Here is a 234,492-nt window from a genome sequence, read left to right on the forward strand (position 1 = left end):
ATTACAGTAATAATTGCACACTTAAAATCATTAAAATGGCAAAATTTATGTTATATATATTAGTTATACCACAATAAAGAAAAAGAAAAGAAAAAAGAAAAAGGAAGAAAAAATAAGGCTCTTTCTATCAGACAGAGAAAAAGAGAGACATAGTTTTGGTTTTCCCCCCATTGGAATATAGAATTAAGTGCAGACCACTCAAGATATGCAAATTTCTGATCAGAGCACTTACAAGTAGCAATTCCAAAATAAATACCAGTACAATCCAAAAGATGTTATATTCATCTTTATTTATTTATTTAAAAGGAAATAAATAATTTCCTTTTAAAATAAAAGGATGAAAGCAGCTTGATGGGAGGGGGTGTAAAGAAGGATTGAAGCTGGCCAGGTACCGTGGCTCACACCTGTAATCCTAGCACTTTGGGAGGCTGAGGCAGGCACATCACGAGGTCAAGAGATTGAGACAATCCTCGCCAACATGGTGAAACCCTGTCTCTATTAAAAATACAAAAATTAGCTGGGCATGGTGGCATGCGCCTGTAGTCCCAGCTACTCAGGAGGCTGAGGCAGGAGAATCGCTTGAACCTGACAAGTGGAGGTTGCAGTGAGCCGAGATCACGCTACTGCACTCCGCCTGGCGAGAGAGTGAGACTCCGTCTCAAAAGGATTGAGGCTGCTGAGTTAGGATAACAAAGGCAAAATGATAAAGACAAGGCAGAAGCTCTAATAAGCACCTCCCACTGCCTCCAGGCTGGCCCTTGGGCTTGAAGAACTAGAAACTCAAACTTGTTATCCCTCTTTCCAGAGTTCTCAAAATACAAGGATGCTAGACTCGCCAGAAGCTGAAATACACGGCCTAGACTAACACAAAACTCCCAGAATGGCTGAAAATGCCTAGGGCCAGAATAGTCCAGTATTTCCCTTCAGGCAAAGTTGCACAGCAAATCGAAGTTTTAGATTTGTTTTTGACAGGGATTCAGAGGAAAAGGAGATGGTTTAATGAATTTAGTTCTGAGAGTCTGATGCATCATTTTACAAGAGAGGAATGTGCATGCCAAGCAAACCAAATGTTTGTGGCCTATGGCTGGGTCGCATCTCTGATGGCCCGTGGTCGGTGCACATGCTCATGGTGGTCACATGGGCTTCTCATATGCTATCATGGTGGACCAGTCTCCCACTGTGAGCCCCATTTTTGTGTTCACATTCATATTTTCAACCACCTTAAAATTACTGCTTGCTCTGAAATGACAGGTTAAAAGGTTATAAAGAAGACTAAGGTTTTAAAATTTGCTCTAAAATACTTATAAATCAAGAAGGACAGATAGACAAATTTGTAAAAATATAGATAATTGGGGGTGACAGGTACTATTACACTATTCTCTTTAGCCTGTGTTTGAGAAATTCCATTAAAAATTTTCAAAATTACCTCTTCATTGTCCTTGGTGCCGGCCTGTCTCTCTCAGTACAGGGCAGGGGTCAGGGGCTCTGAAGCCAAACTCCTTTGGTTCCAATGCCACTTCTGCCATGTGCTGAGATCTTGAACAAGTTTCTTGACCTGTTCGTGCCAGTTTCCTCAAATGTAAAATGCTGTTAATAATGAAACTACCTCACAGAGTTTTTGTAAGGCTGAAATGAGATAATGCATGGAAAGGGCTTAGCAGTGTCAGGCATATAGTAATCACCTAATAAATGCTAGCTGTTGTTACCCAAAATATTTTGCAATTTTTTTTTCTGAGACCGGGTCTCGCCCTGTCACCCAAGCTGGAGTGTAGTGGCACAATCTCAGCTCATTGCAACCTCCACCCCCAGGTTCAAGCGATTCTTGTGCCTCAGCCTGCTAAGTAGCTAGGATCACAGGCACGCACCACAACTGGCTAATTTTTGTATTTCTTTTTTTTTTTTTTTAGTACAGATAAGGTTTCACCATGTTGGCCAGGCTGGTCTTGAACTCTTGACCTCAGGTGATCTGCCCACCTTGGCCTTCCAAAGTGCTAGGATTACAGATGTTTTGATTCCATAGTTTAATTCTGTGGGCAATTTATTTCGGCATTCCAATTTGAACACACAAGCCCACTATGAGGCCCATTCTCTCTCTCTCTCTCACACACACACACACACACACACACACACTCTCTCTCTCTCACACACACACACTTCTCTCTCTCTCACACACACACACACTCTCTGTCTCTGCTCTCTCTCTCATTTGCTTGCTCATCAAAACATCTGCTCTGTATCTCACTGAAAAATCTGTCTTCTGTTTCATTCCTCCAAGTAAAATGGTAACAACACATTAGAAAGAATTGGATAGGCCAGACATGGTGGTTCACGCCTATAATCCCAGTACTTTGGGAGGCTGAGGCAGGCAGATCACCTGAGGTCAGGAGTTCGAGACCAGCTTGGCCAACACAGTGAAACCTCATCTCTACTAAAAATATAAAAATTAGCCGGGCATGGTGGTGGTCACCTGTAAACCCAGCTACCTGGGAGGCTGAGACAGGGGAATTGCTTGAAGCCAAGAGGCAGAGGTTGCAGTGAGCTGAGATTGTACCACTGCACTGCAGCCTGGGCAACAGAGTGAGAAAGAAAGAAAGAAAGAAGGAAGGAAGGAAAGAAGGAAGGAAGGAAGGAAGGAAGGAAGGAAGGAAGGAAGGAAGGAAGGAGTGAAGGAAGGAAAGAAGGAAAGAAAAAAAGGAAGGAAGGAAGGAAGGAACGAAAGAAAGAAAAAAGAAAGAAAGAAAGAAAGAAAGGAAGGAAGGAACAAGGAAGGAAGGAAGAAGAGAAGAAAAAGAAAGAAAGAAAGAAAGAAAGAAAGAAAGAAAGAAAGAAAGAAAGAAAGAAAGAAAGAAAGGAAAATAAAAAGAATTGAATAAAAGCATCCATTTACCCCAATTCCCCTAATGTCCATACCAGCCTACCTCCACTTCACAATCAATCCCATTGAAACCAATCCAGATTTGATGTCTCACAGCTAAATCTCACAGCAAGTCTTACCTACCTGAGGACCTTATCTTCCTCCTCGTCTTTTACTATAAACTCTAATTGAACCTCTCCACTTCTCTGTATTTTTGTATTTCTTAAATCATCAAGGATTTTTAAAAGGCTTCAGTAAAACCAGAAATAGGCTGTTCCTCTCTTCTTGGTTCATCTGAGAACAGGAAGCCAAAGACATCTAACAAAATAGCCTTTCATAGGCAGATTTTCATGCAGAAGGTAAAATTACAGGGTAAGAAATTCTAACTTACATCTACTGTGAATCACTTACAGAAATGACTCTTTTTCTTCAAATCCTTGCTATTTAAGTCCATGATAATCATTTGCATTTGAAAAAGCTGACTCTGTTGAGTCATACTTAGAACTACAAACTCTGACTAAACTTGTAACTCAGTCCAGACAAATGAAAACAAAAGCCAAATGGTCCAAAATATGCAAGAGAAACAAGGAATATTGTTTTTATTCTGCTGATTTGTTTGAGTTTTTTTCCAAATTTACCAACTGGATATAATTTCCCCACTCAAAGCATATGAACTCAGGTACAACAATGCTATAGAATAATTGGATGGCATTGTCCATTTCTTGCAACCCTCCGTTTACCCAACTGGCTTATGCTAGAGCTGACTGGTAATGCTAACCCAGCATGGGAGGCTGACCAGGGGTACAGGGGTCTTCCTACCGCCTGCAGAGCAGAATCCAGGTCAGAAGGCAATAGCTTTGCACCATCAAACATATATACTGTTTGGGACCTGGTCTCCCACTCTCTCTGCCACACTCATGTACCACCATAAACTACGGGAGGCTCAGTGCAAACTCCCTCCTGTTTCTCCCCATAAATTTTATATGTAGTCAGCTCGCTCTTCCCCATGTTACCCCCATCCAAATAATTCATTTTGGGCTCAATAATCGCTAGTTTTGATGTAGCATACCTTTCTTGAATACGGTTTAGAATCTTCCTGCTGGTTGGTCTTATTTCAATAGATGCCTTCTTTGCTGAAATGAAATCCTTGTAAACAAGGAGTGCAGAAGAAATATCAAAGGAAGAAACTAAAGCTCAAGTTGAAGCTTTGCAACCAGGTCTTGAATCCTAAGAAGCCACTGCTCAGACAGGCTGGTGTTCCACAACTAACCACAATTATTTGAATCCAAATAATTCATTCATAATTCATGAGGCCATTTTCATTTTACACATTTTAAACCTTTACACCTTTTAGTTGGGGAACTTCTAAACTTACCCAAAGATTGAGAGACTAGTAGAATTAACCATATAATGTATAATATAGCTGCAGACAGATAATGTATAATTTATAATGTATCTGCTACCCAGCTTAGACAATTATTACCACGCTGCCAATCTCGTTTCACCAACCCGCCTTCCTCCATTTTTTTAAGTTGGAATATTTTAAAGTAAATCCTAGAAATCAATATTTCTAAATTAAAAAATAATAACAACTGCCATGCCATTATCAAGTCGAACAAAATGACCAGTAAGTCTGCATACAAATTCCTCAGCTGTCTCAGTGCCCTCACAAGAGCAAGTAAGTGGTAGAAGCTGGGATTCGAACCCAAGCAGTTGGACTCCAGTGCACTCTAAAATCTGTACTTCATGGAAAGAGAATCCAACAAGAGCTCTGCAAGAACTGGCAGAAAAGGGCAAAATAAGCAAAGAAACAGGATGCCAGGAAGCAGCAAGCAGAAAGGTCAGTAACCTCAGCAAAAGAAGGGGATTTCAAGAAATTTCCTGTTGGGGAACTGAAGACCTCAAGGAGAGCAAGTCTGAAGGCTGCAGACAAGAGCAGGTGGTGGGCCTACCTATGCTGGAGTGGGGAGGAGACCCCTGTAAGGCAATGTGAATGCTGACGGCATCAGGACTTGGCAGATCCTAAGACTCTGACTCCCACCAGGCAGAACGCAGGAGTGCCTCTCACTAGACTGAGGCACGGCTGCTTGAAAGCTGGCACTAACCCACAGAGGGCCTTGGTTACCATACAAATCAGAAATAGTGTTGTCCAGGATAAGATCCAAAATAGCCTAGAGATTTGGCTGTCTTAAAACATGGACTCAATAATCGCTAGTTTTGATGTAGCATACCTTTCTTGAATATGGTTTAGAATCTTCCCGCTGGTTGATCTTATTTCAATAGATGCCATCTTTGCTGAAATGAAATACTTGTAAACAAGGAGTGCAGAAGAAATACCAAAGCCAAGAAACAAAAGCTCACGTTGAAGCTTTGCAACCAGTTCTTGAATCCTAAGAAGCCACTGCCCAGACAGGCTGGTGTTCCACAACTAACCACAAGGTGGCACTGCTTTGAGCCAAGCCCCAGGTCGTGTTAAAAAATATAAATGAGATCAATGGTGAAGTTTTACAGTTGCAGAATAGCCAAGTGGCAACCATGAAAAGGAACCCCTTAGACCTCCTGCTACGGGAAACAAAACTGATTGGCTGTGGGTCCCAGCTGCTGCCTGTCTCCATCCACCACTGCCTTTCCCCTCGGGCTGCTCCGGGCATGTGACAAGCACAGCCCTGCTGTCCATCTAGGCTGTTCCCTTAAGAAAAGGGTGGCTCCCACGGGTGACTTTGGCTTGAGGACTTCCCATCCACCTGATCCTCCTTTTCTTGGACTGTACTGCAGTCTGTGATTTTTTTTCCTACCCAATTCCCTTCCTTCTCTCTCTCCTTCACAGTTGTCAGAACTTCATTACAGCCCTATTCAGGAGTGGCCCCGTGATGGTGGAGATGGAAAATCTTACTAATGGACAGCGTGCAAGGGTGCAACTGGTATCTGCAATGGAATGAAAAGTGGCCCGAGATGAGAATATATACAGTGGCCAGGAAACAAGGTCTGGGATAGAGGCCTACGGATGAGCCCAGGAGAGTAGGGCTCTTCAGGGGAGTGTCATTTCCGCCTCCCATGTTAACGTCCCCAGAATGCGATCCTCACAGAAGAGGCATACAACAACCAAGCAGCCTAGAAGATTCGGCCAGTTGATAGCTGGCCTTCATCACTGGCCAGCCCAGAAGTGATGTGACATGCACAGGGATGCGGGGAGGCTGTAGACGACCCATTAGCATGGACTCCCCATTAACCGAGGTCAATGGAGCTGTTGCTGCCTCTGAACGTCCAACCTGCCTGCAACGTTGACCACTGCTGAGCCCTGAAATGGCATTGCTCCTTAAGGAGACCAATGGGCCACGGGATGGCCAGTCGACAAGCAGCAGGCTCCAGATGTATTGCTCCTCTGTTCCGTGAAAATGGATCTGGGCCCTCTAAGTTGTTTCCCTGGGCCAGCGGGCTCTGAAGCTTTGTCAGGAGAGGATGATGGAGAGACATTAGAGGAGGAAGAGGGTTTTGCTTCCTGACCTGTGCAGTGCAGACTGCTCCGCAGGAGTGCTAAGCAGCACCAGCTTCCCAGCATCTCCCTCAGGGAGTTTTGCATCAGAGGCCTCTGGTAGGACATCTCTCTATGTAGTTTTCCCCAGGACCCCAGAGGGCAGGTTTCTAGCAAGTTCCACCAGCAGAGCACCACAGAGACTTCTCTGCCCTCCACTGAGCCACAGCCTTGCCCTCCCTACTCAATCTGGGTGTCAGCCCCAGGGGTGCCATGGAGGGCTCTTCTTCTTCTTTTTTCGAAACAGTGTCTTACTCTGTCACCTAGGCTGGAGTGCAGTGGTGCAATCTTGGCTCACTGCAATTTCTACCTCCCAGGTTCAAATGATTCTGCTGCCTCTGCTTCATTAGTAGCTGGGACTAAAGACGCCAGCCACCGGCTCAGCTAATTTTTTGTATTTTTAGTAGAGACGGGGTTTCACCATGTTGGCCAGGCTGGTCTCGAACTCCTGATCTCAGGTGATCCACCCACATCAGCCTCCCAGAGTACCGGGATTCCAGACGTGAGTCACCGCGCCCAGCCAGGGCTCTTCTTTTGAGCTCTCACTCTTAATCCTAGTGGTGCAGGCTACTCCCGATATCTGCTATTCTCATGTTCAAGTTCTTTTTACTTCCTACTAGCCAGTCCTTCACTACTTCAATCTGCTGTGATAATCACTCTTCACTATTAACTGTCCTGTTCAAATTGCCGTGTGTTTTCTGTGTCACTCGTCATAGTGATAGATGCCTCTTCCAGGCAAGAGTTTGTCTTTCCTGCCTGCAGGGACTCAGACACCATGACTATCTGGGGGCTATAGAAAGCCTGGTCCATAGGCATGGAATCCCATGGGGCATAGCATCCAATCAGGTGACTCACTTCCCAGTGAAGGAGACGAAAGAGTGAGCCCCTGGTTGTGGAACCACTGTCCGTCCACACCCCACACCATCCATGGACAGCCAGCCTCACAGAGGGCTTGAACAACCAAGACCCAGCTGGGCTGAAGGGCCAGGATGGAGTGCTGTCTTCAAGGATGCATGTCCCCAGTAGGTTTGGGACCATGTCTGGGATCTGGTGGGTGAAACTGGGAGTGGCCCTGCATTCCATCATTTCCAATGATGGATTTAAGGAGCATAGTAGCACTGGAAATCCTGGTCCCAAAGAGAGAGGCTCTTGCCAGGGGACGTAAGGTCCCAGTGAGCTACAAACTATGACTGATGCCTGAACTGATCTCTGAACTCCCTTTGTCCAGGCATCAGCAGGAGGAGACAGAGTTACTTTTACACAGTAGGGAATCCACATGACCCATTGAGTGCCTGCTGGTATTCCTGTAGGCCACTGTAAATGTGAATGCATACTTTCAGCAAGCCTGTCTTAAGAAAGCATCACTTTGCTGCAATCTGAGATGCCTCCTGCCCAATCCTCTCTCCCCTCTCTTTTACAGGGGTCAGCCTTGCAGCATGGTCTGAAGGCCATCGCTGCCTTCTCTGGCTCCCTGCCCTTATCCTCCACAGGGTGCCCAATAAGTGTCATGCAAATCTCATTATGTCTGGGCACCTGCTTTTCAGAGGACCTGAACTAACATAAGCCACAAACCATAAGATTAGTGTCTGTGGGAGGTATAAGGTTCACAAGGGTCATCTTTATCAACAAGCTCTTTTTACATAAATATAGAATTTTCATTTTGTTTCCTGTCTTTCAGTTATATGCCGTGGGCATCATGGCCTTATCCTTTATAGCACTCGTGTTCTCTCTCTCTCTCTCATTTTCTCTCTACTGTAAGCTCAATAAGGACAAGATACATGTGTATTTTTTCACCATTGCATGTCTGACTCCTAACATAATGCTAAATACATACTAGGTGCTCCCAATTATTAAGCCTATTCAAGAACAGTCGCTCTACAACAAAATTTACTAAGCATAGTTGCAAAAGTACATTATTGACAGGATACTATTATGATGTACATAAGAGTCCTGGATAATAAATTCATAATTCTAAAATATAGATAATGACCAGCTGTCCAGTGATAGTCTAAGAAGAAGCTCTAATAAGGAGTTGTACCTCAGTTTAGTGCTACATAGGCAGGTTCTGTGCCTTAAGCAGAAATAAATGGTAACGCTATGGAGATTTAAGGAGTCGATGGCAGTCATTGACACAGCTCATGTGAAAGCAAGCCCTGCCTTTTCCATCTTCTCCACCAACCTGTATTAGGGCCACTTTGCCCTCTAACATGGTTTGTAATTCTCAGTTGTTATGATATTATCAGTTCCAGAAGGCCACTGTTAAAGTACTATCTGGGAGGAAAATGAAGCTTTCTGACCTTCCCACATTATTAGTATGAGCACAAAATTTAAGGACACACTCACTCTCAGAGGCAATTCTGCACTGGCACAAACCTGACAATGGAGAATACCTCCTTAAATGCTGCACCCTGGGCACCTCATTAGCCTCTCCCTCATGCTAGCCCTGCTTGGGAGCATGAGAAAGCTGCAGATTCTGGGTCCCAAACCCCAGAGCTTGGTAAATCACACACTTTAAAGTGAGTGTTAATGACAGGCTGGGCGTGGTGGCTCTCACCTGTAATCCCAGCAATTTGGGAGGCCAAAGCAGGCAAATCACTTAAGGTCAGGAGATCAAGACCAGCCTGGCCAATATGGTGAAACACCATCTCTACTAAAAATACAAAAATTGGCCGGGCGTGGTGGTGCACACCTGTCATCCCAGCTACGCAGGAGGCTGAAGCAGCAGGATCACTTGAACCCGGGAGGCGGAGGTTGTGGTGAGCCGAGATTACGCTACTGCACTCCAGCCTGAGTGACAGAGTGAGACTCCATCAAATAAATAAATAAATAAGTGTTAATGATAAAAAAAAAAAAAGAAAATAGCTACTTCACCTCAGATACTTGAAAGAACTTTGATTAAGACAAAGAATGAACATATTCAATCTGCTAAAGGCATTTCTTCAATAAGGGTCTATCAGACTGGAGCCACGGAAGGCAGAGTATGGAACCCTAATACATTTGCATACAATTGAAATTTTGTTTTTGCCTACAAAAGGATATGCATGGAAAAAAGGGAATACTTTGGACAGAAAATCAGGACACAAATCAGGCACTGCCAAAAATAAATCACATAAAACTTTTTCTTTGAATTAAGAGAATTTATACAAATTTGACTTCATGAACAACAGAAACTACACATCAATAATTACCATAAAGGCTTTATTGCTCCAAAGGTATTTGCCACCAAAAATAAGTCATTGTATAATTCTAATTTTAATAATCTTAATTATGACACAATTTAGATTTTTTTCTACCTTTATAATTTTGTTGTTGTTGTTTTTGTTTTTGTTTTTTGGGTTTTGAGATGCAGTCTCACTCTGTAGCCCAGGCTGGACTGCAGTAGCATGATCTCAGCTCACTGCAACCTCTGCCTCCTGGGTTCAAGCGATCCTCCTGCTTCAGCCTCCCAAGTACCTGGGACTACAGGTGTGTGCCACCGCATCCGACTAATTTGTGTTGTTGTTTTTCAGTAGAGACAGGGTTTTACCATGTTGGCCAGCCTGGTCTTGAACTCCTGACCTCAAATGACCCGCCTGCCTCAGCCTCCCAAAGTGCTGGAATTACAGGCTTGAGCCACTGCGTCTGGCCTCTACCTTTACAATTAAATAGTAAAATCTTCTGGGAGTTCATGATCCCTAGAATTATCATTGATTTAAAATTATTCCATTTTTCAAATACTTTTATTAGAAATAAAAAGTAAAATCATTAAAATATGTTAATTTCTGTTACACATTTTTAAATCATAGGTTAAAAGACTTTGAGTGGGACATAAGAGTGTGTATATTTCAGGAATAGTTTTTCCATAGATATAATTCATAACATTTAAAAATCAGAAAAATGTTTTCCATACCAACTATAAGCTTTTAAAAAGTACAGAAGCATATCCTCAAGATGTGAAGGCACTGGGGGATGGAGGGCACCTTGTTTCCTCAGCTCAGAGCTTAGCTTTTTCCTTAAAAGTCTCCTTCATCCTTTTGACAACAGAAAGGTCCCCTGCTCCCTTGGGCCAGTTGTCATGATCTGTTAAAGAAGTGGAAAGCCTCCTGTCACTTGCCAATCTCATTTGTCCTCTTCATTCTCACCAAATCCTCTTGTTAATTTCCCTGGTTCACACATTTTCTCAGCACCAAAAAATAAATCCTTAGGGCAAACATTTGAGAAAAGACTTCAATTTGAATCTCAGGTCTGCCGCGCGTTAGCTTTCCTGAATTTGGGCACATGACTCTTCCTGAGCCTCAGTTTCCTCCTCTATTAAAGGATATAACAATATCTACCTTTTAAAGTTGTGAGGGTTAAACATGACACCATGTGTGCAGTGCTTAACACACTGTGGATCGTCAAGAAAGTGTCTCCTTAATAATCACAATTTAAAAATAGTGTCCTTACTTTGTACCAGGCACTGCTACTTGCCTCTCCAGCATCCAGGTCCCCATCTCTTCTTTCCAACAGCTTGTTTCCATTTAAGGATCTAGAAGGTGCCAGGGAAGCCTGGCACCAAGGCATGTGGTCTAAGCTAAGTCAGTCAGTGCACTATAACCCCGCCACAGTTATTGGTTGGAAATGGACATTTGCATAAGCTGATCGAATATAGAGTGGATCTCAGAATTTTGTTAGAAATTCTGGAACAAAGTCACTCCTCCAGCCCTCTCTCTCTCTGTCCATCTGGGTATGAACACAGAAGTATCAGCCTTACACACAGAAACAGCAGGCAGCCATCCTGCAATGAGGAGAGCCTGCCTTAAGATAGAGCCAACACCATGGAGGCAAAAACAGGAAAAGGGAAAAACTTGTCCTTGATGAGATCAGTGAGCTACTAAGTCGAGTCTTACCTGTTTTTCAGTTATGTGAGCCAGCAAATTCCTTTACTGATTAGACCATTTTGAGTTGTGACTAAAAGCATCCAATTTGACAAAAGACTTTATTTTTTTAATTTTTATTTTTTGAGACAGGGTCTCGCTCTGTCACCCAGGCTGGAGTGCAGTTGTGCGATCATGGCTCACTGCAACCTCGACTTCCTGGGCTCCAGTGATCCTCCTACCTAAGCCTCCCAAGTAGTTGGGACTACAGGCACAGGCCACCACGCCAGGCTAATTTTTTAAATGTTTTGTTGAGACGGAGTTTCGCCAGGTTGCCCAGGCTGGTCTCAAACTCCTGGGATCAAGCAATTGGCCCACCTTGGCCTCCCAAAGTGCTGAGAGTACAGGTGTGAGTCATGGTGCCCAGCCCCTGACATAGGGCTTTAAATGTGCATTATCTAAGGCCGGGCACAGTGGCTCATGCCTGTAATCCCAGCACTTTGGGAGGCCAAGGCAGGCGGATTACCTGAGGTCAGGAGTTCGAGACTAGCCTGGCCAACATGGTGAAACTCCATCTCTACTAAAACTATAAAAAAATTAGTGAGGCGTGGTGTCAGGCACCTATAATCCCAGCTACTCTGGATCCTGAGGCAGGAGAATCGCTTGAACCCGGGAGGCAGAGATTGTAGTGAGCCGAAATGATGCCACTGCACTCCAGCCTGGGCAACAAGAGTGAGACTCTGTCTCAAAAAAAAAAAAAAAAAAAAAAAAAGAAAAAGAAAAAGTCCCTTATCTAATTTAATCCTCCCAACAGCTCTATGAAATAAATACTGTATGTGTCCCTGCATATAGGAACAAAATAGAGGCTTATAGAAATTAACTTTCTCACAATCATTCAGCTAATAAGGGTAGAGCCAAGCTTCCATCTTAGGCATTCTCACTTTGGAGCTGCCAGTCTTAAAAGAAAACACCATAATGAAAGGCGGAATACTCTCATTATTCGGGGGGCAGTATATTCTTAAAAGATAGATGTACCCGCTTTCCTCAAAAACTTAAATATTTTTAATGATAAAAAGTGTTAGAATTACAAAAGAAAATCATTTCACTGAAGGCCTAAGGAAGAAGCTCTTTGAAATTTCTTTCCCTTCTAAAGGTAAAACAGTGCAACCTACGATAAGAAATAGTGACTGAATTCTACTGTGAGAGAAGTGGAAAGATTCTCTCCACCCTCACTACTTGGAATTTTTTTCAGAAAACAATATGGCAAAACCATGTAGGTATTTCTTCTTTCCAACCAAGACCCTTAAAACCACAGTATCTTATGGACATCACCACACTGATGTTATTAGTAATGAAATATATGTGGGAGGGGAAAATAATAAGTAAAATTAAAGTTCTATACTGTGATATTGTGAAACATACATTTGGTCTTCAACCCCATCTCCTGCATACAACTCCTAATATCCTAGACTCTCCAAAGTGATGTGTTCTTGTATGTTAATGATTGACTGATGGCTGGCAGCCCCTAGTTAGCTTCAGTATAGGGGCTGGTCACCAGACAGACCAAGGCATGATTACAGGGTTGGGACCTTCAGCCCATACCCACCCCACAACCTCTGGGGAGGTAAGAGGGGCTGAAGGTTAAGTTGATCACCAGTGGCTGATGGTCTAATCAACCATGCCTATGTAATGAAGCCTCCATAAAAACCCAAAAGGACTGGGTTCAAGAGCTTCCAGATAGCTGAACACATGAAGGTTCCTGGCAGGTGGTGGAGCCAAAAAGGACACAGAAGCTATGTGCCCCTTCTCACATGCCTTGCCCTGCGCACCTCTTCAGCTGTATCTCCTGTAATATCCTTTATCATAAACCAGTAAATCGAAGTGTTTTCCTGAGTTGTGTGAGCTGCTCTCGCAAATTAACCCAAAGAGGGGGTTGTGGGAACCCCAACTTGAAGCTAGGCAGTCAGAAGTTTTGGAGGCCCAGACTTGTGACAGTGCCCGAAGCAGGGGGCATCTTGTGGGACTGAGCCCTCAGCCTGTGGGATCTGACCCTATCTCCACTGTCAGAACTGAATGAGAGGACGCCCAGCTGGGGTCTGCTGCAGAACTGCTTGCTTGGTTGGTGTGTGGGAGAAGTAACCCAAATAACTGGTCACAGAAGTCTTCTGTGCTAATGGTTGTTGCATCTTGAGAGCAGAGGAAAACCAGTTTGAGTTTTTGCTCACCTCTCAGATATACTAATCATTTGTTAATGCAAAAAAGGCCTTAAGCCTTGATCAGACTGTCAGCACCTGAAAGAGTACGTAGACCCTGGGTCCTTGATATGAAATTCAAATTCACCTGGGTTACATCAACCACATGTTAATTTGCTAGGAGCCACTTAATTATCTTTAGCAACAGAAATTCAATACATTTGCATTTTATATCCTTTACTACATTTTTGGAGTGATTTAGAGTTATTAGCTTAGATAAACCTTTTAACTTCTGTGGATTTGTTTTGTTGTTTATAAAACTAGGATACTGGACTTAGTGATCTTTTAGGACCCTTCAAACTGCAAAGTTCTGTTATCTAGTCATGAGATGCATACACACACACACACACATAAAGGCATTTGCATGTAATATGAATATTTGATTTAAACTTATAAAACTTTTGTTTTTTTTTCTTGAGACAGAGTCTTGCTTTGTCTCCCAAGCTGGAGTGCAGTGGCATGATCTTGGCTCACTGCAATCTCCGCCTCCTGGGTTTAAGAGATTCTCCTGCCTCAGCCTCCCAAGTAGCTGAGACTACAGGTGCCTGCCACCACACCTGACTAACTGTTATATATATGTATATATATTATATATATATTTTTTTTTGAGACAGAGTCTCACTCTGTTGCCCAGGCTGGAGTGCAGTGGCACCATCTGGGCTCACTGCAACCTCCACCTCCTGGGTTCACACCATTCTCCTGCCTCAGCCTCCCAAGTAGCTGGTACTACAGGCACCCGCCACCAAGCCTGGCTAATTTTTTTGTATTTCTTAGTAGAGATGGGGTTTCACTGTGTTAGCCAGGCTGGTCTCTACCTCCTGACCTCAAGTGATCCACCCGCCTCAGCTTCCCAAAGTGCTGGGATTAAAGGCATGAGCCACCATACCCGGCCAAATTTCTGTTTTTGTACATAAAAAATGATGAATACAGAAATTTCATATGCCTTCATTCAATATATATCTCAAAGAGAGCACAAAATAGCACCACAGCAGCCCACCCCACCTAGCAGGCCTGATTGTTCTGCTCAGATATGTAAGCCATTTACTGGAGGAATAAAATGGAATTAAATCTTTAAAACTATAGCATGCTCTTGCCTCTTTTCTGTCTCCTCTTTAGAAACATATACTCATACTGAGAATATTTTTCAGGGTTCAAATTCCACCAACCTATGCATGCACAAAAAGCTAAGTTCTATAATAAAGATAGATATTTTCTGTGACTAGGAATATTTCATTTAAAAAATCACATCATGAATATAAACATTTTGTACATTTTGATGTTCTATAAGAAAGCACCCTCATCTCTTAAGTAACTACTTATAATAAATTTTAAACCCCTGAAAATGACACAGCATAAAGCTGGTGACTGCTCATTCCTCGGCTGCTCACCTGGTACCTCATACAAGTAAGTATGGAGACACTGGCCCCCATCCACATCCACCGACTGTCCAGTGATGAAGGAAGCTGCAGGAGACAGTAGGAAGCAGACCACAGAGGAGACCTGGAAACAGAAACACACACACACATGCATAGGTAAAAGCAAATACTCCCCATTTCTAACCGCCTGACATTCCCTAGTAAAGACATCTCAAAGCACATGATTGTAACATGAATCCAACAGTGTGTGCATGTGCACCACAACCTCACAGTACATAGACAACTTCCTTTTCCTACAACTTCCCTTTCCCCCTGAGCATCACCGAAATCAGGTAGGTGACTAGGGTAAAGGTGGCAAGGTATGAGGGATCCTTAGGCGGTGTCAAGCAAGCTACATGACATCAAGAAGCCATAAGTGAACTCAGTGCTTCAGCTCTGCTCTTTCCCATTTCAAACAATTCACTTCCTTCCATGCCTTTCATTGTCCTCCACAACCCCATTTTCCATCACTACCTTGTGCCTTTCATATTTTGGTCCCTGAAATAGTCAATGTGTCTGATTAGCAATAAACTAGCATTCTGGTTTGTTCAGTCTGTGGTCCTGTCAGGCCAAAAGCCCAGCAACACACATTCAAAGGAGCTCTCTACAAAAGGAACTTCAAAAATTTAGCCAGGCACAGTGGCGGGCACCTGTGGTCCCAGCTCCTTCGGAGGCTGACATGGGAGGATTGCTTGGGCCTAGGAGGTTGCAGTGAGCCGAGACTGCACCACTACAATCCAGCTTGGGTGACAGAGTGAGACTCCATTTCAAAAAAAAAAAAAATAAACTAAAGGCACTTCAGACTCCCACTGTACTCCTTAAAAATTCAAATAGGGAACTGATGAGCTCAGCAACATCTACTCTCAACCCAAACAGAAGGAAGTTATTTCACTGACTTGTAAAGGAGCTCTCACTTGAGGCTGTGGGAAGAAGCAGAGTTTCTCCAAGGGTGATGATCCAAAACACCTGCATTAGAATCACTAGGGATGCTTACTGAGACTCCAGATTCCTAGATCCTTCCAGGATCATCGCAATTGTAAGCTCTGGGGTTGGGGTCCCAGATTCTGCAGTTTAAAAGGCCCCCAGGCAGGGCCAGGACTAGGGTGAGGCAAATAAGGTGTCGAGGGTGCAAGATTTAAGGACGTATTCACTCTCAGGTTTGCACAAGTGCAAAATCTTCCCTGAGAGGGAGTGGGTCCTTAAATTTTGTGTCCATACCTTGCTTGCCTCATCCCAGTCCTGGTCCTATATTCACAAGGCTATACCTCCTTAAGACTCTAAGACCTTGGAGAGCAGCCAAGCCTTCTCTCCATCCTTGTATTCCCAGCAGCTAGTACAGTGCTGCACTATCTAAAACGAGGCCACTAGCCATAGTCGCCTACTCAAACACTTTCAATATGACTGGTCCAAATTGAGACGTGCCATAAGTATCGAACACACACTGGATTTTGAAGACTGAGTATGGGAAAAATAATGTAAAATATCTCATTAATCCTGGATGCTCCAAGGGGTGAAGAAAATAATCTCAATTTTCCATGTTGATTACATGTTGAAATGACCATGTTTTGGATAGGCTAAGTCAAATATATTATTAAAATTAATTTCACCTTTTTTTACTTTATGTGGCTCCTGGAAAGTTTAAAATTACAAATGTGACTATTAGTATATTTCTATTGGACAGGGCTGGTATAGAATTCACTATTTAAAAGGTCCCACATTGCTGTGAAAAGGCAGATTGTACTGAGACATGGTATCAAGCAACAGAGCTGGTTTTAACCCTATTTGATCCAGTAGTGACAACTCAGCCAATGAACATGTTTCTTAAAGTCAGCCCATCAAAAAGAGACTTGCTCCAATGAGCTCCTTTCTGAAATGCCATCCAGACAACAACCATCCCACCCAAGTAATCACAACCTCTAACAATCTGTAAACCACACTCCCTCAAAAACACAAAAAACCGGCCAGGCGCGGTGGCTCACACCTGTAATCCCAGCACTTTGGGAGACCGAGGCAGGTGGATCACCTGAGGCCAGGAATTCGAACCAGCCTGGCCAACTTAGTGAAACCCTGTCTCTACTAAAAATACAAAAATTAGCTGGGCATGCTGGTGCATGACTGTTAATCCCAGCTACTCAGGAGGCTGAGGCAGGAGAATCGCTTGAACCAAAAAAAAAACAAAAAAAGGTTTTTGTATGTAGCTATTTTAAAGTAAATGTTATTTATGTTAGCATGAACTCCTTTATTACTATTTTTAAATGAATTAATAGTATTTCTTAAATTTTAGTTTTAATTTCTAATACAGCAAATATAGATAATGTAAACCACATAAAGTATATATTTTTAATTATTATTATACTTTAAGTTTTAGGGTACATGTGCACAATGTGCAGGTTTGTTACATATGTATCCATGTGCCATGTTGTTTTGCTGCACCCATTAACTCGTCATTTAGCATTAGGTATATCTCCTAATGCTGTCCCTTCCCCCCTCCCCCCATCCCCCAACAGTCCCTGGAGTGTGATGTTCCCCTTCCTGTGTCCATGTGTTCTCATTGTTCAATTCCCACCTGTGAGTGAGAACATGCAGTGTTTGGTTTTTTGTCCTTGCGATAGTTTACTGAGAATGATGATTTCCAGTTTCATCCATGTCCCTACAAAGGACATGAACTCATCATTTTTTATAGGTGCATAGTATTCCATGCTGTATATGTGCCACATTTTCTTAATCCAGTCTATCATTGTTGGACATTTGGGTTGGTTCCAAGTCTTTGCTACTGTGAATAGTGCCGCAATAAACATATGTGTGCATATGTCTTTATAGCAGCATGATTTATAGTCCTTTGGCTATATATCCAGTAATGGGATGGCTGGGTCAAATAGTATTCCTAGTTCTGGATCCCTGAGGAATCGCCACACTGACTTCCACAATGGTTGAACTAGTTTACAGTCCCACCAACAGTGTAAAATTGTTCCTATTTCTCCACATCCTCTCCAGCATCTGTTGTTTCCTGACTTTTTAATGATTGCCATTCTAACTGGGGTGAGATGGTATCTCACTGTGGTTTTGATTTGCATTTCTCTGATGGCCAGTGATGATGAGCATTTTTTCATGTGTTTTTTGGCTGCATAAATGTCTTCTTTTGAGAAGTGTCTGTTCATGTCCTTCGCCCACTTTTTGATGGGGTTGTTCGTTTTTTTCTTGTAAATTTGTTTGAGTTCATTGTAGATTCTGGATATTAGCCCTTTGTCAGATGAGTAGGTTGCAAAAATTTTCTACCATTTTGTAGGTTGCCTGTTGACTCTGATGGTAGTTTCTTTTGCTGTGCAGAAGCTCTTTAGTTTAATTAGATCCCATTTGTCAATTTTGGCTTTTGTTGCCATTGCTTTTGGTGTTTTAGACATGAAGTCCTTGCCCATGCCTATGTCCTGAATGGTAATGCCTAGGTTTTCTTCAAGGGTTTTTATGGTTTTAGGTCTAACATGTAAGTCTTTAATCCATCTTGAATTAATTTTTGCATAAGGTGTAAGGAAGGGATCCAGTTTCAGCTTTCTACATATGGCTAGCCAGTTTTCCCAGCACCATTTATTAAATAGGGAATCCTTTTCCCATTGCTTGTTTTTGTCAGGTTTGTCAAAGATCAGATAGTTGTAAATATGCGGCATTATTTCTGAGGGCTCTGTTCTGTTCCATTGATCTATGTCTCTGTTGTGGTACCAGTACCATGCTGTTTTGGTTACTGTAGCCTTATAGTATAGTTTGAAGTCAGGTAGCGTGATGCCTCCAGCTTTGTTCTTTTGGCTTAGGATTGACTTGGCGATGCAGGCTCTTTTTTGGTTCCATATGAACTTTAAAGTAGTTTTTTCCAATTCTGTGAAGAAAGTCATTGGTAGCTTGATGGGGATGGCATTGAATCTATGAATCACCTTGGGCAGTATGACCATTTTCACGATATTGATTCTTCCAACCCACGAGCATGGAATGTTCTTCCATTTGTTTGTATCTTCTTTTATTTCATTGAGCAGTGGTTTGTAGTTCTCCTTGAAGAGGTCCTTCACATCCCTTGTAAGTTGGATTCCTAGGTATTTGATTCTCTTTGAAGCAATTGTGAATGGGAGTTCACTCATGATTTGGCTCTCTGTCTGTTATTGGTGTACAAGAATGCTTGTGATTTTTGCACAATTGATTTTGTATCCTGAGACTTTGCTGAAGTTGCTAATCAGCTTAAGGAGATTTTGGGCTGAGATGATGGGGATTTCTAGATATACAATCATGTCATCTGCAAACAGGGACAATTTGACTTCCTGTTTTCCTAATTGAATACCCTTTATTTCCTTCTCCTGCCTGATTGCCCTGGCCAGAACTTCCAACACTATGTTGAATAGGAGTGGTGAGAGAGGGCATCCCTGTCCTGTGCCAGTTTTCAAAGGGAATGCTTCCAGTTTTTGAACATTCAGTATGATATTGGCTGTGGGTTTGTCATAGATAGCTCTTATTGTTTTGAGATACGTCCCATCAATACCTAATTTAATGAGAATTTTTAGCATGAAGGGTTGTTGAATTTTGTCAAAGGCCTTTTCTGCATCTATTGAGATAATCATGTGGTTTTTGTATTTGGTTCTGTTTATATGTTGGATTACATTTATTGATTTGTGTATGTTGAACCAGCCTTGCATCCCAGGGATGAAGCCCACTTGACCATGGTGGATAAGCTTTTTGATGTGCTGCTGGATTCGGTTTGCCAGTATTTTATTGAGGATTTTTGCATCAATGTTCATCAAGGATATTGGTCTGAAATTCTCTTTTTTGGTTGTGTCTCTGCCAGGCTTTGGTATCAGGATGATGCTGGCCTCATAAAATGTGTTAGGGAGGATTCCCTCTTTTTCTATTGATTGGAATAGTTTCAGAAGGAATGGTACCAGTTCCTCCTTGTACCTCTGGTAGAATTCGGCTGTGAATCCATCAGGTCCTGGACTTTTTGGTTGGTAAGCTATTGATTATTGCCACAATTTCAGAGCCTGTTATTGGTCTATTCAGAGATTCAACTTCTTCCTGGTTTAGTCTTGGGAGGGTGTATTTGTCGAGGAATTTATCCATTTCTTCTAGATTTTCTAGTTTATTTGCATAGAGGTGTTTGTAGTATTCTCTGATGGTAGATTGTATTTCTGTGGGATTGGTGGTGATATCCCCTTTTTCATTTTTTATTGTGTCTATTTGATTCTTCTCTCTTTTCTTCTGTATTAGTCTTGCTAGCAGTCTATCAATTTTGTTGATCTTTTCAGAAAACCAGCTCTTGGATTCATTAATTTTTTGAAAGGTTTTTTGTGTCTCTGTTTCCTTCAGTTCTGCTCTGATTTTAGTTATTTCTTGCCTTCTGCTAGCTTTTGAATGTGTTTGTTCTTGCTTTTCTAGTTCTTTTAATTGTGATGTTAGGGTGTCAATTTTGGATCTTTCCTGCTTTCTCTTGTGGGCATTTAGTGCTATAAATTTCCCTCTACACACTGCTTTGAATGTGTCCCAGAGATTCTGGTATGTTGTGTCTTTGTTCTCATTGGTTTCAAAGAACATCTTTATTTCTGCCTTCATTTTGTTATGTACCCAGTAGTCATTCAGGAGCAGGTTGTTCCGTTTCCATGTAGTTGAGTGGTTTTGAGTGAGTTTCTTAATCCTGAATTCTAGTTTGATTGCACTGTGGTCTGAGAGACAGTTTGTTATAATTTCTGTTCTTTTACATTTGCTGAGGAGAGCTTTACTTCCAACTATGTGGTCAATTTTGGAATAGGTGTGGTGTGGTGCTGAAAAAAATGTTTATTCTGTTGATTTGGGGTGGAGAGTTCTGTAGATGTCTATCAGGTCTGCTTGGTGCAGAGCTGAGTTCAATTCCCGGGTATCCTTGTTAACTTTCTGTCTCGTTGATCTGTCTAATGTTGACAGTGGGGTGTTAAAATCTCCCATTATTATTGTGCGGGAGTCTAGTCTCTTTGTAAGTCACTGAGGACTTGCTTTATGAATCTAGGTGCTCCTGTATTGGGTGCATATATATTTAGGATAGTTAGCTCTTCTTGTTGAATTGATCCCTTTACCATTATGTAATGGCCTTCTTTGTCTCTTTTGATCTTTGTTGGTTTAAAGTCTATTTTATCAGAGACTAGAATTGCAACCCCTGCCTTTCTTTGTTTTCCATTTGCTTGGTAGATCTTCCTCCATCCCTTTATGTTGAGTCTATGTGTGTCTCTGCACGTGAGATGGGTTTCCTGAATACAGCACACTAATGGGTCTTGACTCCTTATCCAGTTTGCCAGTCTGTGTCTTTTAATTGGAGCATTTAGCCCATTTACATTTAAAGTTAATATTGTTATGTGTGAATTTGATCCTGTCATTATGATGTTAGCTGGTTATTTTGCCCGTTAGTTGATGCAGTTTCTTCCTAGCCTTGATGGTCTTTACAATTTGGCATGTTTTTGCAGTGGCTGGTACCGGTTGTTCCTTTCCATGTTTAGTGCTTCCTTCAGGAGCTCTTGTAGGGCAGGCCTGGTGGTGACAAAATCACTAAGCATTTGCTTGTCTGTAAAGTATTTTATTTCTCCTTCATTTATGAAGCTTAGTTTGGCCGGATATGAAATTCTGGGTTGAAAATTCTTTTCTTTAAGAATGTTGAATATTGGCCCCCACTCTCTTCTGGCTTGTAGAGTTTCTGCTGAGATCAGCTGTTAGTCTGATGGGCTTCCCTTTGTGGGTAACCCAACCTTTCTCTCTGGCTGCCCTTAACATTTTTTCCTTCATTTCAACTTTGGTGAATCTGACAATTATGTGTCTTGGAGTTGCTCTTCTCAAGGAGTATCTTTGTGGCAGTCTCTGTATTTCCTGAATCTGAATGTTGGCCTGCCTTGCTAGATTGGGGAAGTTCTCCTGGATAATATCTTGCAGAGTGTTTCCCAACTTGGTTCCATTCTCCCCGTCACTTTCAGGTACACCAGTCAGACGTAGGTTTGGTCTTTTCACATAGTCCCATATTTCTTGGAGCCTTTGTTCATTTCTTTTTATTCTTTTTTCTCTAAACTTCCCTTCTCACTTCATTTCATTCATTTCATCTTCCATCACTGATACCCTTTCTTCCAGTTGATCGCATCAGCTACTGAGGCTTCTGCAGTCTTCACATAATTCTCGAAACTTGGCTTTCAGCTCCATCAGCTCCTTTAAGCACTTCTCTGCATTGGTTATTTTAGTTAAACATTCGTCTAATTTTTTTTCAAAGTTTTTAACTTCTTTGCCATTGGTTTGAATTTCCTCCCATAGCTCAGAGTAGTTTGATTGTCTGAAGCCTTCTCTCAACTCATCAAAGTCATTCTCCATCCAGCTTTGTTCCTTTGCTGGTGAGGAACTGCATTCCTTTAAAGGAGGAGAAGCACTCTGCTTTTTAGAGTTTCCAGTTTTTCTGCTCTGTTTTCTCCCCATCTTTGTAGTTTTTTCTCCTTTTGGTCTTTGATGATGGTGATGTACAGATGGGTTTTTGGTGTGGGTGTCCTTTCTGTTTGTTAGTTTTCCTTCTAATAGACAGGACCCGCAGCTGCAGGTCTGCTGGAGTTTGCTATAGGTCCACTCCAGACTCTGTTTGGCTGGGTGTCAGCAGTGGTGGCTGCAGAATAGCAGATTTTCATGAACCGCAAATTCAGCTGTCTGATCGTTCCTCTGGAAGTTTTGTCTCAGAGTAGTACCCGGCTGAGTGAGGTGTCAGTCTGTCCCTACTAGGGGATGCCTCCCAGTTAGTCTGCTCGGGGGTCAGGGTCCCACTTTAGGAGGCAATCTGCCCATTCTCAGATCTCCAGCTGCATGCTAGGAGAACCACTACTCTCTTCAAAGCTGTCAGACAGGGACATTTAAGTCTGCAGAGGTTACTGCTGACTTTTTGTTTGTCTGTGCCCTGCCCCCAGAGGTGGAGCCTACAGAGGCAGGCAGGCCTCCTTGAGCTGTGGTGGGCTTCACCCAGTTCGAGCTTCCCGGCTGCTTTATTTACCTAAGCAAGCCTGGGCAATGGCGGGCGCCCCTCCCCCAGCCTGGCTGCCGCCTTGCAGTTTGATCTCAGACTGCTGTGCTAGCAATCAGCGAGACTCCGTGGGCGTAGGACCTTCCGAGCCACGTGCGGGACACAATCTCCTGGTGTGCCATTTTCCAAGCCCGTTGGAAAAGTGCAGTATTAGGGTGGGAGTGACCCAATTTTCCAGGTGCCGTCTATCACTCCTTTCTTTGACTAGGAAAGGGAACTCCCTGACCCCTGATGCGCTTCCTGAGTGAGGCAATGCCTCGCCTTGCTTCGGCTCACGCACGGTGCGCTGCACCGACTGTCCTGCACCCACTGTTTGGCACTCCCTAGTGAGATGAACCCAGTACCTCAGATGGAAATGCAGAAATCACTCATCTTCTGCATTGCTCATGCTGGGAGCTGTAGACCGGAGCTGTTCCTATTCCGGAAAGCTCTTTTTTTTTTTGAGAAGGAGTCTCACTCTGTCACCCAGCCTGGAGTGCAGTGGTGCAATCTCTGCTTACTGCAACCTCCATGTCCCGGGGTCAAGCAATTGCCCTGCTTCAGCCTCTCAGGTAACTGGGTCTACAGGCACATGCTACCACGCCTGGCTAATTTTTGTATTTTTTAGTATAGACGGGGTTTCACCATGTTGGCCAGGCTGATCTTGAACTCCTACCTCAAGTGATCCGCCTGCCTCAGGCTTCCAAAGTGTTGGGATTACAGGTGTGAGCCACTGTGCCTAGCCTCCCAAAGTATTCTATCCAAAATAAAAATGTAATATAATTCCCTTGATTAAAATTCATTAAATATTACTCTTAGTTTTCAGAATACAAATCCAAAGACCTTGGTTAACATGGCTCATCAGATGTTTGATTTAACAGTATCTTCCAAAATACAATGCAAGTCTATTTTGGTTCAGGAACTCTGTTTCTAGAAACATATCCCCTCACACAAGAGTACATGATTATATTCATAATGTTCATCGCAGAATTACTGCAAGAACAAAAATATAAATAAAATCCAAATCATAATGGGATTTGATTATATTGTAATATACCCATAACAAGTTTCAGAAAATAACACAGAGCAAATCCTGTTTTCGTAAAAAAGTCAATAAATAGGCCAGGCGTGGTAGCTCACGCCTGTAATCCCAGCACTTTGGGAGGTCGAGGCAGGCGGATCACCTGAGGTCAGGAGTTCAAGACCAGCCTGACCAGCATGAAGAAACCCTGTCTCTACAAAACTAGCCAGGTGTGGTGGCGCATGCCTGTAATCCCAGCTACTCTGAAGGCTGAGGCAGGAGAATCTCTTAAACCCAGGAGGTAGAGGTTGCGGTGAGCCGAGATCATGCCACCGCACTCCAGCCTGGGCAACAAGAGTGCAACTTCATCTCAGAAAAAAAAAAAAGAGTCAACAAATACAAATTTTTAATGCATGCATAGTGCATTTCTGGAAAGACATTCACCAAACTGATAATAAAAGCTAGTTCTAAGCATGATAACTCTTTTAAAGAGTTTCATGGGTTTGCTTTTATAATTATCACTTTAATAAATCTGAAAGTCATTTTGTATATAATACAGGATAGGGAATCTAATTTATTACTAAACAGCCAAATGCCCCCAACACTTTGCTGAGTGTTTAATCCTTTCCTTACAGATTGAAATGCTACTTTGACTCCATAAACTCCCACATATGGTTCCAATTCAAGAATCTGTTCTGTTCTACTATTTTTAATATGTTTCATTACCAGCACCAGATGCTGTAAATAAATACAGCTTCATAGTATGTAAATACACAGTACATAAATAAATATAGCTTCATGGTTTCATTACACCATGAAGGGTAATCCTCTCATTATTCATTTTCAAAACATTTTTGGCAATTTTTGCATAAATATTTTTGATAGAATCAGCGTGTTAAATTCCCAAAAGATATTAAATTTATAAATTAATTTAGGGAAACCTGACTTTTTAATAAAATTGGTTCTCCCCATCAAGGAATATTATATGCCCCTAATCTGGTCTTTTTGCTGCTCCACAGAAAAAGGGGTTTGTTTTGTTTTGTTTTTTTCATTTATGAAACTGATGCACTGCCCTAAGGAGGCAGGTGATTTTCTTTTTTTTTTCATTTAGAGGTAAGTTTACTACTAATTGTTTTCATTTTTATTATTGTGGGAAAGACATCCTTTTCTTTTTTCTTTTTTTTATTTTATTTTATTTTTTGAGATACAGTCTTGCTCTGTCGCCCAGGCTGGAGTGCAGTGGCGCGATCTCAGCTCACTGCAAGCTCCGCCTCCCAGGTTCATGCTATTCTCCTGCCTCAGCCTCCCAAGTAGCTGGGACTACAGGTGCCCGCCACCACGCCTGGGTAATTCTTTTTGTATTTTTAGTAGAGGCGGGGTTTCACCGTGTTAGCCAGGATGGTCTCGATCTTCTGACCTCGTGATCCACCTGCCTCGGCCTCCCAAAGTGCTGGGATTACAAGCGTGAACCACTGCGCCTGGCCTCATTTTCTTAAAAAAAAAAAATTACATTTCAAGACTGATGCAAAGCTAGGTGTGGTGGCTCACACCTGTAATCCCAGCACTTTGGGAGGCTGAGGTGGGCGTATCACTTAAGATCAGGAGTTCGAGACCAGCCTGGCCAACATGGTGAAACTTCACCTCTACTGAAAACACAAAAATCAGTCGGGTGTGGTGGCATACACCTGTAATTCCAGCTACTCGGGAGGCTGGGGCAGGAGAATTGCTTGAACCCAGGAGGTGGAGGTTGCAGTGGGCCAAGATCACACCACTGCACTCTAGCCTGGCAGTGGGCCAAGATCGCGCCACTGCACTCCAGCCTGGGCGACAGAGAGACTCTGTCGAAAAAGTCATCGTCTTCGTCATCATCATCATCCTAGCACTGTGGGAGGCCAAGGTGGGAGTTCAAGCCTGCAGTGAGCTATGATCGTGACACTGTACTTAGCCTGTAACAGAGTGAGGCACTGTCTCAAGCAAAAAAAAAAAAAAAAAAAAGACTGCTGTTGGCAGTTTGGAAAGCTGCTGATTTTACAGACTTCAACCTTAACCGAAATCTCATGTGGAACTTCATATGGCCATAACTGTCTGATTTGCTTAGGGTCCTGCGTACCAACAAATGCCATGTAATAAAATAATGTAGCTGAAAATACAGTAAAACAAACTAATAAAAAAACGCTGTTATTAATTTATACCGCATTCACTCTCAAGTACAGATTGCTGTCAGTAGTCAAAGCACAACCAGAATATCTGAGAGCCAGAAAGAACAGGGGAAATGATCTGCTGGCAGTGGGAGAAATAATGTCATCCAGACCGCATAAAAACGATACTGAATTACAAATTCCAAAGTAGAACACACAGCAATTCTAATCAATGCTGGAAATATACCTTACCTCTTCAGGAACACCAATTCGTTTAGCGGGGATTTTCTGAAAAGACTCTTCAAAGAAGCTTTGTCCCTGGGAACCATAGTTCTCCATAGCAGTCTGGGAATAAATAACTCCCTGTGTTGAAAAATAAAACAGGGACAAAATAAAGTACACTACATTAAATTTTAATTATAAAGATATCAAGATAGTCTACTGGCATTTCAAACATTAAGTAGCTTAAGTCAAAAAAAAGTTAACAGTGCTGATATTAAATTTCCTCCGTGTTGTCAAAGAAGTACAGTCCCCACCACCCACAAATGGATGATCCAAATGGTTATTCTGTGACCTCTTCCTCCTCCTAACCATGCCCTGGATTTTTTCATGAAAGACCTGTTTTCTGAAGGTCATGATTGCGTAAGTAAATGAAAGAGGCACTTAACTTGGAACAATGGGACAGGGGACTCTGTCTATTTTAGTTTCCATTTGGCTTCTCTGCTTTGCAAGAGAAGACTGGGCAATGGCTACGTGAGACTTAGAAAAATGCAATATTTTCTTGGCTTTTTACCTAGATTGAAATTGCAAATAAAGCATTTGAATCCAATATCAATAAACTAAAATTTTAATTGTTTAGGAATTTTTTAATGTATCTTTCACTAGCTTTCTAAGGTCAGGAAAATTACTCAAAAACTGTATCCCAGGCCAGGTGCAGTGGCTCATGCCTGTAATCCCAGCACTTTGCGAGGGTGAAGCTGGAAGATTGCATGAGCCTAGGAGTTTGAGACCAGCCTGGGCAAAATAGAGAGACTATATCTCTACAAAAAATATAAAAAAGAATTAGCTGGGCATGGTGGTACACGCCTATGGTCCCAGCTACTCAGGAGGCTGAGTTGGGAGGATCGCTTGCACCCAGGAGGTCGAGGCTGTAGTGAGCCGTGATCGCACTACCGCAATTCAGCCTGGGCAACACAGTGAGACCTTGTCTCAAACATTTAAAAAAAAAAAAATTGTATCTTACAGGATACAGCTATTTGTAATAGATTCAAACTGTTAAATTATGGAGAGGAGGGGAGGAAAGAGAAGTTAAAATAAAATTAGAAAATGTGGCAGTTTTAGTAACTTCAAATGATACTGGAGAGATATATTGGTTTCCAGTTACACAATATGTTGCCTTTTATTTAAAGAGGATAAAATCTAGAAGTATTAAAATTTGATCATTTAACCGAAAAAGTCTCTGGAAGGCAAACATGAATTAGTATTACGAGCACCTTTGTCAGAGATGAGATTACTAACTTCACGCTTGAAGTCAATCATGCTTAGTCTTCATTGAGTGGCACAGATAACACCTATTGATATTACAGAGATAAGATCTATAGATAGGCTGGGCGCGGTGGCTCATGCCTGTAATCCCAGTACTTTGGGAGGCCAAGGTGGGTGGATCACGAAGTCAGGAAATTGAGACTATCCCAGTCTCTACAAAAAATACAAAAATTAGCCAGGGGTGGTGGCACGTGCCTGTAGTCCCAGCTACTCGGGAGGCTGAGGCAGGAGAATCACTTGAACCCAGGAGGCAGAGGTTGCAGTGAGCCAAGGCTGCACCACTGCACTCCAGCCTGGGCAACAGAGCAAGACTCCTTCTAAAAAAAAAAAGCCAGAATCAAGAATCACTGGTTTAACATTCTTGACAATCTGGCTGTAAATCAAAGAGTACTTCCATAATGATAATTAGACTTTCTGGGCCGGGTGCGGTGGCTCACCTCTGTAATCCCAGCACTTTGAGAGGCCATGGTGGACAGATATCCTGAGCTTAGGAGTTCGAGACCACCCAGGGAAACATGGTGAAAACCCGTCTCTACTAAAATACAAAAAATTAGCTGGGCATTGTGGCATGTGCCTGTAGTCCCAGCTACTCAGGAGGCTGAGGCACGAGAATCACTTGAGCCTCGGAGGTGGAGGTTATAGTGAGCCACGATCATGCCACTGCACTCCGGCCTAGGCAACACAGACTCCATCTCAAAAAAAAAAAAAAAAAAAAAAAAAAAAAAAAGAAAATTAGACTTTCTCATTTTATCTGTTTTAATGTCAATCTTTTATGCTATACTTGCATATTACCAAATACCTCTATCAACACCACAAATGGAATCAGAAAAGCATAATTTGTCAGTAAATTTCAATATAGATCGTTTACCTACAGGGGCAACACAATTGATCCGTACTCCACTGCAGGCCCATTCCAAAGCTAAAGATTTGGTGAGGTTGTAAACACCTGCTCTTGCAGCTCCAGAATGCCTTTGAAAGACAAAACATAAACATGACAATCAGCTTCTGTTGAATATTTCTCTCGTTCACCAAGCTCACAGGTATGCCAACTACCTGACAGAATTCTACCAGAGACTTCTTGCTATGGAGTCTGTCTTGTTGAGTTTGTCTAAACAACGAAGAAAAAACTATGTCCTTCAATATTAAATCCAAGCCACAGCTGATGATCAAGCAAATCTCACATGGCATAGACCCAGATAAGGCTCCCCAAATCACTATGTAAGAGGAATACTTTGAAGAACTTTGATTATAAAGGAAAACAAATTGGTAATTTTAAGGATTTCAAGCATGTGGTTATTTTTAAAATTGATTTTAAATAACAAAGGAGGCCAGGTGCAGTGGCTCACACCTATAATCCCAGCACTTTGGGAGGCCAAGGCGAGCGGATCACCTGAGGTCAAGAGTTCAAGACCAGCCTGACCAACATGGTGAAACCCCATCTCCACTAAAAATACAAAAATTACTGGGCATGGTGGCAGGCATCTGTAATCTCAAGCTATTCAGGAGGCTGAGGCAGGAGAATCGCTTGACCCTGGGAGGTGGAGGTTGCAGTGAGCTGTTATCACACCACTGCACTCCAGCCTGGGCAACAGAATGACACTCCATCTCAAAGATAAACGAAGTATGGGGTCTTGTGTAGATAGACACTATGGCTTAGAATTTCTAATGACAAGATCCTCAAAACCAAATATAGGATGATTTAATGTGAGAAAATTAACTTATACAACTAATTAGGAAAATTCTTCCAATCAAAGGTATTTGAAATCAGCTGATAAAAAACAGATTATTTAGTAAATAATGGACTTCCCTTAACATTTATTTTAGCATAGGTCTGCTGGTGATAATTCTTGCAGATTTTATACGTTTGAAAAAGTCTTTAATTCATCTTTGTTTTTGAAAGATGTTTCAATGGATAAAGAATTCCAGGTTGGCATGGTTTTTTCTGTTGGCACTTTAAAGATGTTACACCACTAACTTCTAACTTGCATTGGTGCTGATGAGAAATCTGCTTCTGTATACAATGTGTCTTTTTCCTCCAGCTGCTTTTAAGATTTTCTCTTTAGCACTGGTTCTCAGCAATATGATTATGATGTGCCTTGTACACTTTTCTTCATGTTTCTTGTACTGGGGTTTGTTAAGCTTCTTGGATCTATAGGTTTATAGTCTTTATCAAATTTGGAAAATTTTCATCCACAGTGTCTTCAAATTTTTTTCTGTCCCCGTTTCTCATGTCTCTTTCAGAGACTCCAACTGTCTCACAGTTCACGAATGCTCTGTTTTTGTTTTTTGTGTTTTTGAGACAGAGTCTCGCTCTGTCACCCAGGCTGGAATGCAGTGGCATGATCTCGGCTCACTGCAACCTCTGCTTCCTGGGTTCAAGTGATTCTCCTGCCTCAGCCTCCCGAGTATCTGGCTTTATAGGGGTGCAGCCATCACGCCCGGTTAATTTTTGTATTTTCAGTAGAGATGGGGTTTTGGCATGTTGGCCAGGCTGGTCTCAAACTCCTGACCTCAGATGATCTGCCCACCTCAGCCTCCCAAAGTGCTGAGATTACAGGCATGATCCAGCACACTCAGCCTCAACTGAACATTTTACAAATTGAGTATGCCTTATTCAAAATGCTTGGAACCAGAAGTGCTTTGGATTTCAAACCTGTTCTGATTTTGTTTTTTGTTGTTGTTGTTTTTTTGAGACGGAGTCTCACTCTGTCGCCCAGGCTGGAGTGCAGTGGCATGATCTCAGCTCACTGCAAGCTCTGCCTCCTGGGTTCACACCATTCTCCTGCCTCATCCTCCGGAGTAGCTGGGACTACAGGTGCCAGCCACCATGCCCAGCTAGTTTTTTGTATTTTTAGTAGAGACCGGGTTTCACCATGTTAGCCAGAATGGTCTCGATCTCCTGACCTCGTGATCCACCCACCTCGGCCTCCCAAAGTGCTGGGATTACAGGCGTGAGCCACCGGGCCCGGCCAAATCTGTTCAGATTTTGGAATATTTGCATATACTACCTGGTTTAGCATCCCTAATCTGAAAATCCAAAATCTGAAATGCTCCAAAAAGCATTTCCTTTGAGCATCCTATTGGTGCTCAAAAATTTTCAGATTTTGGAGCATTCTGGATTTTGAGTTTTCAGATCGGGATGCTCAACCTATATTTGTGTAATTTTTCTTTTTCAGTGCCTGTTATCTAAGGTTATAGAAAAAGACCTTCTCTATTGCCTCTTAAAAATGCAGTCTCTAGCTTCCCTAAAAAATGGAAGGAATCAGAATGTTGAAAAGATACTAAAGAAATCAGCAAAAATATATATATTTTTAATCCACACTTTTCAACTGGTAAACTTGTGTTTTTCAAGTTACTTCCTGGCATATTGTTTTTCTCCCAGTTTTATTTGGATGGCCTTTAGACTCTTATAAAAGAAATGACTGAGACAGGCTGGGTGCGGTGGCTCATGCCTGTAATCCCAGCACTTTGGGAGGTTGAGGCAGGTGGATCACATGAGGTCAGGAGTTCGAGACCAGTCTGGCTAACATGGTGAAACCCCGTTTCTACTAAAAATACAAAAATTTTAGCTGGCCATGGTGGCAGGTGCCTGTAATCCCAGCTACTCAGGAGGCTGAGACAGGAGAATCGCTGGAACCCAGGAGGTAGAGGCTGCAGTGAGCCGAGATCGCACTATTGCACTCCAACTTGGGCAACAAGAGTGAAACTCCATCTCAAAAAAAAAAAAAAAAAGAAAAAAAAGTAAGAAATAACTGAGATAGTAGGTTAAATAAGATCACTAAGTTCTTTTTTCTTTCTTTTTTTTTTTTGGAGGGGGTACAGAGTCTCACTCCAACCTCTACCTCCCAGATTCAAGTGATTCTCATACCTCAGCCCCCCGAGTAGCTAAGATTACAGGTGTGTGACACCACGCCTGGCTAAATTTTGTATTTTTAGTAGAGATGGGGTTTCACCATGTTGCCCAGGCTGGTCTCCAACTCCTGACCTCAGGTGATCTACCCACCTCAGCCTCCCAAAGTGCTGGGATTACAGGCACGAGCCACTGCATCCAGCCCCACTGACTTCTTTTCTGAAAAAAATAAATATCTATTGCCCATGGAAAAATTAATCAAAATCAGAATATGAGTCAAATATGTCAAATTCCATTATGGTGAACTTCACAAGTTATTCCAAATTCTACAGTCATAGATGTTGTAAATTGGTCATTAGTTAAAAAATGAATTTGGGGTTATTCAAAGATACTTAATGTAGGCCAAGCACAGTGGCTCACGCCTGTAATCCCAGCACTTTGGAATACTGAGGCAGGCGGATCACGAGGTCAGGAGTTCGAGACCAGCCTGGCCAGCATAGTGAAACCCCGTCACTACTAAAAATACAAAAAACTAGCCGGGCATAGTGGCGTGCACCTGTAATCCCAGCTACATGGGAGGCTGAGTCAGGAGAATTGCTTGAACCTGGGAGGCAGAGGCTGCAGTGAGCAGAAATTGCACCACTGCACTCCAGCCTGGGTGACAGAGCAAGACTCTGTCTTAAAAAAAAAAAAAAAAAAAGATACTTAATGTAAAAACAACTTGTAGGCCGGGCACAGTGGCTCACGCCTGTAATCTTAGCACATTGGGAGGTCAAGGTGGGCAGATCACCTGAGGTCAGGGGTTCGAGACCACCCTGACCAACATAGAGAAACCCCGTCTCTATTAAAAATACTGAATTAGCTGGGCGTGGTGGCACACGCCTGTAATCCCAGCTACTCAGGAAGCTGAGGCAGGAGAATCGCTTGAAACCAGGAGGCGGAGTTTGTGGTGAGCTGCGATAGTGCCATTGCACTCCAGCCTGGGCAACAAGAGCGAAACTCTGTCTCAAAAAAAAAAAAAAAAAAAAAAAAAACTTGTAATAGGACTAAACCTAGCACATAAATACTCCCAACAAAGGACAACTAGATAATGCTCCCCCAAACTATGACTCCCAAATCCTCATCATTCTTGAGCTTTTCTTTGTAATACATACTTGAATATAAATGTTTTCCTTCTCAACCATTAAGAGTAAAAAGATCCTCCAAAGAAATGCCTTAGTTGTGATAACCCTGAGGATTTAAGCGCCCTCCTGGATGCACAGCCCCAGAGCCCCAGGGCCACAGGCTTTGGTGTAGGAACCCCTGATGCAGTTCAAACTCCTCTCCCTGGTAGTTAAGGCCTTTTGTGACTCCCACTCCCTTCCAAGGTATTAATTTCCATTTTGCCACACCACCCATCATCACAAAGAATTATTTGTAGTTTCCAAAAGTGCTACAGTGTCTCAAATTTCTGTGTCTTTACAAAGTAAATGTCTCATTGACTTGCCTTCCTTTCTCCTCCTCATATGTCACCAAACTCGAATTCACCTTTGAGACATGTTGCCAGGATGCTGCCCTCCTCTGTGCTCCTGCTTGCACACTTGCAAATACCTTTACTGGAATATCCAACACCTTCTCTCTCTGGCTGATTATTTTCATGCTTTGCTCCCTTACTAATTGTGGACTCCCCCAGAGTGTGGATGGTATCCGATTCATTTTAGTATTTCCAGATGTATCTTGCGCATGTACCTGTACTGGTCAAGTAAACAAGTGACAGCCAACAGTTTCAATTTGTCTCTTAAGAGAGCTGAAATTTAAAAAAAGGAGTGCTCAATCTCTGACATTCATCCTCCTCTTCTATTGTAGAGGATACCTAAACCTATGTCTTTCAAATTGTAAATTACAACACAATGCTAATAGTGAAATAAAATTAGCAAGTAATTAGCAGCAAGAGCAAAAAAGAAAATACAACAGAGTAGACCACAATAAAATTGAAAATATCAGCCAGGTGTGGTGGCTCATGCCTGTAATCCCAGCACTTTGGGAGGCTGAGGCGGGTGGATCACCTGAGGTCAGGAGTTCGAGACCAGCCTGACCAACATGGTGAAACACCATCTCTACTAAAAATACAAAAAACTACTGGGCGTGGTGGTGGGTGCCTATAATCCCAGCTACTCAGGAGGCTGAGGCATAAGAATCACTTGAACCCAGGAAGCAGATCGCGCCATTGCACTTCAGCCTGGGCAACAAGAGTGAAACTCTATCTCAAAAAACAAAACAAAACAAAACAAAAAAGAAGGAAAGAAAGAAAAATCAGAGTGCACCATACATCGTAAGAATGTTTGCTTCACGAATTTTGTTTTGCCTATAGACAAACATACACATATATATTTACTAGGTCAAGATGTAAAATTTCTTACTATGAGTCATGGTCCAAAGTATGAAGGCCACTGGAAAAGGAAACGATTCTTAAGAGAACAAAAGCGAGAAATATCTGAAACACTTCTTTTCCATGTTAAAGACAAGCCGTGTTTTTTTTCTAGCCAACCAAATATCAGAAAAGCCAGTGATTTCATTTCAAAAATGTATTTTAAGAAAAGAAACTCTCATTACTTCTTACATATGCATGAAAGAGGATACATTTCACTCATAAAGGAACTACAACTTTTCTAAAGGGCAGTTTGGCAATATCTCTTAAAATCACATAGGCATTTGGCTTTGGACTTAGCAATTATACCTCTTGCAATTTAGGCTACACACTATCTGAGGTACAGAAAATGTTACTTACTGCAGGTGTTTAGTTTAGCTTTGGTAATAACAAGAGGTTGGAAACAACCCAAATGCTCACCAACTGGAAAATGGTTACATAAGTCATTCCTTACTTATGGTTTATAAAAGTGGCATATTCGCCATAAAAAAATAAGAAGAAATCTCTTTAGACTCCATTAAGAAAATATCTCCAGGATATTTGCTTCATTTGAGAACATCAAGATACAGAATAGTGTTTATAGTATCCTAAATTTGTTGTTAAAATGTAGGAAAAAGATATGCCCCCAAAACTATTAACACTAGTTGCCTGTGAGGATGGGAAATGCCAGAAAGAACCTACAATCTGAATTATTTCTTCCAAGATGCTAAAATAGGTAAATACATTTAGCAAAGAATAATGAGCAGGAAAAGAAGGTAGAGTGGTATCAATGGCCTGCACACCATTTTTTACTCTGTTTTTAGTAACATCACATTGATTTCCACTTGAGGAAGTACCTCTTGCCTGTTCTCAGTCCATGTCCGAGCGATGATGACCGCAGTTCCTCATTCCTCAGGCTGACCATGCATAGCAGAGCAACCTCATTTCTACAGTTTTTGGTTAATGGCTGAACACATAATCAGGCAGGGTCAGTTAATGAGTATCCTCTCTGGGACCTGCTGGCACCACTAATATTGTTTTTGCTGGCATGACTTGAGAAGCACTCTCTCACTGCAGAGTTAAGAACAGCTAGAGTGTTGACCTCTAACTCTTGCTAGTACTCGCCTTTTGCCACACCTAGAGACAGCCTGCCTGAGAATGTACGCAGACATGAAGAAAGCAAAACCAAAAGGAGAGGCAGCTTCCTGCTAACATTGTGGCTGAACCTAACATGCCCTTTCCACGGTGGCTCTGCAGGTACCAGGATCCCCTCCAGGGCTTGCACAATGGCTGCGCTCTGCCCCCAGAGTTTCTCTTGCAGCAGATCTGGAGTGGGGCTGGATAATTTGCTGTGCTAACAACTTCTCCCAAGTGATGGGGATGTGGCTGGTCTGGAAGTCACTTTTGAAGAACCACTGCCCTAGATTTTTACTTAAACCAAGTTGAATTTTATTTCTATCCTATACATGTTTGGCAGTTCTGCATAATCCAGGAAATGAGCAAGGGACTAAAATTTGCATAAAGGAGGCACGTTCTCCATGTACAGAGTGGCTAATCGGAGGCACAAAACCTCAGAAACTTTTGGAGAAAAAATCCTGGATTATCTGTTAGGAGGAACAACTTAGCAGTCCTGTGTAAAATCAAGTAGGTATATTAATGGTATTCAAATCTAAATTAACACAGATTAGTTTCATTTCTATACTTTAACAAATAAGCTATTCCCAGACAGTGATGGCCAGTTTAGTCACATCGGGATTAGAGTTGCCCAATAAAACACAAGACATCCAGTTTAATCTGAACATCAGACAAACAACAAATACTATTTTCCCTTTCCTTGGTAAATCTGGCAGTCCGCATCTGGATGGAAATGTTTTAGAAGTACTTTGAATTTTAAGTTCAAATAAAAGAAAATGCTAACTATTAGGATCACAACTCATTAAAGGTATTAATGATCTTGATTTAAGAAATGTTCCCTATCCTGCTTCCCCCATTCAGAAGACAAAACTCAAAGACATAGAAAGAAAACAACATAAAAACGCTTACACAAGTAATGGAAATCCAGCTTTAGTAGGGAGAATGATATTGACGATAGATCCTCCATGCTCTTTCATCCAGGAGCTGTAAACTGCAGGATAGAGGCAAACTCAATCATTAAATCTTTAAAGTATCCTGACCCTCCTAATACCTTGTTTCAGCACACTGCCTGTTTGATATGTTTTACATGTCCATTTACATTTCCTTATAAAAAGCCTGACTGAGGTAAAATTTACACATCATAAAATTCATCTACTTTAAGTGTGCAATGTAATGACTTTTAATAAATATACGGAGTTGTGCAACCATTACCACAATCCAGCTTGAGAACCTTTCCATCACCCCAAAAAGTTCCTTCACACCCATCTGCAGCTTAACCCATCCCCAGGTAAACACTCATCTTTCTGTTTCTCTAGATTTGCCTTTACCTTTTCGAAAATCTAAAGTAAAGTGAATCACACAATATGTGGTCTTTTGTGTCTAACTTCTTCCACTTAGAATCATGTTTGTGAGGTTCATCCACGTTGTAATGTGTTAATAGTTCCTTTTTGATTGCCGAGTAGTACTCCATTATACGGCTATGCCATGTTTTATTTATCCACTTATCAGCTGATAAACATTTGGATAGTTCCACTTTGGAGCAATTATGAATACAAATCTTTGTGTGGTCATATGTTAACTCTGTTTAGCTTTTAAAGAAACTGCCAAATGGTTTTCCAAAGTGTCCCTCCCCATTTTACATTATTGTCAGAAATGCATGGGGGATGTAGTTTCTACATGCCATTGCTGTCTGATTTTTTGATAATAGCCATCTAGTGGGTGTGAAGTGGTATCACACTGGAGTTTTTATTTGCATTTCCCTAATGACTATAATCATGTTGATCTATATATCTATCCTATGTCAGTACCACACTGTCTTAAAATCAAGAAATAGCTTTGAAATCAAGAAGCATTCAGTCCTCCAACTTTCTTCTTTTGCAAAATTGTTTTGGCTATTCTGGGCCCTCTGCATCTTCATATGTAGTTTAGGATCAGTTTGTTAATTTCTACAAAAATTGACAGGGATTGCATTGAATCTACAGATCAATTTGGAAAGAACTAACACATTAACAATATTGGACCTTCTAACCCATAAACACTGAATATCTTTACATTATTTAAATCTTCTTTGATTTCTCTCAGCAATGTCTGGCAGTTTGTGGCATACAAGTCTTAAACTTTTTCTGTTAACTTCATTGTTAAATATTTTGTTACTTATATATGCTTGAAAACATATGAAAAATATATGAAAACATATAAAATCATTTGATTTTAGCACAAGAAAGGAGAATAACCATTTATTTAAATTATTCTACACAGACTTTCTGCTTCTGGATAAATACCACCATATACATATATTTATTTATTTCCTAGTTCTGAAAATGTCTAGAAGTAATGATAACCCAGTAGTAGTGAACACATGTAGTACCCAAATCTCGCCTTCTAAAAATCATTCCTGACTAGGAGTGGTGGCTCACACCTGTAACCCCAGCACTTTGGGAGGTCAAGGTGAGAGGACCACTTAAGGCCAGGAGGTCAAGACCAGCCTGGGCAACACAGAAAAACTCTGTCTCTATGAAAAATTTAAAAATTAGCCTGGCATGGTATCATGTGCCTATAGTAGCAGCTGCTCGGTAGGCTGAAGCAGGGAGAATTGCTTGACCCCAGGAGTTCAAGGCTGCAGTGGGCTATGCAGCCTTGAACCACTACTCTCCAGCCTGGGTGGCAGAGCAAGACTCTCTCTCCAAAAAGTAAATAAATAAATAAGCAAACAATAATTATTATTCCCTACTAAAGGGAACTAGGTCTTCTTGGAGAAACAGGTCTGAGCCATTTCAAAAAGACAGAGAAGCCAGATTAGCCGGTCCACTAGAACATCAGAGAGAAAATGACAATAATGGGTTAGAAATACTGAATAAAAATAAATTCCATTCATCAATAGTAATGCTTAGTAGGGAGGTGAGAAAAAAAAGAAAAACTCATCTTTATAAAAGAATACCGATTAATAAATAAGGCATAAATTTTTAAAATCATCATTTTGCATCTTCCAATTCTGAAACTGAATCAGGCAAGAATCAAAAATGGAATGAGCCGGGAGCAGTGCCTCACACCTATATCCCAGCACTTTGAGAGGCAGAGGCGGATGGATGGCTTCAGCCCAGGAGTTTGAGACCAGCCTCAGCAACATAGGGAGACCCCGGCTATACCAAAAAAAAAAAAAAAAAAAAAAAAAAAAAAAAAAAAAAAAAAAAAAAAAAAAACAATTAGCTGAGCATGGTGGTTAGTAGCCTAGCATGCACCTGTACCTCCAGCTACTCAGGAGGTGGGAGAATCGATTGAGCCCAGGGGGTGGAGGCTGCAGTGAGCCACAATCACGTCACTGCGCTCCAACCTGGGTGACAGAGCGAAACCCTGTCTCCAAAAAAAAAAAAAAAGGAATCTAAACCCATTGGATAAAAGTACATAGGAAAACAGTATCTTCACATGGTCTCAAAGTATTATCCACAGATTACTTATAGTTTACAAATAGAAAAATGTATCTTTACAACAGAAAGGTTTGGTGGTCAGAATCTTAGACAAGTGAAAAAATTTAAGATGACCAATAGTAAAACCACCTTAACTATAGACTTACAGGTGTAATGCAATAAGAAGTATATATACCATATATGAAGGGGTCTTGCCAGAAATATTTAAATGAATATAATCACCACAAAACAATTAGAGAAATCCAGAATTTGGAACATTCTATAAGTCACTGTTATGAAATATAAAAAGTATGAATTTTTTTTAGAGTACAAGAAACTAAAGAGACATAAACGCAATACATGAATTTGATAACATCTTAGATTTTAAAAGCTGGGAAAACAATTACGGAAATTTCAATAAGGACTATATAATGAGTGATTTTATTGAATTACTGTGAATTTTCTTAGGTGTAATAATGGTATTGTAATTATATAGAAAATGTGTTTATATTTAAGAGATATATAAGCAAAGTACCATTGTATCTGTAATTTGCAGTGTGTGTGTGTGTGTGTGTGTGTGCGCGCGCACACGCATGCGTGCAGAGAGGGCGAGAGAGAGAGAGAGAAAGAGAGATCCTGTAAATGGGAATGTCAGTGCGTGGTGAATTTTTTTTTTTTTTTTTTTTTTTTTTTTTTTTTTTTTTGAGACAGAGTCTCACTCTGTCACCCAGTCTGGAGGCACCATCCCAGCTCACTGCAACCTCCGCCTCCCAGGTTCAAGAGATTCTCCTGCCTCAGCCTCCCAAGTAGCTGGGACTATAAGCATGCACCACCACTCCCGGCTGATGTTTGTATTTTTAGTGGAGACAGGGTTTCCCCATGTTGGCCAGGCTGGTCTCAAACTCCTGACCTCAAGTGATCCGCCCACCTAGGCCTTCCAAAGTGCTGAGATTACAGGCATGAGCCATCGCGCCTGACAATGCTTCATGAATCTAAATGATAGGTATACAGAAATCCATTGTATCGTTTCTTCAACTTTCCCACAGATCCAACATTTTTCCAAAAGTAAATTGGGGTAAAAATTCCTGTATCAGTAAAATGAATAATAAAAGTCTATAGGAAAGTCCAAATTCACCAATAATTTATATGTGGATTTTTTTCACAATTCTTTAACAATAGCATATTGTGTCCCAGGGTACAAGCTGAAACAGACTGGATGGGGACTTCAGGGCAGTCATCTTTTAAATCATTTTAATTGCTTAAGTAATATATGGTCATATTAGAAAAAGTAGAAAGGGCAGAGAAGCACAAAGAAAAAAATAAAAATAATACGTAATTTTACCTCCTGGAGGTGATACATGTCAATACAGTCATGTGTCACAACAATGTTTTGGTCAGAGACAGATTGCATATATAATAGTGGTCCCATAAGATTATAATACCACATTTTTACTGTACTTTTTCTACGTCGAGATACACAAATACTTGATGTTACAATTGCCTACAGTATTCAGTACAGCAACATGCTATACAGGTTTGTAGCCTAGGTGTGTAGTAGGCTATACCATCCAGGTTTGTGTAGGTACACTCCATGATGTTCATACAACAACGAGATTGCCTAATGACACATTTCTCAGAACAAATCCCTGTTGTTAAACAACACGGCTGTATTTTGGTATAAATTTTTTCACAATCATTTCTATTCATATATATGCACACATAAATACATACTGTTTTTTTTACAGAAATGTGAACATGTTGGATAAAATATTTTATAACTTGCTTTTTTGGCAGTGATATCTGGCAATATTTTTTCATGTTAATGAGTACATTTTTATGTCAATATTTTTAATGGCTGCATAGTTCTTTATCATATAGATGTAAAAAAATTCACTCAACTAATATTTTACTCCAGAATATTTACATGGTTTTCAGTTTTTCACTATTATTTTCAAGATACAGAAAAATATGGCTGGGCGCAGTGGCTCATGCCTGGAATCCCAGCATTTTGGGAGGCCGAGGTGGGTGGATCACAAGGTCAGGAGATGGAGACTATCCTGGCCAACATGGTGAAACCCCGTCTCTACTAAAAATATAAAAATTAGCCAGATGTGGTGGTAGGCGCCTGTAGTCCCAGCTACTTGGGAGACTGAGGCAGGAGAATCGCTTGAACCCGGGAGGTGGAGGTTGCAGTGAGCAGAGATCACGCCACTGCACTCCAGCCTGTGCGACAGAGCGAGACTCCATCTCCAAAAGAAAAAAAAGAAAAAAGAAAAATATAACTTAGGAAAAGTAAAAACTAAAAGCCCCAAATAAGTAAAAGCAAAAATAATAGGCCTTGTATTTGTTTTACTTTTTATTTATTTATTTATTTGAGACAGAGTCTCACTCTTGTCACCCAGGCTTGAGTACAGTGGCATGATCTCGGCTCACTGTAACCTCCGCCTCTCGGGTTAAGAGATTCTCCTGCCTCAGCCTCCCGAGTAGCTGGGACTACAGATGCACGCTGCCTGGCTAATTTTTTTTTTTTTTTTTGTATCTTAGTAGAGATGGGGTTTCACCATGTTGCCCAGGCTGGTTCTCAAACTCCTGAGCTCAGGTAATCTGCCCGCCTCGGCCTCCCAAAGTGCTGGGATTACAGGCATGAGCCACCATGCCCAGCCAGCCTTGTATTGTTTAATTCAGTTTTGGCTAATAAAAATCATGGCTGAATTTCAATTCTGTAGACTTTTAATTGACAGTTGTTAGTAAGGAATCTTGGATTGGTAAGACATTGCTGATTTGCTTGTTAGAAGGAGTGAAAGCACCGAGTTATAAAGCTTGGGTTAGAGACCACTAGTTGTCTCCTAATACTCATTCTCCCTTTCTTCCGTAGAAATAGAGTTTGTTTTAGGCACATAGCTGACCACCTAAGGACTCTATTTCCCAGTTTCTTTTACAGCTAGGTATGATCATTTAACTGAATTCTAGCTGATGAATGTGAGCAAACATCATGGTGTTTCCAGATGGTGCCCATAAAAGGAATGGGTGAGCATTACACTTTTTCCTCATTCCTGTTGTCTGGAATGCAGATTTGATAGCAAGAACTGGAGCAGCCCTCTTCAATCATGAAATGGAAACCACAGGTCAAGAACAGTAGAGCAATAACAAGGATCCTCAGTTCCTAATGATTATGAAACTACCATATAATCCTTACACTACCTACCTGGACTTTTTATGTGAGAAAAATAAACTCATATTCAAGCCCTGTTGTTTCTGCGTTTTTCCACTGGAACAACCCAACTTGTATAACAACTTAGACAGAGGTTGATTCTGCTCGTTAGGTAGAGATGTCTGCAAGACCTCTGACTTGTAGATACTAAGAATATAAAGCCTAATTCATGTTGGCATGAAGACCCTTTGAGATAGGGTTGTACTTGTTCTGTATTTTTCATCCTAAGAAAGATTTGGGTAGTTTTTACAAAATCTCTTGAGTTACCCAACTCAGGAGTTCAGTACTAACCACCCAAGAAACATGACCTTTAATCCAAAGACTATGTATGCATGCTAATTAGTTGTTAGAGAGCATACAGACTCTGTCTCTGGTATTCTCCCTGAATTTATTAATTGGTTCTGCTAAAAGATTTAACAGATTAATTCTTAAAAACAAAGTAAGTGTGAGAGTTTTCTCAAATTTTATGAACAAATTAATAGCTAAATCTATGTACAGATCATTAATAATTTTCTCATAATAAATTCCAAGAAGGCCGGGTGCGGTGGCTCACGCCTGTAATCCCAGCACTTTGGGAGGCCAAGGCGGGTGGATCATGAGGTCAGGAGGTTGAGACCATCCTGGCTAACACGGTGAAACCCCGTCTCTACTAAAAATACAAAAAATTAGCCGGGCGAGGTGGCGGGCGCCTGTAGTCCCAGCTACGCGGGAGGCTGAGGCAGGAGAATGGCGTGAACCCCAGGGGGCAGAGCCTGCAGTGAGCCGAGATCGCGCCACTGCACTCCAGCCTGGGTGAAAGAGCGAGACTCCATCTCAAAAAAAAAATAAAATAAATAAATAAAAAAAAAATAAATAAATAAATAAATAAATTCCAAGAAATAAAATGATGAGATTGAAGGATATCCACATTTTATAAATGTTGCCAAATTACTACACTGAAATGTACCAATTTACATTCCTATGTCGTAAGTGAGAAAATCCAGCCAATAAATGTTAATGACATAGGGCTTCTGAGTCCCTAATAGGATTCCTGAGATCTCTAAATAAAGACACGGTGACTTGTGGATACTGATGGTACTTGCCTGCTTTGCACATGTAGAAGGTACCCGTCAGGTTGGTCTCAAGCACAGCGTGCCATCCCTTAGAACTGATGTGTTCAGCAGGGGAAAAAAACTGGCCTCCTCCATTGTTCACCAAGAAATCGATCTTACCATAAATATCTAAGGTAGATTTGACCAAATTATTCACCTAAAGAAGAACAGTAGAAGTTACTAAAAGGAAAAGTTTAATAGCCTAACTTGCTACCTCGCCTGATTGCTTGCTCTAGAGTGACTCTCACAGTGAACAGTCACTCCAAGTACCACAATGAATGAACATGCAGCAATGAAAAAGAGTAAAAATCCCACACCAATGAGTAATGTACCAGCACCCAATACCCACAGATCATAAAGCTAAAACTGTAATTTTGACGACAAGATATATCAAAGGGCCTGGAACACCCTTGAGTAGGGCAGGCCTCGGTCATATATTAATTTGTAAGCTACCAACCCAGAATAAACAGTGATGAAATCAGATTAAAATGAACATTAAAAAATGACTCTAAGGGCCAGGCATGGTGGCTCACGCCTGTAATCCTAGCACTTCGGGAGGCCGAGGCAGGCAGATCACCTGAGGTCAGAAGTTTGAGACCAGCCTGGCCAACATAGTGAAACCCGTCTTTATGAAAAATACAAAAATTAGCTGGGCATGGTAGCATGCACCTATAGTCCCAGCTACTCAGGAGGCTGAGTCAGGAGAATTGCTTGAACCTGGGAGGTGTAGGTTGCAGTGAGCTGATATCGCGCCACTGCCTTCCAGCCTGGGCAACAGGAGAAGACTTTGTCTCAAAAATAAAAATAAAAATAAAAATAAAGACTTAAAGGGCAAAAGGCTATCTCTAGCTGAGACCACATTCTTGCCTCCCTTCCTCTCCTTCTCCAGGAGTCACTGGCTCAGTAAATCATTAAAATGAGAATCTCTTTCACAGCCTCTGCTTCTAGTGAGCCTCATCTAAGACAGCTACAATAGGAGAACCTGAAGCACAGCCAGGTTTAAGAACCACTACTGCAAATTACAATGAATGAATAAATGATATAGATATATCTCCATTACCTCCTCCTCCTTCCGGATGTTGCATTGTATGGGAATGACTCGTGCCTGCTTTGTGGGAGGTAGGTTGGCCTGCAGTTCATCTGCCGCAGACTTCAATCTCTCCAACTTACGGGATGCAATGACCACATTACTCCCTGAGGAGAAACAGCCAGAGAACAAATAAATATGCCTTCATGGGATGCAATGACCACATTATGCAATGACCACTGTTTACTTGAAAACTAAACAGCCAGGGAACAAGTAAATATGCCTTCATGAGTTGTCCAAATTCCAACAATAATAATATTGAAAAAATACATCATGTGTTCCATTTTTTAAAGTATTTTTTATTTTAGAGTCAAGGTCTCACCCTGTTGCTCAGGCTAGAGTGCAGTGGCTTGATCATAGCTCACTGTAGCCTTGAACTTCTCCCGGGCTAAAGTAATCCTCCCACCTGGCCTCCCAAAGTTCTGGGACTATAGGCACAAGTCACTGCACCTGGCCATGTGTGTTCCTATGTCTTAAAAAAAAAAAAGCTGAATTAGTACTTCTGCTTCTGGACAAGATGGAGTAACAGAAACTGAATTTGCCCTCCATCCTGAAATAACTAAAAAATTGGACAAAATATATGAAACGATGGTTTTCTGGCACTGGACATCCAGTAGCACTGGATGGTCATCTCTGGGACAGTGAAATCAAACATGAGCCCTTGGATTGCCCCAGCTTGCTGCCTGGAGAAAGGTTCTACACTGCAGCAAGGGAGGGGAACACATTCAGAGACCAAAGTCTCCCTGGTGGAAGAGATGAAGTTGGGAGTCTAGAGGGCCAAGGCAGTGAGATTGCCCAGGGGATAGGGAGAAAAGATATACAGAGAGCGAGAACTCCAGAGATCTGCAGAGTCTCTCTTGAATCTTCACCTGAGTACCGATCGATGCTTGGGAATAAATCAAAGAGGAAAGAACTAGCAAAAATGGGCAGGGAGATCAAACCCTGGCACTCACACAACACTGGGAATGGTCAGTGTGCCCACCAGAAAAAAACCTTTCACGGGGCATTTGGTAAAATACGCAGAAGCAGATGGCTTCCGCAGTGAGGCAAAATTCACCATAGACTAAAGGCTGCTCAGAACAAGCCTCTTTTAGAGTATCAGGTTGTTTTCAAGTGACCTAACTGTATCCCAGAACAAAGCTCAAGAATATATACATATTTTTTTTCTTTTTTTTTTGAGACGGAGTCTCGCTCTGTGGCCAGACTGGGGTGCAGTGGCATGATCTCAGCTCACTGCAACCTCCATCTCCCAGGTTCAAGCGATTCTCCTGCCTCAGCCTCCCAAGTAGCTGCAACTACACGTGTGCACCACCAGGCCTGGCTAACTTTTATATTTTTAGTAGAGACGGAGTTTCACCATGTTGGCCAGGATGGTCTCAATCTCTTGCGCCTGTCTAAGAATATTTATAAGAATATAAAAATAGCCAACGTCCATCAAGGTCAAATTCAGTATCTGGCATCCAACAAAAAAAAACTACCAGGCATGCCAAGGAACAGGAAAATAGCAGCACATAATGAGGAGAAAAGTCAATTAATAAAAACAGACCCAGGCCAGACGCAGTGGCTGACACCTGTAATCCCAGCACTTTGGGAGGCTGAGGCGGGCCGATCGTCAGGTCAGGAGTTTGAGACCAGCCTGACCAACATGGTGAAACCCTGTCTCTACTAAAAATACAAAAAGTAGCCAGTCCTGGTGGCATGTGCCTGTAATCCCAGCTACTCAGGAGGCTGAGGCAGGAGAATTGCTTGAACCCAGGAGACAGATGGTGCAGCAGCTGAGATCACCCCACTGCACTCCAGCCTGAGCAACAGAACAAGACTCCATATCAAAAAAAAAAAAAAAAAAAAAAACCAGAACCAGAAATGACACTGATGATATAATTAAATAGACCAGTGATGAAGAGAAAAATCTTAAAAGCAGCCAGAGAAAAACAACACATTAAGTATAGAACAAGAAAGATAAAGACTTCTTTCAGAAACAATGCAAGCCAGAAGACAGTGAAAATCTTTACGGTACTGAAAGCAATGAAAAAGATGGTGAACCTAGAAATCTTGACCCAGTGAAAATATCTCTCAAAAATTATCGCAAAATAAAGACTTTTTCACACATATGAAAGCTGGAAGAATTCATCAAGGTAATCTGCACTACAAAAAAGATGAAAGGAAGTCCTTCAAGTAGAAGGAAAATGATGCCAGATAAAAATCTAAAAATATACAGAAGAAGAAAGAGAACTAAAAACGGTTCGTGTGTTTGTTTTTGAGACAGGGTCTTACTCTGTTGCCTAGGCTGGAGTGCAGTGGTGATCTTGGTACACTGCAGCCTTGACCTTCTGGGATCCACTGATCCTCCCACCCCAGCCTCCCGAGTAGCTGGGACCACAGACATACACCACCATACCTGGCCAATTCTTTTTTTTTTTTTTAGTAGAGATGAGGTCTATGTTGCAGAAACAGTAATTATGTGAGTAAATATAAAGACTTTTCTTCTTTCTATTCAGATCTCTTTAAAGGTAGTGATAGTTCAAAACAAAACTAATAACAACGTATTATAAGATTTATAACATATGTAGAAATAAAATGATTCACTCTTTCTCCTTGAGAATAATAGCACAATGGCTAAGAAGGGTGAAATGGAAGTAGAGATGGTCCTTCTTTTGCTCTGCTCTAATATGCTCTGATTTCAGTTAGCTTAGCTTAAAGACACCAGTCTCTCAACAACATGGTTCAAATTTCAATAACCATGGTATATTAACTGTAACTGCATAAAATGCAAACTTCACTGCTAGCCTTTCAACCCACAAATCATAAATAACAGATGCACATCAAGATCAGTGATTAATCATGTCATTTCTTCCAGCGTCTATCAGTGAATGCCCACTGTGCATCTCTTCTTCAATTCAGAAGAGCTCAGACAGCAAAGCATATAGCTGTGTCACCTCCTGGTCTTTCAACAAGAAACCCAAGTGACATTTTACAAAAACACATGATCTAAGGAGGGACTGGCCAACAAACATGGAAAGTGAGACCAAGAAATGAAAATTGGTAACACTGGAAGCGAAATTAGAATTGCATGTCAGGGGAATTATAAAAGGGGAATGCGTGACACTGCTGCCATTCTAGAAACTACAGAAAGCCAGAAAATCTTACTGAAGGCGAACTTAACATAATGAGGAAAGTGCCTGTGACAAAGAAGACGAAGATATCCCAGAGGAAGTGATGCCCACAAAAAACTTCACATTAAAGAAACTTTTGGGGCCAGTCGTGGTGGCTCCCTTCTGTAATGCCAGTACTTTGGGAGGCCGAGGTGGGCAGATCACAAGGTCAGGAGTTCGAGACCAGCTTGACCAATATGGCAAAACCCCGTCTCTACTAAAAATACAAAAATTAGCCAGGCGTGGTGGCAGGTGCCTGTAATCCCAGCTACTCGGGAGGCTGAGGCAGGAAAATTGCCCGAACCCAGTAGGCAGAGGTTGTAGTGAGCTGTGATCGTGCCATTGCACCCCAGCCTGGGTGACAAGAGCAAGACTCTGTCAAAAAAAAAAAAAAAAAGAAACTTTTGGAAATATTTCATGACACTGAAAAAGTATAAAGGATAAAATGCTGGAAGCTGATCCAAACATAGAAAGGAGTACAACAACTTAACAAGGTATAGAAAAAAAATGCTTGCTCTATATCATAAGGTATACAATGAGAAGGCAAGCACTAACGCTTTTCACATGAAAATAAAACAGTTTAATTTTCAATACTGAGGTTTTTTAATTTTTGTTTTTAACTGACAACTATACATTTATGGGGTAAAATGTGATATTTTGATATATAAATATATTGTGGAATGATGAAATCAGGCTAATGTATCTATCACCTCTTATACTTATCATTTCTTTGAGGCCAGGCGCGGTGGCTCACGCTTGTAATCCCAGCACTTCGGGAGGCCGAGGCGGGTGGATCACGAGGTCAGGAGATCGAGACCACGGTGAAACCCCGTCTCTACTAAAAATACAAAAAATTAGCCGGGCGTGGTGGCAGGCGCCTGTAGTCCCAGCTACTCGGAGAGGCTGAGGCAGGAGAATGGCGTGAACCCGGGAGGCGGAGCTTGCAGTGAGCCGAGATTGTGCCACTGCACTCCAGCCTGGGCGACAGAGCGAGACTCCGTCTCAAAAAAAAAAAAAAAAAAAAGAACATTCTAAATCCACTATTTTCGCTATTTTGAAATACACAATGCATTACTAACTGTAGCCATCATGCTGTGCAGTAGATCATCAGAACTTATTCCTCCGGTCTAAATGAAACTTTGTACTCTTTGACCAACATCTCCCCAGTGAAACTAGTCTAGTTGTATTATTTTTTTCATTTCCCTATGTGGCAGACTGCCATGGTTACTACTTGAGACCGTCACTATGACAGTTAACTACCGTTACTACTTACTATTTGAGATGGTCATTACGAGGCTGAACCAAGGAGGATGAACGCAGAAATGAAAACTTAAAACAAAAGAAACTGTTTTAAAGGAAGGGGCCAGGGGAAGAAGAAGACGGCTCCCTGCTGCTAGTGAGCAAAGGCAGCAGCCTTGAGCTTCTGCGGCCTTTTGTATTTATTGGGTAGAAAGAGCAGGGAGGACGAGGTAACATTTGGTCAGCTGCTTAACTGATCACAGGTTCACATTATTGCTAACAGGCTTCAGATGTGCCTCATCACAAGAAACACTTGCGCCTGGGTCGTGACTGCCCTCAGCATTCCTTCAGGGTGGCAGGTGCAGTTTGTCAGTTTGCCAACATTCTGCATTTATGAGAACAGTTTGCTGTTTGCTCATATACCCTCCAGTGGTATACTGAGTTCATCACGACCCTCACTCTTTCAGCCTGCAACATCTCTCCCTTTTTGTTTTTGAATTAATTAAGACAGGCAATTGCAAAATGTGCAGCCTTAGTGGTTCATTCCATCTTCGCATTCAGCTCATACTGGGGGAACTGGGCCCATGGTTGGGATCCATGGGTCCCTCCGGTCTCCCGTTCTGTGGTTGCACACACCTTGAGGGCACCCACACAGTTTGTTCATCTCCTGCAAAAACACAAGCGTACCCTCATCGCCACGTTAGTAAATCTGCCAGAACAGAAGCAAAGGCTTTTGTGGCTGTGACCAGGAGGCATGCCGTTGCCAAAGCATCTGCTCCACAAGCTGTAACTCAGCTTCTGCCTCTTCGGTTTATTACCATGGAGTAAGCTTCTCATTGATAAGGAGAGGCAGGCTCTCTCTGATTAACAGAAGGCACAGGGAAAGCAAATTGAAGCTCATCCTTCTCGTGCAACAGTATAGCAAAAACAAAAAAAAAAATCATTAAGCCTTCAATTTGTACTGTACAGGTGGGTCCATTAAATGTTATGGGTTGTGATAGATAAATCTCTCTCCTAGTTGTACTTTCAAATCCTTGATTCCCTCGCTCCTCCCTTCGTGGAGAAGGGTGCAACTTACAGGGAACAAGCAATAGTTGTGCAATGTATTCTCCTGGTTCAAAAACCCAGAGTTCTTGTGACATTACCACTAGTGGAATTTCCTCTTCACAATCAAAATCAACAACTCCTGGGACTACAGTAACGCCCTGCAAGTTAAGATGACTTTTGCCAAAAAGTCTCTATTTGTCTCTATTTAACTCTATCTCTATTTCTATTTATCCCTACTTATCTCTATTTGTCCCTGCAGGCCTCTTTAGGTCCCTTCAGGTCTCTGTTTGTCCCTGAAAGTCCCGTTTGGGCGCCACTTTGACAAAAATTTTTGAAGATCATGAAATAATTGTACTTTTTCCCATTGACTATTTTTGCTTTGCATAGTTTCAGCTTGCATGATCATTGCTACAATGCCACAATGCCATGCAAAAGCAAAGACTACCTATGAACTGTTAAGTGGTTCTTGTACATACATATTTAAAGATGAAGTCTCAGTGTGTTGCCCAGGCTGGATTGCAGTGGTTTTTCAGTGTTAAATTCTATGTGAGGCAATACAGTTATAGGCTGTTTTCCCCCTAATACAGCATTTCACTGTAACATAATTACCTGTTAATTTAATAATCTGCTCCACTCACTGTCATCCCCTGGGAGGCAGGGATCCTGTAATTGCACTATGTGTTAGGCTAACACACAGTCCAACATATACAGGTGGAATAAATGAAGTTCATTAAGGCACAGAGAACAAGGGCTCTCCATTTGGCCTGAACTATTTTAGTTGTATAAGATAAGCTAGCTACTGCATATGAAAATAAGGCACTTTATTTTATTTCTTATCTTTATAGATGTAGGGGGGACAAGTGCAGTTTTGTTACAAGGGGCTTTTAGTGTATCCATCACCTGAATAGTGGCCACTGTACCCAACAGGTAATTTTTCAATCCTCACTCCCCTGCTTCTACCCTCCCACCTTTTAGTCTCCAATGTCTATTATTCTACTCTGTATGTCCATGTGTACCCACTCTTTAGCTCCCACTTATAAGTGAGAACATGCACCATTTGACCTTGTTTCTGAATTATTTTAGTTAGGATAAAGGCCTCCAGTTCTATCCATGTTCCTGCAAAAGACAATATTTCATTCTTCTTCATGGCTGAGTAGTATTCCATGGTATATATAACATATTTTCTTTATCCAATCATCCACTGATGGACACTTATGTTGATTCCTTTACTTGCTACTATGAACAGTGCTGTGATAAACATACTAGAGCAGGTGTCTTCTTCACATAGTGATTTATTTTCCTTTGTAAATACCCAGTAGTGGGTTTGCTGAATTGAATGGCAATTCTATTTTTAATTCTTTTTTTTTTTAATTATACTTTAGGTTTTAGGGTACATGTGCACAATGTGCAGGTTTGTTACATATGTATCCATTGCCCTATTTTTAATTCTTTAAGAAATCTCTATACTGTTTTCCATAGAGCTTGTACAAAATAAGACAATTTTAAAAACTATGTTTAAAGTTTAGGTTATAATTTAGTAAACTAAAAATGGTAACAACTTTTGGAAATTCTCGTGTGCAATCTGAGGGTTTTATAAAGCAAAAATTGGAAAGATTCACCATGAGTTCCTTGTAAGCCTTGCCTAACTTTAAAATGGAATTTAATTTATCAAAATATATAATGTTCAACAAAAACATTAAGTTATACTGTTAGGAGAATGCTTACTCCCTTCTCCTTTTGTTTCCAGGAGGGCCCTCTTCTCCCAGCAGGAAAAATAACTGAAACACAGTCACACACCCCATAACAATGTTTTGGTCAATGATAGACCAACATGTATGGCAGTGGCCTCATAAGATTAAAGTGGAAGTTAAACATTCTTATCATCCAGTGGTGCTGTAGCCACTGTAATGTCATAGCTGCAATTACTTTATTTTTTTGTAAATTTAGTTTAGCCTGTGTGTACAGCGTTTATAAATTCTACAATAGTAAACAATAATGTCTTAGGCCTTCACATTCACTTATCACTCCCTCACTAACTCACCCAGAGCAACTTCCAGTCCCACAAGCTCCTGTGTCCTATACAGTGCTCTATACAGGTGTACCATTTTTTATCTTTTATACCATATTTTTACTATATCTTTTGTATGTTTAGATATGTTTAGACCACAGATATTTACCTTTGTGTTACTATTTCCTGCAGCATTCAGCATAGTAACCTGCTGTACAGGTTTGGAGCCTAGAAGCAATAGGCTATTGACCGTATAGCCCAGGTGTATAGTAGGCTATATACCATCTAGGTTTGCCTACCACTCTATGATGTTCACACAATGATGAAATCACTTAAGGATGCATTTCTCAGAAGATTTCCCCGTGTTAAGTGACACGACTGTATATACTTCTAGACTAATCCAACCCTCAGTTAGGTTTCTGTCACTTAGGAGAAATAGCTGAGCTGGTCAGTGAGATGGAAAGGAGAAATAAGCACTCCAGGACAAGCCACCACTTCCTCCACCCACTTCTTTCTTTGATATTTCTGCCTTCAACATACATATTTTTTGCTCTAGTTCCCAGAGTAGAGCATAGGCTCTATAGGGCAGGTATGAAAAACTTTACCTAGGCTGGGTGCAGTGGCTCACGCCTGTAATCCCAGCACCTTGGGAGGCCAAGGCCAGTGGATCGCTTGTGTTCAGGACTTCAAGACCAGCCTGGGCATCATGGTGAAACCCCACCTCTACTAAAAATACAAAAAAATTAGCTGAGCATGGAGGCACACACCTGTAATCCCAGCTACTCAGGAGACTAAGCCACGAGAATTGCTTGAACCTGGGGGCAGATGTTGCAGTGAGGCAAGATTGTGCCTGGGTGACGAAGTGAGACTGTGTCAAGAAAGAAAGGAGGCCGGGCACGGTGGCTCACGCTTGTAATCCCAGCACTTTGGGAGGCCGAGGCAGGCGGATCACGAGGTCAGGAGATCGAGACCACGGTGAAACCCCGTCTCTACTAAAAAATACAACAAATTAGCCGGGCGTGGTGGCGGGCACCTGTAGTCCCAGCTACTCGGAGAGGCTGAGGCAGGAGAATGGCGTGAACCCGGGAGGCGGAGCTTGCAGTGAGCCGAGATCGCGCCACTGCACTCCAGCCTGGGTGACAGAGCGAGGCTCCGTCTCAAAAAAAAAAAAAAAAAAACAAAGAAAGGAAAAGAAAGAAAGAGAGAGAGAGAGAAAGAAAGAGAAAGAGAAAAAACAAGAACACCAAGGTGATTAATGCCTAACTTTGTCCAAGACCTCGAGTAAAAAATATGTTGAGAATATAAATAGGATGATTCACATGGATTATCTAAATAGAAGTTTACTAAATTATAACTAGTTACTATCTGAAACCTCAAGACTTCAGGACAGTTGTCTACTACAAGTAAAGATGCACTGAAATACAACTTTACAAGTCCATTGACTTTCACTGCTAGAACTTTCCACTATAGACAAACTTGAACTAGGGTGCAAACTTATTACAGGGAAAAACAATGCAATGCTGGGTAAAATAAAAACCTAAATGTCCATTCAGGAAATGGTTAAATAAGTTATTATAGATCCACACAATGGAATACTATGCAGCTTTAAAATGAATGAGATATGACCACAGTACTACCATTGAAAAACACAAGATATGGGCCAGGCATGGTGACTCATGCCTGTAATCCCAGCATTTTGGGAGGCTAAGGTTGGAGGGTCGCTTGTGGCGAGTTCAAGACCATCCTGGGTGACATCTTGTCTCTAAAAATATTTTTTTATTGCCAAACGTTGTGGCACATGCCTATAGTTTAGATACTTGGGAGGCTGAGGCAGGAGAATCATCTGAGACAGGAGTTCGAGGCTGCAGTGAGCTATGATGGCACCACTGTACTCTAACCTGGGTGACAGAGCAAGATCCTGTCTCTAAAAAACAAAACAAAGAAAAAACAAGATATTTAAGTAGAAAAAAAAAAACATTACAGAGCAGTAAGAACACTGTGATCCCAATTTTGTAGAAAACGAAATACATATATGTGTGTATACATGTGCACATTAAATTTGTAGAAAATCACCAGGAAGGGAATTTAGAAAAAGGGCAGAAAAGGTAAAGCTCATTTTTTTCTTTTATACACTTCTATACTATTTTAATTTATTGCAAACCTCTTATGCTACCTTATAATAAACTAGAAAAATATTATACATAATCCTTGCCTTTCATGCTAAATCATTTGAATAGACTTTATTTTTGTTTATATGTAGCTAGAGAGATGCAGAAAGCTCAACTGACCTGGTTAGAACAGGTATAGAAGTAGCTTGTGGATAAGGAGTTCTTTCAACATCAGAGGCTTGTAGCCCTAGTATGCTGCGTTCCTGCTTAGGCTGATACTGATCCCTCTCCATCTTCAACTCAGAATACTATATTTATTCAGCACCTCATTGGTCCCTGGTGTTGGTAACAGGCTAGTTAGACTAGACTAGAGCAAGAAAAAATGCTGTCTTGGGTCATAATTTCCACCTGTATTTCCTAATTGCATTTTATCTACTATACCTAATTTATGTTCTACTGTAGTAACAGAAAGTGAATGATTAACTTGAAGATAAAAAAAAGATCTGATAGGAATTCAACTTGATGATGCTAGGTTTTCCTTGATGAAATCAGGTTTCTCTCTGCCTAACAGCACCTGTCAAAGGTACAAAGGAGATCTAATTCTGCCTACAATATCCTGCTTTTGTGAGCTAAAGCTTTCTGTGTCCTCTCAGCAAAAGGAAAAGTCAAAATCCTCTGGAAGCGAAAGACATTGTTATATAAACCCAAATTGAGCAAAAAAGAAAATGTTAGCCAATTTTTTTCTTTTCTTTTCTTTTGAGATGGAATCTCACTCTGTCACCCAGGCCAGATTGCAGTGGCATGATCTCGGCTCACTGCAACCTCCGCCTTCCGAGTTCAAGCGATTCTCATGTCTCAGCCTCCCAAGTAGCTGGGACTACGAGCATGTGCCATGCCACCACATATGCCACAATATTTGGAAACAGAGTCAAGCAAAGATTTTCATGCAAGGATGTAGTCTTGAGTAGTGAAAAAATGGAAATTACCTAAAAATCCAATATGAGGAAAATAGTTACATCAATAACAACGAAATATAATGCTTCCATTTAAATATCTTGCTCTTGGTCCTGGCACAGTGACTCACACCTGTAATTCCAGCACTTTGGGAGGCCAAGACGGGCAGAAAACCTGAGGTCAGGAGTTTGAGACCAGCCTGGCCAACATGGTAAAACTCCACCTCTACTAAAAATACAAAAATTAGCCAGGCATGGTGGCGTACACCTGTAGTCCCAGCTACTTGGGAGGCTGAGGCACAAGAATCACTTGAACCTGGGAGGCAGAGGTTGCAATGAGCTGATGTCAAGCCACTACACTCCAACCTGGGCCTCAAAGCAAGATTCCACCTCAATAAATAAATAAATATCTTGCTATTGAAGACTTACTTAGAGAAATGCATACCATATTATTGGGAAAAGTAGAATTCTAAACCTAACAGCATTCCAATTTTACTTTTTTTTTTTTTTTGGAGATGCAGTTTCACTCTTCTTGCCCAGGCTGGAATGCAATGGCGCCATCTCGGCTCACTGCAACCTCCACCTCCTGGGTTCAAGCGATTCTCCTGCCTCAGCCTCCCGAGTAATTGGGATTACAGGCATGCACCACCTCTCCTGGCTAATTTTGTATTTTTAGCAGAGACGGGGTTTCTATATGTTGGTCAGGCTGATCTCCAACTCCCAACCTCAGGTGGCCGCCCACCTCGGCCTCCCAAAGTGCTGGGATTACAGGCGTGAGCCACCGCGCCTGGCCCAATTTTACTTTTAATAAAAAATATTTGCCGAGGTGCGGTGGCTCACACCTGTAATCCCAGCACTTTGGGAGGCCAAGGCAGGCAGAGCACAAGGTCAGGAGATCGAGACCATCCTGGCTAACATGGTGAAACCCCATCTCTACTAAAAATACAAAAAATTAGCCGGGTGTGGTGGCAGGCACCTGTAGTCCCAGCTACTCGGGAGGCTGAGGCAGGAGAATGGCTTGAACCCGGGAGGTGGAGCTTGCAGTGAGCCAAGATCACGCCACCGCACTCCAGCCTGGGTGACAGAACGAGACACCATCTCAAAAAAAAAAATACATGCAGGGACAGGCGAGGTGGCTCACGTCTGTAATCCCAGCACTTTGGGAGGCTGAGGCGGGCGGAGCACAAGGTCAAGAGTTCGAGACTAGCCTGGGCAAACATGGTGAAACCCCATCTCTACTAAGAACACAAAAATTAGCCAGGCATGGTGGCATGTGCCTGTAATCCCAGCCAATCAGGAGGCTGAGGCAGGAGAATCGCTTGAACCTAGGAGGCAGAGGTTGCAGTGAGCCAAGATCGTGCCACTGTACTCCAGCCTGGGCTATAGAGCAAGACTCCGTCTCAAAAAAAAAAAAAAAAAATGGATTATACATGCAAAAATGGACTGGAAGGAAGTTTATAAGATTTTTAGCCATTTTTCTGAAAATAATGTTAATTATGAATAATTAAAATTGTCTTCGTCTTTAAATATTTTTTAATGAACATCTAAATTATCTTTGGTTACCATTGTGATTCCAACATCTGGCATAGTATGAAGTAAAAAAGAAAACACCTGTATTTTTCGTTAAAAAAAAAATCCTCATTTTAAAAACCATGCCTCAAAGTTCATGCCAAAAAAACATAATTCACACCAAAAAAACAAAACCAAAAACAAAAAACAGTGGCCTTCTGACTAGAAAGAAAACTGGAGGCTAGGCGCAGGGCCTCCATGACTGTAATCCTAGCACTTAGGGAGGCTGAGGCGGGCAGATCACTGGAGGTCCGGAGTTCAAGACCAGCCTGGCCAACGTACCAAAACCCCATCTCTAGTAAAAATATAACAATGTTGTGGAAATAGCCATTAATTCTGGCATAAAAAAATAAAGAGGAAAAAGTAATTATAAAAATGATTTTTATGGCCAGGCCCGGTGGCTCACAGCACTTCGGGAGGTCAAGGGGGATGGATCATAAGGTCACGAGTTCAAGACCAGCCTGGCCAACGTGGTGAAACCCCGTCTCTATTAAAAATACTGCTTGGGAGGCTGAGGCAGAGAATTGCTTGAACCTGGGAGGTGGAGGTTGCAGTGAGCCGAGATTGCGCCACTGCACTCCAGCCTGGGCGACAGAGCGAAACTGCATCTCAAAAAAAAAAAAAAAAAAAAGATTTTTAATATTCTTTCACTGAAGGAAATCCATTTCCAATACAACATATATTTTTAAGTATATGATGTCTTTTTCTCAAAAGACACTCCACCACTTTCATCAGAATCTCAGAGAGATTCATGTCTTCCAAAAGATTACAAGACCAATATCCTAATGTTTTAGTTTGTGGTAAGAAAAATACAGTCTGTCACCTTATTCCAGGGGTGTAGTTTTTGGCCAGTGCATACTTATGCAACAGGATGAAAGTTCAAATAGCACACTTACACAACAGGATGAAAGTTCAAATACATAAAAATCCTTCAAAGTCGACTAGGGTCCTATGAATCTGCTGAGAAGCCTAGTATCTCACCTTTGCATGAATTGATAACTGATTCTGATTTTCTTACAGATTTTCCTGAAAGAGGATAGAGTTTGGTGTTGAGAATAAATTGGGCAGTAATGGTGATGAGGTTACATCATGGCCTTACTAGGAAATTTTTTTTTTTTTTTAACTAAAAACAGATATTTTTTTAGTTCATAATATGCCAGATGTTGGCAACACATTCGTAACCAAAGATAATTTAGATGTTCATTAAAAAATATTTAAAAGACAAAGACCATTTTAATTACTCATAATTAACGTTATTTTCAGAAAAATGGCTAAAAATCTTATAAACTTCCTTCCAGTCTATTTTTGCATATGTAATACTTTTTTTTTTTTTTTTTAGGACTCTTGCTCTGTCGCCCAGGCTGGAGTGCAGTGGCACAATTTTGGCTCACTGAAACCTCTGCCTCCTGGGTTCAAGAGATTCTCCTGCCTCAGCCTCCTGAGTAGCTGGGACTACAGGCACATGCCACCATGCCTGGCTAATTTTTGTATTCTTAGTAGAGACGAGGTTTCACCATGTTTGCCTAGGCTGGTCTCAAACTCTTGACCTTGTGCTCCACCCACCTCGGCCTCCCAAAGTGCTGGGATTACAGGCGTGAGCCACCGCGCCCGGCCCTGCATGTATATTTTTTATTAAAAGTAAAATTGGGCCGGGCGCGGTGGCTCACGCCTGTAATCCCAGTACTTTGGGAGGCCGAGGCGGGCGGATCACCTGAGGTCAGGAGTTCAAGACCAGCCTGACCAACATATAGAAACTCTGTCTCTATTAAAAATACAAAATTAGCCTGGCGAGGTAGTGCGTGCCTGTAATCCCAATTACTCGGGAGGCTGAGACAGGAGAATCGCTTGAACCCAGGAGGCGGAGGTTGTAGTGAGCAGAGATGGCACCATTGCACTCCAGCCTGGGCAACAAGAGCGAAACTCCATCTCAAAAAAAAAAAAAGTAAAACTGGAATGCTATTAGGTTTAGAATTCTACCTTTCTCAATAATATGGTATGCATTTCTCCAAATAAGTCTTCAGTAGCAAGATATTTATTTATTTATTGAGATGGAATCTCGCTCTGTTGCCCAGGCTGGAGTGCAGTGGCTTGACATCAGCTCATTGCAACCTCTGCCTCCCAGGTTCAAGTGATTCTTGTGCCTCAACCTCCCAAGTAGCTGGGACTACTGGTGTGCGCCACCATGCCTGGTTTGTATTTTTAGCAGAAATGGAGTTTCACCATGTTGGCCAGGCTGGTCTCGAACTCCTGACCTCAGGTTATCTGCCCGCCTCAGCCTCCCAAAGTGCTGGAATTACAGGCGTGAGCCACTGCGCCAGGACCAATAGCAAGATATTTAAATAGAAGCATTATATTTCATTGTTATTGATTTAACTATTTCCTTCATATTGGATTTTTAGGTAATTTCCGTTTTTTCACTACTCAAGACTACATCCTTGCATGAAAATCTTTGCTTGACTCTGTTTCCTTAAATTCCTGAAAAAGGAATTACTGTCATAGAGCATAAACATTGTGAAGGTTTTTGGATCTTTTTTCCAAATTGCTCTCCAGAAAGTTTGTAATAATTTATATTCCTGCCTTCTCATTCCTGCATCAACACTTTAAGTTTTCCCAACATTTCAAAATTTTGTTAGAAAAATGAAATCTTACTGTTTTATATTTTATTACCAATAAAGTTGATTATTTTTTCATATGCTTCTTGCCTGTCTGTAGTTCTTCTTTTGGAACACTTAGTCTATACCATTAGTCTAATTTTTCTATCAGTGTGTTGGATTTTTTTCTTTATTTGTAAGAGCTCTTTATGTATAAGGCTGTTGGCCGAATCTGGTGGCTCGGCCTGTAATCCCAACACTTTCGGACTCAGAGGCAAGGCAGGAGGATCCCTTGAACCCAGGTGTTCGAGACCAGCGTGGGCAACAGAGTGAGACCCTATCTCAAAACCAACAAACGATTTATCTTATGTTGCAAATATTTTTCTTCATATGCCTTTAAACTTTATATATTTTTTTAATTCAAAAACTTCACCCAAGTTAAGGTAAATATTCAGCATATTTCCTTGCTGTGGTTAAGAGATGTGAGAAGACACTATGAGAGACTCTTAGTATGTTTACAACTTTTTCCAGTTCAATGAAGTCTTCCCACGTTTCCGAATCACTCACATTAAGCATATAGAATGGATTAATTTTAAATCTGAATATAAAACTAATTGCACAGCATGTTTCACTGCTCTTCTTACTGCCTACCTGGGGCACAGTCTCTTTGGCCTGAGTGGTCTCTTCAGTTTTTAACGAGTGGCTCCACAATTCCTTAGGAAGAGCTGCTCTCTTCTGTCTCCCTGGTGGTCGTAATTTCGCCCACACCTGCCCCCTCTTTGCTCTGCAGCTCCACACTCCCTCAGCCCTGCCGAGAGCTCCTGGTTCCCGACTCCAGATTACCCCAGGTCACCACAGCCACGTCTCTGCACCAGCGGCCCGCTCACCTACCCAGCTCCAGGAGCTCCTTCACGATGGCTTTTCCGATGCCCGTGGCCCCGCCGGTGACGATGGCCACTTGGCCCTGCAGCAAACCAGGCGCCAGGTAGCTCCTGCCCTTAGCCCAGGAGGCCATCCCTGCAGCGGGGTGCCAGAGCAGCTGAGCGCTGGCCCTTCTGGTTCTCAGGGACATTCGAGGCGGGCGGGCGGACGGGCGGGGCGGTGCTCCAGCCCACGTGACCGCAAGGACCCCCCCCCCCCCCCCCGCACCCTCCCCGGCCCGGCCCCGCCCGCCCGCCGCGGCAAAGCCGCATCCTCCCGGAGCAGAACCGCTCCCCGCCGGCTGTCCGCAACCTCCGCCAGCGTCCGTCCCTGGTCGGGTGTGGGTGAGACTGCTCGTTCGTTTCTTTACATTTCGATGCCATTGGGGAGGGTGGAAGGGAAATGCAAAAAAAAAAAAAAAAGAAGAAGAAAGAAACAAGCAGGGTGTGCTCTATTTCAAAAATTCAATCCTCAGGGCTGAAGCTCTCACGATTAATTAAAATTAAATCTCCAGTGCAGCTGGAAAAAGAAAGGCTGCTGCTCGGCTCCCTCGCTGCGCCCGCCTGCCGGGGTCGGACGTCGGCGATGCTGGGGCTCCAGGTGCTGTGTGCCGCTGGCTGGGAAGGGGAGAAAGGGCAGGCTTAGCTGAGGGGGAGAAATGCGGCTTTCAGATCCTTTCATCCTTAGGGAGGGAGCCCGGGAAAGAGAGTGAAGGGGAAGAGGAGATGCGGTTGCAGTTTTCCACAGAACCAAAAGAATAAACGATTTAAAAAATAAACTCAGGCCCACCTCCGTCTCACCTCCCACTCCCCACCCAAGAATCAAGGGGAAAGATCATCTTTACCAGGTTTGAGACCTGATCCATTTCAGCTGAGCTGCATAGCAAGTCCAGAAGAGGATCTTTCATTGAAGGGTGCACGATTCCTGCAAGATGCATCTGTAGGTGTTTGAGATCATGTCCTGTAGTTCATTCCTTGTGCAGGAGGGTGAGCCCGCTAAGGATGGGGAAAATTTCTCATCTGTGTTATGGTGCCCAGTAACAGTGATTTATTATTCAGATATGCTCCTTATTTTTCATCTTGCTTCCCGCTTTCAACCCACCAGAGTGAGATTACACCTGGACTGGCCTACTGAGACTTCACCCTAAGAACTTGGTCGAATGTACCAGTTGCCGTGGTCTTAACAATCCAGATGGGATGCTATTTCTAAGGCTGTTGTCAGAGTGTTGCATTTTCCCCGGACAGGTATTAAAATAATATAAAGGCAAATAAATGCCATCATCCTTTTGTTGGACCTACCACCTAGGATTCACAAAGCCAATTGGAAATGGGTCTGGTTGACAGAGGAATCAGACATCACTTCCTCCACCAGGTCCCACCCACCAGTGAGGCTGCAGTTCTTGTTGGACAGCTACACTTCCCTGTTGCTCTATCCTCTTGTCCTTCTCTGATCGTTTTTTAGAAACACTTCTCCCTCTATCTTTGTTGCTGACAGATTCAAATCTACACTCACTAAAGAAAGCAATAAATCTCCTGGTTACCATTTGCTAGATAGTTTATCCAGGAATCACTTAACTCTACTACTTAAGTCAATTCTGTAGTTAGGACCAAATTTTTAAAATTACAACGCCATCACCTCCTTTAAAACAAAGTAAATTCAAACAGGAAAGCTCAAAGTATTGTTGCAGAAAAATATAACTCCTCTTGGTTTGATCCCAATGACAAAGTATTTTTTTTTTAAGGAAAAGAAATATTGATTCAGTTCTGAGGGCTATCTTATTCAAGAGAAGTCCAGACTTTCTTTCTTGTGGGTGAGGACACTTTAAATTCTTCTAACTGATAACTTTATTGAAGATATAACTTAACATGATTTATGCCCTGGTCTGGACCTATAGATTCTTAGAGGTGTGCCAGGGTGAGTCAGTGGGAAGCTGGCTGTGCTGCAGCTTCCGTGTGGCTGCTGAGTAGACTGAGAGTGGGATTCTGATGTCTTCCAGTGAAACAGGGACTGGGGGCTGCAAGCCGGTTATGCCCACTGAGGATGACAAGGTGCCATTCCTCAGCTGCAAGGAAGTTGCAGGATGAACAGTCAGTCAGAAGGCGATTTTTCATGATCCAGGCAGAACGTGCGATTAAGAGAGCTTTGGGGTCTCTTCAAGCGATCTTTGGTTTAAAATTAGTAGGCATGATCTCTTTGCCTCTGCCTCGGACCTCTGTCAGGGTTTGAAAGTTCACTAATCCGCTAAGTTCCAGGCCAAAAGGCCTGGAAGCAGAGCAATAGATCTGCTACTTGGAAGCTCTTTGTTTTCATATTTTAGTTCTGCCTCTGGTTGAGGCATCTCTTCCCAAGGCAACTACGCCATGCTGCATTGACCATTCCTTTGGTTGAATCAAATGCTGCTCTTCCCTGTGCTCTGCGTCACTGCCCTCTTTGTCCTGGGGAAAAAGGCATTCCTGTGGCCAAGGTCCTCCCACACCCCCAAACCTCTCCCCACAGCTCTGTCATACCCCATTAGCAACGACTGCCTTCAGCTTCCCACCCCTCCCCCACCCCATCTGCCTGGTAACTTTATTTTCTCCCCTCTGCAAAGCAGCTGCTAGCTCAGACTGACAGGGGCTTGTGGGATTCTCAACATTTAGACTCCCAGAATCTCAGTGCTGAGAGAATGTCAGTGAAGCATCTGGTCCTGCCCCTACCTTGAAGCAAAACTACTTAGCAATTGTGCCGTAACGAGGCATATAAAGGAGCTTATTGATGTCTTTTTATTAAAATTCTCCTTAGTCTCAGGCTTTCACAAAAATAAGCTACTCCTGAGTTGCTACCACTTCACCCAGTCACTTAAAAAGATTCATCAAACACCTACTTGTTGGCCTACCTCTATGGTACCACTTCATAGAGCTTAGAGTCTAGTAGAAGAGCTATGCAATAAATAAGTAAAAGAAAAATAAATAATGACAAATGTTGGTAAGTCTTACATAGGAAACAAGCTGTTGTGATTAAAGAATAATGAGAGGCAGAGCAGAGAGTCAAGTTTTTAGTCCGTGTGTCAAGAAGGGCTCAGAGGAGGAGACATTTGAACAAGGACTCAAACAAAAATGGGCACAGGAAGAGGCAGGGGTGGAGCAGCAGAGCAGCAAGATAGACAGCACTTAAGAAGACCTCAAGCATTTGGAAGCAGTTGGTGCTCTTGAGGAAGAAATACACAGCCAGTGTGATTGGAGCATAGCACACCTACTATGGTGTACAGATGGAGTGGCAGGATGGGGAGGGAGGTCCTTAGACCACTTGGACTTCCACATGTGTAACAGTAGGAAGTTACAGGAGGATTTTAAGCAGAAAACAGCCGATTTTCTTTTTTCTTTCTATTTTTATTTATTTATTTATTTATTTGACATGGCGTCTGGCCCTGTATCCCAGGCTGGAGTGCAGTGGCAGCGATCTCGGCTCACTGTAGCCTCTGCCTCCTGGGTTCAAACAATTCTCCTGCCTCAGCCTTCCGAGAAGCTGGGATGACAGGTGCGAGCTGCCACGCCTGGCCATCTGATTTTCTTTATGTTTTAAAAAGATGTTTCTGGCTGAGTGCCGTGGCTCATGCCTGGAATCCCAGCACGTTGGGAGGTGAAACCCCATCTCTACTAAAAATACAAAAATTAGCCGGGCGTGGTGGCACATGCCTGTAATCCCATCTACTTGGGAGACTGAGGCAGGAGAATCAGGTGGGGGAGGTGGGGGTTGCAGGAAGCTGAGATCGTGCCACTGCAGTCCAGCCTGGGTGACAGAGTGAGACTCTGTCTCAAAAAATTAAAAAAATTAAAGATGTTTCTTCTGAGTGAGGAATTGATTGGAAGGCAGCAAGAGTGGAAGCTGGAAGATAGGAGCATTTTTTTTAGAACCACAGTTAAGAGACAGTGGCCTCCTAGACCAGAGGGGAAGCAGTGGAGATGGGAAAGTTGGGTGGATGAATTTAAGAATTATCTGGGCTGGGAGCAGTGGCTCATACCTGTAATCCCAGCACTTTGGGAGGCTAAGGCGGGTGGATCACCTGAGGTTGGGAGTTCGAGACCAGCCTGACCAACATGGAGAAACCCCGTCTCTACTAAAAATACAGAATTAACTGGGCATGGTGGTGCATGCCTGTAATCCCAGCTTCTCAGAAGGCTGAGGCAAGAGAATCGCTTAAACCCAGGTGGTGGAGGTTGTGGTGAGCTGAGATCACACCATTGCACTCCAGCCAAGGCAACAAGAGTGAAACTCCATCTCCAAAAAAAAAAGAATTATCTGGATAATTTTTTTTCAAGAGTGGCTTAAAAGCAGTTATTCTAAGCATGAGTTCGAGTATGAGCATGTTCTTAAAAACCCGTTGTCCCCCCTACAATGACCAAGAGTACAGAGCTAATGGTTGATTGAAGCTAACACTCTGTAATATCACATTTATAATAATCTTTTTTTTTTTTTTGAGACAGAGTCTCGCTCTGTTGCCCAGGCTGAAGTGCAGTGGTGTGATCTCAGCTCACTGCAACCTCTGCATCCCGGGTTCAAGCGATTCTCCTACCTCAGCCTCTGGAGTAGCTGCGATTACAGGTGTGTGCCACCATGCCTGGCTAATATTTGTATTTTTAGTAGAGGGGATTTCACCATGTTGGCCAAGCTGGTCTCGAACTCCTGATCGCAAGTGATCCACCTGCCTTGGCCTCCCTAAGTGCTGGAATTACAGGCATGAGCCACCGTGACCAGCCTGTTAATAATCTTTAGACTGGAAGTAGAAGTGGAAGATGGGCACAGCTTAACTGCCAGAGAAAAGAACAAAGTCCTCTCTCTTCTCTCAAGTCTATTGATTAAAGCCTTGGAAATTGGGTAAAAAATTTTTTTAACCTCTCTCTTGTGAAATCTAAAAGGAATGAGAGATGTTTAGAACCTGCTTCTCAGATCAAATACTTAAAGCATAATAAAGTATACAAAAATGAGGAAGAGAATTAAGCCTTTCTTTCTTAACAGTTGTTTATGTCATATTTCTGCCAAGACATTTTCTCTTCTCTGTCCTATGAAGTCAACAAGTACATACTGACGTTGTACTACATGTCCATCCCTGGGGTTTTCCCATTGGTGGTTAAAAAGAAGAGTAAGACAGTTCCTAATCTCTAGAAGTTTGTTATCTACCTAGAGAGATGAATGAAAACTCATGATGCCGTCTATAATCTATACAATGATATGAAATGCTGTATAATTAAGTATTAAGTGTATGGTTCAGATGGCAAATGCTATTAAATTACAAATAGAAGAAGGCAAAAGAAAGGGAATAGAAACTAATATTTATGAAGTGTCAGTCACATATTAGGCATTTTATACTGGGCCATTCATTGAATTCTCACCATACACATGCAACACAGGGTTAGGGTGGGAGGAGAGGACATGGGGGCTGGGGTAGTCACAGAAGGGGACGTGAGCAAGTGAGTCTGTCTTGAGCCAGGCTTGAAAGAAGTGGAGAAGCGTGACAAAGATGAAGAAACCAACATAAGCAGATGTGTTGAGTAGTCATGTTGTGGGAAAGGGAAGGGGGAAAATTGCTACTGAATCCTAGGGTGGGGTGCAAATATGGAGAGCCTCAAACACCAGACAGGCCTTCAGATATATTTTAGTCAGTAATGGCAACACAAAATAAAAATATTGTTTTGTTTATTAATCACCATTAATATGGTAAAAAATGGTAGAGGAATGTCTTCCATTTTAGAATGTCTTCCAGTTTAGAGGAAGTAGTATGAAGGCTGTATTCTGGCATATGGTGGTAGTAGAAATTCAAATGAACAAATTAACAAAAAGAGTTCATAGGAATGACTAGCAGGACTTAGAGACTAATTATTATTAGGTGTATGGAAATATGTCCTTAATATAGGAAATGAGTTCATCAAAGAACATTCTAGAAGTTTATAGATCTTTGCATAAATGTTGGCGGGTAGTACGGCACAATGAAAATAACATGGGCTTTGAAATTAGCAAACCTGGGTGTGAGTTCCAGCCCCACCACTTACTAGCTATGTAAGATTGAGCAAATTTCTCCTCTAAATGGGAATAATAAAAGTACCTACTTCATTGGTTTGTTGTGAATATTGAACAATATGATTATTGTAAATTACTTAGAGCAGCACTTGGCACACAATAAACATCCAATAAGTTTCTGTTGTTACTATTATTAAGTCCAAGTGTCCTCTTCTGCAAAATAATATTTGCTTCATAAAATTGTTGTACCTAGGCTGGCATGGTGGCTCACACCTGTAATCCCAGCACTTTGGGAGGCCGAGGCAGATGGATCACTTGAGGTCAGGAGTTGGAGACTAGCCTGGCCAACATGGTGAAACCCTGTCTGTACCAAAAGCACAAAAATTAATTGGGCATGGTGGTGCACGCTTGTGGTCCCAGCTACTCAGGAGGCTGAGGCACGAAAATCGCTTGAACCTGGAGGCTGAGGTTGCAGTGAGCTGACACTGCACAACTGCACTCTAGCCTGGGTGACCAAGCAAGACTCTGTCTCAAAAAAAAAACAAAAAAAAAAACAGGCCGGGCGCGGTGGCTCACGCCTGTAATCCCAGCACTTTGGGTGGCCGAGGCGGGCGGATCACAAGGTCAGGAGATTGAGACCATCCTGGCTAACATGGTGAAACCCCATCTCTACTAAAAAAGAAATACAAAAAATTAGCCGAGCGTGGTGGCGGGCGCCTGTAGTCCCAGCTACTCAGGAGGCGGGGGCAGGAGAATGGCGTGAACCTGGGAGGCAGAGCTTGTAGTGAGCCGAGATCGTGCCACTGCACTCCAGCCTGTGTGACAGAGCAAGACTCCGTCTCAAAAAAAAAAAAAAATTGTTATACCTAGAACAACTTTGCAATATCTAGCACATGGTGTTACTTAATAAATATTTATTGAAGCTGGGCACAGTTGCACATGACTATAGTCCCAGCTACTCGGGAGGCTGAGGTGGGAGGATTGCTTGAGCCTAGGAGTTCAAGTCAAGCCTGGGCAACATAGAAAGACCCCATCTCTAAAAATAAATGAATACATAAATATTTTTTGAATGTATAATTAAGTGAGATAATGCATGTACTGTATAATCAACACAGAACCTACCAAATTACACAATCAGTAAATTCCATAAATGTTGTGGAGTTTCCTTCTTTATCCCTTTTTCCTTTCCTTTCCCCCTTCTCCTTTTTTCTTGGTAACACTGAGAGGTTCTCTGCTGTAAATAAAGATGAGTTTGGTTTGAACATGCTTTGCTAAATAATTCAATTAGAAAATATTCGCCAGGCTATTGGAGATACAATCTTGAGATCTACATTTGGGTGTTCTTGGCATAAAAGTGGTCCTACAGCTGTGTGCGGGAAGGCTGTATATTTTAACAAGAGGAACAGAGTATGCTGTTGAGAATAGAGGACAATGAATTAAGAATCGGCCTAGAAAACACTGGCAATTATGGGTTGGAGAAGGCAGATAAGGGAGCAAAAGAAACAGAAGGAAGGTTTGAGAGGTAAAAGAGAATGAGAGTAGAAAGTTAAAGGAGGTGAGGGAAGGTTCAAGAAAGATTTGGAAATTAGTGGAATCAACAGCTCTGGTGTGACAAGGAGAATAAGAATGGTGAAGTGGTCACTGTGATCACATCAGGGACTTTCAAGACTGTTCCTCACCAAAATGAGTGGATCTGTCATCAAATGAAGGAGAAATAGGGTTTTGGACAGCAAATAACAAAACCAAAAAACCAAAAACCATCAGCTGTTCACTGCAGCTACTACCACTTGACGACTTCTATTTTTTATTTTCATTATTTTCATTTTATTTTATTTTACTTATTTTATTTTTGAGACAGAGTCTCACTCTCTCGCCAGACTGGAGTGCAGTGGCACGATCTCAGCTCACTGCAACCTCTACCTCCCAGGTTCAAGCGATTCTCCTGCCTCAGCCTCCTGAGTAGCTGGGATTACAGGCGTGCACTACCATGCCCAGCTACTTGTATTTTTAGTAGAGATAGAGTTTCACCATGTTGGCCAGGCTGGTCTTGAATTCCTGACCTCAAGTGATCCGCCCATCTTGCCCTCCCAAAATGCTGGGATTACGGGCATGAGCCACCACACCTGGCCTTGACTTCTTCTAAATCTTGGTGGGGAAATCCTGGACTTTAGAGTTATGCAAGTATAGAATTAAACCCAAGTTCTCTCACTGCTATATTTAACGCGTTGAACCTAATAGGTCAAGTGAGGAAAGTAAAACCTACCTGTCAAGCTTGTTGAGAGATGCAAATAAGAGAACATCTATAAAGAGTTTACCTTACAGCCTGACACATAAGGCTTGATAAATGCCAATTTCCTGGCCTATTTCTCATCTTTGCAAGTGACTTGCGCGCGTGCGTGTGTGCGTGTGTGTGTGTGTGTGTGTGTGTACAGAGATTGGGAGTGGGGAGGAAGGGCAGAATATTGCAGGATGAACTGGATATGAGTGGCTATAAACTATTTGATAGAAAAGCTTGGTTGGAGATAAATGAGATATCAGAAAGAGTAAAGTGGCAAGGTAAAGTTATTTTTTTCTAGATAAGGAACTCTGAGTTTGAAGGCAAAGGGGAAAGAGCCAGTAGAAGGAAGTTGGAGCTACTGGAGAAGGAGGCAATCAAGGATGAGGAAGAGATGGGGATCAAGAGTCAAGTTGGGGTGGTCAAAGAAAATACCTGTTTTCAGACCACTCATGCTGGGGAAGGCCAGCCACTGTTGTAAGGACACTCAGATGGCCCATGGAGAGGCCCATGTGGAGAGAAACTGAGTCAGCATTATGTGAGAGAACCATCTTGGAAGCAGATCTAGCCTCATTCAAGCCTTCAGATGACTGCAGCCCTGACATCTTTAGAGATCTTGAAAGAAAACCAGCTAAGCCGATCTCACATTTCTGACTCAGAGAAACTATTTATAGGAATGCCACAGAATTTTTGAGAAAATTCTATTCACAGAACACTAAAAGGTTCAGAAACCATAAAAACAAAAAACGCTCTTGGACCTCCGAATTCTATAGGCAGGAAGCAGGTAGAGAAGACTACTCACCACCCAGCTAAGGCACTCCCAGTTTATTGACATACATAATTGTGTGAGATAATAACTTTTTTATTGTTTTAAACCTTTATTTCTTGGGTAATTCATTACATGGCAACAGATAATTCATATTCTTGTACTGAGACATCTGATACATTCCAGACTTGCAGGAAACTAACAGTAAAAAGGATCCCCAAATTTAGGAAAACACTTTTTACAGTAGCTGTGATAACAAGTAGCCACCAGAAGTAGTTTTAAACATGTTCAATCAACAACTGCCTAAGTGAGTACGTTTTTGAAAGCCAACATGAGAGTACCAGACCCTGACTGGCCAAAAGTCAACTCACACTAGTGTGAAAGTCAGCCAAACAGGGACAGAGCCACTCACCTGATTGACTTTCAGAAACAAAGGACTGACTGATGGGTTAATTTCCAAAAACATCTTTGCTGAGTGTTAAGGTATGGTTTGTGTTCCCCCCCAAATCCATATGTTGAAATTTTAGCCCCCAAAGTGATGGCATTAGGTGAGGCTTTAGGTCATGAGGGTGGAGTCCTCAGGAATGGGATTAGTGCCCCCATAAGAGAGACCCAGAGGCTGGGCTCAGTGGCTCACACCTGTAATCCCAGCACTTTGGAAGGCCAAGGCGGGCGGATCATGAGTTTGAGACCAGCCTGGCCAATATGGTGAAACCCCATCTCTACCAAAAATACAAAAATTAGCTGGGCATGGTGGCATGTGCCTGTAGTCCCAGCTAATTGTGAGGCTGAGGCAGGAGAATTGCTTGAATTCGGGAGGCAGAGGTTGCAGTGAGCCGAGATTGCGCCACTGCACTCCAGCCTATGCAACAGAGTGAGACTCCATCTCAAAAAAAAAAAAAAAAAGACCCAGAGAGCTAGTCAGCTCCTTCAGCCACGTGAAAACACAGTGAGAAGGCACCATCTGTGAACCAGAAAGTGAGTCCTACCAAACCCCTAACCTTGATCTTAGATTTTTTGCTCCCAGAACTGTACAAAATAAATTCTTGTTGTTTATAAGCTATCTAGCCTATGGTATTTTCTTATGGCAGCCCAAATGGACTAAGACACTGAGGGAGATTGTTGTTGATCAATTGAACAGGTTTAAAACTGGTTCTACTGTCTACTTTTTACCATGACTACAAAACAACCCATCTTTTCCTAAGTTTGTGGGAATGTTTTGTAGTCTCAAAGGATAGTGTTCTAATTTTAGGGAGATGAGGAAATCATGTTTCAAGGTAAATCAAGGACAGTGTCTCTGTCCTGTGACTACTGTGAGTAGACATTGGCTGGACACCTTTCTAAAATGAGCTGTGCCTGAGGCAAAAAATAGCCCCCTAAGGTGAATAGCCAGGAGCTCACCAACCCTTTACATTTCATATTTCTTATCTAAGGTTTTAATGGGATGTTCAAAAGTCATCTCTCTTTTTGCCTCTGATGGGATTGTCCCTCTCCTCCATCAGCTAACAAGATGATCATGTTTAGCTTTTATATCCCCAAGAGACTCCAAAGCTTCTCTTAGCTACTATTTTCTGTACTAGTCTGTCCCTGGGCTCAGGAAGCTCTTCCTGTTATCTAACATTGGCCTCTCCCATTGTGCCCAACCAAATCAAGAGTGTCGAACACCATAACTTTTTATGGTTTTTTTTGTTAAATTAAATTAATTTTTTTGAGTGATTCGCCCACTTTGATCTCCCAAAGTGCTGGGATTACAGGCATGAGCCACCGCACCCAGCCACTTTTTAATGTTTATAAGGCCCATTAATAAGGGTCATCATCCCCATGCATGTGTTCACTTTGCCCTGCCACATCTTCCTAGAGCACCACCCCCTCAACAAAGAGAGAGGAAAAGGGAACAAGAAGTAGGAGATTTGCAACTTGCCTTCTCACGTGTACTCTTTAACATCTCTGTCTCCCTTCTGAACATCTGGGCACATCTTCAAAGAAGTAGTAAGGAGTACAGAACATAAAACTTCTCCCAGCTCTGAAGCTCTGGTCCTTTCGTCTCCTCGGGGTCTCAACCCCTAGTTTGAATTCATACTGTATAGAAGGGCCAAGGAAGGCCCTTCACAAGCTGCCTCCAGCAACTACAGAGAAAAACAGATGATCTAAGTAGGAAAACACGGTGGATTAGGGTGGCTTCCCAAGCTGTGATCATTGCACCTTCAAGTAGGTACGAAGTGGTTTGTTCAGAGGTCATTCCTACCATAGAATTACCATGATGCAGCTTTCTGAGTGTCAGTGTACAAGAGGACTTGGACCAGGGAAAACATTTTTGTATTAAACATAGACACTTAGAGAGTAGAATTAGAAATGTATGTATATACACATTTGTATAGATATATACATATGTATAAGTACATATATAGATATACATATATGTATATCCTGGAACTTAAAGTAATAATAAAAAGAAGTGTGTGTGGGGGTGGGTATAAAACAACAAAATCTGAAAATCTTCACCTGGGGGTGGATTGCATTCAGCCTCCACATTCAGTTTCCTCTGGGTAGAGGTCTGCTGTCCTCTGTGTAGAGGCCACTTTGGTAGAAGGGCCCTGGTTGAGCTCATCAATGCCCAAGGCCTGCTCAGCAGTCTAATGGTTGGATTAATTGTCCTCTGAATCTATTTACCTTGGGAGGGCTCTCTGCCATACTTCTTCCTGTATACATCTTTGTACTTTTAGACACCTCAGCCAAATGAATCTCCTGGTCCAGAAAGCTCCATAGATAAGAATTTAAAGATAATGGCGCTCATTCTGTCCCCAGTACACCCCCCAGGCAAAGTCAAGCAGTGAGGACGTAGTGAAACCTGCCCATTTCATCCTGTGGATCCTACCACTAAGATTCCCGATTCTGTCACTGGGTCCCTGATTTATTCCAGGCATTGGGTTAAGTGCCCAGTTATAAAGTTAATTTAGATCCAACATCTGCCAATCCAATGGAAAGACAATCAACAGAGGCCAAAGGAAATACTGGGTGAGAGGGCAGCAGAGGAGAGCTCCCCTGCCTGGAGGGGGAGAAAAAGCCATTCCACTGGGCTTAAAATTCACCTAAATTTTAGAAACACTGAAATGAGAAAAAAAATATGTATTTTGGCATTTTAAGAGATACGATATACAGTCCTTCCTGTCACGTGGTAATTACCAAAGATATATAATTTTTAGACATGGGATTTGCCTCAAAATGAATGGAGCCTAGTGGAATTCTAGAGCCTAGTGGAATTTTTGTTTCTTTCTTCTCTCCACTGCCCCACTCCCATCCACTGGGCCAGAACAGTAGACATTGGGAACATTTGAATACACATGAGAGGAGAAGAAGCTTTACTATTGGGAATAAAGGGATGGCAAATGGTGTACATATGGCAATAAAGGAAAGGCTCAGAGAGCACTGAAATACAGTGAGGGATTTGGCAGTTGGGAACAAAACTAACAGCCAGTAACCTGGAGTTGCTGAAGAGTGTACAGCCTCGAGGAGTGTGGGGTGGCAGGGTTGTGAGTAGAAGCTTGCGATTCTGAATAATACGCACACTTCTTTGAAAAGTGGAGAATTTTTTGGTAAATAGCTTGGAAACTTTTCATATCTACAGCGGGTGCCGCTATAGTTCGTAAGTTATTTTTCAGAGTATAAATGCCAATAATATTGCATAACAGCAGGACCATTTGCCTCTTTCACTAGGATTAAAACTGGGTATGTTAAAAGTTCATGAGAGTATTCTAGCTAATAAATGAAGAAGTGAGAGAAATGGAATATCATCATTTTGTAACCCCTAATGATTTAATGGGTATAGTCAATGGCCATTAATGAGCTGTTAACTTCACAAAAAGAGTCAACTAGACATTAAGGGACTTCTAATGGAAGTACAAAACATCCCCTCTAAAATTGTCTTGCCAAACAAAACAAACCATCAACCAAAAAAATTTCAACGTGAAATTGATCAAGACTTTCTATTTAGCTATCAACTCATAACACAGAGTTCAGAGGAATACACTGTGGGGATGCAATCAGCAAAACCCAGGCTATGAGAATTTGCAAGATAAATGACCTGTTTTCTTTAACAAATAAGTTACCAGGAAAAAAAAATGAAGGACAGGTATACAGACCTGCACTGTCCAGAACAGAAAGTGGAGAGACAATGTTATTTTAAGGGTGAAAATGAAGCCTCTCCACCACTCTTCCAGCATGTGATAGGACAAATCCCAGTAACTTTTTGAGATTGTGGGCTGACAAGAAGCCAGGAGACAGGTTTCCTTTACAGAATAGCAAGGTAGACATGGTTGGTGTGGTTGTACCATTTGAGTGGCTTGCTTAATGTTGTATTTATCCATTTGAGTACTGTTTTAATGTATGATTCAATAGCCAGAAGTCTGGAATACAGGTCCCAGCCACCTATGGTTCTTTTTTTTTTTTTTTTTTTTTTTTGACAGAGTCTCGCTCTGTTGCCCAGGCTGGAGTGCAGTGGCACAATCTCGGCTCACTGCAACCTCTGCCGCTCCCAACCCCACACTGGGCTCAAGCGATTTTCCTGCCTCAGCCTCCCAAGTAGCTGGGATTACAGGCACCCACCACTACGCCCAGCTAATTTTTGTATTTTTAGTAGAGACGGGGTTTTGCCATGTTGGCCAGGCTGGTCTCGAACTCCTGACCTCAGGTGATCCACCCACCTCAGCCTCTCAAAGTGCTGGGATTACAGGCGTGAGCCACTGTGCCCAGCCTACCTGTGGTTCTTAACTTTCATCTACTGGTAAGGCTTCCTTACCCAACTTCCTTATACTCTGCATGCTCCAACTAGAGGCTGATTTACACACAAAAATTGGTAACACAAGCAGACTATGCTAACTACTTAATGTACGTAAAATAAAGAAACAATAATTGTTGACTTTCATATGAATAAAGAAAATGCAAATTATGATAACAATGAGATATAGTATTCCTTCACGTGGGTTTTGCCAAATATTATATGTTTGTATAAATGACAAAAATATTACTGTAGTGAAAGTTTATTCACTCTCTATTATAAGCGATTTATATTGCACTCCCATAATAAAGTATGGCAAGAAGTAAAGGGAGAGGAAGGCTTCTGCCAAGTTGAGGATCCTTTCCCACATTCCTGTTCATCTCATCCCATTTGCTTCCTGTTGATGGCTTTGCTTTCCTATCTTTCAGGTGGAATGCATCCTTGGGACATCTTTGCATAACCCCATCTAGGAAGAAGTTCTGTGATGTGTGAACTGTGAGTTTGCTCAAACAAGTCCAACTCTTTATAAGGCATAAGTAGACGTCAGGTCTGGGATGGAAGAGCCAACAGCAATAGAAGGCCAGGTCCAGCTTCCAAGCCCCCACCAGGGCTCTCTCAGGAAGGCTGTGGCTGCTGCCCTGGCGCTGGATGGGGAATCCACAATAGGGCGCAGGAAAAAGAAGAGGAAAGAGTCACGCCCAGAATCCATCATCATCTACCGCTCAGACAATGAGAAAACAGATGAGGAGCCCGGGGAATCAGAAGGTGGAGATCGGCCTAAAGAGGAGGAGGGAGATGATTTCCTAGACTATCCTGTGGATGATGGTGAGTCTCTCTAGCCCACTTGTTTAAAGCCATGGGAAGGAAACCAAAAGGGCATCTTCCAGAACAGACAGGCATCTGCTCACTGACCTATTTCTTCTTGGTGACACATTTCTTCTTGCAATATTACCACCTTTTATTCATTTATTTTGAGACAGAGTCTTGCTCTGTCACCCAGGCTGGAGTGCAGTGGCGTGATGTTGGCTCACTGCAACTTCCACCTTCTGGGTTCAAGCGATTCTCCTGCCTCAGCCTCCTGAGTAGCTGGGACTACAGGCACGTGCCACCATGCCCGGCTAGTTTTTGTATTTTTAGTAGAGACTGGGTTTCACCATGTTGTCCAGGTTGGTCTCAAACTCCTGGCCTCAAGTGATCCACCCGCCTCAGCCTCCCAAAGTGCTGGGATTATAGGCATGAGCCACTGAGCCTGGTGCAATATTACAGTCTTCATTCAACGAATGGTCAGTATTTATTGAGCACCTATTACATTTTTTTCTAGATGATACAGAAATCTCCACCCTTTCAGAATTCCTAACGAAATGGAAGAGGCTGATTTATAACAAGAATTGGTAACACAAGCAGACTCTGCTAACTACTTAGTGTATGTAAAATAAACAATAATTGTTGACTTTCATATGAATAAAGAAAATTATGAGAAAATTTGCCATAAGAAAATCATATGGCAAATTATGACAACAATGAGATATAGTATTCCTTCACATGTAGGCTTGCCAAAAATTGGGTAAAATATGATTACGTCAATATGAGCAAATGGATATACTTCATGCACCTTAGTGAAAGTGGAAGCTGCTTCAACCACTTTGTGGAGGAAATTTGTCAACATTTATGAAATATTTAGTAAAATTCACAGTTCAAAACATGCATACCTCATGACCCAGAAATTCTCAATATCTACTCCATGAAACTTATGCCCATGTTATCCTTGCATAAGGAGGCATATATAAGAATATTTGTTGCAGCTAATGCAACCATGATGTGTTTGTATTAAGAATTATTGTGGAGGCTGGGCACGGTGGCTTACACCTATAATCCCAGCACTTTGGGAGGCCAAGGCAGGCAGATCATGTGGGGTCAGGACTTTGAGACCAACAACAGGAGTTTGAGACTGGCCAACATGGCGAAACCCCGTCTCTACTAAAAATACAAAAATTAGCTGGGTGTGCTGGGGCATGCCTGAGGTCCCAGCTACTTCGAAGGCCGAGGCACAAGAATTGCTTTAACCTGGGAGGTGGAGAATGTGTGTTTGTATAATGCAGAGGTTGCAGCAAGCCAAAATCCTGCCACTGCACTCCAGCCTGGGTGACAGAGCAAGACAACATCTCGAAAAAATAATAATTATTATTGTGCAGCCATAGAGAGATGAGGCAGATCTATTTGTGTAGATGGACAGATCTCTAAGACATATGCCCACAGTGAACAAGATAAGCAATTTCTCTGCTCTCCTGCAGTTGACCTTCAGGGAAAGACAGATAGTGAATGAGTCAACAAATAAAAGATACTTCCAGGTAGTAGTATGAGTTCAAAGATGACAAAACCACGCTGATGGGAAGATGAGTACTGGTGGAGGGTGGAAGGTGGTAGGGGAGAGATTGCATGGTTGTGAAAGGCTTCTCTGAGGAAGTGACAATTGAATTGATCCAAATGACATGAGCGAGCCACCATGAAAAGTTCTAGGGCAGAGTTTTTGGAGGAGGCGGAACAGCAAGGGCAAAGCCCCTGAGGCGAGAGCAGCTTTGGCCCGTTTATGGAAAGGAGTTATTTCAGTGTAGGGAGTGTAGGGAATAAGGGAGGATGGTGAGAGGAGGACAGGAAGGTAGGTGGGGGCTGGATCATGGTGGCCCTTGCAGGTCTTGGTAAAGAGTTTGAGATTTGTTCCAAGTGCAAGAGGAAGTCAATGGAGGACTTTTAAGCAAAGAGACATCATCTTGTTTATATTTGTAAAAGATCACTCTGGCTTCTCTATAAAGAATGAATTATAAGGGTTAAGACTGGATGCTGATGGGAGACTATTATGTCCCTGCAGCCACAGTAGCACTAATGGAGAAGTTCGGGTGATAGCAGGAGAAAGCTGGAGAAGAGAAGCTGGATTCAGGATGCAATCTGAACTTGTCAGAGGCAGGGAGTGAGAGAAAGAGAGGAATCAATAATGACTCCTGGGTGATTGACTGGAATGACAGGGAGGATAGATGGTGGTGGTGTTTACTGTGATGAAGACTGTGAAAAGACGGGGCTTGGGGGACTGCACATTCCTTTTCTCTAGGTAAGCAGAGTCCCTGCCACTATCCAGGGCCCTGCTCTTTAGGTGGCTTCATCTTATCTCTCAGTTGTGGGGCAAGGAGGCCACAGGGCCCAAGGTCCATGCCTGCCTAAAGCCTGTATTTTCCCATCCCCACCCAGACTTCTAGCGTGGCCAGCAGATGGCTATTTGGTTCTGTGTGGGTGCGTCGTATGTGTGTGTGTGTATGTGTGGTGTGTGGTGTGTGGTGTGGGTGTGGTGTATGTGGGGGTATCTGGGCTGTTTGTGTGTGTTGTATGGTGTGTGTGTATGTAATGCGTGGTGTTGTGTGTGTGGATAGGTGTGGGTGGTGTGGTATGGGGGAGTATATGGTGTATGTATGTGTGCGTGGTATTTGTGTGGTGTGTGTATGTGTGTGGATGTGTGGTGTGGTATGTATGGGTATGTGGTGTGTATGTAGAATGTGTATATATGTGGTGTGTGCATACGGCATGTGGGTGGGTATGTGTGGTGTATATATGTGGAATGCGTGGGGGGCAGCATTTGTGTGCACGTATGGTGTGTGTATGTGTGGTGTGTATATGTGTGTGTGGTGTGTTATGTGTGTATGTGTGGTATGTATGGGTATGTGGTGTGTATATGGTATGTGTATGTGTTGCATGTGGTATGTGTGGGGAGGTTGTGTGTGGAGTGTGGGGTGTATGTGTTATGTATGGTGTTTGGTATATGTGGTGTGTGTATGTGGTGTGTATGTGGTATGTGTGATGTGCATGGTGTGTGGTGTGTGTATGGGATAGTGTAGTGTGTGTATGTGGTATGTGATTGGGAGGTGGCGTGTGTGTGTGCGTATGGTGTGTATGTATTATGTGAGAGGGTGTATGTGTATGGTATATGTGGGATGCATGTGTGTATGCGTGCAGCCCCTGGATGTGAGGGCTGGATCAGGCATGTGAGGGGCCCCCCTCTCAGAAAGCACAGAACAGGCATGAGAAGGGAAGGTGGTGGCTGTCCATCAGTCCAGTATCTTCACAGCACTTGTGACCTAAAAATAGGATCATCATTTGCATCATGTCTATATCAAAGTTCTTCACACTCCTCCATGCCACAGAGATTGTGCCAAGATTGAGGCCCCAAAAAGCGGAGAGAGTACATGAAAAACAAGCTTAACCTGCCTCACAATTTTATCAGGGCCCAGGCACAAGGAGTGAGAGTTCATGTGGGAGCAATAACACCAGTGGTCGCCCTCCCGAGGGAGACCCACTCAGTCCGCCATTGAATCACTGACTCAGGACTGTGCCAGATGCTGTAAAAAAGGCTACTCTTGTCCTCATGCCCAGCCTGGGAGGGTGCGACATGGAGATGCAATGCCCACTCTTCTGATCTTGACTCTCACCTCCTTTCTACCCTGCAGATATGTGGAACCTGCCTCTGGACAGCCGCTATGTCACCTTAACTGGGACCATCACACGAGGGAAGAAAAAGGGTCAGATGGTGGACATCCATGTCACATTGACAGAGAAAGAGCTGCAGGAACTGACCAAGCCTAAAGAGTCATCAAGGGAAACGACGCCTGAAGGAAGAATGGCCTGCCAGATGGGAGCTGACCGTGGGCCCCATGTGGTCCTCTGGACGCTGATCTGCCTGCCTGTGGTTTTCATCCTCTCTTTTGTTGTCTCTTTCTACTATGGCACTATCACCTGGTACAACATCTTCCTCGTGTATAATGAGGAAAGGACATTCTGGCATAAGATCTCGTATTGCCCTTGCCTCATTCTCTTCTATCCAGTGCTCATCATGGCCATGGCTTCTTCCCTGGGCCTCTACGCTGCTGTGGTCCAGCTCTCGTGGTCCTGGGAAGCATGGTGGCAAGCTGCCCGGGACATGGAGAAAGGCTTCTGTGGCTGGCTCTGCAGCAAGCTGGGTCTGGAGGACTGTTCTCCCTACAGCATTGTGGAGTTGCTTGAATCCGACAATATCTCAAGCACTCTCTCCAACAAGGACCCCATCCAAGAAGTAGAAACCTCCACGGTCTAAACTCCCAACAACTTACTCCCTCCTCTGGCCCCAGTAGCCTACATATCATCTTAAAATTCCAGCAGATTCTTTCTTTAAATTACCCCCTACTCTCTGCAGTTCTTCTGGGAAACCAGAGTCCATACTGATCAGTTTTACCATCTTGAGGGTTCCAGGAGGGCAGGGAGCAGACAAGCAATTGTGCCAAAGCAGTTCATCCAATGGACAAACTCTTTTTGATTCCCTGCCCTAAAATCACCATTTATCTAGGACAACGGAACTCTGCTGTGTGTCGTTTTGGGAGCCTGGAAGTTTTACTGGTGCCTGGAACTGAGGGGAGTATGTGACTAAATGTGTCAGGGAGAATAAACAACCTCAGGGGTAACCACATCCACCAAGATAATAGACAGGGATGGAGTAAGACATTTAGGAAGCTGGTCTACCACAGTGTAGCAGAAGGTAAAGATTTGTGTGTATCATTTAGATTTAGATTTAGCTGCATAGAATTAAAACCCTAAAATATCAGTGGCTTAAACAAGATAGAAGTGTATTTCTTTCTTGTACAGAAGAAGTCTGGAGGCAGACCATCCTGGGACCCTGTGAAGTAATCCAGGTCCCAGGCTTCTTCTATTTCTCTACCATTAGTAGGATGTGACCCTTCTCACCCTTATCCTCAACATCCCAGTGCTGATTACATCTTCAGCCATCACATCACATTTCTGATAAAATAGAGGAAAAGGCAGAGAAGCACACCCTCTTCCTGTTCAAGGAGACTTTGCAGAAGTCCCACTCAATTCTTCTTATATCTCATTGGCAAGACCTCAGTCACATGATCTCATGAGCAAAAGAGGCTGGAAATGTAGTTGTTTGGCTGGGTAGCTATATTCTCAGCTAAATATTGGGTTCACACCAATTGGCAAGAAAAAGGAAGAATGGTTATTTGGTTTTGGTTTTGTTTTGTTTTGTTTGCTTTGCTTTTGAGACGGAGTCTCACTCTGTTGCCGAGGCTGGAGTGCAGTGGCACTATCTCGGCTCACTGCAACCTTCGCCTCCTGGGTTCAAGCGATTCTTGTGCCTTGGCCTCCCGAGTAGCTGGGATTACAGCTGCGTGCCACCATGCCTGGCTAATTTTTGTATTTTTTTTTTAGTAGAGATGGGGTTTCACCATGTTGCCCAAGCTGGTCTTGAACTCCTGACCTCAGGTGATCCGCCTGCCTCGGCCTCCCAAAGTGCTGGGATTATAGACAAGAATGGTTATTTTGGTAGGCAAGTCAGAATCTTTGCCTCACAGTGATAATTTAAATACGTTCAGAACCCCAAACTGCTAATATGGTTTTATTTATTTATTTATTCATTTATTTATTTAGGCCTGACTCTTACACAGAGAATTTATATATAGATATTAGCAACATATACTTTGAATATACTATACATAGATTTTAGCACCTCACGTACTTTGCAATTAAGCTTCTGTAATGTCATGCGATTTGTTTTTGGAAAGGAATAGTGGGCAGGAAAGTACAATTTATAATAGTAGCATAACTCTTTGTCCTGGTGGTGGAGGTGGGATGAGGTGGTGATATTTAACCTAGATTAAAGACCAGGAAGGGAGGAATTGCATCTGTCAAAGTTTCCTCCAACAGAGATCAATAGCCCTAAGCGCAAAGAAGCCAGATTTAGCCTTCTGTTGTTTGGCAAAACCTCACTCAGAGCTTTACTCCCTCAGACCTTTCTGAGTTTAACCACAGATGTGATCTTTGCTGTGCTGAGAAACTTGTGTCTTCCTGGCCTGTAGGGAGTGTAAACCAGATTAATACAGATTAACAGACTCTGAACTTAAAAAAAAAAATCACTCCTAAGGGTGTCCTTCTAATTTCAAAATATCAACTCCTAAGAGGTCAGCAGAATTTGGAGATTTGGGTCCTTATAAGAATAGCTGGTGCTCTTTTCTTGTTCATGTCTCAAAACAAAGCTGTTGAAAGAACTGCTGCAATGAATCAAACCAGAGGAGTTGGTCATGGTCCCCATAGAGAGCCCAGGACATTTGCCTGATGTATGGTGCTGAGCTCCACCTTCAGAGGAACTCTCTCTCTTTTTTTTTTAAATAACTATTATTAGCTTGACAAGAAAAAAAAAAGTGCCCAACAGTTTTAGTGTTAATCTTGGTGCTCTATGGTGCATTTGCAGAGATATGAACAATTAAAATGAAGACAAAGAAAATAAAAATAAAGTCTGATTAACATTTGCTCATTTTGTCTTTGAGGCTCTTCAAAATTGCTTTGAATGCTGTGGTTTGCAGAAAGAGGGTGAGCATGATGGCTGTCCTATATGTATGTAATGATTTTAATGTGAATCCTTATGTCTGGACTCTTTCCATGCTTCACTAATTTTTGGGAATTCTATTGAGGTGGACTGTTTTCACAAACCACATTAGAAACTTGCAAACACATTTGTCCCATTTTTCTGGGGTTGGGGAAACCAATGGGAAAAGCCAAAAAGTCATGATTAGGACACAGGTAAAGTGGCTGTGGTGCCATGGAAGAGTGTGGGATGATGATGAGATCATATCCAAGAGATAACTAAATAAAGTTGACATGGCCTTCATCCTAGTTGGGCTCATCATCTAATGGAAGAAATAGGCTTGTAAATTAAAATCATTTCAAAGGGGTTCTATAGAGGTATGTAAAAGCCTAGACTAGAGGAAGGAAAAACAGAATCAAACAGAACCAAAGCGTCTCATTTTTGCTCTCAGCAAACACCACAGAGACCACCAGAGGAGAAATTGGAGAGTTCAATACCATATTTGAACAATTCTTTTGGCTCATAGTTGCCTAATCATCGTGGTGAATATCAAGGAGGATAACTATATTTTCCAGTTGCTTAGCAGCCATAATGTGCTGAGCTGGATAAACCATGTCTGGCCCATAGGGTGACACTGATGTGTTTCCAAGTCATCTTATCTATTGACATTAGGTAGCACCCTTCATTTCACTTCACATCCAAGAAGAATAAAACCCATGATTTTCTATAAAACAAGATTCTAAATCTTAAAAATAACTAATTTCAGACGATGTGAAAGTTTCATTCTGCCATTTTGGAATGGCCACCCACAGCTTAATTTGTGCAGTGTTGAAAAATATTAGTGGACATCTCACTACTCACATCTGTTTGGGATATAAACTTTTTTTTTTTTTTTGAGATGGAGTTTCGCTCTGGTCGCCCAAGCTGGCGTGCAATGGCGCGACCTCCGCTCACTGTAACCTCCGCTTCCTGGGTACAAGTGATTCTCCAGCAGCTGGGATTACAGGCATGCCACCACCATGCCTGGCTAATTTTTGTATTTTTAGTAGAGATAGGGTTTCACCATGTTGGCCAGGCTGCTCTCAAACTCCTGACCTCAGGTGATCCACCTGCCTCAGCCTCCCAAAGTGCTGGGATTACAGGCATGAGCCACCAAGCCCAGCCGGGACATAAACTTTTATTTCATATCTGTACTCTGTTAATATTCTACTTATTTTCTCGGTTACTCATATAACCATTGTAACAGCTCTCTGTCAGAACACAAAGCCTGTACATTTTAATTTTTTATAATGGTCACGAAGTCATTACTCATAGTTCACGTTCAAGGTAATACCAAATGTAAACATATTCCAGCAACTTGAATTATAATTGCAAAATAAAATTTTTATTTGCCTTTATTAACTACCTGAAGGGGAACACATGGTCTACATTGTAGCAATAGTTCAAAAAAATCTCTGCTGTTTCAGTTATCTATTGCTGCTGTAACACCTAAAACACAATGGCTTAAAATGACAGCTTGGTATGCACCTGTGGTCCCAGCCCCTCGGGAGGCTGAGGTGGAAGGATGGCTTGAGCCCGGGAGGTGGAGGTTGCAGTGAGCTAAGACAGAGCTACTAAACTCCAGCCTGGGTGACAGAGTGAGATCCTGTCTCAAAACAAAACCAAAACCAAATAAACCCCACCAAAATAGCCATTCAATTCCTATGCTCACAGTTCTGTAATTTGTGCAGAGCTTGGTGGAGACTACTAGTCTCCCCTCAATGTTTCTAGCGCTGAGATAGCTTCCTAAGGAGGATCTTCTCCCTAGACAGCCTCGCTTGCGTGGCTGCCAAGTTGGTGCTGGGTGACATCCAGGTTACCCTTGGGGCTGTTGGTGCTCAGTGCTTGTATTAGTCCGCTTGAGCTACCATAACAGACTTGGGCTGTCGTAACAGATAACACCATAGACTAGGTAGCTTAAATGACAGCAATTAATTTTCTCACAGTTCCAGAGGCTGGAGGGATCTCTTCTTAGGTTGCAAGTGGCTGTCTTCTCACTCTGTGTTCACATGACCTCTTTGTGTGAGTGGGGAGAGAGGGAGAGAGGGGGGGGGGGGGGAGAGAGAGAGAGAGCTCTCTAGCGTCTCTTGGTCTCGTTTCTTTTCACAAAAGCACTAATTCCATCAGGAGGACCACCCTCATGACTTTACCTAAATCTGATCACCTCCCAAAGGCCTCATCTCCAAATATTATCACATTGGGGGTTAGAATCTCAACATACGAATTTTGGGGAGACACAGTCCATAATAGGGCTCCTTCATGTGGATATGTTGGGCTTTCACAGCATGGCAGTCTTCATACATGGTATCTGGGGTCACCAGGGTGCAAAAGACAAATCTGCCAGGTATTCTAAAGGCTTCAGCCCAGAACTACCTACTGTTCTGTAAATGCCTACACATTTTACTGGTTATAGCAGGTCATGAGGCCTGTCCAGATTCAAGGGGAGGGAACTACATAAGGGTGTGAATGCTGGGAGGCATGGCTCACACGGATCACCAAAATGACATTTTGCCATTCCCCCTTTCCTATCCCATTTATTTCCTTCATATGCCACAGTGGCTCTTACACATTTCTCTCTAACTCCCCCTTCTGTCCCCCAACACACACACCATCACCACCACCTGTCATAGCCCATCAACCTCCTGTCCCCCTTTATACCCAATTCTGTATCGTATAAATCCAAAAGGACCTTCCACTGACAGAAACAGAACGAACAAAGCCAGAATCCTTTTATTGTGGAGGAGGAAGGGGGTAGCCATATATGCTGTCATGTCATTAATAATGTTTATCCCTTGACCCTTGATTAATGAAGGCACTTTGCCAGGGGAAGCAATGCTTAAAGTCCATACCCCTTCTCAGCATCACAGATGCCTAGCTGCGCAGAGGTGGATGGTTCTAAAGACTTCTATAGAAACAGCTGAGATGCAAACAAGCACAGCTACTAGAATGTCTTTTATTTCTTCCAAGAAACAGACCTGTACTGAAGGGTGTGTGGGAGACAGAGAGTGGGGACAGGGAGAAGGAGAAGAAGGGGGAGGAGGAGGAGCAGGAGGAAGAAGGGGAAAAGCAAGAGGGAGGGAGGGAAGGAGGGAGGGGGAGAGAGAGAAAGGAAGAGGAAAAATAAATAGCGACCATACAAGATAAAAACATGGACATAAAGCATGCAAATTTCCTTCACTGTATTGAGTCTCCAGTAATTCTCTTTACCAGTGTTATTAAAAATATTTTTTAGGCTGAGCGTGGTGGCCCACACCTGTAATCCCAGCACTTTGGGAGGCTGAGGCGGGCGGATCACCTGAGGTCAGGAGTTCGAGACCAGCCTGGCCAATATGGCAAAATCCCGTCTCTACTAAAAACACAAAAATTAGCCGGCGCAGTGGTTGGTGCCTATAATCCCAGCTACTTGGGAGGCTGATGCAGGAAAATTGCTTGAGCCTGGTGGTGGGTGGGAGCGGCAGAGGTTTGCAGTGAGCCAAGATCGTGCCACTGCACTCCAGTCTGGGTGCAGAGTGAGACTGTCTCAAAAAAAAAAAAAAAAAGAGGATATCAGGGTACATTATCTCCAAATGCTGATAAGTTGTTACATAAGTCCCACCAATTCACAATTTAATATCATATACTCTACACACTCAAATTTTCAGTCTTTCAAAGCACATTAACAAAGTTATCAGGAAAACGGGACTATTACAGCCAAAGATGTTACAGAGTGCACACAATTTTGACATGGATAGCAACGTAATCAAGGAGTGGTTTTCTTCAGGAAACAATTCTACTAAAAAGCCCATGAAAATAGAAGTAATTTAAAATTTTCAAGACACATTAAATGCATGACTGTGGCTCTATATTGCCATTTAGTATGCGTTGTACTATAGGAGATAAAATACCCTCTCCCTAGGGAATGTTAAACTGACTTCCAAGACAGTGAAAGCCTCCCATTATTCACTATTTCAGTGTTTCCTGGTTGTACCAAACAACAAACAAGTGAATTATTTCACCTTTTAAAAGCTACACTTTAAAAATGGGATGAAGTGGGATTCCCTCCTTCTTAAAAATGTTTCAGCCAGGCACAGTGGCTCACGCCTGTAATCCCAGTACTTTGGGAGGTCAAGGTGGGCGGATCACCTGAGGTCGGGAGTTCGAGTCCAGCCTGACCAAGATGGAGAAACCCCATCTCTACTAAAAATACAAAATTAGCCAGGTGTGGTGGCACATGCCTGTAATCCCAGCTACTTGGGAGGCTGAGGCAGGAGAATCACTTGAACCGGGGAGGCGGAAGTTGTGGTAAGTAGAATTCACGCCACTGCACTCCAGCCTGGGCAACAAGAGCAAAACTCCGTCTCAAAAAAAAAAAAAAAAAAAGTTTCTACAGTTACTAAAAAACTGGCATTTAAAAATAGTTGATAAAAATATTCCTCTGAGGCCAAGTGCAATTGCTCACACCTGTCATCCCAGCACTTTGGGAGGCTGAGGCGGGAAGATCGCTTGATCCCAGGAGTTCAAGACCACGCTGGGCAACATAGGAAGACCCCGCCTACACACACACACAGAAACTCCACAAAAATTAGCTGGGCTTGGTGGCACACACCTGTGGTGCCAGCTACTTGGGAGGCTGAGGTAAGTGAATTACTTGAGCCCAGGGGTTCCAGGGTGCAGAGAGCTATAATTATGCTACTGGACTCCAGCCTGGGCCCAGAAACACCCTGTCTGTTTCTTTTTCTCTCTCTGTCTAGCTCTGGATTGTACAAGAAGGGAGACAAGGACCATTGGTAAGATATGGTATGTGATACTAATCAGATTTGGCTTCTTTCTGTCCTGCTTCACCAGAGGCTGGATTCTCCTTGTTTCAGTTTCCCCGTTTTCCACAGGTAAATCTTTTGTTTCCCGGATAGCCACTTGGCCTGTTTGCCCTTTGCTCCCATTTTCCCTTGTTTCTTTGTCTGAAAATTTATGCTGTCCTGTTGCCTTCGCTGGGCTTCGTTTCCACTTTTGCTAGAGGAGATTTAGCTGACAACCTCGCAGATCTTCACCGCCCCTTCTGCTGAGCTGATCTTTCTCTTGGGAATCTTACCCGCAGGGAAGGGCGTGTCCGTGCCTGCCTGCCTGCTGCAGCCCGCGCAAAGCTGAGCGGCCAGGGCGCTGCTGTTCGTTAAAAGTATTATTAAAAATAACATTTCAGCTTTTAAGTAACTCCTTGAGTTTGAATTAAAAGCTGGAAGAACCTCCTGGGCCCTATGAGCACGTCTGAATATGTCTGACTCTACATTCTAGAGGCTTCAATATATTTATAATTTTGGCTCATGGATTCTCCACATCTTTTCAGCTTCAATTCTTGCTTTTCCCAGAAACAATTTTCAAGCAGGAGAGAATATTGATTGGACTTGATTTTCTCAGTTTGGGCAGAGGTTTGCAGACACCTTGCAGGTTGCCAGACCTTTCGTCCAGCCACCTGTCAGCTGGGGGTCATATGGTATAGAAAGCAGTCGTTTCTATGCAAGGTACTGCTTGGGCCTGCCTCCCTTAAAGGGGTAGGGGATGCGGGCTGGACAAAGGGCTCGTGATCAAGTAAAGCACTGTGATGACAGCTGCTATTTCTATATCTCCCTTGACTTGTCTTCTAAATTAAACCTCAACTCCTCCCTTCCAAGCTGGAGCCACAGCTAACTACAGGGAGAGCCTCAGCAGATAAAGTCTCATGCCTCCAGGCGTTTGTGCATCCCATTTTCTCTGCTGAGTAGACTCTCCTTTCTACTTTTGTGCTCCTGGGGACATCCTACTCTTCTTCCCCAGTTGGCTCTAAGGTTATCACATCGGTGAAGTGTTTCATTATCACACTTTGTAGAAGAAACTGAGTCTTTTAGAGAAGTTAAGTGACTTTCTGCATTCATACTCGTACTCAAGAAAATCTAACTCCACAATAACCAAAAAGAAAAAGTAGAAAAAACCCCACAAATGATAAAAGAAAAAAAATCAAAGTTATAAAAAATAAATGTACGAAAAAATGAAATAAAAGGAAAAAAGATTTTTTTAAAAAGTAAAAAAAAGGAAAAAAAAATCTAACTCCAGAGCTCTGACACAAAATGCCTTAGGTATTATTCCCAATGAGAGAAAAGGGAAGAGAATCTTTTAAGTGATGAAGTGAATCGTTAAGTCAATCTGCCGTACTAGCGTCTCAGGCGGCTCAAACACCACTGGCTCCCGACAAGTGCGGAAAGGAGGGAATCTGCGCATGCTCGGCAGGAGTCTGCGCATGCACGGCGGGAATCTGCGCATGCTCGGCGGGAATCTGCGCATGCACGGCGGGAATCTGCGCATGCTCGGCGGGGAATCTGCGCATGCTCGGCGGGAATCTGCGCATGCTCGGCGGGAATCTGCCCACGCGGGGGGATCTGCGCATGCTCAGAATTCCAGGGCACGGTTTCCCCGCCCCTTTCAGGCCTAGCAGGAAACGAAGCGGCTCTTCCCGCTATCTGCCGCTAGTCCACCGGAAGCGAGTTGCGACACGGCAGGTTCCCGCCCGGAAGAAGCGACCAAAGCGCCTGAGGACCGGCAACATGGTGCGGTCAGGGAATAAGGTATAAAGAAAGCCATGGGCTTGGGCTTTACCCGGGCTGGGGATCCGGAGAGGGTGGCTCGGAAGCAGGAATCGTGGGATCGCGGCCAAGTCAAAGAATGGGGCAAGAGAAGATCATGGTGGTGGGCTTAGTCAGGAGGGCCGGGACCGAGGGATGCGCTATGAGAAAAGCTGGAGATTTGGGGTTCCAAAACCTGAATTTGAGCCTCGCTGGCTCCACCTCTTCCACCACCCACCCATCCCATTCCTCTTCTCCCTCTCTGCCTGCTCTTTGTCTCACCTCCCTCCCCACCCGCCTCCCCTCTCTCTCCCTTTATCCCATTCCACTCCCTAGCCCCACTTCCTCTATTACTTCCGAGCCTGGGTTCTTAAGATCTCTATGAGAATGAAAATTAGCTGTGATAAAGCAACTATCCCACAGGGCTTGTTGTAAAACTTAAGAGAGGGACTATCTGTGACTAAAATAACTTAAAATGTAAAGCGTCGTATCATTAGCTTTATAATAACGTAATATCCCGCATTTATTGAAAGCCCACTCTGTGAGGGACGGATCTAAACCTTTTATTCTTATCTCATTTAATTTTCACAACCCCTTGAAGTGAAAACTGTTTATCCCCATTTTGCAAGTGGGGGAAAATAAAGAACTGTGGGCTTTTCGTGGTGAAATCCGGATTTGAATCCAAGCTATCTGCTTTCAGGGCCCTGGAGAATCCCTGTGTTGCTAGAAATCTATGACCGTTGGTGTCCCAGATCAGTAACAGAAATTACAATGAATTTTAAAGTGATTTTTTTTTTCAACATAAAAGAGTGGTAGTTGTCTCTGAAGGGTCACTAGAGGGAGATGTGGTTCCAGGGATTAATGAATTTATTCACTACAGATAAACAAGATACGAGTTTGAGCAACTGATCCCTAGTTCCTTCAAATCCTCATTGAGAAATGTTGATTAAAACGATCATGAACTTTTAATAATGCCACTCACCTCCTTTGTTCGTCCTCTTTCAGCTGCTGAAAACTTTGTAGCTCTAGTGGAGGAGCTGTTTGTGGCAGATGGACTGGAACTAAAATTCTAACAGCCTTTATTGCTTCGGTATAGAAATGAAGAGTTGCTATGCTGCCCAGTTTCTCTTTCTCAGTTTTCTTACTGCTGCCAGATGGAAACTCAGATATATAGACCATTCTGCTTCCAGACAATAAGTTCCATATTTGAAACCCTTTGATGGCATTTTCTGGATACCTAATTCATGACAAAAGTGCTTTAGTCCTCTAGAGTTTTCTGGCTTAAAAGTAGCTTTTGTAGATGTGTATCAAATAAGTACAGCAGCATATTTTGTGACTCTTAAGTTTTTTTAGGTTATTATGCCCCAGGCATTGAAACTGGGATGTGCATTTATTTTACTGTTCTCAAAGGAATTTTGTGGTTTATTAGCACTTTTTTTTTTTCAAATAATCTAATTTTACTTCAGAAATCTCTTAGTGCATTGTGTTGTTTGTAAACTAGTGAAAAATAATCTTTCCTTTTCATGTGTTGCCTGAGATATAACCACATTTAGAAATCATCTGTAACTTCCCTGATAGGAATTCATTCAGGTTTTTAAAACATTTCTAGGGTCAAGAGGCCACTTAAAAAAGAGTAGTTTCTTTATTGATCACTTGTAAATGTTATTTTTTATCCCTCGTATGGAGTCGCATCAGTCTCCCAGTAACTTCCATCTGTTGATCCTGTTGTCTTTCTTGCAGACCAATCCTTTTATACAACAGCTGTTAAATATCAGGGGGGAGGCCAGACACGGTGGCCCATACCTGTAATCCTAGCACTTTGGGAGGCGGAGGTGGGAGGATTGCTTAAGCCAAGGAGTTCGAGACCAGCCTGGGCAACACAGTGAGACCCCATCTCTACAAAAAAATTTAAGAATTAGCTGGGCATGGTGGGGTGCAACTGTGGTCCCAGCTATCTGGAAGGCTGAGGTAGCAGGATCACTTGAGCCCGGGAGATGGAGGCAGTAGTGAGCCATGATCATGCCACTGCACTCCAGCCTGGGTGACAGTGAGACCATGTCTCAAAAAAAAGGAAAAAAAATGGTGGGGAGGAAAACTGTTATTTTCCCTTTAATCTTCTCATCTGACTTAAATATCTAGTTTTTTCCAACTGTTCTTTACATCATATGTTCTTCAGATTCTTCCCTAAGCTGCTCATTTCATGTTCATTTGTAATTAATTTTCCTGGTAAGATGTTAGCCCAGAACTGCTCACAGTTTGTTTGATCGGTACAAAGCACTGCTGAGACTATCAGAGTCAAGGAATGTTAACTCCAGAAAGGACCTTAAACCTCATCTAGTCCAACAGTTTCCTACCTTTTAGTATTATTAACAGTGAGATTAAGCGACATTCCCAAGGACTCAGAACTAATGGGTAGGAGAGATGGGACTAGATCCCAGGTCTCCCGCTTGCTATTATCTTTTTTCACCAGAAGACCCCTCTTTTCTCTTCTTGAATTCACTACATTGTTGATACAGACCAACATATATAGGCGATGAAGTAAGATAGGTGTGGGGAATGTGGTGCAAGAGACATTTCACATTGTTGATTGATTTTATAATTCACACTGAAATTGTGAGTTGCCATCAGTCCAGGTCTCTTCCAGCTTGTATTCAGGTAAAATTTGAAAGCCAGGTATAAATAACTACATGTATTCCTTTTAGGTTATGTTTCTCTCATTTTCTTAGTCTCCTACATACGTGATTGCTATGTAATGGCTTGTGCGTTAGCTTGTGTGATTCCGTCTGTCTGTAACTTACTTGTTCACACGATTGACTCCTACTCATTAAGACTCACCCAAGGAAGTCCACATTCAGGAAGCCTTTTCTGCCCCTTCACCGCTCTGGTATCGCCTCCACCAGTCTTGAGTGGATGCTCCTCCTGTGTCTCTCAGTGCCTAGTGCATACTTCGATCATGGAACATTGTTCTGGTATTATGTGTTACCTGTCTGTGTCCTCTACTAGAATAGATTTGGTGTCTTTATTTTAGATCATCAGTTTACAAACTGACTCAAATTGTCAGGATATACCTCTTAGCATATATATAGATTCTAGCAGTCAGTTGTTGTAATAAAAATGCTTCATAACGAATTATGCCCCGAATCAGTGACTTACAACGAAAGCATCTGTTCTCATGTTTGTAGGTCTGCAGGTCAACTGCAGTTTGTCTGATGTATATTGGGCATAAATGGGTTTAACTCTGGCCTGCAGATTGGCATCATATGTACTCATCATGGGTTTATTCTGGGGCTTAGGCCAAAGAAGTGGCAGCTATCTGGAGCATGTTCCTCTCCTGGTAGAAACTTCTGTAGCTTTTAGAAAGTATCAGGACTATTTAAGGGTTTTCCGTAGTGAAAATTTACATGTCTTACACACATTCTTATGTAGAACACGTCCCTTTCTCACACCTTTCCTACATACTGATACAGGTTCATAAATATAATAAGCAAGGGACATTTTTACATTTTCTTATGACTTATTTTCTCAAACACTCTTTGGAACTTTGTTTCCAGGCAGCTGTTGTGCTGTGTATGGACGTGGGCTTTACCATGAGTAACTCCATTCCTGGTATAGAATCCCCATTTGAGCAAGCAAAGAAGGTGATAACCATGTTTGTCCAGCGACAGGTAAGTTTCAGATTGACACTGAGCTTGTAAGCCATGTTTGAACTGCTTGTTGCCTCTACGTACTAATGCAAGATACCAGCCTCCTTATAGTGTCCAGCCCCTCTGTTTGGAGGGATTCTGGGGAGTTTCCTTACATGTACTCACAAGTTCACCTACCACTAGAATCTGATATTTTTTCTTCCCTCGTTTTGGGCCCTTCACTAGATATTACAGTTTTTATGAGAAACAAAAGGCAGTAAAAAGTAATGTTTAAAAGCATAATCTCTAGAGACAGATGGCTTGGGTTTGTATCCTTGCTCTGCCATGTCATTTACTAACCTGATCTTGAACAAGTCCTTCAACTTGTTTGTGACTAGTTCAGTTATCTTTTGCTATGTAATAAACTACCCCAAAATGTAGTGTCTCAAGTAACATTTTAAAAATTCATCATTCATGGTTCTGTGGGATGACTGGGTCGCTCAGTTGGGTAATTCTCTATTGAGGTCTCTTACGCAGTTGCAATCGGATGGCACCTGGGGCTGGAGTCATCCAAAGGCTCAGCTGGACCAGATGTCCAAAATGGCTCACTCACATGGCTGGAAGACGATGCTTTCTAGTGGCTGTGAGCTCAGTTGGGGCTGTCCATTAGAATCTCTACATGTGGTTTCTGTATAGTTTGAATTCTCACATGAAGCAGCTGGTTCTAACGAGTATCCCAAGAATGGGTTTTCTATGAGACCCTGCCTATGTGGCTTCTTAAGACCTATTTTTAAAAACCCCAGAAAGTCGTTTCTGTTTTCTGTTAGTCAAGCAAGACACTAAGGTTAGGTCACATTTAAGGGAGGAGAATTAGACTCCCTCTCTTGATAAAAAGAGTAGCCTGCAAATACAAGGAGAGAAAGAACGGATAGTGGCTATCTTGGAGGTTAGCTACTACAGTGCCTCAGTGTCCCATGTGTAAAATGAGAATAATGATACCTGTCACATAGGGTAGTTTTGAAGAATAAAAGAATTAATGTAGATAAAGTGCTTAGAATAGTGCTTGGAATATTGTAAACACTATGTAAGCATCAGCTATTTTTATTTCTGCCCCTTCTACTTGGTATGACTGCCACTTTTGCTAAGTCCATGAGTTCCTGCTTCTTCACTGCCTACTGCTGCTCCTTCTGAACACTTCTGTTTCTTCTGTGTGTTTAGACTTCCGTTGGGCACTAGTACTTCCCACCTGTCATTCTAGATTTTAAAAATCTTGATGACCTGGAGTCCTTGAGGTGTTTTGTCAAGGAAGGTGCTCTAACCCCGTTCTTGGTTATAGTTGTGTTGGTGGAATTCAAGTAGTGTGGCTGTCCCCTAGTATGCTGTTAGAGAAGGTAAGTAGACATGAGCAGAGCAGGAGAGAGGGCCCCCGAGAATGTTGGGCATTTGTGAAGCCATGGTTAGGCAATTAGAAATCTGCCCCTCTGAAGTGATGAGCAGGGCAAGGGAGGGGCCCCAAAGCTGTCAGGTTATCATAAAACTATCACTGTAAGGTAATAAGTGGCCATGATTGGTGCCAGGAATTAGAGGAATCTTAATCGACAGAAAACACCTGGAGTTAGCAAGCCATAATCCTTAAGGTTTTGAGCATGCCCAGTAAAAGAGCAAGATGGTGAAATTTAACCGGTATAAAAGCTTCCTCTGGGGATGCTCGACCAGTAAGGCCGAGTTGCCGCTACTGAACATGCGCATGACTAGTACCCACACTACGCATGCGGCCCCCTCCTAAGCACTAGCAGGGCTAGTGCGCATGCGTTGATTAATTCGGCCTGCTCAAGGGAGGAACAAAGGAGACTGGAAGCCCGGGAAAAGATGGCGCCCCGGGGACGGGGCGGTCTAAAAACTAAACAAAGAAGGGCGGAGGGCACTTGATTTTTGATTTTTCACGTGGCCCTCTTGGTTCTCTTACAAATGTACCCTACTTTCTCCAGTAAACTCTCACTTTGCTTAAAATAAATTTTTCCTCCTGCTTTAAACCTTGCCTATGTCTGTGGTTTCAATTGTTTACTTCGAGAAGACCAAGATTACTGCAGAGTCGCCACTCCGGAGCTTCTCTGGATAACTGCCTACTTACACCCCAGTGACAAGAGTATAGGTGTTTTTTCGTTTGTTTGTTTTTGTTTTAGAGAGAAAGAGAATCAGGAAGTCAGAATCAGGAACTTAGTGCCACTCCCATACTACATTCAGAATTTCCTCCCCTCCCATGACTGAGATTTTGTTTAGGGCAAGATTACCTTGCCTTAAGATGGATGCTTGTCTAGGCGGCAGATACCTGCCCAGCCAGTATGCCAGACATGCTTGAATCCAGCAGCAGACACCGTTAGTCCATGTACAACTGGGAATTGTGTTGTTTACATACGAAAGGATTAAACAGACCCTACAAAAATGAAGAATGACAGAATTCCATTATCTCTCCATATAGCACTCTTCCCCATCAGTGTAAAAAGGCCTGTGTTAATAATTAGACAGGACTGTCTTTTGTGTCAGGTACTATTTTTTATTTTTATATTTCATTATGAAATATTTCATAAAATAGGCAAATACGGAGAATATACAGATAACCAATTTTCCCGTTGTCTTATGCTGTAAATCCTAATGTTTCATATTTGTTTGATTTTTTTTTTAATAAAGTGTTACAGATAAACCTGAAGGCCCTTCCTAACCCTTTTTTTCTCTTCTCCTTTTCTCAGGATTTTGGTAGTTATTACCATGTATATTTTATACTTGGACATAAGTATATATTCATAAATATTTAATATTGTATAAAACGTCAAAAGTGTATGTAAATAGTTTTATATGGTACATGTAATTCTGCAGCATATCTTTTATCAACTTTTTTTTAGATCTATTCATGTTGATATGTGTTGCACAAATTCATTTTTACTGGAGTATGATATTTCGTTGTATAAATATTCTGCAATGTATTTTTGCATTCTCCTGTTTGATAGTTTGCTTACAGTTTTTGCCCTATTATAAACGGTGCTGAAGTGTAAACTTCCTATTTGTACATAATTTTTCTAGGGTATACTGTGTGTGCCTGCCAGTGAAATTGCTGGGATATAGGCTATCCTGCACTTTTTTTTTAACCTCTGGAAAGTTTAAACCTTAGACATTCTATAAAGACATACTAAAATCTTTTCACATTATCCATTTTTGGTTCTCTAATTGAGAATTAGAGTTTGATTTGGCTGGAAATCATTAAGAACACTTACCACCCTCCTATTTCCACACCCCAACTTCTGCTGAAATGAAGGGTGAGACTTACAGTCAATGAAAAACATCTGTTTAGAACCTAAGAATTGTCATTGTCCATAAGTCTCATGTTTCATCCCGCCCAATACTGTATGGCCCCAGGGACCTGCCATAGGGAGGTCTGGTTGTCCTGCTCCCTGAAGGTTAGGTATTTTATTGCTTCCAGGTTGTTCTAATATAGTTTTCAGCCATCTGACATTTTTTTCTAGGTGTTTGCTGAGAACAAGGATGAGATTGCTTTAGTCCTGTTTGGTACGGATGGCACTGACAATCCCCTTTCTGGTGGGGATCAGTATCAGAACATCACAGTGCACAGACATCTGATGCTACCAGATTTTGATTTGCTGGAGGACATTGAAAGCAAAATCCAACCAGGTTCTCAACAGGCTGACTGTATCCTTTTTCTGCCGGAGAAGACTTCAAGAAATTTCCTTTATTCTGGGAATCGTAAAGCAGTTTGATGAGACACCCCCAGAGTTTCAGCTATGAGTATATGGGTATATTTTGCTCTGAGGAGGGGGAGGTAATGTGTTAATGGGGCTTAATGTGAAATTAATAAGTTTAAAACAGTGCCCGGGCTCCCAGCCCTCCACTCACTTCCCTGTTCTCTGCATGGGTGATATTGAGAGGTTGGGAGGCATAGGAAGGGGGAAGATCCTAGGGAGTATATGTGAACATTGACTATATGCAGATGGTTTTAGTGGTGCTCATTAGAAATATTTGGAATTGGATAAAAGATATTTTTAAAAGAGCATCCTCCCAATGTTCTCTACTTTTTTTCTGGGTGGAAAATGTTTTTGTGCCAGAAATCAGATTGATACCCAAAGTGAGATTTCCAGTTTACTCCACAGGTCCCCTAATTTTAAGGGATCACTCTTGTTCTTTTTCTAATCAGTAGTGCTATTCCTGATCACTGGGAAGTGCTGTTGTGTTAGGAGTACTTGCAAGTGCTACATTATGGTTCACTTCATATTTAAGAATGGACTGTGGCCACCAAAAATGGGTTCTAGATACTATTAAATGACATAATTTTTGGTTAAATGAATGCAATGTGTTAGGTTACCTTTTGTTTATATTTCTTGGTTGTTTTGGGCAAAATATATAGTTTGATATATAGAGTGTATGAATATGTGTTAGTGAACTTTGGAAGAAGGGCACTCAGGCAAGTACTTTAAGTCATCGCATAGTTCAGTGTCCACAATTTCCAGCACAGTGGACTTCACTGGAAAGAGTTGAAGAGACTGCTTGGTGATATCCCTATCCTTAACTAGCTGAGTCCTGGATGCACTAATTGTGAGCATGGATGTGATTCAACATGAAACAATGTAAGTGTTCCAAGGAAGAGAGCTGGAAGTGAATCTTTTTGCAAAAATTGTATGGGTTAATGTATTGAATGTACTTTGTGATTCATTGTTAATCAAGCTGCATGTTTGTGTGACAAGAGAAACGTTTTATAGAATTGAATGGTTAAGTCCAACCTCTCTGTTTTTAAAAAGCCTCCCCCTTTAAAAGTTTTAAAAGAGGAAGGGCTATACTCGGTGAGTATTTCTCTGGGAGAAATAAAATATTTTGCTTATTTCAGTTTACTTCCTATTAGAGTTAACTGATTACCAGGAATTTTAAAAAACACTAAGTGGTATAAGCCGTGTGTCATTGATATTAATTGCATAGTAACTCTGGCCAACTTCCCTTTTTTGTTGTGTGTGTGTATGTTTTTTGTTGTTTTTTTTTTTTTTTTGAGTTGGGGTCTTGTTCTGTCACCCAGGCTAGAGTGCAGTGGTGCCAATATAGCTCACAGCAACCTCAGCTTGATCTCCTGGGCGCAAGAGATCCTTGCATCTCAGCCTCCTGAGTAGCTGGGACTACAGGTGCACGCCACCAAGTCCAGCTAATTTTAAAATTTTTATTTTTGCAGAGACAGTCACTATTTTGCCCAGGTTTTCTCAAACTCCTGGCTTCAAGCAGTTCTCCTATCTTGGCCTCCCAAAGTGTTAGGATTACAGGCATGAACCACCATGCCTGGCCTGCTTCCTAATTCAGTATTTATTTAATTATTGTGCCTTGGAAATGTATCTGTGGAGACATACATGTGCATGTACACATACTCCTTGCCTGTCAGGAAAATCATTTGCACTAAAATCCCAGGCCTAAATCTGTATAATCATCACATTTGAGTTAGGAATCCAGAAACGTAATTTTTCCGTAATGCCCAGAAATTTTGGCCAAGATGTTCAAAGTATAAAGTGTATCAGGGTTGATTATGAGTTTAATAAGAACTTAATTGGACTACTAGAATGTAATCACATTTATTAACTCTATCTAGATCCATTTCTAAGCTTCTGTCCTCAGTGACCAAGTATATTTGAATTTGTAGAAAAATAATTCAGGCGAATGATTTCTTAATGTGATAACTCTCTTTTAGAGGAAAGAAGTTTGAGAAGAGGCATATTGAAATATTCACTGACCTCAGCAGCCGATTCAGCAAAAGTCAGCTGGATATTATAATTCATAGCTTGAAGAAATGTGACATCTCCCTGCAATTCTTGTAAGATCCTAAGAATAATGCATATAGACAAATCCTGTGATTTCCTAATATGGTGAATGGGCCCTCTGTATAGAGTACTTGGTTTATGGGAATTTTCACTTTCTGCTCCAAGGCTGAATCTGTCAGATGACTGACTACTCAGCAAACATTTGCTGGTTACTCTCTGTGGTCTAGGAACTGTTCTGAGTGGTGGTGACAAAAAGATGAAAGTCAGTGATCCAGAAGAATTGCGCTTAGCGGCAGATGATTGTTTAGTGTTCTTAAACTCAAAGAATTGAGGATTAGAAGAACCCTTTGAGGATATTCAATTTGTCTTCTTCCTGCATGGAAGGCTTTACCCAAACAGTTAGCAGATTGATGGATTTTTTTTTCTTAAACAGCTCTAGAGAACTGTGTGCTATACAGAGTGCATGTTTTAGGGTAGACAGGAATGCCAACTTGGGAATCATTCTAAATACATAACATGTTTATGTTTGACTCTTTTCAGATACAAAAGATGTAGACATATATATAACATTTAATTTGCTTATGTTTATTCAGAGATGGAGTATAAAACTTCAGGGGAAAAATAATAAGTATTTCACAATTTATTAGGGAGAGAATTCGTCCTCACACAGTAACTTGAATATTCCCTCCGGGATTTACTTTCTCTGTGTTATATCCCTAACAAAACTTTCCTTTCACTACACTAACCCTTCTTGCTGCATTTGAAACATATTTTTTCTTGTCCTATTTTTGGTAAAAGTTGAGTGATGGTATAGGATGTTGAATTATTAATCTTCTGGGAATACTCGTTTTTCAAATTGAGAGCTATGCCAAGAAGCCTCTACCTTAGAGTGGTAAGCCTTTGGCTTCATAAAATGCCTGCCAGGGGACATTAAGAACTTGTTTTGCATGTAAGAGTAGTCTTCTCTTAAGACTACAGAATGACATCTCCTTTCTGTATGACTGTGGAAAAAGAGTTCAGAATAACCCATCAAACCCATACTTGTTAAGATAGTACTTCAGAGAAATTAAGTGCTTTTAAGTGACACTTCTTATTGAGTTGAGGTTTTTCTCAGTACTTCAGAAGCCCAGCTCAGCTTCTGGTCCCTTTTCATAATCTCAGGATGCCTTTACATGTTAGAAGCATACTGCATTTCTGTGAATGTCATTCTAAAGAGCTACTCTTTTTTTCCATGAGCAATACGGAAAAGTGCAGAAGAGGAAGCATAGCCCTTCCTTCTATTTGCTTTTTATTTGGTTGTATTTTTTTCTTGGTAATATGCTTTCTTCCTATGCTACAAACCTCCAGCATACAAAGTAGAGTTCATAGTTTTACTGTTTGGTGTATTCCATGTACAACTGATTGTTGTAATTGGACTAAAAAAATACCAGCAGCTCAAAGAAGCCCTGTGTTCTGTTTTTAATTTATTTTTAATTTTTTTTTAGAGACGAGGTCTTCCGTAGTGGCATAGTTATAGCTCACTGCAGCCTAAAACTCTTGGGTTCAAGTGAACCTCCTACCTGAGCCTTCTGTATAGCTGAGACTATAGATGCATGTTACCACACCCAGCAGTTTTGTTTTTATTGGTTGTTGTTTGCTTGTTTTTGAGATGGAGTCTTGCTCTGTTGCCCAGGCTGGAGTGCAGTGGCACAATCTCGGCTCACTGCGACCTCCGCTTCCCAGGCTCTAGCAGTTCTGTCTCAGCCTCCCTAGTAGCTGGGATTTCAGGCATGTGCCACCACGCCTGGCTATTATTTGTATTTTTAGTAGAGATGGGGTTTTACCATGTTGGCCAGGCTGGTCTTGAACTCCGTACCTCAAGTGATCCACCTGCCTCACCCTCCCAAAGTGCTGGGATTACAGGCGTGAGCCACTGTTCCTGGCATAGTTTTTAGTTTCTTCTACTGACTACTGAGGAAGCTTATTTCTGATCTAACGCAGAATAGACAGAACAGTTATTGTAATTTCTTTTTCCAGGATAACTTCCTTTCTCTTCACTTTTATGACATTTGTCCTTTTCTGGTTGTTGCTTTGGAAACAGGAGTAACCTGATGCAAACCCTGTGTCTCACACTTTCCTCCCTGGAAACTGTTTACCTGATAAATAATGCAGGACACGCAAATTACATCATGTTGTATTTGCTAAGTATATGAAGAAAAATTGTAAACAGAAAGCCGTGTTCTAAGTGTAGCAAATAAAATGAGAAATCACCTTAAAAACAAATTTATTTCTCACAATTCTGGAGACCGGGAAGTCCAAGATCACAGCACTAACAGATTTGGTATCTGCTGAGAGATCTCTGCTCTCAAGATGGTGCCTTATTGCTGTGTCATCCCATGTCAAAAGGGCTAACACTGTTCTCACATGGTGGAAGGACATAAAAGGCAAAAATGGCAAAAAGCCTCCCCCTTCAACCACTTTTTTTAAGGTCGCTAATTCCATTTATGAGTTCCCCACCCTCAGGACTTCATTACCTCCTAAAGGGCCTCTGTCTTAATAGTATCATATTGGTGATTAGGTTTCAAAATAATGATTTTGGGGGACACGTGTAGACCATTACAGTGTGGAAGAGGCCAGTCTGAGAGAGTGAAGCCAGCATAAAGGCAAATGAAGGTAAAATAGAGACAGAGAGAGTAATCCTTGCCACAGTTGAGACCCTGGGTCTGGACTTGCTAAGGCCTTGTGCCACCCTGCCCTTTCAATTACTTGGTTATATGGTAGCCAATGATTTTCTCCTTTTACAAATCAAAGAGGTTTCAGTCACTTGAAACTGGGAGAATATTGGCTAAAGTAGGTAAGAGTCGTTTGACAGATGAGAAATTTAAAACTTGATAAGGTTGACTGATGTGCTCATTTTCTCATAGCTGATGAGTGACAGTTACAGGATTAGAACGCTAACTACTGTTGATCTTTCTTTAATAGCTTGCCTTTCTCACTTGGCAAGGAAGATGGAAGTGGGGACAGAGGAGATGGCACCTTTCGCTTAGGTGGCCATGGGCCTTCCTTTCCACTAAAAGGAATTACCGAACAGCAAAAAGAAGGTCTTGAGATAGTGAAAATGGTGATGATATCTTTAGAAGGTGAAGATGGGTTGGATGAAATTTATTCATTCAGGTAAGAATTGAAAACATTGATGGGAATTTTTAATTGTACCCATGTAAATTTCTCTTTTGATTAGAGGTCTCCCAAATGTTTCCTTTTTCTGGGCCACTCTCGAATTAGTCATTGCTTAATATTCTGAGTTTTATTAAAGAAATAGTACACCCACCCTTAATCACCCTTTTTAAAGTTTGTGTTCTTGGCACATGTTTCTCATTTATTTCCAGGACCTGTGTCAGTGAAGTTCAGGAATATATAGATACCATGAGAAATTAGCAAGTCAAATTGCAAAAGATGAAATAGTAGATTTCTTCATTATGCCAAGCTTGGGATACATTTCTTGGGCCCTTTCTTTTTACACATCTACAAAAAACATTCTTAATTATAGAAAGTGGGCTCAAATCTGAGATAGTCAATATCTTATCATCCTATTAAGGTTTTAGAAAGTAGCATACTATGATATAGTGATTTTTTTTTTTAACTTTTGATCACAAAGCAGTTTGAGTGAAAAAAAAACCTACAATGTAAAGAGTTCATAGCCTACTTACTTTACGTGGCCGTTGGAAAGGCAAAATGATTTAAGAAAAGTGAATTCCTTGAAGTACCATATAACAATAAAGTAAACTGCTTTTTCAACCATCCAGGTAGAGACTATGGAAGAGACCATCTCCTTTATCCATCTTATTCTTGGTTGGAATTGGACATACATGCATTTTGAGCAAAGAACCTAAGAAGGATCGGTGGCATTTAGAATAGTGTGTGTCCTATGGGGTTCAATTTTGTAAAAGTGGCAATAGAGTACTTTACATAGCAGTATGGCTTGGGTGGTTCAGATTCTCAGGGATAATACTGCTTGATATTCGTGAATTATTTCCAACTTATCAGTCTGTACACAAAATACAGGCTGTTTAAGCACATTGAAGTAATGATTCAATAACTAGAACTTTTTAAGTAGCTACAGTGTATGTCTCCTTAATATTTTTTCTCAACGACCATTTTTAATATTTCTGATGAGCTATAATTGACAAAAACTATATTCTGATTTTCTAAATACAGACAGCCTTGAAAAATGATAGATAAATGGAAATTTAGGAAACAGAATTGTAATTGCCCACGGGATTGCCCTAGGAATCAATGAGGAATCCTGTGAGGTGAAGTTTCTTGGCATAATGTGTTCTTGTCACAATATTTACAGATAATGTGTTCCTAAGTTGTTTCTCTTTCAAATTTGGGAATAAATGCCTTAAGCTAAACATATTACCCTTGATATCATAAAGAAAAATTAGGCCGGACATGGTGGCTTATGCTTGTAATCCCAGCACTTTGGGAGGCTGAGGTGGGCCGATCACTTGAGGTCAGGAGTTCGAGACCAGCCCGGCCAACGTGGCGAAACCCCGTCTCTACTAAAAATAAAAAAATTAGCTGGGCATGGTGGTGCATGCCTGTAGTCCCAGCTACTTGGGAGGCTGAGGCAAGTGAATCACTTGAACCTAGAAGGCGGAGGTTGCAGTGAGCCAAGATCATGCCACTGCACTCCAGCCTGGGTGACAGAGCGAGACTCCATCTCAAAAAGAAAAGAAAAATTAGAGGCCATTATAGATTACTCTTTAAGAAGTGTTTTTGTTTGTTTGTTTTTTAAATTTTTCTGTAGCATATCAGGTAGGGAAATTACTGACTATGCATTGTTTTAGCATTTCGATGCTACTTTGATTTTAGGTCTGCCGTGAAGGTGTAGACCAGAACTTTGCCTTCCAATACAGTAGCCATTAGCTACATGTGGCTATTTAAATTCAAGTTAGTTAAAATTAAATACATTTTAAAATTGAGTCCCTTAGTCATACTATCTGTGTTTGAAGTGTCTATTGGGCTAGCATGGTTAGAAATAGAACATTACCATCATTGCAGAAAGTTGTACTGGACAGCACTGGACTAGATGTATCTCCATATAGATCTTAGGAAGAGAACTTGACATCTACTTGGGGAGATTGAGCTCTATTGCAGAACTGAGTCAGTTGTTCTCAGATTTTTTTTTGAAACAGGGTCTCGCTCTGTCACCCAGGCTAGAATGCAGTGACATGGTCTCGGCTCTCTGCAACCTCTGCCTCCCAGGTTCTAGCAGTTCTCATGCCTCAGCCTCCCAAGTAGCTGGGATTAAAGGCGTGCGCCACCACGCCCAGCTACTCAGATCTTATATACTGGACGCCGGTCTTTAGAATTTTCCCTGTAATAGAATCTAAACCTCATGGTGATTTGAGGCCATGAGGTTTATATTCTGTTGGACTAGTAATGTTGTATGAGACAGGTTAGACCTGGTTCAGACCCATTCATTCATTCCTCAGCAAATCCAAAGCCATTGTGCACCATAGGCTTTGGAAGCTGGGTGTCAGGTAAGATATCTACTATTCGTTGTAAATTAGTTCTGAAAATTGGAGTCTCTTGAGACCTGTCTGTCCATAACTGTGGATAATGTAAAATAATTCTCTTTACCACTTTGTAGATCTGTTTTTTATCTGTACAAAGGAGTTCAGCTAGAAAGTCTGGACTGTATGCTTTGAGTGTATTTTGTCATTAATTCCTTTGCTGCTTATTTTAGTGAATACCACAAATTCCACCTATCTCCTATCATCTTCCCTGTTGTGTTTGATTATGGGCCAGATGAAAATATGATTGATGTTCACTTTTGTTTAAATGAAGCAGCACTCCACAACACTGTTTGCACCTCTCCCCAGCTTTTCCCACCAGTAAGAAACCTAGAGTTAACCTGCTTTACCTTAAGACTAAATATGAACTAAATTCCTTTATTCCTTGGATAGTCTTTAACTCTATTATATACATATAAAAACATGTATCTTTAATATTCAGAATTGGAATTAATGAATTATAGAGTTGTAAACAGTGATGATAATTATAGGATGGTGCCCTCCCTTTGATATTCTACAGCAGAGGTTCTTTTTTTTTCCTTTTTTCTTTTTTTTTTTTTGAGACAGAGTTTCATTCTTGTTGTCCAGGCTGGAGTGCAATGGCGCGATCTCAGTTTACTGCAACCTCCGCCTCCCAGGTTCAAATGATTCTCCTACCTCAGCCTCCCTAGTAGCTGGGATTACAGCCATGCGCCACCACACCTGGCTAATTTTGTATTTTTACTAGAGATGGGGTTTCTCCATGTTGGTCAGGCTGATCCTGAGCTCCCGACCTTAGGTGATCCACCTGCCTTGGCATCCCAAAGTGCCAGGATTACAGGCGTAAGTCACTATGCCGGGCCTGAGCAGAAGTTCTTATCCTCAGGTCCGTGGTTTTCAGGGAGTTGGTGGTGAATCCTTTATATTGTGTGCAGACTCATTCATGACTGTGCTTTTATCACATCCTCAAAGATGGCCTTGGTCCTAAAAAAATGTTAAGAACCTCTGGCAAGAATTGAAAGAAAATACTGAATAAGAGGAAAATAGAGCTGTTCATTTTCACCTGTTAGTAAAGTAATTCAGCTCCTCTTCCCTTCTAAGCCAACTCACGCTTGCCCTGGCTATCTCCCAACTTGTGGTTGTTGTTTTCCGGCCATCTGCTGCTGTTTCTCTCTTTATAATTAACATTAGCTCACTTCTCATTATGGAAAGTCAAATGCATCATCCAGCATGAGTTAACATTTAAAAATTGTTGCTTTCATTTTATGTTTTTGTTTATTAAGTGAGAGTCTGAGAAAACTGTGCGTCTTCAAGAAAATTGAGAGGCATTCCATTCACTGGCCCTGCCGACTGACCATTGGCTCCAATTTGTCTATAAGGATTGCAGCCTATAAATCGGTAAGTGGCAGGTACACATTTTTAACAGAAATGTTACCAGGCAGATAAGTATGTGTATATAAGGAACAGACAATTCATGTGTGTGTTACTGGAACCATAATTACTGCTTTTCTAGTTGTTCTCCCTGCTCATTTAATCTCTGTGTTTAGCTTTTTATGTAAAAGGCAGGCTAGGAGAGGAAGTTTAAAGAATTGTCTATAATAGAGTTTGATTTCCTCCTCTTTTGCTTTCTCTCCATTGGTAATTGATTGTTAATCATAAGTTCTAGGCCTCTTTTTTTTTAAAAGAAAGAAAATGAAATGCATTAAGCTGTGTTATTGTAGTATCATAGCAGAAATGTAGATAATGCACCAAAGTTCAGTTCAGTTTTGGGGCTGTCACACCTAATTCAATTATGAATGATCTGATAGTAACAACATCTGTGAAATGTAAAATATGTTTTGTTACTGTAAAATTGCATGTTGTAATAGATGTACATTTATATACAATAGCACACTTTAAAAAATGAGTTGCTTTTGGTGATTATTTGATGAAATTCTAGTTTGAGTAGGAATCTGATTCGTGCCTTCATATGAGCCTCCTTGCCTTTTTCCTTTAAGTGTTCAAAATAAATAGGAACATTTTAGACATATGAAATAAATATACAAAAACGTTTTTATGTATTCAGTTTTTTTCTTTGTATATTAAATAACTTAATTCCAAAATACATGATATATCCGTGAGAACCTTGAGGTAGTTCTTTATTTATTTCAGTTTCCATCAAAGCCTAGAATAGTGTCCCTAGGAATGTGAATACAGTCTCCCCCCTTTCTTATTTTGGCCTCCTTTTCAAATTTCTTTGTTGATTTCTGACACAGATATATTGCTTCTTTTTTTTTCCTATTGGAAACTATGATAAAATATATAGTCCTCTTTTTATTAGACAGTCTGGCTGGGTGCAGTGGCTCATGCCTGTAATTCCAGCACTTTCAGAGGCTGAGGTGGGCAGATCACTTTAGGCCAGGAGTTCGAAACCAGCCTGGTCAACATGGCGAAACCCTGTCTCTACTAAAAATACAAAAATACCAGACATGGTGATGTGCGTCTGTAGTCCCAGCTACTTGGGTGACTGAGGCATGAGTATCGCTTAATCCCGGGAGGCGGAGGTTGCAGTGAGCCAAGATCGCACCACTGCACTCCAACCTGAGTGATAGAGCAAGACTCTGTCTCAAAAAATATAAATAAATAAAAATATTAGACAGTCTGAGGTTTTGTATAGAAAGTGTGAATGTAAATATTTGAGGATTACTTTTGGGAGAAAATGAAATGTAGAGAAAGTTATCCAGTATAGTTTTGAAATAAACTAGCCGGGCGCGGTGGCTCACGCTTATAATCCCAGCACTTTGGGAAGCCGAGGCGGGCGGATCACGGGGTCAGGAGATCGAGACCACGGTGAAACCCCGTCTCTACTAAAAAATACAAAAAAATTAGCCGGGCGTGGTGGCAGGCGCCTGTAGTCCCAGCTACTCGGAGAGGCTGAGGCAGGAGAATGACGTGAACCTGGGAGGCGGAGCTTGCAGTGAGCCGAGATTGCGCCACTGCACTCCAGCCTGGGCGACAGAGCAAGAGCCCGTCTCAAAAAAAAAAAAAAAAAAAAGAAATAAACTAAAATTTTCATAATAGGCGTGAGCAAACAAAATAATGTAGCTAGAGTAATTGTTCTGGATTTTTGTCTGTGCCAGAGAGTGTATTAGGTTTTCATCTTCTATCAATTGGAATCCTAACTTTCCTTGTTTTCCCTTTGTGTTTTGGAATGTAAGATTCTACAGGAGAGAGTTAAAAAGACTTGGACAGTTGTGGATGCAAAAACCCTAAAAAAAGAAGATATACAAAAAGAAACAGTTTATTGCTTAAATGATGATGATGAAACTGAAGTTTTAAAAGAGGATATTATTCAAGGTATGTCAGTAAGAGTTTTCACTGTTGCCTAAAAGACATTTTCTTTAACGTGATACAATGCAGGGTGGGGTTTGTATTATTGTTTGTTTAAAGTTATTTCTTTGAGTTACAGAGATGTAACAGTTTGAAAGGATAATGAGACCCTAGGTCCTTTAGCTCATTTGTTGGGTCTTAGGCAGGTTGGTTCTCAGGAGTACACTTGGGTGTTCCATCTCTGTGTTTTAAATGTCTTAAGTGATAGTACCCAATACTTGGCTTTATTTTAAAGTTTGAAACTCACTAGCTAGGAGAATGTTTAATATGGTTGAACTAAGGTTTTTTTGTTTATTTTTGACTTTCATGTTGATTATTCTTCTAAGTGCCAACTTCAGGTTTTCTTTTTTTTTTTTTTTGGAGACGGAGTCTTGCTCTGTCGCCCAGGCTGGAGTGCAGTGGCACGATCTTGGCTCACTGCAAGCTCCGCCTCCCGGGTTCACGCCGTTCTCCTGCCTCAGCCTCCCGCGTAGCTGGGACTACAGGCGCCCGCCATCACGCCTGGCTAATTTTTTGTATTTTTAGTAGAGACGGGGTTTCACCATGTTAGCCAGGATGGTTGCGATCTCCTGACCTTGTGATCTGCCCGCCTCGGCCTCCCAAAGTGCTGGGATTACAGGCTTGAGCCACCGTGCCTGGCCAACTTCAGGTTTTATGTCCTACCAGATATGCTTCCTTAATTTAGGGGCTGAAAATTATTTGTATTTATTATGTTGCTTCATATTAAATAGGATTTTTTAAAAGTTGTACTCCTATATTATACCCATTTGGATTGAATAGTGTGTCTAGATGGCATCTTTATCCAGAGGACTTAGAAACTAGCTGAGGATATCTGTATGTTCAAGACCTAAAATTATTAAGATACCAAATGATGGTTAAGATAGAAACCAGAGTCCTTAGATAAATGTTTTGCCAGGCTATTCACTACCCAGTATAGTTTTGATTTGCAAGTCTTGAAAAGAATTCTTTTCCTCTGTAACACTGTATTTCATCTTACAGTGTATATTTGTGTGTGTTGGAGGAGGGGGTTGTTTAAAGGTGGTGGTGGTTATGATTCCTTCTTTTCTCCTGATGGATTATGTGTAGAATGTAATTAATACCCTACAATTTCTACTAATTCTTGAATTCAATTCTGTAGCATAGAACATGAATTTTGGAATCAAACCTGGGTTAGAATCATGGTTCCATCATTGGTTAATCATTTGATCCTAGTATAATGACTGGCTCATAGTAGGAAGAATAGCATGATTAAAGGCACAAGACCAGGCAAGTAGGGGGACTTCTCAGAGATACTAAGTATTCCACTTGGGTTGGTGTATTGAGCATGTACAGGTTAGTACTTGAGGGTAGCATCTAATGGACAGCCTGCATTTTCTCTTTTAATCATCAATGACCATCGTATAAAGCAGGCACTCTTTGTTATTTCCATTTTATAGATAAGGGAACTGAGGCCGAAAGACACTTACTCACATATTCAAAGCCACACAGTTCTCAACTAGCAGGACTTGGATCTAGGCCTGTACTGCTTCAGAGTATGTGCCTGCGTACTATTCTGAATTTGGACTGAGTAATGAAGGGCTTTGGATAATAGGCTAAGAGTTTATGCATAACCTTGAAAACAACATGGAACCACTTACAGTTTTGAGGAACAGAATGTCATTGGGGCTATGTTTTAGGAAGATTAACATGACAACTGGTTGTAGGATGGATTGGAAGGAGAAGGATCTAGCGATGAGGATGGATGCCAGTTCTTTTGGTTGTCAGCAAAGAAGGCATCCCTGGTTATCTTAGGCAAAAAGGAAATTTATTGCTGGGGCAATGGAGAGGGAAGAGTTAAAAACTGCTTGGATTCAAAGAGCGTAGAAGTGCATCTTTTCTCCTGTACCTTTTTGCCGTTACTAGCTTACTTCCTTTGCCTATCTTCCAGTTTCCCGCCCCAATCAGCTAGAAGTTTTCGTTTTTTGTTTTTTCTTGAACTAAGGGACCAGTATACACATGTGGGCAAAGGCATCTGATTAAATGTTGTAGTCTGTTGTAAGTATACAATATACAAAAGTTGGAGTTATATGCCCTTTAAGTAGTGAACCAGAAAACATAAAACAGTTTTAGTTAGAATGTTCGTTACAAGTTACACGATTCACACGATTCAGGTAAGATGATGACTGATGACAGAGATAAGACAAACATTTGGTTTAGGTACCAGTTTTAATCATGTGCCATACATTTCCCTGTTAATTTTTTGTTGGAAAGTTTGGTTTTGTCACTAGCTTTTTAAAAAAGACATACATGGAAATAAAAATGTGTTTCTATTTTGAGACAGAGTCTTGCTCTGTCGCCCAGACTGGAGTGCAGTGGTGCGATCTCAGCTCACTGCAACCTCCACCTCCCGGGTTCAAGCAATTCTCCTGCCTCAGCCTCCTGAGTAGCTGGGACTACAGGCGCGTGCCACCATGTCTGGCTAATTTTTTTTGTATTTTTAGTAGAGACAAAGTTTCACTGTGTTAGCCAGGATGGTCTCAATCTCCTGACCTTGTGAGCCACCGTGCCCGGCCTAAAAGTGTGTTTGTTTTTAATAAAATAGATGTCATCAACAGACTAACAGGAACAAATAAACACTAGATCACAGAATCTGTCCCTGGATATGAAAGTTTTATTGTGTCTTGGGGTAAAGATGCATGTGCTTTTCCTTTGCATTTATCCAAGGCCAGAATCCTTGGATTTTGATGCTTCTTCTTCCCACAAAACATAGAAGATACTGTGTATTGAAAGGGCATGATTTTTCATAGAATACAGGCTACGGAACAGGGTCGGACTTTTTTTTTTTTTTAAGAAGCCAAGAGCCTATATTTATATAAATATCCTATGTAATTAAAAAGAAAAAAAATACAGTTAAATCCCAGAAATAAAAGAAATTTAAATATAGAAAAATATACAACTTATCAATTGAATGTTTCCAAACAGAAGAGTTTCAGCTTCTGTCAGGCATTGCATATCTCCAGCATGCGTTTTTGAGAACATTTTATTCTGAAAATTTCCTGTTGGCATTTTTCTCTGTGGGTCTCTAGGTTTCTGAATAATGTGTTCTTATGTTTACAAATCACGCTGTACGTTAGTCAACCATGGTTTATCTTTGGAGGATAACTAGTACGTTAACATTTAGCAGATTTTTTCTTTTAGGCTGGGTAATCATTAAGGTAACTAGATTGCAAAATATGCTACTTTCAAAAATGTAATTAGATTTTAATCGTCTCTATATTGTATATGTGGTTTGTGTATCTGCTGCTGCTTTTTCACCATTGATCACAAGGGGCGGTAATCTGATTCCAGGGAGTAGAAGATGGAGGCTTGCTCTGGCGTGTGCGTGTATTGTTAATGTATGCATAGAACTAATTTCAGCTTGTAGAAAATGAGGCCCCATATGCTTAACAGATGCTCTTCTCTTTTTCTCCAGGGTTCCGCTATGGAAGTGATATAGTTCCTTTCTCTAAAGTGGATGAGGAACAAATGAAATATAAATCGGAGGGGAAGTGCTTCTCTGTTTTGGGATTTTGTAAATCTTCTCAGGTACAATTGTGAACAAACTAAATGAGCTTTTTCCTAGCTATTATTTGAAATGGTATGCTTTTGATTGGTCATTTTATTTATAAGGTATATTTATTTCACTTATAATTTTTCTAAAATGTAGTCTGGGGGTTAATGTTGCCGTGGTATGTATTTTATACATTAGGAAACTGAGGTTCAGAGCCATTAAGTAAATCTATATGAGCATAGCAAACTAAAAATACAGGATGGTTTTTGAATGGGGAATGGAGGTGGAGATGAGGGGTATTTGAATTATGTGGGCCTAACCCTCATCCCTTTGAGGTTTAGTCTTCTTGAGCTGGTATTATGGTGACAGTGCTCATAATGTCTCACTCTAGAGGTGGGAGGGCATAAAAATGCATGAGAAACATTGCCCAATACAGCACATGGCATGTTCTTAAAAATAAACCCCAGGCTTCAGATTTCATAGATAAGACAAAGTTGATCTTGGTAGATAAGTGCAGGTGGTTATGATTTTCAGAACTCTTCAGTACTCATTTTCTAATCTGATATTAGTAGAGCTGTCTTGACCCCTGTTAATACTATGCTAGATAAGTTAATTGAATTTAAGGGGGTAGGGGGAGAGACATGCGGTACTTATTTTTGATTTAATTTCTCTTTCTTTCAACCCTTCCCCTCTTAATTCTTCACTCAGGCCTCTACTGTTCATCAGTGCCTCAGTGCTACTCTTAGGAGGAAATGCAAACCACTTAGCTTTGTTCTTAGGAGACTTCATCATCTGATCTTTATTAATCTCTGTAATCTAATTTTTCACCTTTCCTCTCGCAGAGTGGCACTGTACTACTCCAAGAGCAGTTCTCCAAATGTACCATGCTTTTACAGCACTCCAGACTTCTGTTGATAGTGTTTTCTCTGCCTGGAACGCTTGTACCCAGACTTTTCTCTTAGTTAGTTCCTATTTGTCCTTTTAAGTCTCAACTTAGTTGTCACCATTTGCAGAAACCTTCCCTGATCCCTCATGACCAGGCTTGGTGCCCTCCTTATGTGCTCTTAAAGCACCATGTAACCCTGGACCATAATACTGTACTGCAGTTAATTCATATTTATCTATTGAAGCTCCTCAAGGGCAAGATTACATTCTGTTCACTGTTGTGTTTATAGTACTCAGACAATCTTGGACGCATGCTAGGTGCTCAGATTTTTTTTTTTTTTTTGAGACGGAGTCTCGCTCTGTCACCCAGGCTGGAGTTCAGTGGCGCCGTCTCGGCTCACTGCAAGCTCCACCTCGCGGGTTCACGCCATTCTCCTGCCTCAGCCTCTGCGAGTAGCTGGGACTACAGGCGCCCGCCACCACGCCCGGCTAATTTTTTGTATTTTTAGTAGAGACGGGGTTTCACCGTGGTCTCGATCTTCTGACCTCGTGATCCGCCCGCCTCAGCTTCCCAAAGTGCTGGGATTACAAGCGTGAGCCACCGTGCCAGGCGGTGCTCGGATATTTGTTGTGTTGTATTGAATTAAACTTCAGGTAATAAGGTGTTTTTAGTATCTGAATGTTTTTCAGTAAGAGGATTTTGAATGGAATTTCTTAGCAATGTGTGTCATTATGGTTATACATGTTACTTATTTTGGATCAAAAGCAATTCTTTTCCTCTCTTGTAGGTTCAGAGAAGATTCTTCATGGGAAATCAAGTTCTAAAGGTCTTTGCAGCAAGAGATGATGAGGTGAGTTGGCAGCAGGTCTTTGAGGTAGTGCTACAGAATTGAATTGTAAGTCTATGAAAGCAAGTTGTTTGGGGCTTTTATAGTTTAAAATGACATGAATTCTTGCAATAGGAGTGGGGAAATCCACTGATCTTTAACTGAAAATGGAGATGTGGTAAATGAATTTGTGTTAGCATGAGCACAAGACCCGAGGACATGGAGACCAAGGAAGTATTAAAAACATTTTGAACCGCTGCATTTAGGAATGGGAATTTCACAGTCAAATGTTAAGGAGGGTTGGGGTCAGGTTGACATTTTGTGTTGTCATAAGCATCCTGGATGTGCACTTCAGTGACTCACTAGACTGCTTTTGTCATTGAGGAAATGTGTCTTTTCTCTATTCCTCTCTCTTGGTACTCTTCCTGCCTCCCCATGATACTCTGTTTTCAGGCTGGTTTTTCTCTAGCTAACAGCCTATGACTGCTGCATTCTATACTCACATCTGCCCTTTCTGTAAATATTTTCTGTTTGATCTCCAAGTCAGAACTAACTTTGTTGGAGATAACTGATTTTAACTGGAAGATTGCAATCTACTGTCTGTTTAAGGCAGCTTAAGCAGGTTTCCAAGTTCCTGAAGTATTTGCATTCACAATTAATAAACTGGATGTAGAAGGCTTGTTTGGGGTGGGGGTAGGGTGGTGGTATAACTAGTATAGTTCTCTTTTTCTCCTCACTTCTGGAAGGTGGCTGGTTGCTGATATAGTAGATGGGTATGCCATTATTATCTCAGAACAGTTAAGGGAAGAAAATGTTTGGCTTCTACCCTGTTCTGAATGAATTATTAGAGCACAATATTAGCATACATGAATCTTCAAATTTGAGAATCCTAGTTCATGGATTTCTCTTGAATCAAATCCTGCGGGGAATCATGGAAGTCTAGTATATACTGCCAAACCACAACTTAGCTGAAGTTTTATTTATTTATTTATTTTTTAAGAGACAAGATCTCATATGTTTCCCAGGCTGGCCAGGAACCCCTGGGCTCAAGCGATTCTCCTACCTCTGTTTCCCAGATAGCTGGGACTATAGGTGTGCACCACCATTCCTTGCTTCTGCTGAAGTTTTAACTTCCACTTACTGTCTCTTTACGCAAAGAACATTCTGATCATTTCATGAGACTTGCTGGGTATGCAGTGAGGAATCACAAAGTTGTGTTGAGACACACGTATTGGGTAATGATGTAGGCTTGCTAGCTAAGGGCAGCCTTGTGGATTGTGTAATTCAAATCTGGCCTTATACAACACTAATTTCTGTATATCGTAGGATCACTTTGAGATAACTCAAGAAAAACAAATTTATCTGCCAATGGCAAAGGGATACTCTCTAGTGTCAGTTTTTGAGGTAGTCAAAAAATGGTAATATCTAATTGGAGCTTCTGAGATAAGGGAGTAAGGAAACGATGTCATATGAGGACTTCCAGTAAAACAAAACAAAAAAATGCCTGGAGAAGACTTCTGTAGGTAGGCAGGGGTGTAGGAGGGATGACAGACATAATAGCACTCTTCATGCATTTGGAGAATTATCTTGTAGAATAGAAATTAAACTCTGCTTCGTATCAGAGTGGTGAACTGGAAACAGCAGGTGGTGCTTTTTATTCAAGATGAAGAATTATTTTGTCAACAAGGATTACTGTTCCCCACTGGATTGTTTTCTTGTAAGATGATCAGATCCCCATTTCTGTAAGTTTACAAGAAAAGTCTTTATCACCACCAGTCAGATGTACATGTGGATTGTTAAACTAGAAGAATACGGTTGTTTTTTAGCTCAAATATTCTTTGGATAATTCCCTCTTTAAAAAGTTTTCTCTGGTCATTAGCATATAATTTTTTGTATTGAGAATCTGTACTTTCATGTGCTGATTTGCACTGTGTGTAGAAAATGAGGGAAAAGAAAGGAAGGAAATGGAGCTTTAGTTGAGTTATACACAGCTGTAGTACTGTCTTACCATGTATCAGTCATTCACAGCCCCACCCTTCCTTCTCGTTTTTTTTTTTTTTTTTTTGAGACGGAGTTTGGCTTTTTGTAGCCCAAGCTAGAGTACAGTGGTACGTTCTCGGTTGACTGCAACCTCTGCCTCCCGGGTTCAAGTGATTCTCCTGTCTCAGCCTCCCGAGTAGCTGGGATTACAGATGCCCACCACAACACCTGGCTAATTTTTGTATTTTTTGTAGAGATGGGGGTTTCACCATGTTGGCCAGGCTGGTCTTGAACTCCTGACCTCAGGTGATCCGCCCCTCCTCGGCCTCCTGAAGTGTTGGGATTACAGTCATGAGCCACCATGCCCAGCCCCTTCCTTCTTTTAAACATCCTAATTGGTCCTATCAAAGACATATAAATAAAAACTTCAAACAAATTGGAAGTAATCTCTTCCTCAGATTCTCATTGTGCTTATCTAGCCCTTTCTTATGGGACTTAACTATTAGAACATACATGTTTCATATTTGCTACATATTTCATTTCTGCTAGTAAAGAATGTATTAGGTAAGTGAGGTCAAGGACTTGGTCTTTGTTTTTTCACAGGGCTCAAGACAGTGCCTGGCAAAGAACAGGCACTGAGTAAAATAGCCTTTGAATTGAACTGAAAAAGTAATGATTCTGTTAGGAAATCTGTACAGGATTCTAATGGCCAGGTCTTGGGGTCATAGGTTTTTTGTTTGTTTGTTTGTTTTGTTTTTCCAACAGCATGGCTGAGAGATCATAGGTTTTTAACTTTGATAAAGTTAACCGTGATAGAGAAGTACATAGTGTTTGGGGAGTTCTGCAGAGAGAGAGAGAGAGAGAGAGAGAGAGAGAGAGAGAGAGAGCGCGAGCTGACTAAGGTAAATCTGGAATGGAGAGGGTATCAGTTTACTAAGCCTAGAGAAAAGGTTAGAAGCTGGAGAGCCAGAGATTAGTAAAGGGGCATTCTAGCTAGGAGGTAATGGTATGAGCAAAGGCCAAGTATGAGACCTGCCCCCATTCAGTGATCAGCTCAGTGAGGCCAGAATAGAGGAACCACTGGAAGGGAGTGACGTGATGAGCTCCGGGAACAGAGGTGGCTGTCAGATGGATTTGAGAGACAGTGTAGCGGTAGAATTGGTAGTTTCGTGAACACTTAAAGGTGAGGGATGAGGCCCAGCACTTTGAGAGGCCAAGGTAGGTGGATCACTTGAGGTCAGGAGTTCGAGACCAGTCTGGGCAACATGGCAAAACCCCATCTCTACCAAAAATACAAAAAGTTAGCTGGGCATGGTGGCACGTGCCTATAATTCTAGCTACTCGGGAGGCTGAGGCACAAAAATTGCTTGAACTGGGGACACAGAAGCTGCAGTGAGCCGAGATTGTGCCACTGCACTCCAGCCTGGGGGACAGAGTGAGACTCTGTCTCAAAAACAAAAAAAAAAGTGAAGGATGAGAATGGTGTGGTGGCATTATCAAAGACTGGGGTTTCCAGTTTGGTTGATTAGGCAATGATGTTAATGGAAATAGGGAATCCAGGAGGAGAATGAGGGGGAAAGTTAGTAAGTTTAGGTTTTAGTCTTGTGGTGAATGTGAACAGTTCATACTGAACAGTTTGAGATAACTGAGGATGCCATGTCAGATACCCACCAACTAGCAGGCAGTCTAAGTCTAGATCTTAGGAGAGTTTTAAAAATGAATGTACAGGCCTGGCGCAGTGGCTCACACCTGTAATCCCAGCACTTTGGGAGGCTGAGGCGGGCGGGTCACCTGAGGTTGGGAGTTTGAGACCAGCCTGACCAACATGGAGAAACCCCGTCTCTACTAAAAATACAAAATTAGCCAGGCGTGGTGGCACATACTTGTAATCCCAGCTACTTGGGAGGCTGAGGCAGGAAGATCGCTTGAACCTGGGAGGCGGAGGTTGCGGTGAGCTGAGATCACGCCATTGCACTCCAGTCTGGGCAACAAGAGCGAAACTCTGTCTCAAAAAAAAAAGAAAAGAAATAAAAGAATGTACAGATTTTTGATTCATCAACTCATGGGACTGGATGAAATAATCACCAAGTAGAATTTTAGAGTGAGAGGAGGAGGGAAAGGTCTAAAGTAGAATTTACAAATTGGTGGAGAAAAGAGAATAATCAGGGGAGAGTGTTGTTTCTGAAGCCATGAAGGAGAAAGTATATAGAGACAGTGGAATGGTGAGATGCTACTGTCAAACAAAAAAATCGGGAACCAAGGAGTTGGCAATTAGAAGGTGATGGGTGACTTCAGAGGATAATTTCAGTAAGGAAGTGGGGGCAGTAGCTGGACTAGACTGAAGAATAATTATGCACTAAGCAGTGGAAACAGCATGCCTATTATTTTAAGAAATTCAGAGGTAAAGACAGGAAAGATACTGATAGCAATTTGTGGAGAGGGAAGGAGAAACAAAAGATTTGTTTAGGAGGGCTGACACGAGTTTATTTTTAGGGTAAAGATAAAAATTTAGAGAAGGAAGGTTGAAGCAGTAAGACAGAGGATTTAGTTAATGAGGTTAAGTCCCAGAAGAGCTACAGTAAATGTAATCCAAAGCAAATGTGTGCAGTTCATCCTTTAAGGGGGTACCTTAAAAAATATAAAATGGAAAGAAAGTGATAACAGCCTTAAAGTATTTAGTTCTGTTGTGAAAACTCTCACATGTTGAATATATGTTAATACATCCATCTTTCTTACCAGGCAGCAGCAGTTGCACTTTCCTCCCTGATTCATGCTTTGGATGACTTAGACATGGTGGCCATAGTTCGATATGCTTATGACAAAAGAGCTAATCCTCAAGTCGGCGTGGCTTTTCCTCATATCAAGCATAACTATGAGGTAAAACCCAAAGTCTTAATGTTACTTTTTTTTTTCTTCAGTTCCTTTAGTCTAAGCAGTGTTTCTCAGCTGTTAATGTTCATAATAATTACTTGGGGATCTTGTTAAAATGCAGATCCTGATTGTGTAGTTCTGGGGCAGGGCCCAGATTCTCTGTTTCTCTGAGAAATGCTGATACTGGTCTGTGAACCACACTTTCGGTTGGAGGAAAAAGTATACATTATAAAAATAATATAAGAATCTTTTAATTATAAAGTATTATAAGAATCTTTTTATTAAGTATTATGAAAATCTTTTTAGATTAAAAGAATCTAATCAATAAAGGTTCACCATGGCCTTTTCTTGGTTCTCATCCTTCTTGACTTATTGGAAGCAAACAGAGAAATTACCTCCATTTTTACAAATGAGAACTATGAATAAAGGTTGAGGATATGATTTTGTTGTGATCTTTGTGAAACAGTTTATTTAGGGCTCTCTTGTGTAAAATACAGTTCTAAATTCCTTATCGTTTCCTCTGTCTCAGAGAACTTACTGTGGCCGAACTGGAAAGAGAAGGCACCTATCTTGACTTCCAGGTCAACCTTCTGGTCACCCCAGTCTTCTCATTTGTTGTATTGGTCATGCATTTGATAGCAGTCCTTTAGTAGTCTTTTATACATTTCTCTTATGCTTAATATTCTTTATACTGTTTGCAGTTGTGAACAGCCAGTAGCAGTAGTCAAAACACTTCGCTTTTCATATGCCAGAGTTGGGCTGTCTGATTTTTGAAATATTTCTGTTATGCTACTTTCACAGAATTTGGGATCAGTTTTATATTTTTTCATTAATTTGATCGTTTCTGCTTTTACCCTCTTTCTTTCTCATTAGTGTTTAGTGTATGTGCAGCTGCCTTTCATGGAAGACTTGCGGCAATACATGTTTTCATCCTTGAAAAACAGTAAGAAATATGCTCCCACCGGTGAGTTTGTTTTCATTTAGATCACTCATTGACTACACACACTGTTCTTGGGAAATCACCTGTCTGCTAGCTGTTGGTTGGGGCCAGGTATTTATAGGGTGCAATTAGTTGGATTTCCAATCATACACTTAGACACAGTAATGATGAAGGTGGTTTACTTGGTGTTTTTCCAGTAGTAGGGGTAGGTTTGCCCTAAACTCACCCAACACTGTCTAGTTTTTGCCTTGGAGCATGTACCTAGGGGAAAGCTTGATGGTAATGGATGTCCATCTCTAGTTGTGAGCAGAGTTTGCCCCTGCTGAAGTGAATCTGAGCAGTAGCAAACCTGGGACTTTAGTGTTCTGTATAAAGTCTGATGTAGCTTTGAAATGAAAAGTGACAGTGCTGAAGATTAACTTTTCTCTTTGCCCTGTTTTTGTAGTTTGCACCAACAGTCCAAGTCTCATTGTTACTTATTTCTGGCTATTAGGAGTGACTTCAGGCTTGATGTGAAAGGCCCTGATTGAGCATCTGGCTGCAAATGTCAGGGTCCTATATAGAATTATTCTTACAGCCACAGGTCCAGTCTTCCAGAGAGCCTATCATTTAAAACAATTGTAATAAAATATAATAGGGGGCAGAAGTAGAAAACATACCAAAAAGAACAACAAATGGTGAGTAGATGTTTAGTTTACAAGTTTATGTATATTGTCTGTGTCTGTGTTAGGATTAGGGAATTGTGAGGTGAGTCTCGGAACTCAATTCTTTCTGTTATTTTGGCTAGACCCTTTGGAAGTAGTGTGCTATAAAAAGGCCAAGAATCAGATGGGTCCCTAGGGCCTGTATCTTTATCTTCCTTCTAGAAATGAGTCTTTCTGCATCACGGTGGAGGCAGGCATGGACCTGATTGTATGGAAGTTGCCGCTGTGTTACAGTATTACTCTGTCTCTACTTCCTGATAATTCCAAAATTTAAATGAGTAGAATATTTAATTTAATTATTTATTTATTTGAGACAGGGTCTCACTCTGTCACCTGGCTGGAGTGCAGCGGCATGATCATAGCTTACTGGAGCCTCAAACTCCCTGTGTATTAGTTTGTTTTCATACTGCTGATAAAGACATACCCGAGACTGGGAAGAAAAAGTGGTTTAATTGGACTTACAGTTCCACATGGCTGGGGAGGCCTCAGAATCTTGGCGGGAGGCGAAAGGCACTTCTTACATGGTGGTGGCAAGAGAAAATGAAGAAGCAAAAGTAGAAACCCCTGATAAACCCATCAGATCTGGAGTGAATAAATCTAGAGACTTATTCACTATCATGAGAATAGCACAAGAAAGACCAGCCCCTCTGATTCATTTACCTACCCCTGGGTCTCTCCCACAACACGTGGGAATTCTGGGAGATACAATTCAAGTTGAGATTTAGGTGAGGACACAGCCAGTTCTGGCTCATGCAATCCTCCTGCCTTGGCCTCCTAAGTAGTTGGGACTACAGGTATGCGCCACCATCGCTGGCTGATTTTTAAAATTGTTTATAGAGATGGAATCTCACTATGTTGTCGTGGCTGGTCTTAAACTCCTGGGTTCAAACAGTCCTCACATCTCAGCCTCCCAAGGTGTTGGAATTATGGGTGTAAGCCGTCACGTCCAGCCCAGAATATTTTTAAAAACCCAGTTTATTGATAATTTATTTTGTCGACATAAATCACTCAGGATCTAAAACATTAAATATCTTCTGTTATCTATTTTCTGTGAGTTAACATTTGTTTACATTTTCTCCATTGGAAAAATGGAACATTAAAGTTATTTCTTGTATTTCCCAGTAGATGTCTATGTAGGGATGCAATGCCAGGATGATCTGGCCTCCTACTACCTTGTAGTAGTAGGTGAAAATCACTGAATGTTCACATGTACAAGTACTGCCTCCTACCTGTTGCTGGGAGGGCCTTGAATTAGCAAGTTCAAGGTGGTGTTGGCTGTGCCATTGCCTGAAACCTCCCCTGAAAAGTCCATAAACAGGTAGAAAAGAAATACCTGATGATAAATATCTGTATGCTCTTTTATTTTGTTGTAGCTGTACAAAAGGGATATTTGAAAAGGTGCAGAATAGAAGTATAATGTACTTTTTAGGAACTACTTACTCTTTTCCACCTTTTGCCTGGTGACTGTGAATGTTCCAAAAATAGTGCCTCAGGTTCAACAGCTGAACTGCTGTGTGAATCAGCAAAATGAAAGTTACATGCTGTAGTTTAGGCAGAAGTATTTTTGGGAGAATTGCCTTTCGTCCATATTGCTTTGGGCTGTACCATTTTTATTGACTGAGTAGATTTTTATCAAGGAGCACTTGCTTTCTATTAGTATTAGGAGAGACCTGAGGAAAGAGGATGTCATATTTCTGCTCTCATGGAACTTGAGAGTTTGAATGGAGTAGGGTAAGATATGTACGCAGGTGTGATTAGTGTCATGGAGGGATTGAGAGAGGAGAGAGCTTATTCTGCCTCGGTAGATTGTGAAGGAATCAGCTTACCCTGATCCAATGGTGTCTTCCTGTTAAGGTGCTGTACTCTGATAAAACTTATATTAAAGTCCTTAAAATGCTTATGCTTCATCACCAGAGAGGTTTTTTCTTTTTAATGTTTTTCTTCTTTAGCTAATTAGTAGTTTTTAAAATATTAGCTCAATGGGTACTAAATATTTTGTTCCAATCTCCATATAGGGATTGGTTTTCATATGGCTGTATTCCTCTGAAACAAACTCTCTTGCTTTTGATCTGATACTCCATTGTCAAAGGCTCACTGAATGGTAGAACTGGAACCTAATCAGTCAGTCACTCTAAATCGATCTTTTCATGGATAAGAAAACCAAGACTTGGGTTAAATACGTGCATAGCTAGAGAATACTTTGGCAGGGCCAGGACTGTATAACCTGCCAATATTGCTGTGGATAGCTCTACGTAGAAAGCGTTTGTTTTAGTGGAGAATAATGGAAATAATCATTTTTCTTTCTGCTTCTCTGTTTAAGAGGCACAGTTGAATGCTGTTGATGCTTTGATTGACTCCATGAGCTTGGCAAAGAAAGATGAGAAGACAGACACCCTTGAAGACTTGTTTCCAACCACCAAAATCCCAAATCCTCGATTTCAGAGATTATTTCAGGTGAGAGAGGAAGGATGAACAAGTCATATTTCTTTTAAATGAAAGAGAGCTAAGTGCAAAGTTGCGGTAATTGGCCAGTCCTAAATAAATGTCTTCATTCTCTGAAGGCCCCATTTGCTCTATTTAATGGAAGAATAACATCTTCCTCTCCTACTTCAAAAGGTAAAAATATTCTGAGCTCTTAAAAAGAAAAATAAAGTTAGAATGCTTTCTTTCTTTTCTTTTCTTTTTTTTTTTCTGGAAGAAGGTTGCTTTAACAAAAAAAATACAGGAAGGCCACTTGCCCATGCTGGAGTGCAGTGTTGTGATCATAGCTCACTGTAGCCTCAAACTCCTGTACTCAAGCACTCTTCCCACCTCAGTCTCCTGAACAGCTGGGATTGCAGGCATGTGCCACCATGCCTGGCTCATTTGTAAAAATTTTTGTGAAGGCAAGTCTTGACCGCTTGCGGTGGTTCACGCCTGTAATCCCAGCACTTTGGGAGGCTGAGGCAGGTGCATCACTTGAGGTCAGGAGTTCAAGACCAGCCTGGCTAACATGGTGAAACCCTGTCTCTACCAAAAAATAAAAAAATTAGCTGGGCATGGTAGCATGCGCCTGTAATCCCAGCTTGTCAGGAGGCTGAGGTGGGAGAATTGCTTGAACCTGGGAGGTGGAGGTTGGAGTTAGCCGAGATCACACCCCTGTACTCCAGCCTGGGCGACCGAATGAGACCAAGTCTTTAAAAAAAAAAGAAAAAAAAAAGGTTCCTAGGCTGGTCTTTAACTCCTGGGCTCAAGCATTCCTTCCACCTCAGCCTTCTGAGTAGATGGGACTCCAGGTGTATACCATTGCCCCCAGCCAGATGCCTCTTTTATATTTTTTCAGGCTTTTCTCCTGTATTGTATGTAAATAACACTTTTCTTCGTTTTCTATATCAAAATAGTAGGAGAGCTTATATGAACTCTATAATAATATAACATTGTTAGAGAAGAAGTGTTCTAATGCCACATTTCTCAAAAATTTCATAATTAAAGGGAGCATGGGGTCAGATAAAAAGGTTATACTGTGAAATTATTAAAGAATAAAATACAGAAAATATAAAAAATCTTCTGAATCTTAGGCCAAAGGAATTGGAAGGCAGAGATTGGATTAAGGTAAATCGGGGAAGTTGACAAGAGAGCCAACTTATGCTGAGGAAGGGGAGGGCTAGACCAAGGTTGAACGAAAAAGGAATATTACAGTCCTGGATTCAGTTGATGACAGCAGGACATAGGCTTCTCTGACCCCCACAAAACTGAAAAAAAATTATAAGCAGCTTTTTTAGGCAAGCTGTTGCTCACAGAGGAGTAGACGGCCCTTTTCTGCGGGTTGGGGTAACAGGGCATGTGCTGCAGAGACCACAGATTCTCCCTTTCGACTGACTTCATGAAACATCTGTAACTAACTTAAGTCCATATTGGGGCTTGTGATTTGAGGGATCCTCTACTTGAAAGAAACTGCCTGTTTTTTTGATGCTTGTAAATCATGCCCCTCAATTTATGATGGGGATACACGCCTATAAACCCATCTAAGTTGAGAATATAAGTTGAAAATGCGTTTACTACACCTAACCTACCGATCATCATAGCTTAGCCTCACCTACTTTAAATGTGCTCAAAACACTTAAATTAGCCTACAGTTGGGCAGAATCATCTGGCAACATCATGTACTGTAAAGGTTGTCTACCCTTGGGAGCTGCAGCTTGATATCACTGCCCAGCATTGCAAGTGTCCTACTGAGTTCTACTGAATGAGTATCGCTTTCACACTGTTGTAAAGTGGAAAAATTGTAAGTTGAACCATCATAAACCAGGGACCATCTGTACTCTAGCATGCTAAGTGTAATGAAGTATAAATTACAGATATAAAAATCCTTTGGTGTTTTTTTGGCAAGTGTACTTGAAGACCTAAAGCCTTGTGCAATTTGTAGGAAAGGTAGGAGCAGACCAGTTCAAAGCTTACCAAAATGGTTCACTATGGAGAAAAAGAGAAACTTCTATTAATACTATTTTGCACACTTATCTAGGGTAGGTTGTATTTATCTTTAATAAATGTTTATTGGAATAACAAACAGATACAAGCCATAAATGCAGGCATTTTTATTTTCCAAAGCTGCTGCAAGCACGGGCTTTGATTTTTTTTAGTTTGTTTTGTGGGGGAGAGTTTTTAATATGGCTTATCTGTATAAAGAAGTATCTTCACTAGGATACACAAACTTAAAACTTATTTATTGAGTACTAACAATGGACCACGTGCTGAAGATACTATAAGCTTCTTTTTTTTTTTTTATTTTGAGATGGAGTCTCGCTCTGTCAACCAGGCTGGAGTGCAGTGGCATGATCTCGGCTCACTGCGAGCTCTGCCTCCCAGGTTCACACTGTTCTCCTGCCTCAGCCTCCTGAGTAGCTGGGACTACAGGTGCCTGCCACCGTGCCCGGCTAATTTTTTTTGTATTTTTAGTAGAGACGGGGTTTCACTGTGTTAGCCAGGATGGTCTCGATCTCCTGACCTCGTGATCCGCCCGCCTCGGCCTCCCCAAAGTGCTGGGATTACAGGCGTGAGCCACTGCACCCGGCTAAGCTTACTTCCTTTATGGACCCCTCTAGAAGAATAAGAAAAGTAGAGAGAAAAAACCAGTAGTTAAAACAGTAGTGGGAAAACACCATGAGAATAAGAAGAAAAAGATTTTTGCAAGTGGGTGACTTAAGGAAGGCTTTGCTGAGGAATTAGCATTCGGACAGAGTTCTAAAAGAACAAAGGGGGTGCATGTTGTAAGGAGAGCATGCCATGCAAAATAAATAATGTGGAAAAGCATGAAAATATGAAGAGCCAGGATGTGGATCCCTTTGGGTGCAGAATAAGTTCTGTATGGGAAAATGATGGAAAACGTGACAGAGAAGGTAAGTAGTAAGTAGGTTGTGAATACCTTGTATGCCGCACTCAGTCATTTGGATTTTACAGCAGTGGGTAATTAAAGAATTTTCAGTGGCCCACTTGAAGGCTTAAGAGTTAAAGCAGTGATGGAGAGAGTGGAGGCGAGAATCAATTCTCAAGGCATTTAGAAGGTATTGATAGAACTTGAGTGATTGATGGAAAGTAAAGAGGAATTGAAGATAACAGAATCCTAGCTTGGGTGACTGAAAAGATGATGTCATCATTCAATATGATAAGGAATACAGAATGAGCAGGTGGAAAAAATAATTCATTTATTTTCACAAGTGTTAAATTTGAGAAAATCTATTGGATATCCTGGTACAGACACTCAGTGGGAAGTTACAAACAGAGTTGCAGAGCCCAGAAGACAAGTCAGGCCTAAACACACAGATTTGAGAGTCCTCCTCATTGAGGCAGAAAGACAAGTGAGTAAGATTGTCTGGGAGAGCACATTGGGTGAGTAGGAGAGAGAACAAAGTAGAGAACCCCAACACATGAATGAACAATTAGACATATAAAAAAGGGCTGTTACAAAACCACACCAAATGTTCCTACCTCCATACCCCAACAAAAATCAGCGAGGTAGAAAACTAGGAGAAATGCATCTTGGAAGGCACAGGAAGAGAAGAGTTGGAAAGGAAAGAATCGCAAGTCAGATGCACAATGGGGAGTAGAGGTGAGCTTAGCAAAGGGTCTTTAGGAATTTGTAGTCCAGTTTGAGGACTTTGGGGACACACAATCAGTTGAGTAATGGTGTGCAAGCCAGGTTATAATGCCTAGATGAGAAAGACTTTCTGATGAAGGGAGAGAGAAAGAGAGGACACAGTAATCTATAGGAGGTTGTGGGATCCAGGAAGGCCACTTTTTTCTTTTTGAAATACCTACAGTTAAGGATAAATGAGCTTGGAGAAGGAGAGAGAGATTAATAATCAATTTGTTATCAAGAAGTTATTTAATTCTAATTTTGGAAAGAAATGCTGAAAATATATCTTTTATCAAGTATACAGTTAAAACCACTTTTTAAATAATTGATACAGTGTTGCTAAAATCAGTTTATTAGTAACTTTTGAGCTATTGTGGTCTGTAGGTTTTTCCTCTAATCTTTTTCAAATTGTAAAAATCACATCCAATAACAGTTGCTTAAAAGAGAAATAAATAAGTCAAGAACTGCGATCTCAGCTTCCCATCTACTCAGAAATGTCACTTTCTCATAATCCCATTTTTTTAGTGCATTGGGAGTTTTTACCTGAATTAATTTTATAAGTATCTTGCTTAGTTTAATTTGCCTAAAACGTGACCTTTCAGAAAATACGAGAGGGAGGTTGGTACTTCAGAACATCTCCTGTAGATCCTTTATTATTGACTTATGGATGATGACACTGAAAAGATTGCCTGGGGTTTATGCTGAAAATCTGGAATGTTTTACAGTGGGAAGGCTGGGTAGGATACTTGTCCATTGGTTATTCTAGCCCTTTTCCAAGAAATGTCAATTGGATATCACAGATAGAATCTTCAGGAGTTTATGAGAGGTAGTCTGCTATGTTAGGTGTTTGATTACTACTTTACATCTTTAGGACTTTCTAAGCTGTTGAGATATTTTAATGAACCAAGGGAGAGCACTGGTGTAAAGGATTATGCATAATAAGAAGGTGGTGAGGGGGTAGATTCACAGAGTTTGGGATCTTTTGGATTTGCTTAAACAGTTTCGGGATTACCTTGCTTTACATTGAATAGGCCTGATATTACTGATGCTCAAGGGAAAGTCAAGTAATTAGGAAAGAAGAAAGCAGGCATCAAACTCAGACAAATGAATATACTATGGAGAAGGAATAGTTGTGGTTGGTGCTTGAAATGGGGAAGGGAGCAGGGAGAAGCGCATGGAATTTCTGGAGGAAATTGGTACTTAATTCCTACCTCAGGGTTTTCGGAACTTACAGGACATTTACTCTTGGATGATACTCACTATTAAACCTAAGCATCTTTTATTTTTTTATAATAGAAACTTTCAGCTTATGTTTTCTTCAGTGTAGGAAAGGAGTCCAGGGGATAGTATAAATCATATACTTTGTGATAGGAGCAGTATTTTGAAATTACAGGAGCTCTTCGGCTCCCTGGTGTTTTGTTTTGTTGTTTTTTTTTGTTTGTTTGTTTGTTTGTTTTTTTTTTTTTTAGAATTACAAATTTATAAGCTGTTTAAAAGTGGGAATAGTTATACCTTAATTTTGTAATTAATCTTTATCGAAGGAAGGAAAACATCAATAAACTGATAGTTTCATTTCTTTGTTTTTTAATGACATCTAATCTTACTGCTTACCTTTCTATACTCCTTTTGGAGCATTTCCTTTTCTGGGCAGGCCAAGGCCTGGCCCAGTAGACTCGAGACAGGATAGGTGGTTGAATGAGGTGGCATGCTGTGTAGAACTTCACTCACATGGGCAGTGGAGGATCTGCCCTGGCCTTGATCTTGGCACCCCTCCCCCCTTTGTGTTGCTTCTTGACACCGCTGTCAGCAACTGGAGCCCTGGAAAAGAGCACTTTATTCTTTCAGCCATTATCTGCCAGGTGCTTATTATGTGCCGGGTAGTATTTTTGGTGCTTAGAATTCATTCAGCAGTAAAGAAGAGAACAGCACTACTTGTAAGGAGGAGGGTTAGATAATAAACAAGTAAACTAAAAAACTGATAATTTTAGATAATGATGGAGGCTATTAAAAAATATAAAATAAGGGAAGTGACAGAAAATGACTGGGGTGGTAAGATAGGGGTGGAGGGGCTACTTCAGTGTCAGGGAAGGCCCCTCTGCAGAGATAGTATTTCAGCAAAGACCAAAATGATTTAAAAAAAAAAGGGTGAGGGTGGAGCTGACTCTGTCGAGGTTTAGGGAAAGACAGAGGAGGCAGAGGTAGCGTTAAGCCCAGGCCCCAAAAGTAGGATGAGCTTGGTGTATGAGCGAAGCAGGAGCCCAGCCTGTTGGGGTTGTGAGTGAGGGGAACAAGTGGCTGGTGATGAGATCGAGGAGGCAAGCAGGACTGCATCATATGACCCTGGGGTATGGTGAGCAGTTCATTCTGGACCACTTCCAGCCAGACAGTGGAAGGAGAAGCTGGGAGACCAGTTAGAAGGTGACTGGTAGGCCAGGGATGAGGTGATGGGGCCTGGGCAAGAATGGTAGCAGTGGGGTGGGAGAAAGGTGGATGGACTTGTGGAGAAAAGTGCAAACTCAGCACTCGGGGACAACTCAGTATTCTCATCTCTTTTGCAGACATCTCTCTGGGAGTCACTGAGCATGGGCAGCTTCCCTGTAGCCACCTGTTTCATCAACCACATGGTATTCTCTGAGATTAAGTGAGGGAGAAAGCACAGCATGATTAAGAGAGATAAAAGGATTATAACAAGACAGTTATAATACCAGATTATCAGGTCTTGGAATTAGGTATTTTGGGGAATCTTGTATATTCCCCAAGTAGTAAAAGCAACAGCTTTGATTTATAAGGTGAGGCTCCTTTCCAGGAGGTCCAGAGCAGAAGATACTGTTGCTAGGCTTGGATCTGTTTTTACAGTTGGTGTTAGGTATTGACCAATATCCTGCCAAGAAAGGTGGTTCTGGGTGAATCCTCTTGATTGTTTTTTACATATGGTGTGAATCACTTAGCCCTCCCACGCTAAAGATGGAGGATCCCTGATCAGAAAATATAAAGAAGCCATATATGTTTCCATCTGTGTTTTAAAATCCTTACTTTTTCCAACAGTGTCTGCTGCACAGAGCTTTACATCCCCGGGAGCCTCTACCCCCAATTCAGCAGCATATTTGGAATATGCTGAATCCTCCCGCTGAAGTGACAACGAAAAGTCAGATTCCTCTCTCTAAAATAAAGACCCTTTTTCCTCTGATTGAAGCCAAGAAAAAGGATCAAGTAACTGCTCAGGACATTTTCCAAGACAAGTAAGTACTTGGTATAGTTGGATTTAATGTTGGGGTACGTAGGATTTGTGGTCATTTTGGAGTGGCTTTGGAAGTGTCACATAGGGGTCTATGGAATTTAAAAGGTGGGAGGAAGAAGCCTTTTGCTATTTGGCCCTTATATTGAAATACTGATTTCTTATATCTGTCTGCTGTTCACCTTGGATTTAGAGCTATCTTCTGGGCTAATGACTTTTTGATCAGCATCAGATTCTTGGTGAATTATATATAATGTATAACCAGATAAGTTTCTGAATATCTAAGGCTAAGTGTCACCCTTTTTAAAGTAAAGTACTGAGAATGAGTGTATTGAAGATCATAGGTTTTTTGGGTTGGGAGGAGATTAGATGTTGGGGATGTCAATGAGATTTTTGGAGGAAAAGTGGGAACGAGAGTGAAAAACTATCAATTCTTTAGCCGTTCTATTAGTGTATCAGTGATGTATTTGGTTGTGCTTTTGGGGAGGTATTTGTAGTTTAAGGATTGCAAAATGCTTTTCATATACACTTAAATCAAGCTTACAACTGGCTATTAAGTTTTTTCCCTCTTCTGTTCACAATCTGTGTCAGCTTCCATTCAAAACAAAACAAAAATAAAACAAGAAGAAATTGTTGTTGCTTATCCAGAATTATTTGAGTATGTAAAATTGATTTTTACCAGGTTTAGGTCAACCAGTTATTGGTGACTTTTTTTTCTCAAGCCAGAATAATCTATACATTTCTTTTGGCTGTATTTTGAAATCTGATTTTAAACCATGAATTTTTTTTCCTTTTTTATTTGATTTTCTCTCCACAACTATCTTTATTGACAAAGCTTCTTATTTATAAATACCCCAGTGGAGAAGTATTGAGTAATTTCTGGAAGTCTTCACAGGTTTCTATAAATCGTTGATTTAGAGAATTACTGTCTAAATTGAATAGAAAGCTGTGCACATTCTGTGACTTTCTAAAGGTTAACATCCAAGCTTTGTCAGAATTGAAAAAAAAAAAATCATGCACTTGGTTCCTCCCCGCCAACTGCCCACCCCCTATAAGACCATCTCTCAAGGAAATTGATAGATTGTTTCTTGATAGATTTTATGATGTGCATTCCTTACACATCCTGGAGAGGTTTTCATTTCTGTTTAGTCTATCATCATTCTACACAAGAAGACTGTCACTAAAAATTCACTTTCCCCCTGCTATCCTTACCTACCTTCTGGATTTGTATTTTAAAACAGTTCAATAAAAGTCTGTAGCCTTTTCTTTCTATGACACCTTGCTCTAGTCTCACTGCAATCACAGGGCTATTCTCTCTGTGTGTGTTAAAGCTCCAGTCCATGACCTTGATTACCTTCTGGTGTTGTGGGAAAGAAATGGGCCATTTTCTGCTCTTCCCTTTGATTAAAATGTAAATTAGCTAGTTAAAAAAGCACACCACCCAGACCCAGAAGGATGCTGTTCTGTTGTTTGATCCCTGCTGTGATCACACCTTTGGCTCTGGTCCTGCTGGGCACTCTTCTGGAAGCTTGAGTGTGCTGAGCTTCTTGTTCTTTGCTCCCATAATGGCTCGCAGCATAGCTAAGTTAATCTTGCAGGGGCCTGAGAAGTATCTTACTCACACACACTTGCTCACGCTCCTATTCTCTCTCTCTTCTGAGAAAGCTTAGTTTTTAAGAATTGCAGAAATGATTCATTTAGCAAATATTGAGTACCACCTGTATTCAAGAAGAATGATTCAGTCCTTTCTACAAGGTTCTGAAACCCCTCAATTTTGATGATAAAGCTCCAGTCAGTTCTAGAGGTAATTTTTCCAAGGAAAGAAAAAATTGCCAACAATTCACAATGTTTTTGTATATATTCATCATCTCTGGATCCAGGGTACATATTTCCAGTGGAGGGGAGAGGGGCTAAGATCAGGAGTGGACAAATGTCTGTTCAGGCAGTTTAATCATCTTAAGAGCTGGGAATCATTCCAGTTTTTTCACTTGATATGATTTTGGTGAAATAATTTTACCTTTATGAGATTTTCTTCACTTAAAGAAAAATCTCAAGAGATATTATAACAATGAAATCACAGCTATTAAAGCACTTTGAGCAACTGTCATCCTTCACTTAACGACAGGGATACATTCTGAGAACCGTGTCGTTAGGCAATTTCATTGTGTGAATGTCACAGAGTGTACTTACATGAGCCCACATGGTAGAATCTACTACACACCTAGGCTATGTGGTATGGCCTTTTGCCCCCAAGGTACAAACCCGTGCAGTGTGTTACTATATTGAATACTGTAGGCATTTGTAACAGAGGTATTTGCATATATAAACATATCTAATGATACATGCCTAGGGAGGCTGAGGTGGGCAGATGACCTGAGGTCAGGAGTTTGAGACAGTCTGGCCAACATTTTTAGTAGAGAATCCCCATCTCTACTAAAAATACAAAAATGAACTGGGCGTGGTGGTGTGTGCCTATAATCCCAGCTACTCAGGCTGAGACAGGAGAATCTATTGAACCTGGGAGGCAGAGGTTGCAGTGAGCTGAGATCATGCCACTGCACTCCAGCCTAGGCAACAGAGCGAGACTCCATCTTAATTAAAAAAGAAAAAAAAAAGGTAATGCTTTGTGCTATGATGTCATGACAGCCCTGATGTCACAAGGCAATAAGAATTTTTCAGTTTCATTATAATCTTATGAGACCACCATTGTATATGTGGCTCGTCATTGACCAAAACGTCATTTTGTGGCCCATGAATGTATTTGGAGGGAAGGCAATAGTCAAAACCTAAAGCAATAATAGTATCATTGTCTATAAAAACATCGAACCTTTGAGAAGATCTGATATTTGTCTTGGACTTGTTGAATACCTAGTGTTAGAAGTGATTTCTTCATTTCAAGAGGATAAGAGCACCATTTGACACTGTAGTCCCTAAATATACTAAATGTTACCCTCATCATATAAAAGCATTGCTTCCCTTTATGTTGCTGTACACCCTCGAAATGAAAATGTCATCTCTTGGACAGGGAACTTGCATGAGAATTCGGACATCTCAGGTCTAATCCTGCTTGTGCAGCTGATATATACGTGATCTCGATTTCTGTTTATCTCTATGCAGGTGGTCTAAAGCTTTCTGCTCTTTTCAGGTCCACGAAGACTCCTCCTCACTTACTCTCAGCAGACATCCTCACTTGGTTAATGGTTAAGACTTCAGACTCCAGAGTCAGCCAATATGAGTCAGACCCCTTGCTCTGCAGTATGGCCTTAGGCATAGGTTACTTATCCTCTCAAAGCCTCAGTTTCCTCATGGGTAAAATAGGGATAATAGGAATATCTGTCTCATAGAGTTTTCATGGGGGTTAATGCGAGCGGTGTATGCCATTCATTCTTGTATCCCTAGGACCCGGCAAAGTGCCTAGCAAATAGTAAGAACACAGTGTTTAGAGTAAATGATTTTAAAAATCCTAGTCATGTGCCTGGCATGTTAGCAGTGACAATGACAGTAGAGGCCAATAGGTGGTGTATTAGTCTGTTCTCGTGCTGCTATAAAGAAATACCTGAGACTGGGTAATTTATAAAGGAAAGAGGTTTGATTGACTCACAGTTCCACATGGCTGGGGAGGCCTTGGGAAACTTAAAATCATGGCAGAAGGCGAAGGAGAAGCAAAGGTCCATCTTATGTGGCAGTAGGCGAGAGTGAGTGTATATCAGCACAGAAGAAACTACCTTACATAAAACCATCAGATCTCATGAGAATTCACTCACTATCACAAGATTAGCATGAGGGAACCGCCCCCATAATCCAGTCACTTCCCACCCGGTCTCTCCCTAAACACCTGGGGATTACAATTCAAAATGAGATTTGGGGCTGGGCTCAGTGGCTCAAGCCTGTAATCCCAGCACTTTGGGAGGCCAAGGCAGGTGGATTACTTGAGGTCAGGAGTTCCAGACCAGCCTGGCCAACATGGTGAAACCCTGTCTCCACAAAAAGAAAATAAAAAATTAGTTGGCTGTGGTGGCACAAGCCTGTAATCCAGCTACTCGGGAGGCTGAGACATGAAAATTGCTTGAACCTAGGAGGTGGAGGTTTGCAGTGGGCTGAGATCACACCGTTGCACTCCAGCCTAGGCAACAGAGTGAGAATCTGTCTTAAAAAAAAAAAAGAGAGAAAAAAATTTGGGTGGGAACACAAAGCGTAACCATATCAGGTGAGAACTCCGCAGTTTTCTGGCCCATCTTATCTCAAAACATACCTGTTTTTGCGTGTACCTCCCTTCTTTTCCTGTCTCAGTGAAATAGGGTATTTATTTCATCCTGCCTAAAGTGAATTCCTGTACCTGTGCCCTGGATCCTTTATTTTTCTTTTTTTTTTAAATTTTAGTTTTTGAGACAGGGTCTCTCTCTGTCACCCAGGCTGGAGTGCAGTGGCACAGTCACAGCTCAGTACAGCCTAGACCTCCTGGGCTCAAGAGATCTCCCAACTTGAGGATCCTCAGTAGCCTCCTGAGTAGCTAAGTTTTTTGTATTTTGTCGAGATAGAGTCTTACTTTGTTCCCTAGGATGGATTCCTTTTTCTGCCTCATCTGGTACTTTAGGCCACTAATAATTTCTTCTCTCTTTCTGTATTTTTAGCTTCTCCCTCGCTACCACTAGCTCCTTTCTTCTCTCATATTAAATTTCTTTCATTTAACAAAAAATAATCCCCCTAGCTTCTTCCCTCTAATTACTACCTGTTACTAATTACTAATCTAATTATTATCTTTCCTTCCAGAAGCCAGGCTCTTGGAAGAATAGTCTATTCTGCAACCTTTCTCAGCTCTCATTCTCACCAGCTTTTGCCCCCACCACATCCTTGCAACTCATCTTCCAAAAGACACTAACTGCTAAATTCACTTCGGCTTTGTGGTCCTTTGCTTTCTTGACCTCTTTGAAGCACTTGACACTGTCAGTTATTCCTTTTTTCTTGAGTCTCATGTATCTGTCTTAACTTCAGCTTCTCCAAGTTTTTCTTTTTCAGTGTTTGGCAGTTCCCTCTCAGATTCCTGTGGGGGCTGCTTTTGTGTGTTTTTGTGTTGATATTCTGTAGGATTTGTCCTCAGAAACAGCAAACATTTATTGAACCTTATGCTGAAGATAATGGGAGGCCATTAAAGCAAGGGTTTTTAATCAGGGTTCCAAAGATGATATCAAGGAATCTGTGAACTACCTGAAATTATATTCAGGCTTCAAAACTTAATATGTTAAGTGCTTTACATGATGCTAAGTGCTTTACACACATTATCTGTTTGGACCCACGTTGCCATCCTATGAAGTAGATTCTTCTGTTGACCCCCAACTTAAAGCTCAGGACACTCAGGATTAGAGAAGATGAGAAACTTGCCCAAGATTGTAGTTGGTAAGTGTTGGAGTAAGGATTTAAGTGTAGGCAGTCTGACTCCAGAGCTTGTACTTCAAACTGTAATGCCACTTTGCCTTAGCAATGCATGTCCCGAGACCTCTTTTTTATTTCAGAGCCTCAAAAACTACTAAATATCCATCTTCAGCTCAGATTTCTATCCCATCCACTAAATAGCTTAGGTGCCTGTAGGCCCCTCAAGTTCAGTATGCCAGAAATGGCTTTGTTATCTGCTTTCTTCTTCCTGCTCCTTTCCATCCCCTCTTCATGCTATTATTCTCTATTTCAGTGAATGACACCTAATTTCTTGGGAGTCTTCCTTTTCTTTTACATTCTATATGTAATTGGTTTACCAAGTTGTATTACATTTACCTCAAATCTAACCCTTTCACTTAAGGTTAGTCTGGTGGCTAATGGCATTGATTTTGGGGTCGAATTTGGAGCTAAACTCAAGCATTTCCCCTTAAAAGCAGTTGAAATTGGCAAGTTGCTCAATGTCAAGTGGCAATAACAAATGCCTGCCTTCCAGGAGGTTGGATAGGAGAATGGGTGAGTACAGGATTAGTTCTTTCCCCTTACTGTGTGCTTTAAACAAGGGATCGAACTTTCTTGAGGCTTGGTTTGCTCATCTGTAAAACGATGCTGATAATAGCTAACTCATAGGGTTGTTGGAAAGTTTAACTGAGATAATTTAAATGTGCCTAACATAGTGACTAGCACATGGTAAGCATTAAAAAGAAATGTAAGCTCTTAATAGCATCACCCACTGCTTTTATGTAGGCCTTCTCATTTTAGCCTGTCTCACTGAGATAACCTCTTCACTAATTTCCCTAGTTTGTCTTACCCCTTTCCAATTCATGCTGCTACCTGAGTGAGTTTAAAAAACAAATCTGATCCCATCACTGTCTTGCTTAAAATTCTTAAAAGTAATGATTCTTAATCATGTGTGAAAGACAGAGTGCAGTGGACTCACTTGATACAAAATCTATGAACCGTCTTCCCAGAAAAATGCTTTAACATACTAAGTTTTGAAGTTTGGATATAATTTCTGGTAGTTCACAGATTCCTTGATGTCATCTTTGGACCCCCAATTAAAAAACCCTTGCTCTAATGGCCTCCCATTATCCTCAGCATAAGGTCAAACTCTTTTACACAAATGAGAGAATCCAGATAAGCAGAAAGAAAAGAGGCATCTATTCATAATCCAACTATCTAGAGAAAACCATTTTCTTTTTTTAAAAGTAAACAAAAATGAAATTATTAAAAAACCATTTATCATTTCACAACACATCAGTAACCAAGTAGAAAATAAAAAAATGTATAAAAGCCTGGGCAACATAGTGAGACCTCATCTCTACAAAAAATATAAAAATTAGCTAGGCATGATGGCACACACCTGTAGTCCCAGCTACTCTGGAGGCTGAGGCAGGAGGATCATTTGAGCCCAGGGTTCAAGGCAGCAGTGAGCCATTATTACACCTGTGAACAGCCACTGCACTCCAGCTTGGGCAACATAGTGAAACTCCCATCTCAAAAAAAAAAAAAAAGACAAGGAACTAATAATTAGGATATACAAGGACCTCTTGGCAAATCAAAAAATAATTTTTCAGTTTTTCCATGGAAAAATGGGCACAGATTATAAATAAGCAAATCACAGGAACAGAAACTCAGCTGGCTTACAAGTGTATGAAGAGATCTTCAATCTCAATTAGTAATCAGAGAAATGTAAAAGCAAAACAAACATATTGGCAAATATTTTTAAACATTAGATGATACCAGTTGGTGAGAATATGGGAGAAACAAGAACTTCTGTGTACTGCTAAGGGGGAATGTAAACTGTTACAGTAGGACATCAGAAGCAACCAGCGAACTCGTCACTAGGGGAAAATGGTCTGTAAACATGGTAGATCCATATCATGGATTATGCTGCAAGTAACAGCCACATGGACAGATGTCTAAGGTCACCATTGAAGGAAAATTAAGAAAAAGAATGAGATCTATAATAGCCTATATCATCTTGTACTTAAAAAGCACATACACAAAGGAGTACTGTATAACTTAATAAAAATATATACACATCTAAGATGTATCTGATATATTGGTGGGTACAAGAGGGTAAGTGGGGTGCAGAGGGAGTGGGAAAATAACTATGAAGGGGAAAGGTACTAAAATACAATGAGAAGGGCCTTGCACAGCCCATATTTGATAATGTGCTAAGAAGTCATTAGAAATTTTAAATGACTGAATTCCCTATATCTGAGGTCCCCCTTTAAAAAGCTTACCCTTCTTGTAGATGAAGAAGCCAGGACACTAAGTTACAATGATATAAATTAAGCTACCAATGACAAAGTGCTCAGTCAACCTTCTGCCTTGTGTTGATAACACTAACCTGCCCTAGTTATATCTAAAGAAAAATATACTTTCAGACAGATTTCACAGCTTCTCAACATCCATATACCTGGAAAGATAAGAACATTTATATATCCTTCCATTGAGTCCTTGTGATTCATTGAGGCCATAGATTAAGTTTCCTTTCAGTTATTCCAAGGAGAATCAGCATGACCAAGCAAAGCAGGTTCCAAAGGCAGGAAGCAGAAGCAATATGATGCTGCGGAGGTACCTTTCTGAAACAGTCTCTTATGCTGTTGTGGGGTCTTCGGGCAACCCTTCAATTTAAGTGCTTGGCAGCAAGTCTGCTGAGATAGGCTGACCTTGTAGCTTTTGCAATCTCTCTCGTACAGCACTGGTCAGATCTACTTAAGTCTCATCGATGCTGACGCATTCAATCACAGCAAAACAAGACTTCCTCCATCACTTCAACACTGGCTTCCCGGTACTTGGTGAGGTTAGCTTTCCCATGGTACTCACGAACTTGTGCCAGTAGAAGACCTGGACTTAACTTCTTTGCATCATCTGCCTACATATAGTGACCCCAAATGCACGAGCTTCATAACTCACTGCAATTATTCTACCACCCTTCCATGATTTGTACTGTACAGCTGCACAAGATTTATTCCTCAAATGAGGATTTTGCTGCTGCTCCATTTGAACAAAAAAACAGTCTATGTCCATGAGAGTAACCACACAATCCTGTCCAGTAGCCATTTTTCAAGGTAACAGACACCTGGCCAGACTGCCAGCAGGGGGTGCCGCAAATGCTGGGCTTGGTGCCCACTGGAAGGAAAATGGAAGAAGGGCTTTTGAATATCTTTTCGCCTTTCTGGGGAGAGTTTTGAGAGATTTATTCCCCGTGATGACAGAGGAACAGAGAAGGGGTCGTAAAGGATCCTGCCCAGGCGACCGTCCCCACAGTTCAGCAGGGATCAGCCGAGAGCAGTGTGCCCAGCAACAAAGCCACAAGACTGAGGACAGACAGCACGCGCACTGCCTGGAGAAAACCATTTTCTTTCCTCACGTTTTTTAATACTCCTAATTAATGTATTTTCTAGCTCCATCTCACTACTTCTCAGCTTGCACCTTATGCTTTAGCCCAATACAACTATTTCCCTTTTTTTTTTTTTTTTTTTTTTTGAGATGCAGTGTCTCTCTGTCACCCAGGCTGGAGTGCAGTGGCACGATCTTGACTCACTGCAAGCTCTGCCTCCCAGGTTCACGCCATTTTCCTGCCTCAGCCTCCCGAGTAGCTGGGACTACAGGCGCCCGCCACCATGCCCGGCTAATTTTTTGTACTTTTAGTAGAGATGGGGTTTCACCGTATTAGCCAGGATGATCTCGATCTCCTGACCTCGTGATCTGCCTGCCTCAGCCTCCCAAAGTGCTGGGATTACAGGCATGAGCCACCGCGCCCGGCCAGTGCAACTATTTTCTATCCTCTGAAAGAGATAGGCTGCCTATCACAGTATTTTGTTAATTGTCTATATGTATACTTAAATTTTTATTTGGCTGAAGGTGTTGATGGTATATTAATTTTTGTATATTGAGAGTTTAGAGTCTAGCTTAGTGACTGCTGCTATATAATACATATTCAGTAAATAGTAGGCTAAATAAGTGAATTGCAAAATTCATACATGTTTGTGAAAGAAAATAAGAAAGGAGAAAGAACAAATTACCCATGGTCTCATCATCCAAATGGACCAACTGCTGACATTTATATGTCTACTGTGATCTTGTGTGTATAAATTTCTACTTTCTAGAGCTTGGCGCCTTCATAGATAATTTAGGGAAGAGAGTCGTTACTCTTTCCCACTTCACATAGAGATTATGAATTTAGTATATGAAAAATTCCTAATAATGCTGTTAAATGATTTGGCCTGGAGAATATTAACCATACTAAATTTTACTATGTTCTACATATGACTGGGGCTACTTTTACTTGCCTGGTATGGGAAAATTGTGTATATATCTGTTTACCCTTCTTTCTCTGGAACCTCATTTTGGAGGGTTGAAGAAATTCTTCATGTGATTCAACTTCATATTCCCCCGTAACTTAGCTTTTTATGTGTAATCCTTCTTAATACTACTATATAAGTGAATCTGTATTTGTGGAAGAGAATAGTTGATATACTGATGGTAGTTTTCATCATAGTGCTTTCCTAAGGAGCAGACTGAAGCTCAGAGAGGTTTGTAGCTTACTAGACTCTAAACTCTAGATAGATAAAAATTAGTACACAGTGAACGCCTTCAAGAAGGTGTAAGATTCCAGGGCTAGTCAGCGGCAAAATTGAGACTAGAATCCAGGTCTTTTGACCCCAACTCTTCGGTAGTTTAATGTTGTTGGCTTGTCTCTTGGGAAGAACTGGCAAAGGTTAATTGAAATGACTGGCCCTGACCTTTTTTTTTAAAACAGACTCAACTTCTAATGGAATTTCATGCTACCTTGGATTTCTGCTTTTTTTCTTCCATTTTTCCATGAAGGCTTTGTGTTTATTTTTTATTCTATTTGCAAGAAAAGAATTCTGGGTGACTTATCCCTTGTAATGTTTCCTGGTTCCCACCCTTCTGTCTTCTACTTCGCTCTTGTCTACTTCTCAAAGGGAAAACGTTTAGTTGTGAATGGGAAAGATGCCAAATAGTGCAAGTTTTAATTCATGGATGTATGGCTGTGATGATTACTTTAGTTCTTTTACCTACCTCTAAGAGGAAATTCATTATTGAAATTGAGGAAGCCCATGTATGTTTTATTTTCTCTTTGCTTCACTTGATTTTTAAAATTTATTTTTGCTTCATTTTTAAAATAACTTCATTTTCAAGCCTCATTGTCTGAAGGTTGAGGCTTTGAGCAAAAAAACAACACATTTAGAAATACTAGTCTTGAAAATTGCTGAGAAATTTTAACTGTTCTCATAATAAAATAAGCAAATGAAATAATGCATATGATAATTAGCTTAATTTAGCTATTTCACAATAAATGCATATTTTAAAACATTTTGTACGTGATAATATATACAATTTTTATTTGTTAAATGAATTTTTAAAATTTCTAGATCTTGGTTACTAATTTCTCTTATCATTTAGCCATTTCTGATGGCTGCTTTTGCCCTAGATTGCATTTCTCTCTGGGAGAAAAAAATCTTCATTTCTTTATGTTCAGCAGCTTAAGGGAGATTACAGGCAGAGTCTTTGGATTTGATTTTCTTCTCTTTTGCAATTAACTTGACCTCCTCTTGACTTTAAGATAGGCTGTTAAAGCCAGCATGTTACTTGAGGCAAGATGTTTGATATACTTCTCCTTAGCACACAGATGCTACTGGACAGTTAGCATATTGCACAAAACAGAATTAGGTTTATAAAAGAACAAATTAAAAGTTTTTGGGGAAGTGTTTTTTTTTATAGTTTACGACTTCTTTAAGAGGGAAAGCTCTTGCATAGTTAATTAAGGATTGTCTAGTAAGTTTTGACAGTTGTAAACAGAAGCTTATAAAAAAAGCTCTAACATACATGATGGAGAAAATGGGTTGTTAGACACAAAGGTCTTCTGTGTACATGGAAAGCTAATAGCTGTCAATTCTGAGACAGGAACTAGAAAATAGTATCTGAAGAGTAAATGGATTTCTTACTTAAATGTTAAATTTCCATTATCTGTGCTTGCAGTTTCATCTTTTCCAAGGACCTTATGATGTGATTGCTTAATTCTGATTCTCATACTGCTGTGAAACAAAGCCAGGGCTGCCTCAAGTTAGGCCCTTAGGAGCCCGGTGGCTGGGAAAGGGAGGCAGCTTGTTTGTAGAAGGACTACATGTAGCTATTGTTTTTCTTTTCTTCTTCTTCTTCATTATTTTTCTTTTCTTCTTCTTTTTTTGGTGCTTGGAAAATAAGTTTCACAATAGCAATCTGGTTTTGTATTGTTTGTTCTGTTTTAAGAGAAGTTTTTTTTTTTTTTTTCTTTTCTAGCCATGAAGATGGACCTACCGCTAAAAAATTAAAGACTGAGCAAGGGGGAGCCCACTTCAGCGTCTCCAGTCTGGCTGAAGGCAGCGTCACTTCTGTAAGCTAAGCTTTTCAAGTGTGCTTCCCCCTTTGCAGGAAGGTTGGGGCTTGAGGGAGAGTGCATCAATTTTTGTTAGTCCGTTCTTATCACTTTCAAGTAAGATCACGATCACTTTCTCTGGTCCTTGCTCTGTAGAAGCCATAAAGACCCATTCCATACTTCTCTAAGTAATTATTATCATCAATTGCCTACAGAATTATCTATATGACATAAGGTATATAGAGCTCTTTATAGAACGTGGAACATCTCAGTGTCGAGATTTTGCTGTTGGCATTATTTTGCAGCTTTTCAGTTAGTCAAAATGATAGGATAAATGGGGGTTAGTGATAACGAACCTTAATCTTCAAGTACATACAATTTAAGTTAGTATAACTTTCCTATTTTCTAACATGCAACTTTAGAACAGGATTCACAAGTTTAGGATTTCCCCAAGTAAGTATCCTTTGATACATGAGATTTTTATTTAATGAGAAATTTTTTGGAACTTGAAAATACTACCTTATTTTATTTATTTATTTATTTATTTATTTATTTATTTATTTTTATATCTTGGTCAGCCAGGAGGAAGAATATTTTATTTAATTTTAGAGATAGGTTGTCACTGTCACCCAGGCTGGAGTACAGTAGTGTGATTTTAGCTCACTGCAGCCTTGAAATCCTGGGCTCAAGTGGCCCTCCTGCCTCAGCCTCCTGTGTAGCTAGGACTAAGGGCACATGCCACCACACCTGGCTATTTTTCATAGAGGTGGGGTCTCAGTATGTTACTCCTGGGCTCAAGCAATCCGCCCACTTCAGCCTCCCGAAGCACTGGGATTATAGTCATGAGTCACTGCACCCAGCCAAATAGTGCCTTCTTTTAAGCAGCATTAGTGTGAATCAACAGATCTTAAAAATTGGCTGATAACTTTTTAACAAAATATACTAGGAAGGATAGTCAGGGAATAAAGGGCATGCCTTTATTCTCACCTCAAACAGAAACTCAGAAAAACTGAATGTGTGAAAAATGATTTCGATTTCATTTAGATGTTTTATATATAATAGTAAAGGAAAAAGTCATGATCTTGTTCTGAGAGCTTTTCTGCTTCCTATATCCAAGCAAACTGGAAGCTTTAGTATATTTTGGAACCCATTGTTTTCTTTCTTATGAGCTGAGTGGTTCTTAGGCCCTGTGAGGGTTGGCGCCAGCAGATTAAAAACATAGGTATAATCAGAAAGTTCCATATAATATGGCAGAGTTTCGTCTTTCAAACTTCCTCACCCAGCACTGCAGTACATCTTTGTCCATAATCTGCTTTTACTTTCTGAGGACGTGTTCAACCTGGGTATGCTTTGTATATTCTACCAAAACTTCAGTGCCAAAGGGTCAGCAGCAGTCCCACTAATGGGCACTTCGGTGAATCAGGCATTAAGCTGTATTTCTCATGTTATCTTAGTGGGGCAAGTATATTCGAAACTGACCCCACACTGCAGAATCCTCCGCTTTCTAATTGGTTGGGTGACAGGATATACAGGCAATCTGTGCTACACAAAGCCTTCCAGCTGGTCTGGCTGGTGGCTTGAGTTGTAATACTTTTCTGACCCCTCTGGAAAGAAATCAGCTTTCATAAAGCAAGGTGAGTGAAAGCACAGAGGGCAGCTCTTGGACCACTGAAATCTGCCGGCCTTTCACAGAGCCCTGGAAATGAAAATGAATAGAAAAGGCCTTCTCTTTGTGTTTGGTTTTATTTTATAAGAGCACACTTACTACATTAAGCCATCTTATATTGCCTGGGGTGCTGCTAAAAAGAGAAATAACCTGTAGGTTTATCGTCTGTTGGTATATTCTAGGTTGGAAGTGTGAATCCTGCTGAAAACTTCCGTGTTCTAGTGAAACAGAAGAAGGCCAGCTTTGAGGAAGGTGAGTGGTTGACTTTGCATTTAAGAGAAGCTGTTTAGTTAAGCTAACTGATTTAAAGTCTAGATTAAGAACTGTAGCCTTTTGTTGTAACACTTTAGCATTTTTCTTTACTGGCGGATCTTTGTGGTTGTCCCTTGTTAGGGAGCTCACTGAGGCAACATTATGAGCACATGAAAGTGAACTCAGCACAGATTTTCCCAAAAGGAACTAATTTGTAGGTCTCTACAGAAAAACTTTGGGCCAACACCTTGGCGCTTATAGCTCCACTTCATTGAAGTTTTTTAGGATTTTGTCATGAGCTATAAATAAAACACTTTTATGTCACATCTTCCTATTTTATTTTCTTCCTTTTTTTTCTTTTTTTTTGAGATGGAGTTTCTGTCTTGTTGCCCAGGCTGGAGTGCAATGGTGTGATCTCGGCACACCACAACCTCCGCCTCCCGAGTTCAAGCGATTCTCCTACCTCAGCCTCCCGAGTGTTTGGGATTACAGGCATGTGCCACTATGCCCGGCTAATTTTGTGTAGACGGGGTTTCTCCATGTTGGTCAGGCTGGTCTTGAACTCCTGACCTCAGGTGATCTGCCAGCTTCAGCCTCCCAAAGTGCTGGGATAACAGGTGTGAGCCACCGTGCCCGGCCACATCTTCCTATTTTCAGAGACACATAATTCTTGTTCCAGTCCTAAGAATTTGTGGCCCATTTAGACCCAGAAAGACCTTGATGCTGCCCCTAAATTTAATCCTTCTCAAAATGGCTACATGTTCACTTTTCCTTATCAGATAGTACCTAGAATCTCATTTAGGCTGTGGCTAACATAAAAATAGCTTTCAGGGATGCACAGAGGGCCTGGGACTAACATTCATTCACTTGATTGCATTCAGGTTTCTGTTCATTTACCTTTTCAATGGTGGCAACTGGCAGTTGTTAATCCTGCAGGTTTATGTATGAACTATTATATTCATTATTGCTGGTCCAAGTCTGGCCTGTCTGCTGCGAGCTGACTTCTACGTATATGAGTGTTTATGTTTGTTCATGTGTGTATAGAACTTTTTCTTCCAACATCCTGCCGGGGGCAGGGGAATGACTTTTTTTTTTTTAGTGACAGGGTCTCGCTCTGTCGCCCAGGCTGGAGTGCAGTGGCAGGATCATAGCTCACTGTAACGTTGGACCTCTGGTCTCAAGTGATCCTCCCACTTCGGCCTCCCAAATCTCTGAGATTACATGTGTAAGTCACCATGCCTGGCCAAAAATTACTTTTTTTCTTTTTCTTTTTTTTGGGGAGACAGAGTCTTGCTCTGTTGCCCAGGCTGGAGTGCAGTGGTGAGATCTCGGCTTACTGCAGCCTTCACCCTGGGTTCAAGCAATTCTCATGCCTCAGCCTCCCGAGTAGCTGGAACTACACGTGCTAACCCCCACACTCAGCTAATTTTTGTATTTTTAGCAGAGACGGGTTTCGTTATGTTGGCCAGGCTGGTCTCGAACTCTTGACCTCAAGTGATCCGGCCACCTTGGTCTCCCAAAGTGCTGGGATTACCACGAGCCACGGTGGCTCATGGCCCAAAAATGAGAGTTAAATGCCTAGAAGCACTACTGCCTGCAGTAAGTCTAATGCACCTTACTACTTAAGAGTCTAGGAATCCTGGCAAGATCCCCAGATCTACTGTGCTGTTGTCCAGAGCAAGCATGAGCAGCTGAGCCTCAGAGAGAGCTTACAGTCTACCAGGCTAAATCCTGTCAGCAGGAATGCCAAAGGCCAGACCCATGAGAATCTCCAGAGGAAGAACAGCTTTGTTTTCATAGTAATCTGCAGTCTCTTAAGTGGGGTGTATATGTTTTTGGTTTTGAGATGGAAGAAGAGCTTTTTGTTCTGCTAAAAGTTGCCATATAGGAGAAAAACTTTGAGTTTTAACACAAAACAAAACCTCAGTAAATAGAAGGAGATCTGAAGTTCTAAGTGACAGTTTTCTAGGATTGGTGAAAACAGTACTTCAGAATTTCTCTCTAATGTATTGGAGTGATCAAGACACTTTCACAGTATTATACCTGTTGTCCGTTCAGCTGTATATTGTTATAGGGTGTTTGGAAAGTGGCAGAGATGCTACTATGACAAGTCAATGAACTCTTGTCTATCAAGACCATTGTGTTTTTGAAGGAAAATTGAGACTTTCCTAGCTTTCAATTGTATGTCGTCAATTACCTCAGCCAGTCAAAGTCCAAGGTCCCCCATTTGGAAGTGATTGGACTCTGTGGTTGGTGTAGGCATGGTCTTTTCAGGGACTGAATCTAGCTGTCATCACCATTATATGGTAGCCACTAGCGGTTTCATATTTACTGTGTTCAAGGCATTGTGCTAGCACTTTTATGTTAATTTAGTTACCTGCATTAGCAGTTCTGCAAAATCTTGTGAAGAAATGAAGAAAATGTTAGAGCTTTAACAGCTTTTGCCAGAATTTTTTGAGAGGATTGCTTTACTTGGGAAAATAACTTTGATAAGTGCTTAGGGTAGCGAATGAGTCTCCATCCCCAGACTTGGTTGGCTAGTCCAGAGGCTTCAGAGGAAAGGAAGCTCCTCAGCTTCATAGAAGTAGAAAAACTGGAGCTAGTTTAGGAGAGGAGGAGCTTAGAAGAAGAGGGAAGAGGCAGGGAGACAAAGTGGGTGAATTTACGCACAGTCACGGCCTTCTACGATACGTTTCAAACTCGTGACCACAAATTACTCAGTGTCAGTAAAACTCTGGAAATGCCAGGTTTAAGTGCTGTATTTGGGGAAACTGGCAGTTTGGTGTCTGGCATCATTTCATGCAGAGTAGAGAAAGCACCTGAGCACACAGGAGGCCAGAGTCTGAAAAGACCAGGAGAGAGTCAGTTCCTGAGAATCTGCTCACATCTTAGGAAAATATGTCTTACCCCTGGCCATGGGATTGGGGATTCAGAGCAGTCTTGTGAAAATAGCAAGGGCAAGTGGACCCTAGATAGCATGTAAGTTACAATTAGTATTATTATCTCCATTTTACTGATGGATAAACTGTAAAATTGGAGGAGATGCATTTTCCCAAAGATCACATAGGAATTCAAACACACGTTTCTTTCAAATACTGGGTTTTTTACTTAGCCATATTGTTTCTTTTGTTTCCTAGTGCCTTCCTTTCCTATGCTTTTTAAAACATTTTAAGGTCATGTATCTGAAACCTTGTACCTACTGATAGGAATTTTGGTGAATAGACTGTCCTTTTATATTGAATTTGACTTTGAGACCCAGCATGTTGCTAGCATTTTGACAAAAGATGTCCCTTTGACCTCCGTCTAAGACTTGGTAAATCAGAGCCCTCTAGTGATGTCACAAAATCAGAATCTCCACAGAGCTTTCAGAAAATGGATTGCTTATTAGCAACTAGTTCTCCTCATGGTTTTAACTTGGCTTCCCTTTTGTCCCTTCTGCTGTTCTTGGTGCCAGCTCCAGAATTGATGTCCTGTTCTTTGTTTTGGGCATCTTGTTTGTTTGTTTTTCCACCAGGGCATCTTTTTACTAAGGCCCTTTATAAGCCAAGACTCACTTCTCTTGCAGGCCCAAAGAGTTCTCCCTCCCTAGTAGTGGTCTTCTTTTAGAGAAATTTCCGTCCGGAGTGGGGAGACAGGAATCCCTTCCCCTTTTCTCCAGTAAATTTATTTTTTAAAATTCAGTTGTCAAAAGGGCGATCAGCGATAGATAGTTGGTAAGATTGTTTGACGCTTAGGTAGAACTTGGCTGTTTTACCTATCATCATAAATTAAAATATGGGCGTAGTTACTTTTTCTCAGGCCTAATAGTAGCATAATCAAACTGAGAGTCTTGTGATTCTCTCCCCAACATCAGCAGTCTATATATAGTAGGCAGCTACACTTTTCTTAACTTCTGGTTTTCAGTGTGAGGGATGTATCTTGTTCTAAGCTTACTGGCAGAGAGGAGATAACCAATGCCCTGAACCCCAGGAAGCATGTTCTTTCTGGCTGCCCTTTTCCCAGTCCCTTTCCTCTGTTCTCCCTACCCATCACCATTCTATCACCACAGAGTTAGAATAGAAAACAATTTTTTTTCTCTTTTCCTTTTTTGTGAAAGGGTCTCACTCTGTCGCCCAGACCAGAGTGCAGTCGCGTGATCACAGCTCACCGCAGCTTCTACCTCCTGGGCTCAAGTGATTCTACCACCTCTGCCCCCCACAAGTACCTGGAGCTATAGGTGCACACTACCACACCAGGCTAATTTTTGTAGTTTTTGTAGAGATGAGGTTTCTCCATGTTACCCAGGCTGGTCCTGAACTCCTGAGCTCAAGCGATCTGCCTGCCTTGGCCTCCCAAAGTGCTGAGATTACAGGTGTGAGCCACCAAGCGCAGCTCAGAAAAAATTTTGACCACAACTGTATATATAATAATCATCTATCAGTTGTGAAAGTAGGGTTGTTTCCCTACATACAGTATTCATAAGCACATCATTGCCATCATCTGGGATTTGTTATCTGTCGTTGTGGGGTTCAGAGAGTCTCCAGAGGCTCTTTACATTGAGTTTATCCACTTGTTTGGACATCTTCCACCCAGCTCATCAACAGAGTTGCTAAGGAGGAATGCCATGATTTTCAGCTCCTTGCCCTTTCCCAACTTAAGAAGAATGCTAAAATAAAATAAAATAATAAAATGTCAAAAGATAGACAGCAGGTTCAAGAAGGAAAAGCCACATTACTTCTTTCCTCCGGACAATTCCTGTGCGATTATGTCTGAATTTATAAATTCCCACTGAGTATGGGAGATAATGTAAAATAGCTTGAATGTTCTTGGTGTGTCAGAAACAGGTTTTGTGAGGACCTTAAGAGCCAGAAAGGATGGATATATGGGGACAGATAAAAGGATGGAAGGTAACTTAACTTTATAATGAGATGATTCTTTCAGGGACCTTGTTTTTGCCACTGAGATTGTAGGTTCTGTATTAGGCTTGTGTGTAGTGACAGGGTGGCAGAGCTCCATGTTACCAAATTGAATTCACATGAGCCTGACTGGTTTAAAAAAAGTCTGTCAAGAGAAGACTTAAGTAGAAGTAATACAGACCCCAAACAGCCTTAACATTTGACTCACGTACAAGAGAGCAGTAATATGTACTTGTCCATTTGATTAGAAGGTGATCACTTCATGTTTTTTTTCCCTTTCACTTTGTTTGGATTACGTCTCATCCTAGAGTCTTTATGCCTTTGTTCTTCAACCTTCTTTAATCTCACTTACCAGAAACATCCTTTCATTTTTAAAAGATATTTCCTAAAATTCACTTTTCCAAGCAATTTCAGCACTAGATAGAATATGGTACAATTAGTAATAATATGATATTCATCAAAGCCAAACAGTTTTCAGTGTTTTTGCATGGTCTAGCACTATCCCATTTGCATAGCTGTTTACTTACATGCGTTATGTGATTTTCTGCCAGGAGTCACGCCCTAAACAGTGAACCTTTGAGAATTGTGATCTAGCAGAAATCTCTCTCGTGTGTGTGGGTTTGTGGGTGTGTGTGTGTGTGATTTTTTTTAATTGATCGTGATTTATGTAATCTTGGCTATAGATTATATAATCAATTATACTCTGCCCAGATAAGCACATAAAAATGTGGCATTTTTCTACACAGCGCTGGTAAATTTAAGAAAAATAAGCTCTTTCAAATACCTTGAGCATCTTAAAGGAAAGATACTAAATACAAACAGTCACTAAAATTTTAAACATCTTTAGCCCTATAAAAGTTTTTTTTTCTTAAAGAATTTGACATACTTTTTTAGTCCTTTCTCCAAATAGCATTGATACATCTAATCATGAGAAAATTCATGATTAAGGATTCTAGAGGTTTAGTCTGTACTTTGTATTTTTATTAAATATCTCACTTGTTTTTCACTGATTTTCTGTTTGACTCATTTTAAATTATTAAACTTCAGAACTGGATGATCCAGGCTTATTTTATGCCTCATTTATCAGGACAAGTGGTCTCATTGTAACACAAAAATCAGTCTGTTTGGAATTGTGGAGAATACTTGCTGAAAGGGTGTGTTATCTGACATGGTAATTATGCATCATTGGCCTTTAAGGTGTTGTTCATTTTTCATGTGGGCGGACTGAGGCCCAGAGTAGTTAGGATGACTTTTCACAGATAATTGCAAGTATGTGAAAGACTCTGGATCAAATTCCAGGGAGCCAATTCTTGGCCTCTGTGGCTTAAACCTTTTTACTGGTTGTGTATATTTCATTGGATGGCACAGCACCACCCTGAAGTTTACATCTTAATATAATGAAACTCAGCAGCCAAATAATTTAGATGAAATCATTGAAATAAAGATGAAAAGAAAAGATAAAAAACACATGACATAGAAACTAAAGACCATTATACACGCATAATCATTTTAAGTATTTTCATTTTTCAGCGACTCTTCCTAAAAGGCTTTTTCATCTATTCTTACCCAGCTTTTAAAATCCTTATAAGTTCCTGTCAATCTGTATCAGAGTGTCCCTAATTACAGGATATAGCTCTTGTAAAATGTAGCCTGACTATCCATTAAGAAAGAGAAATGTCTGGTAGCATAAAAATGAAAGCATGTTTGCTGTAGTTACATTCTGTTAACTGAAAAAAATCACAGGATCTATAAATTTAGAAAAAGAGAGCTTTATTTCTTATAAAGGGCTACAGCTTGCAAGGTGGAAATAGCAAGGCCAAGTGGACCCTAGGCATATAAGTTACAGTAAGTATTATTATCCCCATTTTACTGATAGATAAACTAAAATTGGAGGAGACACATTTTCCCCAAAGATCACATAGGAATTCAAGCACATGTCTCTTTCAAATACTGGATTTTTTACTTAGCCATACTGTTTCTTTTGATTCCTAATGCCTTCTTTTCCTACACTTTTTAAAACAACATTATAGGGTCATGTATCCGAAACCTTGTGCCTGTTGATAGGACTTTTGATGAAAGCCTGGGAAAGGCTATTCCTAGTCTATTCAAAGGCTGGGAAACATGGCCTCCAGCCAAAGCCCAGAGACAGGCACTGTGAAGGAGGGTTTGGGGTAAGAGCATTATTGCTGACCTGATTGACTAAACATACATATTCAACAGGTTACAGGAGGAGCTATGAATATTCATGAAGATGGTCCTGATGCATGAGTATTAAACATTCATGTTATGTAATACCCATGTTCACCTTGCAGGGAAGACTTGACATTTAAATATTACAGTTAGAACCTGTACATCAAAAGGTCTTTTCGGGACACAGCACGCAAATGTGCCATCTTTGTAAAACCCACTAGAACCAGTCCGTGGTTGGTGGTCTTCTTATCAGGAGAAAGTTACTGAAATCACTTTCTTGTCCAATCAAAGCTGTAGTTATGGCTGGTGGAACCAGAGTTCAGTAAGTCAGCATCTGGTAGAACTGCAAATTGTTTTAAAAACAATACTGTGTATCCCAAGGCCAGTGCTTTTTTAGCTGCTAAAGAAAAAGAAAAACCTTTTGGCAGTTAGAACATAGTTTATCCTTTAAGTTTAGGGGGTATGACTTAACCCTTGCCTGGCATGGCCTTAGGTCCTGTTTACTACAGTTTGTTCTCTCAGTCTTACGATACCTATTTTAACATTAATGCTGGAAGGTTGTGTCTAAACTGCGAAAAGGACGGGTATAATGAAATGCACCTGGCCGGGCGCAGTGGCTCATGGCTATAATCCCGGCACTTTGGGAGGCTGAGGTGGGCGGATCACGAGGTCAGGAGATTGAGACTATCCTGGCCAACATGGTGAAACTAAGAAATAAAAATAAAAAAATTAGCTGGGCGTGGTGGTGCGCATCTGTAGTCTCAGCTACTTGGGAGGCTGAGGCAGGAGAATTGCTTGAACCCTGGAGGCGGAGGTTGCATTGAGCTGAGATCGTGCCACTGCACTCCAGCCTGGCGACAGAGCAAGACTGTGTCTCAAAAAAAAAAAGGTGCACTTGACCCCTTGTCATGTCATGACCAAAAACTCAGTTAAGGTTTTCTGGGGTCCCATTTGTCAAGAGGGGGTCCATTTCGTCAGTGGGGAGCTTAGGATTTTTAGTTTACATTTCTCAGTGAGCACCTGAATTTCTTCCTGAGAGTTTTTTAAAGTCTTTATGAAATATATGACAGTGTTCCCGTTTTCTCCCAGTGTTTTGTTTTCTCATGCTACATAGGAAAGTTGCTTCCCTTAAATGTGCTGAGTAATTTTTCTTTTTATATTAAAAATGGAAAGAATAATTTTCCATCTGGCTGAAAATGTGGAATTCATGAAGGCTTTCTCAGCATCAGAACTAGATGAGCCCAGAGTTCATTCAAGCCTTTATTTAATATACTAAATCACTCCTGATACCAATCTTTTATGGAGAGAGAGACTTTTAAACCATGAGATATCAAAAGAACTCACTGTCACAAGAACAGCAAAGGGCAAGTCCTCTGCCGTGATTCATTCACCTCCTACCAGGCTTCTCTAATTTGATATGAGATTTGGGCGGGACAAAAATCCAAACCATATCATTTCAGCTTGCATCAATGACTTGGGCCATCAGTGCAACAAGGCAGGTGCTCACAATTGGTTCTGATGGAAACGCAGAACTCTTGGGTGCTTAGGAGAAAGGGCCTGCAGCTTGTTAGAATTCACCCTTGCAGTAAGTGCTAATGAGTATGATTTGTGAGGCAGAGAGCAGTTCAAGGATTTACTCATGGCAATTTGGTTCTTTGTTTCCACCTCCTATAAATTCTGCAGTTCTTCCTTCCATGGTAGATCATTGTCATGTAGGGTATTGTACTTGGTTCTCCTTGAATTGGGCTGTCTTCAAGATTGCTCCTTAAGCCCAGCTGGTTGAAAAAGGAAACTGGTTTCAGATTGTGCTGATGTGCAAACTGCATTAATCAATGACTTAAAGTGACTGCTGGTGGCAAACAACAGACGCTCTTAACCAATTAAGATATTTAGGAAAGGATATTAGGCTTTTGTTAAAATAGTCACTAATCAACTGAAATGTGTTAAGAGGAGCCAAGAAACAGCTAGGAGTTCCGCTTAAATGTAATAAAAGTGTTTGAGTCCTCCCCTTTCAAATTGCATGCCCAAGGCAAAAAATATGCTGACACAGAAAGAAGTGGCAAGTGTAATTTGGTACAGTTAGCCTGTCAGATCCATGCGTGTCTACATAAAACCTAGAAAAATGTCATGCTTGCTTCTTTGGCCAGAAAAGGGAAGGGAGTTTAATTCCTTTATAGAACAGTTTCAACAGGGCTGGAGAATATTACCAGCTTAGATGTCTTTGGAAATGGGAGAAAATTTAACTTGTTTTTAGAGGTTCCTTATGGACAGTTGCAGAAAAATCTTCAGTTAATAGTTATAGTTAAAGGCCCATTTTCGTTTTCCTCTGTCAGATTAAGTTACTGAAATCTGTAGTTATCTGTTCGTGTCTCTCAGTGGTAATGAGGCTCAGCCATAACACTCAGGATAATTACTGTATTTCATGGTAGCCATTTGAAGTCAGGAGCCATTGCTCATATAAAACCTACTTTTTTACAATTCCCTTGCTCTTGGAATCCAATAGTGTTTTCTTGGGGCATTGAGAGTAAGATATGCTAAGTTTTCATACTTATTCTGTGATAGAAACATCTAGTTTCTCTCTTGTGTCTGTGGTAAATCTCTACAGGTCTCTTAGATAAATTGCACTTATTAATTCTACTTTTTAAAATAGCTTTATTGAAGTAAAATCTTCTACTATAAAATATACTGGTAAGTATAATTTGATGATCTTTTGTAAATTATAGAGTTGTAAAATCATCACCACAGTTCAAAGAACATTTCTCTCACACCCAAAAATTCCTGGGACCTGTTCATAGTCAGTTTGGGTCTGGAGTGCACACAGGTGGTGGGAGGTTGCAAGGCTCCCACCTTGATGCCGGCCTACATGACTTGTTCTGATAATCTTGAGTTATTGCCCCATCTGTTGAATGGGCTGGTGCCATCTTGGGCTTGACGAATTGTAAATTACCTGCAGCCTTCAAGTAATTGCCCGGTGGTGGAACATTCTATAGATACCTGGATTGTCTCTGGAACTTCTAAGCAAACATAATTAGATAAGCTAGCAATGCAATGGAGTGTCTGGTGGAAAGGAGGAGAGTAAAGGTTGTTAATTTCATAACTAAAAAGTTAATACAAAGGGCCTCAGAAGGAAGAGTTTAAGAAAAAAAGACTAAAAAATAGAGTACTCGGATACACTCCAACTTTGTTCTTTTCTAAAAATGTTTTAACTACTCTGTCATTTGCATTTCCCATGGAAACTTTAGCATCAGCTTTTCTTTTCTTTTTTTTTTTTTGAGACAAAGTCTCACTCTGTCACCCAGGCTGGAGCGCAGTGGTGCGATCCTGGCTCACTGTAGTCTCCACCTCCTGGGTTCAAGTGATTCTCATGCCTCAGCCTCCTGAGTAGCTGGGATTACAGGCATGAGCCACTACGCCTGGCTAATTTTTGTATTTTTTTAGTAGAGACAGGGTTTCGCCATGTTGACCAGGCTAGTTGAACTCCTGACCTGAGATGATCCACCTGCCTTGGCCTCCAAGTTTTGGGATTACATGTGTGAGCTGCCGTGCCTGGCCTAGCTTTTCAATTTATATGAAAAAGCCGACTGGTATTTTGGTAGGGATTTTATTGAGTCTATAGAAGAGTTAAGGGAAAATTGCCATTTTAATAATACTGAGTTATCCATGAACATGGAATAGTTACTCATTTATTTAGATCTTATTTTTTCTCCATAATGTTTTATAGTTTTTAGTGTAGAAGCTATACAGCTCTTTTATTAAATTTATTGCCAAGTATTCTTTTTGATGATGTTGTGAATGGAATTGTTTTTTAGGTTTGTCTATTTCTTTTTCATTATATCAATATACTTGATATAATAAAATAAGTATATTTTTGGATTATTTGTTGCTGGTATATAGAAATGAAATTATTTATTTATTGATCTTATATCTTGTAACCTTATTAAACATTAGTTCTTGTGGTTTTTTAAATATACTTCTTAGGATTCTCTACATACAGGATCATATTGTCTGCAAATAAAGAAAGCTTTACTTCTTCTTTTATAACTTGTAAGTTTTTCTTTCTTTCTTTCTTTCTTTTTAAATTATTGTACTGGCTGGAACTTCTGGCACAGTGTTGAATAGAAATGAGTGAGCATCCTTGCCCTGTTCCTGATCTTAAGGAAAAAACTTTGTCTTTCACTATTAGTATGATGTTAGTTGTAAGTTTTACCTTGATTTCCTTTGTCAGCTTGAGAAAGTTTCCTTCTATTTCTAATTGGTTGAAAGTTTTTATTATGAATGGATGTTGAGTTTTGTTAGATGCATTTTCTGCCTCTATTGAGATGACTCTGATTTTTATTCTTCTGCTAATATATTAATTGACTTATAGTTGTTAAATCAACCTTTCATTCCAACTATAAAATCCAGTCATTCTATAAAATCCTTTTTATATGTACTGAATTCATTTAGCTAATGCTACAGTTTGAATAATGTCGCCGAAAGTTTATGTGTTGGAAACTTAATCCCCATATTAACAGTGTTGAGAGGTAGGACCTTTAAGAAGTGATTAGGTCATGGAGGCATCATTCTCATGAAAGGATTCAGGCCATTATCACTAGAGTGGGTTAGTTATAAAAAGGATGAGTTCGGCCTGATTTCTTCTCTGTCTCTGGCTTGCTTCTGCCTTCTGATGTGGGGTGGCCTCCTCCAGCTGCTGGTGCCATGCTCTTAGACTTCCCAGCCTCCAGAAGTGTGAGCTAAATAAATATCTGTTCTTTATAAATTACCCAGTCTTGGGTATTCTGTTATAGCAGCACAAAATAGACTAAGACGGCTAATATTTTGTTGGGAAATTGTTTGTAGTTTTCTTGTTTTGTGTGATGTCTTTGTCTGGTTTTGGTAACAGGAAAATACTGGGCTCATAGAATGAGTTAGGAAGTTTCCTTCTCTTCAAGATTTCTATCATTTATTCTTTACATATTTCATGTAATTTACCAATGAAGCCATCTGAGTTCTTTGTGGGGAGCTTTTGTTTTGTTTTGTTTTTTGAATTTTGGGATTGTTTCATTTGAAGGTCACCTTAATGCTCTTAAATTCACAAATATGCTAATTTAAATACCAAATCCTATTTATCTAAAACACACATTGCAAACATACAAATATCTCTTCTCTTCACATGTCAGTGCCCATTCATGTCATGGTTTGGAAATGGGGACAGTAGATTCCCCTTAAGCTGCAAGTCAGCATATGTTTCTTTATAGTTAACTTTAGCAGTTTATACAAAATAGTAATTAACAGTAATCTTCTTTACTTGTTAACTCAAAAGAAAATACCTTCCAAACTGCATTTTGTTTAAGTTTCTGTACTAAAATATAGAAAAACTACACAAATATTGAAAAGTTTAAAATTCTTTAATTTTTTTATTCCTGTTATCACTACCACAATTTACAGGGCAATATACTTGATATAATGAAAAAGAAATAGACAAACCTACAATAGATAAAAGAGCTCAGGAATGTACGTCTAATTGACACTATATTGCATTCATTAATAGCTGCACTTTTGCAAACTGTGGCTATGACAGTCCTGCACAAGAAGGGTTTTCTGTTTAAGCTGCAATAACTTTTCTGACTATGGATCATCATTCCTTCTGTGGCAGATTTTTACAGTTCCTCTAATGCATTTGGGATGACTATCTCAAATAACCTGCAACTTTTCTGACAACTCCTTGTTCTTTCTCCTGCTAAGAATTTTAGCCCCTCTCTGCTGTTTTTAGAACCTTCTGCTACCATATCCATCACATCTACCACCAGATCCATAACCACCACCCATAGGAACTCCCCAAGCTTCTTCCACCAAAACTGCACCCTTTAATGGGTTCATAATTTGATTGTTTTTGTCTACTAAAATTTCCAGAATCATTATAGTTCCCACCACCACCATAGTTACCACTGCCAAAATTTCCTCCTTCATTGTAACCATCATATCCTTCACCACTATCACCATACCCACCATCGTGGTTTTCACATCCTGGTCCACCGTCTCCATAGCCCCCACTACTGCTGTAGGCAGGCCCACTACCATTGTTGCCACCATCACCTCCACATCCATTATATCCACCATTACATCCTCCATAACCACCTCTGCTGCCACCACCTCTACTTCTACCACCAGAGCCTCCTCTTCCACCAAAGTTTCCACCATAGCCAAAATTACTTGCACCACTTCCAGAGTTTCCTCCACAACCCATAAAGTTGTCAGATCCACCTCCATCACCTCTGTGATCCCGCAGACTGCATCTCTTGTTTAGAAAGGGCCTTTTTCACTTTACAGTTGTGCTTGTTAATAGTGTGGTGTTTCCAAACAACAGTTTTATCAATTGTATCATGATTATCAAAAGTTTAAAGGGCATATTCTCTTTTTTTCCACTCTGTCATCCATAACTTGTATGGTTTCAGTCTTGCTGTAGTTTTCAGAGTAATTTCTCAAACTGCGTCTACTTTAATGCCACCAGCAAAAATTTTCTTCACTGTTAGATGGGCACCAGGCTTTACAGAATCCTCTCTAGAAACAACTGTCTTTGGTTCCACTCCACATCCATCAACCTTGTGTGGTCAAGCACACATTGCTATGTCCACCTCTTCAACACAAGAGTAAGCCATAAAACCAAAGCCCCTGGAATGTTTGCTTGGGGTTCCCTCATTACCACATAATCTGTGAGTGTGCCCCCTTTCTCAAAATGTTCTCTTAACCCATCATCTGTAGTTTTAAAGCTCAGTCCACCAATAAACAATTTTCTCACCCGTGCTGGGTTTCTTTGGATCATGGCCTTCCTCGTCTTGGCAGCAGCAGCAGTGACAACAGCCAGAGTCAGCCTAGGGGCGACCAGGTAGTGGTTTTACCTCCATTTTAAGACTAGACTTGCATCCTCCAACTCAAGTTCAACATGGAACTGTGAGGAAGAGACTGTGGGAAGCTTTTTAATAGTAATTCAATTTTTTTTCTTTTTTCTGGATACGGGGTCTCACTCTGTTGCCCAGGCTGGAGTGTAGGGACGTGATCTTGACTCACTGCAACCTCCGTCTTCTGGGTTCAAGCCATTCTCCTGCCTCAGCCTCCCAAGCAGCTGGGATGACAGGCGCCCACCACCATACCCGGCAAATTTTTATATTTTTAGTGGAGACGGGGTTTCACCATATTGGCTAGGTTGGTCTCGAACTCCTGACCTCAGGTGATCCACCCACCTTGGCCTCCCAAAGTGCTGGGATTACAGGCGTGAGCCACTGCACCAGGCCCAATTGTTAAACTAATAAATCTGGTCAGTTTTAAAATTTCTTCTTGAATCCGTTTTAATAATATGTCTTTATAAGAATTTGTTCCTTTTGTCTAATTTTTTAGTATAACATTGATTATTATTCCCTTATAATAATACTTTTGAGATCTGTTCTTTATTTTATTTCTGATTTGGGGATTTTGTATCTTCCCTTTTTCTTGGTCAGTCTAGGTAAAGGCTTATGGATTTTATCTTTTTAATATCCCAGCTTGTAGTTAGTTTTACTGATTTTCTCCATTATTCTCATTTAATTAATTTCTGCTCTGATCTTTATTATTCCATTCCTTCTTCTTACTTTGGCTGTAATTCGCTTTTCTTTTTCTTGTTTCTTAAGGTGGAAGCTTAGATTATTGATTTGAAACCTCTTTTCTAATATAGGCATTTAAAGCTATATATTTCCTGCTAAGCAGTTTTTTAGCTTCACACCATAAATTGCGATGTGTTATGATTTTGTTTTCGTTTAGTTTAAGTATATTCTAATGTCTTTCATGATTGTTTCTTTGACTCTTGGGTTATTTAAATGTGTTCTTAAATTCCAAATATTGAAGATTTCCCAATTTCTTCCTGTTGTTGATTTTTAATTCTGTTGTGATTGGAGATCATACTTTGGCTTCAGTCAGTCTGAATTTATTCAGACTTGTTTTTATGTGGTCTCACATATAGTCTGTTCTGACAGTTGTTCTCTATGGCCTTAAAAAGTACGTGTATTCTCCTGTTACTAGGACAAGTGTGCTGGAAATGTCAGGGCGATTTGGTTGATAGTTTGTTCAAATCTGTCTTTTGATTTTCTGTCTAGTTGTTTTCCATGATGTTTTGAGTATTGAAAGTATTCACCTTGAGACCTTGTGTGCTAGTGAGACCTTTATGATTTTTGTCTCACCCAGCTAAACCAGCTTGGGTCATGAGATCCTAGTTAATTTTTACAGGGTAACACTAAAGAAAACACTGTCAGTTCAGGTAATAGGGTATATTTTAAATAAAGGTCTTCAGGTATTGGCGTTTTAAGAAAAATAAACTTAGCTATGTGTGCTGCAAGATTATGTGTGTTTCTGAATCCTCTGCTTCGAGGGAAAAATTAATTTATATTAGTAGAGGATAAGTTTACTCAGTACTGGAAAAATTGTGTAGATTTTAGGAACTTGTTGGAGCAGAAAGGTGATTAGTTGTGAGAAATGAAAGTCAATTTTAGTGGCAACAGGTATATCAAGTACATCAAGTCTTAGTTTAGTGTTTATAGATTTTGAAAATTTATAGGTTCATTATTCCTTTCATTTGTTTCTTCTTTTGTCCCATTTTTGTCAAGCATGTATTTATTTTGTTTGACTCCTTTTTTGTCTCATGGACTGAGAAGAAAATATAACTAAGGTTGGATTATCCCACAGTTTGCCCTGTGTCTAATTATTCTGAGGTAGATTGTAATGAAGCCAGCAAGACTTATACGTTGGAATTTTAAATGTATGGGATTGTAAGGAGGATAGAAGCCACAAACCAAAGATAAGATATGCCTGCAGATCTGCTTCAAATTCCTGAGGGCAGTAGATGAAATTATTTCTAAGGGCCTTTTTTACCACTGCTCTTTAAGTATATGAGTAATAAAAAGAACAAAGTATGTGGTTCAGAAGGAATAAAAGAAAAAAGAAAGAAAAGGATCAACGAAATAGAAGTATCCTAAGTGTCACCCCATGAAAATTGTCTTCCTGTTGAGAGCTCACTAGAAATAGAAACAATTGTTTATTGTCTCCTTGTGTGACAATCTCTTAACTGTTTCGAGATGATTTACTTGCTCCTTAGGCTTCCATTAAAAATAAGTACATGCTTATATGGGGGAAAATGCAAATAGTAATATAATAGCATATAAAGTTAAAAAGTGGACATCTCCTTCTTTATTGTCTCCCTCCCTTTGAAAGTCTGCCCATACCCACATTCTCTGTCTTCATAGGAATAACCCTGTTCATCCCTACTGATGCCCTGTATTGTGATCAAGATGGTTAATTGTTTTAGGGTATAATAAATTGGGGATATAGTCAGAGACAGTACATTTTGGGAGAACCCTCCATTCCCAGTGGCATCAAGCAGCTTGATCTAAGAAAAGAAAAAGGTGTACACCAAGATGAGATGAGGCATACTTAGTAAGCAATAATAAAACGCCAAGATGTCTTCATGCATATAATCAAGACAATGTTGGATGTGATATCTCATCCCTGTACATCTGCATATATCTCTTACATAGCATGTTATTCTTTCTGCATTTCCCCATTCAATAGAGCTTTATTGTAACCATTTCTGTCTCTGTAAAGTTAAGGGAGGGAGGGGATAAAAGAGAGTTCTAGACTGTGTACTCCCCTAAGTGGCAGCCAGTACTAAATACACAGCTTATGGGTTTAAACTGAACGAACAACAAAAAGACGTGTTCATTCCTTAGGCTTTTAGAGGAGTAAACCAGCGAGGCCTACACCATTTGTTCATCCATTCAACAATTATTTGTTGAATGCCTACTGTGTGCCAGTCATACCAAGATACAGACAGTAAACAAATAAGAAAATATATGTCAAATGGTGATAAGCATTTGTGTTAGTGTCCTAGTGCTGCAGTAATGGAGTACCACAAACTGAGTGCCTTCAAGCAGTGGAAGTTTATCCTTGCTGTTCTGGAGACTAAAGTCCAAAATCACAGGACTGCTTCCTTCTGAGAGGTGTGAGGGAGAATCTGTTCAATGCTCTCTCATAGCCTTTGGTGACAGCTGGCAATTCTTGCATCCCTTGACTTGTAGATCCGTTACTCTAATCTCTGCTTCTCTCTTAACAGGGAGTTCTTGTAAGTCTGTATCCAAATTTGCCTCTTCTTATAAGTATGTCAGTTATATTGGATTAGGGCCTTTCCTAGTGAGCTCATCTTAATTTGATCACACATCTGCAAGGATCCTCTTTCCAAGTAAGGTCACGTTGTGAGGTTTTGGTAAGGACAGGAATGTGGGGGCGGGTTGGGGATACTATTCAACCCATGACAGCACTATAGAGAAAAGTTAAAGCAGGATAGTGGGATAGGGAATGCTGGGTTGAGATGGGCTTATAATTTTATGTAGAGGATCAGGGAAGTCCTAACTGTTGAACTGAGAATTGAGGATAGTGAGAGAGAGAACCTAGTGGGTATCTGTGAGGAGAGCTTTGCAGACAGAGGGAGCAGCATGTTCTTGAGAAGCTCAAGATGAGTATGCTTGGCTAGAAGCATCAGGGAGGCCCGTGTGGCTGGAGCAAAGAAAGTAGGAGCTGAGAAATCAGAGAGCTGGCTGGGGTACATGTCACATAAGGTCTCCTAGACCTTTTGCTTTTCTCTGAGTGAAATATGAAGCCATTGAAGAGTTTGAAGTAGCGGATGATCTGGTTTTATATTTCATACCATGTTGAGGAAAAGGGCAAGGTCGAGGTAGGCAGATGAGTTAGCAGGCTTCGGCGTTAATCCACGTGACCAGAGGTAGTAAGAAGAGGTCTGATTTTTTATCTGTTTTAAAAGTAGAATTGTCAAGTTTTGCTGATCATTTGAATGTAGAGTGTGTGAGAGAGAAAGAGGTTAAAAATAACTCCCAAGATTTTTAGTCTGAGCAACTGGATGAATTGCCATTTGCTGAGAAGGGGAAGATGGTCACGCAGGTCTGGACTTCAGGAAAAAGGTCTGAGTTGTATGTATAAATCATGGAGAAGGAGCCATAGAGACTTTAAGATATGAGACTGAAAGAAATCCTCGAGTAGCGGAGAGGCATGGAATCTAGGGCACAGGTGGAAGGGGTAACTTAGATAACACACAGACAGTTCAGCAAAGGCAATAGGATGTAAGGCAGAATATATGGGTGCAGATGCAGGTAGATGACTACTTTGAAGAAGAATTCGTGGAGGGGCCAGGTACAGTGGCTCATGCCTGTAATCCCAGCACTTTGGGAGGCCAAGGCGGATGGATCACTTGAAGCCAGGAATTCAAGACGAGCCTAGCCAACATGGCAAAACCCCATCTCTACTAAAAATACAGAAATTAGTCGGACATGATGACGTGGGCCTGTAGTCCTAGCTACTCAGGAGGCTGAGGCACAAGAATTGCTTGAACCTGGGAGGCGGGAGGTTGCAGTGAGCTGTGATCATGCCAGTGCACTCCAGCCTGGGCAACAAAGCAAGACTCTGTCTTAAAAAGAATTCCTGGAGGAGGTTGGCATAACCTGGTCCGTTATGGTAAAGGTGGATAGGAGAGTGCCCAAAGAAGGGCATTCTAAGGAAGGCAACCACCTAAGTGATGGCGTTTCCTGATCCTATTAATGGGACTTTCTCCAGAAATAAGTGGTGTTGCTGTTTTGCCCCTTGAGTATCTTTTTTTGTTTTGGAGTTGGAGTTTTGCTGTTGTTGCCTAGGCTGGAGTGCAATGGCGCGATCTTGGCTCACCACAGCCTCCGCCTCCCAGGTTCAAACACTTGTTCTGCCTCAGCCTTCCTGAGTAGCTGGGATTACAGGCATGCACCACCACGCCTGACTAATTTTGTATTTTTAGTAGTGACGGGGTTTCTCCGTGTTGATCAGGCTGGTCTCAAACTCCCGACCTCAGATCATCCGCCCGCCTCGGCCTCCCAAAGTGCTGGGATTATAGGCATGAACCACTGCGCCTGGCCTTGAGTTTCTTCAGTGGCATTTCTGACAACTTTGTATCCATTTCTCTTCTGCTTTCTAATCGTCTTCTAATTTACTTCTCAGGTCTGTCTCTTCCTTTCCATCCTATCACTATCCTAATTCAGGCTTTCATTATTTTATCATTGGACAGTTCCAGCATCCTTCATTAATAACCTTCAAAGTTCTCCTTCATTCCTGCCCATATGTTTGTACAGATTTAACTTCTTATAGCACAGATTTTATTCCGGGTCAGCCCTTATTAATTACTCCCATTCAGTCCCCCATTCAAGGCTTGCCACAATCTGGTCCCATTCTGCCACTCCCGACCCATTCTTATACAGATTCCCTCTCTGAACCTTGTATTCAAACCATATTCCTGCTAATGCCCTTGCAGCATCAGCTTTCTAAAGCTGATTAACTCTTTAAAAAAAATGGCCATTCTTATCTTTATCCCCAAATCCTACTCAAAAGAGATGCCTGTGATTTGAGAACCAGTATATCTTTGGATCCCAATGCCGCCCGTAGTTTTGTTGTAGTATGACTCATTATCTTAGATACTGTTGCTGCTCTACCATCAGTGAGACAAAATGACCTCCATCTGACTTTTTTGGTTTCCATTGCCGACTTTAATAAAACAGTGCTTGGGAGTAATAAGAATTTGAATTTTTGAATTGTAGCAGATTTACTTCTCTGGTTCTTTGGATCAATTCCTAAGTCTTAGCCCCATCAAAGAAGAAGTACAGAATCTAACATGTCTGTATTTTGACCTCTAGGATACTGTAAAACTTTCTTCATAAAATTAGAAAGGATAGAGGGGGAAAAATGCAAAGAAAAAGAAGAATCTGAGAGGTCCCTAAGGAAAAATACCATATCAACACAAGACATTATTTATCAGTTTTTAGAAGGAGTTATCACATAGAATATGGTCTTTCTAAAATTTCTGGTACCTCATATTTCCTTTCAAAAAAGACTCAAAATCTTGAGGCGTCCTAGAAGACTTGTGTGCTGCCTCCCCCTTGTCCAACTTCCCCAAAAGCACATTCAACAATGGCTGCCTGTTTCTCTCCTTGGTAAGGAGTCTGACTCATCATTTACTCTGTTTTTTCAACTGATACCTGCGTTTCAGTTCCATTCAATTACCAACTTTTAATTGGATCCCATTGCCAGATTGATTTTGTGTTCCTGTTTCCTCTTGGCTGCACTGTTACTATGACTACTTAGTGTCTTCTACTTATTTCCTGTATTAGTTTGAGGACATCTACTCAGGTATGAAGCTAGATAGATACTATAAAATTGCTACAGTACCAATCACTATTATCTTGCATTTTTCTTTTCCCCTACTGCTCATTTGGAATGGAATCAAGCATGGTGATAAGGCTCTTAATTCTTCTCTATCAATTTTAGTAAGCATTGGCAAGTTTTAGAATTCTAGGACCTTGGAAAATTGTGGAGACCCTCTTTCTCTGCCCTCCCTAGCCTTCACCCCCCACCACAACACATTCCTTCAGGCATATGGCATATATATTTCCTAAAAAGCTGAAAGATATCATTTCCTCATTTAATTAGAAAGTCTTCCTTCAGTTTCTTTCTTATGTTAGCATAATGTCTTAATATTCTACTTTACGTGTACTCCTTTGTAGAATTGGGGAAAATTAGTTACACTAGGCAGTGCATGTTCTTTGGTCTTTAGTTAACTGCTGTATGCCCTATAAATATTAACTGATGACCTTCAGGCTCTATGGGCTATGTTTAGTGGCTTTTTAATGGTTAAACTGAATATTTTTAATAAAAAATTACAAGACCATAGAATGCCACAGAACCATTCCACTTACCAGGACACTTAAAATTTGCCAGCTGACCTGGGAACAGATCTGGTCATATACCCAAGCTATTTAAGAAGATAAATATTACTCATCAGAATAAAAATGTTGTATTGTGATGCTCTCTTACGTAAAATGAGCTTACAGCCAGTGGGCTAACTGGATATCATTTTTCTAGTTTCTCATTAGCTCCCACTACCATATGTGTTATACAGAGTGAACTAAGGCCAAGAGACCTTCCATATCATTCTTCCTGTGGCTACAAACTAGGATTCACAGCTAGCTCAAATCAAAACAGAAATAAAAGGAGAGAGATCCCATAGTCTGCAGGAATGGATTGTGACAATAAAGACCTTGCATTTACTCTGTTCCTTGTGCCTGGGGTTTTAATTTAACACATCAATGAAAAGGCAGCATTTAAAAAGGGGGGGAAACACCCAGCAGGACTTACTTTTATTTGTGCAATTTGTAAGAAATTACTGCACTTAATGAGAAAATCGTTAAGCATGAAAAAATGGGCTCTGACTGAACTTGTGGAAGTTAAACGGTGAGGTTTTAATTGAGTTTTTAAGTTATTGGTAAGAATAATAATAATAATTTAAAAATACAGGACTGCATCTGTGTGTTGAGGTGGTCAGCACTTTGCATACCTTAGTCCAATTTCCTGTGCCACTGGTCATGCATAATATTATGGCTGTGGTGTTCTCTCTGTCGTGTCTACTGATTTTTCTGTTCTGAAAGGGAAGCAGGGAACTTCTTTTTTGTTAGATGAGGAAGTTTGGGGCAAAGAGCTAGCAGGACAGTTTCTAGAAGGTGGAAGGGCAGGCTAAGGCAAAGAGCAGAGCTATGTCTGCTTCTCAGTCCAGCTGCTTAAAAAAGATGACAAATTTCAGTGTCATTTTCAGTTTACTCAAGCTTATGCTTTTTTCCTAGTTCTCTGTTTCTTTTGTTGCCATCCAGTGATTTATCCTCAATAAGAATATTTCATTAAAGACCATGCAACTAAAAAGCAAGAATACCAAGAGCAAAGAGCACTCTTCAGTCCGAACTCTTTTAGAAGTGGAAGCAGAAAGAAGGGTGTTTAAGAAATAAGTCAGCACTGTGTGTGTGTGTGTGTGTGTGTGTGTGTGTGTGTGTGTGTGTATGTGATTTAGAGAAAAAATATTTAAGATACCTTCTTTTTGTACTTAAAATTTCATAAGTACGTTTGGCTTCTGAGAGGACCAGAATGCCATGGGAAGTGCTCAGTTGCATCCAGTACCTCTTGTTTATTGTCATGGTCCACACAGTTGCATGTCACAGCCATGTTAGACCCAAAGGAAAGGAAATGTATGTAGCTCTAAAGATGTTTCAAGTAGAAGTGAAAACAATATTTTTTTACATAATTTGTTTTTTATAGAAATACAGCTTTTTTTTAAAAAAATTAAAACTTCTGGGAGAAGCTTTAAATATGCTTTTGAACTTCTTCAGTAACTTTTAATTGAATTTCATTGTATCCTACCTCACTAGAAAGAAAGAAACCTGCAAATTTCAGCTTCCCTTACAATTTAAATGATGCCTTGCTAATTTCTGTGTTTTTGAGATGGAGTCTCACCCTGTTGCCCAGGCTGGAGTGCAGTGGTGAGATCTTGGCCCACTGCAACTTCTGCCTCTCAGGCTCAGATGATTCTCCTGCCTGAGCCTAAGCTTCCTGAGTAGCTGGGATTACAGATGTGCGCTACCACACCCAGCTAATTTTTGTATTTTTAGTAGATGGGGTTTCGCCATATTGGCCAGGCTGGTCTTGAACTCCTGAACTCAGGTGATCCGCCCGACTCGGCCTCCCAAAGTGCTGGGATTACAGGAGTGAGCCACTGGGCCCAGCCTGATGCCTTGCATTTCTGTCTCCTGGAAGTATCCAATTCATAAAACGGGCCATCCCCTTGTGAGTTCATAACACACTGTGCCCTTAGATCCCCTCCTCATCCTCCCTTCTTCTCTGTATGCCCTGCACCTGAGGGAGGTGTGGGCAGAGCTGGCTCCTGTAGGTTGCATTTCCCAGGCTCTCGTGTCTAAAGACTTCCTACTGGGTTCGGCATGAGAGATACTGGTGGGAAGTAGGGAGGGAGAAACCAGTGTATCTCTTCTTCCCTTTCTATGTTTGGTAGAATCTTTGGTCCTCAGTGTCTTCAGCTCCCATAGGACAGATCCCTGAGCTCTATTTATACCCTTTCTTTTCTTTTTCCTGTGTACCAAGGGATGCTAAGGGTTTCTTGCTGTTACCAATCCCTGGGTTACAGCACCATTCTCAGTTGACTTTAACACACTTCATAACCTGTGAAACAATTGCTTGTCTTAAATCTCCTGTGTTAAATATTTGGAGTGATTTATATTCGTTGTGTTGGACCCTGACTGATATACACACCACCTCAACCCACAATGGCCAATTTATGTCCGATAGTAAAGAGGCATAAAGAAAGTCTGTTTTTGATATGTTTCTTAAATTGCCTGTGTTAAAACAGACTTTCTTTCTTATCAGGCAAATATCTTTTATAAGTTTCTGGCTTAAACAATGATTATAATTTACATCTGGATTTAATTTATGGTAGACTGGACTGCTTGCCTAGAGTTTTATTTGCTGATGGGCATTACTCCTTTTTATTCTCTTAATAATGAACTACTTGACCTTATACTTATTTTGATTTAAGTGCTTGATTTTTATTGTCACTTTTAATTTTGTGTTATAAAGATGCAATTGTCATTGGCTATATAAATTTGTTTTTTCCTTTTCTTTCTTTCTTTTTTTTTTTTGAGTTGGAATCTCACTCTGTTGCCCAGGTTGGAGTGCAGTGGCATGATCTCGGCTGACTGCAACCTCCACCTCCTGGGTTCAAGCGGTTTCTGGCTAATTTTTGTATTTTTAGTAGAGACTGGGTTTCACAATGTTGGCCAGGCTGGTCTCGAACTCCTGACCTCAAGTGATCCATCCTCCTTGGCCTCCCAAAGTGCTAGGGTTACAGGTGTGAGCCATTGCGACCGGCCATAAATTTGTTCTTAACATTTAAAATTTATTTAACTGCTGACATTTGCAAAATGTACAGCATTTCAATAAGTAACATTTACATGAGGCATTGAGAAAGTGAGAAGAATTAAATTGGGAAATATCCTAAATGATGGCTGAGTTCAGCCAAATCATTTGAGGTGTCTTCACAGTCTTTTATATATAATGTGTGACAGATGAGGGAACCTACTGCTTTTTGGGCTCTGTCAGATGGAGGAGAAAATCCCACAATAAATGACTTCCTTTCACTTTGTTGGAAACATCTTTGCAAAGAACAGAGGTAGTGAGTAAATGTAAAGGCAGAGGCAGACATGCACATGGCCCTGGATGTTTTGACCTTGGTGACTGTGCAATGAGAGGGGAGGTGTAGTCCATGTTATAGGACTTTGGGTGGTTTTGAATGTTTTCAGTAGAGAAGCAGAATGTGTATTTCAGATTAAACAAGAAAACTTTGCCATTTTCCTCTTCTGTAACATTTCTAAATCTGGATAACATTTTGAATATGATTCTGAAGTATTGTATTGAGACTAATTTTGGGTGTCAACATCTGTATTCATTTAAGATACTGGGTTAGTATATGATGCCCATATCTAAAGGTTTTGCATTTTCTAAAACCTCAAAATCCAAAACAGACATTTGAAGTAATCCTGGAAATAAATGATAGCCATTTGCCTGACTTAGTATCCTAAGATGGATGGCCCTTCCAATGGCCATTTTTTATTTTAGCTACTAATGAGTATTATTGAGTCACTGACTAATTTTGAAGAGCATTTTGGTGAATTATAATTGGGGCTGTGATTTACTGAGTTTGAAGACTGATAAGCCATTCCTTAGCCCTGTAATTGATGTAGAAGCAGAGAAAAGCACCCTGATGATCAGCATTTCCTTTATGTGGGGCAGGGGAGTCAAAAGCATATTCCAGCCAAATATTATAGAATATTATTTTTTCAGCCATTTCTGCATTTTACTTTTATTAAAAATGGCAGGGAAATGTGAAGTGCCACAAAACTTTGGAAATGAAGTCTCTTGTCTACATCCCTTTTGATACTCCGTATATTCAAGCATCATCCATCACAGCTATTCCATGGTGTTAAATGGTTCGTTATAGTCAGTGAACCACAAATATAGTCTGGGTAGAGGGACAGAATTTAGAATCATGGACCAGATTTACAAGCCATGTAACTGAATATTCCTAGAAGGCCAAAATCTGGTTCTTTGTATTCATTGGGTTTATTGGAAGTTTGGATATGTTTATCCGTCTGTGTTTCTGAACCCTCTGGAGGAGAGAGCAGAACAGTCTAACATGTAAATAAGAAAAACTAAATGCAAATAGGCCCACAGATACATTAGGACTTCATTTTTTTACAAAGAAACTGGGTATTGAGACTCCTGCTACTTCCTTTTACAAAGAATTTATGGTGGACTGGACTGCCTTCTTTCCTGTATCATTGCAAATGGATTGTTGGCTTGGGTATTTATTTTTGTTTCTTTCGAATATTTTTCTCTGTAAGATAGCAACTGTGTTTGTGTGTGTGTGTGTGTGTGTGTGTGTTTGTTCTATCGTATTTCAGGATAAAATGAGTCAGGAAGCTGGTGTTTTGGTTTTTTGTTTTGCTTTGTTTTTTTGCAAAGCAATTTAGTACCTGTGTAGTCGTTTCATGGGCTCCCAGCTCTTAGGATTCCCTGTTTTTATCCTTAATTGCCTATGCTCTTCATACTCTTCCTTGTAGTCTTTATGCAATAGTTTGGACACAGCAGACAACTCTTTCCTTTAAATAATCTCTTCTCTTAGTAACTGTGATGCCATGAACTCCTGACACACACACACACACACACACACACACACACACACACACACACACACACAGTCTGTCTCCCTCTCTCTCTCTAACTAATCCTTCTTAGCCTCCTTCTTCAGCTCCCTTTCCACTATCCAACCGCTAAAATTTCTTCTTTCTTCTACACTTTCTAAGGAGTCAAACTGTACCCCTACCTCAGGACTCTCACACATACTTCCTCTTCTTGGAACTCCCTTTCCTCCAGCCATTTTCTGTCTAATCCTCACTCTTTTTTCTTCCCCTGTTTCTGTCCGTGTATGAGGCCATTTGCTTTTCTCCAAACACAGCTTGTGCTTTCTCACCTCTCTTCTTCATACTTAGGCTAATTCTGTTTCCTACTGTGTAATTGCCAAATTCTGTTTTTCATTGCCTAGCTAAAAAGCCATGTTGATTTGTGAAGCTTTCTGTAATCACCAAAGATTTTTTAAAAATTCAAACCAATTAATATATTTCCTTAAAACTCATAGCCCTCTTCACATTATTTCCCAGTGTTAATTTTATGTATATGCATTATATTCCCTATTCAACTGCAAACTCCTCAAAGGCAAGGGCCTTATCTTCAACTTAATTCTGTCTCCCACAGAACATAACATAGTATCTTCTACATAGTAGTTGCACAATAAGTATATACTATCAAACAAAGAGAAACATTTACATTATAGCTTCCTAAGACTTCCTATTCTCATTTCAAAAGAAATGGAAAATTTAGAGTCTCTAGGATTATTGCCCTTGGCCTGTAAAGGTTTTTATTTGTGCCCAGATATGTAACTTCGAGTGAACTTTGTATCAAATGATCTGGGAAAGTACACCGCTTTCTGTTATCAAACATTTCTGTTATTTTGCTTTTCAAGCGAAAAGGGGAGATAACTTCTGTTTGCTTTGAGCTTTTGTTGATGGTTTTCTGCTCTGCCTACTAATCAGGGTTGTATTATTTACCTTGTTTAAAAAGGTTCATCTGAACATTCTCTCTCTACTTTGAATTGTAGTTGGATATTAATTCACTGCTGCAGGATACGTTGGTAAAGATTTCCGAAATTGCAGGGAAATGTTTCTTTAATCCCTCAAGTTTGTTAAGTGCATTCTTATAATGGAGATCATAATCTCCGAGTTGGTAGAAGGGATGAAATGGTTACTGGGGATATTTTTCCCTTCCTGGAAAATTGCTGTATTAAAAAATACTTCATCCGGTTTTTTAATCCTTTCCACATGCTGTATGGTCCTTAGGAAATAAGTAGATTCTTAGCACCAATTTCATGTTTTTAATAAGGAAGGCGTTGAGTAATGTTCAGGTCACTGAGATTCACAGAGTTAGTGGCCTGGGGCCTTTATTGGTAAAGCTTGAAAGTAGTTTTCTTTAGCATTGTGCATACACAGGTAGCTACTAGAATGCTCACAGGTGGCTGTGATTTGGGGAAACATGCAGTCATAGAATATCTTGAGCATTCAGCATAAATTGCCAAACAGCCACAGCTAGTGAATGGTTTCAGGGGACAAGGGAGAGGAGCCTTTAGGCATGAATACCCACATCTCCCTGATTTGTTCTTCCACACACAGATCTTAAGGGTCAGTTTTGATCTGCACAGCAAGTTAAGTTTCCTCATGACTTTTAGATTTGCTTTTTCCTCTGCTTTTTATTCATACTGAAGAATTTTTTGTTTCTTTGTAAGGTGTAATCTACTTTGGAAATGATAACACTATGAATGCATTTTCTCTTTCTGTAGCATTTGTGACATTGCTTGCTGACAGTTACTGTTTATTAAGTATTTGTGGCTTTTGGAGTAGTGAGCAATAGGGAGAATATTCAAGTCCAGCTAAGGGCGTAAGATAGATAGTAATGATTTCTCATTCGAAAGGGATATTTTGTTAAGACTAGGGCTGATCTTTTCTAATTTAACCTTGGATTGGTAGAAGATGGGGTGTCCCCTGGCTCATTATTTTTCACTGCCCAGCGCTGTTAGACAATTATCCTGAGTAGAATTAGGGGAGGGACTAGAGGATCTGTTTTCTGTGAATACAATAGGAAAGGCAGTTTTGAATTATCCAAATGGCCCCTAAATTCTGGGGGAAAATAAAATAACAACAGCAGTTTTAAAAACAACTACAACCTAGGTTCTGACATCCCAAAAAGGAATATTTCAACTATAATTCTCAGCATTTTAGAAATTAATTTCTTGACAAATATCAATAGGTATTATTCAGACTTTTCAAATACAGAGTTTTGAAATCAGAATTTTGCATCTCATCTCTCCCCTAAAAGAAGTATGGCAATTGTGCTTGCTGACCATGAGGCTTGTGAGCTATAATACATACTTATAGGCATAAACACAGAAGCATACCCTCGCTCAGGCATCACTCAAATCTAAGAAAATTTGTTGTCTTATGTTTTAGCGAGTAACCAGCTCATAAATCACATCGAACAGTTTTTGGATACTAATGAAACACCATATTTTATGAAGAGCATGGACTGCATCCGAGCCTTCCGGGAAGAAGCCATTAAGGTAATGCTATCCTAGCATCTCTTTTCTTCCTAAACAGTTGGCGACTATCACAGGGAAAGAGGCATACAGCATCCTGGAAATGAGCCTTGGCCGTGGAAATTATCATTCTCAATGTGAATAGCAGTGTATGCCAGTGGAACTAAAAATGACTTAAACTCATGTTACTATCACTGTCATTTCTGAGATGGGATAAAGATGAGTAGGTAGGGTGTTTTATCCCTGAAAGTTGGCTTTTTATTGTACTGAAGCCCTGGCCTTTGCTTTCTGTTCCTATTTAGGGAACCAAGGAAATTTCCATTATAACCTCTGGTGGCCCACTCATTAATGTAAAGGATGGGCTATTTTAGGGAAATGGATGGAAAATATATATTGGTATAATTATTGAGAAAGATTTTATGAAGACAGGAGTAGGGATCTAAATGTCAGGAAAAAAAAAGAACACTGACAATAAGTTCCTCCCATACCTTTTGTGTGGGTTTTGTCTGTTTGATTGTTTTATTAGGAATTGTTAGAAAATTTCTAAAACTTTTCCAAATTATGTATAGGCTTTTATATCTCTAGGTAAGAGGTGAGCAAGTTTAAATTAGAAAGCAGATTTTTAAAGTGGGCACAGTTGTAGTATATGTTCTTGTGTGGGTACTTATTAAATACTTGCTGAACGTATGAATGAATTAATGCTTAAATAATTTAGGTGCTTACAAAGAGTGACAAGAAAACGGAAAAATCATTAAAATTAGATTCAATAACAGATTCAGAAGTAGATGACCTGAATACTCTTCAGATAAAAGACAAATTTTGGAAAAGTAGAGTCAGGACAAGACTGTAGATGATTCAGTTGGATGGAGAAAGATTTGGTTCGATGGAAAGAGATAGTAAAAGTGTATTGCTTTTTTAAAGCACTACCCAGGCTAGATGGAGTGTCTTATAACACCTCTGTGCATGGTTGCCACCCAGTGTCCTTAAAAAATACCAGGTCACATTGTATTTATTAAAAAAAAAAAAAAAAATAGAAGAGGAGCAGAAGAGACTTCAATGACATATCATTCAGTCTTAATGGAGAGATTCTTATTTTTTCTTTTCCTTTTTTTTTTTTTTTCTCGAGACGGACTTTGGCTTTTGTCGCCCAGGCTGGAGTGCAATGGCGGATCTCGGCTCACTGCAACCTCAGCCTCCCAGGCTCAAGCGATTCTCCTGCCTCAGCCTCCTGAGTAGCTGGCATTACAGGCGCATGCCACTACGCCCAGCTAATTTTTGTATTTTTAGTAGAGACGGGGTTTCACCATGTTGGCCAGGCTGGTCTCGAACTCCTGACCACAGGTTATCTGCCTACCTTGGCCTCCCAGAGTGCTGGGATTACAGGGGTGAGCCACTGCACCCGACCAAGGGATATTTTTTGAACTGTAAAAAGATTATCTTTAAGTTTTATGGAACAATTAGGAAAATGAGAATACTGGCTAGTTATTTGGTTCTATTAAGGAGTTATTAATTTTTTATATGGTGTTAATGGCATGTGAGTGTTTTAAAAGAGTATATATTTTCTATATTTCATACAAGAATATTTATAAATGAAATAATTTGACTGAAATTTGCTTCAATATAATTGGAGGGTTATGGGAGAAGAAGGTCATAGTATAAAGGAAGCAAGATTGGTTTGGTTGATAATTATTTCTTTATTTTATTTTTTATCTTTGAGAAGGAGTTTTACTCTTGTTGCCCAGGCTGGATCACTGCAACCTCCGCCTCCCGGGTTCAAGCAATTCTCCTGCCTCAGCCTTCCGAGTAGCTGGGAATACATGCGCCTGCCACCGCACCCAGCTAATTTTTGTATTTTTAGTAGAGACGGACCCATGTTGGCCAGGCTGATCTCGAACTCCTGACCTCAGGTGATCTGCCCGGCTCAGCCTCCCAAAGTGCTGGGATTACAGGCATGAGTCACCATGCTCGGCCTGAGTTGATAATTATTGAAGCTGGGTTATGAGTGTGTGAGCACTCACTAAATTGTTCTGTTTTTGTTTGGGATTTTCTATATTAAATGTTAAAAACAAAGGGCTAGGCCACCACAGAAAAACTGACTCTAGGAAGCTCTGTGCCTTCCACAGATGGAAGGATTTCTGGTCCCCAGTGAACACACCTCAGTTTGGAATGCCAGCTTCCCATGTACCAAAGAAGAACATTTTATTTTTTTGTAATAAATAAGGCGATTCAGACCAAACTTTGGTTTGGGGTGAATTTGTTTTTGTGTTTGCTCTGACTTGCTGCCTCCTCTACCCCAACTTGCTACCACAGTTTTCAGAAGAGCAGCGCTTTAACAACTTCCTGAAAGCCCTTCGAGAGAAAGTGGAAATTAAACAATTAAATCATTTCTGGGAAATTGTTGTTCAGGGTAAGTTGTCATTTGTCTTTTTTTTTTTTTTTTAAAGTATTTTTAAAATACTTATGCTATTTTATTCTAAATATACATATAAATTCTAAATATAAACTGCATTGTATAATGAGTTACGTGGGAAACGTGATGACTTTCTATATGGCTTTGGGAAATGCTCAGTGTTCGGTGAACTCAAACTCTCCCTTAATAAGCATAAATACAAAGTGATAAATAATAAATAAACACGTAAGTTCCATCTTAGACTCTTTACGCAGCATGACCTATTTCAGGGCTATGCCTTTCTGTTTGTTGAATGGAGCAGCTGTGTGGGTGAATATTGTCCTCTTTCTCAGATCCTTAGGCCATTTTAGTCCTGCTGGATCCACAGCCCTTTGGTTGACCTCACCCAGATTTTATCTCCCTGCTACTTTTCATTTACCATGTTCTTGGACTTTCCGTTTCAGCAGACCAGCATCTTCATGCTCCAAAACCATTCATTTCCTCACTTGCACAGCAACCAATGCAGGTTAAACCCAGAAAGAAGACAGCACACATTCTTTCAGTGTTAGGCTTGATCTTTGCTTTTTTTCATGCCCTTTGCCCCACCTTTTTAAAAACATGACCTGATTTTCTTTTAGAACCCAGGTATAAGATATTACTTGTTTAAAATACATATTATGAAAATGATTATGTTTATGAGATAAACTTTTCACTTTTACTAGAGATGCAAAATTTGTTTCAATCTCTCTTTCTGTGCAAATTCTATATAAAAAGAGTTGCATACCTATCTATCCATCTTCTAATGGGCAACTCTTCATCACACAGGTAACTGTTTTCCTGACAGTTAATTTTTCAGCCCTTTAACTTCTGCACTGGAGAACAAAAGGAATTGGAATGGGTAGTGAAGGGGGCTTACTCAAATCACTTTTGTGTCTCTGCTGTTGACCCCGTAAATGAAGGAGATTGGTTTTGGTATTTATTGAATGCCTATAGCATATTATTTGCTGAAAAGAAACTTACAGGTCATACGCAAAATCCGTATTTTCTGATAGCTTATACGCCACTGAGAGAATACAGATGACCAAGGCCATGCATAGGTACAAATGGATGTTAAATACATGTGCTTTTCGAACAGTACATCAGCCATTTGATGTAGGAAAATAGGAAGAAGAGCAAACTAAATAGTAGATTTTCTACCCTTGATTTGCTCTTACTGAGCTAAAATTGATAAACTGTCCTAAATGATAGACATGCCCCTTGATGAAGACCATGTTTTCTTCCTCCCTAGTCCCCTGGCCAGTCTATCAATAGCCAGTAACATGGCCACAAGACGAAATGCGTGGCTTGGTTCCATATTGGGCACCTGATGTCTTGGACAAAAGCATACAGTCATTTAATTATCATTTATTTATTGAGTTTCTGCTATGTTCTACAGTAAGTCCTCACTTAATGTTGTCCATAGGTTCTTGAAAATTGTGACTTTAAGCAAAATGACACATAATGAAACCATTTTTTTTCTCCTCAGTGTTATAATGAAACAATATTATTCAAGGACCTACTTTTGTTTCACTTAAAGTCACAGTTTCCAACAACCTATTGATGATAGTTAAGTAAGGACATACTGTACATTGAGGGAAATATAAAGATTTATAAGACTGAGTGTCTGCCCTTGAGAAAATATATTCTTAGGAGAGAGAACATGTGTACAAATAGTTATATATGACAAGAGCCATTTCAAAGTAATAAAGTGATCTGAGATTTCTAAAGAAGGGGAGACTTAACGTAGAGTTGATCAAGGAAGGCCTCATGGAACACGTGGCATTTGACATGCGGCCTTTATTGCTTTTTACACAAGCAAAAACTGGAGAAAAGATAATTTAAGATGGTCATTGTTAATTAGTTCGCCTTTATAGTTTTATAGAACAGAGCACCTTTATAGTTTTAAAAATCTCCAGCTCAAGCTGGGCACAGTGGCGCATGCTTGTAATCCCAGCACTTTGGGAGGCCAAGACGGGAGGATCACTTGAGCCCAGGAGTTCGAGACCAGGCTGGGCAACATAGTGGGACCCTGTCTCTCTAAAAAAAAAAAAAGAAATCTTCAGCTCAAAGGTGGGAGGAGGTGTGGTGGAAAGGAAAATGGGATTGGGGTTGATTCTTTGTGTTTTGATTTTACTCTCTGAATTACTTTTTAGATGGAATTACTCTGATCACCAAAGAGGAAGCCTCTGGAAGTTCTGTCACAGCTGAGGAAGCCAAAAAGGTATTGAGGGGTAACCCTTTGTCTTTAGTTGAATTATTATAGTGGACTTTATTTTCTTGATACCCTCGAAGAAGTTAAATTTTATGGGTAACTAAATTAGTGTACTCATTTTGTATTCAATATGTAAATTGCTTCAACCACAGCATCCTCATGGGAGAAATTATAATCTTACTCAGTTTCCTGTAGGCTGTGGTTATATTTCTGGAACTCACCTATAATCCCAGCTTCAGTACCTCTAGAGCATGCTGTTGAACTCCATAGTGCACAAACTTAACCTCTGCCCTGGTAAAGGTTATGAAATCCACAGTGATTCCCACCCTGGCCACACATTAGTTACCTGGTGAGCTTGTTCTTTTCTTTTCTTTTCTCTTTCTTTCTTTTTTTTTTTTGTTAATACTGATTAAAAATCAGAATTACCCTAGAGATTCTGTCTGAGATGGGTCCTGGGCACAGTTGGTTTGTTTGCATTTTAAAACTCCTCAGGTGATTGTATTGTATAGTGAACAGAGAAACACTAGTATTCTAGCATAAGGGACATCCAGGTATTTTCAGTAAAAGACCCCATGCAGTCCCCATGAGCTTTTTATTCACACACATTGTTAGGCCTAGGCCTCCTTGTTTGGTGTGTATTGAATCTTATTCAGCCATGAGTCAAATACATGCGGTTATTTAGTTCAGTAATCCTTCATTGTACCTCAAGGTTGTGATGAAATTTTAATGAATTAAGTTGAATAGCTCAAAAGTATATACTTCATAACATTCAGTTTCAGTTACAGTCACTGACCGATGTAGTTCTTCTGGCACCTGACAGCTCTCAGTTACTAAGCTTCTACGATATGCTAGGCACTGTGCTGGATGATAAGACAGCACCCCTGCCCTCTAGAAGCTCAGGCAGTTAAAATGGAGCAGAGGGAAGCAACGGAGACTCAGAAAATAACTATACACACTAAGGGAGAGCTTGGTCTGGGGCTGGTGAATAGGAATCTGTTAGGGAAGTGACAGACACAAAGCTGAAAATGTTAATCAGATGGCTAAATTCAGGCCAAAATTTAAATATCTTCAATTTTCAACTCAAGAAAGGCATTTGGCAGAAACCATAGTATGGTTTGGAAGAGAAATTAAAATATACAAGAATTTTTATTAAGCACTTTGCCTGGCAAAAGATTTTTGTTAAAAAGAGAAACAGATGTCATCCCTACTTTCAGGGAGTAGCATCCTGGAATTTTTGAAGCAAGGTGGTGATTATATCTCAGAAGGGGTTCCGTGGTGTCTGTACCCTCTCTGCCACAGTCAATACTGAGCACCATGGGCTTGAGTATGCCATTTAACTGTTTGGTTTTATTTATATTTGTCACTTTATACAACGTTTGATAATATCTCCTCATTGAACTGGGCTATTTCAGTCAAGGTTCTCCAGAGAAACAGAACCAAGAGAACATACATGTGTGTGTGTGTGTCTGTGTGTGTGTATACACATACACACACACATAGAGAGAGAGAGATTTATTGGCTGAAATTTCAGAAATTGGCTTGTGTGATTGTAGGGCTTGGCAAGTCTGAAATTTGTAGGACAGGCTAGCAGGCTGGAAACTCAGGCAGGATTTCTATGTTACAGTCCTGAAGCAGAAACCTCAGCTTTTGCTCCTAAGGCCTTCACTTGATTGGATGAGATCTACGAATATTACTAAGATTAATCTTTGCTTAAAATCAGGTAATTTTAGATGTTAATCACATCTACAAAATACCCTCACAGCAACATCTAGAGTAGTGTTTGATGGAACAACTGGGGACCACAGCCCAGCCAAGTTGACACATAATATTCATTGTCACATGGTGTGAAGACCTATCAATCAATTTTTGCTAAACAAGTAAATCGGGAAAAATATTTTTTGTCATTGTTACATTAAGAAAATTTGTTATCCAGGTGACAATACATACTAGGGTTTTTGGAAGAAGTGAGGAGCCGTGACCTAAAAAAGCTTGTGTTTCCTCCCAGCAGCACATCTTAACCAAAGATGTTCCAGCTAAGTTAACCCAGAATATTAGACAGGAAAGAAATCTGAAAACATGATGCACTTGCAAATTGTGCAAGGCTTGTTCTGTAATGCAAATAGGTTGTCTTTGAAATGTAAAGGCACTGAGCCTAAGCATGAGGAATTTTAATGTCTAATGATGAAGCTATAGAGAGAAATTTCAGTTAATGACCAGGTAGGTATAAGATGGTGTCCCTAGATAATTCTGATATCAGAACTGATGTCAGTTGTAGTTTAAGACAACTCTCCTGAGGCAGGAGAATTGCTTGAACCTGGGAGGTGGAGGTTGGGGTGAGCCGAGATCGCGCCATTGCACTCCAGCCTGGGCAACAAAAGCGAAACTCTATCTCAGAAAAAAAAAAAAAAAAAAAAGACAACTCTCAAAACTTCACCATCTTTGAATAGAGAGAACATCAGTGGAGAGAATCTCTTCTACTTCAGCCACGGGTTGCCTGGCTCTGACTGGCATCTTCTTCCTTTTAGAGCATAGTGTTTCCATAGTCAAGGCACAGAGAGTGTGCTTCCAGTACTACCAGCAAAACTGAACTTCACTGTCATGGCAGATAAGAAGTTAGGAAATTCAGCATAAAATGTATTGAGTACCACCAGCTCTGTGCTAGGCACTTTGATATATATTATCTGATAGCCTCCAAAAAAAGTACATTGCACATTCACCTAGCAGACTCTTTCACACCATTTCCTTTTTTTCCCCACATTTATCAGTGCTTTAGCCAATGTAGTATGTATACCAGATGTTTATATGACACTTTGACTGCTAAAGAACCATTCACATTGTATGGTGTTTGTCTAGAACACTATATACATCATATCTAGATAATGGTAGAAAATAAGAGTAGTAGAATTTTACTGGTATCCAACTCCCGAACCAAACAGCCCAGTATTATCTCTGTAATCCTCACAATGATCTGCTAAGAATTGGCAAGAGCAGGAACTACCATCCCTGTTACCACTGGGAAGCCAAGCCCTAGAAAGATAAAGTGGGGTTACACTTTGAGCTCACAGAGGTAGCAAGAGGATTAAAATGCACGTTCCTTTGCACCACACCAGATCTTCATTTTCAAGTGGATTAAGTTTTATAAATGGAATCTTGAACCAATCATTTCTAAAATACAGTACTCCCTGTCTGCTTCATCTCAACAAATGACTTTCTGGCCTAGAGCCAGGTGGTGGTTAGAATAACCTGGAAAGTCATAGAGTAGACCCTGTAATTTTGACTCATCTTCAGTGTACACTGTATTATGTCTGTCAGTTCTCGTTAGTATAGTGCTGGGTACCCCCACCTGTCACTATATCATGGCTGACTGTGAGATTATGCTTTTGTGTCTGCTTTAATATCACATGAACCCTTTATTTTGTTTTCCAGGGTGAAAACTTGATCCTTTGTATTAAAAATGCTTTTATTTATTTATTTATTTACTTATTTAGAGACAGAGTCTCACTCTGTTGCCCAAGCTGGAGTGTAGTGGCACGGTCTCAGCTCACTGCAACCTCTGCCTCCCAGGTTCAAGCAGTTATGCCTCAGCCTCTCCAGTAGCTGGGATTACAAGTACGCACCACCCCACCCAGCTAATTTTTGTATTTTTAGTAGAGACGGGGTTTTACCATGTTGGCAAGGCTGTTCTCAAACTCCTGACCTCAAGTGATCTGCCTACCTTGGCTTTGCAAAGTGCTGGGATTGCAGGCGTGTAATCCCAGCCATGCCTGGCCTGAAAATACTTTTAAATGGCATCTGTTGATTTTTGGAGAGAAGTGTAGAAGGGAGAGTGTACATAATGGGGAGAATTGCAGAGGAAGATTCTGGCTCAAGGAAGCTGATTTCTTGTGGTTTTAATAGAAGAGACATGCTTTAGCTATTTCTCTTAGCCAAGTGAGAGAAATATAATCACTTTTGACCATGTACTGAAATATTCATTTGTATTGCCTTCAAATGTTCAATTTGGTCACTTCCCAAATAATCATTTAAGGAAACTTGACTATAATCACTGAGGTTAAAGAACAATCCTCACAGTCTATTTAAATTCTTTTGAGGTATTTCCCATAAGTTATTTAAAGTTAGCAAGCTGTCAAATTCTTGCTATTAAATGTTGACATTTGAAAGGAAATAATTATCCAGGGATGTTCATTTTAAATGAAAATTATAACTTTACATTTGTATAACATCTTAAGAGCTATTACCCTCCAGTTGTTCTAGAAATATGGGGATTGTATGATTCTTTGAGAAATAGAAGGAAGTCAGCTCTGCTACAGAAATAGAAAGTTTTTGCATGACATAAGTTTAGACAGTCACTTTAAGTTTCCCGGTACCTCTTATTTCATTTTGAAACCTAGGCATAAATCATTCTTTAATGTTCATTTTTATTATCATTATAACCTGTCAGTTCTTCCACTTTTTCTGTTTCTAGTTTGTATGATTAGATACGCCATTAGCATTTGATGTCTGGTAGAATCTTTGTATAGCCTTTGTGTGCCCTTCATCTATCAGTTCTCCCAGCTCTGTAGTGGGCAGAAGAGGTAAAGTGATGTGTCTGAGAGCTCACAGTAAGTCACTGGCCAGGAATCTAGTTCTAGCACTGCCCTAGTCCTTCATTCTCCTTTAGTATTGAGAAAGCAGTAAAGGAAGAGGATTTATCCCCATGGCATTGGGATCATTATTTTTTTTTTTACCAGATTCCAAGAGGCTGAGCTATATCTAAATAATCATTTGATGTAAGCTCTATGAAAAAAAAAAAATCATTATTTTAGCACTTGTTTTTCTTGTAACTGCCTAATTTATCCTTCTTTATTGTTGTTGACATTTATGGATTTTCCACCTTAGTATCACAGACATTCATAGATAGCAGTGTGGCCATTTTACCAACACCCCTGTCTAGAGAGGTAAAGTTTTCTCTGCCTCACAGCAAGCTAGTGGCCAGCAGAACTGACTGGAATCCAGACCCCCAGATGCCCGCTACGGTCACCTTATCACCACACCATGGCGCCAGCTCTTCACGCCTTCACCTTATAATGCCACCAACCACATCTACCTAGAGAAAGGATGCTCATGCTCCCTTTTTCAAGAGTACATCCAGTTCTGTGTGTGAGAGTGCACAGGAATTCTCCAAAGCTTAGTGAAGGATTGAAGACAAAGGTTAAGAATCATTTCTTGAGAGCAGTTTTGTCAAACTGCTGGCCCCTGTTGGACCCTATGACATTTTTCTTTGCTCCTTTCTGCTTTCATTTTCTGCCTTAATTCTCTGGTGTAGTTTGCTAGCACAAGAAAAGTAATAATGAAAATATCACAATGTTACCCAATATTTATTTAAGGCTTGATACATTTAAGATATGATATTAAATTTTTTATTGAGGTAGAACATGTATACAGTAAATGCACAGATCTTAACTGTGCCACTTACACATTCATGTACCTGGGTGCTCACCACCCAGATCAAAATAATAGAACATTTCCATCACCCCATAAGCCTCCCTGGTACCTTCCCAGTCGGAAGCCCCCATCCCTTGAGGTAACCACCATTCTGACTTCTGTCACTTGAGAGTCGTCTGGCCTGTTTTTGACCTTCATATAATTGGAATCATGCCTTTTTTCATCAATTAAGTGATCATAGCTATGTAGTAATCCCTTTTATGATTTTACCACAATTTATTCATCCATTCTCCTAGTGATGGACATTTGCTTGTTTGTCCTTTGGCAGTTATGAATAGAGATGCTGTGTATATTCTTGTACATACCACTTGGTGGACATATGTTAAATGCATTCCTAGGAATTAGAACATGAAACTTACAATACCATAACGAATTTTTTCATTCTCTATTTTATCTGAGACTCAAGAACCCCTAAGATAGGTATGGTAAGTAGTAGTATTCACATTTTGTTTTTGAGGGAAATTAGTTATGAAAAGGTCAGGTGGCTGGCATAGGGTTCCTGAGAAACTGACAGGGTTATAATTGTGTTCTCCACACTAGGCTGCAGGATTTCCCTCTTGCACCATATTAGTGTTTATAGCATCCGTTAAGCTACAAGTGGCATTAATGAAACCCAAATATATGTCATTTTAGGCAAAGTACATGCAAACTGACTTTTATTCTTTTTGATGCTTTTTTACACATCTAGATTGTCAGTAATCCTTTGGAATCACCTGATGGTGTTGGAAACAACCCAGTGGAAGTCATGTGTTTTTACTTTGGGGGTCGGTTAGGGTCTGAGCACAAGATGATAGTCTTTTAGTCTTATGGGGGGATAGGACTGGCAGTTTCTATATAGAGGTTATTGATTTCATTACTCTGCTTGTGGCCAGGATTATATTTCAGTGTACTTGAAAAGTAGTAGATTATCCATTTCATAAAGTTCTCCAGGTAAGGAGGCACTTTTATGGTAACCCCAGGTAAGTGATGGTGGTTTGAGGAAGAAGGAATATGTCACTCACACACATGCCCTGCCCTTTCTATCTGTCTATTCTCTACTTTCTCAGCATATTGCAGAGGGAAAGAACACACGAGAAAAGATGACAGTTGACTCCGACCCCTTTCTGCAGAAGAGATTCGGAGAATCTCTTGCTTTTATTGAGAAAGCAGGACAGTCATTGAGTTCTCTGCTCTATCTTGCTTCCTTGTCACTGCGTGGGCTAGGATTACTTGCAGTTACAAACACTGATGAGGACGAGTGATACGTGGAAGAGATCAGCCTTGCCTGGGGCATTGGGAAGGATAATGGATGGCAGCCCAGCTTTTAAACATAATTTGCTTACACAGAAATATGAAGCAGATCTGTCAGGAAAATCAGTTGCAGACGATACTTAGCACTTGATGAAAATGTAGGATTTTTGCTGCTGCTCATTTCTTCCTAGGAATTTGGCCTAGTCTCAGAGATGTGCCATTTGTGCTTAAGTATATATACCATGGTCATACTGTGCCAACAATAAGTCCTTAACTAAGGGGTCATACAAGACATAGTGGGCTACGGAATCATTGAGGCTATGGAGTTTTTCAGATGTTTGGAAGATACCAGTCATTTGTGGCCCTACAGAGATTTATGGCAGGATGCAGCTTTACTGTTTATTCTCTTGCCCCAACTGGATAAGTCTTATCCTGTAGCCCTGTAGTCCTGATATCACGAAAATCATGCAGGGGTTAATGATAATGAGTAGGAGAGGAGAGGTACAACATAAAAAGTATGATAATAACCCGGAAAACCCCAAATAAAAACCAATTTGAGAATCTAGGATAGAGTAGTTTATTTAACCTTTACAGATAAATCATATGCCAGTAAATGTATAGATTTTTTATTCGTTTATCTGTATTTGGCTGTCAGATATCTTTATTCATAATCACCTAGAATAAACAGAATGAATGAAACAGAAGCTTCATCACAATTCTGTTACAGACTGTCTGCCCCCATTGCTGGGATTTTCTGTCTCTTAATACCATTGATTCTCAGTCTTGCACGTGGCCCAGTTTAGGGTCAACAAAGGGCTATGGAAAGATCCATAAATGTCCTTAAAAGAAGATAAATTCCTTATGCGCTCAGTCAAAAAAGAAGTTAATGAATATTGAGGTGGTCTTAACTGAGGGAAAAAAAAGTCCAAGAGAGTGGTTGATCAACAAACTATTATGTCCATGGTGCTGATGAAGGCACTGCACCTCAAGGCAGACACAGCCTCCACTGTTACCACTTTGTTACCTGTGTGTGTTTTTGTATATGAGGAATGGAAGGACAGGCAGAGCTTTCGTGCTTCCTGAAACTTGCCACATGCAGCCTCATATTTCATGGTTCACTTTGGTTTGACTTTTTAAAGAGACATATTTTAGTTTATTTATAGGTCTTAGGTTTCATAGGTCATAATTGTGTCCATTGTACCATAAAAGTAACAGGAATGTAGAGAATGGCAGCTCTTACCATTTTTTCATGTTGAGAGTGAGGAAAGTATAATTATACTTTTTCCTCTTGAGTGGAAGCAACTACAGGAGAGCATGAGTGGGCTGGAAGGCTCGCTCACTGCATGCCTGCTCCATGCACTCTCAGCCTGAGGAATGCCAGAATGCCTCTAGGGGCCAGTCAGTTGTGGTACCATAACTGATTCTCTATTTACTGTTTCTGGCCCCCAAAGGAAAAGTAGAAGTGCCCCACTTTCCACTGCCCTCTCTAAAACACTCACTCCTACAGGCAGGCGTGCTACCAGGAAATCACCTTCTCGTGTTAGGATAGATAGGCATTGCTAGATAGATATGCATTGCTAGAACCCAGCTCTTAGAGGCAGCCGCCACATGCCTTGAAGGAAAAGGCTCCCCACTGCTATCCCTTGGAGGGACAGGATGGAAAAAGAGTGTTCAGATAATTTTCAAGGGCACTCACCTCATTACCCTTTTAAAATCTGAGTGTCATTCCTAGATCCTCACAGACTTCACTTCCTGGACTTTGCTGTATTACTTACTATGTATCTGCCTTTCAGAAGCTCCACATCTAGAACAGTGATGCTGAACGGTTTTCTCATCCATTTCTCATCTGTCTGTTTTCAAACAATTTCTAACACAAATTGAAAGATTTCCATAAAAGGAATCAAACAACCTTCCAAGCTCACTCATTTTTGCATTTCACGTTTCTTATAAGAAGTCCCCCTTTTACTGCTTTTGTCCACAGTGGAATTTAAGAATAGATTATTCTAATCTTTTTTTTTTTTTCCTGATTCTTCATCATTCAACTTGAGATTATTCTAATCTTGACTTGATTCTCATGCTCCTTTCAAAAGAGCATACTAGTTTGGGGTGGTTGGTTATTTTCTTAACCTTAGCAAGCCAACTTATTTCCTGTGGAAACAGAACTGGAAACAGCAGATGTCCACCATGCTTATACAGGACCCTACACATAGTCACTGTCTTGACAAGCCATGTTATTTCCTCCTCTTCATGAGCACTTTCTCTGGTGATGAGTTAGTATGGACTACTTGAACCTCAAAACTGGGCCTCTCACCCAAAGCCAAGTGAAGGAGCGTACGCCAGGATGATGTTTCTTTTGGGCTGTTTGCAGTGAGACTGCTAAGCAGGCTGCCTTAGGTTTCCCTGTGGCAATGCTAGCAGATTGTTCCCTCCTTCAAAGGGGTAAAAATATCATTTTGGTATGATAACTGACTTTCTATTTACAGTTTCTGGCCCCCAAAGACAAACCAAGTGGAGACACAGCAGCTGTATTTGAAGAAGGTGGTGATGTGGACGATTTAGTAAGTACTTTTAATATGCACCTGGTGTTCTGTGATTGAAGTCGCCTGAGCTGTAAATACAGCCACAAAGGCTGATTATGTTAGACTTGTTGCTTATTTGTGTTTTAATTTCCAATACACCAGAAGCTTCCTACACCATTATATATTGCCATTATAAATTCAATCAGATAGGTAATTTCGTAATGGAAATTCCTGTGTTTCATGGTGTCGGCTATATTGTTCATTCAGATTAATCCTCTCCCTTGAAGGGCTGAAAAAGAGCTAGGGAGGCTATTCCATTAGTAGCAAAATGTTGTAATTCACTGAAATTGCTCTTAACCAAAAATAAGTAATACACCATGCAGTTTGTGTGGGTTGACAAATAAAAACAGCCCTTAAAAGGGCTACTTCTTAAATGTTCTCAATTAACTTAATGTAAACAAAATAGACCGATAGGCATTTGAGGATTTCTGGACCCCATTACACCATGTTGTTGATGCCTGCGAAGCTGTGTAGTAAATGTTGTCTTTTGTATCTGTCCTTAATGTTTGGAAACTTCCCGCCTTTAAGCTTCATGTGACAACTGATGAACAAACACTACATACTATGATGTCAACCTTTTTTAGAGACGTTCTCATTACTAAAATGAGTAGATACTTGAATGTTTAACTCCTGAAATAGTGAGCGGTGAATAAATGAGCAAGTACATGCATGCCTTCCAATGTAGAGTCATTTTCATTAAACCCTCTCTCACCAGAGAAGCAGTGGCATAAAATTGGCCTGGTTCCTTCCTAAGTGTGTTGTTCTTGTTTTCAGTTGGACATGATATAGGTCGTGGATGTATGGGGAATCTAAGAGAGCTGCCATCGCTGTGATGCTGGGAGTTCTAACAAAACAAGTTGGATGCGGCCATTCAAGGGGAGCCAAAAGCTCAAGAAATTCCCAGCAGGTTACCTGGAGGCGATCATCTAATTCTCTGTGGAATGAATACACACATATATATTACAAGGGATAATTTAGACCCCATACAAGTTTATAAAGAGTCATTGTTATTTTCTGGTTGGTGTATTATTTCTTCTGTGGTCTTACTGATCTTTGTATATTACATACATGCTTTGAAGTTTCTGGAAAGTAGATCTCTTCTTGACCTAGTACATCAGTGACAATTGCAGCCCTTGTGATGTGATTAGTGTCTCATGTGGAACCATGGCATGGTTATTGATGAGTTTCTTAACCCTTTCCTGAGTCCTCCTTTGCCTGATCCTCCAGCTGTCACAATTTGTGTTGAGCGGGCAGTAGCATTTGCTTCCTCCCAACAAGCAGCTGCGTTAGGAAAACCATGGGTAAGGACAGACTCACTTCTCTTTTTAGTTGAGACCTTTTAGTTACCACATTACTCTGCCTCTGTATATAGGTGGTTTTCTTTAAGTGGGGTGGGAAGGGGAGCACAATTTCCCTTCATACTCCTTTTAAGCAGTGAGTTATGGTGGTGGTCTCATGAAGAAGAGACCTTTTGGCCCAGTCTCTGCCATATTAGTGAACCTTTAAAAACTCAAAAACTGAAAAATTTACTACAGTAGTTAGAATTATATCACTTCACTATTCTCTACTTGCAGGCCTCAAAGAGAGAAAGTTTCGTTATATTAAAACACTTAGGTAACTTTCCGGTCTTTCCCATTTCTACCTAAGTCAGCTTTCATCTTTCTGGATGGTGTCTCCTTTACTAAATAAGAAAATAACAAAGCCTTTATTCTCTTTTTTTTTCTTGTCCTCATTCTTGCCTTGAGTTCCAGTTCCTCTTTGGTGTACAGACTTCTTGGTACCCAATCACCTCTGTCTTCAGCACCCTCATAAGTGGTCACTAATACACAATTTTGTACATGTAACATTAAAGGCATAAATGACTCATTTCTCTGTGAATTGCTGCTAATTATTGTCTGCAAAAGACTTCTTCAGTGCTCTGCTGAGAATTGAACACCCTTATCCATTGATTGAAAATCGATCTGCAAGATAGAACATCATTCATTTAGCTGAGGAGAGAAAGGAGTGCTTTACTTTGGGCTTCTAGGGCATCCTCTCAATACTATACACACTTGCATCAAACTTGACATACAGGTGCCCATTTAAAGTAACCCCAACAGAGGATGACATATCATAGTTTCTGGTTAGGTAGTTAAAGCCCAGGGGTTGTTTGTGACTTGGACAAAACTGAGACATTCTTAGAACCACAGAGAGTGGAAACTTTGATCTCTGAAATCTTCATTATTCTCATCAGATCCTCCCAGCAATATGAATCAGCTCAGTAAGTATGGCTTCATCAGCAGCACCTGTCTTTGGCAGTTTGGGGAATTTCTTTTTGGAAACGTCAGTCTTTTTGTCATGCCAGGAAAAGTTTAAATCAAGTTAGTCCTTTGGATCTTCTGATACTTTTTGACTTAGTTTGAATGTAGCAGGATTATTTGTGCTTCTCTAACCCTGTTTTACCTAAATCTGAATACCTCAAGGAAGAAATTAGTTTCACAGACTAAGGAGAGGAAGAACTAAATGAGTCATGTAATTTCCAAATCCATTTCATACAGGTGAAGTATATGTGCTATGTAGACTTCATCAGAGCGTACTGTTTTGAGTAGGGACAGCGTGTTTTGCATGAACACATCAAAGTCCCGTTTCCCTGAAATGAGATTGGCAGATTTACAGAACTCCCAGGTGTTCTGCTGAGTGTAGCCCTGGGGTGCTGTATTGTTGTTAGTCCACCATGGGCTGCTCCTCAGAAGCCCAGTAATCCCACAAATGATAGGCTTGTCGGTGATTGCAAGTCACTGACTATGGGCCCTGTCACCTTTTTCTTCTATGTCACTGAAATTTATTGACTTGAAGAGGAGTCATCCTCTTTGTGACGCCCCCACCCAAGTCACAACTCAAATGACCTTACGCATTTCCAAATGCCCCCTTGAAGGTATGTGCTGCCACTCATTAAGTACCACTATTTTAAGTGTTGGGTTTTAATCCTTTGCCAGTTAATTTACATATAAGATTTAGAATCTTGGAAAACTATTTGAAAAATCGTGTTGGGATTAGGCAGCATTTTTTTTTCCCCACCAAGTCCAGGATGGCTTTGAAAATAAATGGACACAGATCTCTCCTGTTTTGATGATGTGCAGTGCTAATGACTGGCTTTGCAGTTAATTTTGATTCAGGCAACAGATGTTCTTTTTGGTTCCCTGTCTCCCATGGGCGTCATTTCATGTTGTCCCCCGCCTTCCCCCAGATATTCTAAGTTCAGGACACAAGCTTGTGACCCATGCAGAGCAGATGTCATGAGGGGTCACAGCATGGGTAAGGGAGGAAACACTGGGCTAACCCAGATACTGGACTTGAGTCCTGCCTCTGCTGCTTGCTGCATGGCTTCTGTCACGGTGCTAAACCTGTGACCTGCCTCACAGGCTTAGTAAGAGCATACTCATAGAAGTACTCTAAACTAAAATGCTTTCCACAAATGAGATGGTTTCATGAAAACTCCAAATAGAGGGCCTGGGCAGAACATAACTTTTTTCTTTTTTCTTTTTTCTTTTTCTTTTTTTTTTTTTTTTTTTTTTTTTTTTTAGGAGTATCACTCTGTCACCGAGGCTGGAGTGCAGTGGCTCAATCTTGGCTCACCACAACCTCCACTGACCAGATACAAGTGATTCTCCTGCCTCAGCCTCCCGAGTAGCTAAGATTACAGGCATGCACCGCCACCCCTGGTTTATTTTTGTGTTTTTAGTAGAGACGGGGTTTCTCCATGTTGGCCAGGCTGGACTCGAACTCCTGGCCTTAAATGATCTGCCCACCTCGGCCTCCCCAAGTGCTTAGATTACAGGCATGAGCCACTGCGCCCAGCCATATAATAACTTTTAAATAGGTCTGCTGCTGTTTTTTTATTTTAACCTTATTTCTTCTAAGACCTTGAGTAGTCCAGTGCTGTTTTCTTTGTGATGATCTATTGTTATTGGTCTTAGGTTTTCTTATCTAGTTATACATAAAAATTAAAGTCTCCATGTGATCAAAGGTAAGGGTAGGACCCAGGGTAGGTTTTCTTACTTTTAACAAGGTGACCATGCATTCCAGCTATGGAGGATGGATTGTTGTCTTAGCATAATTAATAGTGCTCTTTTTCATTCTCAAAATTGTCCTGGTATGGATTATAGATATATGGTCCCCCTAGGTTTTGATTCTATTAAGTTAGTATCACAACCAGGGCCCAAGGAATGGCCATATCCTGCCTTGCCACTCACCCCTCTCCTATTAACTCCCTCCTGGAGCTAAATGCACAAGGAGCAGACAGCAAAATGGAAATCAACATACTGCTTTGTATTAGCTTATTTCAGAGATCTTTGGAACAGCTAGGTTGTGGCCCATGGCTTAGGTTTGTCATCTGCCTCCTACATCCAGATCTTACCACCAGCTGGCTTCCAAGCCTGAGACAGGGAAGAATGTCTCATTGGGCCTGCTTGGAAAGAGTAGGCCCTTGGGCGCAGTGGCTCATGCCTGTAATCCCAGCACTTTGGGAGACAGAGGCAGGTGGATCACTAAAGGTCAGAAGTTCCAGAACAGCCTGGCCAACATGGCGAAACCCCATCTCTACTAAAAATACAAAAAATTAGCCAGGTGTGGTGGCGGGCGCCTGTAATACCCGCTACTCAGGAGGCTGAGGCAGGAGAATCACGACCCTGGGAGGCGGAGGTTGCAGTGAGCCAATATCACACCACTGCACTCCAAAAAAAAAAAAATGTAGGCCCTGGTGCTTGTGCCTGGTTGACAGCATGGAGCAGGAAGTGGAAATGCATATGATGCTTAAACAACCTTTTAGGGGTTTAATGACCCCTAATAAATAGAGCTCAGTCTCCAGCCATTTTTCTAAGTCCTCCCTATAGCAGGCAGGGGAATATTAGGAGGGTGATGGGGAGTGGGACTTCCCCATCCCACACTTTTACCCCATATAGGTCAGTTCCCCTGATCAGAAGTAGAATTGCTAATCCCTACTTAGATAGTTGGCTTTCTGCAGTCGTTTTGGGAAGGAAAGAAATGCTCCTTCATTTAAACATAACCCAGGACTAGACTTCCTTTCAAGAGGCATAATGGCATAGTGCTTCAAATAGCCACCTGGATGTTAGATACTTTAAGATTTATTAAGTCTAGGTGTCAATAGCATTTAACAGTTATGTGGCTTTCACAAGTCCCTTAACCTTTGTAAGCAACAAAATAAATCACTTGCATTTTATCTGTGGGCAGAGTGGCCCAGGAGACGACAGAACCTTCTCAGCCAAAGGGAACTCACAGGAGCTGCTTGAATATGCGAATGGGTGCTGCTTGGAGTGTTGAGAAAGCAGCTCCAGACCCAGGCCCTATCCACGTCCTCCCATTTTACATTGCCCAGGGCCACCCACCTTTGCACTGCAGCTTGTGTGGGTAAGGACCCTGGCAGACCTGGAATGAGGGTCTTAGCATGGGTAAGTCTCTGAATTTCTCTATGCCCCTCCCTGTTACCTTTTCAGTATGCTGGGAATTATAACAGCTTACAGGGTTATTGTTAAGATTAATGAGCACATACTGCTAACAGCATATATTAATAGCTTGGTAAAATAAGATGAAAACTAAAATTTATTTTGCAGCAGAATTCCCCTTAGGAACAGATGTGGTTTGTTGGATAAATACATTGATGAACTACTTGAGGGATTGCAGTGACACCAAGATAGGAGAGGAAAGCAGAAGGAAGATGGCACCCTGGGGGAACTTGGTGGTAGGGGAGGTGTTCTGGCTGGTTACTGGCTTTGGTGTTGATAAAGATTATCTTTAAATAAGGGGAGAGTTTTAGAGATGGAGGTGGGTGAAAACAGCGATGGACAGCTGCAGGGGAGGGCAGCTTTAGGGGCTTGGGGAAGCACAAATGTCCATAGGCATCCTAGTCTTAAGTTATCCTGTGTGGGTTGAGTGAATTTTCATCTCCCCACTGAGTATTCAGTGCAACATCAATTTCACCAATGTGCTTGGAGTTGGTATTTTTAGGGGATGCATGTAAGTGCTGTGAATGTGACCTGTTTCAAGGAGGGCAAGGGTGAAAACAGGCTTCCCAGAGAGAGGCTGGTCATCTCTGGATTATGTTCATGTCTTGCTGTTTAAACCTGAAATCAATCAAATGTAGGTGATAGCAAACTCTGCTCCTCCTTAGGTTGAACTTCCATGCCTCCACTGTGGCCAAAATCAAGCCTTATATAATTCCCCATTCAGTAGTAAGAACAAAAATGAACTCTGTTCTTGAACATAACTGCAGATAACAGCTTGGCCAGGAAAACACAAAAGGTAGCACGTGTGAGACATTTGTCATTGCTCAGAATTTTAAAATTGCATTCCAAGCTGTTGGATTTGAGTTTAAGTGAGGCCAAACGGGCAAGATAAACACACCATCAAAGAATTACACACGTATCCATGTGGCCACATCGCTTTTGTTGTTTGTTTCAAGGATGCTGTGTCTGTTACTAGGGTTAAGACTCTTCTCCTTGGCCGAGGGATCTTTTCTGGAGATTTTGAAAACAGGAAACAGATTTCTCTCTCCCTTCTCTGGTAGTCTTCCTACTCGCATTAGAACCAGTCTTGCTCAGAGGCAGAGGGTGAATCCCTCGCAGATCTTGACAACCTTATGTAATATGTGTATGACTTTTCTCTATCTCTGCCATAGTAAGAATACTAGGCTGAAAAATAGGTTCCCTTTCTTAGCAGTTTGTGTGGACAGAAGTTGGCATATGGTAGGGGTAAAAGGGAATCTTAGAGCATTTCTGAAGCCAGATGGTATAATACCCCAGCCCCACCTGGGAATGTCTGATAGGAGCTGGGGAAAAAAAAAAGCAGAATCTCTCCTGAGTCCTTCCTGTCATTTCTGCAGCTTTAGCAACACCAAGTTCTATCTTTGTCAACACTGAATTCCTGTGGCTTGTGTCCTAGGGGAGATGAATAGAATAGAATGTGCTCACCTCCAAGATTGGAGTCTACCTTGTACCAGAAAAAGCTGAGGAATGAGACCCATGCAAAGTAATACAGAAACATAACAATCCACTCCTGATATTCTTTTGTGGAAAAGGGGGAGAAATAATCCCAAACCATTGTATCAAGTGGGCAGAAGTGAGATGGGCAGAGTCTCTTCCTGCCACTGCCTGAGGGAGAGATCTCCACTTGCAGAGCATCCGAAGTGATGAACGGCATGGCACTTTGAAGAGCCTTCACTTACTGTGGAAACTCAGAGAAATTGCTTTACCCTCAGAGACTTCAGTTTTACCATATATATGGTAATTGGTATGTTTGTTTGAGATTTAAAATCAGTTCATTTAAGTAACACTCCCAATGGAGTAAGTCATGTTAACTTTTTAAGATCACAGATCTGTAAGTTTGGAAAAGGAGAGAGGAAACTATTACTTCTTAAGAGTTATAGCCTGTCAGGTTATCTTGCAAGCTGGGAAGCACAGCCTTCTCCAGCAGAAGCCCAGAGACAGGCACTTCAAAGGAGGAGGGGTTGGCTTGGAGCTTTATGCTGAACAAGTTGTCTAAATATGCATATTCAGTAGGTTACAGGAAGAGCTGTGAATGTTCATTAAGGTGGTCCTGATGAATGTGTATTAAACAAGTATGTTACATATAACCCATGTTCATCTCACAGGAAAGACTTGACATTTAAATATTACAATCAGGCCCAGTACATCAAAAGGTTTTTCAAGACAGGAAGGCACTCACGTATACAATCTCTGTAAACCCACTAGAACCAGTCCATGGTCGGTGGGCTTCTTAACAGGAGAAAGTTACTGAAATCACTCTCTTGTCCAGTCAAAGCTGTAGTTATGGCTGGTAGAGTTCAGTTAGTCAGCATCTGGTAGGGCTGCAAGTGTTTTATTAGTGTTTATGGTGAGGCCACTGCTTGTTTAGCTGCTAGAGAGAAAGAGAATCCTTGTGGCAGTTAGAACCTAGTTTATTCTTTAAGCGTAGGGGTGCATAACTTAACCCTTGCCTGGCATGATAATTTGTTATGTTGTTGCCACAAAGAACCTGTTCTGTCAATCTTAGGATCTCTATTTTAACTTTAATGCGGGTCAATTGTCTGTAAACCAAAAAAGGGAGGGGAGTATAACAAGGCGTGTCTAACCTCCTGTCCTGTCATGGCTGGGAACTCCGTTTTTAAGAATTTTCTGGGGTCCCCTTGGCCAAGAGGGGGTCCATTCAATCTGTAGGGGAGGAGTCTTAGGATTTTATTTTTAGTTTACATTCTCCCCTTTTAGCCAAGTTGTGCCAGAGGCAACACTGATGACCAAACATTTATTTCGTCTCATGTCAACTGCCGGGGTGGTGTGGTTACCTGCCCCAGACTCATTCTGTTCTTTGGTGGGATCCCTATGGCCAAGGGACTTGGAACCAAAAGACTTAAAACTAATTAAACATTGGAGGCCAGATGAGGATGGAGGTTCACAGGCGCTCATTATGTTTCTCAAAAGGCCCTTAAAAACCTTTTGAGCAACATAACTAAAAAGCAGTGTTACAAAAGTGACTTGTCTATAAGTTCTATGTGTTGAGCCATGAGCTGTTTGGTAATCTGTTTGCCCATCTTTAATTTGGAGGGTCTGAACTAATTTTATCTGTTGAAACTGGCCCTTGCAATCTCACGTGCCCACCCCTTCTATGACAGTCCATGGGCCTACTGGGAGGGTGCTTGATACTGTATTGCTTTAGCAGCAGTGCCTTGGCAATGGAAAGCAGATTGGCCTAGGGGGATTGAATAGTTTTCAAATTCTAGAGATACTAGGTAGAGAGAAAGGTAATCTTCATTGTTTTACCCAATTTCTGTAAGCTGTAAATAGTTTAAAAGAAAAAAGGTTTTATTGACTCTGAAAAGCAAAACATGAAGAATTAGCAATGTTTATTCGATTTTGAGGACATTTGTCAAAGATGTTCAAAGGCTCAAAGCATTTGATCAAAATGGAATTACAGGTCATTGTAATAGTTATTCATTAAACCAGGAGTAATAATCAAAAGACTTTAAATGCAATATAGAAAGTCACATGGATGTAAAAACCTTAACCCTTTTAAAGCTCAGTTTTCCTAAGTAATCAAAAATCTAATAAAGAAAACATGGGAATTATCTTGATAAAATGTAAAATCTTTGGTTCTTAGGCTGGTTGCCAAAAAGGCAAAGAAAGACCTACAGTGTGGTTGCTTCTCCTATGAGAAGCCCATTTAGATAACTTGGAAATCAAACTGGAACTAATCAGACATAAGAAGAGTGTGTCTGGGGTCATGAATGAACTTTGTATTATAGAGGAAACAGGAAACTAGAAAACTGTACCTTGAGCAGGGGAATACATGACTCTTAATAACAGCATGGAAAGTTTTCTGGTTATATGGAACAATTCAGATATCAGGAAAAGCCAAGAGTACAGAATGAAGTTATACTGTAGGAAAACATTGCTTTTCTAGACCTTCAAGATAAAACATTTTAGCATCAGGCCACAATGGCAGTTAGAACCAGAGGAAAAAAGTTACAGGAGCTGGCAAAACAGTTGAAGGGAAAAGTTATCATCTCAGGCCCTCTCAAAGGGGGAAAAAAACAAAGTAGCAAGACACAGCAAAAGTTGAACTTCCAAGATACGAATCTGAGAAGTTTTCAACAAGAAACAGGTTTAGAATTAAAAATCAAAACCTCTGTTAATTGTATTAAGAGTAAATCAATATTTTAAGACAACTTTCTTTTAAAATAAGGGACCAAAATTTAGACTTTTATAAATAATTTTAATTATAGCCAACTTAATCCCACACAAAATGCTTTTCATAAGTATTCTTTCACAAACCTTATCACAACTTAGACCATCTTTAACATGCTTGTACTTTCTGATTTGTACTAAATTTCCCCTTTCCTTAATAACAGTCATTTTACTTTAGGACAGAAATTTACCCTGTAAGATACTTTCATATATGAAATTATTCTCTTTTTAATCTTCCTTACCAAAAATACATCTTCATAGCTAACTTTTTTCACATCTCTCCTACTTACTGGTTTTCTACCTTCTTTCATAACTAACCTTTAAATAACATCCAAATTAAACAAAAGTATTCTTTTTCTCCATAAGAACACATTTATTTGGCACATTTTATATATAGAATTCTGTATTAACTAAAATTCTCACTCTTAGTAACCTTAAATTTTAGTGAAAACCTAGGAAGCAAGAAATATTGAATTGTCTGTTCTCTATCAGCGCTTTAAAGATGAGAGTCACGTCACAATTTTTGGAAACGTGTTTCTGGCCAAGCGTGGTGGCTCATGCTGGTAATCCCAGCATTTTGGGAGGCTGAGTTTACATTCTCCCCTTTTAGCCAAGATGCGCCAGAGACAACATTGGTGACCAAACGTTTATTTTGTCCCGTATCTTTGCCGGGGCGGTGTGGCTACCTGCTGCAGGCTCTTTCTGTTCTTTGGTGGGATCCTTATGGCCAAGGGACTTAGAGCCAATTAAGCATTCTAGGCCAGATGAGGATGGAGGTGAACAGACGCTTATTAACCCTTAAAAACCTTTTGAGCAACATAAGAGCCAAAAAGCAAGGTTACAACAGTGACTTACCTGTAAGTTCTATGTGACGAGTCATCAGCTGTTTAGTAGCCTGTATGCCCTGTTAACCATTTTTGTAGCCTGTGAATATCAGATGTTCATTTAAGTAAGAACCTTAAACGTGGATATTTTTGCCAACAACTCAGAAGCTAACAAAACAGCTAACAACTTAGCTGTTTTCATTGAACCAACAATATTAAATTAGTCTTATTTGTCAAAAAATTCAGACAAAGATCATTCTCTTTTTGACTGGGTTTATAGTCTTATAATCTTTTGTGCCAAACCCTGATACCTTAAAACATCTAGCAGAGGCAAATATAAAATAATCAGTAAACCCAGACTAAAAAAAAATGTATGTTGACAATTCTGAAGACATTTCTAATTTTATTTTACCAATAATTTTAAAACCATTTTTATTTACCAGATTACTAAGTTCACATGAATCTGAAAAGTATTTGGACTTACTTAGTTTATGAGTATAATTTACTTACAAGCCAGTTTGGTACCATGCTAGATACAACACAACATAAAACATGTTCATATACAAACATTTAAACACATGCACACAAAGATCTTACAGCTTTTACTTTGGAACCTTAACCATGAGATGGTAATACAGACTCACCACTTAACAAAAGACAGCTGGATCCAAATTATTTCTGACAAAATTGGGACCTGTTCACATGGCTAAACTTTATTTGTCCCAGTAGGTAATCAAATGAAGGCTATGGACCAAAGTCTTGGGAAAAGTAGTTTTCATGGCAGTTTTATTTTTAAAAACCTTTTACCCTTTTTTTTTCCTGAAGTTTCAAATGAGTTTTCAGTGTTTACATTTTAGCTACAATTGGCTGAACTGTATAAGAACAAAGCTGCAAGTAGCCTTGAATTAGTAGTATCATAAATAGTGAGTTTTATCTTAACAGCAGTAGCTTAATAACAGCAAATTCAAAGCAGGCCAAAAAGAAAAAAGAAATGGATAGCTTTAGAAAACTCTACATTTTAATTGTATAGTTGCAGGTTGGGCATTTGAGCTCTGAATTTTCCTTGCTGTAATTTGCCCGTTCAGTTTAAAAATGTGCACAAGAACAGGCCACAATATGTAGCTAGCTGAAGTGCTAGAAAACCTGGCATGCCTTTGAACTTCTGCAGGAGTTCCTGCCCCTAGTGGGTAAGTTACCCATTGCACTGACTTTATGGAGACATCTCTTCCAGTGCCCTTAGTGTGAGCATCCCCACAAACCTTATGGACCAGTTGAGTCCAACCTGAATGCCTCTCCATAAGTCCGGAGCCCACAAAAGCATTTTCTCCAGGGCCCTTGGATGGAGGGAATCAGGAAGGCCTCCTCCAAACCCAAGGCTAGGAGAGATGTTCCCTCCGGGGTCCATGGATGGAGGGAACCAGAGAGGACTGAGAAGAACTAGGAATGCCCTCCCAAACCCAAGGCCAGCAGGAGGGTCTCCTCCGGAGTTCCGCAGATGGAGGGGGCCTAAAAGAAGAAATCAAGTCTGCAACCTAAAAGTGGGAGATCTTGGATTCTGATAGCTCTTACCCAAGATCCTTTCCCAGCATGGTCAGAAACAACTGGACTTTTTCAAAGGGACCTTGGCTGTACCTGGTGTCCTGGGTGATACAGGAAAAGGAATTCAGGGGCTGCTTCAGAATCCCGCCTTTGCCAGATACGTTAACTTAAAAAAAAATCATAAGATACAAATTTAGAAAAATGGAGACACTACTTCTTAAGGGTGACAGTCTGCCAGGTGGCCATCCTGCAGGCCAGGAAGCACAGCCTCCTCCAGCAGAAGCCCAGAGACAGGCACTTCCAAGGAGGAGGGGTTGGGGTAGGAGCTTTATGCTTTTATGCTGAATGGGTTGGCTGAACACATATTCAACAGGTTACAGGAGGAGCTATGAATATTGATGAAAGTGGTCCTGATGCATGCATATTAAACATGCATGTTACATATGACCCATGTTCACCTTGGGGTGGAGACTTAATATTTAAATACTACAATCAGGCCCTATACGTCAAAAGGTCTTTTCAGGACATGAAGGCACTCAAGTATGCAATCTCTGTAAACCTGCTAGAACCAGTCATGGTCGGTGGGCTTCTTACCAGGAGAAAATTACCGAAATCACTCTTGTCCAATCAAAGCTGTAGTTATGGCTGGTGGAGTTCAGTTAGTCAGCATCTGGTGGAGCTGCAAGTGTTTTAGTATTGTTTATTTAGAGGCCAGTGCTTATTTAGCTGCTAGAGAAAAGGAAAAATCTTGTGGCCGTTAGAACATAGTTTATTCTTTAAGTGTAGGGCTGCATGATTTAACCCTTGCCTGGCATGGCCTTAGGTCCTGTTCGTAATTTGGTATCTTGTTGCCACAAAGAGTGTGTTTGGTCAGTCTTATGACCTCTATTTTGACATTAATGCTGGTCAGTTGTGTCTAAACCATAAAAGGGAGGGGAGTATAACGAGGTGTTTCTGACCTCTTGTCCCGTCATGGCTGGGAACTCAGTTTCTGAGGTTTTTCTGGGGTCCTCTTGGCCAAGAGCGTTTCTGTTCAGTTGGTGGAGGCGGCTTAGGATTTTATTTTTAGTTTGCAGCCAGGGTCAGTACATTTCAGTCACCCCCTCAGCCCTCCTGATCCTCCTGTCTTTCCTCACATCCTGTCATTGTCAGAGATTTTACAGATATAGAGCTGAATCATTTCCTGCCATCTCTTTTAACACACAGGCCTCCCAGATCTTTCTAACCCAGGACCTACTTGGAAAGGCATGCTGGGTCTCTTCCACAGACTTTAAGCTCTCCCTACACCAGAATTTAGGTGAGTGCTTTGAGGACATGAAGCTATTCCTCCCACCACCAGTAGCCTTGGGCTGGCCCACGCTTGCCAACTGTGGAGCTGGAGCGGGAGGGAGGAGTACAGACATGGAATTTTAATTCTTTAATCCAGGGCTTCAGTTATGTACAACATCCATGCCGTTTGATGATTCCACAACTCCTTTTCCATCTCTCCCAGAAGCCTGCTTTTTAATGCCCACTGAATATTATCAGAGCCCAGCCTGGAATCAAACTGCCTCTTTAAAAACCTGCCACTGTATCCTGGCTTTGTGACCTCAGCCAAGTTGCTTGACCATTCTCAGTCTCAGTTTCTGCAACTGTCAAATAGGGTTTATGTTAACCTAACTTTCAGAGCTGTCAGGATTAAATGAGCATGAACCACCTAAAATGTTTGGTGTATAGTAAGTGTACAGTAAATATTTCCATTATCAGTCCCTCCAATTCTATTTTTCTTCCTTCTCTACACAGCCCCTGTCTGGCTTTAAAATGTCCTGCCCTGCTTTTTATGAGTGGATACCCTCAGCCCTATGTGGATTAGCAAGTTAAGTAATGACACTCAGAGACAGTTCCATCTTTGTCCGTAACTTGCTCTGTGATCCAGTGTGCATCACTCAAACAGACTATCTCTTTTCTCCTACAAAACAGACAGCTGCCTCTCAGAGAATGTTGGGGGCATAGGAGGAATGGGAAGCCCACTAAGAGAACAGAACTCAGAAACTCCAGATGGGAGGAGGTGTGCATGCACATGTGTGTTTGTGTTTCAGGTCTTGGAATCTCAGCAGGTCAGTCACATTGCAGTGTGTCGCTTCACCTCGCTCCCTCGTTTAAAGATTTTCCTTCCCTCTTTCCAACTCCCTGGGTCCTGGATCCTCCAACAGTGTCAGGGTTAGATGCCTTTTATGGGCCACTTGCATTAGTGTCCTGATAGAGGCTTAATCACCGCTCAGAAACTGCCTTCTGCCCACTGGCAAAGGGAGGCAGGGGAAATACATGATTCTAATTAATAGTCCAGGCAGAGAGAACACTCAGAATTTCAGGACTGAAGAGTCAGTGTGTGTGTGATGGTAAATGGGCAAAAATCATCCCTTGGCTTCCCATGCGTAATGCATGGGCACACAGACTCAAACCCTCTCTCACACACATACACATATACACTGTTATTCCACACACAAGGCATAATCCCAGTGTCCAGCGCACATGCATACACGCACACATTCCCTTCCTAGGCCACTGTATTGGTTTCCTAGGGCATCTTCTTATAAGACACCAGTCGTATGAGGAGCCCACCCCACTCATCTGAGCTTATCAACCAATTACATTAGGAAAGACCGTATTTCCTAATAAGGTCACATTCAGATGTACTGAGGGTTGGGACTTCAACACAGCTTTTGGGGGATCATAATTCAACCCATGACAGCCACTGAGATTATTATATCTCCAGAGAATAAATGTGGAGTTAAAAGGAAGATACATGTGGTACAAGGGGTGGGAAGGCAAGGGTAAAAGGGGAGGGAGGGGATTGAACTAGACACACACAGACACATGAGCAGGACTTTGGGGAGTGTGTTTTATATCTGTCAGATGCCTAGAACAGCACCTGAAATATGGGACTCAATCATTTTAGTCCCCTTCTTTCTGTAAGTGTGTGTGTGCACACGTGTGCTAGATGTTCTTGCTGTGTTAGGAGGTGATAAACAGGCTGTCCATGTTATATAGGTGGAAAGGGTCAGACTACTAAATTGTGAAGACATAATCTGTCTGCAGTTATTGAGAATGTGAATATGAAACAAGCTGCAAGTATTCTATAAATGTTCACTATTATTAGATATTGTATGTCTTTGTGTCCTTTTATTCATGAATTCTTGCACATTATGAAGAAAGAGTCCATGTGGTCGGTATCTTACCCGGTGTCGGGGAAATGCACCTGATAGCAGTAACTTAAGCACACCTTTATAATGACCCTGTATGGCAGATGCACCCGAATGTGTGTTTCGAGCTAGAAAATCTGGGAGTGGCCAATCGGAGATTTGTTTCTTATCTATAATAGACATCTGAGCCCCTGGCCCATCCCATGAAACCCAGGCTGTAGAGAGGATTGAGGCCTTAAGTTTTGGGTTAAGTGACAGTTGCCAGGTGTCGGTCATTAGGGAAAGGGGTTAAGTGAAAATGCTGTGTAAACTGCATGATGTTTGCAGGCAGTTGTGGTTTTCCTGCCCATCCTGCCACCACCAAGCCATGCGGATATGTTGTCCAGCCCAACACCACAGGACCATTTCTGTATGTAAGGCAATTCTATCCAGCCCGCCACCTCTGGACTCCCTCCCCTATATGTAAGCCCTCAATAAAACCCCACGTCTCTTTTGCTGGCTCTGGGTCTCTTCTTTGGCGTCTTGAACCTTATGCCTTCCCTATTGAAGTTAATAGGGGTTCAGCACAACACTGGGTCCCAGGCATGCAGCCTTGTCTTTTTATGTTTGTCCTCATGGGCATTACGTGGGCCACAGGGATCTTATCCAAAACCATGCCTAGCAGGAAGAGATGCCTCTCTATTGATATTCCAGCTGCCCCAAAAGCAAATATGTGCCTACTCATTCTCTGACATGTGTCCTGAGTTTCTTGACTGTAAAATTCCACTTAATAGATAATATATTGAACACCTACTATATCCAAAGCTCTCCTGGGCTCTCTGGAAGATTAGAGTTTGAAGAACACGCATTCGTTGTCCTCCAGAAGTTCATGATCCAGTAGGGAGAGAAGGTCACAAACAGCCAGAATCTACAAGGTGAGAAGGGATATAAAAGAGAGCTGAGAAGGGTTTCAGAGCCACTGAGAAGATACTCATTTTAGTCTTGGTAACAGGGTATGCTTTCTGGAGTTGGTGGCATTTAAGATGAACCACAAATGGAGCAGGAATTTAATGAAGAGGAAAGGACCAGGACGTTCAAATAGAGGACACAGCAGAGTTCAGACCAGATGCAGGAAAGGGTAAGTGGTTTGGTTTGCTGGGAGGTCAGGTGCATGATGGAAAATGGGTAACCCATCCAGTTAGATGACAAACATAGGTTAGGTCAGTTATGGTGGGAGAAACCCTGTTTTTGAAGAAAGATACAATCAGATGGGCACTTCAGCAGCATTATTCTGACAGCAATGTGCAAATAGGATGGAGAGGCACTGAAGAGGCAGGATGCAAGGAGAACAATTCAGACGCAGTTGACATCGCTTGGGAGAGAATGAGGTACTAGCCAGGACAGCCCCAAGAGAGTGGAGAGCCCTGTCCTGAGATTCTTGGGAAAAGGTGCCCCAGTATCAATAGCATGTGCCCATAAGTTCCCTCAGCCCACTTGTCAGGCTGGGTCAGCTTGTCCCTCACCCCACCCCAGCTCTCCTCTCTCCTCTCAGAGCAAGCCACCTGCCCTACTCACTGCTCCACCATGATACACCTGTCCTGCCTCAGCCATGTCCCCCTCTGACCATTTCCCCCTTTTCAGGAAAGTGCTTGCAGTTTGCTACCTCCCATTCTTTGCAGCCTCCTTCCGCAAAGCTCTCACCTTGTGTCATCTTTGCCTGTGTGCCCTATGGAGAAGGAAAACAAAGTAAGCGTTGTCTTTCCAGGGCTGCAGGCGTGCTGGCCCCCACCTTCATGCACTCAAGGAGCACTGACTGAGCATCCTGCAACTCTGTCCTGTCCCCAGAAGCCATGCTTTCTGAGAAGTGGGGTAAGCATCACAGAAGCTGGCCACTGGCAGGCTCATGCAGGGCTGCAGACCTGCTCCTGGTGTAATCTTTGCTGCACATTCACCTCACCTGAGGACCTGTGAAAATCAGCGCCCAGGTCACAGGCCCTGCTAATTAAATCAGAATGTAGGAGCCAGGCAACAATAAATAGCGTTGAAATATCCCCAGCTGATTCCAGTGTACAGCAAAGTTTGGGAACCGTGTCCTGATGTTTCCCTCCTACTCTTGCTAATATGTAGCTCTACATATCTGTGTGTAGTGAGACTGGCAGAAAGGCTGTCTGGATGCTCCTTCCTGTATAGTTTGGAGGCAAATGGACTCTATACAGCTCAGGGCTTGAGAGGACAAGTCAGAAATTCTTCCTTTAGTCTCCCTTGAACTTGACCTCTTTAGCCATCTCTTGGTGTGAGTCAGTGTCCTACAGGGATGACCCCAATGTCCTGCTTGCCCTCTCCTCTCATAGCTATACTTGTGCCATACTCCTGCAGCCGGACTCCTCCCACTTTTGTCTCTGAGTCATTTCCTCTTTCCTTCATGGTATCAAAAAGCACAATCACCTATCAGAAGCACAAAAGCCTAACTAGAATATGCACGTGAGTTAATTCAAGGTCCTGCTTAATCCAAGACATCTCCATCTTCATTCCTATGATTATGAGTCTCACGTGAAAAGCCCAGCCAGATGAGGAATGCTGCACCTCACTTTCTTCCTGGTGATAACATGGTGAAATCATGCTAACTTCAATAAGGGATAGTATTAGGGATACAGAAAAAGAGGACTGGCTAACATGATGGTATAAAAGGTCATTTCTAGAAGGTCCCAAAGACTGCAAAGCTCCCTTCCTTCACTCATTGTTCTAAAAATGCACCTATCTCATTCCCATAGCTCAAGGCTTTGATCCTTGTTAAGATGGAGATGCTCCTTGGCCACGTTTGGGGGCTAATGCCTGTAATCCCAGCACTTTGGGAGGCCAAGGCAGGCAGATTGCTTGAGCCCAAAAGTTTGAGACCAGGCTTGGCAATACAGCAAAACCCCATCTCTACAAAAAATAGAAAACTTAACCAGGCATGTGGGGTGTGCACCTATAGTCCCAGCTACTCAGGAGGCTGAGGTGGGAGCATCATCACTTGAGCCCTGGAGGTCAAGGCTGCTGTAAGCTGAGTTTGCACCACTGCACTCCAGCCTGGTCAACAGGGGGAGATGCTGTCTTAGAAAAGGAGAAGATGCTATGCCGCTAATAAGAGTAATAGTTTAACTGTAATCAGCTATTTATATCTTGGGGTGAATGATGGATCTGGATTAAGTTTTGTTTCAAGAGTAGTAGAAGAGCATGGGGACTGAGATGGGCAGAAGAGGTGATATAGAAACAGACACAGAATTTGTTTAGACCAAAGGCAAACCTGGCGGCTTTTCTGGGTTGTGAGGGCACAAAAAAGTACCTAATCATTTCCTGTGACTTCATTCCAGTGAGACATCCATGTTGGAACTCACTGTGATGTGCCAGGAGCTGTGGGCTGCGCAAAAAAGAAGTGTGGTGCCTCTCCTGTGTGTTTCCAGAGGTGGCAGGGTTTATTCCCAGAGTCTGAGTCCTTCTTTCCCCTCTGTGTTCTCACTACAGAGATAAGCAAACCATGATCATAGCCAGTTGGGGACCAAAACCACAACCTTATTTATGGCCAGGAAATCCCCTAGCTTTTCCCCAAATGCAGGGCTTCTGGTTCTGTGGGCTGAAGAGCACTGTTTGGGCCTGAGGCCTTACCTAGCAGCTTTGCAGCTCATTAGGAGAACACAGACAGAGTGATGGAAACATCGCTATATTAAGACTGTGATGGTTAATTATATATCCATAATTATTGACTGGGTTAAGTGATGTCCCGATAGCTATAAAACCTTCTCAGAGTACCTGTGAGGGTGTGTCTGGAAGAGATGAGCATTTGTATCAGTAGTAATGAAGATCTACCCTCACCTATGTGGGTGGCCATCATCCAATCTGTTGAGACCCTGGATAGAACAAAAGGCAGAGGAAGGGTGAATTTGTTCTCTCTCGTTGGAGCTGAGACATCCATCTTCTGCCCTCAGACATTGGCACTCCTGGTTCTCAGGCTTTCAGATAATTACACCACTGGCTTTCCTGGTTCTCCAACTTACAGATAGCATATCATGGGTCTTCTCAGCCTCCATAGTCATGTGAACCAGTTCCTATTATATATATATATATATATATATATATATATATATATCCTATTTCTGGGGAAACCTGACAAATACGAAGATGTAAAATGATAAGTTTGCTGTGCTTGAGCACAAGAGTCAAGAAAACAGAGTGAAACCCTCTTTTGAATCCCAATACTCCCCACTTCTGGGAGGAGTAGAAAGCCCCAAGAGGATGATCCTCCTGCCCCACTTAGAGGATTTGAGGATCCGATTCCCACCAATCTGTCTCTGCTTCATTAGGGCGGGCTTGCCTGGGGAAGAGACTCTGCAAGAAATATAAAGGAGAGTAAGGAGGCCAAGTATGGTGGTGATTTGGGCTCTTCTTTGGTTCCATATTAATTTTAGAGTTGGTTTTTCTATTTCTGTGAAAAATGGCATCCCTATAATTCTAGCACTTTGGGAAGCCAAGGTAGGTGGATTGCTTGAGCCCAGGAGTTGGAGACCAGCCTGGACAACATGGCGAAATCCTGTCTCTACAATAATAATAATAATAATAATACGAAAATGAGCTGCACAATGGTGGTGCACACTTGTAGTCCCAACTACTCAGGAGGCTGAGTTGGGAGGATTGATTGAGCCCAGGAGGTCGAGACTGCAGTGAGCCATGACTGCTCCACTGCACTCCAGCCTGGGCAACAGAGTGAGACTCCATCTTAAAAACAAACAAACAAAAAACAAAAGGAGAGTAAGGCAATGAGACTGAGACTGACTCACATAGACCTTGCTCTCTAGCATTGGTCATTCTAGAATCCAACAGAAATAATGGTCTGGATGATGCTCCAATTAATTGCTTTCCGACCCTGAGATGGCACCCCCATCGCCAGTCAAAGTTTTAATTAATCATGCCAGCAGATGGGCTGTCATGGGCCCCAGCAGCCTGATAATGAACTCATTTATTATCAGGCTCTGTCAGTGGGAGGTTGCCCAGGCTTCTGGGAAAAGAAGAGACTCCTGATGCCACAGCCCAGGATACGTGCAGTTTGGGAAAATCTCTGGAAATACCTTGACTTTATACCTTTCGTTGGTCCTTAAGAAAGGAGGGAAGGTGTGGAAAAAGATTGTGGCTCAGGCTGGAAGAAGAGGTCTTGGTATCATAGTTTCTTAGATGGTGCTAGAGATAGCCTGGCTCTCTGGTACCCAGGGCACCCACCTGACTCATGAAGTTAGGGTAACACATGGCATGTATTCTTTTTTTTTTTTTTGAGATGGAGTCTCGCTCTGTCCCCCAGGCTGGAGTATAATGGCACAGTCTCGGCTCACTGCAACCTCCGCCTCCTGGGTTCAAGCAATTCTCTGCCCTAGCCTCCTGAATAGCTGGGATTACAGGTGCTTGCCACCACACCCGGCTAATTTTTTTGTATTTTTAGTAGAGAGTTTCACCACTTTGGCCAGGCTGGTCTCGAACTCCTGACCTCGTGATCCACCCACCTCGGCCTCCCAAAGTGCTAGGATTACAAGCGTGAGCCACCGCGCCCAGCCCATGGCATGTATTCTTAAAGCAGATGCATGGCAAGATGCTTGGACTCATCAGTTCACGGAGGTCATGTGTCATGCCCTATGCAAAGTTGTTGGTTTTTAAAATTGATATGATATTTTATGTATTTATGGGGTATACTTGTTTTGTTACATGCATAGAGTGTATAATGATCAAGTCAGGATATTTAGGATATCCATCACCTTGAGTATTTAACAAGTCATCTCTTCACTCTGTTGTTTCCTTTGCTATGCAGAAGCTTTTTTTTCTTTCTTTCTTTTTAACCACTAGATGATATGGAATGCAGAAGATAGCTTTTTAATTTGTTGAGCCCAATTTGTGTATTTTTCTTGTCTGCTTTTGAGGTCTTAGTCATAAATTCTTTGCCTAGACCAATGTCCTGCAGTGTTTTCCCTATGTTTTCTTCTAGTAGTTTTATAGTTTGGGGTCTTACATTTACGTCTTTAATTCATCTCGAGTTTCGTATGTGGGGAGAGATTGGGATCCATTTTCATTTTTCTGCATATGGATATCCAATTTTCTCAGCACCGTTTATTGAAGAGAGTATCCTTTCCCCAATGTCTGTTCTTGATGCCTTTGTCAAAAATCATTTAGCTGTAAATATGTGGATTTATTTCTGGATTCTCTACTCTGTTCCTTTGGTCTATGTGTCTGTTTCTATACCAATACCATGCTGGTTTGGTTACAATAGCCTTGTAATGTATTTTGAAGTGAGATAGTGTGGTGCCTTCAGCTTTGTTCTTTTTGTTCAGGATTGCTTTGGTTATTTGGGCTCTTTTTTGGTTCCATATTAATTTTAGAGATGGTTTTTCTATTTATTTGAAAAATAGCGTTAATATTTTGTTAGGGATTGCATTGAATCTACATTGTTTTGGGTAGGATGGTCATTTAAATAATATTCTTCTGATCCATCAGCATGGGATATCTTTCCATTTGTTTGTGTCCTCTTCAATTTGTTTCATCAGTGTTTTTATGATTTTTCCATGTAGAGATCTTTCACCTCCTTGGTTAAATTTATTCTCATATATTTTTTGGTAGCTACTTACATGGAATTGCCTTCTTGATGTCTTTCTCAGCTAGCTCATTATTGGCATATTGAGGTGATAATACTTTTTGTAAGTTGATTTTGCATCCTGCAACTTTACTGAATTTATTTATCAGATCTATAAGAGTTTGTGTGGATTTTTTTTTTTTTTGTGGGGCCTTTAGGTGTTTCTAGATATAAGATAATACCGTAAGTAAAAAGGGACAGTTTTTTTCCTTTTTTATTTTTTAAATTTAGATTCCTTTTATTTCTTTCTCTGGCCTGGCTCCTCTGGCTAGGAACGGGAGTGGTGAAAGCAAGCATCCTTGTTCGAATTCTTAGAGGCTTTCAGCATTCCTCATTCAATGTAATGCTAACTGTGGGTTTGTCATATAGAGCCTTTATTATGTTGAGGTATATTCCTTTTATACCTAGTTTGTTGAGACTTTTTATCATAAAGGGATGTTGGAGTTTATCAAATGCTTTTTCTGTGTCTATCGAGATGATCATATGGTTTTTTCCTTTCATTCTGTCAATATGATGTATTATGTTTATTGCGTTGTGTATCTCTTGCATCCCTGAGATAAATCCTACTTGGTCATGATGGGTTTTTTTTTTTTTTTGCTGTTGGATTTGGTTTGCTAATATTTTGTCGAGGACTTCTGCGTCTATGTTTATTGAGACAATTAGCCTGTCATTTTCTTTTTTGTTGTTGTGTCCTCATCTGGTTTTGATAGCAGGGTAATGTTGGCCTCATGGAATGAGTTAGGAAGAATTTCCTCCTCCTCAGTTTTTGGAATAATTTGAGGAGAATTGGTGTTAGTTCTTCTTTGAAAGTTTGGTAGAATTTGGCAGAAAAGCCATCTAGTCCTGCACTTTTCTTTGTTGGGAGACTTTATTAGTGATTCAATTTCATGACTTGTTATTGGTCTGTTCAGGCCTTCTGTTTCTTCTTGAGTCAATCTTAGTGGTTCCTATGTGTCCAGGAATGTATCTGTTTCCTCTAGGTTTTCCAGTTTGTTTCTAGCACATTATGAACAACTGTTTATAATAGTTCTTGGTGATCTTTTATATTTCTATGATGTCAGTCATAATGTCTTATTTTTCATTTCTGATTTTATTTATTTGGGTTTTTCTCTTTTTTTCTTGGTTAGTAATTGGTTTATCAATTTTATCTATCTTAAAAAAAACCTTTTCATTTCATTGATCTTAGTATTTTTTTAGTCTCCATTTCATTTAGTTCTGCTATGATCTTATATGTTTCTTTCCTTCAACAAATTTTGTTTGGTTTATTCTTGCTTTTTCAGTTCCTTGAGATGCATTGTTAGATTGTTTACTTGAAATCTTTCTACTTTATTGATGTAAATATTTATTGCTATAAAAATTTATTGCCATAAACTTCCCTCTTAGCACTGCTTTTTCTGTATCCCATAGGTTTTGGTATATCGTGTCCCCATTTTCATTTGTTTCAAGAAATGTTTTTAATTTCCTCCTTAAATTTCTTTCTTAACCCAGTGGTCATTCAAAAGAAGGTATTTTAATTTCCATGTATTTGTATAGTTTCCAAAGTTTTATTCCATTGTGGTCTGAGAAGATACTTGATATGACTTCAATTTTTTTTAAAAAATTGAGACTTGTTTTGTGTCCTAACATGTGGTCTATCCTAGAAAATGTTCAATGTGCTGATGAGAAAAATATGTATTCTGCAGCTGTTGGATAAAATAGTCTGTAAATATCTATTAGGTTCATTTGGTCTAATGTATAGTTTAAATTCAACATTTCTTTGTTAATTTTATGCCTAGATGATCTGTCTAATGCTGAGAGATGAAGTCCCCAATTATTATTGTATTGGAATCTATCTCTCCCATTAGATCTAATAATATTTGCTTTATATATCTGGATACTCCAGTGTTGAGTGCATATATATTTAGTATTGTTATATCCTCTTGCTGAATTGATTCCTTTACATTATAGAATGACCTTCTTTTCTTTTTACTATTTTTGACTTAAAATCTGTTTACCTGATATAAAGGTAGCTACTCCGGCTTGCTTTTGGTTTTTGTTTGCATGGAATATCTTTTGCTATCCCTTTACTTTCAGTCTATATGTGTCTTTACAGGTGAGACAAGTTTCTTTTAAGTGGCATATATATGGGCCATGTCTTATGTGTTTTTTTATTTTTTTGTATATATTCAGCCAGTCTATATCTTTTAAGTGGAAAGTTTAATCCATTTACATTCAAGGTTTTTATCGATATGTGAGGCTTATTCCTCTCATTTCATTAATTGATTTCTGATTGCTTTGCATGTCTTTTATTCTTTCCATTATTATTATTATTATTATTATTATTATTTTGAGACAGGGTTGCACTCTGTCACTTAGGCTGGAGTGCAGTGGCGTGATCTTGGCTCACTGCAATCTCTGCCTCCCAGGTTGGAGCAATTCTCTTGCCTCAGCCTCTCTAGTGGCTGGGACTATAGGTGCTTGCCACCACACCCAGCTAATTTTTGTATTTTGAGTAGAGACAGGGTTTCACCATGTTGGCTAGGCTGGTCTCAAGTTCCTGACCTTAGGTGATCCACCCACCTTGGCCTCCTAAAGTGGTGGGATTACAGGTGTGAGCCACTGTGTCTGGCCTGTTCTTTCTTTCTCTTACTGTTTAATGAGAGAAAGAAAGTGGTTTGGTGTTTTTCTATAGTGGTAACATTTGAGTCTGGTCTTTTCCTTGTTTGTGTGTTTCCTCTACCAGTGGCTTTTATATTTTTGTGTATTTTCATAATGGTAGATATTATTCTTTTACTTCTGGTTATAAGACTCCCTTAAGCATTTCTTTTAGGGCCAATTTAGTGGTGATGAACTCTCTCAGCTTTTGCTTGTCTGTGAAATACTTTCTCTTTTGTTTATGAAGGATAACTTTTCTGGGTATAGTATTCTTGGATGACAGGTTTTTTGTTTGTTTGTTTGTTTATTTTTCTTTCAGCACTTTGAATATAGTATTTCATTCTCTCCTGGCCTATAAGGTTTCTGCTGAGAAATCCACTGTAGTCCAATGGGGGTTTCCTGTATAAGTGACTAGGTTACTTGCTGTTTTTAGAATTCTGTCTTTGCCTTTGATATTTTACATTTTAACTATATAATGTGCTGTGGAGAAGACCTTTTTGAATTGTCTCTATTTGGGAATCTCTAGGCCTCCTGTATCTGGATGTCTAAATTTCCTGCTATACTTGGGATGTTTTTTTTTTTTTTTTTTTTGAGATGGAGTCTCACACTGTCACCCAGGCTGGATTACAGTGGCGCAATCTCCGCTCACTGCAACCTCTGCCTCCTGGGTTCAAGCAATTCTCCTGCCTCAGCCTCCCAAGTAGCTGGGATTACAGGCACCTGCCACCACACCTGGCTAATTCTTTGTATTTTTTAGTAGAGATGGGGTTTCATTATGTTGGCCAGGCTGGTCTTCAACTCCTGACCTTGTGATCCTCCCACCTCGGCCTCCCAAAGTGCTGGTATTACAGGTGTGAGCCACTGTGCCTGGCCTACTTGGGAAGTTTTTATGTATTATTTCATTAAATAGGTTTTCTAGCCCTTTCATTCTCTCTTTGCCCTCTGGGACATCAAAAATTCAAAAATTTGGTTGCTTTATGGTGTTCCATATGTCATTGTAGGCTTTGTTTATTCTTTTTTTGTTCTTTTTATTTTTGTCTGCATTTTTCAAAAGACCTGTCTTCAAGTTCTGAGATCCTTTCTTCTGCTTGATCTAGTCTGTTGTTGGAGCTTTCAAATGCATTTTGTATTTCATTCAATAAGTTCTTCAGTTTAGAATTTCTGTTCAGTTCTTTATTATGATATCTATCTTTGGTAAACTTCTCATTCATATCCTGAATTGTTTTTCTGATGTCTTTGTATTATTTTTCAGTATTCTTTTGTATTTTCCTGAACTTCTTTAATATCAGTATTTTTAAAATTCTTTTTCTGGGCTTTCACAAATTTCTTTTTGATTGGGATCTGTTACTGAAGACTTACTGTGTTACTTTGGAGGTGTTTTTATTTCCTTGCTTTTTCATATTTCCTGTGTCCTTACATTGATATCTGCACATCTGATGTAACAGTAACTCTTCCCATTTTTTTAATTTGCTATTGTAGGGGAAGACTTTTTCATGAAGATGTAACTATGGTATTGACTGGGAAGGGCACTTTGCCTTTGATTTTGGGTACATGCAGTAGTGTAGTCTCTGTATGTTTTCTTTAGCTATAAATAGCATTAGTGGTGCTGTGATTTCCTTGGTGACTTAGGGTGTGGTTTTTAGTAGATGCTGTGGTGAAATTTTGCTGGGGATTGGGATGCCTGGTAGGCTAGTCTTCAGGCCCCAGTGGTGCCAGCAGTGGGATGAACACGGCTGCCCTTGAGTCCTAGAGTGTCATACACTGGCACCAGTGTGAGCAGGTTCAGGCAGGTCAATTCTTGGGCCTTGAGGTGGCTTGCTCAGGTCTCAGGAATGGCAGCAGTGGGCTAGGTGGGTTGGCAGTTCTTGATCCCCTGAGAAGCAGTTATGGTATGGATGATGGCAATAGCAGTGGTGGGACAGCCCTTTGAGACCCAAGCAGTCCAAACTGATGTTGTTATTGGCTGTGACAGGCTGGGCTGGCCAGGCCCCAGGCTTGCATTACAGGTGGTGCACGGGGGTGGGTTTCAACTGTGGTGGTAGTGCCAGGTCAGGTGGGCCTAACCTCAGACCCTGGAAGGAATGCTCAGGTACTAACAGCAGTGGACTAGGCTGAGTGATTCCCAGCCTCCTAGGCTCATGCTCAGGTACTGGGGGACGGCAAAGCTGGGCTAGGTGGTCTTGCTCTCAGGACCCCAGTGGTGCATGCAGGCACTGGCTGTGGTAGGTGGGGGCAGGGTGATCTCCAGGCCACCAGGGAAATGCTTAGGCTGGGGAGCAATGGCTGTGCTATAGCCTTGCTACTGGAGAGTGTGGGGTTGCTTTCAGTGGGAGTAGCCATAGGTAGGTGTCTGGGGGACATGCACTTTGCTCATGCCTTGGCCCCACAGCAACTCACAGTGGTGGTTGTGGGCAATGGAATTTGTCCTCAGCACCCCCCTCTATTGCAGGGATGGTCACTGCTAGTGGTTCCTGCCTCAGCCCTGGAGGCTGCTACTACAGGCAGGGATTTTGTATTTCATTCAATAAGTTCTTCAGTTTAGAATTTCTGTTCAGTTCTTTATTATGATATCTATCTTTGGTAAACTTCTCATTCATATCCTGAATTGTTTTTCTGATGTCTTTGTATTATTTTTCAGTATTCTTTTGTATTTTCCTGAACTTCTTTAATATCAGTATTTTTAAAATTCTTTTTCTGGGCTTTCACAAATTTCTTTTTGATTGGGATCTGTTACTGAAGACTTACTGTGTTACTTTGGAGGTGTTTTTATTTCCTTGCTTTTTCATATTTCATATTTCATATTTCCAGTGGGGCTCCAGAGAGGATGTGGAGATGCAGGGGCTTTGGGGCCCCAGGGCAGGATGCAGCCTGTTGAAGGGTAGGCTCTCAAAATGGTGCCGGGCTGTAGCTGCTTAGGACTCGGGGGGTTGTGGGATTCAATGTGAGCTCCCTCCGTGGAGTAATGCCATTGCAGGGTCTCCAGGCAGCTCCCTATGTTAGTCACAGGGCCTGTGAGGGTTGAGGGGCTCTCCAGTGGCTAGGATTGTAGAAGTCCATGACGAGAATGTGGACCACTGAAGGTGTCTCGTCTACTCTTTCCCTGCATTAAGGAGCCTCCAGCCTCCCTACCAGTCCTGGCTGAGCAGGGTGCCTCGCTTCTCTCTCTTTGTTTGCTTTTGGTGCCTCCCATCACTTCCCTGCTGAATTCCAGTGTTCTCTCTTAAAGGATCTATTCAAAGTGTGATTTTCTACGCACTATTTTGGTTCCTCTGTGGAAGAGGCAAGTACCAGATGCATCTAGTCAGCCATCTTGAAGCCCCTCTCCAGAGCCAAGTTGCTGGATTTTATGTTCCTGGGTTGTCTCATTCATTCTTCCCAGAGCCAACACCATGTTCTGTTTGATAAGTGTTTCATAAATATTGCTCAGTGAATGAAAGAATGGATGAATGAATGCATAAGTATGAATGCCCAGCATGGAAGCCATCACTGTGAATCAAAAAGCTTTTATTGAGCCCAATTTGGGGCTGAGATTCTAAGCAGCATCTGATATAGGAACCTAGATCTTGTTATAGACAAAATCCTTGCCTTGGAGGATGCAATATGCCTCTGATAGCACTGAGTTCTTCCTTTGGAGGATTACAGTATGTCTCTAACAGCACTGGGACAAACAGAACCAATCACAAGCATGGTCACTCAAGTATGAGGCAGGCAATGGCCAAAGGGCATCACAGCTAAAAGAGACTGTGGAGGATATCTGATCCTGTCCCCTCCTTGAGGATTCTGAGGATCAGCAGGGTGAAGGCCTTGCCTAAGGCTACTCAGCTGGTCAGCAGCACAGGTGGACCTGGGGCCAAGGCCTCCTGTTCATTCCATGTCTCCAGGCTGCCTAAAATCCTGTCTACATTCTGCTCACCCAGGTCCCTGAAAGCAGCCTCCCCTGTGTCCAGTTGGCCTTGCTCCCCTGCTGTACCAATCCCATCCTTTGGGATGGCATTTACATTTTCTTCTATAGAGCAGAATCCTTCTTTTTTCCTTCTGTAGATGCAGGGAGGATGGAAAGAATATCTTTGCCCAGACCCCCATCTCCTGCTGTGTAGCATGAGCCACAGGCTATAATTGGGCCTGGAGCCAGGCTGCCCACTTCAAGTGTGTTCACACAAGAGAGGAGGCTTAGGCCTCCTCATGTGTGAAAAGTTCTAGATGGCTGCTATACTCTGTGGGACACATCTCCCTCTTTGTTGAAGAGCAGGCAGAGTAAACAGGGGCTGTTTTGTTGAGCCTAATTTCCTGGTAGCACATCATCATGAATATTTACTGGTGTTGAAAAGTGATGAGGATCCCTTAGTCCCTACTATGAAATCAGAAATTCTCTAAGACAAGAAGTAAGTATGTTTCATAGTTGACACTTTGTACCAATAGCACTAAGAGAGAAAATAGGCAATTTTTCTGTCTACTATGGGCCAGTGAGATGACCTGCTGAAAACTTGGTTTGTCTTTTCATAAGAATAATAGCCATCACTTAAATAGCACTAACTGTGCGAGACACTGACATAAGCACTTTATACAGCTGTCTCTTGGTATGTGCAGGGGATTGGTTCCCAGACCTCTGTGTATGTATACCCAAATTGCCACATACTCAAGTCCCACAGTAGGCCACGTGGAACCTGCAGAAATGGAACCTGTGGATTCAAAAAGTAGCCTCTATATATGCAGGTTTCACATCCAGTGAATACTGTGGTTGAAAAAATCTGCATAGAAGTGGACCCACACAGTTCAAACTCATGTTGTTCAAGGGTCAACTCTATAGATTAGCATTCCCATTTGGGAAAATGAAGCACACAGGGAGACCAAGTAACTTTTCCAAGTTCACACAAGTAGTGGGTGATAGAAGCCAGATTTATATGCTTAGATAGTCTGGCTTCTAAATCTATACACTTAGCCACTTCACTTCATGGTCTGCTTAGAAAGACAGCTTGTCAGTGAGGTGTGCTTGATGTTTCCCCAAGCCTTAGCAAAGGTAAAATGGACCCCCAGCATTTTTAAGGTTTGCCTCCTTAAAAGCACATTCACACACTCAAACTGTGCTGTTGGAGAACAGAATGAATACTTAAGGTTTCAAAGGCTCTCCAGAACTGAAAAGAGGCACAGAGGCTGCAGGATCAGCAGGATGGGTGCCAAAACCCGCTGCGGCACCATGCCTTTGCAAAGGTGGATCTTCAGAGGAGAAGAACTGTGTGTATGGCTGAAGGAGTGGACCCTGAGCACTGGGCAGGCCTTTCAAGGTGCCAGGTAAGTAGAGTAAAACTGCTGGCCTCAAGGAAATACACAGCCTGACTGTGTGTCGTCTGACTTCAGGAGACGTGAACACAGAGAGATAGGTCTCTACAATGAAAAGCAATGGCACACATGTGATGATAGACAGAAACTGTATTATTTATTTATTTATTTCGAGATGGAGTCTCGCTCTGTCGCCCAGGCTGGACTTCAGTGGCCCAATTTCGGCTCACTGCAACTTCCGCCTCCAAGGTTCAAGCGATTCTTGTGCCTCGGCTTCCCAAGTAGCTGGGACTACAGGCATGTACCACCACGCCCTGCTAATTTTTGTATTTTTAGTAGAGACAAGGTTTTACCATGTTAGGCTCGTCTTGAACTCCTGACCTCAAATGATCCACCCACCTTGGCCTCCCAAAGTGCTGGAATTACAGGCGTGAGCCACCGTGCCCGGCCAGAAACTGTAATCTTCTTTAGTGCCCAGGATGCAGTGGGGTGTGGTGAGGACTGTGGCCAACTTTAGCTTGTGCCCCCTCTAGAAGAGACAACTGCTACTCAGTGCCAGCTTTTGGTAGCCATGTGGGAATATGCATTTAATGTCATCAGATTAAAAAAAATTTTTTTTGTAGGCCACACACAGTGGTTCATGCCTGTAGTTGCAGCACTTTGGAAGGCCAAGGTGATGGATCAGTTGAGCCCAGGAGTTTCAGACCAGCCTGAGCAACATGGCAAAACCCTGTCTCTACAAAAAATATTAATTAAAAAAAATTAGCCGGTGTGGTGGTGTGTGCCTGTAGTCTCACCTACGTGGGAGCTTGAGGTGGGAGGATCACTTAAGCCTGAGAGGTTGAGGCTGCAGTGAGTCATGATCACACCACTGCACTCCAGCCTGGTTGACAGAATGAGACCGTGTCTCAAAAAAATTTTTCTTTAGAGAAGCCATACATCCAGATTTTATGTGAAATTTCCCTTTTTTTAAAATGTGGGCTCAATAGCTCAATATTTTAGATTAGATTTGGGGTGGCTTGAAGAACCCACTGTGGGAGGATGAACCCACTGTGGGAGGATGGTGTCCTGTGGTTTTACTTCCAGTCAACTTCAGTGTGAACCAACAGCTCTAGCCGGGAGAGGCCCAGTGCCCCACATGGCCCTGCATGGCACACAGGAACAGTGGCAGGTGGTCATGGAGCCAGGTAGATGTGTGTGTGTGTGTGTGTGTGTGTGTGTGTGTGTGTGTGTGTGTCTGTTTTGTTTTGTTTTTTGTTTTTTTTTTGAGACAGAGTCTCACCCCATCGCCCATGCTGGAGTGCAGTGGTGTGATCCGCAACCTCCGCCTCCCAGGTTCAAGTGATTCTCCTGCCTCAGCCTCTCAAGTAGCTGGGATTACAGGCGTGCACCACCATGCTCGGCTAATTTTTTGTATCTTTAGTAGAGATGGGGTTTCACCATGTCGGTCAGGCTGGTCTTGAACTTCTGATCTTGTGATCCACCCGCCTCAGCCTCCCGAAGTGCTGAGACTACAGTCATGAGCCACTGCACCTGGCCAGGCAGATGTTTTTTTTTAAGACCCTGTAAGTCTCAAGGACAAGGAGGACCACAAAAATGTGACATTGAACTTCCTGCCGATTTGCTTATGGGTAGCTTTAACGTAAATAGGAAGAAATGAAGGGATGTGACCATTCCTGGCTTTCTAGGTGAGGTAGGTAAACAATTCATTCCATTTACAAGTTTTGTTTTATCCCTCACCACGGTCTTGCAAGCTAAAAGCAACCACATGCTGTTAACAGTTTCAGATGGGCTGACTTGCCCAAAGGGGCACCGTAAACGGGATGATAAATACATCCCCAAGTGCATGGAATCAGGCAAACCGGGTTCCTTGGCTCACCAACTCAGCTGCCATATGGTCTGGAGCAGCTTAGAGTTTCTAGGCCTCTGTTTCCTCATCTCATAAAGTAAGCGTAAAAGCAACGCCTATTAGATGTGTTGTAGGTTAAAATTAGTTAATGTCTGAAAAGTGCTTAGAGTAATGCCTCTCTCCTAATGAACACTCTCATAAATGTTAGCCATAACAACTGTTATCCAAGTCCCTCCTTAAGCCTAGGTAGCTATTATTTGAGCGCTGTGCCTTCACTGCTCCTCACCCTCATCATTACCATTCGGCCTTTCAAACAGCCTCACTCAGCAACACCATTCCCACTAGGAAATGTTCAGGAGTGGTGTTGTCCAATACAATTGCCACTAGCTGCTGTGACTACCGAGCACTCAGTATGGGGCTGGAATTGAGATGTGCTGTAAGTTGTATTACTGAAATACACACTGGATTTCAAAGTTTTGGTTTAAACAAGGGAGTATATCATATCTTATTGGTACTTTATATATTGATTACAAAATGAAATGATAATATTTTGGATATATTGGATTAAATTACAGTATCATTAAAATTAATTTCACCTGTTTTACTTTTTAAATGTGGCTACTAGGAAGTTTAAAATTACAGCTGGGCACTATGGCTCACACCTGCAATTCAAGCATTTTGAGAAGCCATGGTGGGAGGATTGCTTGAGCCTGGGGGTTCGAGACCAACCTAGGCAATATAGGTACTCAGGAGACTGAGGCAGGAAGATATCTTGAGCCCAGGAGGTTGATGCTGCAGTAAGCCATGATTGTACCACTGCATTCCAGCCTGGGTGACAGAGCAAGACTCTGCCTCAAAAAAAAAAAAAAAAAAAGAAAAAGAAAAAAAAAAGAAAGAAAGTAAGTAAGTTTAAAAGTACTTATGTGGCTTGCATTAAATTTCTATTGGACAGCACTTATCTAGAATCTAGAGCATTGCCTGACACAGAGTAGGCCTTCCAGAAACATATGTTGAATAAGTGAATGAACAGCTAGAAGGATATTTAATGCTCCCAACACAAAGAAATAATAAATGTTTGAGAGGATGGATATGCTAATTAGCCTGTTCTGATCACTATGCATTACATGTATGGTATATTAGTCTGTTTTCACGCTGCTGAAAAAGACATACCTGAGACTGGGCAATTTACAAAAGAAAGAGGTTTATTGGACTTACAGTTCCACATGGCTGGGAAGGCCTCACAATCATGGCAGAAGGTGAAAGGCATGTCTCACATGGCAGCAGACAAGAGAAGAGAGCTTGTGCAAGGAAACTCCCCTTTTTAAAACCATCAGATCTCGTGAGACTTATTCACCATAGTGAGAACAGCGCAGGAAAGACCCAACCCCATAATTCAATCACCTCCCACTGGGTTCCTTTCACAACACTTGGGAATTCAAGATGAGATTTGGGTGGGGACACAGCTGAACCATATCATATGGCAACATTACTACATACCTCACTAATATGTACAATTAGTATGTGTCAATTTAAAAATATTTTAACATAAATAAATAAATAAGTACATTAATTAATAAAGACTTCCATGGGGTTCTCAGGCCTTTGTCTTCTCACTTGAGCTACATGCCCTCCCTCTGGCTCTCCAACCCCTGCAATGAATGACCATCACAGAATCTCAGTTGTCATTCACCACTAGACAACTTCTCAGTCCCACAGTCCACAAAATAGGGAATGGAGCCTCGAGAGATGGAGGACCTTGAGACGATCACACATCCGTAAATGACAGAGCACGGGGTAGAACCAGAATGCCTTTTCCAAAGCCTACGCACTTAAACACTGCCTTGTTTTGCCAATGTGGTCCTAGATTTCTATAAACATGTCTTCATAAAGGCAGGTGGAAACTCTCAGAGTAAGGCTGAGCAAGTGGTCACAAGGGTACCAGTCACAAAATGAGCTCCCAGGAGATCCTACCATCCCTCCTTGTGAAACCTTGACCTCAACATTAAGATTAAGCCTAACCCCAACCACCCATCTTGTAGGAGCCATTGAAGTTGTAGCTCTTGAAGACAGAAACCAATAGTACTCTCATTTGGGTCATTCTGTCATGTATTTAAGTAAAAGGGCCTTGGGGTGCCCTTGTAATAGTGATAATAGTATTGAAAAAAAAAGAGTTGGCAATAGCTCCTTGGAAGTCTCTGAAATAGTTAATATTATTGATACAGAGAGGCTGCCAGTTGGCACTTGCTGAGTTGCTTTCTTTCTCTCAGTTCCACTCACACACCACACACACACACACACACACATACACACACACACACACACAATCACTGCTACCACAGAAGTGCAGAGTCAGTGCCCAGGGAGCCATGTGCTAGTCAGTAAAAGATTTTGGAACAATACACTTAGAGTCAATTAAATACAATGTGAGGCAGTTACACAACGTCATAAAAACATGCAAGGAGGAGGAGCAAGAAAGGCACATGGCAGAGCCAAATAAGAAGGACTAAGGTCCATAAGAGTGGTGATAATACGTTTTTAAAATGTTAGGCTATCGATGTTGTTTAAAATGTTAAAGTATTGATCACTTTCTAAAAACAGCCATTAGTCTCTTTGTCCTATCTGTTTGTAACATCTCAAACTTTCTAGGTCACACTCATTTTACCCAAACCCAGATAATGCAGTAGGTGAGCAGAAGCTGGTCTTTCCATTGAGTAGACAGGGACAAGTGCTGGCCTGAAACTCACAGCATAGCTAAGACAGAACTAGAAGCCAAGCCTTGCAAGTCAGAGACACACGTCACTCAACTGCACAATGGTGACAGGCCATTCCCCCAGAGACTTGGAGGCCTGAAAAGAGGGATGAGGCTTCATTCCCATTCTCTTTTTATTTTTAAAAATGTGTTTGCTTTTTCAAATGGCTCATCTGTCAACTTGATTCATTCTCATTCTTGAGGGTCTGACAGTCTAGCGAGGAAGATAGAACAAAACACCTAATTTTCAAAAGAACTCAGACCAAAACAAAGTCAACAATTAGCCACAACCAGATGGGACTGTAGATATAAGTAACAGAGAATGCTGGAAACACTCATCCTAGCAGGAAGCAGAACTGAATTTTAAAGGTGAAAGGGGGCCCCGGGCGCAGTGGCTCATGCCTGTAATCCCAGCACTTTGGGAGGCCAAGGTGGGTGGATCACGAGGTCAGGAGATCAAGACCATCCTAGCTAACACGGTGAAACCCCATATTTACTAAAAATACAAAAAATTAGCCAGGCATGGCAGCGGGCGCCTGTAGTCCCAGCTACTTGGGAGACTGAGGCAGGAGAATGGCATGAACCCAGGAGGTGGAGCTTGCAGTAAGCCAAGATTGCACCACTGCACTCCAGCCTGGGTGACAGAGCGAGACTCCATCTCAAAAAAAAAAAAAAAAAAAAAAGGTGGAAGGGGATATCATTTGACTAGAAAGGATGGAGCTTTTGATTTGAGGGTAAGCATCTGAGGACTGGAGGCATGGTGTGAGCAGATGAATATGCTGATTGTCCTTGCTGGTGACCCTACAAGGATGCTGCAGTATCAGAGAGCACCTGGATGGTGGGCATCCCTGAAACTGCTGTTTAGACTTAGTCTTTATGCAAGATGGTAACAGAAAGGCCAGAAAAAGGAAGTAGTTTGGACCAGGAATCATCCTTTCAGTCATGGCTGTTATTGGTGGCTCTGCCATCTTGCTCAATCAACAGTGTTTTTCAATGAAACTGTATTTACTGTTTTTTTTTTCTCAGAGCTCCCTCCGCGCAGTGTTTTCCCGGAGCCAGGGTGCTGAGCTGTGGGAACTAGGTTTGGCCAGCTCCCTGAAAACTTCCACCTGCTGAGAGCTCCAGTTGTCTCCCTGCCATCATGATGAACGTGCTGCAGAGCGCAAAACTGGGGCACATGAAAAAATGAATTGAAATAAGGAAATGAAGCAACCTGTAAAAAACCAGCAAACAAGACTAAATCAGCAATGAAAATCAATGAGGCAAACACCATCTGGCCCTGAAAATGAATGGAGCACAAAAGGAGGCCTTGCCTCCTGGGGATTCCTGCTCCAACCGGGCAGACTTACATTCATGCCTGCCTGAGACCAGCCTGGGTTGGCAGCAAGTGCTGATGTGTTTTTGTAGAGCAGGATGTTTGGGACATGTGCTTTTTTCCCTTGACAATATATCGGGGTATATTTTTTACCTAATGAAACTCTAACAGGAATGAGTTATGAGTTTCACGAACACACAGAGCAGAGTTCAGGGATTTGAATACAATGGAACTGTCCCTGAGAGAGGTACAGCTAGTTTGCATCTAACCGCTTGCATTTACTAATTCATTCCTTCACTCATCCATCCTTCCATTCATCCATTCCCCTCTTCCTCTCTGTTTCCACCACCACTGATCTAGTCCACTCCACAGCACATCACTCCAAATGCTTGCTGGGTCCTCCTCTCTGGGCTGCCTTCCTCTGAGCCCTCCTCCACATGCCTCCAGAGCCTATTTTCCAAGCCCAAACCTGCTCCACTTTCCTAATGTTAGCCGTTTAATGTCCCTCCACTGCTCACACGCAATACCCACCATAGCCAAGCTTCTGCCAACCGGCCACAACCTGCCGCATTGTCCCCCCCATCACTCCATTCATGCGGAATTACTTCCAGGTCCATTAATAAGCTACATGGACTCATGCTTTGGTGTGTTTTCTAATGCAGGTCCCTCATCCTGGAATGTGTCCTTTTTGTCTTCTCCCGCATTTTCTCACCTATATGCCTGCTGATATATACTTAAATATAAAGACCAAGTGTAGTGGCCATGAAAGTGTGCCACTCAGACCACTTGCTGCAGAAAGCATAACTGCCAGTGCCTCCAGCTGTTGCCCTTCTGGTTCTGCTGCCATGTTCACACGAAGGCCATGGTGCCAGTGGGCTGCTCCCAGCCAATGACTGAGTACAACGGGGTACTAAGGCAGCCCCATCCAACAAGACATGAGATTCCTCTAGGAGGAGACTGGCTCAAGAGTTCTCCATTGGTCTAGCCAAATCTTGCCTGGAACTGCTCCTCTGCAAACTGAGACTTTGCCAACCCTATCCTCCTTTATCCCTTTCTTCCTCGATAGGAATCAGGCCTGCATTGTGGTCTGAGGGGTCTTCCTGCCTTCTGCTCCCTCCCTCAATGAATCTCTTGTATGTAACCCTCTGTCTCAGTCCATTTTGTGCTGCTGTAACAAAATACCACAGGCTGGGTAATTTATAAAGAACAGAAATTTGTTTTCTTACAGTTCTGGAGGATGGGAAGTTCAAAATCAAGGTACCAGCATCTGGTAAGGGCCTTCTTGTCACACTATAACATGGCAGAAAGCATCACATGAGTGAGAGATGGGAGGGTGAAGCCATCTTTTTAATAAGGAACCCCCTCCTGAGATAACAAGCCCAAGATAATGGCATTAATCCAGTCATGAGGGCAGTGCCCCAGTGACCCAAACCCTTCCCTTTAGGTCCCACATCCCAACACCACTGCGGCATTGAGATCATTTCCAACACATGAACTTTGGAGGACACATTCAAACCATAGCACCCTCTCTTTCAGTCTGCTTTTCTGTGAACCTGAACTAATGTACCAAGTTAACGTCACTTATTTCTTAAAAATCTTAACCTCCCTCAAATAGAATTGAACTCTCTTTCACTTCATCCCCTGTACCTTGCATGTACTTTCATGATTATACCAATGGTTCTTTACTGTAATTATCTGCTTATATGGCTGTCCCTGTCACCCAGACTGCAGACCCCATGAGGCCAAGGGGTTTACTGTCTTATTTGTCTTATTAACATCACTGCCTAGTACAGTGCCTGTTATATTCAGACACACCATAAATGCTTATGAAATGGATGAATAATTGATCTATTTATTCATTTATCAGTTCTCATCACCCTAGACTCTCTGTCAGGTACTGAGAATAGGGAGATTAATGAACCGGAATCCCTGACTTTGATATACTCTTAGGCTGATCAGTGGGATTAGCATGCAGATAATGACATTAAAAGTGAGAATGGAATAGCTTCTTTCAAAGTGGTATAAGCAAAATGAATTAAGAAACCAGAAGAAGGTATAATTGCTCTCACTGGGAATGGAAGATGGAGGAGGAATCAGCGAAGGCTTCCTAGAGACAGCATTTGGATTGGGCCATGTGGAATCTGTAAGATTTATACAAGGGGTGTAGGACAGGAAGGGCCTTCCAGGCCAGAGAAACTACGTAAACAAGGGCACCAAAGTGTGTTGTGACGAGGGCCATTTTGTTAACTTCTGTCATGAAAATTTTCAAATACACACACAAAAAAGAAGGTAATGCATTTGTTTTACCTTCTTGTTTTGTTGTTTTAGCTAAATAAGGCTTTATTTATTTATTTATTTATTTTTGAGACAGTCTCGCTCTATTGCCCAGGCTGCAGTGCACTGGCTCAATCTCGGCTCACTGTGACCTCCACCTCCCGGGTTCAAGTGATTCTCCTGCCTCAGCCTCCCAAGTAGCTGGGATTATAGGCACCTACCACCACACCTGGTTAATTTTTGTATTTTTAGTAGAGACAGGTTTCAGTATGTTGGTCAGGCTGGTCTCGAACTCCTGACCTCAAGCAACCCACCCGCCTCGGCCTCCCAAAGTGCTGGGATTACAGGGGCTTTATTTATTTGATGTTTGTTTACTCTGTCTGATTCTCTAGGGTCTCCATCTGCCTTGGGACTCAGAAAGCAGCCTTCACCTTGTTTGTTTCAGTAGCTCCATAATGTCAGTCTCCTTGACTGACTTTCCCAAGTCACATCTGGCAGGCTCTGTGGCCAGGACTGATGTCTGTGAGGCTTCAGGCATTTGGCTGGACAAGCAGAAACCTTCAGTGAACATCCACAGTCAGTCCCCGGGCAGAGGACTGACTGGCCCCTGAGGACTGGAACCTGGAGTGGGCACGGGGCATCACACACTTTGTCTGCCATCATCTACTGTTGGAAGGAAAACCCTGGCCTAGGAAGGATTTGGAAGGTGGGAGAAAAGACGTAGAGGAGAGAAGGAAAAGAACCAACTGCCTGCAGTCTGGATGATCCTGCTTCTGTGCTTGCCAGCCTTGCTTGCAGCTTCTATTGGGCACAGAGGGAGCTGGACTAGCAGGCAGACACTCTCAAAGATGGCTGGCTGCATCTGTGTGCGGTGCCTCTCAGCCAACCGGACTCCTCTCAACCGCGTGCTGGCAGCAAAAACTCCAGATCTCTGGTCACTCCAAAGGCTATTCTAGAAAAACCTCTGGTCTGGAGGACCAAGGCCTAACTGAAGGTAGGGGAGGCCACTCCTGCTGTCCAACCCAAGGTCTCTTCCCTGCCCCTGCCCTACATTAAATTACCAAATAAAGTCTGAAGTACAGATTTCCTTGCTCTCAAACTTTCCTTATCACAGAACCATAGAAACAGAGGCAGTGGGAAGCCTCAGGAGTCCTCTACCCCAAACCCTTTAGGGCCCACCCTGCTACAAGTTCTCAGGAAAGATGACCCAGGACTTTATCTAAGTACAAGGTACCTATTTTCTAAAAAAGATTTTACTCGTTGTTGTTGTTGTTTGAGACAGAGTCTTGCTCTGTCGCCCAGGCTGGAGTGCAGTGGCACAATCTCAGCTCACTTCAGCCTCTGCCTTCCAGGTTCAAGCAATTCTTGTGCCTCAGCCTCCTGAGTAGCTGGGATTACAGGTGTGCATCACCACACCTGGCTACTGTTTGATTTTCAGTAGAGATGGGGTTTCTCCAAGTTGGCCAGGCTGGTCTTGAACTCCTGACCTCAGATGATCCACCCGCCTTGGCCTCCCAAAGTGCTGGGATTACAGGCGTGAGCCACCATGCCCGGCCTACTCATTGTTTTTAATAGTTACTTAATATTCTACTGTATATATGCACCGTAATTTAAAACATTACCCAAATATCACATGAATTCATTTTTATAATTAAAATGCAAACAATATAAGCAGAGAGAAAGTTCCCCCTTCACATTCCTCAACCTCATCCTCTCCCCCCCAAAATCGCTCTAATCAGTTTGGTTGTATCCCTCCATATTCTTTTGGATGTGGCATCTTAAAATATGAGATGTAGGTGTGGTTTTGTTGTGGTGGTTGTTCTCCAAGTATGTGATCATTGTGCATCTTGTCCTGCAGATTTCATTTTTCAATTAACGATATGATTTTGAGAACTTTCCCTGTCAGTCCTTCCATGCCTATGACATTCTCTGATGCTGATGGTATTGCATGGTTTCAATATCTCATACTCCATCATCACTCCCATGTGACAGACATTTAGATTCTTTCCAATTTATCTCATTATTACGCTCATATTGCTCTCATTTCCCAAGCTCTTTGCGAATGCAACATCTGCTACTCTCGCTCTAGGAGAGTTCCAAAGAAATGGAATCCCTGGGTTGAAGGACATGTATATTTAAAATTCAATAGAATACTACCAAATAGCCCTCAAAAACAGCCTACTAATTTATCCTCCTACCCTCAGGATGGGCCAGATGCCCCCAGCTGGCCTACCCAGCATCCAGTCCCATCTCCTTTTCCCTTGGTGCATTCCATAGTAGTAGCTGGTAAATAAATAAAAAAGGGTAAATAATCACTTTCCTAGCCCACCCCTCCAGCAGCTAAGTGTGGCTATAAGACATGTTTTTGGCCACAATGCTACACATGGAAGCATCTAGGAGCAGAAACACAGTTCTTTACCTTTTCAGTTTTGTTTGTTTGTTTGTTTGTTTTTTGAGACAGAGTTTTGCTCATGTTGCCCAGGCTGGAGTGCAATGGCATGATTTTGGCTCACTGCAACCTCCACCTCCCAGGTTCAGGTGATTCTCCTGCCTCAGCCTCCCGAGTAGTTGGGATTACAGGAGCACGCCACCATGTCTGGCTAATTATTTATTTTATTTTTATGTTTTGTAATTTTAGTAGAGACGGGGTTTCACCATATTGGCCAGGCTGGTCTTGAACTCCTGACCTCAGGTGATACACCCACCTCAGGCTCCCAAAGTGCTGGGATTACAGGACTGAGCCACCGTGCCAGGCCAGCTTTTCTTGACATAAAGGAGAGATGTGACTGGGGCCACCCCTTATCTCATCTCAAGATGAGCTATCATATTGAGACTATGAGGTTAGAGTCACAGGTGACAAATCAACATTTTAAGGGTGCCAGAGCAGATGACAGAAAGAGCCTGAGTTGCTAGTGGCATCACCAAGCAACTGGACTGATGCCAGCAGCCATGTACACTGGACATCTTATTACAAAAGGAAAACACACCCTTAATTGTTTAAACTCCTGCTAGTTGGGTATGTTACTTGTAACTGAAGAAAAACTTGAATGGGACAGAGTACTGATTCCAGGTACCCATTTTGCTTTGATTCAACCTTTTTTAAAAAAATGTTGTGGGTACATAATAGGCATATATATTTATGGGGTACATGAGATATTTTGATACAGTCATACAATGCATAATAATCACATCAGGGTAAACGTGGTATCCATCGCCTCAAGAATTTATCCTTTTTGCATTTCTACTTCGCTCGCCCACGGATGTAGTTTTTTCCGCACGTGCGCGCCTTCCCTCCTCCCCGCCCTCAGGGTCCGCGGCCACCATGGCGTATTAGGGGCAGCAGTGCCTGCGGCAGCATTGGCCTTTGCAGCGGCGGCAGCAGCACCAGGCTCTGCAGCGGCACCCCCCAGCGGCTTAAGCCATGGCGCTTCTCACGGCATTCAGTAGCAGCGTTGCTGTAACCGACAAAGACACCTTCGAATTAAACACATTCCTCGATTCCAGCAAAGCACCGCAACATGACCGAAATGAGCTTCCTGAGCAGCGAGGTGTTGGTGGGGGACTTGATGTCCCCCTTCGACCAGGTTTGGGGGCTGAGGAAAGCCTAGGTCTGTTAAATGACTACCTGGAGGTGGCCAAGCACTTCAAACCTCATGGGTTCTCCAGCGACAAGGCTAAGGCGGGCTCCTCCGAATGGCTGGCTGTGGATGGGTTGGTCAGTCCCTCCAACAAGAGCAAGGAGGATGCCTTCTCTGGGACAGATTGGATGTTGGAGAAAATGGATTTGAAGGAGTTCGACTTTGATGCCCTGTTGGGTATAGATGACCTGGAAACCATGCCAGATGACCTTTTGACCACTTTGGATGACACTTGTGATCTCTTTGCCCCCCTAGTCCAGGAGACTAATAAGGAGCCCCCCCAGACGGTGAACCCAATTGGCCATCTCCCTCCCAGAAAGTTTAATAAAACCCAACCAGGTTGCCCCCTTCACCTTCTTGCAACCTCTTCCCCTTTCCCCAGGAGTCCTGTCCTCCACTCCAGATCATTCCTTTAGTTTAGAGCTGGGCAGTGAAGTGGATATCACTGAAGGAGATAGGAAGCCAGACTCCACTGCTTACGTTGTCATGATCCCTCAGTGCATAAAGGAGGAAGACACTCCTTCAGATAATGATAGTGGAATATGTATGAGCCCGGAGTTGTATCTGGGGTCTCCTCAGCATAGCCCTTCTACCAGGGGCTCTCCAAATAGGAGTCTCCCATCTCCAGATGTTCTCTGTGGGTCTGCCCGCCCCAAACCTTACGATCCTCCTGGAGAGAAGATGATAGCAACAAAAGTAAAGGGTGAGAAACTGGATAAGAAGCTGAAAAAAATGGAGCAAAACAAGACAGCAGCCACTAGGTACCGCCAGAAGAAGAGGGTGGAGCAGGAGGCTCTCACTGGCGAGTGCAAAGAGCTAGAAAAGAAGAACGAGGCTCTAAAAGAGAGGGCGGATTCCCTGGCCAAGGAGATCCAGTACCTGAAAGATTTGATAGAAGATGTCCGCAAGGCAAGGGGGAAGAAAAGGGTCCCCTAGTTGAGGGTAGTCAGGAGCGTCAATATGCTTGTACATAGAGTGTCTGCTGTAGCTGTGTGTTCCAATAAATTATTTTGTAGGGAAAAAAAAAAGAATTTATCCTTTTTTATGTTACAAATCATCTAATTATATACCCTTTTGGTTATTTTTAAATGTACAATAAGTTATTGTTGACTCTAGTCACCTGTTGTGCTATCAAATACTAGACTTTATTCATTCTAACTACATTTTTGTGCTCATTAATTGTCCCCACTTTCCCCGTCTCCCACTACCCTTTCCAGCCTTACCATCCTTCTACTCTCTATCTCCATGAGTTCAATTTTTTAAATTTTTAGCTCCCACAAATAAATGAGAACATGCAAAGTTTGTCTTTCTTTGCCTGGCTTATTTCACTTCATGTCCTCCAGTTCCATCCATGTTGTTGCAATGACAGGATCTCATTCATTTTTATAGCTGAATAGTACTCCATTGTGTATGATGTACCACATTTTCTTTATCCGTTCATCTGTTGATGGACACTTAGGTTGCTTCCAAATCTTTGCTATTGTGAATATTACTGAAATAAACATGAGAGTGCAGATATCTCTTCAACATATTGATTTCCTTTCTTTAGGGTATATGCCTAGTGGTAATTGAAGAAGATACAAAAAAAATGGAAAGATACTCCATGTTCATGAATAGGAAAAGTCAATATTATTAAAATGTCCATACTACTCAAAGCAATCTACAGATTCAATGCAATCCCTATCAAAATACCAGTGACATTTTTCACAGAAATAGAAAAAAAATCATAAAATGTATATGAAACCACAAAAGGCCCAGAATAGCCAAAGCTATTCTGACCAAAAAGAACTAAACTGGAAGAATAACATTATCTAACTTCAAATTATACTACAGAGCTATAATTAAAAAACAACATGGTATTGGCATAAAAACTGACATATAGACCAATGAAACAGAACAGAGAACACAGAAATAAGTCTGTCCATCTACAGTGAACTCATTTTTGACAAAGGTGCCAAGAACATACAGTGGGGAAAGGACAGTATCTTCAATAAATGGCACTGGGAAAAACTGGATATCCATATACAGAAGAATAAAACTAGACCCCAATTTCTCACCATATACAAAAATCCAATCAAAATGGGTTAAAGACTTAAATCTAAGAACCCAGACTTTGAAACTACTGTGTATTAGTCCGTTTTCACACTGCTATAAAGAAATACCTGGGACTCAGTAATTTATAAAGGAAAGTTTAATTGACTTACAGTTCTCCATGGCTGGGAAGGCCTCAGGAAACTTACAATCATGGCAGAAGGGGAAGCAGGCACATCTTACATGGTGGTAGGTGAGAGACAGTGTAAAGGAGGAACCATCAAACACTTATAAAACCCTCAGATCTCACTCACTCAGTATCACAAAAGCAGCATGGGGGAAACTGCTGCCATGATCCAATCACCTCCCACCAGGTCCCTGCCTTGACAAATGGGAATTGTAGGGATCCCAATTCGAGATGAGATTTGGATGGGGTGACAGAGCCAAACCCTATCACACTACAAGAAAGCATTGGAGAAACGCTCCAGGACATTGGTCTGGGCAAAGGTTTCTTGACTAATACCCCCACATGCACAGGCAACCAAAGCAAAAATGGGCAAATGGGATTACATCAAGTTAAAAAGCTTCTGCACAGCAAAGGAAACAATAAACAAAGTAAAGAGACAGCCCACAGAATGGGAGAAAATATTTGTAAACTATCCATCTGACAGGAAACTAATAACCAGAATATATAAGGAGCTCAAACAATTCAATAGGAAAATATCTAATAATTCCATTAAAAATGGGCAAAAGATCTGAATAGAGATTTTTCAAAAGAAGACATACAGATGCCAAACAGGTATATGAAAATGTGCTCAACATCATTGATTATCAGAGAAACGCAAATCAAAACTATAATGAGCTATCCTCTCACTCTGGTTAAAATGGCTTTTATCCAAAAGACAGGCAATAACAAATGCAGGCAAGGATGCAGAGAAAAGGAAACCATTGTACACTGTTGGTGGGAATGTAAATTAGTACAAATCACTATGGAGAACAGTTTGGAGCTTCCTTGAAAAACTAAAAATAGAACTAACCCCATAAGATTCATCAATCTCACTGCCAGGTATATACCCAAAAGAAAGGTAACCTTGCTTTTTATATGCTATGGTAATGGTACAACTTTCCTATTACTCTGTTGAACAATAAAAATGATAATAGCAATTATTTATTTACTGCCTACTTTATATGCATTATCTCTGATATTACAAAGGTCTTCAGAGGCCAGTTATCTTTATTTTAAAGATGAGGAAACCAGAGACCAAAAAAGCTAAGATACTTGCCCATGTTCACAAAGGATTCTGACCTGGTTCTGACTGCTTCCATAGGTCCCTATTTTTAAAGTCTGACACCCATGGTAGCTTATTTAATCCAGGAAAAACAATAATAGTAGCAGTAAGGTGGCATGTGCTGGGGGGCCATGTCATGGCCAATGCCAGGGGTAAAGGAGAACCGCTTTGACTGGCCAGTGGATCAAGGTCTTGCAGTGTGCTTTGCCTCTTCCATTCTGAATCCTGGTGTCCTGAAGCCCTCATAACTGGATCCTGCCCCTTCCTAAGCCCTTAGATCAGAGTTCTGATCAGAGGTCTACCTACTTTTCACTTTAGGTCCCTTCTTTGTCTCCCCACTGTAATCTAAAGAAATGTTTTAGGAGAACACTCTCTGCATGTGTGTCTGTGCATATTGTCTTTCTATTTTATCATTTGATAACTGAACAGATTCACAAAGAGAATTATGGAAGGCCAGGTGTGTAGTGGATTATGCCTGTAATCCCAGCACCCAAAGCAGGTGGATCACCTGAGATCAGGAGTTCCAGACCAGCCTGGGCAACATGGACAAACCCCATATCTACTAAAAATACAAAAATTAGCCAGGTGTGATGTCACGTGCCTGTTGTCCCAGCTACTTGGGAGGCTGACGCACAAGAATCACTTGAACCTGGGAGGTGGAGGTTGCAGTTAGCTGAGATCACACCACTGCACTCCAGCCTGGGCAACAGAGTAAGACTTTCACCAAAAAAAAACAAACAAACAAACAAAAAAGAATTAAAGGAGAATAACAGTTGTGAATGCTGCCAGGAAGCCACCTTGAGCCCTACTCAATAGGAAAGGGAGGCAACCTGTTACAGTCTTTGGTCTCCCAACCAACGCACCATGGATTTAACACAAAGTTTTGTCATGGGGATATAAAGAAAGCTTTGTATTCATAATTTTGAAAAAATTTGGTTACAAGTGACATACATGCAGCTCAGACTAATATAAGCAAAATGAAATTGATTGGCTAATGTCCTAGGAAATCTAGTGGAGAAGCTGGCTCAGTCATGAGTGGGTCCAGGAGAGGCAGGACCATCTCTCTCCTGCTCTTTGCTTTGTGTGTCTCTATTTCTTGACCACATTCAGAAGGCAGATGCTTTCTTGGTGGCAGAAGATGGGATCTTTTATTTTCCCTGACACACAGACATGCAGCTAGCATCCCTAGTAGAGGGAAACCGTGTCTCCCGCTAGCCCTGATAGATAAGTCCTAGGGAGGACATGGACAGGCTTCAGTCACATACCAATTTCTTTTTTTTTTTTTTTTGAGACGGGGTCTTGCTCTGTTGCCCAGGCTGGAGTGCAGTGGCGCAATCTCGCCTCACTGCAAGCTCCACCTCCCTGGTTCACGCTATTCTCCTGCTTCAGCCTCCCCAGTAGCTGGGACTACAGGCGACCGCCAGGCTAATTGTTTTTTGTTTTGTTTTGTTTTTGTATTTTTAGTAGAGACGGGCTTTCACCTTGTTAGCCAGGATGGTCTCGGTCTCCTGACCTCATGATCTGCCTGCCTCAGCCTCCCAAAGTGCTGGGATTACAGGCGAGAGCCACCATGGCCGGCCTCACACACCAATTGCTGAATCCACTCCTGTGGACACAGAAATAACAGACTTTGATTATCCAAGCCTGGATCACAGTCTCATTTCTATGGCTACTGTGGTTTTAGTGGTTCAGCCCTACCAAAACCGTATGGCATGAGTTTCCCACAGGAAACAGGGTGGATCACTGTGTGCTGAATAGACAAAAGCAACAGATGTCCACTGAAATGATTTGAGGAGCGATGGACAACATGAGCTAATGTCTCAGCCTTGAGGCTTTTGATGGTGGGACTAGGACTTACAATAAAGTCACCGTAATTCACCAGACAGGTGTATCCTCTCAGCATGCTCAGGGCAGTGGCAGCTCCACCATTTCTGCATTTCTTCTTGGAAGAGGGATAGCAGCCTGTGTTGGAGGGTGCAGAGAGTTCCCTTCTCAACAAGTCACCCTTTGGAAGGATCACTACCTGGGACGTAAGAGCTGGTATCCCAACTCTAACCTGTGGAAGAAAGGGCTGCTCCAGCCAAGTAACATTACCAAGCTTAGAGGGCCTGATGCAGACAGGCCCCTTCCTGCCCCTCTCCACCTGTTGCCTGGGAGTCTTGATCCTCTGGAAGAAAACCAACAGGCTGCTTAGTCAACAGGCCTTGACTCCATGTCACATTTTGGAGAATGCATTTGTTACTCTCTGTGCTTATGTCTTTCTGTGTGAGTACCTGCGTGTCAAATGCAGATACATGGCTATGGTCCTTCTGGCTAAAAGAACACCATACAGTTCTCCACCTGCCTGCTGATGATTGAAATTCCACCACTTATGGGATTACTCCCCTTGCTTAAGAATTACCTCCTTTTAAAAATGCAAATTTCCCAGAAGAGAAAACACTGTTAGCTTGCTTATTTATAGTTAATAAGCATAAGCTTGCCAAGCTCTTTCATGAGAAATATTTTTTATGAAAAATGCTGAGCTTCTTAACAGAGTCTAATAACTAGGCAATGGGGTTTTTGAAGGTGGTTTTATCTAACTTACATTTGAGGTACCCACCTGGCAAGAATTTCCATATTTCAGTTTCTCACTACAGGTTCTTATATGAACAAACTTCTAGTTATCTCTGACTTCCTGATAAAACTAAATTATACACAACTGTAAGTGATACTATTTAAGATGGAATGGAAAATCAAGGAGGAAGAATCATGTTCAACATTTGGGTTTAACACAGGGTTGAAATAAAGAAATAGCTCTAAGACAGAAAACGGAAACCCGGAGTTCAGGAGTCTGAATTTTGGAGTAAGAGGCAACCAGGAAAAATTTTAGGTCTGAATTATTAGAAAAACTGCTGAAGGTATCAATCTTCCCATAGAAGGAGGGATTGAGAGGTTGGAGCTGACCTTAGCGGACATTGAAGGACATGTGACATACAGATATCTCGGTTACATCTGGCTGATGGGGGCCTCATTCACTTCCTTCTTTGCCTCTTGAATCAGATAAACCTTTTAAATCCATTTCCACTTTGCTGAGAGGCAGTATAATGCAGAGGTTAGCAGCCCAATATATGGCCTCACACAGCTGAGGTATAGATTCCTGTGCCACCATCTATAGCTGTATGACCTTGGGCATCGTGCTTAACCTTTCAGGCCTCAGTTTCCTCCCCTGAAAAATGGGAATAACAGTAGTTTCCAACTTAAGGGTTGGAAAAACCCAATCACCTTGGAGAAATAATTAATAAATAATAAAATAAAATAAATCCACCTCTGTGTTATTAGATGCAGAGCCCAAGCGTTCTACTTTTTCATTTAGCAGATTGTCCCCTCTCTGTGGGGGAGGGCCCCTCAGACCCATGGGCACCTTGGAGGTGTTCTATGCCAAGGTGCCAACTGCATCCGGCATGGCGCTTTCCTTGCTGGGCTGGGCCTCAGAAAATGGCAGAGCACCAGACTTTGGCCAGTGCCAAGGGCACTGAAGTTGCTGTGTTTAGGACTTTTCCTTCTCGAAAGTTATGACGGCATGGGCACCGGGTGAGCCTGCTTCTCTTTTCATCCGTAACCCTAAACCCTCCCGAGCCACGTCTCCTCCTCCTCCCTAAACATCTGCTGAGCCCGTGGGCTGGACCCGAGCGTGATGGGGAGATGTTTTGGTACATGTTATGGGTAACACACTTAAAGAAGAGGGACTCACCTCGACCACCAGTGGTTGGGCGCCAGGAGGATATTCAATGCTGCAGTCCTCAACTGGTTGGCTTGGGCAGGAAGAAAGCCAGTGGATTCTTGGTGCTGTGATGGGCTGTGTGAGGAGTAGATGTGGGAGGAGGGAGGACCCATGATGGGGGCCCATGGTGGGATGAGTAGGTACTGAGCTAGCTCACTGGCCACCAGCCAAGGCAGCCCAGACCCTGGATGAGGCCAGTTCCTCACACTTGGAGTCATTCCGGAGTCTCACTCTACTGTCCACAGCACCCCAAGGATTGCCTAGTTCCCATATTCTATTCTACCAATAAGGGGGGTGAGAAAGTGTGGAGAGAAGGTTTTGGGACTACTGCATCAATGCTGTAGCAGGATAATTTGAGGAGAGGTAGTGAGGAACAATACAATATGAGTTTTTCCTCCCACCCACCCTGCCCTCTCACCTCCACAATACAAGAAATTCTGCTGACAAACACACAATTATCCTTAGAAATTGGTTATGGTCCTATCAAACCATGCCCCTACCCTCTGCCATAAATCCAGATCTCACAGGCAAAACAAAGAAATAACAGTTCTCTCATAGAGACTAAAACAATTCTATGATTTTGGAGTTTCTATGTTCTAAGATGGTGACACCTGACTTTCCTGAGAGGTAGGGACAAGACCTCATATTTGTGGGGTTTTCCTAAATGCTGTGGACTGTGACTAGAACCCCCAACCTGCCACTCTGCACCACTCATTTGGAACCAGTGCCAAAAGTCTAATATCCAAAGAGGATAATTTTTTACTTTTTTTTTCTTAATTGGGAGGAGAGGCCTCTGTGAACCCATATGAATCTTGGCTCTTTCCCCATAAAAATATGATTGAACTATTCCTATTGCCCTTTCAGAATTCCATTGTTCTCAAATATAACCAACCTGCTATTATATAGGCTTCATTCAACCATGATATTATTTGGGTAACAGCAAGAATTGTCATGTAAACTCAGCTTTTTTTTTTCTGTAGGGGACATAAATCATTTATTTGTATTTACCCCAATCTCCAAAGCTTTCCTGTAGCTCTCTCACATTCTAACCTCCCTGGTTGACCTGATCCAGATTTTCCTTAAATTGGCTGGTTGTCTTGAGGAAATGTAACAGCGTGGTTATGCTCAAAGCCAGATTGCTGGCCGGGCCTGGTGGCTCACGCCTGTATTCTCAGCACTTTGGGAGGCCGAGGTGGGCATATCACCTGAGGTCAGCAGTTCGAGACTAGCCTGGCCAACATGGCGAAACCCTGTCTCTACTAAAAAATACAAAAATTAGTCGGGCATGGTGGCGGGTGCCTGTAATCCCAGCTACTTGGGAGGCTGAGTCTGGAGAATTGCTTGAACCCAGGAGGCAGAGGTTGCAGTGAGCCAAGATTGTGCCATTGCACTCCAGCCTGGGCAACAAGAGTGAAGCTCTGTCTCAAAAATAAATAAATAAATAAATAAATAAATAAATAAATAAGCAAGCCAGATTGCTGGGGATGGGATTCTGGCTGGTGACTATAGGCAAGTTACTTAACCTCTTGGCCTCAGCATCCACATCTGCAAAATGACGATAAGAATGGTATCCGTTTCATCAGGTTGTTGGACTGTTAAGTGAATTAATACATATAAAGCATTCCATTTGGTGCCTTGCACATAGTAAGAACTTCAGATGTTAGCTAGTATATTGCCCCATACATGGGTCATACTTGCAGATGATGTGCAAGTGAACTCTGGGCTACTTTTCATTACTCTGCATTAAATAACTCCAAAGGAAATATAGACATTTGCCTCATGGTATGAAAGATGACCTGCACATCTGAAAGAGGGCAGTGATCTCTGGTCATCAGTGTGTACTTTTACCTTGCTTCCCAGAGATGCATATAAAATATAAAACCCCAATTCATTCATTTCTGTACCCATAAATTCAACTCCCCAAGGCACTGGGAAATTACCATCCTGTGGAGAGTACCATGTTGAGTGGAGAAGTCAGAACTTGACCTTTCTTTTCTACTCTGTGATTGACCTTGTGTGTTAAAGCATAAGTTGAAAGAAGAGGAGGTGTGTCTCCTAGATGCTGAAGGTACTCTTGCACTCTTCCAAGACTGTCTTACTCATTCAAAAATATTCATTGAGAACCTACCGTGTGCCAGGTACTGCTGTGGGTCCTGAAAATACAGCAGTAAACAAGACAGATGAGGTCTTAGTTCTCTTGGAGCTTGCATTATCAAGATCCAACAAACTCCAGCATCCTACAAGAGTTTGTTATTAATTGCCTCTTCTTCTTCAGTACAACATATTCAAATGATGACCTTCAATGGCTGCAAGAGTCTAAAGAGCCTTGTGAACCACCAAAGAAAAACAACATCATGGCCACTATAGTTTTGATAATATGCATATTTTGTTCTATTATAATACCTTTTTTTCTTTTTTTTTTGAGACTGAATCTTGTTCTGTCACCTAGGCTGGAGTGCAGTTGTGCAATCTTGGCTCACTGCAACCTCCGCCTTCTGGGTTCAAGTGATTCTCCTGCCTCAGCCTCCCAAGTAGCCGGGATTACAGGTGTGTGCCACCATGCCCGGCTAACTTTGTATTTTTAGTAGAGACGGCATTTCACCACATTGGCCAGGCTGGTCTCGAACTCCTGGCCTTAAACGATCTGCCCACCTTGGCCTCCCAGAGTACTGGGATTACAGGCATGAGCCACTGCGCCCAGCCTTTTTTTCTTTTTAGAATTGGGGTCTTGCTATGTTGCCCAGGCTGGCCTCAAACTCCTGGACTCAAGTGATTTTCCTGCCTCAGCCTCCCAAGTAGCTAGGACTAAAGGATGTGCCACTGCAACCCACTCTGTAATACTTTTTTGAAAACAGATAGTCCATATAACACATCGATAGCCTCCATAAATGTTTAATTAAACTGAAAGGCCTGTTCCTAGACCATACTGAAAAATAAACATGCTTCCTCTGCATGGTTTATTTGCACAGTGTGATTGGTTTTCATTTGTTTGTATATTTTCATTATGTGTGTTCTTCGGTCTCTCTCCAAGTGTGTCTTTCTTAACTCTCTGGATTTTGAGCTTCATCAGGGAGGAACCTTTCTAAGCCTATGCACACCCCACTGATGTCATTGCCTGACCCACAGCCAGACCCAGGGTGAGAGGGCCAGATTAAGTTGAAGGGAATAAAAGATCTTGTCTGCTTCCTCATAATATGTCCAAGCCCTCTCATGAGGCCTTAACATGGGTGCTGTCCTCTGATAGTCAAAGGACACTCTCAGGGCAATGAGGTCCTAACACTCCTCTCCTGTGTGTGGCTTTC

General features: G+C 41.4%; 3 protein-coding genes and 1 pseudogene across 4 annotated transcripts; 3 read left to right on the top strand and 1 right to left on the bottom strand.

The window, feature by feature from the left end:
• Positions 1 to 9,488: 9,488 nt before the first annotated feature.
• Positions 9,489 to 59,533, bottom strand: PECR (peroxisomal trans-2-enoyl-CoA reductase). Its single transcript, XM_030802959.1, has 8 exons — positions 59,334 to 59,533; positions 43,749 to 43,882; positions 42,680 to 42,845; positions 35,892 to 35,973; positions 28,485 to 28,581; positions 26,320 to 26,430; positions 14,862 to 14,973; positions 9,489 to 10,445 (listed from the first exon to the last, which is right to left on the bottom strand). The coding sequence occupies exons 1-8, from the start codon at positions 59,512 to 59,514 to the stop codon at positions 10,360 to 10,362; spliced, it is 969 nt and encodes a 322-aa protein (XP_030658819.1). The 5' UTR covers positions 59,515 to 59,533; the 3' UTR covers positions 9,489 to 10,359.
• Positions 59,534 to 59,621: 88 nt separating this feature from the next.
• On the top strand, positions 59,622 to 80,514 carry TMEM169 (transmembrane protein 169). Its single transcript, XM_012499922.2, has 3 exons — positions 59,622 to 59,703; positions 73,601 to 73,997; positions 77,663 to 80,514. Exons 2-3 carry the CDS (start codon positions 73,727 to 73,729, stop codon positions 78,283 to 78,285), a joined length of 894 nt encoding a protein of 297 aa, XP_012355376.1. The 5' UTR covers positions 59,622 to 59,703; positions 73,601 to 73,726; the 3' UTR covers positions 78,286 to 80,514.
• Positions 80,515 to 87,000: 6,486 nt separating this feature from the next.
• Positions 87,001 to 184,337, top strand: XRCC5 (X-ray repair cross complementing 5). The gene is made up of 21 exons (XM_003254047.3): positions 87,001 to 87,176; positions 90,725 to 90,838; positions 94,315 to 94,498; positions 95,382 to 95,430; positions 96,528 to 96,650; positions 99,559 to 99,750; positions 103,418 to 103,532; positions 105,332 to 105,470; positions 108,955 to 109,067; positions 110,706 to 110,768; positions 115,464 to 115,601; positions 116,469 to 116,559; positions 119,560 to 119,693; positions 126,397 to 126,590; positions 138,332 to 138,425; positions 140,256 to 140,325; positions 168,452 to 168,561; positions 170,848 to 170,944; positions 173,119 to 173,186; positions 182,375 to 182,449; positions 183,245 to 184,337. Exons 1-21 carry the CDS (start codon positions 87,156 to 87,158, stop codon positions 183,257 to 183,259), a joined length of 2,199 nt encoding a protein of 732 aa, XP_003254095.1. The 5' UTR covers positions 87,001 to 87,155; the 3' UTR covers positions 183,260 to 184,337.
• A 38,827-nt stretch (positions 184,338 to 223,164) lies between these two features.
• Positions 223,165 to 225,138, top strand: LOC100605818 (annotated as a pseudogene). The gene has a single exon (XR_004027729.1). The product of XR_004027729.1 is annotated as a cyclic AMP-dependent transcription factor ATF-4 pseudogene (transcript).
• Positions 225,139 to 234,492: the final 9,354 nt, after the last annotated feature.

Source organism: Nomascus leucogenys, chromosome 22a (assembly GCF_006542625.1).
Source record: "Nomascus leucogenys isolate Asia chromosome 22a, Asia_NLE_v1, whole genome shotgun sequence".
NCBI classification, from domain to species: Eukaryota; Metazoa; Chordata; class Mammalia; order Primates; family Hylobatidae; genus Nomascus; species Nomascus leucogenys.

Bases quoted from the DNA above. Each gene is read 5' to 3' on its own strand.
- XRCC5 (XM_003254047.3), top strand. From the start codon at position 87,156: ATGGTGCGGTCAGGGAATAAG. The intron at 94,499-95,381 runs GTATCCTTTTTC...TAACTAGCTGAG, and splicing joins AGGTTCTCAACAGGCTGACT to TCCTGGATGCACTAATTGTG. The intron at 96,651-99,558 runs GTAAGATCCTAA...TTTCTTTAATAG, and splicing joins GACATCTCCCTGCAATTCTT to CTTGCCTTTCTCACTTGGCA.
- PECR (XM_030802959.1), bottom strand. From the start codon at position 59,514: ATGTCCCTGAGAACCAGAAGGGCCAGCGCTCAGCTGCTCTGGCACCCC. The intron at 28,582-35,891 runs GTAAGCGTTTTT...TGTCTTTCAAAG, and splicing joins GCTGGATTTCCATTACTTGT to GCATTCTGGAGCTGCAAGAG. The intron at 14,974-26,319 runs GTAAGGTATATT...TTCTGTTTCCAG, and splicing joins GAATTGGTGTTCCTGAAGAG to GTCTCCTCTGTGGTCTGCTT.
- TMEM169 (XM_012499922.2), top strand. From the start codon at position 73,727: ATGGAAGAGCCAACAGCAATAGAAGGCCAGGTCCAGCTTCCAAGCCCC. The intron at 73,998-77,662 runs GTGAGTCTCTCT...TCTACCCTGCAG, and splicing joins AGACTATCCTGTGGATGATG to ATATGTGGAACCTGCCTCTG.